Source organism: Elephas maximus, chromosome 1 (genome assembly GCF_024166365.1).
Source record: "Elephas maximus indicus isolate mEleMax1 chromosome 1, mEleMax1 primary haplotype, whole genome shotgun sequence".
NCBI lineage: Eukaryota > Metazoa > Chordata > Mammalia > Proboscidea > Elephantidae > Elephas > Elephas maximus.
Genome location: NC_064819.1, coordinates 112,363,759 through 112,614,181, shown reverse-complemented (window position 1 = coordinate 112,614,181; position 250,423 = coordinate 112,363,759). Strand labels below are relative to the sequence as shown.

Here is a 250,423-nt window from a genome sequence, read left to right as displayed (position 1 = left end):
CTCTGTCTCATCTCTTCAGACTTTCTGTTTTAGATTTTCTATTTCCTGCACGTTCAGTATCTCCCTCCATATTGGATCGTTCCCATTAACATATAAATATACTCAAGTAGCTTCCATCTTAAAACAAAGCAATGACTGCAGACCAGACAAGTTGTGGAATGACATCAAGGACATTGTACATAAACAAAACAAAAGGTCATTAAAAAGACAGGAAGGAAATAAAAGACCAAAATGGGTGTCAGAAGAGACTCTGAAACTTGCTCTTGAACACCGAGTAGCTAAAGCAAAAGAAAGAAATGATGAAGTAAAAGAGCTGAAGAGAACATTTCAAAGGGAGGCTCGAGAAGACAAAGTATTATAATGACATGTGCAAAGAGCTGCAGATAGAAAACCAAAAGGGAAGAACACACTCAACATTTCTCAAGCTGAAAGAAGTGAAAGAAAAATTCAAGCTCCAAGTTGCAATATTGAAGAATTCTATAGGGAAAATGTTAAATGATACAAAAAAAGGAACCCATTTTGGTCGAATAGATTCCAACTCATAGCAACCCTGTAGGACAGAGTCTAGAACTGCCCCATAGGGTTTCAAAAGAGCACCTGGTAGATTCGAATGGGGCATCAAGATTGGAGAAAGATTCATTAACAGCTCACATACACAAATGACACAACCTTGCTTGCTGAAAGTGAAGAAGACATGAAGCACTTACTGATGAAGATCAAAGAACACAGTCCTCAATATGGATTACACCTCAACATAAAGAAAACAAAAATCCTCACAACTGGACCAATAAACAACATCATGATAAACAGAAAAGATTGACGTTGTCAAGGATTTCATTTTACTTGGATCCACAATCAACAGGCATGAAAACAGCGGTCAAGAAATCAAAACACGCGTTGCATTGGGCAAATCTACTGCAAAAGACCTCTTCAAAGTGTTGAAAAGCAAAGATGTCACCTTGAAGGCTAAGGTGCACCTGACCTAAGCCATGGTGTTTTCAATGGCCTCATATACATACTGAAGCTGGATGATGAATAAGGAAGGTGAAAGAAGAACTCACACCTTTGAATTGTGGTGCTGGTGAAGAATGTTGAATATATATATCATGGATCCTCACCAAAGAAGGAACAAATCTGTCTTGGAAGAAATACAACCAAAATGATCCTTAGAAGGAAGGATGGCAAGACTATGTCTCACATACTTTGGACATGTTATCAGGAGGGATCTGTCCTTGGAGAAAGACATCATGCTTGGTAAAGTAGAGGGTCCGCAAAAAAGAGGAAGACCCTCAATAAGATGGATTGACATAGTGGCTGCAACAATGGGCTCAACTAATACAAGGATTCTGAGGATTGTGTAGGACGGGGCAGTGTTTCATCCTGTTGTACATAGGGTCGCTATGAGTCAGAACTGACTCAATGGCACCTAATAACAATGAAACAAAGCAAAATGAAACAAAAGTCCTCCTTGGTCCTTCATCCTCCTACTGCCTCTTCCTCATTTCCCTGTCCTCCCTCCTAGCTAAACTTTGCCTGAGAACTGTCCACATAGGCTATCTGCACTTCCTAACCTAACAGTTCTCTCAGTCGAGGTTTCATCCTCTTTACAAAACCAGGTTTTAGAAAATGATCATTTATAAAATGACCATGAAGTCATGCTCCGTAAAGTGACTCATAACCAGTCCAATAGGTTTGCCCAACCTATGTTATAAAGGTCACCGATGATCTCCATGTTAACAAATTTATATTAACTCTCATCTAGTTTGTTCTCTCAGCAGCACCTAATTTAGTTGACCACTGTTGCCTTTCTTATAACACCTGCCTTTCTTAAATTTATGTGTTCTTCACTTTCCTTATTCCTCTTTGGTCTCTTCTCTACCAGATTCTAAGTGTTGGAGTTTCCTAAATCCTTTTTTCTCCCTCCCCTTCACTCTCAGCTTCTCCTTCTCCTCCCCCTCCTCTCTTCTCTCTTTACCTAGAATATCTCATCTATTTCCACTGCTCCCTGTTTGCTCCCTTCAAGTAATTTATCTCAATTTATGGCCACCTACATATTTATTTATTTCCCTCATGTGTCTGTCAGTTTGTCTTACTGGGTGAGCTTGCGTGTTGCTGTGATGCTGGAAGCTATGCCACCGGTATTCAAATACCAGCACTGTCACTCATAGCAGGCAGGTTTCAGCTGAGCTTCCAGATTAAGACAGACTAGGAAGAAGGACCTGCTAGTCTACTTCAAAAGAATTAGCCAGTGAAAACATTATGAATAGCAGCAGAACATATTCCCATGTAGTGCCAGAACATGAGCCCCTCAGGTTGGAAGACTCTCAAAAGATGTCTGGGGAAGAGCAGCCTCCTCAAAATAAAGTTGACTTTAATGATGTGGATGGTGTCAAGCTTTCAGGACCTTCATTTGCTGATGTGGCACAACTCAAAATGAAAAGAAACAGCTGCAAACATCCAATAATAAATGGAACATGGAATGTAAGAAGTATTAATCTAGGAAAATTGGAAATAGTCAAAAATGAAATGGAATACATAAACATCAAGATATTAGGCATTAGTCAGTTGAAATGGACCAGTTCTGGCCATTTTGAATAGGCCAATCATATGGAATGAAAACTTGAAGAAGAATGGTGTTGCACTCATCATCAAAAAGAACATTTCAAGATCTATCCAGAAGTACAGCGCTGTCAGTAACAGGATAATATCCATAAGCCTACAAGGAAGACCAGTTAATACAACTATTATTCAAATTTATGCACCAACCACTAAGGCCAAAGGTGAAGAAATCGAAGATTTTTACCAACTTCTGCAGTCTGAAATTGATCAGACATGCAATCAAGATGCATTGATAATTACTAGAGATTGGAATGCAAAAGCTGGAAACAAAAAGGATTGGTAGTTGGAAAATATAGTCTTGGTGATAGAAATGATGCCAGAGATCGCATGATAGAATTTTGCAAGACCAACAACTTCATTTCAAATACCTTTTATCAACAATATAAACGGCAATTATACACTTGGACCTCACCAGATGAAATACACAGGAATCAAATTGACTACACTTGTGGAAAGACACAATGGAAAAGCTCAGTATCATCAGTCAAAATGAGGCCAGGGGCCAATGTAGAACAAACCATCAACTGCTTATATGCAAGTTCAAGTCGAAGCTGAAGAAAATTAGAACAAGTCCACTAGAGCCAAAATATGACCTTGAGTATATCACACCTGAATTTAGAGACCATCTTAAGAATATACTTGATGCATTGAATACTAATGACAGAAGACCAGAAGAGTCGTGCAAGGACATCAGACATGAAGAAACCAAGAGGTCATTAAAAAGACAGGAAAGAAAGAAAAGGCCAAGATGGATGTCAGAAGAGACTCTGAAATTGTTTTTGAACATCGAGTAGCTAAAGCAAAAGGAAAAAATGATGATGAAGTGAAAAACCTGAACAGAAGATTTCAAAGGTTGGCTTGAGAACACAAAGTAAAGTATTCTAATGACATTTACAAAGACCTGGAGGTAGAAAACCAAACGGGAAGAACATGCTCGGTATTTCTCAAACTGAAAGAACTGAAGAAAAAATTCAAACCTCAAGTTACAGTATTGAAGGATTGTACAGAGAAAATATTAATATTAAACAACACACGAAGCATCAAGAACAGATGGATGGAATAGGCAGAGTCACCACACCAAAAAGAATTAGTTGACATTCAACCATTTCAGGGGGTAGCATATGATCAGGAACCAATGGTACTGACCAGTGGTACAAAGGAAGAAGTCTAAGCTGCTCTGAAGGCATTGGGGAAAAAACAAGGCCCTGGGAATTGACAGAATACCAACTGAGATGTTTCAACAAACAGATGCAGCACTGGAAATGCTCACTGGCCTATGCCAAGAAATGTGGAAGACAGCTACCTGGTCAACTGACTGGAAGAGATCCATATTTATGCCTATTCCCAAGAAAGATGATCCAACTGAATGTGGAAATTATCAAACAATATCATTAATATTACACACAAGTAAAATTTTGCTGAAGATCATTCAAAAGTGGTCACAGCAGTACATCTACAGGGAACTGCCAGAAATTCAAGCCCAGTTCAGAAGAGGATGCGGAACCAGGGTATCCTTGCTGATGTCTGATTGATCCTGGCTGAAAGCAGAGAATACCAGAAAGATGTTTACCTATGTTTTATTGACTACGCAAAAGCATTCAACTGTGTGGATCATAACAAATTATGGATAGCATCGCAAAGATTGGGAATTCCAGAACACTTAATTGTGTTTATGAGGAGCCTGTACATAGATCAAGAGGCAGGCATTCAAACAGAACAAGTCAGGAAAGGTGTGGGTCAGGGTTATATCCTTTCACCGTATTTATTTAATCTGCTCAGCAAATAATCCAAGAAGCCGGACTATATGAAGAAGAACACGGCCTCAGGATTGGAGAAAGACTAATTAACAACCTGCATTATGCAGATGACACAAACTTGCTTGCTGAAATTGAAGAGGATTTGAAGCAATTAATGATGAAGATCAAAGACTACAGGCTTCAGTATGGATTACACCTGAACATAAAGAAAACAAAAATCCACACAACTGGACCAATAAGCAACAGACTGATCAACGGAGAAAGGATTGAAGTTGTCAAGGATTTCATTTTACTTGGGCTAATATTAACACCCATGGATACAGCAGTCGAGAAATCAAAAAATGCATTGCATTGGGCAAATCTGCTGCAAAAGACCTCTTCAAAGTGTTAAAAAGCAAAGATGTCACCTTGAAGACTAAGGTGCTCCTGACTCAAGCCATGGTGTTTTCAATCAGCTCATATGCATGGGCAAGCTGGATAATGAATAAGGAAGAATGAAGAATTGATACCTTTGAATTGTGGCGAAGAACATTGAATATACCATGGACTGCCAAAAGAACAAGCAAATCTGTCTTGGTAGAAGTATAACCAGATTGATCTTTAGAAGCAAGGATGGCGTGACTGCATCTTACATACTTTGGACATGTTCTCAGTAGGGATCAGTCACTGGAGAAGGACATAATGCTTGGTAAAGCAGAGGGTCATCGAAAAAGAGGAAGACCCTTAAGAAGATGGATTGACACAGTGGTTGCAACAATGGGCTCAAGCATAACGATGATGGTGAGGATGGTGCAGGAATGAGCAGTGTTTCATTCTGTTGTACATAGGGTTGCTATGAGTCGGAACTGACTCAATGGCACCTAACAACAAAAACATATTTATTTAGAGGCTGTCTATTTATCTCACCCCCAATTGCTACACACACATAATAAATGTTTGTTTTTGAAGGAATTTAATAGTCACAATCACTGCAGCCATTCTTTAATGAACGCAGCTTCAAACTCCATCAATCTAGTCACCATTTCCAGCCTTCTGGGAGAGAGTCGAAGAAAGGGCAGGGAGAGCTGACATATGGTTTATGTGAATTTTTTTCAAGTTTCAAGGGCAAAAAGAATTCAAGGATTACTAGACTTAAGATTCTTAGAAGGGTCCAGAGAAATCTTGACCTTTAAACCACTCTTCAAAATTTAAGGCATTTGATATTATAGTGGACTTATTTCTTACAAGATACATTTTTTCATACATAAGAAAAACACTTTTTTTACTTTTTTATTTCATTGTGGTAAAATACACATAACATACAATTTGCCATTTTAACCATTTCTAAGTACACTTTCAAAATGTTCTGCAGCCATCACCACTACCTATTTCCAAACTTTTGCAACAGAAACTCACCACCTGTTAAGCAATAACTCCCCATCCCTCCCTCCCTTCAGTACAGGTAACCACTAATCTACTGTCTCTATGCATTCGCATATTCTCGATATTTCATTTAAGTGGTGCCATACCGTATTTGTCCTTTTGTATCTGACTTATTACACTTGTTGTGTTCTTGTGGTTGTTAGGTGCCATCAAACCGGTTCCGACTCATAGCGACCCTATACACAACAGAATGAAACACTGCCCAGTCCTGAGCCATCCTTACAATCATTGTTATGCTTGAGCTCATTGTTGCAGCCACTGTGTCAGTCCACCTCGTTGAGGGTCTTCCTCTTTTCTGATGACCCTGGACTCTGCCAAGCCTGCTGTTCTTCTCCAGGGACTGATCCCTCCTGACAACGTGTCCAAAGTATGTAAGACACAGTCTCGTCATCCTTGTTTCCAAGGAGCATTTTGGTTGTGCTTCCTCTAAGACAGATTTGTTCGCTCTTTTGGCGGTCCATGGTATATTCAATATTCTTTGCCAACACCACAGTTCAAAGGAGTCAATTCTTCTTCAGTCTTCCTTATTCACTGTCCAGCTTTCACATGCATATGATGCAATTGAAAATACCATGGCTTGAGTCAGACGCACCTTAGTCTTCAAGGTGACATCTTTTTTAAAGAGGTCTTTTGCAGCAGATTTACCCAATTCAATGCGTCTTTTGATTTCTTGACTGCTGCTTCCATGCCTGTTGATTGAGGATCCAAGTGAAATGAAATCCTTGACAACTTCAATCTTTTCTCCGTTTATCGTGATGTTGCTCATTGGTCTGGTTGTGAGGATTTTTGTTTTCTTTATGTTCAGGTGCAATCCATACTGAAGGCTGTGGTCTTTGATCTTCATTAGTAAGTTCTTCAAGTCCTTTTCACTTTCAGGAAGCTAGGTTGTGTCATCTGCATAACGCAGGTTGTTAATAAGTCTTCCTCCAGCCCTGATGCCCCATTCTTCTTCATATAGTCCAGCTTCTCGGATTATTTGCTCAGCATACAGACTAAATAGTTATGGTGAAAGGATACAACCCTAACACACAACTATTCTGACTTTAAACCAATCGGTATCCCCTTGTTCTGTCCGAACAACTGCCTCTTGATCTATGTAAAGGTTCCTCATGAGCACAATTAAGTGTTCTGGAATTCCCATTCTTCTCAATGTTATCCATAATTTGTTATGATCCACACAGTCAAATGCCTTTGCATAGTCAATAAAACACAGGTAAACATCCTTCTGGTATTCTCTGCTTTCAGCCAGGATCCATCTGACATCAGCAATGCTATCCTTGGTTCCACATCATCTTCTGAAACCAGCCTGAACTTCTGGCAGTTCCCTGTCGATACATTGCTGCAGCCATTTTTGAATGATCTTCAGCAAAATTTTGCTTGTGTGTGATATTAATGATACTGTTTGATAATTTCCACGTTCAGTTGGATCACCTTTCTTGGAAATAGGCATAAATATGGATCTCTTCCAGTCATTTGGCCAGGAAGTTGTCTTCCATATTTCTTGGCATAGACAAGTGAGCACCTCCAGCCCTGGATCTGTTTGTTGAAACATCTTAATTGATATTCCATCAATTCCTGGAGCCTTGTTTTTCCCCAATGCCTTAAGAGCAGCTTGGACTTCTTCCTTCAATACCACTGGTTCCTGATCATATGCTACCTCTTGAAATGGTTGAACATCGACTAATTCTTTTGGGTATAATGACTCTGTGTATTCCTTCCATTCTTCTTTTGATGCTTCCTGTGTCATTTAATATTTTCTCCCATAGAATCCTACACTATTTCAACTCAAGGCTTGAATTTTTTCTTCAGCTTTTTCAGCTTGAGAAACACCGAGCGTGTTCTTCCTTTTTGGTTTTCCATCTCCAGCTCTTTGCACATGTCATTATAATAGTTTGCTTTGTCTTCTCAAGCCGCCCTTTGAAATCTTCTGTTCAGTTCTTTTACTTCATCAATTCTTCCTTTTGCTTTAGCTGCTCAACATTCAAGAGCAAGTTTCAGAGTCTCCTCTGACATCCATCTTGGTCTTTTCTTTCTTTCCTGTCTTTTCAATGACCTCTTGCTTTCTTCATGGATGATGTCCTTGATGTCATTCCACAACTTATCTGGTCTTCGGTCACTAGTGTTCAATGCATCAAATCTGTTCTTCAGATGGTCTCTAAATTCAGGTGGGGTATATTCAAGGTCATAGTTTGGCTCTTGTGGACTTGCTCTGACTTTCTTCAGTTTCAGCTTGAACTTGCATTTGAGCAATTGATTGTCTGTTCCACAGTCGGCCCCTGGCCTGGTTCTGACTGATGATCTTGAGCTTCTCCATTGTCTCTTTCCACGGATGTAGTCAGTTTCATTTCTGTGTGTTCCATCTGGTGAGGTCCATGTCTATAGTCGCCGTTTATGTTGGCAAAAAAAGAGATTTGCAATGAAGAAGTTGTTGGTCTTGCAAAATTCTATCATGCGATCTCTGGCATTGTTTCTATCACCAAGGCCATATTTTCCAACTACTGATCCACCTTCTTTGTTCCCAATTTTGGCATTCCAATCACCAGAAATTATCAATACATCTTGATTTCATGTTCGATCAATTTCAGACTGCAGCAGCTGATGAAAATCTTCTATTTCTTCATCTTTAGCCCTAGTGGTTGGTGCGTAAACTTGAATAATAGTAGTATTAACTGGTCTTCCTTGTAGGCATATGGATATTATCTATCACTGACAGCGTTGTACTTCAGGACAGATGTTGAAATGTTCTTTTTTTTTTTTAATTAACTTTTATTGAGCTTCAAGTGACCGTTTACAATTCAAGTCAGTCTGTCACATATAAGTTTACATACATCTTACTCCGTACTCCCACTTGCTCTCCCCCTAATGAGTCAGCCCTTCCAGTCTCTCCTTTTGTGACAATTTTGCCAGCCTCCAACTCTCTCTATCCTCCCATCCCCCCTCCAGACAGGAGATGCCAACACAGTCTCAAGTGTCCACCTCATATTATTAGCTCACTCTTCATCGGCATCTCTCTCCCACCCACTGTCCACTCCCTTTCATGTCTGATGAATTGTCTTCAGGGAGGGTTCCCGTCCTGTGCCAACAGAAGGTTTGGGGACCATGCGCGCCGGGATTCATCTAGTCTCAGTCAGACCATTAAGTATGGTCTTTTTATGAGAATTTGAGGTCTGCATCCCACTGATCTCCTGCTCCCTCAGGGGTTCTCTGTTGTGCTCCCTGTCAGGGCAGTCATCGATTGTGGCCGGGCACCAACTAGTTCTTCTGGTCTCAGGATGATGTAGGTCTCTGGTTCATGTGGCCCTTTCTGTCTCTTGGGCTCTTAGTTGTCGTGTGACCTTGGTGTTCTTCATTTTCCTTTGCTCCAGGTGGGTTGAGACCAATTGATGCATCTTAGATGGCCGCTTGTTAGCATTTAAGACCCCAGACGCCACATTTCAAAGTAGGATGCAGAATGTTTTCATAATAGAATTATTTTGCCAATTGACTTAGAAGTCCCCTCAAACCATGGACCCCAAACCCCCGCCCTTGCTCCGCTGGCCTTTGAAGCATTCATTTTATACCGGAAACTTCTTTGCTTTTGATCCAGTTCAATTGAGCTGACCTTACATGTATTGAGTGTTGTCCTTCCCCTCACCTAAAGCAGTTCTTATCTACTAATTAATCAATAAAAAACCCTCTCCCTCCCTTCCTCCCTCCACACCTCGTAACAACAAAAGTATGTGTTCTTCTCAGTTTATACTATTTCTCAAGATCTTATAATAGTGGTCTTATACAATATTTGTCCTTTTGCCTCTGACTCATTTCGCTCAGCATAATGCCTGCCAGGTTCCTCCATGTTATGAAATGTTTCACGGATTCGTCACTGTTCTTTATCGATGCATAGTATTCCATTGTGTGAATATACCACAATTTATTTACCCATTCATCCGTTGATGGACACCTTGGTTGCTTCCAGCTTTTTGCTATTGTAAACAGAGCTGCAATAAACATGGGTGTGCATATATCTGTTTGTGTGAAGGCTCTTGTTTCTCTAGGGTATATTCCGAGAAGTGGGATTTCTGGGTTGTATGGTAGTTCTATTTCTAACTGTTTAAGATAACACCAGATAGATTTCCAAAGTGGTTGTACCATTTTACATTCCCACCAGCAATGTATAAGAGTTTCAATCTCTCCGCAGCCTCTCCAACATTTATTATTTTGTGTTTTTTGGATTAATGCCAGCCTTGTTGGAGTGAGATGGAATCTCATCGTAGTTTTAATTTGCATTTCTCTAATGGCTAATGATCGAGAGCATTTTCTCATGTGTCTGTTAGCTGCCTGAATATCTTCTTTAGTGAAGTGTGTGTTCATATCCTTTGCCCACTTCTTGATTGGGTTGTTTGCCTTTTTGTGGTTGAGTTTTGACAGAATCATGTAGATTTTAGAGATCAGGCGCTGTTCGGAGATGTCATAGCTGAAAATTCTTTCCCAGTATGCAGGTGGTCTTTTTACTCTTTTGGTGAAGTCTTTAGATGAGCATAGGTGTTTGATTTTTAGGAGCTCCCAGTTATTGGGTTTCTCTTCGTCATTTTTGGTAATGTTTTGTATTCTGTTTATGCCTTGTATTAGGGCTCCTAGGGTTGTCCCTATTTTTTCTTCCATGATCTTTATCGTTTTAGTCTTTATGTTTAGGTCTTTGATCCACTTGGAGTTAGTTTTTGTGCATGGTGTGAGGTATGGGTCCTGTTTCATTCTTTTGCAAATGGATATCCAGTTATGCCAGCACAATTTGTTAAAAAGGCTGTCTTTTCCCCAAATAACTGACACTGGTCCTTTGTCAAATATCAGCTGCTCATACGTGGATGGATTTATATCTGGGTTCTCAATTCTGTTCCATTGGTCTATGTGCCTGTTGTACCAGTACCAGGCTGTTTTGACTACTGTGGCTGTATAATAGCTTCAGAAATCAGGTAGAGTGAGGCCTCCCACTTTCTTCTTCTTTTTCAGTAATGCTTTGCTTATCCGAGGCTTCTTTCCCTTCCATATGAAATTGGTGATTTGTTTCTCTATCACCTTAAAAAATGACATTGGAATTTGGATCGGAAGTGCGTTATATGTATAGATGGCTTTTGGTAGAATAGACATTTTTACTATGTTAAGTCTTCCTATCCATGATCAAGGTATGTTTTTCCACTTAAGTAGGTCCTTTTGAATTTCTTGTAGTAGAGCTTTGTAGTTTTCTTTGTATAGGTCTTTTACCTCCTTGGTAAGATTTATTCCTAAGTATTTTATCTTCTTGGGGGCTACTGTGAATGGTATTGATTTGGTTATTTCCTCTTCGGTGTTCTTTTTGTTGATGTAGAGGAATCCAAGTGATTTTTGTATGTTTATTTTATAACCTGAGACTCTGCCAAACTCTTCTATTAGTTTCAGTAGTTTTCTGGAGGATTCCTTAGGGTTTTCTGTGTATAAGATCACGTCATCTGCAAATAGAGATAATTTTACTTCCTCCTTGCCAATCCGGATGCCTTTTATTTCTTTGTCTAGCCTAATTGCCCTGGCTAGGACTTCTAGCACGATGTTGAATAAGAGCGGTGATAAAGGGCATCCTTGGCTGGTTCCCGTTCTCAAGGGAAATGCTTTCAGGTTCTCTCTATTTAGAGTGATATTGGCTGTTGGCTTTGCATAAATGCCCTTTATTATGTTGAGGAATTTTCCTTCAATTCCTATTTTGGTGAGAGTTTTTATCATAAATGGGTGTTGGACTTTGTCAAATGCCTTTTCTGCATCAATTGATAAGATCATGTGGTTTTTGTCTTTTGTTTTATTTATGTGATGGATTACATTAATGGTTTTTCTGATATTAAACCAGCCTTGCATACCTGGTATAAATCCCACTTGATCGTGGTGAATTATTTTTTTGATATGTTGTTGAATTCTATTGGCTAGAATTTTGTTGAGGATTTTTGCATCTATGTTCATGAGGGATATAGGTCTATAATTTTCTTTTTTTGTGATGTCTTTACCTGGTTTTGGTATCAGGGAGATGGTGGCTTCATAGAATGGGTTGGATAGTATTCCGTCATTTTCTATGCTTTGAAATACCTTCAGTAGTAGTGGTGTTAACTCTTCCCTGAAAGTTTGGTAGAACTCTGCAGTAAAGCCATCCCGGCCAGGGCTTTTTTTTGTTGGGAGTTTTTTGATTACCGTTTCAATCTCTTTTTTTGTTATGGGTCTATTTAGTTGTTCTACTTCTGATTGTGTTAGTTTAGGTAGGTAGTGTTTTTCCGGGAATTCATCCATTTCTTCTAGGTTTGCAAATTTGTTAGAGTACAATTTTTCGTAATAATCTGATATGATTCTTTTAATTTCAGTTGGGTCTGTTGTGATGTGGTCCTTCTCGTTTCTTATTCGGGTTATTTGTTTCCTTTCCTGTATTTCTTTAGTCAGTCTAGACAATGGTTTATCAATTTTGTTAATTTTTTCAAAGAACCAGCTTTTGGCTTTGTTAATTCTTTCAATTGTTTTTCTGTTCTCTAATTCATTTAGTTCAGCTCTAATTTTTATTATTTGTTTTCTCCTGGTGCCTGATGGGTTCTTTTGTTGCTCACTTTCTATTTGTTCAAGTTGTCGGGACAGTTCTCTGATTTTGGCTCTTTCTTCTTTTTGTATGTGTGCATTTATCGATATAAATTGGCCTCTGAGCAATGCTTTTGCTGTGTCCCAGAGGTTTTGAGAGGAAGTATTTTCATTCTCGTTGCATTCTATGAATTTCCTTATTCCCTCCTTGATGTCTTCTATAACCCAGTCTTTTTTCAGGAGGGTATTGTTCATTTTCCAAGTATTTGATTTCTTTTCCCTAGTTTTTCTGTTATTGATTTCTAGTTTTATTGCCTTGTGGTCTGAGAAGATGCTTTATAATATTTCGATGTTTTGGACTCTGCAAAGGTTTGTTTTATGACCTAATATGTGGTCTATTCTAGAGAATGTTCCATGTGCACTAGAAAAAAAAGTATACTTTGCAGCAGTTGGGTGGAGAGTTCTGTATAAGTCAATGAGGTCAAGTTGGTTGATTGTTGTAATTACGTCTTCCGTGTCTCTATTGAGCTTCTTACTGGATGTCCTGTCCTTCTCCGAAAGTGGTGTGTTGAAGTCTCCTACTATAATTGTGGAGGCGTCTATCTCACTTTTCAATTCTGTTAAAATTTGATTTATGTATCTTGCAGCCCTGTCATTGGGTGCATAAATATTTAACATTGTTATGTCTTCCTGATCAATTGTCCCTTTTATCATTATGTAGTGTCCTTCTTTATCCTTTGTGGTGGATTTAAGTCTAAAGTATATTTTGTCAGAAATTTATATTGCTACTCCTCTTCTTTTTTGCTTATTGTTTGCTTGATATATTTTTTTCCATCCTTTGAGTTTTAGTTTGTTTGTGTCTCTAAGTCTAAAGTGTGTCTCTTGTAGGCAGCATATAGACGGATCATGTTTCTTTATCCAGTCCGAGACTCTCTGTCTCTTTATTGGTGCCTTTAGTCCATTTACATTCAGCGTAATTATAGATAAATAAGTGTTTAGTGTTGTCATTTTGATGCCTTTTTATGTGTGTTGTTGACAATTTCATTTTTCCACTTACTTTTTTGTGCTGAGACGTTTTTCTTAGTAAATTGTGAGATCCTCATTTTCGTAGTGTTTGACTTTATGTTTGTTGAGTCATTACGTTTTTCTTGGCTTTTATCTTGAGTTATGGAGTTGTTATATCTCTTTGTGGTTACCTTATTATTTACCCCTATTTTTCTAAGTAAAAACCTAACTTGTATTGTTCTATATTGCCTTGTATCCCTCTCCATATGGCAGTTCTATGCCTCCTGTGTTTAGTCCCTCTTTTTGATTATTGTGATCTTTTACATATTGACTTCCGTGATTCCCTGTTATGAGTATTTTTTTTTTAATTAATCTTAATTTGTTTTTGTGATTTCCCTATTTGAGTTGATATCAGGATGTTCTGTTTTGTGACCTTGTGTTGTGCTGGTATCTGATATTATTGGTTTTCTGACCAAACAATATCCTTTAGTATTTCTTGTAGCTTTGGTTTGGTTTTTGCAAATTCTCTAAACTTGTGTTTATCTGTAAATATCTTAATTTTGCCTTCATATTTCAGAGAGAGTTTTGCTGGATATATGATCCTTGGCTGGCAGTTCTTCTCCTTCAGTGCTCTGTATATGTCGTCCCATTCCCTTCTTGCCTGCAAGGTTTCTGCTGAGTAGCCTGAACTTATTCTTATTGATTCTCCCTTGAAGGAAACCTTTCTTTTCTCCCTGGCTGCTTTTAAAATTTTCCGTTTATCTTTGGTTTTGTCGAGTTTGATGATAATATGTCTTGGTGTTTTTCTTTCTGGATCAATCTTAAATGGGGTTCGATGAGCATCTTGGGTAGATATCCTTTCGTCTTTCATGATGTCAGGGAAGTTTTCTGTCAGGAGTTCTTCAACTATTTTCTCTGTGTTTTCTGTCCTCCCTCCCTGTTCTGGGACTCCAATCACACGCAAGTTATCCTTCTTGATAGAGTCCCACATGATTCTTAGGGTTTCTTCATTTTTTTTAATTCTTTTATCTGATTTTTTTTCAGCTATGTTGGTGTTAATTCCCTGGTCCTCCAGATGTCCCAGTCTGCATTCTAATTGCTCGAGTCTGCTCCTCTGACTTCCTATTGTGTTGTCTAATTCTGTAATTTTATTGTTAATCTTTTGGATTTCTACATGCTGTCTCTCTATGGATTCTTGCAACTTATTAATTTTTCCACTATGTTCTTGAATAATCTTTTTGAGTTCTTCACCAGTTTTATCAGTGTGTTCCTTGGCTTTTTCTGCAGTTTGCCTTATTTCGTTTCTGATGTCTTGAAGCATTCTGTAAATTAGTTTTTTATATTCTGTATCTGATAATTCCAGGATTGTATCTTCATTTGGGAAAGATTTTGATTCTTTTGTTTGGGGGGTTGTAGAAGCTGTCATGGTCTGCTTCTTTATGTGGTTTGATATCGACTGCTGTCTCTGAGCCATCACTGGGAAACTAGTTTTTCCAGAAAATCCGCTAAAAAAAAATGCAGTCAGATCCCTATCAGAATTGCCTTTGGATTATAACTGCCACCTTGTTCCCTGTAAGGATGAAAGTCTGAGATTTGGATCGTATATGCTTGGCTGTAGCTGGTTCTGTGTTTTTAGTCCAATTAGTGGTGGATTTTTGGTCCCTGGGTTTTTTTTGTTTGTTTGTTTGTTTGTTGTTTTTTTTCCTTCTCTCAGGCCGAAAGAGTGGGTTAGGAAAAGACCAAAAGAAAAAAAAAAAAGGAGGGGGGGAAGCAAAGCCGCCGCGGAGCCAGAGCCGTTCTCCCTCTGGCTCAGGCAATTCCAATGTTAATGAAGCCACCTGGGGAGGGTGGGGGAGGGATCAGTGAGATAGGAGAGTAGCACCTCAGAATATAGCCAGAGTTGCTTGTCTTGCTTGGAATGACTATTAAATCTGAGATTCCCATGGGGCGTGTCACCTATGTGTGTTGGCTGTGTGGAGATTGCCCCCGGGGGTCTGGCCCTCTGAAGCCACCCGCTGCCAATCCAAATCCTAGCATCAAGGTTCCCCTGCTGGGATGCTTTACTCCCGGGTCCAAAATCAGTCGCTGCCTCCCGGGGACTTCTCCTCCCGCCAGCCGCGTTGCCGCGCCGCCTCTGTGAACCGGATGGGCCCCCTCCCGGGGTTAGTTCAGGGGCGTGGAGCAGCTCCCCGTGCTTGTGCCATGACAGCGCCCAGTCAAAATCCTGGCGGCATGATTCCCCGGCTGGGACTCTGCTCTTCCAGCTCCAAGACCAGTCACTGCCTTCCAGGGACTTCTCCCACCAGCTGCGTCGCCACGCCGCCCGCGCGGACCGGCTGGACCCCCTCCCAGGGTGAGTTCAGGGGAGTAGGGCTGGGCCCCTTGTTTGCGCCGTCCGCTCCCCTGGGCTCCGCCCTAGATCGGGCCCCAAAGGTTACCTGACTGGGGCGCTGGCTCCAGGCTCTGAAAACAATCGCTGCTTCCCCGTATTTGTTCGTTTTCCGTCTCTAAATCTGTGTTTGTTGTTCAGGGTTTGTAGATTCTTATGTACGTGATCGATTCACTTGTTTTTCCAAGTCTTTGTTGCAAGAGGTATCCAAGGTAGCATCTACCTAGTCTGCCATCTTGGCCCCGCCTCTCAAAATGTTCTCTTTGATGATGAATGCAACACTGTTCCTCTTCAAATTGTCATTCCCAGCATATATGCACTTAGCGTAATATTTTAAAGTTTCATTCGTGTCGTAGCATGTATCAGGTCTTCATTTCTCCCTATAGCTGAATAATATTCCATTGTCTGTGTATACTACATTTTGTTTATCCAGTCATCTATTGATCGATGACATCTGGGCTGTTTCCACCTTATGGCTATTGCAAGTAATGGTGTAATGAACATTAGTGTACAAGTATCTGATTGAGTACCTGGTTTCAATTTTTTTTTCCTTTTTTTTTTTTTTTAGTATATATATCTAGGAGAATTGATAGGTCATATAGTAATGCTATGTTTAACTATTTTGAGGAACTTCCCAGCTGTTGAACCATTTTGCAGTCCCACCAGCAATGGACAAGTGTTCTAATATCTCTACATCCTCACCAATACTTGTTATATTCTATTTTTTTTTTTAACAACAACCATCTAATGGGAACACTTTACTATTGACATGTCAAGTGCCCAGAAGATCACCAGAAAAACCCACTGGCCAAGCAAAGCTAAGTTTTTTAGAACTATTGCAAGAAGGGAAATGATACACCTTGACCAGGTTAGTTGGCTTCAGAAGAGGAAAATCAGGGGAAGATACTTATAGGGTTTTCAGGCCTTGAAAATTGGGGAACTGGTTGGGATTGAGTATAGTCTATGATGTAACAGCTTGTATTGTGGTCACAAGGTGAAGGTCTTGAACAAGTCTTGATGTGCAAGCTGCTACTCTCGATAATAAGCTGTTTTACTAGGCTCAGAATCTTATCTTCCAGGAACAGATATTTCCTGGAGAGCAAGTACTATGTTATATTTGGTTGTTTTTAGTTATTATTTAATGTTGGGACAGGAAGTAAGCCCAATTCCAGCATTGTTTAACCCAAGGACAAGAAAGTATGTTGATTTCAATTCTAAACAATCAGAAGTTACTTTTTAAAGTTCTAAAATTTACCCCCATGGTTTTAATTTAGATTCCATCAACTCCATTTTTAAAATAGTCAATAACATCACCTTTTAACCGCTAAATAGCTTTTTAAGTTCAGAATTTGATCAGTAGTGGCTCTTACCATCTTTTTCTTACATTGTTATGGTTATCTGGCTAACTTTAAAAGCCTGGCAGCTGAAATGGGCTGTGATTGTGAATTACTCCCCGGGGTAAAGTGTTTCTTTTCATTGTATTCATCAGTTTTCCTCCTCCTTGCTTTCTGTTTAGAGGACTGGTCCTTTCAGCTGAATTCCTGTGTTGTTAAATATTTACTGTTCCTGCCACTTCCAGATTCATCTCCCAGTAACATGATTGTGTGTTGATGCTGCTGTCCTTGCTTGGGGCCCGGTGTTGTGCTTACCTCAGGTGAAGGCATCTAGGCACACTTGCTTCCCAGCCTTCTTCAGTATTTGGCAGGCTTGCTGGTAGGCAGCATTGACTGTGGAGACCTCATCTAAGATTAAAAACAGTAACACTCTAAAAACGAGTTACAACCAACTACTTTACTGTTTATGTAGGTGGTATCAAGGTCATGAAGGCGAGATTCTAAAGACACCCCTTGGTTGTATTAGTTTCCTAGGGCTGCTGTAACAAATTGTCACTAAGCCGGTGGCTTAAAACAACAGAAATGTATTCTTGCACAGGTCTGGAGTCTAGAGGTCAGGATTCAGTGTCAATGGGCCCTAGAAGAAGGCCTAGAGGAAGATACTTCCTTGTCCCTTCCAGTTTCTGGTAGCACCAGGTGTTCCTTGAGGCTACCTCCGTCTTCCCTTGACTGTCTTCTCCCCCTCCCTCTCCCTCTCTTTCTCTCTCTCACACTCCTTCCATTCCTCTCTTTTTTTCTCTACTCCTCTTTTTATAAGACAGCAGTCAAATTGAATTAGAGCCCAAAACCCAAAAACCCAAACCCATTGCCTTGCCGTCAAGTTGATCATAGTGACCTTCATAGGGTTTCCAAGTCTGTAATCTTTAATCTGTAATTTTTATGGAAGCAGACTGCCACATCTTTCTCCCATGGAGTGGTTGATGGGTTTGAACCTCCAACCTTTTAGTTAGCAGCCAAGTGCTTTAACTACCAGGTGACTAGCATTCCTGGATTAGAGCCCATCCTCATGTTAACTAATTATATTTGCAAACACATTATTCCATAAAGGTCACATTCACAACACCATTGTCAGGACTGTAACATATCTTTTGGAAGGATGCAAATCAACTCATAAGATTGGGCCTTTTTTTTTTTTTTTTTGTCTCCCATAAAATGATAGTTAGAAAGGCTCTTAAAATTTGAGCTCCTGAAGAAAGAGATTCAAAGACATGATGAAATCTACTCAATGTCCCTGAGATGGTGACTATAAGGCTGGGTTAGAATCCAAATCTCTTAACTCCTGTCTTCTAGTTCAAGAGGGGATAAAACAACTCAGTAGTGGATAAAACTACTGAAATGCCACTTTTCTCCCTTGCTTGTCTGTATACTCTCTCAAAACTTTATTGTAATAAGAAAGAAAATGCTTAGTTCTGATAAATTCAATTTAGCGACATCCAAAAAACAAAACTGGTTGCAGTTGAGCCAATTCTGACTCATAGCAACCCTATAGGACAGAGTAGAACTGCCCCCATAGAGTTTCCAACGAGCAGCTAGTGGATTCAAACTGCCAACCTTTTGTTAGATGTCAAGCTCTTAGTGACATCAAGGACCCGATAAATAAAGGAAAAAAAATTACCGTGAAGTCTACTCCATCTCAGAGTAAAACTATGCTCCATAGGATTTTCAGTGGCTGGACTTTTGGTAATAGATTGGCAGATCTTTCTTCTGAACTACCTCTGGATGGACTCGAACCTCCAACCTTCAATTAGCAGCTGAGCACATTAGCCATTTGTACCATCCAAGGACCCCACCAGTTGCCATTAAGTTGATTTTGACTCATGGCTACCCTATGTGTTGCAGCATAGAATTGCTCCATATGGCTGTGACCTTTCAGAAACAGATTGCCAGGCCTTTTTTCAAGACACCTCTGGGTGAGTTCAAACCACCAAACTTTTGGTTAGTAGGCAAGTGCTTAACTATTTGTGTCACCCAGTGATTGCCCAAGGACCTTACTTAAGACCAAACAAAGCCCATTTCCTTCAAGTCAATTTCAATTCATGGAGACCTTATGTGTGTCAGAGTAGAACTGAGCTCCGTAGGATTTTCTTGGCTGTAATCTTTATGGAAGCAGATCATTAAGCCTTTCTGTCTGCTGAGTGAATTCAAACCTCCAGCCTTTTGATTAGTAGTCAAGTGCAAACAATTTGCACCACCCAGGGATCTCCCCAAGGACCCTACACCAAAACCAAACCTGTTCGCCGTCGAGCTGATTCTGACTCATAGCTACCCTATAGGACAGAGTAGAACTGCCCCATAGGGTTTCCAAGGAGCGCCTGGTGGATTCAAACTGCAGGTCTTTTGGTTAGCAGCCATAGCTCTTAACCACGACACCACCAGGGTTTCCCCAAAGACCGTAAGGGGTCCTAAGATGGCATCTGTTAATAGGCTTTAGAAATGTATGAAACCCTTAGAACCATATGCAAAATTATGTGGGTATGTGCATGGGTACATTTTCCTGAGAAGAGAGATCATGCTTTTTGCAGATTCTCAAAACATTAAGATCTACTGCACCAGAACTTGATTTTCTAACAGAAAATTTAACACTTGCTCTTTCACTTACCAACTGGGTAAACTTGGTCAAACTATTTGACCTCTCCTTTTTTCAGTCTTCTCATTTGTAAACGGGGATGTGGCATACACTGCTGTTTGTTCACCCAATATTCATTTTCCCTGTTGTTTTCTAGGGTGGCAGTATGCTCAGTTAAAATATGTATCATCGTACAGACCCTTGCAACTGGGGTGGGGCTATGGCCAAGTTCTGGGTAATGAGTTATCAGTCGAAGTTGCTTTTGGAAAAATTCCTTTTTTTCCTGATTAAAAGAAAGAAAGAAAAAAAGCATGGACTTTGGCCTACTTTTTTCCCTCTTTCTGCCCAGGATACAAATGCATTATTATCTACCTTGCAAACATGAGAATGAAAGCCACATGCTAAAGATGGCTGAAAAAGAATATATTCAATTAGCAGCTGAGCCCTTTAACTGTATGTGCCACCCAAAAAGATGCAGTTCTTGATTCCTTCCTTGAGTAAACCTGTTGCTTTCGAGTGGATTCTGACTCTATAGGACAGAGGAGAACTGCCCTATAGAGTTTCTAAGGAGTGGCTGGTGGATTCCAACTGCCAACATTCTGGTTAATAGCCAAGCTCTTCATCACTACACCACCAGGGCTCCAAGTAGTCACACAAAATCTGGGCTGACTACTTCCTGATTGTGATCTTATGAGAAAAATAAGCACTGTGCTGGACTTTTGTCACTTGCAGCCAACCGGAGAATTTGATAATATTACCTATTTGAGAGGGTAGTTTGGATTCATACAAAATCACTTAGAATTGTGTCTGTCATAACTTAAGTCTTTAACAAGTGTTAGTTATCATTACTACCACTACTATTGCTTCAGTTACTAACCATTACTACTACTGCTGCTTCCATCACTCATTATTACAGTGTTGCTTGGAGCATACCTGCCCTGTGCAGGATGAGTATAATGATAAAGATAAAACTGGAAAAGTAGGCACAGGTCATACTAGGCAGGGTTTTGAATGTTGGGCAGCAAGGTGCTAGGTACCAGGCTTTTCAACTAATCTATGGTCAGACAGGTCCAAAAAACCAATGAGGCAGGATTTCTAGGGGACTACTAGCTTTAGGGACCCAACTCTACTCTGTCCTATAGGGTCACTATGAGAAGGAATTGACTCCATAGCAACAGGTATACTAGACTTAGGAACCCAATGTCTGATGGTAAAGAGCTGATCCTAAATGGACAAACTGTCAAAGTGAGGTGAGAAAGCTTAGCCCCAGCACCATGCAGCAGGATCAGGAGGGATTTTGTGTAGAGCAGGGCATTAACTTAGCAAAGTGTCCTCTAGTCTCACCTTTCTCTCCCTGCCCCACCACGGACTTGTGCTAACGTCATCTACAGCTAGAGCTACCACAGAATTTATCATCCATACCAGGATAGACCAGAGTGTCGTGGGCAAACTGGGATGTGTGGTCAGTCTCTCGTAGCCCATGCAGACTGATACGAGCCTTGCTGAGAGATGTGGGAGTGCAAATTGGTGCCATTTATTGAGTGGACCTTTGGCCACAAGTTTCAAAAGCAGTAAAAATGCTCATACCTTTAACCCAACTGGTAAGGCTACTTCCAAGGTCTTCTTTATCTTAAAGAAATAACAAGAGATGTGTCCAGGTATTTATGTTGAAGAATGTTTTTAATCACGTTATTTTTGGTAGTGAAGGGCAGAACCAGCAACACCTCAGTGAACACAGGACAAAAGCCCTATGGCTGACCAGGGAAGACACTGCCCAGGAAGCCAGGGAGGTCATAAAGGTCCTGCCTCTCCTGTGGCCATCAGGATGATCGGCTTCTCCCACATGTAGGCACTGTCCTGAGAACAAAGGCAAGCCTGGAGTGGGGAAAACAGCTGGAGAATTTTCTTTTGATTGTTAGTTATTGTGTATACTGATTATAATTCAAACCAGATGAGAGTGTTGCCTTTTAATGCTAAGTTTTCTTTTTCTATTTTTACCCCTGCCTTCAGTGGGAGCAAGGGCTCTAGGTCAAGATAAGGTCAATCAACATAAAGACATTTTTGTATTACACATACACTCACATATGCAATGAACTAAAGGGAATGCCCATTATTATTTCATTCTCCATTTCCCTCCCATCCCACACAGGCTCAGGGATAATCTCGGTGAGATTAATGAAATGGCCTCTTTTTACACTGAGTACTTTTCTCTGTGGCCTATGTTGTTCTCCTCGTACTTTAGGACCTTTATTGCTATTAAAAACCACGGGTAATCCCTAGTTTGGACACTTGCTCAAAATACCACCTGTAAACTGTACGTTTTTACCAACTGATGTCCATGGAAAGTATTGCTTCTCCCCCAAGTGCACGCAGATGATGGCTGTCGTTTTACTTGTTAGTGGAAAGAGCTGTGTGATGCTGCCTCTCTCTGTCCTCTGGCACGACGTGTTCCTTCAGATGCCATGTCTTTTCTGGAGTATTTCTGTTCTCTGCTTCTGTGAACTTCTAGTCATGTTGTTGCCATGACATGGACATTTTCAACCGCTTTTGGAGAGAAAAGCCCTTTCCTGCTTAGAATTTGATCTGAACATGGATTTGCTTTTTCAGCCATCGTCACGGCCCTATAGGCTCCCCACAGACCACCTCCTCTGGCCTGTGCTGTCAGGCCCCAACTCTGTGTCAATTACAGCAGGCCTTTGAGGAGAAGGCAGAGGTGGCAAAATGAGAGATGGCCCCCCAGAATCTCTTTAAGAAACCCACAGCACAAGCTCACTATTTTGTGAGCCACAAGCTTGCTACTTTTTGAGCTCACTACATAAGTACACACCTGAGCTCTCCCTTTGGCCTGCTGACATTAGAGCACAAGGCAGGAAAACATGGAGAAACAGGAGCAGCTCCTAGAGAATCCAAGGCAGGCAATGGTAAATGATACACGTGTGGGGAAGGGCCAGCAACCCACTGCGTCATCCTGGGGTAAAAGGAGCCTTCGTGGCATCAGCATGCAGCAGGATGACAAACAAGAGCAAAGTGGTTTTGTCACTGCTTGTTGTGACTCCTCTCCCAGGCTGCATCAGCCTGGGTGAAAAACAAGTTTGCAGACCTCAGAGCCTGCTTTCTCTCTCTTCTCTGAGTTCATGACAAGAAGGAAAGGCTTTAAATTGTAGCAAGAGAATTATTTTTAGATTTGCAGATAAGGAAAGTAACAAGATTTGAGTGATTTGCCAAGGTCACGCAGCTAAGTAATTTTTAGAACCAGTTTTCAAAGGCAGGTCAATCAGATTACAAAGCCCTGGCACCTTCCACTCTATCATCTGGCGCTTAGCTCAGGGAAGTGGCCAGAATGGGGAAGTGGGGTGCCTGTGTCCCACTTACGGGTGAATTTTATGGACTGCAGCCCTCCATGAGTTCATTTGCGGCTACTAAAAATATTTGTAGTTTACTGGATACACAAAAGAAGCTGAGCTTCACTTGGCTGCCATCTAGTGGTCATTAAATTTCTTTCCGGAGGCTAAGTAGGGTTTTTGTTTTTCGTTTCTGCAGAAAAGTCACGAAAAATCATCTAAGCTTTGCAAAGATGTACGTTAAGAATTGAAGAATGTTTCCTAAAATCTTAGTTTAACTGAAGCCGTGTCACATACGGAAAGCTAAACAGACTGTGGATGACTGAAAATGGACTTTATAAATTAGTCTAGTTCTCTTACAAACGAAAAAAAATTGCTACTCAGTGACGATACAAAGGATCACAAAGAGTGAAAGAGCTAGAACTAGAAGGCATTCTGATGCCCAATTCAGACTCCTTTCCTACATATTATCTATGTAGATAGGCAATGCAGCATATGACCAAGAAGAGCACAGGCTTCAAAACCAGGCTGTCTGATTTCAAAGCTCAGCTCCACCCCTTTTTTGTTGGGTGACCTTATCAAGTTGCTTAACCTTTCTGAGCCTTTTTTTTTTTTTCCATCTGTAAAGGATAATGACAGGACTGATCACAAAGGATCACTGAGATGATTAGATTAGACACATATACATAGCCATATAGATTTACAGTCACTGTACCAAAAAGAACTGATCAACATTCAACCATTTCAGGAGGTAGCATATGATCAAGAGCCGACATTATTGAAGGAAGAAGTCTAAACTGCACTGAAGGCATTGGCGAAAAGCAAGTCTCCAGGAATCGATGGAATACTAACTGAGATGTTCCAAAAAAGGGATGCAACACTGGAAGTGCTCACCTGTATATGCCAACCAACTGGAAGAGATCCATATCTGTGCCCATTGCAAAGAAAGTTGATCCAACAGAATGTGGAAATTATCAAACAACATCATTAATATCACACCAAAAACCAAAAATCAAACTGGTAAAATTTTGCTTAAGGTCATTCAAAAACAGCAGCAGTACATCAACAAGGAACTGCCAGAAATTCAACCCAAAGGGGATGTGGAATAAGCAATATCGTTGCTGATGCCAGATGGATCTTGGCTGAAACCAGAGAATATCAGAAAGATGTTCACCTGGGTTTTATTGACTATTCAAAGGCATTCGACTGTGTGGATCATAACAAATTATGGGTAACATTGTGAAGAACGGGAATTCCAGAACACTTAATAGTGCTCTTGCGGAACCTGTCCATAGACCAAGAGGTAGTAGTTTGAACAGAACAAGGGGATACTGCATGGTTTAAAATCAGGAAAGGTGTGTGTCAGGGTAGTATCCTTTCACCATACTTATTCAATCTGTAAATTGAGCAAATAATCCAAGAAGCTGGACTGTATGAAGAAGGATGGGCATCAGGACTGGAAGAAGACTCATTAACAACCTGTGACATGCAGATGACACAGCTTTGCATGCTGAAATTTAAGAGGATTCGAAGCACTTACTGATAAAGATCAAAGACTACAGCTTTCAGTATGGATTATATTTCAGTATTAAGAAAAAAAAATCCTCACAACTGGAAAAATAAGCAACATCATGATGTTACAGGGTGAAAACTCTAGGTTCTTGCTCTGCATGACTTGTATTGGCCAATAAACGAGAGACTGAGGTGGGAGAACAGAAAAGGCACCTTTATTTCATTGGACAAGGAAAAGGAGTCAGTCAGAGCTGCTGCCGCCAAGACTGCTCCCCAAGGGCGAGGAGACAAGTTACTTTTAAGAGGTTTACAAGTAGGGAGTTCATACAAGTTATATTAGCAACATTCTTAATCATACTACACAGGCGTGATGGGGTTTACATACAACCTCAAAGCAAAAGCAGGATTCAAATGTAAAGCTGGGGAGGGGAAGGAAGCCCAGCAAAGGAAACCGGTTTTTTTGTGTTTTTTTAATTATTATTATTTTTATTGTGCTTTTTTAAGTGAAAGTTTACAAATCAAGTCAGTCTCTCATACAAAAATTTATATACACCTTGCTATATACTCCTAGTTACTCTCCCCCTAACGAGACAGCACACTCCTTCTCTCCACCCTTTATTTCCATGTCCATTCAGCCAGATTCTGTCCCCCTCTGCCTTCTCACCTCCCCTCCAGACAGGAGCTGCTCACATAGTCCCATGTGTCTGCTTGATCCAAGAAGCTCACTCCTCACCAGTATCATTTTCTTATAGTCCAGTTCAATCCCTGTCTGAAGAGTTGGCTTTAGGAATGGTTCCTGTCTTGGGCTAACAGAAGGTCTGGGGACCATGACCTCTGAGGTCCTTCTAGTCTCAGTCAGACCATTAAGTCTGGTCTTTTTATGACAACTTGAGGTCTGCATCCCGCTGCTCTCCTGTTCCCTCAAGGATTCTCTTTTGTGTTTCCTGACAGGACAGTGATTGGTGGTAGGCAGGCACCATCTAGTTCTTCTGGTCTCAGGATGATATAGTCTCTGATTTATGTGGCCCTTTCTGTATCTTGGGCTCATAGTTGCCTTGTGTTTTTGATGTTCTTCATTCTCCTTTGCCCCAGGTGGGTTGAGACCAATTGATGCATCTTAGATGGCCGCTTGCTAGCGTTTAAGACCCTAGACACCACTCTCCAAAGTCGGATGCAGAATGTTTTCTTAATAGGTTTTATTATGCCAATTGACCTGTATGTCCCCTGAAACCATGGTCCCAAACCACTGTCCCTGCTATGCTGCCCTTCAAAGCATTTGGTTTATTCGGGAAACTTCTCTGCTTTTGGTTTAGTCCCGTTGTGCTGACCTCTCCTGTACTGAGGAAACAGAATTTTTAGTGTAACACTGTGGGGAGAAAGCCAAGCAAAGAAAACAGGATTTTTAATGCAACACTGTGAGGGCTCGGTCTCATTGATAAATGGAGAAACGATTGAAGTAGTCAAGGATTTCATTTTACTTGGATCTACAATCAATGCCCATGGAAGCAGCATCAAGAAATCCATGGATGTATTGCATTGAGCAAATCTGCTGCAAAAGACCTCTTCAAAGTGTTAAAAAGCAAAGATGTCACCTTGAAGACTAAGGTGAGTCTGACCCAAGCCAGGGTATTTTCAATTGCCTCATATGCATGTAAAAGCTGGACAATGAATAAGGAAGAGCAAAGAATTGATGCATTTGAATTACAGTGTTGGTGAAGAATACTGAATACACCATGGACTGCCAGAAGAATAAACAGAATACTCCTTAGAAGCAAGAATGGCTTTTGAGTGGATTTGAGTAGTTTAAATAAAGATCAGTTAAAACTCAGCTATTAACTCATTTGGTCAAGTTGCCTTTTCAGTGGTATAGCTTTAATGACATTTCCTGATTAATCAAAATTTTCAGTTTTGGGGGGGGGGAGGAAGTCAATATTCATTCTTTATCCTTAAAGTTCCATAATTTAACAAAGATGTGCATTGGTACACTAAAATAACCTCGTTACTCTTCTGCCCCACCCCTATCCTTGGACATAGGGTGCCCCTCATTTGAAGAATCAAGTTCTATTTTGGGACAATTGTTTTTCTTATATATTTGAATATAACACAACATCTATAACCATGCTTGTGTGTGTGTGAGATTGTTCACCTTTGAATGGAGTCAGTTATTTGCTGAATAGCACAGGGATAGTATGAGGACGATACGAAAACCAGAAAACCAAATCCATTGCTGTCCAGTTGATTCTGACTCAGTGACCCTATAGGACAGAGTAGAGCTATCCCATAGAGTTTCCAAGGAGTGTATGGTGGATTCAAACTGCCGGCCTTTCGGTTAGCAGCCAAAAGCTTAACCACTGCGTATGGTATCTAAAATACTCATCAAATTTGTCTTCCCTAGGACTAAGTCTCCCTAGCTTCGGTTTTCAGCCTTCAAATGGTTAACGGGGCTTAGAGTCAGCAGGGTTTCTGCCACTTTCACATCCCCTTCATTCTGCTGCATAGGCTTTAGGCCTAAAATGATCAGATGGGTCTGTTAAATCTGCACCTGGCACAAGGGTCTGGGGAGGTTTACATCAGGTTTTAGTCTCCTTCATTTTCAGCTGCTAATCAAAATGTTGGAAGTCCGAATCCACCAGGAAGTGCCTCGGAAGAAAGCCTGGAGATCTACTTCCAAAAAATCAGCGACTGGAAACCCTATGGAGTACAGTTCTACTCTGACACACATGGGGTCGCCATGAGTCAGAGTCGACTCTGCTGCAACTGGTTTTCATTTTGCTCCAAATCTCAAAGCACTGGGAAGTCTTTTTTTTTTTTTTACTATTATTATAAATTATGGTTTCCTGATTTCATTTGAGAGGGACTTTTTATTTCTTTTTTTAATTTATTTGTTGTATTTAGAGCTTTCAAGGCAGAAGATGAGTAAAAAATCATTACTTTGTTAAATCAAATTAAGACTTATTCCACTCAGTTAAGAATATTTCTAAAAATAAATACAAGATTAATAAGTGATTTCCATTACTAAAGGATTAAAAAGTTACTCGGCACATTTAAAATAGTTTTACTTTTAATAACTTTATTCACACATTTTTCCAGGAACTGAAATGTAGTAAGAAGACACCTTTGTAATATGATAGGAAATTCTACCAAACAGCTGTAAAATAATAACCATATAACCTCTTGTGATAGAAAAAATGATTGACTCCACACAGAAAATACTGAAACCTATTTTTAAATTTGAGGACTAAGGTGTGCCTGACCCAAGACATGGTATTTTCAATCACCTCATATACATATGAGAGCTGGACAATGAATAAGGAAGACCAAAGAATTGATGCCTTTGAATTATGGTGTTGAAGAATATGAATATACCATGGACTGCCAGAAGAATGAACAGCTCTGTCTGGGAAGTACAGCCAGAATGCTCCTTGGAAGCAAGGATGGTAAGACTTGTCTCACGTACTTTGGGCATGTTACCAGGAGGGACCAGGGGACATCATGCTTGGTAAAGAAGAAGGTCAGCAAAAAAGACTACCCTCAATGAGATGGATTGACACAGTGGCTGCAACAATGGCCTCCAGCCTAACCATTGAGGATGGCGCAGGACCAGGCAGTTTCATTCTATTGTACATAGGGTTGCTAGGAGTTGGAACCAACTTGACAACACCTAACAACAACAATTTCTATCTTAATTTTCCTTATATGGAACAAGAAGACTGGCAAATAATGTGTTGGTAAAAGAAAAGCAATCATGATTAGGTCTCAGAAAAAAATACTCAGCACCCGGTCCCAATCTCCCTGGAGTCTTAACTGGAAAACAATAGAGCCTAATCGATCCATTTGAGCTAAATTTCTATCTGCTTTCATTTCTTAGAATGAGGCTAAATCTGGAAATTGTATTTTCAGACAAAACCATCTATAGAGTGTTGTATTAGGCAACCTCTAAAGTCCTTCAAACACTAAAATTCTTTAATTCAAAAATATACCATCGCATGCCTGCAAGGCTCAATTTTTCTCCAGTGTTTATGAAGAACAGTAAGAAGCAACCAGAAATTTTTAAACTTTAACTTACATGATGTGTCATGCTATGTTCCATATTTTTCGTTTGGCACTAAATCCTACTTCTCTATGATTCATATCTTCTATTAGATTTCTAGAAAGCCTAGAGCCATGCATGTGGCTTATTTTCAATAAGAGTATGTGGGTCTTGATGGCTTCTAAACTCTATGATGTATTCTGTATTCATTAGGACCTTTCCAGTTGCAAGTTCAGAAACCCAAAAGTTTATGAGCAAGTTTATGCTCATGGAACCAAAAAGCAGATGGCTGAGGCTCAGGAATGAATGCAATCAGATTAAAAAAACCTTCTGAATTCTGTTCAATCTTTTCATCCTCTACTGGGTTTGTTCTTTCAAATCAGCTTTCTCCAGATCATAGAAAAAACATGACTGTGGAGAGTGCCCATCATGAGATTAGCTCTGTTTCCAATTTTTAAAATCTCAGTCTCTGATTACTCAATTTCGATCAATCAACGGGTGACCAAACCAAAAAACCAATGGACGACCAGGGAAGTATAATCTGTATGATGGTAGCAGCTCCCATTCGAACAATATAACAAAGGAGAAAGTATCTCCCTCAAAGAAACAAATGCTGTATTCAAGAACAGGGGAAGAGGAAGTACAAGGCCTCCTTTCTTTTAATCTTATTCATCTAATTTTCATCATATCCACATGGTAAAATGTTTTTGAGAAAAGCAAAATACCAGTTTTCTTTTTTTTTGAGAATCTCCTTTATGCCAATCACTCTACAAAACACTTTATATAAATCATTTCAAATTCTCTCAATAATCCTGTGAAGTAGGAATTATTATCTCCCAGTGTCAGATGAAAAAATAGACAGGTTAAACAAAGGTCATCCAGTTCTAGAACTTTTTTTTGTTGTTGTTGTAAAACACAAGGTAATATAAAATAATTTGCATCAGACTCTGATTTAGATGAGCACATGCTGAAGTTAATGAAAAATAACTCATAAAGACGGACATGACTGGCAATACTATTCTTTATTATTAATTTTTCATTTTGAGAGAGAAGCATGCATTTTTACAGCACCTGTAAACAAGTCAGTGAAACACAGCATTCTGAGATTCCCCACACTTTTTTGGAATGTTAGAATACCACAACATCAACTGTATTACGTAACAGTTACTGAAGGCAAGTCAGGCTAAAACAAGGGTAAAAATTTATGGCTAAAAATACTCATAGCAGCAACTTTTAAAAGATAATTTTATTAAATCAAGTCATTGCACTTGGTCATTTTATTGCTACAGCAAAACAAGGCCACTAGATTACAATACTTCTCATTTCTGATTTTAACTGATTGTCTCATTCTGTTCACACATTTCAAGTTTAAATGCATGGATAAAATGTTTACCGAAAGAGCACTTTTTTTTTCCCCCTGTAATCACTGTAAGAAGCATAAAAGAATCCTCTGTTACACCAGGCCCATTCTCTCTTTGCATGTTCAGACTTAAGTTTTATAAAGAGGTAACAACTTTAAAATAAGACAGAGCTTAATGGTCACACAAAACTACTCACAATACTGGAATACAATTAGGTAATTAGCAATATTATGTGTTTCAGAGAATAAGAAACATAAATAATACATTCACCTATAATTTGGCAATGACAGACTCCATACTTTTCACCTTTAGAGTGTGTTATACTCACATTAAAAAAAAAAAAAGGCAAATTATTCAACGATTTACTCCCAGGTAAAGACTATGATTACATACCATTTTGTGATACAAACTTTAAGAATGGGAATACAAGTTCCCATATCAAGAACAAATACTAGTAAATTGCTAGATTAAAGGAATCATTTTTTTCCTTTGAGTTTGGTTTTCTTTTCTTTACTCTGGTCAAACAGAAAAACTGAGACATGAATACTTCAAATACTTTTCTATTTTGACTGAGGAATACACAAGCAAAAATTTTAAATGTATTTCAATACTCACGACCATCTTGATTTTATGCTTAGTGAGAAAATGACCAACAAAAACTTTTGAAAACAGTCTGAAATCTGCCAGAAACTTCCACACCCCATTACTGAGGAGCAGGACCACTTAATAGATTTCCCATTGAGAAAGCTGAAGGGTGATTTCTAGGATACACTGTCATTATTTTTATTTTTATCTAAGGACAGAACTGTTAAAAGAAAAAAAAACAATTTAATTACCAAGAAGGACATTATTCAATTGATTCATTATTCTAATATTTTAGAACAGGAGGGAACAATTTTGTCCAGGAGTGATCTCATTAGGAGAAGAGCTCGAAGGCTTTAAAGGGGTAATATGCACACCTCAGTGCACACTCAGCTTTTCCCAAAAGCACTCATGTAAGCTGTGAATCAGACATTAAGTTATCATGTACTGGCATTTCTATTCATTTCTATTTCAGTTCTCTTTTACTTGAAACATGAGAAAACTTCAATTAACACAAGATTTCAGTTAAAACTAAAACTTAAAGGAAAATATCAGTTAGGTTGTTTAAAATGACATACAATGGAAGCATGACAGTTGGTACTCAAAAATTTGAAAATCATTTGCTATAACAAAGCTTAAAACCTAGTGTTTTTGTGAGTGAAAAAAATGTCAAATAGTTTTTAATATAAACCCATGTTTTTATACATATTTCCTAGAGATAGAACACTTTAAATACTCAACTGATGACAAATGACTAGGAAAAAAACTGCTAATTCACCCATTTTGTGAAAATGCATTTTGAATACAGTAGGCTATATTTGGTTTTAAAGAAGCTGTAATGTTATATTTTATGATGTACTAATGGTAACTCTGGTGGCATAGTGGTTAAGAGTTACAGCTATTAACCAGAAGGCCAGCAGTTCGACTCTACCAGGCACCCCCTGGAAACTCTTTGGGGCAGTTCTACTCTGTCCTAGGGGCTTGCTATGCGTCAGAATCGACTCGATGGCAACGGGTAACACTCTACAAAGTTGGTACCTAAACGGCGGTCCAAAATATCTCCACTAGTTAACCCGGTCTATTAGGAAGATCACACAATGTAAAACCTGAGCGTTTACATGATGATTATTTGTCAAAATATGAAACCTCACACTGAAGTTCTGAAAGCTTTGAGTTCCGTTTTCCTAATGCTAACATTATTAAAAATCAGAGAAAAGGCCATGAAGAATTAAACTATAAAATCATGAAATGAGTAATATCTGAACCTATAAAATAAGCAGAAAAATACAGCAATAAGGCTGGTAATTGCATATATGTGCTGTAGTTTGTAGGCACACCAAGTGAAGGGTTAAATCGACAGTTTTAGACTTCTTAGATCTAATGAATTTGAAATAAAGCTCACATTTTCCCAAATATATTTAACAATTCAATACATTTTAACTAAATTCCTTTTATGAATCCTATAGTGCAAGCAATGTGAAATAATCTAAAAATTGAAGAAATTATTTTGATTATTTCATTAGTTATTACTATATGCATGGGTGAATAATCTGGTTTATAGCTAGGAAAACTCCTACTTCATCACCCAAAGTATAAACAGCATTGCAGACAAACAGGCACAACAGTGTAATCCTGGGTAAGAAAGCTAAAAGTAAAAAATATATATATATACAAAGTTTCTATCCCTTATGTATTATGGGAAAAGTAGTGACTATAGTTATTATAAAGCTAAACTGCCCTCTCAAATAGTATATTTTACAGATTACTTGTAAAGATATCACCATATTTATAGTATAGATCTTTTTTAAAAATAATACTACAAGTTTCAATAAAAAAAAACTATTATGAACTTTCTTTCCTTTTTATACAGATTCAGTAGTATTTTCAAGCAAACTAAAAACAAAAAGAAAGTTTGCAATTCCAGCACAATAATAAGGCCTCTTTTTTTTTTTTTTTCATATTGGCAAAACAAAATATATATAAAAAATTTACCCTTTCCCTAATTTTTTATAGATATTATAGCTCATTTTTCTTTATCACAACACCAACTTTTGTTATTTTTCAGTAACAAGTCAGCTGAAGTTCATAGTGTCGCTTCCAAATCCCTGGAACATTAAGAACACTGGGTCCACACCACCTCAAGAAGACAGAACTGCTTTTTTCAGCTTCTCTATTTCTGCCTAAAATAGAAAACAAAAATGAGCAATAGATAAAATATTTTCCTTTAGCAAAGTTTCTTTATGGGGGCATTAGTAGCTCCAGGGTAGGATTCTTGCTTTCCATGTGGGAGGCCGGGGGTTGATTTCTGGCCAATGTACTTCTACTGCAGCCGCCACCCAGCTGTCAGTGGAGACTTGTGTTGCTATGATGCTGAACAGGTTTCAGCTGAGCTTCCAGACTAAGACTAGTAAAAGGCCTGGTGATCTATTTCTGGAAAATCAGCCAATGAAAACCTTATGGACCACAATGGTCCAATCCCATTGTACATGGGGTTGCCATGAGTCAGGGGCTGACTCAATGTCACCTAACAACAAGAAAGTTTCTTGATTTTATTCTATGTCATTAAGATCTGATCATACTTTCAAATTTCTAGATTTTATTTCCACGGTGTAATAAAGATGAAAAATGTCCAAAAGAGATGAAAACGTCACAAAAAGTTCTTATAATGGCCAACTGACTGTAAGAGATCCATATTTATGCCTATTCCCAAGAAAGCTGATCCAACCGAATGCAGAAATTATAGAACAATATCATTAATATCACACACAAGCAAAATTCTGCTGAATACTCAAAAATGGCTGCGGCAGTATATAGACAGGGAACTGCCAGAAATTCAGGCCGGATGCAGAAGAGGACGTGGAACCAGGGATATCGTTGCTGATGTCAGATGGGTCCTGGCTGAAAGCAGAGAATACCAGAAGGATGTTTACCTGTGTTTTATTGACTATGCAAAGTTATTCAACTGTGTGGATCATAACATATTATGAATAACATTGCAAAGAATGGGAATTTCAGAACACCTAATTGTGCTCATAAGGAACCTTTACATAGATCAATAGGTAGTTGTTCGGACAAAACAAGGGGATACTGATTGGTTTAAAATCAGGAAAGGTGTGCGTCAGGGTTGTATTCTTTCACCATACCTATTCAATCTGTATGCTGAACAAATAATAGGAGAAGCTGGACTATATGAAGAAGAACGGGGCATCAGGATTGGAGGAAGACTCATTAACAACCTGCGTTATACAGATGACACAACCTTGCTTGCTGAAAGTGAAGAGGACTTAAAGCACTTACTAATGAAGATCAAAGACCACAGCCTTCAGGATGGATTACACCTCAATACAAAGAAAACAAAAATCCTCACAACTGGACCAGTGAGCAACAACATGATAAACAGAGAAAGGATTGAAGTTGTTGAGCATTTCATTTTACTTGGATCCACAGTCAAGAGCCATGGAAGCAGCAATCAAGAAATCAAAAGACGCATTGCATTGGGCAAATCTGCTGCAAAGGGCCTCTTTAAAGTGTTGAAGAGCAAAGATGTCACCTTGAAGACTAAGGTGCACCTGACCCAAGTCATGGTTTTTTCAATCACATCATATGCATGTGAAAGCTGGACAATGAAAAAGGAAGACCGAAGATGAATTGACGCCTTTGAATCGTGGTGTCGGCAAAGAATATTGAATATACCATGGACTGCCAAAAGAACAAACAAATCTGTCTTGGAAGAAGTACAACCAGAATGCTACTTAGAGGCAAGGATGGCGAGACTGCACCTTACATACTTTGGACATGTTGTCGGGAGGGATCAGTCCCTGGAGAAGGACATTATGCTTGGCAGAGTACAGGGTCAGCGGAAAATAGGAAGACCCTCAGCGAGGTGGATTGATTGACACAGTGGCTGCAACAATGAGCTCAAGCATAACAACAACTGTAACGATGGCTCAGGACCAGGCAGTGTTTCGTTCTGTTGTCCACAGGGTCGCTATGGGTTGGAACTGACTCGACAGCACCTAACGACAACAACAACAACAATGGTAGGTGACAACAAGAAAAAAGCAACTGTAGTTCTTTCAGCCAGAACAATGTTAAGTAATAGGAGTATTTGAAAAGAACTACTAAAAAACATTAGAGTCCTACAAATCCTTGAAACCAAATTAAGAAATGTAACTGGAACTGCAATTAATCAAGGGGGACAGTACAGAACAGTAAAAAGAATAAAGAAAGGGCCAGGTTGGTTCCATGTTTTCACTAAGAGGTTAAATCACTTAACCTTAGTCTTAGTTTCCCCATTTGTAACCCATATGTTTTAGATTAAATTATCTTCATAGCCCAGGAATACCTCTAAGACTCAGTCAATATATTGAAGATATTCCCACCATTAGGCAGAAGGCATCTTTCACTTAACAGAAATTCACAACTTAAGGAACTAAGAAGGAAATCAGATTTTCCTTCTTTAAGTTCATTAAATTTTCACAATAACTACACAGAACTATTTAATTTTGATATATTACAGATGGTTAAACTGAGGCTCGAAGAGATTAAGTAGCGTGCCAATGTTTCCATGCTAAGCAAATGACATAGGACTTGCATTGGTAAGGTCTAGGGCTCCAAAGCCCAGGCTTTCTGTATTCTCTTTCCATTTATTTAGTATTTTAATCATCTTTGACCTTTGCCTGCATGTGTCATGGAAATAAGTAGGCCTTGCCTTCGCCTGACATCACCACCATCTTCAATATACACAAACAATGCATGCTATGGCTAATCTCTGACAAATAAAACCAAAAAACCAAACCCATTGCCATCAAGTTGATTCCAACTCATAGCGACCCTATAGGACAGAGCAGAACTTGTCCACAGAGTTTCCAGTGAGCACTTGGTGGAATCGAACTGCCAAACTTTTGGTTAGCAGCCAAACTCTTAACCACTATGCCATCAGGGTTTCCCTCGGACAAATAGTCATTTATTAATGATTAGCACTTTGCCATGGTCAAAAAGTATAATTTTGATATGGCCATAATCTCATAAAGGATTCCAACCAAACAAGAATGGTTTGCTAATTTCAGCATCTTTCCTGGTATTATTCTTTTACTAATATGATTATTAGCTACCAATTTAGCAGCACAGGTTTGGGACAAGCCTTAGTCTTTAACTGAATTGAGACAAGATACTTCAGTCTTCATCCTGATGTGCTGTTATTGTCTCTATTCCAAAGATACATTAACCAACTGTACCAACTTAATAGGCAAGGATGCATGGAAAGCAGTAAGAAAAAAAAAAACTGGTAGAAGAGGGAGAAGGGACTGGGAATAACAACAACATACACAAAGTCAGTAATTCTCTTTATAGACTGCAATTTGTGACATAAATGTAGTTATCAGCAAATACTTATACTGCTAGAGTTTCTCTTCTAGCACTTCTACATTTATTGTTCATTTTTAGTCCTTTTTATCACTCTCCAGTATAGTTTAATACTGTACACTGTTAACAAATAGTACAAAGTAGTACCTTTATAATGTTTGGGGAAACAGTTTTCGTTTTAATATCTGATCTTAAGACTTTAATGCCTTATTAAGTGTGCTTTTACAAATACAAGGGTCAAACTTTTCCCATTAGGAAAAAAAAAGTTATAACTCAATGAGATACAAGTCAACCAAGTATCTGTTGGCTTTGCAGAAATAATGAATGTATATATTAGTAAACTGAATCAAATCAAATAGCTCAAAATAGAAATAGTTCATTTGATTCCTGTCATAACTCATAAGACAAATTAAATTGTACATGCATACTAAGCACAACACTATTTTCTATTGCTTTGTAATAAGGTAATTGCCTTATTTCCATGTATAAATATAAGTGTGTGTGCATAAAATATAAGGAATTAAAAGCCAAAAAACATTTTTTAAAAATCTCTCAACTGTACATGCTACACAGTATGAATTTGAGACATTTTCAAAATGTATCCTTTAACATTCATTCAGCAATAATTAGATAACTATTACTTCTATAGCACCGTGCTATGATCTATCTATGGGCAAAGATGAAACAGACAAGGATCCTACCCCACTCTTACAGTCTAGAGAGGAACTAAGTAAGTACACAATAGTAATAAGATAGAAAAGTATTACTTATACATCTCTTACAAAACTAACTAAATCAGTTGCCACTGAGTTGACTCCAACTCATGGACACATCTGAAGGGAGACAAAACTACTTTTAATTAGAGGAAGACTGATACTAACTTAATAAAAGTGACAGTATAAGCTGGGCCTTGAGAATCTATAGAATGTGAGCATGAGAAGATGAGGAAAAAAGGACAATTCAGGAGAATACAGCAAGAATAAAATCAGATTAATCAACTACAAGGCACAATCGAGGTTTAGAAAGTGAGGAGAGAAAGATGAACTAGAACCAGGAAATAAAGGGCCACTGAAGAAGTCTGAACTTCATTTGGCAATCTGACCAAGAAAAGATTAATTTAAGAATGAGAGAGGTTAGAGCAAGCTAAACAGGACAGAAATAATGAAAAAAAAAAAAAAGAGAGAGAGAGAGAGAGAAGGCTAATAGGCCTGAAAGAACAGACTAAAAGAAAACACACGTGCATTAGCAGAAACAGAAAATCAGGAAGAACAGAAAAGGAAGATGAGGAATTGAGGACATGCTAAGTGTTAAGTTCCCAGTGGAACATCCAGAGGGGCTTAATACCTAGAAACATAGGATAGAAGCCGGGAGCAGAAGAGTTAGGTACAGAGGGGGAATACATAGAACTACCATATTTTAACACAAATAACACGTACCTTCTGCACTGGTTTGCTGGCCACATCCTTCCCCCCTCCCCACAAGGCACCCTCACAAGTGCCTCATGTCAATCCTGTTCCACATGTTGGTGCAAAAAAAAATTAGCACAGTACGGTACAAAAATACCTCCCCTTCACCCCCCACAGCCCACAAGCACAGAAGATGCACATTATTTATGTGAAATATGGTAATCACTAGATTCATGGGTTTAGATAATCAGAGTGAATGTGCAGACAGGAGGGCCAAAAACAGTACTGAAGAAACACCCATATTCAGGTTATAAGAAAGGAAAAGGAGGTAGAGAAGTTGGAGACAGAAGAATGCACTATCGCACAAACCAAGACACACCTTTGAAAAGGTGGCAGTGGTAAAAATGTGAAATGTTGCAGAAACTGAAGAAGAAACACTGGATTTGGCATCAGTAAACCTAAAATGCACTTAAGCACTAAATTGAAGGTGAAGAATTAGAGGGCACGAATGTAGGCTATTGTCTGGTTGGCTCTTTGCTTTGTTTTACAGCAAATGAATCCTAAATGAAAAAAGAAAAGCACTACAGCCGATCAAGAAGGCAGATGAGCCTGAAAGGTGGGGTTGTTTTTGAATAAGTGAAAATTTTTAGTATTTTCATAGATAGCCAGAAAAGAACCAATACAGGGGATATTTCAAATGTAAAAGTGAAGTATTTGATAACTTATAAATTACATTCCCATATATTATCTGAACAACTAAAGCTAAAGGTGGTTAAGTGACTTACCCAAAGCAGTACAGTATATAACTTAATCCCTAAGAGCAAAGACTCTGAAAAGTCTGGCTGCTCCTGTTAAAAATTTCAACCCCACTGCTGTTACTTAATTCTAAACCCAAGTTTCCTTATCCTTAAAATATGAACAATAAACCTTACAGCTTGTTATGTGTATCCAATGAGGTAATACGCAGAAAGTGTTAAATCTAATTGACTCATAGAACTCAAAGTTAGTCACTATTGTGATCAGAATTGGAGCTCTAGTCTTTCAAATGCAAGTCCCACGTTCTCTCTGTTCTATAATTCTGACAAAAGAAAAAGGCTAAGTAATGAGGCAAGGGAAGGATATGAAATACTTAAATGAAGAACAGGAAGAGTCTCTGAAAAATGGCAGGGCACGACTTTCTCTAAGATATGCAGAAAGAAGTAAACAAATGAAGACAAATGATGAAGAAAAGAGAACTACATACAGCTCAAGGAGGAAGCAGTGTTGTAAGCAAAAGATCTGGAGCTTGAGACTCACAAGAGGCAAGGGCCATGTAAGCTTTATTCACTTAAAAAAAAAAGGTTTTATTCACTAGTAGATAACCAAATTCCTCACACGGTGCCTAAGAAAGTTAGTGCTGAATGAATGAATGGAATGTGACAGGGAGTCAACAAGAGATTAATTAAATGGCTATGAGGCAGCAGGGAGTGTCCAACTGAAGCAGGGCAGCATAATTTTTAGTGAAATCAATCACCAGCTGGGTTGGAGAAAAAAAACATCCAGTTTATGCTGACTAAAATCTCAATACTGGGAAAACTGAATTACCTCTAGATTACTTCTCATCGCCTTCTCTTCTTCCAAATCTTTTCGTAGTTTTTCTAGTTCTTTCCTAAAAATAAAGTATTTATTAGTGGTAACTCTTTCGATGAAACAATATATTTGACTAAAGTTAACAGAATCTCTGTTGCCTAGCCTGCCAAAACAAAGGGAAATGTTTATAAGGGTAATAGCCATGCTGACAGAAAAATTTCATATTCTCTAGGTATGAATGGTTCAATATGACAGTTAAAAACTCCATAAAACCGTGGCAAAGCTATCTGAGGTAAGGAAATTTATACAAAGCAGCTCATGCTTAAACAAATAACAATAACTGCATATTCAGTTAGCACCCATTTCCTAGGCTGGAAACTCCAGAGCTCAAACAATTTGGTAAAATGAATGTGTCAGCACATGTCACAGTACAAGGCAAATTACAGTTTATTTAATAAGATACCTGAATTTGATGTTTCCACTGTCTTTTTTAAATATTACATTAAAATTGAATAACCAAAGCAATAAAGAAATAGAAAAACTTCAGCCAGTAATCCCTCTTCCTTAACTCATATTTTCATTTTTCTGTGCTCCCTTCTACCTTTTTATACAGTCTGTGGTACAATGGGGAAACCCTGGTAGCGTAGTGGTTAAGTGCTACGGCAGCTAACCAAAGGGTCAGCAGTTCAAATCTTCCAGGCACTCCTTGGAAACTCTATGGGGTAGCTCTACTCTGTTCTATAGGGTCGCTATGAGTCAGAATCAACCCGATGGCACTAGGTTTGGTTTTGGTTTGTGGAGCAAAGGATAGCTTTTATGTGGCCTTTCTAGCCATGGTCTTGTAATTCCAAGCAAGTGATTGAGTGGGACTGTGCAAATAAGGCAATTGTGGTTCACCAAGAGGACTGGTCAGGTTTGCCTTAAAAGCCAATTCCAGAGCAGGGAAAGGATTCCACCACCACCAAGGAAGAACAGCCAGGAGCAGAGACCACATCCTTTGAACTAGGGATCCCTGCTCTGAGAAGCTCCTGTACCCAGGAGACAGAGAGCGAGCTGTAACCCTGAAGACGGCGAGAAGTGGTGGCTGAGAAATGGCAGCAAGAGACCGCACAGTGGGCTTCCCAGCCCACGGAGTGAGAAAGCTGACTGACTTTGGGCCAACGCTTACTGGTGGAGTGGGGTGCCTCTGGGCACTTACTGGCAGGAGTTAAAAGAGCTCTGTAACAATTGCCTGAGCAGGGCAGAGGCCTAGGGCCAGAGAAAGGTGTACCTGTGGGCACCGCTGAAAAGGGGCTATCCTGATGGAAGAACTGTATCCTGAGTGTTCCCAAGCCTGAATTGTAGCCTGTTACTTCCCTAATAAACCCCATAATTGTGAATATTGTCTGTGAGCTCTATGTGGCCTATGCAATGAATTATAGAAACGAGAAGAGAAGTAGAATGCTGTGGGAGGGACAGGTGGTGTCAGAGTTGGTAAAGATGGCAAAGACAGGAGGCACGTCTGACCTCCGCCTCACAGGAATCAGCCCTGGGCTGTTGACCTTGATTCTCCTTTCCCCTTGTGAAGCTAGAGGTGGTCAGACACTCCCCTCATGTCATTTTTACATTGTCTTTTTTCTCTCAATAGCTATAAGTATATAGTCTGTATTATGCCTTTTACAAATTATTTTAAAACATGTTCATGTTGCTAAAATGTTCCTATTTATCAAATTTGCTTTTGGGCATTCAAATATCCAGGGGGGTGGGTGGGTGGGTGTATGTATATTTATTTTGGTTGGGAAGGAGGAGAAAGAGGGATTTTATACAACAACATGAATGTTTCAGTACATAAAATTCCTAAGTCAAAAGATGGACATGTTCAACTTCCTGACATATACTAGAAAAAGTCTCTTCAAGAGTATTTTACAAAGAACTGCTTGAGAAACTCATGAGATGCTCTGAAAGGAAAGAATACATGAGAAAGAAAGGAAGCTTTCGGGGATAAATTCTCTACAGCTTTCTACTGATTATAATTTTTAAAATAATAATTTAAACTCAAATTTATTTAGAACTTATTTTCCTATGTGGCATTAGAATGTTCATCCAAGCTGATTAGTTTCATACTCCCATAAAAACCAAAAAAAAAACCAAACTCACTGCCGTCGAGTCAATTCTGAGTCATAGCGACCCTATATTCCTATAAAGTTATCCCTAAATTAAATAATGCTTTTTGCCAATCAATCTATACTCTGAGTTTATTATACATTAATTGTATATCTACATGTATATTTCTCTGTATTTATAATAGTATTAGATTATTCTAAGTATTATTACTTTTTGATCTGATAATTTAGTACCACTCTCATATTTTTATTGCTCTTTTTTAAAAGCACATTTACAAATGCACAATTTTTATACAAAGTGCTGTTTTTACAAGAACAGGATATCAACCTATACATCTTGTTCTGTAACTTTTCTATTTAAGAACACATTACTGATGTATTTCTCTGTCAATCTTACTCACATTTTTCCATGTCAATCTCCCTCAATTTTTTAATGACTTGTTCTATACATATTAGACTCTAATATCGAATACATGAATATTTATGTATTTATAAGTTACAATAAAATAATACTAAAGCAAAACTCTACAAACTCCAAGTCAGCTTAAGAAATAAAATATTACTGCTCTCTCTGCTACCCCAAGACACAGTCCTCAATCCCATTCTCCCTGCTCCTCCCTAGGAAACCACCATCTCAAGTTTTGTATTTATTATTCTTTGCTTTTTTTTTGCATTCTAATTTTGCCACATATACAAATATACCCTGAACAATATATTGTTTGGTTTTGTCTGCTGTCAACTTTATATAAATAATATTGTACATATTCTTCTGATTTGCTTTTTCCCATTTTTCAGATTAATCCATGTTAATGTATATTGCCACAATTTATTTTTCCTGCTGTACAGTATTTCTCTATCAATATACACCAGCATAATATTTATCCTTTCTCCGGCTCTTCTTTGTCAGACTCAAAGTAAATTGTCATTCATTTCATTTTACGAGACAAAGAACTTGAAAATGTCCTTTGAAAAAACTTCTAAAATATCTAAGATATGTAAATAAACCTGTTTTTAAATATATATAAAACAAATATTTTATTCATTCTATAGCTAATTTAAGAGCACATACAAGCAACTTGCATATGCAATTAGTTCATAAAACAGTACACTTGGTATAAAAAATGCAAAACGACAAAATCAGTAAGTCAGGAGCGTTTTCTAACAGGTACATGAGGGTGCATAATAAATATTTACCAGTTGGATGAAATTACAGGCTGTTTATAATGTGTATATTATAGACTCTGGGGAAAAAGCTGCTGGATTTGAAACAGGGAAACTAAAAATCTGAAGAAAGACCCATCATGTACCAAATTACAAACTCTACTAGTGTAATATATATTTTAAAAGTAGTCACTCAAGATACATTTTTTTTGTTTACATCTAAGAGATGTTTGTAAAAGTGCTCTGCAAACTACAAATACCTCATACTGTTAATCTCAGTATTGTTGGTAATAAAGAACTCTATGCCAACTGACTCATATGAGTCAGAATCAACTCGACGGCAATGGGTTTGGTTTTGGTTTTATGCCAACTGAGAATGGAAGAGGTGGAATGGTAAAACCAGGCTCAGAGGCAGCATGGAATCTATCAATGACTTTCATGCCGTATTCCACTGAATTCTTTTAGAGGCTTCAGAGGAAGAACAGGAAGAGAGCAGCAAAAGAACCTGAATCCTGAGCCTTGGTTCAACTTGATTAATGTTCTTTGATCTGTTTTACCCATTGGGTTTTTACAGGATGATTTTTTAAATGTTAACAAATTTTAAAATAAAATTTAAATACTAGTGGTTGTAGAAAAGATCTCTAAACCAGTAGATAATATGGGTTTCAGTTCTAGCTCTACCATTTAAGAGCTGTGTAATCTTAACACCTTTATCTCTCTGAACTTTTATACTTCATTAAAAAAAAAAAAAAGGAGCTTTGTGATATTTAAAATTTACTTTCATTCTAAAAAGCCCCTAACTTTCAATTAGAGTATATCTTAGAGAACAGCCTTAGAGATCATCTATGTCAACCCATTCATATTATAAACACACAACTCAACCCTAGAAGGACCAGTGATAAAAACTGATCTGATAAGAGGAATATAAACATAGATACACATCATATCCAAAACGTAATATGGCTTTTCCTAATATTTTCAAGAATAATTAACCTCTATGTCTGACCAAAAGATATCTAGACTAAAATTATAGGTACATACATACCTTTTTCATAATTGGGCTACTGGAACAAGTTTTCCAAATCAAGCTTTTTGCCAAAAGGACAAAAGTACCACTAATGAAAATTTCTTTTGAAAACATACTTGTTCTTACCAGAGATCTGGCAGAGGACATCTTTACTAGATACGGTTTGAAAGAATTCTTTAAGTAGTACTCATTAAAGAAGAAAATAAGGACAACTTACCCATGATCCTTTTTTAGTGCTTCTACAATGCAGAGTAATTCAATAACCTGTGCTCTGAGTTCGTCCAGGGGATTTTTTTTCCCATCAACTGTTTCTGCTTTAGCTTTGATTTCTAATGGAGTTAGGAAAGCAGCCATATTTGGTTTAGAAGAAGCATTTGCAGGTGTTGGAAGGTATGCAGATGGCTGAAAAGATTTTTTTTTAAGTTTTTTAATGGCATTATTTACATATTTACTATTATACTTAAAAAGATACATGATTAAACAGAGACTTCAGGAAAAAAAGGTAAATTTCACACTTCAAAAAGCAGTTTGCTTTTCTTAACTGGATAACCAAAGAATAATTTTGTAATCACTAGTAAGTGAAATAGTTTTTATGAGAAATGCCAGGGGTTTTATTTAAAAACAAAAAAAAACCCCACAGATTTATCTTATGAATGGTTTTTGCCTAGAAGCAAGAATCTACCAGCATTATTAAGAGTTTGTTTTGTTCCTACATATTAAATATTTAATGTTTAATAATCCAAACAGCTTCACTTAAAAGTAATTATGAAAAATTTTGTAAATATGTGCAAGAAGCATTAAAAAAGTATCCACGGCCTGACATCTTTTACTATTTTACTAAAACAACAGAAAATCATTTTAATAAAATTTCAATGAACTGCTGAAAGCTGAGAGAATCAGATTTAGTATATTCAATTAACTGAAAAAGTAGCCAAATGACCTAGAATAAAACTGAGGAATAATTTAGGAGGAAACATGACTTTCTTAAATATTAGATGTGTTTCCGTTTTGGTAATTCTATCTTAAATAAAAATGGGAAGAGTTTAGGAAAGAATCTTCTTAGTTGCCTTTGAGTTGGCTCAGACTCACGGCGTCCTTATCTTAACAAGTGTATAACAGACAGAAGGATTCATTTATTCTATCTCTCATTCCATTATACACTGAGTGTTTACTGCGGTGCCTAGCACTAAGCTAGGTAAAGAGTAAATTTTCTGACCATAAGCGCATGTGTTTAATGGCAAAATGAAACTGATACATAGATCTATGCCTTAAAAAAATATGAATCTATATAACATTTATATTATTCATTTAAAATAATGTAAGCCATTCTTACGGAGCCCTGGTGGTGCAGTGGTTAAAATAATATAAGCCATTCTTTAAAAAATCTGCAGAGAATTGTGTGACAAATTTCTCAAATTTTAGCAGAAATTATTTTATTTCTTAAAGAATAGTTTCTCTTGAAGGATACTTTAAATTGCAAAATTCTGACGTTAACAAAGAATTATAGAAATTATACAAATTTTAAACTACCATCACCTCACCTTTGGAGAGTAGCTTGTATCCTTTTTAAATTCAGGTAGCTTTTGGTTGGCACTATCTTCTTCCTCTTTTGGTAACTTCAAGATTTTTTCTGGGCTTTGAGTTGGCTTAGTGATTTTTTAAAATCAAGAGACGGAATACACCAAAGAAGGAAAAGGTAGTAAGCATTTGGATAATAAAACAAGTGACTTATATTCCTTTGTTTTCAGCTGTTACTGTTCCTGATATTCCATTACCGTTAACAGGACTACATAATTTGAAGCTAAATAACACATTTGCATATCTTGATGGCAAAAACAACTTGCCTCTTGGTGACAAAAATTTTTTTCCAGTTAGATAATTTGGGAAGTACCATACTACTTAAGAGCTAATATACTAACACTAAAGTGCTATCAGTATCCCAGGCAATGCATAGAAAGCATAAAAAGAAATTACACATTAGAAACCAGGACAACTACTATAAAAAGAATGAATATTTCAGGGGGAAAAAAATTTTTTTTTTCCCCCTAAAGTGAGTATCTACTGCTCAACTGTAATCATTAATATTGGACAGGAGGATTAAAACAGGCCCCCTGTCCCTTTCTGACCCTGTGCTCTGTGGTTATGCTCTCGTGACAACTCCCTGTTTTCAGGCCTCGTTGAAATGGAACTATCTATTGCCTTTGTATATCCTCACGCTCAAGTATTTGCCACTTGGGTATATAGTTATCTTTCTGATTTTTATATTTTAGTGGAGCTATAAATCCTCTTTCATTCTTTTCTTCAGACGTACTCTGGATTTGATAAATTCTCTGTGTTTTGTGACAGTGATAACAACTTACAGAATGTCCACCGTTGAAGCGACCAGGCAACCTTCGTCCAGGCATCTTAGGTCTATTTGCAGTGAGATGTAGTAAGTTTTCTGAGGATGCTATATCATCAAAATTTACAAGATCTAGAGAATAAAAATAAACATACCTACTAACGGATAACCGCACATTTTAAAAGGTAAAAAACAATGTTTAAGAGTACCACTACTATTAATGACTTAACAAGTTAAACTGTGCTTTTCATATGCATTTGGAAAACCACACTCACCCTTAAAAACAAACATCCTCTTCACCTGATCCTTTCACAATCTAAGGCTTTATAACAGTATAAACCTTGTGCTTCTAATAGAGACTTAGACCTCAACAAAAAGTTCTTATTGAAAGATACAAAGAATAGCGACAGAAATCTGCACTATGACTGGTGGTAGCATAAAAAACTGTCATCTTAAGTTCTTGCTTGTAAAATTACATGTTCTACTTCTTAAATTCATAATTAATTATAACTATCAGAAAAAAAATTTTTTTCTATCAGAAAACTTACAAATAAAACTTGCTTTAAACTTCAGGAAGTATATTAATATTCAAATTTTTAAGTACCTGGCACCCTGCTGCATCCCATTTGCATTTCTTAATGTAAAGTGAAAACATAATTTAATGTGTCTTTATCTGTATATACATGTATGTGCACAGTATATTATAGCTGGGACCCAAACTGTTTATGGTTCACTGCACCTGTACTTAAACATTATCATGTTTAGAACTCATAACAGTTATAAATCTAAGAGAAATCAGACACCAACGGAAAATGCTACAAAGATCATCGCCTTGCTTAAGGACAAATTTGTATCTTTGAAACAGTGGCGTATAATACTTTGTTTTCTTCTAGATTATCCGAAAAAATCTTACTAAAGGAGTTCATCTTCAATTCTGAAGCCCAGCTATCTATACAAGAATACTAAAGGTAAACTCCAGACACTTCCATTGTCAATATAATCTTCCTTTAGTCCAGATTCCAATATAAATATTAACCACAGCCAAGATGTTCTACATGGCAGCAGACATCTTTGGACCGTGCCAGTTCTGAATTCATTCTTCAAGTTGCCACTTGCCTGAATAGTTATAAAACTTCCTGTCAAATATTTAGAAGTCCCAACTCAGTGATATGTTATTTCTTAAAGAGATCTAAAAGTAGTATTCATTACCACCCTCAAAGTTTACTAAACTACTTTCATATTCAAAGTAATTTCTTTAGAGGTTTCTTTGGGGGGAGTGGGGGTGGGGAACAGGGATGGAGGGCACAAAGGTAAGGCAGAGAAAAAGGCATCACTGTCTGGCAATACGCATTTTACAACTGAAACTTTTTGTTGAATGCTGTCCATTCCCTTCCATCTTCACATCCTAAGATCATTTTGTGTGTTACAACATTGTGGATTAAGTCACTAAGGTAATATATTGCAAGAGACCCTCTAATATAGTCGGTTTAATTTTTGAGTCTTTCAATAATTGTAAGTAATAATAAAATGCAATTAACCATAATAAGAAATGTAATGGCTTTAATGGTAAATGCATTATACAATCCCGAAGATCTTGAACTTAATACATATTTTAATATATGTCATTTTATTTATAAATACCATAAACGAAGAAAACAGTTTTTAAAAAGATATGTTAAAAAATATCCTATAGTAAAGACTGCTTTTTAGTAAATGTTAAGTGTGTATTGACAACCTTCAGAAATATAATCATTTTGGCCTGTGGAGATTATTTTCAAATGCATATTTAAGCAATTTGCAGAAAGAAAATGAAAACACAACAAGAGATGAGGACAAACGAAACTGAAAGGGGTAAAAAAAGGTAGATTTATAAAATTATATACCATGCTCATGTAAAATGCCAGCCATACATCCAGTTTTGGGCTATAACAACAAGACAAATATTTTTACTATTCTAAAAGTCTCTCAGGTTCTCCATTTAAGTCATTAGGTTAGTAAAAATCAAACAGTGCACATTTTGGATGCATGATGTATCTGAATACTTTTAAATTTACCTAAGAGTGAAAACAATGGATTTACACTGTATACATGGCATAAAATATATGGCAATCATGTAACTTGGAATCACACTGTCATTCTGCCAGCCACTTACATTTCTGCATATTAACTAAGAGGCCATGGAATTAAAGAAAACAAAACAAAACATCCAATTTTTAGAAAAAATAAACTGACCTTTACAGTATGCCAATTTAAAAAAATAAAATTTATTAAGAGACTATTTGAAACTAATTGGAAAATGTTTCCAAAATGAATATCATTTTATAAAATGGAAAACCAAAAAGGTTAGAATAAATACACAGACAAACATGTACACTTTCAATAAAATTACAAATAAAAAAAAATCAGTGTGCACCACCTATTTATATTGATTTCTTTTAAAAATTGTCATCTTACCAAAATGGAGAAGGGTAGGATACTTTCCTGACACGTAAGGAAAACATGGCAAACAGGCTAGGAAACAAAATCTGGAAAGAAAAGTCAAGGATAGGAATGTCTAGAAAAAAGACTGAACCAAAAAAATTATTTTACAAAGCAGGGAAAAGGAACAGTTGTAGAATGAGTAGAATAATTTCAATGATTAGTATATAATTATTGCAGGTTATCTAAATTTATATAACGTGTGTACTGAGTTTTAGATTTATTCCTTTGTCTTACAAGAGGAAAAACCATGGTCAGCATTAACTTCATTATACATTAAGCTAAAATGAAGCCAATTACTCACTGAACAAGACAGCTTCCGAAGTATAACCTAGGGCTTTACTCTTAGAGGCCAGAGTAATAAATCAATAGAGTAACATTTCATAATATAGTTATAACTGAAATTAAACCACCTTTTAGTCAAGTTTTAGACTTTAGCGCATGAAAATAATTACGATAAAGGAGGCAGTTTTGATTCTATGCTATCATAAAAGAAAAATTTGCCAAATATTATTTTTAAATAGCTCACCATAAAAATATAAATTAAGACAACCAGTGGATGGAATAAAAACAGCAGTTTGGCCATTAGCTGGAATGGGTTATAGACAAAATTTTCTGACCTTCTATAAGTCTAGAGGAGCCCTGGTGGTGCAATGGTTAAGAGCTCAGCTGCTAACCAAAAGGTCGGCAGTTTGAATCTACCAGCTGCTTCTCGGAAACTCTATGGGGCAGTTCTACTCTGTCCTAAGGGGTCGCTTATGTGTCAAAATCCACTCAGTGACAGTGGGTTTGATTTTTTATAAGTCTAGCATCTCTGGATAATTTTCTTATTTATTTGAAGAAAAAAAATAGACCAGAAATGTATAAGTCTTCAAACACTGCTCCACAACGTTTACTTGTTTTTTTTTTTTAAATAAAAATTAAATAATGGCTATAGATGTAAGTTAAGACAGAACTAGGGACCAAAAACAAAAAAAGAACTCTTTGACTACCAATAATTTGACATTGGTGTAAGTGTTATTTCTCCTGGAAATGTAGCAAAGGAGATGAAAGGAGATGATTGTATACAGGAAATTTTTTTTTAAGTGAAAACTTCTTTTATCTAAAAAAAAATTATTTTAAATTTCCACTACCTTGATATAAACTTAATAAAGGAAATCTTTAAGAATGACACAAAACAACAGATAAACACAGGCTCTAAATATTATTCCTTTCTGTCAAAATTGAGGACTTTTGTGATAAAGGGTAAAAAAAATTATGGAAGTTCAAAATATCTTTCTTTTTAGACCAGACTTAATGGTCTGACTGAGACTAGAGGTACCCCAGTGGTCATGGCCCCCAGACCTTCTGTTGCCCCAGGACAGGAACCATTCCCAAAGCTAACTCTTCAGACATGGATTGGACTGGACAATGGGTTGGAGAGGGATGCTGGTGAGGAGTGAGCTTCTTGGATCAGGTGGACACTTAAGACTATGTGGGCATCTCCTGCCTGGAGGGGAAATGAGAGGGTAGAGGTGGGCGAAATGGACACAAAAAGAGAGAGTGGAAGGAGAGAGCGGGCTGTCTCATTAGGGGGAGTGTAACTGGGAGTATGTAGCAAGGTGTATATAAGTTTTTGTGTGAGAGACTGACTTGATTTGTAAACTTTCACTTAAAGCACAACAAAAATTATAAATAAAAAAAAAAACTTTTTTTTGCTTTCCAGAGTTACAACTGTGCAACTCATTTTTTTTCCTCCAACTATTACTTTTGAAAACAGATTTCTAACTATACTTTAAATCGTAATAGAACATAGCATAAACTGATAGAATCCTATTTTTACCACTAATCTCAATAAAAGGAAATACGGGATTTTTTTAAAAGCCATGACATGATTTTTTTTCCATTTAAGTAAGTAAGAACGACTCTTGCCAGTTAAAAACATACTGAATATACTTGAGTGAATGCCTCTATAATCCAACCAACATCTCAATTACCAGAAATTAGTAATGAATATGGCTTTATCCAGAGCAGGCAGTATAAAATGTATAAGGAAAGAATCTAAAAATCATTCAAATTAAAAGAATGAAAGAGGCCATGCTTAAGTCAGAGCTTTTGCACTGGCAAACTGAAAAGAGAGAGAAAAAATAAAATCACCTGAAAAAAACTGAAATGTTATAGCACATATTACAATATGATCACAAAAAACATCTAAGTGTAACTGGCCTTCAAGTTGAAATAGAAATATGAAATGCTAATATTGAAGCTAAAAATACATTAAGACAGAGTTTTAAAAATTTAAAGAATATCATAAAGCACTTCATATAATGGGGATTCAAAGAGTTCTCTTTTGATTTCTGTGATCTTGGATATTTCATGTGTCCGTAGCTTACTTTGTTTAGATGCAAAATAGGGAAAAAATGTCATATGCCTCCTAGAGTTACTGTAAAGATAAAATAAGTATGAGAAAGCATTTTGAAAAAGTAAAAACAAGTGCAAAGCACTATACAAAATAATAACCACCACTACAGAGTAATGATTGCATAATACATAAGATCTTTATCAAGACTTCTCTGTTTCAAGTTTTGGATTTTGTAACTAAAGGGTACAAGAGACCTGAAAAAGTTCAGACTAGAGATATAAAGATGATTAATGGCCTGAAAAATCACTCCTAAAGCTTACGGAAAAACATTTAATTAAGAAGTAAAGCCTGCTGATTCATATTAGAGAGTCATAAAAAGCCTATTTTCTTTTATTGGAAACAAAACAATCTTGCAGGTAAGTGTAGAAATAAAAACCTTCTTTTAAAACATTATCTAGTGCTGGTACTAATGGACAAAATCATCTCATTATTTAAATTTTTTAAAATAAAATTATTTGTGCCTCAGTTAGGTGGTATGGTTAATTCTGTGATGAAGGAATAGACTAATAGATGGATGATCTTTTAACATCTATCTCAATCTTCTGACCAATAAAAAAAAAATTATATGAACTATAACTACACTTTGGCTATTTATCTTTTTTTAGCTTTATTTTATTTTGGCTATATAAATTTTAAACAAACTTCAATTAATTTCCACTGTATCTAACCACATACAAAATGTATACAGAAACTCCTTATTTATAGTTTCTAAAAACTATAGTGACAACTTTTTTAACGTATCACCTTTCCACATGCTGACTTACCTGCTTCTTTTGGGCTCCTTACTACAAAGGAGTCCAGCTCTACTGATTTCGGTCTAAGTGGTAACTGCTCAGAATCTACCTTTGGTTTTGATACTGGCTCAGTTTCAAATTTTGATGAAATGGTAGAAACGTCCCCATTAATCCTGAAATGAGAAAAACAAACATATACAAAAATCACTTGTATGTGAAATACAACCATTTTTAAAAATTGTGATTTAGTGCTATTAAAGATTTTATAGTATTTAACACTGATTTCTTTCTGTTCTGTAAAATTATTTCTATAAATATAAAACTCTGCCCTAAGGCTGACCACAGTATAATCAGAAATGTAAAAACTTTTAATATGTATTCACCTAGAGTGAATATAAAACAGAATTTAATACAGAATGATTTCAAACTATAGAGAAAAAGTAGAAAATACTGTCATGTGTTACTTAACACCCACAATACAGTCTGTGAAATAGGACGTTATGTGATTTGGACACTGTGCGAACACCTTATTATATACAGGCAGTCTCCAGATTACAAACAAGTCCCATTCCCAAATCTGTCTGCAACTCAAGTTTGTATGTAAGTCAGAACAGTTAGGTACAGTTTGTTATCTAATATCAGTTAGTCAAATGTTTGTCTTTATGTATAGTACATAACGTACCTTTCTATCCATAAAAAACGTTAACGAAACACTTCCACGTACTCTAAAAGATCTTTAACATAATACAGTAGTAATAACAATAGTAACATTTTAACGCACATCGCAAAGTAGCACCCACTTGTTATTACAAACCATTGTATGTACCTCAAATTTTTAATGTAACAGCCTTTATGGGGGTTGAACCACGGATGTATACACGTGGTCAGACACTGCCACAGCGGAAGTAATGCGGCACATGGCTATACTTAAAGTATTTGGGATTTATAAAGGCATTTAGGTCAAAGACAGACCAATCAATAGGCTAATTTAAAACTGGGAAAACTTACTTGGCTATAGGAGGCGGTGGAGGAACTGGTTTTTCAGGTCGCTTTGGGTACACTGTTCCAGGAGCTCTCAATAAATTATTGGCTTTGGCGGGTGGGGTAGGCTTCTTGGGCGGGACTTGTGGAGCAGATGGTTTAGAAGGTTTCTGTTCTACAGTTGATTTTTCATCTGATGATTACAAAATATTTAACAAATTTTAACAATCAAAACTACTTAGGTTTTCTAATTGTAAAAGCCAATGTCAGGCTGGAAAAGTATGGCAAAGTGAGACACATTAATTCTCATTATCTATCTATCTAATCTATGTATCTATCTACCTGTCTATCTGGAGCCCTGGTGGTACAGTGGTTAAGCATTCAGCTGCTAACCAAAAGGTTAGCAGTTTGAAACCACCAGCAGTTCCTTGGAAACCCTATGGGGCAGTTCTACTCTGTCCTATACAGTTGCTGAGTCAGGATCGACTCAATTACAAAGGGTTTGGTTTTTTGGGTATCTCTCTCTCTCTCTCTCTTTAGCTCTATCTATATCTCTGTATCTCTCACTCTCTCTCTCTACACATATATACATATATAAATAATCTATATATCTACCTATCTATCCATCCATCTATCTACCCTATCTAGTTTTACCTGTTTTTAAAGATCAATAGATCTATAGTGCCAAGGAGGCCCCTAGGTGGTACAAATAGTTTGCACAAGACTGCTAACCTAAAGGTTGGTGGTTCAAACCCATCCAGTGATACAAGGGAGAATAGGCCTGGTAATCTGTTTCCATTAAGATTCCAAACCAAAACCTACTGCCCTGAGTCGATTCCAACTCACAGCGACCCTACAGGGTAGAGCAGAACTGCCCCATTGGGTTTCTAAGGCTGTAAGCTTTGTGAAAGAAGAATGCCAGATCTTTCTCCCACAGAGCGGCAGGTGGGTTTCAACCACTGACCTTTCAGTTAGCAACCAAGTGCTTTAACCACTGCATCACCAGGGTTTCTCCTGTTAAGATTATGGCCAAGAAAACCCTATGTAGCAGTTTTATTCTGTAACACATGGGGTCGCCACGAGTTGGAATCGACTTGATGGCAACTAACAACAATGACTAATGATGTCGAGCCTTTTTCCGTGTGTTGGTCATTTGTATATCTTCTCTGGAGAAATGTCTATTTAAGTGCTTTGCCTATTTTTCAATTGAGCTTTTGGTCTTTTTGTTATTGAGTTATGAGTTCTTTATATATTCTGGATATTAGACCTTTATCAAATATACAATTTGCAATTATCTTCTCCCATTCGGTAGGTTGTCTTTTCACTTTCTTGAAAATGTCCTCTGATGCACAAAAGTTTAATTTTGATGAAGTCCGATTTATTTTTTCTTTCGTTGCTCATGCTTTTTGTGTCATTTCTGAAAATCCAGTGCCAAATCCAAGGCCATCAGATTTATGTTTTTTTCCAAGAGTATTATAGTTGGAGCTCTTATATTTAAGTCACTGAGCCTTTCTGAACTACTGTATGTATATGGCAGAGGTCCAACTTTGATGTCTTGCATATGGATATCCAGTTTTGAATATTGGATTTTTAGTTCAACTAAAAAAAGTCTTCTAACAAAAAGTCTTATGTTAGCCACCCTAATGCCTAAAGGAAGAATTATGCAAGATACAGATGTTATGATAATTTAGAATAGAGAAAAGGAGCAAGAATAGCATAAGTATATAAAGAAAAATTTTTGACTAAAAATAGATATAACATATATATTTTTTTTTAGCAGCTGACAAAACACAAAAATATAATTATGTCCTATCTTATTTATTACAGAGTACAACAATACATTACTAACACTATATATAATAAGTTAATCTACTTAGAAATTTAAATAAGGGTTAGTGCCCTGATGCATGAATTGGAACTGAAAAATAATAAATAATGCTGGCACCGAAGTATGAATGATTATAAGTGCATAACTTCTAACTAAAGATCAAATATTTTATTCTTTTTATTAACGGTCACTTGGAGATTTACTAGAGAATTAAAAAAAAAAATACTATCAGAAAAGCAGTGAGTTATTCTTAATTGTGTCTATTTTAGAACAACTTAAGACAAAAGAAATTTCCCCATATTATTATTTCTGAGGAGCCTTGGTGGTGCAGTGGTTAAGAGCTATGGCTGCTAACCAAAAGGTCAGCAGTTCAAATCCACCAGTGGCTCCTTGGAAAACCTATGGACAATTCTACTCTGTCCTGAAGTGTATAAACTACCTCAACGACATAAAAGTTACACAACTGTTCTGAAAAGCTATCATTGCACTTGACTCAGCATGTATCACTAAAACGCATGATGAAATTAAATGTCAGACACATGACTGCAATGACCTAACTGTCAAACCCCCAATACAGGTTTCAAGGAGCCCTGTTAGGGCAGTGGTTAAGCAGTCGGCTGCTAACCAAAAGGCTGGTGGTTCAAACCCACCAGCCATTCCATGGAAGAAAGATGTGGCAGTCTGCTTCCATAAAGAGTACAGCCTTGGAAACCCTATGGGACAATTCTACTCTGCCCTATAGGGTCACTATGAGTCAGAATGAACTCAACGGCAATGGGTTTTGTTTTTATAATACGAGTTTCAGTCCCAATCTTCCCTTGAAATCTCTGTGGCACCTGACAATGTTGGACACTTCCAAGAATTTTAACTTGTTAAATTAAAATGTAGCATTTTCAGAAGCTTAAGTTATAAAGCTCGACAAGTCATCATCACATGAACACACCTGAGCAACCACCTCCAAGGTCAAGAACTAAGCATTATCCACATCTCTAAAGTTCCCTTCATGTTTCTTCCAAATTACTACCCCATTGCTCCTACTCAAAGGTATCTTCTACCACCACAAATTACTTTTGCTTATTTTTGAACTTTACAGCAATGGAATCATAACATTCATGTTGCTGCATGTAACTTTAGTTCTTTCATTTGTGCTATACGGTATCCCAGTATATGAATATACCTCAAATTATCCATTCTAATGATGGACATTTGGGTTATCTCCAATTAGGGGCCAATACAAATAATGCTAGAATAAACTTCCTTATTTGAGTCTTTTGCTGCATACGTGAAGCATACATTTCTGCCGGGTATATAGCTAGAAGTGAGAAGTACTGGGTAACAGGGTATAGGTATATTCAACTTTAGTTCTCCAGCTTGGATATACCAATTTATACTCCCACCAATGAAATTCCTGCTTAATGTGTATCCTTTACCAACATTTGATATTGTTTCAAAATAAATAAATAAATAGCAATTGTGGTTAGTGTGTCTTACTGTGGTTTAAAATTACATCCCCTTGATGAGTACTAAAATTGGGAAACTTCTCATACTTTGATGACCATTTGGATAGTCTCCTCTAAAATGAAGTTTCTATTCAAAACTCTTACCTATTTTTTTATTGGGCTGTCTTTTTCTTATTAATTTGTAGTAATTCTTTATATATTCTGGATATTAGTGCTTTGCCAGTTATCTCTGCTGTAAATATCTTTTTCCACCCTGTGGAATGCATTTTCACTCTTCTAATGGTGACTTTTTATTAACAAATATTCTTAATTTTAATATAGTCCAAATAATCTTTTCCTTTATGGTAATATCTTATGTGTCCTGTTAAAGAAATAGTTCCCCACTCCAAGGATACAAAGATGTTTGCTTACATTATCTTCTAGAAAATTGTTTTCCCTTTTACATTTACAGCCACAATTCAAATACAGTTGTCTTTTATGCATGTTATAAGATAGGGTTCAGGTTTGTTTAGCATTATTTATTGCAAAGACATCCTTTTCCCACTGTTTCACAGTGTAACTTTTGTCATAAAGCACCTATTGATCTATTTCTGGAATCGAATCTGTGTACAATATGAGGAAAAGGTTAAGATTTATTAATTTCTTACATGGTTATCAATTAACCAACACCATTTACTCCATTTTTTAACTGCAATAGCAACTTTGTTATAAATCACATGGCCTTTAATGTCTCTTAAATTCTTGCAATGATTCTTGCCTTGTAGGCCCCTTTGTCTTGAATTAACATAGTGCAGAAGCTTCCTTTTCATCGGTGTTTGCCTGGTATATCTTTGTCCATCCTTTCAACTTAATTCGTCCTGAATCTTTAATACTAAGGTGTGTCTCTTGTTAGCAAGTTACGGTTTTTTGTTTGTTTTGTTTTCATCCAGTGCAAAATATAAACAAATAGTTAAACATATACTCCTTGCCATAACATTGTAAGGCCTTTCACGGCCTAAACAAGTGGTTCTCAACTTTGTCTTCAGGTTAAAATTATCTGGAAAGCTTTAAAAATACTAATACCTGAGTGATACACTGTAAAAATTCTGATTTAACTGGTGGTCTGAAGAAGATTCTAGGCATCAGTATATTTTAAAAAGACACCCAGATAATTCTAATACATAGCTAGGATTAAGAATAACTGCACAAAGCTACCTTTCCAGTTTAATTCTCAAAATGCCTCCTAGGGTGTCTACAGCCATTTCCTGAATATGCCATGCTTTTTCTTCTTTTCGTATGCTCTTTCTGAGACCTGGAACCATCTTTACTTTTCCAGTCATCATATTCTGTTTATTGTCTAAGTCTTTGCATAATCACAACCTCCTCAGTATTATGCATGTAACTATTCAATTAGCAATCATCAGAATATCACTATTATAACTGAAAAAATTTTTTTTAATGTTTTTAAAAAAAAATCTCCCTATAAACTGGCACAAGCCACTTGCCTCATAAGTACATACTGACTGACTCCATGTTACTGTGTGTTTAACATTTAGTTAGAAGTCTATTTCATGTGTGGGTAAGTGTAAATAAAGGATATTGTCCACTACTTCTTAAAAAGTAAAGATTACTTTTAGATTCAAACTGGAGTAATATAACAGGTATCAAAATGTTCTTTGTAGAGAATTAGAGATAAGTATCATTTCCTTTTTGGTAAGCACACTAAATATAAAATACAATAAAGCCCTGCCACAGCTCTTGATTCATTCTCCACACTACATATTGTTCACAGATGAAAAGGCATTTGAGTTCAGTACTTCCAATAGGAAATGCCCTTAAAAGAGTCTTAAACACGTGGACCTTGATTTTAATTTTACACCAAAGTAAACCATACTACACGAAGGTTTCACAGAACATAACAAATCACTTACAAATATGAATACTGATTTGTGTAAGAATCTACAGTCAAGCAAAGATATTTAACGATTGCCTCAAGACTTTCACTTTAGGCAGTATGCTGAATTATGTACCAAGGCCGCCTATTCTGCCAACTTAAAATTCTATACAGTATAAGACAAAAATATCTGCCAAGAATAAGGAGGAAAGATATTCTTGAACAAACAAAACATGTTTCACAAACAAAACATGTTCCTTTATGGAGGTTCTGCTTAGATCCTCCATAAAAGAAATTCTTTTAAAAATGTATTTTAGGCAAAAATGTGAAATGCGAAAGAAGAGTAAGGAAGCAAGAAATGTGCACAAATCCAACCAAATGCTGACTGAGAATCTGCAGCACACTGATGGTGGTCGAAGCTGTGAGCCTTTTTGTATATGATTGCCCAGAGAGCTGAGAATAAGACACTAAAAGAATAAGATAATAGTTCTGAAAATGAAGAGCCCACATTAAGTTTTAGCTCAGTGAATGAGTGAATTAATGATGCTACTGGGCCTTTTGAGGGGAGGGGCGCCAGTATCAGCCACAACCACCTTCTGTAATAGGTAAACTACACGTAGGCAACAGGGCCCCGCGCTTTTTCAAAGAGACAGAGTAAGCATCGCAATTCAATTACTGGCACTGAAGGTCCCAGGAATCAGTTAATCAGGCCCTCAATATCTGCAACCTCGTGTGCCATCGATGAATCGTTAGCATGTGTCTGTATCATCCCAGCCATAGTAACTTGCTGCCCTTTAATGCCAGCCTAAAGTCTGTGTGAGAAGCGGCGAAAACAAAATCTCAAGGAACATCTGTTACCACAACTCTCTCTAGTCTATGAATTAGGAACCTAGATTACCATCATAACCACACTGGTGCATAATCTCTGCTTGGAGGGATGTATCATCTGGTTACATCCTGCCTATAAATCAACTCAAATACAAGAAGGCAGATTCAGTACCTCTGCTGTAATAGAAACCCTCAAAGAAATGCCCTTGGGACACAAGTCCTTTGCCTCTACCAGTAAAAAAAAGTGTGGAACCAAGCTAGGCTTTGACAGCCTTTTACGGCCCTCCTTTGGGTGTGATTCGGGCAGCAGGGAGGTTGGAGAAGAAGGACTTGTAGAGATAAAGGTTTAAGTGATTTTGACTCGACAGCAGTGGCTTTTTATAAGCCTAATAGAGCCTTTCTTATGTTCTCGCCTATGCCTATGCCTATGCCTCACTTGCTGGTATTCGAGAATAAATGAAAGTTCCTCCCTTCATATCGTTATGTACTCCACACCAAAGATAAAATGGGGGCACCAAGAAAGAAGTGAGCTACTGAAACATATATCTAAGAAAAGCTTCCCAAAACAGCAGGATAATTAGTGTTTCAAAGTGCTCTTTTCTGGGGCACAGCATGGTCATCATTCTAAGTCTATTCAAGCAAATACAAAAACCCATTGCCGTAGAGTTAATTCCAACTTTTTTTTTAGAGATGCCAGAGGACAGAGTAGAACTACCTCACAGGCTTTCCAAAACTGTAAGTTTTTACAGAAGCAGACTGCAGTATCTTTCTCCTGTTGAGTGTCTGGTGGTTTCAAACCACTGACCTTTTGGTTACCAACAGAGTGCTTAAACACTCTGCCACCAGGGCTCCTGAGAAAATAATAGGGGGCAGAAACTGCTGAACAGCTTTGACAAAATCCACATGGTTACTTGAGGTAGCCTGTAGACAATGAGGGCTGCCACAGACTGAGGGAGCTATTAACTTCCATTCTAAAGATTTGGGAAAATGCTCCATGAAACCATAGGGGGCCACTTAAGAGTCATGGGTAAAAGGGTGACCCATGGTTTCTAGTAGTGCTTTTTACCCAACAAAATAGCTTTTCAAAGCACATCTTCTGTGGAACGTGGAGAAGAAAAATAAAAGTCACGAACACGCGTACTTGTGGAAAATACTCTATTTCTTTGTCAGAGGCTTAATGTTCCTCAAATTGGCCCTACCCATGGTTTGAAAAACCTCACTCTGTTGATTGTGGAAGTGCAGGTAGAACTTTGATTTGTTTTTATTTAAAAATAAATCATTAACTCCTTACTGATACTCAACACAGATTAACACTAGCTCTAACAACGCACGTATCCAAAGGTCACTGGCACAGCATTGTAAGCGATTTCTTGTACTAACAGTGGAAGTTCACGATGTGGAGATGCTGACACTTCTACCATCACTTCATCATTTCCTATCTACATATTGTGACATTTCATGGTTTGAATGAATACAGTTAAGTGAATTTTAGTATAATTTTGTCTGGTTTGAATTTAACTAAAGGAGTCTTCAGAAAGTTGACAAGTGGCTTAAAAAGATTCCTGCAGGGAAATGTGCTGACACACTGCAGGAAACGCAACCAATGTCTCAAAACAATTTGTGTATAAATTTTTGAATGAGAAACTAATTTGCACTGTAAATTTTTACCTAAAACACAATGATAAGAAAAGAAAAAAGATTCCTGCAAAGAAATTAGACTAAAAAAAAAGATCATGTAATTACCCTAATGGAGACCAAGTAAATGAAAAATACATGGAAGCATTCATATTTTCCTATTACTTTCACTAGATCTGTTACAGCCATGTCAGGTTAATGAGAAGAACTTTTCAAATGAAGAGTCTGGGTATTGTTCAGGATGTTTAAACACGAGAAAAAAAAAGGTCTTTTATATTTACTCATATTTACCATTTTTTGGCATTCTTCATTACTTTATATAGATCCAAATGCCCATTTAGTATCATTTTCTTTCTGCCTAAAGAACTACTTTTAACATTTCTTGTATTGCAGGTCTGCTGGCCATAAGTTCTCTCAGATTTTGCCTGAAAGCTCTTCTTCTGACTTCATTTCTGAAAGGTATTTTTGCTGGGCACAGAACTCTAAGTTGACAGCTACTTTCAGGCTTTAAGATTTTCTCTTTGTCATGGGTTGTCATCAAATTTATCACGATGTGCCTTAAGGTGGTTTCCTTTATGTTTCTTATGCTTGGAATTCACTGAGTTTCTTGGAACTGTGGATTTATACTTTTCAACAAACCTGAAAAGTTTTCAATCACTATTTCTTCAAATGGTTTTTCTGACCCCGCTATTTCTCCTCTCCTTCAGGGACCCCAATTGTACTTAAGGAAGACTGCCTGGTATTACTACTACCAATCACTTTTTTCCCACTCTTTTTCCTATTCATTTTGGATACTTTCTACTGCTATGTCTTCAAGTTCACGGATCTTTTCTTCTGCAGTCTCTAGTCTGCCGGTAATACCATTTAGGTTTTTTTTTTTTTTCAGGTACTGTATTTTTTAATCAATAAAAGTTCAACTTAGGTCTTTCTAATATTTTACATTTTTCTCAACATCATGTTCATTTTTCCTTCTACCTTCTTAAGCACATGGAATAAACTTATAATAGCTGTTTTAACGTCCTTGCCTGCTATTTCCATGATCTCTGCCATTTCTGGATCTATCAACTAATTTTTCCCCTTGGTTATGGGTTTTTATTTTCCTGCTTCTTTGTATGCATGGTATTTTTGATCAGATAAAAGACACGTGAATTTTACAATCTTGGGAGCTAAATTTTAGTCACATTCATCGAAATGGTATTAAACTTTGTTCTGGAATTAGTTAGATCTGTTCTCAAGGTAAAGGAGCCTTTAGTCAAAGGTGTTAAGTCTAAGCCTTTCCTTTACCCTTTTATGGACTCTATTTGATGCCCTGTGCATAAGGTCTTTCCACCCTGAGTTGTGAGAACTGAAATATTTGTGAGTTCCACAAAATGTTCTGCCTCCTACTTTCCAGCAGTTATTTCTCCAGCTACAGAAGTTTCCTTTCATGAATGTGTAGATCAATACTGAACCTCATGTTACGCCCCATACAGATCTCTGAGCACTGTCCGCAGCTCTCTCCACTCTGACACTCTGTTCCAAAAATTGCAGCAGCCTTGGCCTCTCTGTCTCCTCAACTCTCTGGGTAATGTTTTGTTCTGCTGTACACAGGGTCGCTATGAGTCAGAACCGACTCGACAGCACCTAGCAACAGAAACTTACTCTGTACTTCTCCAAGGAAATTTTTAAAAAATTATTTTAACCAAGATACTACAAAATAAAAGTATAATTGTTTAATGCTTTCTTATATATTATTTAAAATAACTATGATCAAATACAATTTTTTAATGAATATAAATTATCGGTTTGAGTAAAAACTTAACTTCCTATTAACCCTGATGAACAACTCTCTCCCAGAAAACGCCCAGCAGAGCAAAGTAAATACACAGACACCGAGCTCTGTTTCACTTCCTCTTTTCTCCTGCCCATAAACTGTTTCTAGGTGCCCAGGCGGGGAGGACTCACTTAAAATCATTTTTCTCTCAGTGATCACAGTCCAAAGCTGCCTGTTGCCCAACGTCTAAAAATCATTATTTCATGTATTTTGTTCTGTGGTCTAGTTGTTCAAGCAGGAGGGTAAACTCAGTCCCTGTTATTCCATCATGGCCAGGATTCAGAACAGATAAATGCAATACAAATGCATTGTCTTCTACTTTGTTTATAAGATCAACTGACTGATTTTAGGGAATATGCAAAGTCATTATCTCAATTTTAACAAAACCCCTATCTTTTGGTAGAGGTAAATACAAGGCGGCTATCATGCTGTACATAGCAAAGCCAGCAATAAAGTTTTTACATTTGGATATATACATATATATATATATCTTTTAAAATGAGTTTTTTCATGTAGGACAGATGTCATAACCAAGTATTAAACTGATCTAAGACCCAAACCTGACAATAACAATATCAGAAGAGACTAATCTGAAATTAAGAAATATTTTTAAATATAAATTATTTATATATCATAACTAAACAAACAATTCACAAATGTAAAAAAAAAAAAAAGAAAGGAATACAAAAGCCTTCCACGCTGAGCACAAAACACGTGAATGAGATGAAGCTCTGAAGTTTCATGACACGTTCAGGGAATGGAGAGTGCGGCTGGTACATTTAATGAATGAAAAGCGTAGAAGATGACACCAAAAATGTAACTTAGCAGTCAGTTCCTGGAGGGTATTAAGTTTGTACTTTCGGTTTTGATCTGAAAAATGAATCTGGCAACAATATGAAGTATAGTTAGACAAGGAAATGAAGAAAGAGAAATTAAAAGGCTACAATAACACTTAGGCAACAGACAAGGATGGGCAAAACTAAAACACTGGCAGTACAAACTAAAATATTCTAAAACAGTATGCAAGTTCATCCATGTCAACCATTGCAGATCTTTCTGTATAAAGGGAAGTAGGTATATTCTCCAAATTGACAACAACAAAATGAGTAATGTTTTTAACAAAATACATATTATACCTTGGAATAACTTTCCAAATTTACATGACAAATATATGCAGTCAGATTAAAGACTACATAATAAATCACTTTGATATTTACCAGGAACTTGAAGTTATTGAGGATTTCATTTTAGTCAGATTCACAATCAACACCCAAGGAAACAGCAGTTAAGAAGTCAAACGATGTACTGCATTGAACAAATCTGCTGCAAAAGACCTCTTTAAAGCGTTAAAGGGCAAAGATGTCACCTTGAGTACTAAGGTGCATGTAACCCAAGCCATGGTATTTTCAACCGCCTCTTCTGCACGTGAAAGCTAGACAATGAATGAGGAAGACCAAAGAATTGATGTCTTTGAATTACGGTGTTGGCAAAGAATGCTGAATATACCATGGACTCCCAGAAGAACGAGCAAATCTGTCTTGGAAGAAGTACAGCCAGAATACTCCTTAGAAGCAAGGATGGCAAAACTTGATCTCATGTACTTTGGGCACATTATCAAGAGGGACCAGTCCCTGGAATAGGACATGTTTGGTAAAGCAGAGCATCAGCAAAAAAGAGGAAGACCCTTAATGAGATGGATTGACACAGTGGCTGCAACGATGGGCTCAAGCATAACAACAATTATAAGGATGGCGCAGGACTGGGTAATGTTTCATTCTGTTCTACATACGGTCTCTATGAGTTGGAACCGACTCAACAGCACCTAACAACAAAACAGAAACTTACTCTGTACTTCTTCAGGGAAATTCTTAAAAAATTATTTTAACTAAGACACTATAAAAATAGTAAAAGCATAATTGTTTAATGCTTTCTTTTCTTATACATTATTTAAAATAACTATGATCAAATATGAAAATTTTTTAATGAATATAAATTATCAGTTTGAGTAAAAACTTAACTTCCTATCAATCTTGATAAACTACTCTCTCCCAGAAAACTCCCAGCATAGCAAATACAGAATACCTGTTAAAAATCAGTGTAACTGATGCAGTGTAAAGAGACATTTTTCTTTACAATGACAATAATGAAACAAAGAATTATTTTTCTGAGAGTAGAAAAACAGCCTCACCTTTTTCTTCAGGCTTTATAAGAAAATACTTCTTCTCTGCAGCTATCAGATCAGGCTTTGGAGCTAAGGCGAAAAACATAAAGTTTATTTTTTTGTAACGATTAAAAAGAATTTAGTTTAAAAATTACACCAGGTGACAACATGGTTTAATACAAACAACACTGTTACCAGAATCGCTGGGTTCAATTTCTAATCTTGTACCTATGGCCCTGAGTAAGTAAAAACTCTGATAACAGTTCCTTTCTTTTGTCATATCCTCTTGTTCACATCCTCTACAGAAGCAATGTCCAGTACAACTTTCTATGACTATGGAAATGTTCCAATGTTGTATTGTCTAATATTGGACTACTGAACACTTGAAATGTGGTTTATGTGACTGGCTAAGAAACCAAATTTTTTATTTTATTTAATTTTCATTAATTTTAAAAGACTCATGTGGCTAGTGGCTACCATATTGAACAGTGCAGCTTTAGAGTAAGCCTGCAACACCAACCCTTATAAAAATTACCTTTTATTTACGCTTTCCTTGCTTGGGATTACATCAGCAAATACAAAGCTGAATCCATGGGGAGGAGAAATGTGGATTAATCCAAAGAATAAAAAAATCTTTTAAGAAATAAAAAATTGTACTATACTTGTGAAAATCAGAAAATTTGGGGGTAGGTCTTACAGAAATAGGCAGGGAGCCAGACTACAAAACTTTGGCTCTGAAAGACACTTCTAATTGTACCATAATCTATTAAACTGTTAAAACAAAAAAAAAACTCTTCTAGTTTATCTAATCCTTTAGCATATTATTTAAGGAAGAGTAAATAAATAATTAGTATTTGTTTAAGACATTAACAAATGGATTTGATCTGAAAAGGTAGAATAACTAATTGGCCAAGTCAATATATCAAGTTTATTAAAACAGGTTTAAACTTGATCAATTTTTTAACTCAAAACTAAATATAAATAAAGTATCCTAATTATATTCAAGAATCTTATTTTACACCATTTGTACTTTAAAAAATTCAGACACATTAGTTCACGCGAACACTCAATTTTACATATTTTTAAACTTTTGTATAGCACATCACAATTGTTTTTGCCAATAAAACTATTTAAATTAGATCCAATTTCATTATTTCAGTATTTAAAAACATGAAAAAAGCAATCTGAACATTGTGTTTCTTACATACCTGGACCCTTAGCAGGAGGTGGTGGTTTCTTTGGTTTCTGTTAATAACGGCAAAATAATAACGGTTAAACACTTACATATTAAATATTTATAGGTAAAATCAATTCTGATCATTAATAATCTGAAGTATATGAGCGTCTCTCCTCATCCCATCCCATTACAAAATGCTAAGATCTTTTTTTTTATTAATTGCACTTTGGATGAAGGTTTACAGAACAAACTAGTTTCTCATCAAACAGTTAGTACACACATTGTTCTATTATATTGGTTAACAGCCCCACAATATGTCAACACTCTCCCTTCTCAACCCTGGGTTCCCTATTACCAGCTTTCCGGTTCCCTCCTGCCTTCCAGTCCGTTCCCAGGGCCGGTGCGCCCCTTTGGTCTTGTTTTGTTCCATGGGCCTGTTCAATCTTTGGCTGAAGGGTGAACCTCAGGAGTGACCTCATTACTAAGCTAAAAGGGTATCCGGGGGCCATACTCTCAGGGTTTCTCCAGTCTCTGTCAGGCCAGCAAGTCTGGTCTTTTCTTTTTGAGTTAGAATTTTGTTCTACATTTTTCTCCGCTCTGCCCAGGACCCTCTATTGTGATCCCTGTCAGAGCAATCAGTGGTGGTAGCCAGGCACAGAAAATGCTAAGATCTTAACATCTCCACAAAGGGTCACTGACAGAAAAATTATTGTTAGAACAAATTCCTCCTCGATCAAAATTTAATCAAATATTTCAAAAGTTATCATTGGGTTGGATAAACCTAAAAACCTTACTAATTGCCAAGAATATTTTGTCTTGTCTCCTCTAATTTAAGATTCCTAAGCACCATTTTAAGGAGCCCTGGTGGCACAGTAGTTAAGTCCTCAGGGTAACCGAAAAGGTCAGCGATTCGAACCCACCAGCCACCACACAAAAGAAAGATGTGCCAGTATGCTTCTGTGAAGATTACAGCCTTGGAAGCCCTATGGGGCAGTTCTACTCTGTCTTACAGTGTCACTACGAGTTGGAATCGACTTAGGGCAAAGGGCTGGGTTTGGTTTTGTTATCCACAATTTTACCTCATTTCACAAATAAGGGTTGGTAGGGAGGAGGTAGGGGAGGGACAGAAAAAAAGAGAGAGAGAGAGAGACATTGTTTTAAAAAATGGATAAAAGTAGAGTAGCTAATTAATAGATTGTTTTCACTATTAATTCTTCAGAATTCTCCAAAAAAAGGTTAAAGCCAAAGGCCTATTTTTCTCAATTTATTCAAAGCCTCTTGAATTTATAAGCATTCACTCTTCTTAAGAGTTAATTTTATGTCTAAAAAATTTAACTAAGGCACATTTCTAAGTATGTGAATTTGACTTTACAATTAAGGACAACAGATAAGCAATATTGTAAAAACACCCAATACAAGCAGGAAAATGTATTCATTAAGGAATGTATAAAAGTAAAGCATTCTGAAGGCTGAACCAATACTGAATGTGATCTAGCAAAGGAAGAGCTCCAAAACAGCCTAAGTCTCCATAGTGTACCTCCGGTAATTAAATGAAAACAAAGGTTACATAGCCTTTCACTGGTTTAAACCAAATATGGTAGTCTCTCTTGCTATATGTGTCTGCTATCTCTCTCTTTCTCTCTATTTAAAAACTAAATTGGATCCCTCTAACAGGGAAAAAGGGGATCAAGGTGTAGAAAGGCAAAAGATCACTGACGAATGACTCCATGTTGCTTTTTTCTCTTTGATAAATGAGATAGAAATATAAGGAAAGACTCTGCTTCTTGCCTTACCAAGAATATGTTGATCTAATAATAGTAATATCAACAGAAGCTTAAACTAAAACTTTTCAACAATTAAATAAAAATACAATTTTTCTCAGGCAAACATTAATTTATCCACTATCATGGTCAGTTTTTTTTTAATTATCATGTAATGCTGTCTGAGGTTAATTTTCAGTATATTGCTGTTGTTGTTAGGTGCCATTGAGTCATAGGGACTCACAGCGACCCCATGTGACAGAGAAGAACTGCCCCATAGGTTTTTCTTGGCTGTAATCTTTATTAACTGGCACTGGGTTAATCTTTACATAAGCAGATCGCCAGGTCTTCCTCCCACATTCAGAGGAAAAAAGCAGAAATAAAACACAGAACTGAAACTTCATTTTGTTTTACTATAATTCAAATAATTTTTACCCGAATATATAAATCTGGAACCCCCTTCATAAAAATCATTAACAATGCAAAAAAAAAATCTATTTTTGGAAAAAAAATATTGCTAAAAGGTTCTTTAAAGTATTGTCATCATTGACAAAAGCTTACTGGAAAGTCCTTATCTTGTTCACTTATTTGAACAGCAAAATTGTCTGGAAACACTCCTTCTTTTCCATTAAGTTCACCCCTCCACCAGCCAGCCTCTCCAGTGTCCTAAAAAACAAAACAAAGAATAATTAAGACAACAGGAATTAACTTTAAACGGAGAAAAGTTTACAACAAAACAGCAAAATAATTCAACTATATTTTTACAAAAAAAAAAAGTCATGAGGTTTCCTAAAAGACAATGTTCTCCCACTTACTACTTCAAAATTATAATTTAATTTTTTTTAAGTAAGTCAAATAATTTTAAAATTTAGTCTACAAGGTTTAAAGGTTCTCAAGAATGGGTAAGGGGGAGGAAAGAGGAAGGGAGAGGAGGGGAGCAGGGGAGGAGGGAAAAGGGAGAGAAGGCAGGCAGGGAGGCAGGTGGGTAGCTCGGGAGGGAGGGAGGCAGGTGGGGAGCGAGGAAGGGATGGAGGGAGGAAGGAAGGAAGGAAGGGATTTCCAAACTGTATCTCATCTAACATTCTTAACATTTTATACACTAATGAAATTAATCAATATTATTCAGTTGCTTTACTAATTAACAAGATCATCTACGGTTCCTTTTCAACACCTACCCTTGCATGAGAAATTAGGTGTCATCAGTCCAAATTGTGTGACAATTTGCAATTACATACCCTAAACCATCTGACAACAAACAGTAAAAAATTCCAAAAATTATTCTTCAAGGTTACAGCAAAAACAAACAATTATAATTTTCCTATATGACAAAGCTATTAAAAGGTTCTGCCCCACCCCTACCTCCCACCCAATACGATTGAGCTTTCTCTTCATTTTGCCTTAGAATTCATTGCGGGTAAGTACGAATCTACCTCAATCTTTGAAACAGCTCCATTATTTTCTATAGTGTGAAGAATTTCATAACCATTTTCACATTGATGAACATTTAGATTCCTTCCCTATTTTTCCTCTCTTTCTTTCAATATTACGAACGGTGCTCCAAACAGTAGATGGAAAAGAAAAAAAAAAAAATAGAAAAGGGTGGAATGAGAAGTGAGAACAGAAATTTGTGGGTGTGAATTAAAATAGAAAAACAGGGTATGATGGTAAAAAGAATTCCTAATCACTCCAACAAGGCTGACATTAATCCAAAAAACACAAAATACTAAATGTTGGAGAGGCTGTGGAGAGACTGGAACATGTAAACACTGCTGGTGGGAATGTCATATGGTACAACCACTTTTGAAATCAATTTGACGTTTCCTTAAAATGCTAGAAATAGAACTACCATACAATCCAGCAATCCCACTCCTCGGAATATATCCTAGAGAACTAAGAGCCTTTACATGAACAGATATACGCACGCTCATGTTTACTGCAGCACTGTTTACAACAGCAAAAAGATGGAAGCAACCAAGGTGCCCATCAATGGATGAATGGATAAATAAATTATGGTATATTCACACAATGGAATACTACGCATCAATAAAGAACAGTGAGGAATCTGTGAAACATTTTATAACATGGAGGAACCTGGAAGGCATCATGCTGAGTGAAATTAGTCATTTGCAAAAGGACAAATATTGTATAAGACCACTATTATAAGAACTTGAGAAATAGTTTAAACTGAGAAGAAAACATTCTTTTGTGGTTACGAGAGGGGAGGGAGGAAGGGTGGGAGAGCGGTATTCACTAATTAGATAGTAGATAAAAACTACTTTAGGTGAAGGGAAAGGCAACACACAATACAGGGGAGGTCAGCACAACCGGACCAAACCAAAAGCAAAGAAGTTTCCTGAATAAACTGAATGCTTCCAAGGCCAGCATAGCAGGGGCAGGGGTTTGGGGACCATGGTTTCAGGGGACATCTAAGTTAATTGGCATAATAAAATCTATTAAGAAAACATTCTGCATCCCACTTTGAAGAGTGGCGTCTGGGGTCTTAAATGCTAGCAAGCAGCCATCTAAGATGCATCAATGAGTCTCAACTCACCTGGATCAAAGGAGAATGAAGAATACCAAGGACACAAGGTAATTACAAGCCCAAGAGACAGAAAGGGCAACATGAACCAGAGACTACATCATCCTGAGACCAGAAGAACTAGATGGTGCCTGGCTACAACCGATGACTGCCCTGACAGGGAACACAACAGAGAACCCCTGAGGGAGCAGGAAAGCAGTGGGATGCAAACCCCAAATTCTCATAAAAAGACCAGACTTAATGGTCTGACTGAGACTAGAAGGACCTCGGAGGTCATGGCCCCCAGACCTTCTATTGGCCCAGGACAGGAACCATTCCCAAAGCCAACTCTTCAGACATGGATTGGACTGGACAGTGGGTTGGAGAGGGATGCTGGTGAAGAGTGAGCTTCTTGGATCAAGCGGACACTTGAGATTAGGCTGGCATCTCCTGCCTGGAGGGGAGATGAGAAGGTAGAAGGGGTTAGAGGCTGGTGAAATGGACACAAAAAGAGAGTGTGGAGGGATGGAGCGGGCTCTCATTAAGGGGAGAGTAATGTAGCAAGGTATATATAAGTTTTTGTGTGAGAGACTGACTTGATTTGTAAACTTTCACTTAAAGCACAATAAAAATTATAAAAAAGAATTCCCAATAAATCATTGATAACAAAGACAGACAATAAAACTTTGCTCACCAGGTGCCAGGTTCTCAGGACACAGAAACAAACAAGACAAAGTCCCAACTCTCTAGAACTTACATTCTAGAGGGAATATAAGAATTTTCAAAAATACTTCTATAATTAACAAGACTTTAAAAAACTGAAATTGTTTTCATCTCACCTTACTTATCAAATGGATTATCTCTCCCTCTTTAAAACTAAGTTCATCTTCATTAGTACCTTCATAACCAAATAATGTTCTGCAATATTCCTTAGCTGAAATAAAGAACACAAATAATGTAGCTTATACAAACTGATTCATTCTTTAAATATTAAGCCTCTTTTGTGTAAAGCAACGTGCACTAGAAATTTTAAAGATGAATTTAATAACTCATCTTTAGATTTTAAAATTGCAGCCAATACTATACAGTAAATAATAATTTAATTAATCATTCATTCAAATATCTATTAAGTATCGACTGTGTTTCAGTTTTAAATGCAGGGGAATATATCAGTGACCAGGGCATACCAAAATCCTTGACTTCATGGTGCTTACATCTAGCAGTATTTAATTACTCTGATTGAATAGTACACTGAAACAAATGCCTTCAACAAGACTAATAATAAATTTGAGCATGCTCCTAGTATTCCCAATGTTTTTGAAAATTCTTTTCAAAAACTTACCTTTAATTTTACCTTCAGTATCTATTTTTGTTACCTCCATACTGTGAGTTTTGGATCCTACTGACTGTATGAGTAAGGGCTAGAATAGAAAAGGATAGTATCAACAATTTTAAGTTAGAATAAAGACAGTATTGTTAAACAAAGATTCCATTTATAGTTATATAGCATTCCCTGAATGGTACTTATAGTCACGTAATATGACTGAAAACTCAGCAAAAAAGATAAAGATCTCAAAAGCTCCTTAAATAACAGCTCAGAACTGCTAATTTTTTAAAACTCTCTGTTAAGATTACATGTTCTCATGCTTACAATACAGCACTGTCATTCATTTTCAGAACCTCTAAAATAAATACCAATAATAGTTTTTGAGAACTTATTATGTACCAATCCCTGGCCTAAGAACTTCAGATACATTATAACTTAATCCTCACAACAATCTGCATAAAAACAAGCACTATTATTCACCCTTTTATAGATGAGAAAAATTAAGTAATCTGCCCACAATAACAGTAATTTGAAAGCGGAGCCCAGATTTGAGCCTACAAAGACAAACTCCAGAAAGTGTACTCTTAAACAGCAATGAAGTTCTTCCAGGTGTGATAGAGATTTAGAGAAGAAAGCAAAGTCTTTACATTTCATTGTTGCTATATGAATGAAAACATTTAGATAATGTTACAATCTTAAAACTATAGACCTGTAGACATTTTTCCATTGTAATTGACTACAGTTAAGTCCTTTATCATCATATACTTACTTAACATCACATTTGACCTTAGATTTTATTAGTTAAAAATGTGAACGTACCACTAACCTACCTATCACTGTGCTTTCTGTTTATCTTCCTGTTTATAAAGATACTCATTTTAATTTCTCCCCAGTTCTACCATATCCTCCAACCTGGTGCCACCTCCAAACATAAATGTGCTCCCTACTTTGTAATTCCAAGGTCAGCGATCAAAGCAAGTCTCAAAGACCCATCATATATGGTGACTCTGAACTACTCTAGGTAGTGGACATTATTAATGGTGATTGAAAGGTTACCAATATAACCATCAATCAAATAAAGCTATTCAATATAATCCCAAATTTTAGAGTTGTAAGGGGCTAATGTTCTTCCTAATGTTTCCTAATGCAAGAATTGCTTCTTCAACATTCCTACCAGTTATATGGCTGTACGGCATAATTCCAAAACCCATGAGAATTCTCATCTTTACCCGAATTCTTTAAAACTAAGAATTAATTAGGTCCCAAAATCTTAAGATCAGACACTCTCAGAGCTACGAGAGGGTGGGATAGAAAGCAGTTCTCTTTCCTGAACCTTACTGATTATTACATAAGGAAATATGTACTAAGATGGAAAAACAAAATGCTGCAAACAATGACTGTAGGAGGAAACTTCAGAATATATTTCACCAACCAAAACACAGTCTTATAAATAATATGTAATTAAACTAAGTAACTACGTAAATACCAAAATATTTTAAACCCTTAAGAGTTAAACCAAAAAATACAAATAAGGACTACAGGTTAATCAACTACCTAGAAGTCTAGGGGAAAGTCTCCTATCTGACTCTCTAAGGTACTGATATACCATAAACAGCACTGAAATAAATATTCTAAAGATTGTAGCTATTTTGCTCCCAAAATAAAAACTTAAGGGTGTATTTTAAAGTCTCTTATTAGATCCTTAAATTTATAGTACATTTACTTTCATTTATTTCACAATGCAAGTGAGATGCTAATGAAAAATAAGTCTCCATACATTCAGAGAGGGAGATTAGTAAATTTAACCATTCTTGACAATCCAGAAGAAAGTTAGGTAATGGCTACTTCTCATTGTGAAATCATTTTTAAAAGGCCCATTTTAGGTCTTCTTCAAAATAAAAACATATATATATAATTTTAGCTTAAAAAGGCAAAAAAAATTCCCTTTTCTATTTATATTTACAACGTGATACTAAAAAGTCTGAAGTTTCCGTTTAGAAAAGTTAAAGTTCCAGAAAACAAGGATTTTAATTTTGTAAGATTCAAACATAAACATTATATTACAGTAAATTTGAGGAGAAAATAATTTCACACAGCCATCTTTTTTATAAACAAATTATAACCACCTCAAAAAAAAAAAAAAAAGGAATAGAGTTGCAAACTGACTTTTCCATTTTAAAAAATGCTTAATAAAGGAATGAAATGAGGTAATCTAAGTAAAATGCATCTTTACTACCTTTTCAATTTTTTTCTCTTCTATTTCATTACTGGATGTTCTTGTCCTAAGTTTCACAGAGCCTTCTTTAAAAATATCTCCAAATCCAATTCCTCGAATTTTCTTTGGCTGAGCAATTGGTCCAAGTACAGTTTCATTCCCATTCCCCGGAGAGGGTAAGGGTGAGGTAGGCCCGGTCAAAACAATTTCTGAAAGAATAATTTGTTTTTGAAGAATGACACCTAGAATCACAAAAATCTTGACATGCCTTTCCATAAGATGTATATTCTATACCTCTTAGACAGAAACTGTAGAATAAAAATAATGAATTCAGTGACTGAGTACTGAATACCTGAGAACACAATCCATTTTACATTGATTTCATTGTTGCTGTCATTTGAAACAACAAAGACTTCAAGTATTAACAGTAAATTATTAACTAAGCAGTCTAGGAAATCATATCACACGAGGTCCTTAACAAGAGTACATCAAAATTTTCAACTCTTGGACAAAGACAGTATAATGCAAGACTGAAACAGTAAAGACAGAAAGTATAACCATTTAAAAAAGTTATATGATTCATACCACTACTGACTGTTCTGATCAGGGCCACAACAGATGGATCCTGACAGAGCAGAAGAAAAATGTGGAACAGAACTCAAATCCTTAACAAGTCCAGACTTACTGGAACAGTTAAGACTACAGGACTCCCCAAGACTATCACCCTGAAACAGTCTTTAAACCTTAAACCAAAATTATCCCTTGAGGTCACCTTTTAGCTCAGTAACAGATTGGCTCGTAAAATAAAGAATATCACCCGTGAGTAATGAGCTACTTTAAAAAAATCACCTATGCGAGACCAGAAGGTCAAAAATTACTTTAAAGCTAAGATGAGGGGCAGGAAAACTAGAGCCCTGGAAATGGTACAACTAGAATGGGAAAAATGAGAATGACAACACACTGTGAAAAATGTAACTAATACCATTTAATACTTTGTATAGAAATTGTTAAATGGGAACCTAATTTGCTGGGTAAACTTTCTTTAAACATGATAAAATATATATATTTTTTAAAGTAATATGATTCAAATCTGATCAAAGTTGGAGTGAGATACTAAGTATAAAACCTGGGAATATTAACAAATTTTCATTTAAAAAAAATGAACAGTTCAAGACAACCTTTCATTTTAACACTAGGATAAAGTAACTTTAATTTTAAAGCAGCCATCAGAAATTTTTAAACACAATAATCAATATTTTTTAAAGAATATTTAACATTATATGGGTAAGGAAGTTTGTTTTTTTATGTTCTTGCTAAATAAGTAGGATTCTTATTTATAGGTTTCAGTGAGTCCATGAACACCCCTATGGAAAACTGTATGGGTTATCTTATCAGTACATTTTTAGGGGAAAAGAGTCACAGCTTTTATCAGATTCTCAAAAGGCCTTATAATCTAAGAAAGTTAAACAACAAAGTTCCAGAGTAAATCATCTAAAAAATCCCAGAAGAATTTCAAATTGAAGGTGAAGAGTAATGAAAAATGTAGTACCAGTACATGAAACTAAAGGAGTCTGCTGAAGCATAACAATAACAACAACAGGGTTAATAATAAAAAGAGTAAAAAAAATTGAGTAGCTACCATTTATTCAGGGTTTATTCTGTGGTAGACACTTTGCTAAACACTGTGTATGGTTACCGCCATGGGCTTAACATTAAGCATTACTACTCCTAATTTTACAGATGAGTAAACTCATCTAATATTAAGAGGAATTAAGAACCTTTCCCAAAGCCATATGGTAGCAAGTAACAAAGCCAGTGTTGAATTCTAAAAGATCCCAAAACCATATTCTTAAGCATTTTAATACATCTCACAGCCACAAAGTCCCAATCACAGATCTGTGAATATTTTAGAACTGGATTATAGAAACAACTTGTATGAACTTAACAAATAATACTAACCAATACAATAATCTACCACAGTCACTTTCAATATCAGTTTAAGCTAATATGGTGGGGAGAAGATACATATTTTTGTAATATAGTTTTAAAGCAACTCTATCGAGGGAATGTTCACATACAATAAAATGGACCCATTTTAAAAGAACATTTCATTAATTTTTAACAAACTTATGTACCATGTAACACAACAAAATTTAAAACGTTTCTGTCACCCACCAAAAAATGCTGGTATACCATCCTAGCCAATCCTTCCTACCCCTAACCTCAAGAAACTTCCCATCATCATTCTGTCACTTCAGGTCTATCCTTTTTAGAGTTTCAAATAAATTGAATCAGACAGTACAAAAGCCTCTTCTGTCTGCTTCTTTTTCTGAGCAGGCTTTATATGAAATTCAGCCATGCTGTTCCATGTATCTGTATTTCATTCCTTTTAATTGCTGATTAGTATTCTACTGTACAGATATATCACTATTTATCTACATAGCTGTAGGTTTTGTGTAGGTTAGCTTTATCAATTTATCGTAAGTACTTAACATGTCAAATTCTTTTTCTGCATTTAGTGAGATGACCATATAGTTTTTCTCCTTTCAACTGTTAATATTGTAGATTATATTGTTTTTTATCAACCTTGCGTGCCTGGGATAAACCCCCATTAGACATGAGGCATTAACCTTTATATATTTTGCTGGATTGGATTTGCGAATACCTTGTGTCATGGATTGAATTATGTTCCCCCAAAAATATGTGTACCGATTGGTCTGGGCCATGATTCCCGGTATTGTGTGATTTTCCTATATGTTGTAAATCCTGCTTTACTATGTTAATGATGGAGGATGGGCTGCAGTTGTGTTAGTGAGGCAGGACTCAACTTACAAGGCTGGATTGTGTCTTTTGAGATATAGTGGGACCTCATAAGAAAGCAGTACCAGGAGCACAACACGTCCCTTAGACCTGGGCAGGGTCCCTGCGCAGAGAAGCTCCTAGTCTGGGGGAAGATTGGTGAGAAAGGCTTCCCCTGGAGCTGACACCTTGAATTTGGACTTTTAGCCTACTTCACTGTGAGAAAATAAACTTCTCTTTGTTAAAGCCGTACACTTGTGGCATTTCTGTTATGGCAGCACTAGATGACTAAAGACACTTTGTTAAGAATTTTTGCGTTTGTGTTCATTGTTCATGAGGCACAATGGTCTATAATTATCTTTCTTATGATGACATTATCAAAGTCATAAAGACCTAAAAAATCTAAAAGAATTTGTGTAAGATAAAATGCTTGATACTCAACAGTGAAAATATCTACACAAGAAATTTTCATTGTGTCAAGTTTTGATAATAAATTCAATTTCTTTGATATAGGCTATTCAGAGTTTCTATTTCTTCAATGTCAGTTTTGCTAAGTTGTACTTTTCAAGGAATTTGTACATCTCATCTATGCCATCAAATTTACTGGCATTTTATCTCCTTATTAACCTTTTAATGTCTGTAGGTTCTTTAATGCTACCCCTTAATAGATTTCTGATACTGATAATTTCTTTTTTCTTTGATCAGTCTTGTTAGGGGTTTATCAATTTTTTTATCTTTTAAAAAAAATTCAATTGTTGAACTTGATTTTCTCAAAATTTTTTTTCTATTTCATAGCCTTCTGCTCTTACTATTTCCTTTCTTCTACTTATTTTACTTTTAATTTGCTCTTCTTTTCCTAGCTTAAAGTGAAAGCTTAGATTACTGATTTTTGTTTTATCTTTCTGTATCTAAAACAATTTCATCATTATGATCACAAAACCTATTTTATTATTGTATTATTTCATAATTGTATTATTTCAATTCTTTCAAATTGTTGAGACTTGTCTGATGCCCCAACACACAGGGTCTATCTGGTTAATATTCCACGTATACTTCAAAAGAATATGTATTTTACTATAGTTGTTGGGTGAACTATTCTGCAAATGTCAATTCGCTCCAGTAAGGTGTTAATGTTGTTCAAGTGTTTTAAATCTTTACTAAATTTTGTCTACTCATTCTATCCATTATTGAGAGAAGCATGCTAAAATCTCCTATTTGTGGGTTTGTCTATTTCTTTCACTTTTGGAAGTTTCTGTCTCATGTATTTTGAAGTTCTGTTATTAGCTTACACATACTTAGAATTGTTATATAATTTTTATGAACTGACTATCATTATGAAATGTCCCTTTTCTATCTCTATTTCTTTTCCTGTAATATACTTTGACATTAGTATGGAGCCCTGGTGGTGCAGTGGTTAAGAGCCACAGCTCTTAAGGTCGGAAGTCTCAATCTACCAGCCATTCCCTGGAAATTCTATGTGGCAGTTCTACTCTGTCCAACATGGTTACTATGAGTAGGAATCAACTTGAAAGCAATGACTTTTTTTTTTGTGGGCACGGGGGGACATTAATACAGGTATGTATACACACACTGCTATTCAGTCAAACGCATAGAGAACCTACTAAAAGCATTTTTGGGGAGCTCCTTCTCTACACTGCTCTCGCCTCAGGTATTCAGTGCCACAAATTCTAGCTGCCCTGGTGGTGCAGTGGTTAATAGCTACGGTTGTTAACCAGAAGGTTGGCAGTTTGAAATCACCAGCAGCTCCTTGGAAACCCTATGGGGCAGTTCCACTCTGTCTTATAGGGCTGCTATGAGTCAGAATCAACTTGACAGCAACGGGTTTAGTTTTTTTGCCAGCTTCCTTAAACTCGCATTTCTGCTTCTACAATTCAGCAAAATTGATAGTCATCTGCTACGCCTCCCCCTCCCTGCATTGTAGCCCAGAAATTACCTCCAGGCAGAAATCCAGGACAATCGTAGGCTCTCTCCTAGTTTATTTCCCTTTTTTCAGGAATCCCAGTCCTGTGTTACCACCCATTGTCTAATAATATTTTTTCTATATTTTATGCAATTTTCTAAGCGTTTATGGTGGGAAGGTAATTCCACACCATCTTGCTCCCTCATTGCAAGAATTATAATTGGTGTATTTTTTATACACTGCTTAAATAACTAGCCTGTCAGACAAAACAATATTCAGACACAGATGAGTATATAAGGTACTTACCTAAAAGGCATTTAAAGTGAAACAATCTATGGTATTAACAAATCAAAGATGGATAAAGGCAACTTTAGCAGTTGGTTCAAAGGTGCAACTTTTAGTCTGTGTGTTTGATTACGGGTACTAAACAAAAGCTCTCTTTTGGGTTTAGTGACTGTAGCCTTTAATATATAGTCATTAAAATATGTATCATTAGAATTTTTTTTTTTTTAGAATAGATGCTTAAATATTGAAAATATCCAGTACTAACAGATAGGCTACTAAGATAGGCTGATTATTTTTGGCTCACCGAAAATTACCAAATTTCACTTCAAAACTACCACGAAAAACCAAAAATGTTGCCATCGAGTCAATTCCAACTCATGGCGACCCCATGTGTTACAAAGTAAAACTGTTCCATCGGGTTTTCTTGGCTGTGAAGCTTACAGAAGCAGATCTCCAGGCCTTTCTTCTGTGATGCTGTTCTGCTATTAAATCAATGGCTTGAAGGCAGCATAGTATAGCCGTAAAGCACATGGACTCAGGAACCAAGTCCCTTCATTCATACTTCATTTCCTATACTGTCTGAACCTAGTTTTTTCACCTGTAAAATAGGAATTCTTCATAAGATGGCTATGAGGATTCCCATAAAGTGCTTAAAACACTGCCTCGCTCAGTTCCTATTATTTTTAAAGAGTTTTAAATATTCAGTATTGAGAACCATTCAAGTAAGAGAGAGCAGGACCACACAGAAGGACAAAGATTTATGAACACAAAATAAAAGGGAGAAAAAGATATTAGTCACTAGAATGAAAAAAAGGAGGGAGGGGTTAAAAAAAGAAGAATGGAAGGTCTCATAATGAGACAGAACAGTAACTTAGCAATATGGCATATCTAATGGTTTTATGTCTATATGTTTTATCCATCAGATTTTCCTTTAGTTGCTATGCTTGTAGAAAAACTGTATTTGCATTTTATTCGTAACACTGTCACAATCATAAAATATAATAGCAAGTCATCTTTCCATTAAGCCTAAAAATTAGATTTCCTTACCTCCCTCCCTCTCTTTAAATCTCTAAAGCAAAACTGCTTGATAGCTTCTATTGCCATATAAAGTGACTTCATTATTAAAACAGCCAAAAGCTCCAAAATATAACTACTTCTTGGAAAAAACAAACAGGAAAATGTATGTTAGCTGCATTGAGTGCTAAAAAAAAATACAAAGTAGGATCAGGTGAACATACAAAGCATTTAATGGCAGCAATCCAAGTTCATCATTAAAGTAAATGAGGAACTAGACATGTTAGTAGGAGGAACCAGTCCCTGGAGAAGGATATCATGCTTGGTAAAGGGTCAGCGAAAGAAAGAAGACCCTCAATGAGATGGATTGACACAGTAACTGTGACAGTGGGCTCAAGCATAACAAAGATTATGAGGATGGCACAGGACCAGGCGGTGTTTAATTCTGTCACTGTGAGTTGGAACTGACTCGACAGCACCTAACAAACAACAACAACAATGCTGAGTATCTCATCTCAACAAGGTAAAATAAAATGTGAAAACTGAGTGGAAGGACTTGGAATCTACTGAAGTTGCTGACATAAATCCTCCTTCTGGAGTGTGATCACTCCCGGACTACCGGCTACAATGTTAGGACCACTTAGTAGGGAAGTAATGGCAAATAGCAGGGTAATGCAATAACACAGGCAAGAAACGACACCTGGGTAGCAGTAGTAGCATTGGTAAAAAGAACACAGATTCTTGTTTTTTTTTTTTAGTAGTGAGAGATTTGTTAATGAATCAAACGTGGGGTATGAGATAAAAAGAAAAGTAAAGCATATATTTAAGGATTGGGGCCTAAGTAAAAGAAGAATGCAGTTGCCATTTTTAACTAAGACGGGAGGACTGTATACAGCAGATTTAGCTACAGGGAAAAGGGTGGACAATCAGTTTTAGACATCTTAAGTATGAGATGCTTATTAGATACCTAAATAAATTTTTTGCTAGTCAGTGGGATTTATGAATCTAGAACTTGGGGGGAGGGGGGAGGATTAGCCAAAAGAAAAAAATCTGGAGGTTTAAGCATAATGATAGCTCAAGTCATGAGACTGAATGAGATTTACAAGATATCAAAAGAATACAAGTAAATAACAGAGATAAAATGAGAAAACCATATTTGTCCTTTATTATCAACCTCCCTCAAAAACACAAAACCTCTACCTGATCAATGTGTCTTAAAAGCAAGGGATAAAGTGGAGGCAGAACAAATTAGTCACAGAAAATTTTTACTTTACTTTTTTTTTAACTTTTTTGCGTAAGTCGGGGAGAAGACTTAGAATTTTACAGAACAAGGGGAAAAACTGAAAGCAGTTCCTACTTAGTAAACAAGTAGAATCTGAATACCAGCAAAAACACACACTCTAAATAAAAAGAATGGCTAAGTATAGCTGACAAAATGAAAAAGGAAACATTTTATCATAAAAATTAAATATATCATTTCCCTAGAAAAGCAAAACTTTTCCTGATTTGAAAATTTACCTTGGATTTTATAGAAAAAAAAACACTAACAGGAAAGATTGTAAATTCACGACATTCCTATAGAAAATACAAAGTGGCTTTCTTATAAGTTTTATCCTGTATCTTTTCAATCCATATTGAGGGCATGAAAAAGAAATTATCTGTGAAGGCTCAAGTAATATTGCCCATTTCTGTCTAGAATCAGAAATATCTTCTTAGTGGTAATAGCTAGGATTTAACTGGCCAAACCAAGATCATCCCATTTATTTTGGTTTGTCGATTTTTTTTTTAAAACTTATTCAATTTAAAGAGGAAACTATGTAAAAGAATCAAAGATAGTGGCTATGACATTACAATTCTCTAAGCAAAAAATAACATTTTATAACTACAATCTACTATAATTTTTTTTTAACAGACACTAGGAACAAAAGGAGCCCTGGTCACGCAATGGTTAAGCACTTAGCTGCTAACCAAAAGGCTGGTGATTTGAACTCACCCAGCTGCTCCTTGGGACAAAGACCTGGTAATAAGCTCCCATAAAGATTACAAAACCCTATGGGGCAGTTCTACTCTGTCACATGGGGTCATTTTGAGTCAAATGTCAACTTGACAGCACCTAACAACAACCACATGAACATACACTATTTTACTGACTGAAAAGACTGCAAAAATACCAATAAAAGACAGGCTATTACACTATTAAGACACAGAAGCACTAAAAAAAAAAAAATGGAAACAAGAAAAAAGACACTGGAATAGTGGACATCAATTCAAGCCATAATGCATGATACAAACTCTCTCAAATTAAAACTTAAAGAACTAGGTTACGACCATCACTAAAGTTCTAAGTAGTCACTCCTTATAAAGCACTTACTTCCTGGCATTCATATCAATATTCAGAACCTCTCTGCCTAAAAATTAAAGTTTAAAAAAAAAAAATTATAGTATACTTCAACCACTGACTTCCCACCCCATAATCACAAAGCTCTAGATTTAGAATGCACTGTTACTGTAAAGAGGTTAAGCAAAGAAGGAAGTGTATTTTTAACACATATAATTCACCAAAGCTACTAAAATTCAAGTAAGGTTGAAGAGTGCAATAAAATGCTCAAAGTATTTATAATTATAAATGTAATGAACTAAAACCAAATGTAAATCAGACTTCTTATTCTGGTCAGTTGCATGCACTTGAAATTTTGTACATATTTTAAGAGCTCAGTTTACACGGCATCAATAGATCGTTTCACCGTAAGTTTTAACTCATACGAACTTTTAATGTGAAACACAAAAATGAGAAAAGCCAATACTTGTGAACCACAGAAATATCAAAATACATCAGAAGTTACTAAAAGGACAGCTCGCTAAGTAATAATGTACCACTAAATTTAAGCCAGATGTTTTTCTGTACTTATTTTTGTTCCCTAATGGTTTTTCATGGCCTCAAATTTAAGTTCTGACTTTAGAATTGATACCAAATATCCTCAAATAAAGGAAACATAAAATTGTAAGAGTATAATCTATTTGCTAGGACCTCTTCTCTTTTTATTCCTATCAATGATTTTCTTTCTAAAGAATGAACGCCTGCATTGAGGAACATTGATTTCCAACTCCATCCTGTTCTAACTCCCAGTAATAAAAACTGCTCTGCTTAACATAACTTTATCATATATTTAAATGTAGTTAATTCTATATAAGAAGTCAGAGCACTAGTGGCACAGTGGTTAAGAACTCAGCTGCTAACAAAAAGGTTGGCAGTTTGAATGCACCAGCAGCTCCTCGGAAATCCTATGGGGGCAGTTATACTCTGTCCTGTAGGGTCACTGTGAGTTGAAATCAACTTGACAGCAATGGGTTTTTATATAAAAAGAAAAGAAAAGGGGAAAGGAATAAGAATGAAGTAATGTGGTACAAAAAGAACCAGTATCTACTGTGGTTACAAATTTGCTAGACACTGTGCTAAAGCTCCATTCATACATCACCTAAAAATTAGGAGTAAGCTTTATATGAGACACCTGATTCTGCCACCAAACGAGAATGACCAAAAATAAAAATCCAATTATTTGATTCTTTGTTTGACTCATATAGGTTAGAGTAGAGTCTTAGAAAACTTAGAATCCTAGTAAGCTCTTTACAAAATTAAACAGAAAACATACAGTGGAAGAACACTTAGAAATGGGAGGCAACTTAAAAATGGAAACTTAAACTAACAAGAAGGCCACCGTGTATCACCAGTCATACTAAATAGCCATGAAGTTCATGCTCTTCTCATTATGAAAATCTAACTCGCTTTAAAAAAGGGATTCTTAAAAGCCATGCTCTATTTTCCCTGCCTCTATAAGCATTAACCATGTGTCAAGATGGACAGAGCCATTATAAGTCTGGGTCCCTAAGTGACTATGTTGTTTTAATAAAATTTTCAAATTGTTTTAACTGCAACATATTCTGGCCACCAGAGCATGCTACCTTGTTTAAGAAAAAAAGAAAATATGAACATTTGATTTTGTACATATAAGCACAAATGAACACCAGAAAGATAAAAAGAAAATAAAAATGCTTTCTCATAGAGAGCAGAGGAGAACACTTGGATGGGGGCAAGTATTCTAAGGTACACCTGTTCATAGAGTTTGATTTTGGAACTATGAGAATGTATTATCTATTCAAAAAATTCAAAAGTATATCAAAACAACTCATGAATCGTATGAAATGAGATGTAAAATTTTATTCATAAAATTATATGTATTTTTAAAACAGTGCATGGCTTTTACCCACTTCTCAAAGGTGTTTATGAACCAAGAAACATGAAGAAAACAATACTCCATCCCTCTTTATAATCAAGATATCATGTCAATTAGGAATACAACAGTCACACAAATACTACTAAATGATCAAGTTCTGACTTTATTCTCACAGTGCAATGCTTTATACGAGTACACTAACAGCCATAGCAGAGATTTATCTATTCTCCCTAGAAACCACAAATACCATACCCTTGTGACACAGGAAACAGATGACACAATCAACTGGTATGAGGGCTACCTGTTCCATACATAGACTGTCAAGTTCTATTTACACTATGCTTCCCCAAGCAGCAACACTATCAAAAAATATCTAAGTGACGTAAGAGAAAATATAAAGCTCTAGAATACAAACAAAATAAATCAGTGATTTGGGCCTTTATAAAGACGCAGTGGGGAAAGAAGAAAAGGCAGGGTCTCCACCCATAAACAGCTGAAATCCTGTGGAGAGGAAAGATACGTAAACATGTATGATAGGTATAGATGCCATCGTAAGAGTATGAGTAAAGGACAGTAAGGGAAACAAAGCAAAGAACAGTTAGGAGAAGGGGGAAAAAAAAGAAGTTTAGAAGATAACATTCAAACTAAAATAGTTACAGAGTCACAGATAATATTCCTAATGTTTCCTGAAACTTTTCTGAAAAGATGAAAATTTGTGAAGTATTCCATTTAGAAATATATCCTCCAACAGTTCCTGTACGTACCTAAGGAAACTTAGATCATTTTACTCTATGATCTAATTATACTTGCTTGAGTTTGTATCTGTCTAAACCCACTAGGCCTAGACCTTAACCTTTTAGACTGCGGGATGGATTTTGTACCATCACAACTTCAGCACAGCTTAAGAAATATTCACTTAATTAAACTGCCTCTGTTTTTATTCTAAAATTATAGCAGTTGTTGTTGTTGTTAGGTGCCGTTGAGTCGGTTCTGATTCATAGTGACCTTATGTACAACAGAAAGAAACACTGCTTGGTCCTGTGCCATTCTCACAATTGTTGCGATGTTTGAGCCCACTGTTGCAGCCATCGTGTCAATCTATCTCATCCAGGGTCTTTCTCTTTTTTGCTGACCCTCTACCTTACCAAGCGTGATGTCCTTCTCCAGGAACTGGTCGCCCCTAATAACATGTCCAAAGTATGTGACACAAAGTCTTGCCACCCGCACTTCTTAGGAACATTCTGGCTGTATGTCTTCCATGACAGATTTGTTTGTTCTTCTGGCAGTTCATGGTATAGTCAATGCTCTTTGCCAATACCATAATTCAAAGGCATCAGTTCTTCTTCACTCTGCCTTATTCACTGACCAGCATTCGACTGCATTATGAGGCAACTGAAAATATCACAGCTTGGATCAGGCGCCCCTTAGTCCTCAAGGTGACATTTTTGCTTTTTAATACTTTAAAGAGGTCTTTTTTCTTTTTTAAATAATTTTTACTGTGCTTTAAGTGAAAGTTTACAAATCAAGTCAGTCTCTCACACAAACGCTTGTATACACCTTGCTACATACTCCCAATTACTCTCCCCCTAATGAGGCAGTCTGCTCCCTCCCTCTACTCTCTCTTTTCGTGTCCATTTCGCCAGCTTCTAACCCCTTCTACCTTCTCATCTCCCCTCCAGGCAGCAGATGTCAACATAGTCTCAAGTGTCCACCTGATCCAAGAAGGTCACTCCTCACCAGCATCCCTCTCCAACCCACTGTCCAGTCCAACCCATGTCTGAAGAGTTGGCTTTGGGAATGGTTCCTGTCCTGGGCCAATAGAAGGTCTGGGGGCCATGACCTCCGAGGTCCTTCTAGTCTCAGTCAGACCATTAAGTCTGGTCTTTTTATGAGAATTTGGGGTTTGCATCCCACTGCTCTCCTGCTTCCTCAGGGGTTCTCTGTTGTGTTCCCTGTCAGGGCAGTCATCGGTTGTAGCCAGGCACCATCTAGTTCTTCTGGTCTCAGGATGATGTAGTCTCTGGTTCATGTTGCCCTTTCTGTCTCTTGGGCTCGTAATTACCTTGTGTCCTTGGTATTCTTCATTCTCCTTTGATCCAGGTGGGTTGACATCAATTGATGCACCTTAGATGGCTGCTTGCTAGCATTTAAGACCCCAGATGCTACTCTTCAAAGTGGGATGCAGATGTTTTCTTAATAGATTTTATTATGCCAATTGACTTAGATGTCCCCTGAAACCATGGTCCCCAAACCCCTGCCCCTGCTATGCTGGCCTTGGAAGCATTCAGTTTATTCAGGAAACTTCTTTGCTTTTGGTTTAGTCCAGTTGTGCTGACCTCCCCTGTATTGTGTGTTGTTTTTCCCTTCACCTAAAGTAGTTCTTATCTACTAATTAGTGAATAGTCCTCCCCCACCCTCCCTCCCTCCCCCCCTCCGCTTGTAACCACAAAAGAATGTTTTCTTCTCAGCTTAAACTATTTCTCAAGCTCTTATAATAGTGGTCTTATACAATATTTGTCCTTTTGCAACTAATTTCACTCAGCATAATGCCTTTCAGGTTCCTCCATGTTATAAAATGTTTCACAGATTCATCACTGTTCTTTATCGATGAGTAGTATTCCACTGTGTGAATATACCATAATTTATTTATCCATTCATCCATTGATGGGCACCTTGGTTGCTTCCATCTTTTTGCTATTGTAAACAGTGCTGCCATAAACATGCGTGTGCATATTATCTGTTCGTGTAAAGGCTCTTATCTCTCTAGGATATATTCCAAGGAGTAGAATTGCTGGATCATATGGTAGTTCTATTTCTAGCTTTTTAAGGAAGCACCAAATCAATTACCAAAGTGGTTGTACCATTTGACATTCCCACCAGCAGTGTATAAGTGTTCCAGTCTCTCCACAGCCTCTCCAACATTTATTATTTTGTGTTTTTTGGATTAATGCCAGCCTTGTTGGAGTGAGATGAAATCTCACTGTAGTTTTGATTTGCATTTTCTAATGGCTAATGATCGTGAGCATTTCCTCATGTATCTGTTAGCTACCTGAATGTCTTCTTTAGTGAAGTATCTGTTCATATCTTTTGACCATTTTTTAATTGGGTTATTTGTCTTTTTGTAGTTGAGTTTTTGCAGTATCACGTAGATTTTAGAGTTCAGGCGCTGATCAGAAATGTTATAGCTAAAAACTTTTTCCCGGTCTGTAGGTAGCCTTTTTACTCTTTTGGTGAAGTCTTTGGTTGACCATAGCTGTTTGATTTTTAGGAGCTCCCAGTTATCTAGTTTTTCTTCTGCATTCTTAACAATGTTTTGTATACTGTTTATGCCATGTATTAGGGCTCCTAACAGTGTCCCTATTTTTTCTTCCATGATCTTTATCGTTTTAGAATTTATATTTAGGTCTTTGATCAATTTTGAGCTTGTTTTTGTGCATGGAGTGAGGTATGGGTCTTGTTTCATTTTTTTGCAGATGGATATCCAGTTATGCCAGCACTAGTTGTTAAAAAAGACTGTCTTTTCCTCATTTAACTGTTTGAGGGCCTTTGTCAAGTATCAACTGCTCATATGTGGATGGAATTATGTCTGGATTCTCAGTTCTGTTCCACTGGTCTATGTATCTGTTGTTGTGCCAGTACCAGGCTGTTCTGACTACTGTGGCGGTATAACAGGTTCTAAAATCAGGTAGAGTAAGGCCTCCTACTTTGTTCTTCTTTTTCAACAATGCTTTACTTATCCGGGGCCTTAAAGAGGTCTTTTACAGCAGATTTGCCCAATGCAATATGTTGTCTGATTTCTTAGTTGCTGCTTTCATGGGCACTGATTGTGGATCCAAATAAAAGAAAATCCTTGACAACTTCAATGTTCTGTCTATCATGATGTTGCTTATTGGTCCAGTTGTGAGGATTTTTGTTTTCTTTATGTTGAGCTGTAATCCATACTGAAGGCTGTAGTTTGTCCTTTCATCAGTAAGTGTTTTGAGTTCTCTTCACTTTCAGCAAGTCAAGGTTGTTAACTAATCTCCAATCCTGATGCTGTGTTCTGCATTATATAGTCCAGCTTCTTGGATTATTTGCTCAGCATACAGACTGAATAAGTACGGTGAAATGATACAATCCCGATGCACACCTTTCCTGATTTTAAGCCATGTGGTATACCCTTGTTCTGTTAGAACTGATGATGAGTTGATGTTGGGTTTTCCATACCCATCACAGTCTATTGATAACAATGAAGATTATAATTTGCTCTTTAAGCATTCATCCTTCCAAGTCTAGTATCAGACTGCCTTTATGTTCAAAAGCAACAAGGTATGGTTTGCAAAAGCACAGATAGCTAAAACCTATAAGGAAAATTAAAAGGAGCCCTGGTTGCACAGTAGTTAAGCATTCAGCTGCTAACCGAAAGGTCGGCAGTTCGATCCCACCAGCCACTGCATAGGAGAAAGATGTGGCAGCCTTGGAAACTCTATGGGGCAGCTGTGTTTTGTCCTATAGCGTTGCTATGAGTTGGAATCAACTCAATGATGACAGGTTTTTTGGGTTTTTTTAATAAAGAAAATTAAATTCCCTTAAAGCAAGATCAATTATTCATTTCATTCATCTCTACTGCCGATGAGCTTAAAAGTAAAATTACCGGAGACTAGAATGTACCCTGTGGTATTAATTGGAATTAGAGGGAGGAATTTTAATAATTATACTATGGTTACATAAAAGAATGGCCTTGTTCTTAGGAAATACACACTTGAGAACTAAATGGTAAAAGTAAAAAATATACTGATATATAGAGTAAGTGTCCCTGGGTAGTGAAACCTGTTAAGTACTCAACTAGTAATCATAAAGGTTGGTGGCTCAAACCCAAGAGGTGGGTTCGGAAGAAAGGGCTAGCAATCTGTTTCTGAAATGTCATAGCCATTGAAAACCCCATGGTGTACATTTCTATTCTGTACACACGAGGTTGTCATGAGTCAGAACTGACTTCACAGAAACTGGTTTGTTCTGGTTTTTTTTTAGATAGTGTCATGGATTGAATTGTGTCCCCCAGAAATATCTGTCAACTTGGCTAGGTCATGATTCCCTTGTATGACTGCCTACCATTTTATCATCTGATGTGATTTCCCTGTGTGTTGTAAATCCTATCACCATGACGTAATAAGATGGATTAGCTGCAATTACATTGATGAGATCGACAAGATTAGAATAGTGTCTTAAGCCAATCTCTTTTGAGATATAAAAGAGAGAAGTAAGCAGCTCATTCCACCAAGAAAGAAGCACCAGGAGCAGAGTGCATTCTTTAGATCCGGGGTTCCTGCACAGAGAAGCTCTTAGTCCAGGGAAAGATTAACGAGAAGGACCTTCCTCCAGAGCCAACAGAAAAAGTCTTCCCCTGGAGCTGATGCCCTGAATTTGGACTTGTAGCCTACAAGATGGTGAGAGAATAAATTTCTCTTTGTAAAAGCCATCCACTTGTGGTATTTGTGCTATAGCAGCACTAGATGACTAAGACAGAGTAAATAATAAATTAGCAAACAGGGCAAAATGTTAACAATCGGTGGCTATGGGTAAATGGTATATATAAATATGGGGGCTCTTTATACTATTTTTGTGATTTTTCTCCAAGTTAAAAAATGTTTCAAAAACATCACCACACTGGCGTTGAAAGGATGGACCCACAAGGTCAGAAGTAGCAAGGAAAGTACACAAGAAGGAATCTGAAAGCCAAAATTCTTAGAAGTCCTGGTTCTTGTAAGGAGAATATGTATGTAGAAAAATACGTAAATCATAACTTCTCAAAGTCTTTGTTTCTCTGCTAAAAAATGAGGGTGTTATACTAGGAGTTTCTAGCTCAATATCTACATGTTTTTAAGTTTGCTTTATCTCCTCATGCCGTTATATATAGTTTCATTACTTAGCTTTTCTCCAGGTTCAAGACTTATTGAAGAGTAGGAAAAAAACAAAAAACCTTGCATAAATTGTTTATATGCAAACAAACCATAATTATGCATGAAAATAAAAGTTTTAGGAAACTCTGGATAAAGTCTAAAATGGTAGAACTAAAAACACATCACATGAACTTTAGGAGTAATCTACAATGATCTCCATGTCTCTTTTATCAAATTATATTTAATACCACATCACCTATTAAATTTAAATTATATGAACTTTTTTCCTCTAAAATGTATCCCTTACTGTTGAGTACATCCAAAAACCAAAACCAAAATTTATTAAATTTAAATTATATGAACTTTTTTCCTCTAAAATTTATCCCTTACTGTTGAGTACCTTCAAAAACCAAAACCAAACCCACTGCCATCAATCAAGTCGATTCCGACTCATAGCGACCCTATAGGACAGAGTAGAACTGCCCCATAGAGTTTCCAAGGAGCACCTGCTGGATTCAAACTGCTGCCCTTTTGATTAGCAGTTATAGCACTTAACCACTACGCCACCACAGTTTCCACAGAGGCTTATAAATCCATTTCCTATGCATAAAACCTTATACTGTCTTCCTACTTAATTTCAAATTATTTATACCTTCCATGTATAAAACACTGAAGATATAAAAGAAAGTAAAAGGAATAGTTAAAAGCAATCTACTATGTTACAAGTGTTATTTTTATAAACAGTCCTGCCAATTCTCACAATCCTTTTAGATAAATATCATTATTCATATTTTGCAAACAAAAAAAACTACAGGTAAGCAAAAATGACTAAGACAAGGTCCCTACCATGAGGGAGACTAACGCCCTAGCAAAACTGCCAAGTAATATTAATACCAGCACAAATCCCTGAAAAATCTTCACTATATACACTTTTCCATCAAGAAAAAGATCTACTTATTCTTCATTACCACTTAAAAATTCAATTCCTCTTTTGCAGAAAAAAAATTTCCTAAATCTCATAGCAATTCTCGAAAATAGAAAATTTAAACCTGGCTTTGGGGAAATTTTTTCTTAATCATACTCTTCAGTGATGATCAAATTAAGATGAATGTGTATGAGTCTCTAAATGACAGCAATCACAAATAATATGACATTCTGGTGCATAGAGGAAAGAGGAATCTATTGTGAATATGGACAACAATAAAAAAGATATTATTTAAGAAAAAAATTAAAAATTTCTGCAATAGATAAGACATCTTCAAACTCAGCAGATCAAAATTGTACATATCTTAACTGGGAAAAAAATCAGATGAAACATATCAAATCATTTCTAATCAGAGTACAAAATGCTTACTTAGAGTTGAAGCGAAATTCAGAAAAGGAAAAATATTAAATTATTTGCCTATTTAGTTCACTTTAGGCCCCTATCATAAGTAATTTTCTAAAAATAGATAAAGTGAAGCCAATAGCTCAAAATATTACACATTTAGTTACCAAGTGGGTTTGCGCTCAACGTCTAACCCCAAGATTTGGCTGAGTTCAAACCAACTCAGTGGCACCACAGAAGAAAGGCCTGGTGATCTGCCAGAAGACCCTATAGAGCAGCTCTACTCTGTAATACTCCGTAATGGGGTCACAATGAGTCAGAACTGACTCAACAGCAAATGGTTTGGATTTGGGTTAGTTACCAAATAAGAACAGAGTTTTAAAAAATATATAATAAAAACTAGATCATATATAAAGTTTATTTAAATCAATTTAAATTGTTCAAATAGTCTACCTGAGTCCTCCTGGGCTTCATGAGTTTCACCATCATCTGTTACCTCTAATTCTTTCACAAAATTTGAGGGAAACAATCCCAATTTGTTGTTCAGGGTTCCACTCCACCAGCCTTCTTCTACCTGAAAGAGTTCACAATTCAAGAATAATAAAAGGGTACTTTAAGTAAAAGTCTTCTTCCTATGAGAAAAATAGGCTAAATAAAGGAATAAGCAAAAAGTTGGTGATACAACCTTTAAAACTATAAGAAAACACAACAAGGAAAAAGTATATATTAAGCTAAATCTAAATGGATTGAATTACATGGAATAAATCATCATCAATAGCGCTCACAATGAGAACTTGTACTCAACTGCCATCTATGAAGTAATTTCCATGAAAATATCAGATAACCAGGTGTTATGTTTTAACAGCAAGAACTAGATTATTCCGGAATTTCACCTTCTTAAACACTACTGAGTCCCAGTTTATAACAAATAGTATTTAAGGTATTTGGAAATTTGTGATTTGAAAAGGCTGATGAATATAAGAATATAGCTTCCTAATTCACAGAGAAAATCACTAAGCCTTTTATTCAAACAGTGATTCTTAACAGAAGAATCACTTATTTTTAAAAATCCAGGTGCCTGGCTCTACTAAGCTCCCCTCCCATGCCCTTTAACCAGAATTAGTTTCATAAACCAAACTCTTTAGAAAAAAATATTTACACCCGTTAATAACCCAGCGCCCATTAATAACAAGGTTACATAATTTCCATAAAGCTATTCAATTAAATATTTAATAAGTGTTTAAATAGTTTCTGCTAGGGATGCTAAGATGATTTAATGTGTAAAATCTTTTTTTTTTTTTAAAGTAAACTGTTCACTGTGAAAATTCACTTAGCAGCAGTAAGTACATATGCTGTCGCAGCTGCAAAAAAAGCTCATTTTCTGTTTAAAGTATTTTTTTAAATTTTCTACCTCATTAGAATTACAAAGCAAACTTTTAATAAGTTATTCATCCAACAGGCACTCAATATGTATGAGCCAGTGTTCACCACTAAAGATACAAATTTGCATAAAATCCATGTCCTTGAAAAACAGAAGAAGACAACAAAAATATGCAGGTAGTTATAGGAGGTGCTCCAGGAAAGTATCCACAGAACGGTGTAGCAGCATAGAGGAGGGGTTTGAAAGAATCAAAAAAGGGACTCCTAAAAAGAAATGATGAAAGAGTTGCATATTAAAGGTTGAATAAGAGTTTTAGGGGTAAAAAGCATGGGGAAAAAATGTGGTGGCATAAAAAATAAAGGATTAAAATTCTCGTAAAAAGACCAGACTTAATGGTCTGACTGAGACTAGAAGGACTCCAGAGGTCATGGGTCCCCAGACCCTCTGTTAGCCCAAGACAGGAACCACTCCCAAAGCCAACTTCTCAGACAGGGACTGGACCGGACTATAAGATAGAAAATGATTTTGGTGAGGAGTGAGCTTCTTGGCTCAAGTAGACACAGGAGACTATGTGGGCAGCTCCTGTCTGGAGGGGAGGTGGGAGGGCAGAGGCAGACAGAAGCTGACTGAACAGACAGGTGGAATACAGGGTGGAGAGAGGGAATGTGCTCTCTCATTGGGGGGAAAGCAACTAGGAGGAGTACATAGCAAGGTGTATATAAATTTTTGTATGAGAGACTGACTTGTCTGTAAACTTTCACTTAAAGAACAATTAAAAAAAAGAAAAAAATAAAGGATTAATTCATGGAAGATGGAGCTGAAATACAAACTGTTTGCAAGAATAAGGAGAAGGCAGTAAGTGTGAGGAGTTCAGACTTTTTAGTAGACTTCAGGAGGCACTGAAGAATTGGGAGTGATTCAAACCAGGTGTGATTGAGGGTCTGTAGATCAAACTGGGACAGGAGAGAGAGAGAAACAAGAGCAGACTATTATCTGTACATGGAACTTCAAACTGGTGGCAACTAGGCAGTTAGTGTTATTTGATTAACGAATTCTTCGAAGAAAAAGTAGTATAAGGGTAAAGAATACTAACTCCAAAAACAGGCTGCCTGAGTTCAAATTCTGACTCACCTGCATACTCAGCACATGGATTTGGGCAAAGATGGCTGCAACAAAATATCCCATCCCACATAATCATCTACAATGTGACCTTTGACACTTCTCCTACCAAGAAGCGGTGATCTCCGTCCCTTTCTCCTTCAATCTATGTGGCTTATGATGCATTTGTGACCAACAGAATGTGCTGAAAATGATGCTGTTATCACTTCCAAGGCTAAATTATAAAAGGCAGCACAGTTATCAACACATTCTCTGAAATGAAGCCCTGAATGGCTGTGTAAAAAGTTCAACTATCCTGAGCTTAAGGCCCCCATATTGTAACAAAGCTAAGACAACAGCTCTTGGATCAGCAGTCCTAGTCTTCAAGCCCTGAAGGCACCAACCATGTGATTGACAGGACTTTCCTATGATTTCAGTCGTGTGCCTTGAGTCTTTCCAGCTGAGACACCCAGACATCATGGAACAGAGATGCACATCTCTGCTGTGCTCCTCCTGAATTTCTGACCCACACAACCCATGGGCTTAATGAAACTGTTGGTCTTTGCCACTAAGTTTGGGGTGGTTTTTTATACAACAGTAACTAGAACAGGCAATTACTTATCTTCTGATTCAATCTCTTCATATGTAATATGGGCATAAAATTTCCTATCTCATTAGGTTGTTGAAAAGTTCAAAGGAAATGATAAATGTGAAACACTTAGCACAATGCTTAGGACATAATTCAGACTCAATAAGTGTTGATGGAAATAAAACAGAATTATTTTTTATATAAACACATCAGAAGTTGACCTAAACATAAACATTAGTGATAAATTGTTACATGGCATTAGGACACAAAAATCAATCTTTCCAACAATATATGATATCAATACATACACTCTGAAAATGAGATCTTCAATTGCCAAATAAAACTTTAATAGTCTTTCAATAGTAAAAGCAGAGGTGTGACAAGATATTTTTAAAATATTTTTAAAATCTCATTCTATGATATTAAAACTTAGAAAAAATTCCTTCTATTTCACTGCTTCATACCTGTAGTGAATTCAGAATCAAAGGAAAGGCTTATTTATGGGCTTAGCTACTTTGATTGCATCAAATTTTAGGGAAAAAAAATTTTTTTATTCCTAAAGGTAAGAGATTCAAATACAGTAGACAAATATTAGGTATAGCAAAGATGTTTAAAGCTTTATTTCTACAGATAATACAATCTTACATAAAATCATTAAAGATCCATTTTAAAGTCTGTATCTTAAAATTTATGTTAAAAACAATAAAATGTGCAAAAATTCTCATAGAAAAAAATATTGTTACAAAGCACGTTTCTCAGAGCATCAATTCTAATTGCTGCTGTATCTCTAACACATGTTTTCCTTACCTCTTCATTAATATCAATAATATCTCCCACTTTCAGCTCCAGTTCATCCTCATTTTGTGGAGTGTACTCAAAGAGAACTTTACACTGACGTTTCTTGGTCTCTAAAAGAAGGATATAATAAAAACTTACACGTTGAAAGATCATTAAAATAAACAATAGCATCTTTATTTACATACTGTATTTACATTCACAGGGCTCAAGTGAATGAATAAAAAGAGAACATATAAGCATTTTAAACAGCTAACCACAATCAATCCTAGTTAGCTTCCATTCAGCTCCCATACTAGTCTATTCATCTTCAAATCAATTCAAACCAACACAAAAAGGATCTAAGGCTCCTGGCAATGAAATCTATTTACACATCTGATCCCACCAATTACACAAAAGCAAAATATCCACTGACAATTCTCAGACTAGAAATACAGACCATAAAAGACACTGTTGGTACAACAAATTAATCATAAATAAATTTTACAGGACAGTGATTTTCTACTTCCTGATCAAAGTCTAGAAATACTTACGATGATCTAGTCACACTGACCTTTAATTTCTTGAAAATGGCATGCCCTATTCCTTCTGAGAATTAAATATACTTTTCTTCAGCCAGGTACACTTTACCTTCATCCTGGAAGCCCACCTTTGTCTGCCTTCAACTCATCATAACCTCAGGTTAGAAGGCATTTTCTCCAGATAGCCTTCTTAGGTACTCTTCCTTTGTGCTTCCACAGCATTCTGTACTTGCCCTATTGGCTTCAACAACCTGCCTTCTATTGACAATTGACTTTTTTTCCCTTTCATTCTATCATAATGACATTTTCTTGCATGTATCCCCTCTACTCTGTAGGATAAAGAAAACTGGGCATTCAGTTTGTCAACTGCTCTGTTAACAAACTCATCTAACATACAAAAAAACACCAGACCTGTTGTCTTCAAGTCAATTCTGACTCACAGTGACCTTATAGGACAGAGTAGAACTGCCCCATAGATTTTCCAAGGAGCAGCTGGTGGATTTGAACTGCTGACCTTTTGGTTATCAGTCATAGCTCTTAATCACTGTGCCACCAGGGCATCTAGCATAGTGCCTGGCTTACAGTAAACCTAAAGGTATTCATAAATATTTCTGAATTAACAAATGGCAGGAACATCAACCAATATCATCCAAGTGCCTACATTCTATCAACCCCATCCCTACCAGCAAAAATTGTAACAAAATTTGTCTTAATAATTTAAATGCATACTTAAGGAACTAACAGGACTTGAGGAGACAGGAAATATGCACATGAAGCACTAGTATCAGCAAGTGAATATACAACACCCACTGCCGTTGAGTCGATTCCGACTCATAGCGACCCTATAGGACAGAGTAGAACCGCTCCATAGAGTTTCCAAGGAGTGCCTGGCAGATTTGAACTCCCGACCTCTCAGTTAGCAGCCATAGCACTTAACTACTACACCACCAGGGTTTCTGAATATACAATAAGATAGTAAAATACTTTGTTGTTGTTGTCTTGTGTTGGTGAGTTGGTTCCAAATCATGCTAGCCCCATGTGTTACAAAGCAGAATGGCTCTGTAGAGTTTTCTTGGCTGTAATCTTTACAGAAATAGGTCACCAGGCCTTTTCTTCTGTGGTGCCACTGGGTGGGTTTGAACTACCAACCTTTCAGTTAGCAGCAAAGAGAAAGCCATTTGTGCCAGCTGGGTACTATTTTAAATAACCAAAACCAAACCCGTTGCCATCCAGTCAATTCCGACTCATAGCGACCCCATAGGGTTTCCAAGGAGTGGCTAGTGGATTCAAACTGCTAACCTTTTGGTTAGCAGCCAAACACTTACCCACTGTACCACCAGGGCCCCATATCCTAAAATTTTATAGAAAGGGGAGGTTTGAACTGGAGCAGATGTGGAAGGCTTTGAAGAAAACACGGTAGCAGTTATACAATGAAAGATGAACAAGATGCAAGAAGGTGGGAAAAAGGTGGCAGATAGTCTAGATCAAAGAAACAATTTTACCAATGAAATGGGAGTTGCTAATATAGGAAGGATCTTGATGAAAGCAGAGAATACCAGAAAAATGTTTACCTGTGTTTTATTGGCTATGCAAAGGCATTCCTCTGTATAGATCAAAACAAATTATAGACAACACTGTGAGGAATGGGAACTCCAGAACACTTAATTGTGCTCATGAGAAACCTGTACACAGATGACGAGGAAGTTGTTCAAAAAGAACAAGTGGATACTGCATGATTTAAAATCAGGAAGGACATGCGTCAGGACTGTATCCTTTCATCATACTTATTCAATCTGTATGCTGAGCAAATAATCTGAGAAGCTGGACTATGTGAAGAAGAAGGTGTCACCAAGATTGGAAGAGACTCATTAACAACCTGTGATATGCAGATGACACAACCCTGCTTGCTGAAAGTGAAGAGGCCTTGAAGCACTTACTGATGAAGGTCAAAGACTACAGCCTTCAGTATGGATTATACCTCAACATAAAGAAAACAAAAACCCTCACAACTGGACCAATAAGCAACATCATGATAAATGGAGGAAAGACTGAAGTTGTCAAGAATTTCATCTTACTGAGATCCACAATCAACAGCCGTGGAAGCAGCCGTCAAAAAATCAAAACTATTTATTGCATTAGGAATATCTGCTGCAAAAGACTTCTTTTAAAAATGTGTTAAAAAGTAAAGACATCACTTTGAAGAATCAAAGGCATGGTATTTTCAACTGCCTCACATGCATGTGAAAGATGGACAAAGAATAAGGAAGACCAAAGAACAATCAGTGCCTTTAAATTATGGTATTGGTAAAGAATAGTGAATATAACATGGACTGCCAAAAGAACAAACAAGTCTGTCTTAGAAGAAGTATAGCCAGAACGCTCCTTGGAAGCAAGGATGACAAGACTTCGTCTCACATACTTTGGTCATATTATCAGGAGGAACCAGTCCCTGGAGAGAGGCATCATACTGGTAAAGCAGAAGGTCAGCATAAAAGAGGAATACTCTCAGTGAGACAGACTGCCGCAGTGGCTGCAACAATGGGCTCAAGCATAGCAACGTGAGGATGGTACAGGACTGGGCAGTGTTTCCTTCTACTGTACACAGGGTCGCTATGAGGCAGAACCAACTCGACAGTACCTAACAACACCAAATATAAGATTCTAAGGAGACTTTTTACTAGCAAAGAAGAATCATCCTGAGAAGTAATCTAGCTAAGTAGAATTCTACTGCATCAAACCACGGTCATAAGCCATCTCCAAATAAACTTTACACGGTAAAGAAAGACTCCATCAACAATAGAAACATCACTGGCTTGGAAGTCAGAAGACTTGGGTTTCAGTACTAGCTGTCAATAACCAGTTAAACAGAAAAACCAAACCTGCTACCGTCAAGTTGATTCTGACTCATAGCGACCCTACAGGACAGAGTAGAACTGCCCCATAGAGTTTCCAAGGAGCTCCTGGTGGATTCAGACTGCTGACCTTCTGGTGAGGAGCTATAGCCAGTTATTTAACCTAAAGTCTCTAGGAATCAATTTCCTTAACTATAAAAGAGCTGGACTAGATAACTATTACAGTTACTTTAGCTCCAACATGATATGAATCTATGCAACTGTTTGTCAGGACAAAAAATAAATCTAATTGAACCCCCAAAATAACATAAAAAAAAGAAGGTGAATTAAAGGCAACCAACAGCCTGGCAAAGGTGAAAAACAGACATGACAATCAGAAGAATCAAGAACTTCCAAATAAGAAACAGTGATACTGGAGGTTTCACTTTAGCAATAGGCTTTCCCTGTGCTTCCTAAAGAAATTCACAATTACATCTGATTTAAAAAAAAAAAAAAAAAAAGCTCTACAATAAAAGAAACTAAACAAGCTAAATCCTGCTCATGATTTTAAAACTAGCCTAGAGTTCACAACAAAATTTTTCAAATGTCACCTTCCATCAGTTGTCAGGGTAAAATTTTAAGTAATAATTAAAGAATAGCAGTTTTACACAAAAGGAGCCCTGGTAGTGCAATGGTTAAGCACTTGGCTGCTAACCAAAAGGTCGGTGGTTAGAGCCCGCCAGGCATTCTGTGGGCAAAAGTCCTGGCTATCTCCTCCTGTAAAGATTAAAAAAAAAACGCTATGGGGCATTTCTACTCTGTTGTATAGGGTTGTTATGTGTTGGAATAGACTCGACCGCATACTAGAAGAGTTTTATGCCTACTGCTGGAAAGCTTCTCATCCCTTACACTAGAGATAAAAATTGTTTCTAAGTACTTTTTTGCAAACTGATGCAGTGGCTTTGAAAAAATTTGTTCATAAATGTGTTCTCTGCAGTTAGCACTTCATAGACAAGGGAAAAACAATATTATTGCAAAGAAAAAAATTTATTTTGCTAAGGTGCTCTTCAAAGAAGGAAATCCTTTCCATCTTTCTGATAATTCTTTAAAAAATGATTTATTTTTTTAATAAGTATCAATATCTTTTAAAATCAGAGTTAAGATGAACAAAGAGTATTAATTAACCCCCTTCAAAGCATGTAAATTAACTGAGTGATCTCGTTACATTTTAACAAAAAGCTATGCTTGACTTTTTTTCATCTCACCTTAAGCATAATTCTCCAGAGTGTTTTCCATTTTTCACAAGAAACTGCCACACTGGAAAAAAGCATCTTAACAACTCCCATTACTACCACAAAATGTGTGTCACTTATTTAAAAAAAGAAAAAATTTTCACATGATTCCCTACTTAAAATACTGTTCACTTATAAATTAAGGTGACTGCCTATATTGAGGAGCCCTGGTGGTGCAGTGGTTAAGAGCTCTGCTGCTAACCAAAAGGTCAGCAGTTCGAATACATTAGCTGCTCCTTGGAAACCTATGGGGCAGCTCTGTTCTGTCCTATAGGGTCGCTATGAGTCAGAATTGACTTGACAAGCAACAGGTTTGGGTCTTTGTGGTTTGGCCTATAATAAATTCACCTGTTAATTTAACTGGTAACATAAAGGAATTTGGAGATTTTTCACATTTCAAATTACACACACAGTCTACCCACAGATGTGGATGGTGTAGTTGTGTGGCATCGAGTTGATTCAACTCATAGCAACCCTATAAGACAAAGTAGAACTGTCCCTAGGGTTTCCTGGGTTGTAATTTTTACAGGAGAAGATCGCTGGGACTTTTCTCCCGCGGGGTGGCTGATGGGTTTGAACTGCCAATCTTTCGTTTAACAGCCAAGCACTAAACCATTCTGCCACCAGGGGTCCTTTACCTATACATATTGGTCAATAAGTATTTATGAAATTTCGAAATGTATCAGAACCCATGCTAAGTACAAAAAAAGGGGGGGGGGGAGCCGGAGAACAGTTACCGATACAAACTACCAATATAAGAAATTAGGTTAATTTTTAAAAATAACTATGACTAGTATTTTCTTATCATAAGTTACCTCCACACAGCTTTACAGATCTATAAAGAAATTATAAGTAAAGATATTAACAAGGGAGAGAATGAAGGATATATACCCAAACAGGGACATACTTCATGTCTTTTAAGTCCCACTACTACTGTGAAGTATTTCACAAATGTTTACCAGACAACAGATCATAAAGACTTCATTTTACTGATAAGGAAAACAGAAACTCAGAAGTTAAATAATCTGCCCAAGATCGTAGAGTTAAAAACAGGCAAAACTAGAATTATACCTACTTCTGACTCCTAAACCTATTTATTACCTTTACACTATATCATGCCACCTCCTTTACACAGTAACACAGCTCAAACAATCTAGCCACATTTGATCCTTATTTCCTGAAAATACCATGTCCTTGCTTACCTCTGCATCTTTGTCAAAGGTAACAAGTCTACCTAAAATGCCTTATTTCCCAGTCTCGATGTGTATCACACATCGTACTTCAAGCAGCAGCTTATACACACCTTGGTAGACAACCCCACTATAGAACTGTCTCTTCATTTGAATCATCACTGCACATTATGTATGCCTCTGAATGTTAATAGAATAAAATATTATAATAGCAATTACAAGCATTTATCAAGCACTTTTTACAATAAGTACTTTTCATGTCATGATACCTACAAATCATATGAGGTAATTATTAGTATCATCCTTATTTTACAGCAGTTTGATGTTTTTCCCCAGCTAGACTAAGTTCTGACTCAGGATCCAGACCCAGCTTTACTTGACAGATTTAAGTGTCTTACACTAACAGTGTTTCTCATGATCTTGGTACCCTCAGGTGATAAGGCGTTAAGTAAATAAGTGTTCAAAAATTTCAAAAAAACTTTTCAGAAATGCCTTATATTTTAAAAAACTGAAATTTGGCAATCATTTAAATCATTGTTTTTCTTATTCTCTTTCTACTGAAACAGAAAATACCTTATTTTTCAATTGTAGGTCATCAAAAATTTTAAGTATTTTATGGTTCTGAAAAATAGTTCTAAATATTCAGATCAAACAGAGTTCTTAAACTATGGAACTATTTCTCATTGAAGACTGTTGTTTTAATCCTTCCATCAAATGCTAAAATGAAGAGTATGCCACACTCAGAAGCTGGAAGGTTATAAACACTTAACCTTCAGAAAAAGCAGTAAAAGGATTCCTGATCCACTTTTTAGTTCTATTTGGGTCTAGAAAGAAATAGCTTCAGGTTTTATTGTAACATTTAAATTTTTAATGTGTCAAAAAGTTTTCATGAATTTCCTTCTCCAAAAAGCAAAGCAAATCAACAAATGTTAAGAAACACAACGACTTGGACATTTACTACACAGGTGAATCTTCTTTAAAAATTCTTTCTCTTCTCCTCCTCAATAAAAAGATTATAATATTTAGCCCATTAAATGAAAGATTCAAGCTATTCAAAATACTAGATATATTGCTGAGATGTACCCCTTGAGTAAGACACTCAAAATCTTAGGGAAAAAAAATTCTCGTGTGATTAGGGATGATGTGTCATGTCTTACAAAGTACTTTCACCATATTCAGTAAAGTAATGTAGCTGTAGATAAAGTGAATGTGGCAAGTGTTATCAGCAAATTTAGACGAAGAGAGCACTATGTTCACTGTATAATTATTCTTACAAATTTTCAAAAGAGAAAATTAGAATACCCTACCCCATTCATCTAAGGGCTTCGGGGTTGGGCCGGAATCATCTGAATGAGTCTTTTTCTCCTTAGGAGTCAGAATATTTCAGTGTCAAAAAGCAGAGCCTGAACGTACATACATGCCCATTTTTTCAAAAAAAAAAATGTATGATGCAAAGATTCATATTCAGTGGCCACAATTTGACAGTATTCAGAATTTTCATTGTTTTCCTCAGCACTCACTCCACATCAGGAGGCATACCGTTTACCACCAACTGTTCTCTAGGAATAGAACACTGGGCAGCCTGGCAGTCTTGTCGCTAATTTTCCACGTAGTAACATCGTTTCTTTCAGTACACACACTAGTCATCCATCACTACAAATCACTATGTATTTTTTACATTCAAAATAATTATTAACTAGATGCAACAACACTTCTGCAGCGCGAGTTTCCAGTAATAAGGAAAACAAAGCAAGCACCGATGTCTTCCCTCACGCACACCAAAAGTAGATTCACATCTGGCGTCAATTTCTTCCAAATGTAAAGTGAAATAACTACTAACACTTCACACTGAATGCCGTTTAGATTTGTGATGCCAAAAGACACTTTTTTTTTTTTTTACTTTCTAAGCAAAATAAACTGCTCTTATCATTGTGACTGATTTTGCAAGCACCTCAGCAATAATGTGTCTTGTACCTGTATTTGGTATAAAAAGTGTAAATTCGATCTCTTTAACTTTAGCAACTATAGTAATCAACTTTATCCTGGGAAACACTATTCTGTGCTTGCTCTAGAAAATACCTGTTTGTTTAACCTGAGAAGTTACCATGTTTAACTGAGAAATGATAGCAAAAGTTTCAATGGTTTCATGACTAAGTTCTACTAAAAAAATCAACACATAGGTAACTAGGGAAAAATGGCTTACTAGTCCAATAAAAACCAGTTTCTAGACATTCAAGATCATACTATTTAAACCTCTCCTTTTCAGTTGTTTAGACAAAATCAGTACACATACAGATTCACTTCTCTCTGCACACAGATTTAAATTGAACATTCACACTGCGCTATTGACCTTTACAAAAATTCTGGATTTTTGTTCTATTTTGTTTTGAAAATATTAGTATAATATTGGTTAGTAGTTTCCACCACTATTTAACCCAGCAATGAGCCACCTTTGAATAAATTATTTATTTTGTGAATTAGGGATATGATGTAAACTAATAGGAACAAAAAAATTCAGATCTAATAAATGTAAACAATAATACATAAATAACAGGAAGGCAAAAACAACCTGCATCCTGTTTTAAATGTGAGCTGATACCAAATGACCAATTTAGTCCTTTCAACACATGCATCTAAAAACAAGTTATAAACGATCCTTAGGAAAAAGTTTAAGCCTCTGCAACCAACTACTTAATGGTTTTTCCTTTTAACAAGAAGACTTTTGTCCAATGTTCTTAAGGAAGGTGAAATTTACTATGTCCTTTCCTATTAGGAGACAAAAATGAATAAAATATTTATAATCTTGAAGCTTTCTGTCTAGCCTCTACTTCAAAAGAAATTTGTCCCTTTGTAGTTCACTAAAGCTAAAGAAAGCTGTAACAGGATTTTACTATTGGCAGAGATCATAACTCTTCTACGGGCTTAAAATTTCTCCCTGTACCCTGTCTGGAGCAAGGGAGAATGAAGAAAACCAAAGACATAAAGAATAGTCCAACTACCACAGCTTCCACCAGACTGAGTCCAACACAACTAGATGATGTCTGGCCATCACCACCACTGACTGCTCTGACAAGGATCACAATAGAGAGCCCAGGACAGAGCTGGAGAAAAATGTAGAGCAAAATTTTAACTCACAAAAAAAGACCAGACTTACTGGTCTGACAGAGACTGGAGAAACCCCAAGAGTATGGCCCCCGGACACCCTTTTAATTCAGTGCTGAAGTCACTCCTGAGGTTCACCCTTCAGTCAAAGATTAGGCAGGCCGATAAACATTAATACCCATAGCTCAACCTGTATACGAGACTAAATGGGCACACCAGCCCAGGGGCAAGGACAAGAATGCACGAGGGGACAGGAAACCTGGAAGAATGGAAATGGAAAACTGAAGGCTGAAGAGGGGAGACTGTTGACAAGTGGGGGGGTTGGCAACCCCGGTCACAAAACTGTGTGTATTAACTGTTAAATGAGAAACTACTTTTGGTCTGTAAACCTTCATCTAAAGCACAAAAAAAAAAAAAAAGAAAGAAAAAAAATTTCTCCCTGTACACAGAAATTCCATATAGATATTAAGCTGCAGGATGAGGACATACTCTGCTTTTTTGTCCCCTGAGCAAACAGACGTTCAAAGTCTGTAGTGCGATTACTTCTGTGTGTAGCCTTTCTAGCCATGGGCTTGTAACTCTACCCAGGTGATTGTGTGATAGGGTAACTGCGGCCTACCAAAAGGATTGGTCAGTTTTGCCTTAAAGAGAGCCAATTTCAGAACAGAGGAGGGGAGCCCACCACCATCAAGGAAGGAGAGACCAGCAGGACAGACGCAGCAGCAGAGACCCAGCAGCAGGAGATGGTGTAGTGCGCTTCCCAGCCCACGGAGTGAGAAAGCTGAGTGCCTTTGAGCAGAGACTGAGGGCCAGGGAGAGGCATGCCTGTGAGCACAGCTGGGGAGAGGCTATCCTGATGGAAGAACTGTATCCTGAGAGTTCTTGAGCCTCAATTGTAACTGTTACTTCCCTAATAAACCCCATAATTGTGAGTACAGTCTGCGAGTTCCACATAGCCATTGCCATGAATTATTGAACCCAGTAGGGAGTGCTGTAGGAGGGACGGTTGGCATCAGAATTAATAAAGATGGTAGAGAGGAGGCTTGTCTGGCCTCCACCTCAGGGGCATCAGCCCTGCGCTGTTCATTTTGGTTCTCCCTCCCCCTTGTAGGGTTTTGGAGGAGGTCAGACACCTTCCCCATGCCGTTTTTACAGAGTCCAAGACCATCAGAGCAACTGAAACTGTCCATTTTCAGAGAGTGGAGTGAAAGCAGTGTGGGTAATATCTAAACTGTTTAGGCACTGCATTTTCTGGGGAATAAAGAACTCATAAAATCTTTTTTATTGGTTTATGTCAGTGTCAGAAAACCTGTTCCCTCTTCATAACAATTATCAAAATATGATGTAACTCAGAGAGCAGAGGTTTCCTCAAATTTAACAGACAGTGGCACAGAAAGTAACAAGTTATTAGAGATATAAAGGGACTCCATAAAAATCATAAACTGTCTTAAATTTCCAATTTGTGAAATCTATATAAACAAAATGTCTTTGTTATAGACTACTCAGTATCACAAGGGATTTACAGACAACAATTTCAAAGCCACTAATCTAAGGTATATGTGATTAAATATTTATTTACTGCTTATCAAATCAAATTGAAAATAGTAATAAGCACTCAATCTCTCAAGGGGCTTCAGGTTCTACTGTATTAAAACACTTGGTTATCTGCTCCCATAGAATCTTGTACTCCTTCATACATGTTGAATGTTTTGTACTTTTTAAATAAATCTTTCCTAAGACTATAAGTTCTTTGAGAAAAGTAACATTATCTGTGTTCTTTACCAATGTCTCACCAGCAGCCCAGAGCTCGGTGTCTGGCAAATAACAAACGAAAAATTACTATTACTTGGATTGAATAATGAATAACAGCCACAGAATTAATGTTTATTGAACTACTGGATTACTCTTCACAATAACTCTGTGAAATCAGGTATTGGCCTTTTCTAACATATTAATAAAACTCAAGAGAATTTAAATGTTCTGTCCAAGGTGACAAGACAAACTCAATTCCATCTGATTTCAAACATGGTGGTCTCCACATGACAAGTTAGCTTTGTTCTTTCAACATATTTACAAAAGTGCAAAATATTTAAAAGGCACTTTGCTAGGCCAGTTACCTTTGAAAACTTGAAACCTGCGAAAGCCAGAACCTGTGTAAGGCAGAAACCTGTCAGAGAAGGAAAGCTCAAATATTTTCTACTAAAACATGCAACAGAAAAGTGGTAAGACTGTACCCTTTCAAACGTGGAAAACCTGTGAGATCCAGAAAAATATGAGCAGTCCTGTTGAGTTCCAGCTCTCAAAGTTTTCATTGTATATGCTCATATGTTTAACCACTAAAGAAAAAGGACTATCAAAATTCTTCTATCTATACTGTGTGAGGATCAGCAGACATTGTAGCGTCCCGTTAAATAAACTGTATTAGAAAGCAACTGAGGCGAAGTGTTGACCATTTAGTGGGGTCTGTAAGACTAATAATAAAGCCTTATATTTTAACTTGTAATTCCTATAGAAGACTGTCAGCTACTCATGCTTGACTATCAGTATGTTATTGACTATACACAACTAAAAATGAAGATTGGACCAATATCTAATAATGTAAGAAGTAAAAAGTTACTGTGGTCTGCTGCAGAAGGCTGAGCTATTTTTTCTTAACATTGTTTATGAATGGTTATAAAATATTCTTCTATTTTTATGACATTAAACAGAAAAGAAAGTATTTACATACTCTTCTTGATGTTTTTGGTTTGTGGATGTGGCTGAATTCCTCCAGCTGGAAGTCCATAGGTGCTTATTCGTTGTACAAGACTTGCTACATTCCCATGCCTTTCCCGTTTGATGGGCAAATTGTCATCCCTGGATTCTGTCTCTCTCTTAATTTCCTATAAAAGGGAGTATCAGTAAATAGGTTAATTAAATTGTATTTTATTTAAACTCTCAAATAAAACCAGGTACAGTGACTGTTACATAAATCATAGTATTCATAGTTTTCAACCTTGTTCTCTGCCCAAACACATCTGAAGAATGCAACACACTTTGGTACCAGTGGCTCATTATGACTTTAAATCTTACCAGAACTGGCAATGGAGGTAAAGAAAGGGAGACTGAAACACCACCCTTATGCCAACACACAAAGTAACCCTAAGATATAGAGATAAGCACTGTATATTTTAAGTCAGGTTTGGGCAGATTTTTTTCTATAAAGGCCTAGATAGTAAATATTTTAGGATTTATAGGCCATACACTCTCTGTTGCAACTACTCAATTCTGCCATTGTAGTGCAAATGTAGTCATATATTACTAAGTCATAAAAACATGGCTATGTTCCAATAAGTTTATTTGTGAACACTAAAATTTCAATTTCATATAATTTTTTAACATGTCACAAACTATTACTCTTGATTTTTTCTCAATCATTTATAAACTTTCTTAGCTCATGGCCTTATAAAAACAGGTGGCGTTGATTTGGCCCATGGGCTGTAGTTTGATGGCCCCTGCTCTAAGTCATCTGAGATTCAGAGAGGGATAAGAACAGGGGTGACCTTCAAAAAAAAAACTGGTGGTACATAAGCACTGAGTAATCACAAAGAATGCATCAATCAATCAGAAAAGACTATAAATAACCTATGTGATCATACCACACATGACAGCTAAACAGAAGTCTCGACGAGTATGAAGTCAGCAAAGGTTCTTACTCCAATGGTAATAAAAAGCATAAGTATTATTATTAGATACATGGTGCTCGTAAGGCTAACGTTTCATATTTGGGGGATAGGGAATAAAACTGGATCCCTACCTCACACAATACCCAAAACCTAGCCCAGGTGAATTAAAAACTTAAATGTATCAAATAAAACTAAAAATATTAGAAGACATAGTAAAAATACTTTTGTAACTTAAGCAAGTATTTTCTTAAGACATTAAAAAGTACAAACCATACAGGAAAAGACTGATACATTTGATATTAAAATTATGAATTTTTGTTCATTGAAACCAACTATTAAGTAAAAACACAAACTGAAAAACCAGAAGATATCTACCACACGTATAGCTAACAAAAAAAAACTGTATTCCAACAATATAAAATTATTCTGATATTAGACATCAGGATAAAGATAAATAATCTTCTATGGTGGTAACTCAAATTGTACTGTGTTTGAAAAAGACAGACAGTGCCCTGCCCCCCCAGAAAAAAACCTTTGGCTATTATTGTCTACAACAAATTTTACAGAGTACCTATGAAGCTTTAATAAGGCCTCCAGTGTTCCTTCCTCTGCCCTTTAATTCTTTTTTACCTAATCGGCCAGTTAATAAAATATATTGTACCATCTAGGATCTATTTTCTACCAACTTCCTTTCCTGACTATGAAAGTGACTCAATGAGATTCAGTAAAAAAAAAAAAAAAAAAAGTCCTCACTTAGAGATGCCATCATATATCGACAAGGCAAACTCTGAATATCATTCTCCAAATGTGAAAGCTTCCTGCACAGTGGATAATGTCACACAAAATTGGCCAAGAAAACATACAATATGGATAATCTCACATAAATAAGAATGTACTAGATAGATAGATAGATTAGTTTTGTTTCACAGATAAGGAATAGGGTGAGAAATGTAAGTGAATGGAGAAGGGTAAGCTAAAAAAGTCTAGAAAAAACCTAGTTATTCTTCATCTATTATGATAATTAACTCAAAATGCTTGAACTCAACTCTACAGTGGATAATGTCACACAAAATTGGCCAAGAAAACATACAATATGGATAATCTCACATAAATAAGAATGTACTAGATAGATAGATAGATTAGTTTTGTTTCACAGATAAGGAATAGGGTGAGAAATGTAAGTGAATGGAGAAGGGTAAGCTAAAAAAGTCTAGAAAAAACCTAGTTATTCTTCATCTATTATGATAATTAACTCATAATGCTTGAACTCAACTCTGAGTGCACTAACCAGAAACTAAACTAAAACCCAAAAACAAACCAAAAAGATAAACTGTCTTAGTCATCTGTGCTGGTATAACAGAAATACCACAAGTAAATAGCTTTAACAAAGAGAAATTTATTCTCTGTCTAGTAGGCTACAAGTCCAAATTCAGGGTGTCAGCTCCAGAGAATGGCTTTTTCTGTCTGTTGGCTCTGGGGGAAGGTCCTTCTTGTCAATCTTCTCCTGGACTAGGAGCTTCTCTGCACAGAAACCCTGTGCCCAAAGGATTCACTCTGCTCCTGGTGCTGCTTTCTTGGTGGTACGAGGTACCCCTCTCTGCTCACTTCCCTTTCTTTTTTATCTAGAGAGATAAAAGGTGGTACAGGCCATACCCCCGGGAAACTCCCTTCACATTGGATCAGGGATGTGACATGGGTAAGGGTGGTATTACATAACCAAAAACCAAATCCGTTGCCGTCGAGTTGATTCCGACTCATAGCGACCCTACAGGACAGGGTAGAGCTGCCCCATAGAGCTTCCAAGGAGTGCCTGGTGGATTCCAACTGCCGACCGTTCGATTAGCAGCCATAGCTCTTAACCACTACACCAGCAGGGTTTCCAATCTAATCCTCTTTTACACAAAATTACAATCACAAAATGGAGGACAACCACAAAATATTGGGAATTATGGCCTAGCCAAATTGATCCACACATGGGGGGGGGGGAGACATAATTCAATGCACGACAATAACCAACAAAATTAGCAAATCACTCCTTAAGATTGTAATATATCTAATGTATAGATATATTTGGTTATCAGTTTTGGTTATCTGATCATGGTTAGTGCAGCATCATGGCTTGAAAACAGAAAGCAATTAACTTCCATTTTACGGAGTTAAAGGTCACAGAGAATAATAAAAACCAGATTAGAGGACCAGTTGCTGTCAGCCTAACCACAGCTCACAGCGTATGTGTCAGAGTAGAACTGTGCTTTGTAAAGTTTCCAGTGGCTAATTTTTTCAGAGACAGATCACTAGGCCTTTCTTCTGGGCACTTCTGCATGAACTCAAACCTTCAGCCTTTCCATTAACCAACTATATGCACCACCCAGGGACTTCAGATTAGAGGACAGTAGCTACTTTTTTTTTTATCTTTATATTTCTCAAATGAAAGATACAGGTTAGCTAATCACCAAATCCCTAAAAAGAGTTATAGTTCTTCTTATGCTAATTAAAATCTAAGGAATATACTAAGTTATATTTAACTTAATATTCAGCATTTCCAGAAGTGTTATGTAAAACTAGTACCCCCTACCTTATGTAAACATAAACCAGAAGATGCACACAAAAAGGTGATGTTAATAAAAAACAAGAAGGAGCAGGCTGTTTTGTCTTTGACCAAGTCAGTTTTAGTCCACATTTTAAAAACTAGTCTAGAAATGACTGACCTAAGCTTCCAACCTGACAAAAAGTTTTATGCTATTCCTAAAGTTATTCTGTTTTTTGGAATATAAGCAATAGTATATAAAGAATGATTCTAGAAGGAACTACTTCAAAAACCCATTTCCGCTGAGTCAAATTCGACTCATAGTGACCGTACAGGACAGAGAACTGCCCCATAGAGTTTCCAAGGAGCACCTGGTAGATTTGAACTGCCAGCCTTCTGGTTAGCAGCTGTAGCACTTAACCACTTAACCACTTATTAGATTTTTCTTTTATTATGATTAAATTAAATTGGATATTTACCAAAAATCCTTAAGTCCAAAGTAAAATGACCAAAGAAAATCTCCTTAATATGAAATTAGTGCATCCTATGCTCTGAAGGCGAACATATCAAAATCAGTAAGGAAAACAACAATGGCAGATATAATATCAGCAGGTCCAGTTTCAAAGATTCTAAATTTAATTTTCTCCCCAGATCTGTTTTTCTCCACATAATTGTTGTCTCTCCCAATTTGGACAAATGGCCTCCCTATTTCAACTTCCCCATCCCTGCCTGGAAAAGGCAGAGGAAGAAAAGAGGGGGAAAAAGTTATGTACATTCACTGTCAGTGGCATCCTACTCCTTTCTTTTTTCTACCTCATGAATGTTAACAAGAGGCAAGTGAAGTATAGAGGAAAACACTAAGAACTGTTCTCTTAACCATATTCTTTCTAACATACCACACAATAAATGGATTGAAAATCTCTAATGATTTATCATGGTCATACTTTTTCATACTAGTTTTATTGATTTAAGAAATACTATTTGTGCTTTCACCAGGCACTCCTTAGAAACTCTGGGGCAGCTCTACTCTGTCGTACAGGGTCACTATGAGTCGGAATCAACTCAATGGCAGTAGGTTTTGGTTTTGAGTTTATTTGTGCTTTCAGCCCTAGGATAAAAAGGGCTCAGGATAAAAACTGCAGGGAGTGAGAATCTATTCTGTCTATGATCCTCTGACTCAAAAGACATTAGGCCTGCATAGGAGATCCTTCTCTCAAAGCCCCTAGACTCCTTGAAGCCACAGATGGCAGGGACAAACAGGCAATGAGCGCTGTCCAAGAAGTAAGCCCAGAATATATCCCAGATACCCAGCTTCTGGTACTCTAGCTTCCCTGATACCTGGTTTAAATTATTTCTATAGTGGCAACCAACCTGAGAAGACCCCAGGTGACACAAACAGTTAAGCACTTGTCTACTAACCAAAAGGTTGGTGGTTTAAATCCAGCCAGAGGCACTTCGGAAGAAAGGCCTGGCAATCTACTTTCAAAAGGTCAGTCATTGAAAACTCCACAGAACACAATTCTACTCTGACATACATGAAGTCGCCATGAGTTTTAGAAGTGGCTCAAAAACAACTGTTTAGTTTTAACTATCTTGAGATATCTTAGCAGACATAAAATATATTAACCTCTTAAGGAGAAAAATTAGAATTTAACTTTCCAGATTAATTCCTGGGTAATGATTTACATAATGTCTTGAACTTGTATTTACAGTGTGAAGAGTAATATAAGAAGAGCACATATATTGCAATCCAGTTTAAAACATTTTCTTTGGAAAATTGTCTTGAATGTTATCTACCAAATTTCTAAGACTCAAAGGAGGTTGGGGGAGGGTTACAAGATAAAAATGTTCTTTTCACAAGAGATATTCTATATTGCTTGAATTTTTGTTTCAATATGTATTACTTTTTTTTTTTTTTCTTTAATAAAAGATTCGGTGTACCACAAATAACAGCCCTATAAATTGTTATAGGGCATTTGGAAAAAGATAGGTCTTAGTCATGTGAGCAAGCCTAAATCCTTACCTATCTTTTCTGGCATTACCAACATTAAACCATTTCTCTAACTCACTGAATACAGTCTACATGGAATTCAGAATATTATCTAAAATAACCCAAGTCTGTGTGTAAAATATTTAATAATTTATATACTATAACAGAATATGTACTATGATTTATCATAAATAACTATACATAACTTTAATGTTTCTTCTACTGTTTTTATTATGATTCCTAATAACTAAGTAATGTTAACTTTCATTTAGTATTTTGTTATCTACAGAGTTGTTTTCTCCATTACTCTATCTCCAATTAATGACAATAAATCAAACTCCAAATGTTCTTCTTCAATTTAATTGTTAAAAAGTAGTTTTCTAAACTGTTGTCATGAATACATTTCATAATACTTGGAGAAATCACTGAGGTTTACCCAAAAGAACTAAAGTAAAGGATTTTCAAAAATAAAGGGCATATAAAACCCAACTGGCACTTCTTTAAATAGCATGTCTTCTTGATGGGAACAGTGGAATATCAATATATTCAAAAAATAAATCAGTACTCTTCTAGAAAAATAATGTGATGACATTAAATTTATAACAATGATACCCTTCCAAAGTACCCACATCCACCAAATCATCATCCCCCTCCCATACTGCTACTTTTTTTTTCTTTCAAAGTGGTTTTTAAAAAAGAATTTTTAATACATTTAAAGATCTGATGTCTAACATTCAGCTTATAGAACCTAGGGATAAAGTGACAAACATTTTTAATGCAAGATAAGTGTTTCAAATTGTCTAATTTTTTAAGCAGATTCAATTATTCAAATCTTTCTTTTTAAAGTGGAAAAATATTTTGCTAGGAACTTAGGTCACAGCTAAGAAAAAAAAATCCCAATTATTTTTACTCACTTGTCAGCTTCCTGAAATACTTACGTGTGAATCATTTTTGCTTCCTTGTTCCTTGATACAAACAGTCTAAAACATGTTATTAAGCTTAGGGGCGTCTTGAAAAAAGCCCAAAAATTCATTTTAAATTTAAAAATAAAAGTAAGAGCAAGTCACTTACCAGCAATTGAGACATCTGGGAACATACTTATTTTTTAAAGCACTGAAGTAAAAACATCTTAACAGGTCACGTAATAACCTGTAGTACCTCCAAGATCAGTACAAAGTTCAAAAGAAGGAAGCTTCGCAGCTCACAGATTACCATATTCATAAATACTGTCCTTTTAACATTCTTTAATTAGTAAAAATTTTCTGTTAACCTTTTTTGATATTTCACTGATATTTCTCTGCTTTCTCCATAACTCTCTGTGCTTCAAAACTTGTAAAATAAACTACCAATTAAACTTTCTACAGTATTGCTCCTCCCCTTCTCCCTACCCTCCTCTACCCTGCTCAGGTGATCAGACTATGCACTCTATTCAGACGAACCTCATCAGTGAAATCAGAGTCCATCAACATTTATTACGTAACTACAACTATCTAGTCAATTGCTCTGTTAGGTGATTTCATGTGTTATCTCATTCTTTAGAAGCAAAGTCATAATTTAAAAGACAAGGGGGTCAATTATACTTATTACCTTTTGGGGGGGTTGGACCTATTATTGCGTTAATGGTAACTAATTACATTTTCTTCTGAACACAGCTTTATAACACCTTAAGAAAAACAGCTATTCCTCTATACCACTTCTAAAGGGAGAAGCTCTTCTATAATTTTGAATTCTTCACCTGAATTAGCCTTATTTTCAAGCAAGATAAACAACTGTTAAGGATGTGCACTACCATCTCTATTAAAATGCATTATCATCTAGATTTCCTTATAGAAAGATGGCATCAATGTGCTTTTCCCTATTTCTCCCACTAAGTACAGTTAAAAACCATGGACAGTATACAGAAAACAAAAGATTCTGAAAGGTGGAAAGAAGAACTAGGGACCCTGGAACCTCCCAGCAGTAAGTTCCCTGGGTATTCTTTTTGCCTCCTCTATCAGAATTTTTTTTTTTTTATCAGAATGGGTACTGGAAAAGCAAGCAACCCTGGAATGCCAAGGTCACAGACAAAAAAAAAAAAAGCTCCAAGAAAAGCCTGCTCCTGTAGCCACAGGACCAGGAAAGGGGCAGCCTAGCAGGACTGAAAGTTTTTAGACAATAAGTGCTCTACTGCAGCCAACTACCACAGAGGGGAAAAAAACTGTAGCTCCATCCCCATGCATGACGGCAAAGGCCAAGCACGAAACCTAGACTTCCATGCCAGGCAGTAAGGAGGCATCCCCGCCTGCCACTGGAATGGTGTCAGAGAAAGCCAAGTGGAGAGCCTGGACTTTCACCTCTGCCAAGTCAGTGGAGGCCACATGGAGGGTGGTAATGAGGCACACCTGCCCCTCCCAGTCAGGGTGGTATCAGTGGAGGCTGAGTGAGGATTCTGAACTCCCACCCAGCAATAACAAGAAGCCCCTCCCCTGCAAGTGTCAACAAAGGCCAAGTTGGGAGCCTGGATTCTAAGACGACTCATTTTATTGTTTCACCACAGATTTCTTTCTTGAGTAAAATAATGTTTAGATTTAGACCCAAGGTCTTCAACAAAAATTCTGATTTCCAAATATAGTTTTACCAATAATAATTTTACCAGGACTTGGACACAAATTGTCAACTTTTAACAAACAGATGTCTGCTTTCTCTCCCTTCTTAGTAAATGAAGCAACTCTCTGAAGACATATTTTAGTCCCCTAATCTTGAAAGGGAAACCCTGGTGGTGTAGTGTTTAAGTGCTACAGCTGCTAACCAAGAGGTTGGCAGTTCAAATCCACCAGGCGCTCCCTGGAAACTCTATGGGGCAGTTCTACTCTGTCCTATAGGGTTGCTATGAGTCAGAATGGACTCAATGGCAGTGGGTTTGTTTTTGTTTTTGTTTTGGGTTTTAATCTTGAAAGAGACACTTTGGTGGTAAGAGTTCAGCTGCTAACCAAAGGGCACAAGTTTCAATCTACCAGGCACTCCTTGGAAACCCTATGGGGCAGTTCTACTCTGTCCTATAGGGTCACTGAGTTGGAACTGACTCGATGGCAATGGGTTTTTTTTTTTTTTTTTTTTTGGTTTAATCTTGAAAGAACTACTGTTTTCCATTCTAAAGGACTCAACAACAACAAAAATCACTTTCACCAGATCCTTTTTGTAAATGTAAGACTTTGGTTCCACAGAAGAGAGGCCTATCAAAATTACTTCTGCCCTAAGATGCTACAACTTAAACAAATCCTAACACACTAAAAGTTCTGTTTGTTTTTCAATCGTCTAGCCTTCTCATCCAGTCAGCGCATTTGAAATAGACTTGATCTGTTCCACGGCCACCACCACCAAGAATACAGATTTGGTTTAAGGAAACAGAAATAGACTAATCAGGTTAATCACTTGTACTATATTTTCTCATTTAATTACTCTCTATTTTTCTCTTTCCTTGAAAACTTTTATTTTTAAGGGCAATTAGAAAAGTTCTATCTTATTTATCTATTTTATTATTAACATCTGATTTAATAATACCTGGCAAAAAAAACATTTGTTAACTAAATCAGTGATACAGATGATTTTCTTCTCCAAAATCCCCTTTCAGATATGGTAGGCAGCTCCTGAGCAAGGAGGTAACAGAATGAAAAAATAAAATCCCCCATGTATTCATGTGCAAGACATACAAAATCTAGTTCCTAGTAGAAACCCAAGAAGTGGGGATTCCCTACTTTTACATGGGAAAAAACTTAAACGTTCTAGAGTTAAGCACCTTTCTGAAAAACACACAGTAGGTATGCTTGTTGGTATGTGAGAGAAAGAGGGGAGAGTCAGGAGCCAAAAAGAAGTGTACACCTCCTGACTCCAAATCCCCTGCTCTTTTCACAATGTCATGCTCTCTTCTTCCTGATTTATCTCTAGTATGGTAGTTGGCAAAAGACTTGGCTTTGGCTACATAGACCACAATACTTTGTACTTTCATTCTCCACCCCCCGCCCCGCCCGCTCCTTGAGAAACAAATATTTTTTCCAGGTTCTTTTAGCATCTATAATCTTTACCACACATCTGACACGCAGCCATATGAAGCATTGCTATTTCTCTTTTTGTGTTCATGTTGTGACCTCCCTCAAAAAAACAAACTGTGGGCAAAGACTTTCCTTACCACACCCCAAAACACTTTATAAAGTACTGTAGTAAATTGCTAAGGATTTGTTTATTGAAGTGCATTTATGTTGCTTCATCTCAATGACAAAGCAGCAACTGCAATGGCAGAGTGCCAAATGTCAACAAACTAAGACATTGATATTAAAATTCAAAATATTATACCAACAAATAAATCAGACACTTGACCATCTAGATCAAAACAGTGATAAAAATCACAGCAATTCTGACTCACAGCAACCCTATAGGACAGAGTAGAACTGCTCTATAGGGTTCCAAGGCTATAAATCTTTACGGAAGTGGACTACCCATCTTTCTCCTGCGGAGCGGTTGATGGGTTCAAACCACCAACCCTCGAGTGCTCAAAAACCACTGCGCCACCAGTGCCTTTGGTGATAAACTAAAAAAAAAAAAAATTTTTTTTTTTTTTTAAACTAGCAAGGAATATTCTCAATTCTGGTTTAATTCTTAAATTAAACATTGCAAGTCAATGAGAAAAGGGTAGGCTTTTCAATTTTTTTTCATGTGCAAAAAAAATGCTTAATTAGTGCCACCCTCATACTATATATAAAAAAAAGAGACTGATAAAAGAATTACATTGAAAAACAAAATTTTAGAACTAATAAAGAAAACAAAGGAGGCTGTGTTAGTCATCTAGTGCTGCTATAACAGAAATATCAAAAGTGGATGGCTTTAACAAAAAGAAGTTTATTTCTTCACAGTGAAATAGACTAAAAGTCCAAATTCAGGGTGTCAGCTCCAGGGGAAGGCTTTCTCTTTCTGTTGGCCTTCTCATCAATCTTCCCCTAGGCTACGAGCTCCTTTGCACAGGAACCCTGGGGTCCAAAGGACGTGCTCTGCTCCTGGCACTGCTTTCTCGGTGGTATGAGGTCCCCAGTCTCTCTGCCTGCTTCTCTCTTTTAAATCTCAAGAGATTGCCTCAAGACACAATCCAATCTTGTAGTTTGAGTCCTGCCTCACTAACACAACTGCGGCCCATCCTCTTTCATTAACATCATAGAGGCAGGATTTACAACATATAGGGAAATCACACAATACCAGGAGTCATGGCCCAACTCAACTGGTACACACATTTTTGGGGAAACATAATTCAATCCATGACAAAGGCTATCATTAAACCCTTCCTGCAATTAGGTTATACTTAGACAAGGCACAAAAACCACTTACGAGGGATAAAAGGCATAAAAGCAGAAAGAAGACAAAGGATCAGTATTCAAAATATATTAAGAATTACTACAAGTCTACGAGAAAATGACCAAAAAAGTAAGCAGAAACATACGAACAAAATGTGCACAGGAAAGAAAAACTAAATGGCCAATAAATATGTGAAAAGATACCTAACTGCAGTTGTAATCATGAAAATGAAAACACCAAAACATGGTGAATACTATTGCACACCTATAGATTTAAAAAAAAAAGTTTTAAGGGTAGCAAATGCTAGTGAGAATGTGGAAAAAGGTACTCTTTTATACTACTGGCGAAAGTTTAAATTGGTTCAACTACTTAAGTAACAAAGTAGAGTTGAATATATGTGCATATCTTTGTTGTTGTTGTTCTTGTTAGGTGCCATTGAGTCCATTAGGACTCACAGCAGTTAGGACTCATAGCGACCCTATGCACAGCAGAACAAAACACTGCCTGGTCCTGCGTCACCCTTACAATCATTGTTATGCTTGAGCTCATTGTTGCAGCCACTGTGTCAATCAATCCACCTCGTTGAGGGTCTTCCTCTTTTCTGCTGACCCGGTACTTTGCCAAGCATGATGTCCTTCTCCAGAGACTGATCCCTCCTGACAACATGTCCAAAGTATGTAAGACGCAGTCTCACCATCCTTGCTTCTAAGGAGCATTCTGGTTATACTTCTTCCAAGACAGATTTGTTCATTCTTTTGGTAGTCCATGGTATATTCAATATTCTTCACCAACACCACAATTCAAAGGCATCAATTCTTCTTCAGTCTTCCTTATTTATTGTCCAGCTTTCACACGCATATGATGCAATTGAAAATACCATGGCTTGGGTCAGGCGCACCCTGCAGCATTGCTTTTAATAACTAAAATTGGAAAGCTGCCCTAATATACATAAAATGTGATACACCCATACAACAGAATATTATACATCTGTTGAAAATTAAATAGTTCGAATACTAACCTAAAGGTTGGCAGTTCAAATTCACTCAAGCGGTGCCTGGTAATCTGCTTCTGAAAGGTCACAGCCTTGAAAACCCTGTACAGCAGTTCTACTCTGCACACACAGGGTCACTAACAGTTGGAATCAACTCGACAGCGACTAACAACAGTAACAAGAGAGGTCAACAATCGCCATCAAGTCAGCTCCAACTCAAGGTGACCTCATGTATAACAGAACAAAACGTTGCCTGATCCTGCGCCATCCTCACGGTCACTGCTATGTTTGAGCCCATTGTCGCAACTAGTGTATCAACCATCTCATTGAGGGTCTCCCTCTTTTTCACCGACCCTCTACATTACCAAGCTAGATGTCCTTTTCTAGTGATTGGTCTTTCCTGATGGCATGTCAAAGTAAGCAAGACGAAACAAGTCTCTAAGAGCATTCTAGCTTCTAAGGAGCATTCTGGCTGTACTTCTTCCAAAACTGATCTGTTCATTCTTCTGGCAGTTCACAATCTATTCAATATTCTTCACCAACACCACTATGATGCCACACATGCATTCCTACAATGAGACATTCTGCAAAGTCACAGACTAAAATACCATTGATTATGCAAAAAGTTCAAAATCATACACTAAAAATACCAATGATTACGCAAAAAGTAGGGTTGGGGTAACCCAGTACCCGTTGGGGTAGACCACTCTAAACCCACATAACTTTGAAACTTAGTACTAAAAAATAAAAATTGATAAGATAGATCAGATTAAACAGGCCAACAGATTGACAGCAATAATCAGAAACTCGGGTAGCATCTGGGCTCTTAAAAGCTTGCAACCAGACATCTAAAATACATCTATTAGTCCCATCACGTTCAGAGCAAAGGGAAATGAAGAAAACCAAAGACACAAGGGAAATATTAGTCCAAAGGACTAATGGATCACATGAACCACAGCCTTCGCCAGCCTGAGTCCAGAAGAACTAGATAGTGCCCAGTTACCACCACCAACTGCTCTGACAGGGATCATGATAGAGGGTTTCAGACAAAGCAGAGGAAAATGTCAACAAAATTCAAATTCACAAAAAAAGACCAGACTAACTGGTCTGACAGAGACTGGAGGAACCCCCGAGACTAAGCCCCCTACCCCGAACACTCTGCTAACTCAGAACTGAAGCCGTCCCAAAGTCCACCTTTCAGCCAAAGATTGGACAGGTCTATAAAACAAACAATAGTGCACATGAAAAATGTGCTTCTTAATTCTATCAAGTATATGAGACCAAACGGCAACACATGCCCAAAAGTAAAGACGAGAAAGCAGGAAGTGACAAGAACACTGGATAAATCGACACAGAGAACCCAGGGTTCAAAGGGTAAGGGGGAGAGTGCTGACGCATTGTGGAGATTGCAACCAATGTCACAAAACAATGTGTATAAATTTTTGAACGAGAAACTAATTTGTGCTGTAAATGTTCACCTAAAGCATGATAAAATTTAAGATACAGAGATACATGCTAACTTGGACTGCCCAAGAGGCAGTTCGCTGTGACTGAAGGATGCCTCAAAGATATTAAAAATGCATGAAGACGATAAAGTGGAAATGCTGACTTGTGAATGCTAAGAAAATCCAGACAGAAGTGAGGTCTGTGCAACAGGACTTAAGAGCCCTCAGAATGCTTGTAGTGTATAAATTTGAGGAAGATACCCAGGTACAAATGCTCACTTAATGAGGAAAAAAAAGGGTTTTTTTAAGAGTCAAAAGAACTCCTATTTAGACCATTTGCCTTTCTTGCTGAAATTATAATTCGACACTCTTTATTATAGCTACACTTACCTAGAAAATGAACTAACACAACTTCCCCATTATCCTGATATCATTCCTCTATTTACCAACCACTTTAGAGCTAAGTGGAAACTCTGGTGGCGTAGTGGTTAAGTACTATGGCTGCTAACCAAAAGGTCAGCAGTTTGAATCTACCAGGCACTCCTTGGAAACCCTATGGGGCTAGTTCTACTCTGCCCTATAGGGTCATTAAGAGTTGGAATCGGCAGGTTTTTTTTTTTTTTATTAACTTTTATTGAGCTTCAAAGAATTGGCAGGTTTTTATGATGTTAATGAAGTGGGATTAACAGTAGTTATGTTAAGGAAACAGGACTCATCTTCAAGATTAGGTTGTATTTTAAGTCAATCTTTTTTGAGATATAAAAGAGAGAAGTGATCAGAGAGACACAGGGACCTCATACCACCAGAAAGTAGTGCCAGGACTAAGTAAAGTACATCCTTTGGACCTGAGGTCCTTGCACTGTGAAGCTCCTAGACAAAGGGAAGACTGATGACAAGGACCTTTCCACCCCAGAGCTAGAAGGAAAGAGAAAGCCTTCCCCTGGAGCTGGTGCCCTGAATTCAGACTTCCAGCCTCCTAAACTGTGAGAGAATAAAATTCTCTTTGTTAAAGCCATCTATTTGTGGTATTTCTGTTATAGCAGCACTAGATAATTAACAAGGGCTAACAAGCATTATAAAATACAAGTTGAAGCAGAAGAGACTGTATCATGTATCCATATTGAAATTCCATGTTAAATATAAAGAAAAATTGCAATCTGACACAATAATTATATAAATGTTTAAGTCACACAAAATACTATTTGTTTATGCATAGGTATGTATGTATAAAACTACTGGAAAGATACATACAACTTCAGCACTGTGTAGCTCTTCAGAGGAAAAGAAATGAAAAAGGGGAACAAAGAATGCCTCAACTTTATCTGTAATATTCCATCTCTTTAATGCAAAGTGACATTTTGAAAATACAAAAAAAATGTACCTTAATTTCATAGATCTTTGTTCTATATTCTCTGTAAAATACTCTTGGGTTATGTAAAGTCTGGCTAACACCGGAAATGGACAGTGAATTGGATATTTGTCACAAAAAAACTACAGTTTAAAGTTTTTTACAATAGGCCACAAAAAATGATTTGACCTTTCTATCAATCTTCCAAGGTCGTTAGGTGCAAATGGTTTGTTCTTGACTACTAACCTAAAGAAAGACTGACAGTTCATACCCACCCAGCACTGCCAGGGAAGAAAGACTTGGCAATCTGCTTCTGTTAAGATTACAGCCAAGAAAACCCTATGGAGCAGTTCTACTCTGCAACATACGGGGCAGGCATGAGTTGGAATTAACTAGATGGCAACAGGTTTGTTTTTTTTAATACATTTTCCAGACCAAATTAAATATCACTGCTCTTTTTTTTTTTTAGTATAGTTATCTAAAACAGTAAGAAAGATGTGAGCTTTGTACATTTACAAAATAGCGTATGCTCCTTAAAATCACTCTATCTGTTGCTGCTGAGTTGATTTCGACTCAGACCAACTCCATAGGACAGAGTAGAACTGCCCCATAGGGTTTCCAAGGCTGTGATCTTCACAGAAGCAGACTACCAGGTCTTTCTTCCCCAGTACTGCGGGGTTGGTACAAACTGTCAGTCTTTCTTTCTTTCTTTAACATTTGGCTGGTATGTTCAAACTGCCGGGCTTTCAGATAGCAACCAAACGCTTAACCACTGCACCACCAGGGCTCCCAAAATCATTCTATAAGGCTTATTTTCAAGTGGACAATGAACTACAACACCTGAAGTGATAAAGCCAACAGCTTTACTAATTTGTAGAGTATCCACCGCTGTTGTTATGGCTTTTTTTTAATAAAGTTTTACTCTGAAATAATTTTAGATTATCAAAGAGTTGCAAAGGTAGTAAAGAGTTACCATATACTCTTGACCCAATTTCCCCTAATGTTAACATCCTGAATAACCATGTTATATTTGTCAAAATTCAGAAACGTAACACTGGTACACTACTATCAACTAAACTTCAAGACTTTTTTCATATTTTATCAATTTTACCACCAGTATCCTTTTTCTGTCCCAGAACCCAATTTTAGGATTCCACAATGCTTTTGGTCATCATGTTTCCTTTGTCTCCTCTGGCTAATACCAGTTTTTCAATCTTTCCTTGTTTTTTATGACCTCGATTTTTGAAAAGTACAGGTCAGGTATTTTGAAGAATGCTCCTGGATTTGGATTTGTCTGATGTTTTCCTCATGCTTAGACTGTGGTTATAGGTTTTTGGGAAAGTTACCAGGGGTACAGTGCCCTTCACATCACATCAGGGGATACATGATATCGACCTGTGACTGATGACCTTAACCCTGATCATCTGGTTAAGGTAGTATTTGCCAGGTTTCTCTACTGTAAAGTTACTACTGTTTCCTTTTCCACCTACCTATTCTTTAGAAACAAGTTGCTAAGTCCAGCCCACACTTAAGGGGGACTTCTGGAGGGAGGAGTATTTACATACATTATTTGAAATTCTTCTATAAAATTTATTATTTCTCCCCCATTTATTTATTCAGTCATTATTTATAGCGACATGGGGATATATATAGATTAAAAAAAAAAAAAGAAAAAAACTCGTTGCATCAAGTGAATTCCAACTCATAGCAACCTTACAGGACAGAGTAGGACTGTCTCATAGGGTTTCCAAAGAGCAGCTGGTGGATCAGAGCTGCTGACCTTTTGGTTAGCAGCTGACCTCTTAACCACTGTGCCACCAGAGCTCCATATATACATTTTTTCATCTATATATATCTCCATGCTGCTATAAATAAATACACCTTGGGAAATAATCTCAACACTATGTTATTTATTTTCTTGCTCCAATTGTTCCAGCTTTGGACATTGGGAGTTATATCAGGTTGACTTCCGTTTCCCTTTGACATGGCCTCATCCTTTTGGTTTTGTTTGTTTTGTTTTCAGCACTTCCTTACTTTCTGGTACTACATGATGCTGCAGCTCATCTTATATCTTCCTTGCCCCAGAACTAAAAGTAGCCATTTTCCCAAGGAGTCCTGGTTCCTTTTATTGAATAATATTTAGAAACCAAGATCTGGGCACTGAGTATGCACATGCTACTGGGGTGTCACTGTTTCTAAGGCCCTCCTAGTGGAAAGAGCTAAGAAACATATGTCTGTATACTAATCCATATACGTACACACATCTATAATTATTTCTGTAACTATCAGTGCATATTTTAAACTAAACATGAGTTCATGCTAATGTCTTCAACTCTAATTCAGTACCGTGTGGTTGATTTTTAATCCTAGATTGTTTCCCTGTATTACCTAGCATACTAATAAGCTGCATTCTTTATCAGCAGGCAGTTCATTAAATTCAAGTTATAGCGTCAGTTAAACTGAAACGGGAAAGGAAAATATATTTCAACATAAAGTCTCATGATGGATCATTCTTGCTACCGCTACCATTTATCATCATCACATTATCAAGAGAGCTATATAAATATTTTTAACTTATTTTTTTAATCAGTGTTTGCAGTGTGATAGATTGCTTTTATACAGCCTTTCTCGCAATGGTCCCTTAACTCTCTTCAAAAGGCTGGGTGGGGTCATGCAAATAGGGTGCTTGTGGCCCACCAAGAGGATTTGATAGCTTGCTGATACTACAAATATGGTGCATGGCACCTTTGTTGGGGTGGGACCATACAAATAAGGTATATGAAGCCCTAACAAGAGGATTGGTCAGTTTTGCCAAGCTGCTAGACTTAAAATCCCAGAGGCAGAAAGGGGAGCCCTCACTACCACTAATAAAAAAGAGATGGGAATGGAGTACATTCACCGGACCCGGGGACCCTGCGCTGAGAAGCTCCTAGACCCAGGAGACAGAGAGAGAAAGAGCTGTTAACACCAGAAACAGTGCAAGAAGCCAAAAGGCAAGAGCATAGAACAGCAGAAGCAGAACCAGAAGACTGGCACAAGATGGCGCAGCAGGACTCCTGTTCCCTGATGCAAGGCAGCCACAATGGGTGTGCTGACTTACAGGCAATAGAGCTAAGCGCCTTGGGCAGGAGGCTTCCTGGTAGAGTGGGGTGCCTCTGGGCACTTGTCAGTGGACCTAAAGAGCTTTATAAAACTTGCCCAAGCAGGGCAGAGGCCACCCTGAGGGGCCCAGGGACCGAGGGAGAGGACTGCCTGTAGGCATGGCCAAGGAGCTATACCTGAGTCCTTCATGATCCTAAATTGTAACCTGTTGCTTCCCTAATAAACCCTTTAACTGTGAGTATTGTCTGTGAATTCTACGTGGCCACTGCAACAAATTAGCAAACCCAGCAGAGAGTACAGAGTGCTATGGGAGACGTGGCTGGTGTCAGAACTGGTGAAAAGGTTGGAGGGTGGAAGTTATGTTTTACGTCCACCTAATTTTTTAATAGGAGTCAGCCATGGGCTGTTGATGCTGATGATTCTTTCCCCTTTTGAAGGTGGACGAGGTCAAATGCCCCACGTCACTATTCTTACAGAATTGGAGTCAGAATAACTGAATTTAAACTGAGCGAAGTTCCAGCTTTGCCCTTTGCTGGCAGTGTGATGTTGGGAAAATCATGTAATTTCTGTTTTCTCCTCTGTAGAATGGTATATTGATGGGTTATATAGTATGCCATGACACTGGCCTCTCATCCCTTTTTAGAAATTTTTTCTTCATGAAAAATGGCTTTTTATAGAAAATTTAGTCATAGAACCCTGCAAAAACAGCATGGCAGCAGCATCAGATGTGGGTAGGTCTTAGGGTTTTGTTTTAGAATTAGCAGGTGGGAAATAGGCCACTGCTGTGAGGATCTCTAAATTTTGGAATTCAGTAGTCATCACTCTGAGAAACCAGCACTCATCCAAAGTAGTATACCGCTTTTCTGGCAAAATTAACCCTTTAGTTTTTCACTTGGGGAGGAAAATACCTGGCTGCTTAGGATCTTATCCTTAGAGTCACTGTGGTTGATAATGGATGTTAGCTCTTAAGACTTAAGAAATTCCCGTTTTCAGCTCTATATTTCATGTGAGCTCTCCTTTTCTGAATTTCTAGTCTTTTCTGGGGTTCTGCAGAGCACTTTGGCATCCTGAGTTATATCTCCCTTAAGTTTTCAGGACTTCTTTTTCCTGGTTTTATTGGTTATACGTGCACCTTCAGAAATTTGTTAAAATCTCTTGCTGACTCCTTTACCAGGTTAGGATGTTTTCAGCTGCGAATAGAAATCCTATCTAACACATACTTAATTCATAAGAAACTACCACCTATAACAAAAAGTTTAGAGGGTATGATGGTTCTCAGGTTGGTTAATTTAGCAGCTTGATGTATCCTGCAAGCATCCAACTCATTTTCATCTTTCCTCTCTTCTATCCTAATCACATACACCGTTCTTCTTGTCTCAAGGTGGTTCCAGCAGTTTTGGGCATCCCATCCTCACTCAAGAACACCTAGTTATACTGGATTCAGTCTGGAATTGCTCTCTTTTCAAACCGAGCAGGATGGCAAAACTGACCAGTCTCCTCATTAGGGTTCCACATACCTTATTTGCATGGCCCCACCTCCACAGTGGCTCCATGAACGTTATTTGCATTCTTAGCAGACTGTCTAATCCAACTGATGGGCTACAAATACCTTATTTGCATAGTCCCACACAATCACTGTGGGAGTTGCAACACCACCCACAGCTAAAAGGCCCAATATTAAATAATTCACTGCACTACGAATTCCCATGCTACATACATTACATCCCATTACAAGTTATAAAAAAAGAAATCTATTTATAAAACAAAGTGGCCTTTCCAACTAAATTTAATTCCCTACTTATAACTTTTCTGTTTTAAGAAGAAAAATATAGTTAGTATTCATATTCTTTGAAATCAATTAAGAGCAAAGAATATGTTCATACCCGGACGTGAAACCACAACCAAAAGCATAGATTTTATACAGGGAACAAATATTTACACTGTCCAGGCATTCCACTAACAACTATAATGCAAGTTAAAAAAACAAATGGGGCATCATCTAGCTCCCCAAAACTCACAATCATAATCTAATGAGGCCAGACAATGTGGCTGGGTATAAGAAAACTAACAGAAAATAAGACAATAAGTGAAATGTAAATATAAAGATATTCCTTACATTTTTCCCTCTCTAAATCATTGAGAATTTTATTAGTATGTAGTAAATTTAGGAGTTTTAAACATTTTTTTTTCTGCCAAAAGTGCCTAGAATATTTACTAAAAAAAGGAATGTTTTGGATAGCCATCTGCAAAAAAATGACACAAGACCCATACCTCACTCCATGCACAAAAACTAACTCAAAATGGATCAAAGACCTAAATATAAAATCTAAAACGATAAAGATCACGGAAGAAAAAATAGGGACAACGTTAAGAGCCCTAATACATGGCATAAACAGTATACAAAACATTACAAAGAATGCAGAAGAAAAACTAGATAACTGGGAGCTCCTAAAAATCAAACACCTATGTTCATCCAAAGACTTCACCAAAAGAGTAAAAAGACTACCTACAGACTGGGAAAAAGTTTTTAGCTATGACATTTCTGATAAGCTCCTGATCTCTAAAATCTACGTAATACTGCAAAAACTCAACTGCAAAAAGACAAATGACCCAATTAAAAAATGGGCAAAAGATATGAATAGACACTTCACTGAAGAAGACATTCAGGTAGCTAACAGATACATGAGGAAATGTCCACGATCATTAGCCATTAGAGAAATGCAGATCAAAACTACAATGAGATTTCATTTCACTCCAACGAGGCTGGTATTAATCCAAAAAACACAAAATAATAAATGTTGGAGAGGCTATGGTGAGACTGGAATACTTCTACACTGCTGGTGGGAATGTCAAATGGTACAACCACTTTGGAAATCGATTTGGAGCTTCCTTAAAAAGCTAGAAATAGAACTACCACCGTACGATCTAGCAATCCCACTCCTTGGAATATATCCTAGAGAAATAAGAGCCTTTACACCAACAGACATATGCACACCCATGTTTACTGCAGCACTGCTTACAATAGCAAAAAGATGGAAGCAATCAAGGTGCCCATCAACGGATGAATGGATAAATAAATTATGGTATATTAACACAGTGGAATACTATGCATCAATAAAGAACAGTGATGAATCTGTGAAACATTTTATAACATGGAGGAACCTGGAAGGCATTATGCTGAGTGAAATTAGTCCGTTGCAAAAGGACAAATATCATATAAGACCACTATTATAAGAACTGGAGAAATAGTTTAAACTGAGAAGAACACATTCTTTTATGGTTACGAGAGGGGGGAGGGGGAAGGGTGGGAGAGGGGTACTCACTAATTAGATAGTAGATAAGAACTACTTTAGGTGAAGGGAAATATACCACACAGTACAGGGAAGGTCGGCACTATTGGACTAAACCAAAAGCAAGAAGTTTCCTGAATAAATTGAATGCTTCGAAGGCCAGCGTAGCAGGGCCAGGGGCCTGGGGACCATGGTTTCAGAGGACATGTAAGTCAATTGGCATAATAAAATCTATTAAGAAAACATTCTGCATCCCACTTTGGAGAGTGGCATCTGGGGTCTTAAATGCTAGCAAGCGGCCATCTAAGATGCATCAATTGGTCTCAACCCACCAGGAGCAAAGGAGGATGAAGAATACCAAGGACACAAGTGATTACAAGCCCAAGAGACAGAAAGGGCCACATGAACCAGAGACTACATCAGCCTGAGACCAGAAGAACTAGATGGTGCCCGGCTACAACCGATGACTGCCCTGACAGAGAACACAACACAGAAACCCTGAGGAAGCAGGAGAGCAGTGGGATGCAGACCCCAAATTCTCATAAGACCAGACTTAATGGTCTGACTGAGACTGGAAGGAACCCGGTGGTCATGGCCCCCAGACCTTCTGCTGCCCCAGGACAGGAACCATTCCCGAAGCCAACTCTTCAGATATGGATTGGACTGGACAGTGGGTTGGAGTGGGATGCTAGTAAGAAGTGACCTTCTTGGATCAGGTGGACACTTGAGACTATGTTGGCATCTTCTGCCTGGAGGCGAGATGAGAGGGTGGAGGTGGTCAGAAGCTGATGAAAAGAGAGAGTGGAGGGAGAGAGCAAGCTGTCTCATTAGGGGGAGAGTAATTGGGAGTGCATAGCAAGGTATATATGGGTTTTTGTGTGAGAGACTGACTTGATTTGTAAACTTTCACTTAAAGCACAATAAAAATTATTGGGAAAAAAAAGGAATGTTTGTTGTTAGTTGAAGAGTAATTGTTACTTTGATATCGGCTCAGATAATTGCTACAAAAATAATGACCTAGTACATTCTTGAAAGACCAGGAAAAGCAAGATACCAGGGTAAGACCAGTGAATAAGAGGCAACTGAGTCTTCAGTTCAGGTTCTGTCTTAGCTCTTCAATACCAGCAAATCATTTAACCTCTCAGTCTAAATATCACCATATTTAAAAAGGGGTTAGTACGTACCCTACTTTTTTTTCCAAGACTATTACAGGGCTCAAACGATAATGCATGCAACAAAGCTACTTTCTAAACTACAAAGTGTCACCCAAATGTAAACTATTATTCATTAAAAACGAAAAAAGGTAGACACATACATACATCCATACATACACAGTATTATTATTCACCAGGACATTAAGCAACAATAATGCCCATTACAGAAGTACTTGAACCACCTTTTTTTTATATATTATACCGAGTAAAAAGTTACTTAAAATATTTTCATTTTAAAAAATATATTTCTTAACACATGAAGCTTAAATTCTATAAAGCAATAGCTAGAAATTTAACTGAGAACACTCACCTTAACAAAATTATCAGGGAACATTCCTCTTCTTCCATTTAGTTCTCCTTCTAGCCATCCCTCCTCCTGTAGCTTTTTCACGTTCCTGATGATTTCTCCAACTCGAATAGTTAATTCATCATCATGTACAGCATCATAGTCATACTCCACGATATAGTCAACTAAAAAAAGAAAAAAAAGTATAAGCTCTAATTCACAAAATACTATAAACCATACTAATAAACTTACAACTAAGGAATCATGCATAGCCAGAATAGTTAACACTACAAAGAGATCATCAAGCCCTGTTTCAATGATTTTAAATATTTGACTGTATTACAATAAACTTCTTGGTTACCCTAATATACCCAAAGCGATCTACAGATATAATGGAACCCCGATCCAAATTCCAACAAAATTCTTTACAAAAGGGAGAAACATATCACCAACTTTATATGGGAAAGAAAGAGGCCCCGAATAGTAAAAACAATATTGAAGACAAAGTAGGAGGCCTCGCACTCTCTGATCTCAAAACGTATTATACAGGCACAGTAATCAAAACACCCTGGTACTGGTTAAATGACAGACACACAGACCAACGGAATAGAATTGAGAATCCAGAAGTAAATCCATCCATCTATGGGCAGCTAATTTCTAACAAGGAGTCAAAGTCCACTCAATGGGAAAGAAACTGTCTCTTCAACAAACTGTGCTGGCAAAATGGGATATCCATTTGCAGAAAAATTAAACAGGATTCATACCTAACACTATACACAAAAACTAACTCAAAATGGATCAAACACCTAAATGTTAAAGCTAAACTAAGGAGTTCCTAGAAGAAAATACACGGACAAAACTATGGAACCTAACTGTTTTCAGTTATAGATTACCAAACACAACTACAAATGCAGGAGCAGCAGAAGACAAATTAGATAACTGGGACTAACTAAAAATTAAATACTTATGCTCATCAAAAAACTATCGGAAGATTAAAAAGAGAACCAACAGATTGTGAAAAAATCTTTGGGAACGATATATTCCGTAAGGGTCTAATCTCAAAAATATAAAGAAAATGTCAACAACAAAATGACAAACAATTCAATCAAAAACAGGGCAAAGGTCTACAACAACAAAGAGAACATCGAAGAGGAAATCACCAAATCAATACCATTGACAACAGCACCCCAAGAAGATAAAATACTTAGGAATAAATCTAACCAGAGATGTAAAAGACCTATACAAAGGAAACTATGAAACCTATTGCAAGAAACCAAAAGGACCTACGTAAGTGGAAAAACATACATTGCTCATGGATAGGAAGACTCAACATTGTACAAATGCCTATTCTACCCAAAACGATCTATAGGTACAATGCAATCCCAATCCAAATACCAATAACATTATATAATGAGATGGAGAAACAAATCACCAACTTCATATGGAAGGGAAAGGGGCCCTGGACAAGCAAAGCATTACTGAAAAAGAAGAACAAAATGGGAGGCCTCACACTACCCAATTTGAGAACTTATTATGCCGCCACAGTAGTCACAACAACCTGGTACTAGTACAACAACAGACACATAGACCAGTGGAACTGAATTGAGAATCCAGACATAAATCCATCCACATATGAGCAGCTGATATTTGACAAAGGCCGAAAGTCCACTGAAAGGGGAAAAGACAGTCTTTTTAACAAATGGTACTGGCATAACTGGATATCCATCTGCAAAAAAATGAAACAAGAGCCATACCTCACGCCATGCACAAAAATGAACTCAAAATGGATCAAAAACCTAAATATGTATTCTAAAACAATAAAGATCATGGAAGAAAAAATAGGAACTCTAATACATGACATAAACAGTATACAAAACATTACTAACACTGCACAAACACCAGAAGAGAAACTAGATAACTGGGAGCTCCCAAAAATCAAACACCTATGCTCATCGAAAGGCTTCACCAAAAGAGTAAAAAGATTACCTACAGACTGGGAAAAAGTTTTCAGCTATGACATTTCCAATCAGCGTCTGATCTCTGAAATCTACATGATACTGTAAAAACTCAACAACAAAAAGACAAATTAGGATATTAACAGGCACTTCACCAAAGAAGACAATCATATGGCTAACAGATAAATGAGGAAATGCTCATATCATTAGCCATTAGAGAAATGCAAATCAAAACTACAATGAGATACCATCTCACTCCAAAAATGCTGGCAATAATCCAAAAAACACAAAGTAATAAATGTTGGAGAGGCTGTGGAGAGACTGGAACACTTATACACTGCTGGTGGGAATGTCAAATGGTGCAACCACTTTGGAAACCGATTTGGTGCTTCCTTAAAAAAGCTAGAAATAGAACTACCATATGATACAGGAATTCCACTCATTGGAATGTATCCTAAAGAAATAAAAGCCTTCACACAAACAGATATATGCACACCCATATTCACTGGAGCACTCTTTACTACAGCAAAAACATGTAAGCAACCAAGGTAACCATCAACGGATGAATGGATAAATAAATTATGGTATATTCACATGATGGAATACTACGCAATGATTAAGAACAATGATGGATCTCTGAAACATGACATGGAGGAATCTGGAAGGCATTATGCTGAGTGAAATTAGTTCCAAAAGGACAAATATTGTATGAGACCACTATTATAAGAACTCCAGAAAAAGTCTGAACATAGAAGAAAATATTCTCTGATGGTTACGAGGGCAGAGAGGGAAAGAAAGGCATATTCACTAATTAGTACACTAGGCCTATTTTAGATGAAGGGAAAGACAACACATAGTACAGGAGAGGTCAGCACAACTGGACTAAACCAAAAGCAAAGAAGTTTCCTGAATAAACTGAACGCTTTGAACGCCAGAGTAGCAGGAACAGGGGTTTGAGGACCACGGTTTCAGGGGATATCTAGGTCAATTGGCACAACAAAATGTACTAAGAAAAAACGTTCTGCATCCCACTTGGTGAGAGGTGTCTGGGGTCTTCAGTGCTGGCAAGCAGCCATCTAAGATGCCTCAACTGGTCTCAACCCACCTGGAGCAAAGAAGAATGAAAAACACCAAAGACATATGGTAAAGATGAGCCCAAGCAACGGAAAGGGCCATATAAACCAGAGACTACATCATCCTGAGACCAGAAGAACTAGATGATGCCCAGCTGCCACTGATCACTGCTCTGACAGGGAAAACAACAGAGAATCCCTGATGCTGCAGGAGAACACTGGGATGCAGATCGCACAATTCTCATAAAAAGACCAGGCTTAATACTCTGACTGAGGCTAGAGGGACCCTGGAGGGCATGGTCCCCGGACCCTTTGTTAGCCTCAGACTGGAGCCATTCCCAAAGCCAACTCTCCAGACAGGGGCTGTACTAGACTATAAGATAGATAATGATACTGGTAAGGAAAGAGCTTCTTGGCTCAAGTAGACACATGAGACTATGTGGGCAACTCCTGTCTGGAGGTGAGATGAGAAGAAAGATGGGGACAGAAGCTGGTTGAATGGACACAGGGAATAACAGGGTGGAGAGGAAGAATGTGCTGTCTCATTAAGGGGATAGCAGCCAGCAGTACACAGCAAGGTGTGTATAACTTCTGTATGAGAGACTGACTTGATTTGTAAACTTTCACTTAAAACACAATAAATAAATGAAATTTTTTTAAAGGCATCTAATAAATCTTAAAAAAAAAAAAAAATGGGCAAGTGACATGAACAGACACTTCACCAAAGACGGCCTTAAAGCAGCCAACAAATAAATGAAAAGATGCTCGTGATCATTAGCCATCAGAGAGATGCAAACCAAAACTACAATGAGATATCATCTCACCCCTGCAAAAATGGTTCTGATCCAAAACAAACAAAACAGAAAACAACAAATGACGGTGAGGTTGTGGGGAGACTGGAAACCTTATCCATTGCTGGTGGGAATGTAAAATGGTACAACCAGTATGGAAAATGGTATGGTGCTTCCTCAAAAGGCTAGAAATAAACTATGATCCAGCAATCCCACTCCTAGGTATGTATTCTATAGATCTAATACCAGTGCTACAAATAGACATATGCACATCTGTGTTCACTGCAGCATTATTCACAATAGCAAGAAGATGGTAATAACCTAAGTGCCTATCAATGGACGAATGGATAAACAAAATGTGGTATAGACATATAATGGAATACAATACAGCTACAAAAAATGATGATGAGTCTGCAAAACATAACACAGATGAATCTGGAAGATATGCTGAGTAAAAGAAATCAAGCACAAAAGGACAAATATTATACGATCCCACTTTTATAAAATGGCAAAAATTGATATATGTAAAGAAATCAACAATCTTTGGTAGTTACCAGGGATGGGAGGAGGAAAAGGGAGGGATCACTCTCTAGACAGTACACACCTGAGTTCTGGTGATGGGAAAGGCAACACCAAATGTTAGTGAAGTGAACACAATATATCAAGGTACAGAATGACACTAAGAAATAGACAAGAATAAGGGGCATTTATTGGTAAATGCTATAACATATACAATCTGGCAAACAAAAAATACATGAGTGGTTACATAGATAAGTATTCATGCATGTGTATAAGAAGGTGTATGTGTGTACACACGTGAGCATACATAGGTGTATCTGTAGGCACATCAATATATCGTATTTTTACGCAAATTTTTTTTAATGCTTTTTGTTTTCGGTTCTTAAATAAGACCAGACAATAATTTACCATGAAACACCAGCCCTGGAAGAAATTTAACCCTCCACACCAACCTAACAGAATAACTTAGTCCTAAATCTATTAGGTATGGGAGAAAAGGGGAAAAGGGAGTGTGTGGAGTGGAAGGTTAGAGCCCAAGAAAAGTAAGGAAGATATCCAAGGCTGGGGTTGCAGTGGAGGTATCAGGGCCAGAGCAGAGTAAGGAGGACACCCATGCAGAGAGGGAACATAGTATGGCATGTCAGAGTCCAAGCTGGGTGGGACTGAGGGATGTCAAAGCCCAAGTGGAATAAGGGATGGGTTTCCAATGCAAGGAGGCTGGGAGGGTACAGGCAGCCTGGAATAAAGAATCGGAGTCCAAGCAGAAGAGGAGCATGTCCATGCAAGGGTGGAGAGCAACAGCAGAGATGGGAGATTGGTTACATCCAAGGAGATTGATCAAATAAGTAAATACATTAAGGATAATGGAAGCCAACTTTCTCTACGTCAGAGAAGGGAGTTACAAATATAGAAAGGGAGAAAGCTAAAATAAATTCTTTGCTATTGGATTGGAATGAGAAATATCAGCATGAACTTATGGTTTTCAATACACACAGAGAAATATAGATATAAATGTATGTATATGCATATATCTATCCAGGTATGTAGACATATACACACATCCACACACATGCTCCCCACACACGCACATTCCCTAGCTCCGTCCACTGAAAGAGCCTGAAACCAGCAACAAATCAACAGCAATGAGCACACCTCATGTCCAAATTTTATACATACAACTTTCTACTAAAAGGACCAGGAATCTTTGGAAAAATGGCCAATTCCAGGCCTAAGGCAAGAAAAGTACCAGGTAACCCTGGGACACTGTGGTGTACCAGACAGCAAGAAAGAGCAAAAAGAAAGATGAGGCTATATCAAATGGACACAAAGAAGTGAGATCAAAAGGGCTCCCACTGGTCAATCAGGGCAATGTGAGCACCAAAATAAATAATGACAGTAATAGAAACCATGAATCTTTACAGATATAAATAAACCAATATTAATTTATTAAATTTGATGGTTATGATTATATAAAAGGTCCTCGGTTATAGAAATTACGCACTAAAGAATTCAGCTGAAAGACATCAGTCTGGGGAAAAAAATTATACTGTATTTACATTTCTACAACTTACTGTTTCAAAAGAAAAAAATTAAAAGCACGTGCACAAATTTGTATCTTCAACAAGATACAATAAAATTAATAAAATCAGAACCGAACACTACGGAAAAAGATATAAGAAAATTTTTTTAATTCTGGAAATTTTAATGCCTTCCAACATGTCTTATTAGTCCATTTTTTGTTTTCAGAAGTGGAGGATAAATCCAAGAAATCTTTCCCAAAAAGATCAACAAAAGATAAAGAAAATTAAGAAAGCAAAAATAAGACCAAACCCAAACCCCTTCCGTAGTCAATTCCAACTTATAGTGACCCCACTGGACAGAGTAAAATCGCCCCATGGGGTTTCCAAGGCTGTAAATTCTTACGGAAGAAGACTGCCACATCTTTCTCCTGCGAAGTAGCTGGTGGGTTCAAACCACTGATCTTTCAGTTAGCAGCTGAGTGCTTTAATCACTGCACCACCAGGACTCCTTAAAAATAAGACACAGAGTATCAATCCAGACAATCTAATACCCAATAAACAGGAGATCAGGAAAAAATAAAATGGAGACTTGACAATAAAATAATAATACAAGAAAAAACCCAAAGTTAAATGAAAAATCTTCAAACTCAGATTCATTAGTGTCCAGTAAAATGAACAAAGTAAGCATTTACATCTAGGTGAAATTTCATAAGGATTAACAGATCCTAGAAAGCTCTCTAAGAGGAAATTAAAAAGTGTATCTATAAAAGAATGAGAACCATATTAGAAGACTTCCCAGTTAGCAATACCAGATTCTAGAAAGAAAGAAAAATAGACAAATCCACTGAAGTATTAAAGGAAAACTAATTCCACATTTGGCCAAATCAACAGGGAAATACAGGCTGTAAAAATCACTTTCACACAGGCAAGGACAAAGAAAACTCCTGTGTATGAAACTGCATGATGTTATTCAGCAAAACAAGAACATAAACCAAAAAAGAGGAAGATGTGAAATTAAAGAACTAGCAGAATCAATCCTAGAGAATAAGAAAAGAAGTGCCAAGACAGTGATTGTGCAACAAATCTAAAGAACAAACAGTCTAGACTAAGCGCTTAGGAGACAGAAAGCTCTAGGAGGTATTTGGGGAGAAAGAGAGGTGAGAGATAAGTTGTGATATTTTATACTATCTTAAGAGTCAGGAACTCAAAGGGACAATGAAGCCAGATTAAAAAAAAAAAAAAAAAAAGTAATAAAGACAATTAGAGACTACTGAAAATTCACAGTTGCAGAACACAGAAATACAATCATATGTATTAACTGGCTGCACAGTGAAAAATATTTACATGGTCAAATCTGCCAGGCGCTCCTTGGAAACATATAGGGCAGTTCTACTCTGTCCTATAGGGTCGCTATGAGTTGGAATTGACTCGACGGCACTGGGTTTGTTTTTTTTTTTAATAATGTAGAAGCTACTATCTTTGAGGATCAACTTATAGCATAACAAAAGGACTAAATTATGGTTACAGAACAAAATACAAACATTAAATAGCCTTGATAAAGTAAAAGGATGGGGGAAGGAACAGTTGGTAAAGGAAAAAATAGAGGTACTAAGGAAAAAATAGAGGTGCTAATATCTTCGTTAGTCCAGAAATACTGTATTAGTTGCTGGAAAAAGAAATAAAGGTATATGTATATACTCTTAAATTAGAAGGCACACAATAGAGAAACAGAACTATGTTGGGATAAACGGAGAAGAGGTGAGAGATTACAGTAAGATAAATTATTACCTAGCATATCAACAACTCAAAACTTAAAAGTATTAAATAAAAAAAGCAGTAGGAATTTTTTAATTTTTATTGTGCTTTAAGCGAAAGTTTACAAATCGTCAGTCTCTCATACAAAAATTTATATACTCTTTGCTATATACTCCTAGTTGCTCTCCCCCACTGAGACAGCACATTCCTTCTCTCCACCCTCTATTTTTGTGCCCATTCACCCAGCTTCTGTCCCCCTCTGCTTTCTCATCTCTCCTCCAGACAGGGGCTGCCCACATAGTCTCATGAGTCTCCTTGATTCAAGAAGCTCACTCCTCACCAGTATCATTTTCTATCCCACAGTCCAGTCCAATCCCTGTCTGAAGAGTTGGCTTTGGGAATGATTCCTATCTTGGGCTAACACAAGATCTGGGGACCATGACCTCCAGGGTCCCCCTAGTCTCAGTCAGACCATTAAGTCTGGCCTTTTTAGAGAACTGGAGATCTGCATCCCACTTCTCTCCTGCTCCCTCAGGGGTTCTCTGTTGTGTTCCCTGTCAGGGCAGGCATCGGTTGTAGCCGGGCACCATCTAGTTCTTCTGGTCTCAGGCTGATGTAGTCTCTGGTTTATGTGGCCCTTTCTATCTCCTGGGATCATAATTACCTTGTGTCTTTGCTGTTCTTCATTCTCCTTTGCTCCCGGTGGGTTGAGACCAATTGATGCATCTTAGATGGCCGCTTGCTAGCATTTAAGACCCCAGACACCACTCTCCAAAGTGGAATGCAGAATGTTTTCTTAACAGATTTTATTATGCCAACTGACTTAGATGTCCCTTGAAACCATGGTCCCCAAGCCCCCACCCCTGCTACGCTGGCCTTCAAAGCGTTCGGTTTATTACGGGAACTTCTTGCTTTTGGTTTAGTCCAGTTGTGCTGACCTCTCCAGTATGGTGTGTTATCTTTCCCTTCACCTGAAATAGTTGTCTACTATCTAATTAGTGAATAACTCTCTCCCTCCCCACCCTTGTAACTACCAAAGAATATTTTCTTCTCTGCTTAAACTATTTCCTGAGTTTTTATAATAGTGGTCTCATACAATATTTGTCCTTTTGCAACCAACTAATTTCACTCAGCATAATGCCTTCCAGATTGCTCCATGTTATGAAATGTTTCACAGATTCATCATTGTTCTTTATCAATGCATAGTATTCCATTGTGTGAACACACCATAATATATTTATCCATTCATCTATTGATGGGCACCTTGATTGCTTTCATCTTTTTGCTATTGTGAACATGGGCTTGCATATATCTGTTCATGTAAAAGCTCTTCTTTCTCTAGGATATATTCCGAGGAGTGGGATTGCTGGATCGTATGGTAGTTCTATTTCTAGCTTTTTAAGGAAGCGCCAAATCGATTTCCAAAGTGGTTGTACCATTTTATATTCCCACCAGCAGTGTATACATGTTCCAGTCTCTCCACAACCTCTCCAACATTTATTATTTTGTGTTCTTTGGATTAATGTCAACATTGTTGGAGTGAGATGGTATCTCACTGTAGTTTTGATTTGCATTTCTCTAATGGTTATTGATTGTGAGCATTTCCTCATCTATCTGTTAGCTACCTGAATGTCATCTTTAGTGACATGCCTATTCATATCCTTTGCCCATTTTTTAATTGGGCTATTTGTCTTTTTGTTGTTGAGTTTTTACAGTATCATGTAGATTTCAGAGATCAGACGCTGATTGGAAATGTCATAGCTGAAAACTTTTTCCCAGTCTGTGGGTAATTTTTTTACTCTTTTGGTGAAGTCTTTGGATGAGCATAGGTGTTTGATTTTGAGGACCTCCCAGTTATCTAGTTTCTCTTCTGGTGTTTGTGCATTGTTAGTCATGCTTTGTATACTGTTTATGTCATGTATGAGGGCTCCTAGCGTTGTCCCTATTTTTTCTTCCATGATCTTTATTGTTTTAGACTTCATATTTAGGTCTTTGATCCATTTTGAGTTCGTTTTTTGTGCATGGTGTGAGGTATGGCTCTTGCTTCATTTTTTTGCAGATGGATATCCAGTTATGCCAGCATCATTTGTTAAAGAGACTGTCTTTCGCCCTTTTAATGGACTTTCGGCCTTTGTCAAATATCAGCTGCTCATATGTGGATGGAGTTATGTCTGGATTCTCAATTCTGTTCCATTGGTCTATGTATCTGTTGTACCAGCACCAGGGTGCTTCTGACTACTGTGGCAGTATAACAACTTCTAAAATCAGGTAGTATGAGGCTTCTCACTTTGTTCTTCTTTTTCAGTAATGCTTTACTTATCCAGGGCCTCTCTCCCTTCCATATGAAGTTGGTGATTTGTTTCTCCACCTCATTAAAAATGTCATTGGAATTTGGATCAGAAATGTATTATTTAGACATGAAAAAGAAAAAAAGAACAATTTAGACAGTTTAAAGTGGTAACCCTATGGAGAATAACCGAAAACCCAAACCCACTGCTGTCAAGTTGATTCTGACTCATGGCAACCCTATAGGTCAGAGTAAAACTGCCCCATAGAGTTTCCAAGGAGCACCTGGTGGATCTGAATTGCCAGCCTCTTGGTTAGCAGCCATAGAACTTAACCACTATGCCACCAGGGTTTCCAAAGCTTCTGGACAACAAGAATAGGAGTAAAAAACAGTGAGGTAAGAAAATACTGTTTTTCATTTAAGTCCTTTAATATTTTAGTGCTTTTTTTTTTTTTTAATACCATATGCAGGTATTCCTTTGGCAAGATTTTTTTTTAAAAAAAGAAGCAAGCATTAAAGTGACTTGTCCAATGTTATAGCAAAAGTGTAACACACGTATGTATGTGTTATAATTAAGAAATTCAGTATCGCAAAGAAAATCTATTATTTTATTTTAGAGAAAATGCCATATGGTAAATAAGGTTAAATTCTTGTTGTTTTATATTTATTTATACAACTATATTTATAATATAATCCTAAATAAAAAGGTCATAAAACATATGTATAGTACCAACCTGTTTTTGTAAAAAGAAACAAAACTATACATAGAAGGAGGTCTAAAGAGTAACATTTCAAAATGTTAATAAAGTTTTTCTGCTTGAATGAATATGAGATGCTGTTTACTTTACTATTTCCTTTTACTTTATGTGTAGTAAAGAATTCACCTTACCCAAAGTGAGGTCTGGCCTTTGCCCTCATCTCCTGGAAAGTGATCTCTTGAAGAACATTTTTTTTTTCCCTGGGGGCCATCAGCTACACTGGACAGTCTAACAATGTAATTTACGATGGGAGCTTTGGGCCACACAGTATCTTCTCTATGTCTGGAGACTAAAGGTCCACCACACGGGCAGTCAACTATGTCTCCCCAATAAAAACTCTGGACACCAAGGCTTGGGCGAGCTTCTGAACAATCAAGAAGTCCAAACAATTCCAAGCATTATGAACAAAAAATCTGCAAACCCAAAATAGTAAAACAAAGAGGAAAAAAACAGCAACACTTAGATTGACAGCTGACTTCTCAGCAGCAACAATGGAATCCACAAGGCAGCATATTAATATTTTCAACATGCAGAAAGAAAAAACTGCAAACAAAATCTACACCAGAGAAAATATCCTTCAATATGAACTAAAAAACTAAAGACACTTCTGACAAAAACTGGGAGCTTGCCACAGTAAAAGAAACTCCCTTACGGATGTTCTCAATGCAGAACAAAGGAAAGGAAAAAGATCCAATATGTAAAATGTGTCAGAGATACAGAAAGGAAACAAAGGTAAAAGAAATGGTAACCTATAATATATAAATATTAAATGTATAATAATTTGAGGGGTTTAAAAATACAGAAAGATTATAGTAATAAGCAGAAGTAGCATAAATTCAGTTAAGCAAAAGTGTTCTAAGATCCTTGCATGGCATAAAACCAAAAAAAAAAAAAACCTGTTGCCATCAAGTCAAATTAACATTAGACTTTTATAAGAATGAGTATAGTAATCGCTAAAATATCAGAAAGAGTACAAAAATGCCAAACATTTTGGGAGGAAGAATGAAAAGATTAAAAATCTCAATTTCCAGTTTCAGCTCCAACATGTAAAAAGCTTGAAGTTGTTACTCCCACCCTTACAAGAAAAAAGCTAAGGACCATTCTGACTAGGATCACAATAGAGGGTTCCAGACAAAGCAAGAGAAAAATTTTAGAACAAAAAATCAAATTCACAAAAAAGCCCCGACTTACTGGTCTGAGAGAGACTAGAGGAACCTACAACACCCTTCTGAACTGGAAGTGAAGCCATTCCCAGAAATCACCTTTCAGTCAAACCAGACACAGGTCCATAAAAGAAACAATAACACCCTAGAGGAACATGTTCCTTAGAACAATTGTAAGAGAGCAAAAGGGCAACATTTGCCCAAAAGCAATGGTGAGAAGGCAGGAAGGGGTAGAAAATCGGGTGAAAGGAAACTGGGAACCAAGGACGGAAATGGGGAGAGTGCTGACACATTGTCGGAAATGAAACCAATGTCAGGGAACACTTTATGTACAAACTATCCAATGGGAAACTAATTTATTCTGTAAACTTTCATCTAATGCACGACAAAAATTTTTTAAAAAAAGCTGAACAAACTGAAAATCTTTCTTGGACCTATTAGAAAATTGAGGACATCAGGCAAACCACCACTCCAAAATCTAGAAAGACAAGCATAGCTGGAAAGTCACAGACAAAATTTACTTGCCTGGGGTAGAAGTCACTGAGTTACAAACTGGTGGAAACAATACTAAGTCTTCTAGGGCTGCCATAACAAATTACCACAAATGGGGCAGTTTAAAACAGCAGAAATTTATTCTCTCACAGTTCTGGAGCCCAGAGTATGAAATGAAATTTTCAACAAGGCTGGCTCCTTCTAGCAGCTCCAAGAGAGGGAATTCTCTCCATACCTGTCTCCTAATTTCTGGTGGCTGCCAGTAATCCTTGGCATTCTTTGGCTTTCATAACTCCAATCTCTGTCTCTGTCTTCACATGGCCTTCCCCTCTGGGTCCGTGTGTCTCAATCTCCCTCTCCTTACTACCATAAAAACCAAAAACCAAAAAAACCAAACCCAGTGCCGTCGAGTCATAGCAACCCTATAGAACAGGGTAAAACTGCCCCATAGAGTTTCCAAGGAGCATCGGTCCTTAAATTTAGGGCTCATCCTAAATCCAGATGGTCTCATCTTGAGGCTTTTAATTGAATCTGCAAAGACCCTATTTCCAAATAATGTCACATTCACAGTAACAGAGGGTTAGGAACTGGGCATATCTTTTATGGAGAGGTCACAATTCAACCCACTACGAACATATAAATGGTAATTTTGACGGATTGCTGGACTCAGTGTACAACAGCATGAGAGTGGTAAGCGCTTGTCGGTCCCAGTCTTAGGAGAGTCCCCACATTTCCCTGGTTTCAACTTCAGGAAACCTACCAGGTTCTCCTGGTGAAGAGCCAAGAAAGATTCCCTCTGGTTCTGGCAGGGGAGGGGTAAAGTAAACTAACCACTGTGAAACACACCCAGAGCATTCTCCATAACAAAGGCCTACTATCCAGGGGAGAACACTTTACCAAGGCCTAACTTAGCCCACCTGCAGGAAGGGCACTTCTTTGACCCCAGTCCCCTCTAACCTCTCTGTCTCTCTTAAGGAGGGGGAGAGGAAAAGCTAGCAAATACTTGTGTAAGGCAGAGCCCAAGAACAGAGGCCCACTAAAAGACTGAGATTTAGTTGTTAGATTAAAGAATGCGACCCTTCCTCCACACTTTACCATCACTCCAGTGGGCCTCCAGGGTAGTAACAGTGGATTAGAGCCGAAAGAGCTGCAAGATACAGGTTCTATCTGAGGAGTAATTCTTAGGGAAAACCAAAGACAACACAGGCGACAAAAGTAAGGACATTAGAGAAATTTGAGCCTCTGGCACTTAGAGCTACAACAAACATTACATACTGTTCAACTCCTTGTTACTCCCTGCTAGATGAACATAAAACATCACAGTAAAGCTCTAGTTACCTAAATTCCTATTACCAAATACACCATATCTGGTCTTCAAAAAAATTACAAGGCATACTAAAACAAAGCAAGCATCAGAACCAGATTCAGATATGACACTGATGCTAGAATTATCAAACAGGGAATTTAAAACAACTGATTAATATGTTAAGGGCACTAAAAGGAAAAAATAGACAACATGTAAGAACAGACAGGTAAACACAGAAATGGAAACTCTAAGAAATGATCAAAAGAAATGCTAGAAATCAAAACCACTAACAGAACTAAAAAATGCCTTTCATGGGCTCATCAGTAGACCAGACAGGGACAAGGAAAGAACCAGTGAGCTTAAAGACAGACCAACAGAAACATCCCAAGCTGAAACTCAATGAGAAAAAAAAATGAAAAAAACAGAAGAGAACACCCAAGAACTATGGAACAATGTCAGTGAAGGAAGTGGGGTGGAGGGAGGCGTACCTACCTGGTGCCCCAGGGTAGTGCAAATGGTTAAGCACTCAACAACTAACCATAAGGTTGGCAGTTAGAACTCACTACGAGGTGCCGCAGAAGATAGGCCTGGCAATCTGCTTCTGAAAAGGGCACAGCCTTGAAAACCCTATGAAGCACAGTTCCTATTCCATTAACACGTGGGGTCACCATGAGTCAGAACTGACCCGACGGAAACTGGTGATGAAGAGGTACAAAGATATGAATTACAACAGACTTCTCATTAGAAACCATGCAAGCAACAAGAGGGGTGAAATATCTAAAGTGTTAAATAAAACAAAAAAACACTAACCTAAAATTCTATATCCAATGAAATTATCTAAAGTAAAGGAGTAAAGGACTTTCTCAGGCAAACAGAAACAGGAATTCATCACCACACACCTATCCCGCAAGAAATGTTAAAAGAAGTTCTCTGGGGAGAAAAAAAATGTTAGAAACTTGAACCTATGTTAGGAATGGAAGAGTGTCAGAGAAGGAACAAACGAAGGTAAAACAAAATCTTTATTTTTCTTATTTTTAACTGATCTAAAAGATAACTGTCCACATATAATAGTAACCATGTACTGGGTAATTACAGAATTTGGATAGGTAAAATGCAGGACAGAGAGAGGAGTTGGAAACACTCTACACATGATGAGGTAAAGTGCTTTCTGAAGGTGGGCTTAGATTAATTACAAATCTGAATTACAAATTCCAGGATAAACATTAAAAAAAAAAAAACCCATCTTCTTAAAAGTATAACAGATATGCTGACAGCAGATAAAATGGACGTATATAAAATAGTCAAAACGAGAAAAGAACTATATAGTAGACAAGCGTCAACTCTGGTGAAGCAAAAGACAACATACAATATATGGGAAGTCAGTACAACTTGATCAAGGCAAAGTCACAGAAGCTTCCTAGACACATCCAAACACCTTGAGTGACCCAGTTACCAGGACTGAGGGCTGGGGATCATAGTCTTGGGGGACATCTAGGTTAACTGGCATAGCAAAGTTCATAAGGAAAATGTTCTACGTTCTACTTTGGTGAGTAGCACCCGGGGTCTTAAAAGGTTGCAAGCAGCCATCTAAGATAGATCTATTGGTTCCATCCCATCTGGAGCAGAGGAGAATGATGAAAACCAAAGACACAAGGAAAATAATAGACCAAAGGACTAATGGACCACATGAACCACTGCCTCCACCAGCCTAGACCGTAAGAAATAGATGGTGCCCACCTACCATCACCGACCGCTCTGGCAGGGATCACAATAGAGGGTCCCAGATAGAGCAGGGTAAAATGTAGAACAAAATTCAAATTCACAAAAAAAAAAAAAGACACAGAGTTACTGGTCTGACAGAGAAGAAGGAACCCCCAAGACTATGGTCCCCGGACACCCTGCTAACTCAACTGAGCCATCCCAAAGTCCACTTATCAGCCAAAGATTAGCCAAGTCTATAAAACAAACAACAACACGTGAGAAATGCGCTAATTCTTAGCTCAATCAAGTATATGAGACCAAACAGGCAATACTTGCTCAAAAGCAAAGACAAGAAGACACAAAGGGATAGGAAAACTGGACTAATAGACATGGGGAACCAGGGGTGAAAGGGGGAGAGTGCTGACATATTGTGGGGACTGCGATCAATGTCACAAAACAATCTGTGTATAAATTTTTGAATGAGAAACTCATTTGCTCTGTAAACTTTTACCTAAAGCACAATAAAAATTTTAAAAAGCATTAACAGAAAACAGAAAAACAGAGGAAAATCGATGAAATGAAAACTAGTTCTTCAAAAAAAATCAATAAAGGTGATAAATTTCTAGAAAGTACAACCAAGGGAGGCGGATTCGAATTACTAATATTAGGAATGAAAGATGGACTATCACATGGATCTCACATTCATTAAAAAGATAATAAAGGAAAACTACAAACAAGGCTGCACACACACAAAATTTCAAGTTTGGTAGTTTGGTTTAATATAACCTGAACACTATTTTTAAAATTGAATTTGCAGTTAAAAATCTGTTAGAAAAAAAGAAAATCTCCAGGCTCATATGGTATCACTAGCAAATTCTACCAAATATTTAAAGAAGAAATAATACCAATTTTACATAATGAGAGACGACTACACACCTATTAAACCAAAAAACCAAACCCAGGGCCGTCGAGTCGATTCCGACTCATTGCGACCCTATAGGACAGAGCAGAACTGCCCCATAGAGTTTCCAAGGAGCGCCTGGCGGATTCGAACTGCTGACCCTTTGGTTAGCAGCCGTAGCACTTAACCACTATGCCACCAGGGCTTCCACACACCTATTAGAATGTCTAAAATAAAAAAAATAAAAAACACAGACAAGGATCTGAAACAACTGGAATTCTAATATATTGCTGGTGGCAATACAAAATGGTACAGCCAATTTGGAAAACAGTTTAGCTGTTTCTTATAAAATTAAACATGCACTTACCATACGACCCAGAAATCCCACTCCTAGCTGTATATACTCTGTTGTTACCAGCTGCTGTCAAGTCAGCCCCCATCTCATGGAGGCCCATGTGTTACAGAGTACAACTGCTCACTCTATAGGGTTTTCCTGGCTCTAGTCTTTGCAAAAGCAGGTCACCAGGCCTTTTTCTGCAACACCATTAGGTGGGTTCAATCCACCAAACCTTTAGGTTAACAGTCGAGTGAAACCATTTGTGCCACTCAGTGACCTTTACATATGTACTCTAAAACCCAAGTAAAAATTCACATTCACATAAAATCTATGTTCACGTATATATACAAGAATACAAAGCTCTATGCTCTATTCTGTTTGTCTGTTGGGTACAGGTTTTTTATTTGGGAAGTGACCCTAGGCAGCAGGAGTGAAGGAGAGGGAAGAGTGAGACAAAGTAGAAGGAAAAGCCATCATAGAGGGTGTGATTCTACAGAGGAAGACTTCTGAGAAGTGTACAGAATGTCTCCCAGAATTGTCCACCTGAACAACAGGAAGCTGGAGCATTTGTCCACTAACTCAGGTCCCCCATTGGTTGAAGGCTGCCCCCAGTGGTGTTAAGTCCCTTTACTGCCAGGCTGGTGCCTGTAAGAAGGCTAAACAGGCTTTTGTGAGAAGGCTCTGAAACAGAAAATCAGAGAGGCCCAAAGCCTACCACCTGCAGTGGAAATTGTCAAAGTCACAGCCTTCACGAAATCAGAGGTGGGGAAAAGGGAAGGATATAGGACACCAAGAGCCTCTGGCACGTATCAGTTCTATTCTTAACTGCCAAAAACTGGAAAAAATCCAAATGTCCTTCAATGAATGAATGGATAAGCAAGCTGTAGTATGCTCATAAAATGGGTGGAATACCCTTCAGCAATAAAAAGGAATGAACTATTGATACACACAACAAAGACTGTGAATCTCAAGGGCGTTATGCTAATTGAAAGAGGCAAACGTAAAAAGATTACATACGCCATGATTCCATTTATATGACATTCTCTGAAAGACAAAACTATAGAGACGGAGAACAGGTCCATGATTGACACAGGTTGGGGTGGAGGAAGGCTATGACTACAAAGGGATAGTTAGTTTTTTTGAGGTATTAGAACATTTCTATACTGATTCTGTGCTGGTTACTAGAACCTATACATGCATCAAAATTCATAGAACTGTACATCCCCAAAAAGTCCATTTTCCTGTATGTTAACTTGGCGAGTAAAATAAAGAACAACCATGTAGAGAAGTAACCTATCTTTCTGTAACACTATTAAGAGTAAATAATTATATTTCTGACATCAAGAGGGATATGGCGAAACAAATTATGCTAATTCTATACAAGTAGACACAGAAAGTTGTTCATGACAAATGAAAAGTATGTTATAAAATGGCATGTATCATAGTCTTATTTTTCCTAAAAGGACAAAAAGGCACAGGCTTAGAAATTTCTGAGTAAATTCATAAGCCAAAATGTTAACAGTTGTTATTTCTGAGTGGTGAGATAACTGGAATTTTAAAAATTTTCTTTAACTTTCTAAATTGTCCAAATACTTAACTTAAAAAATGTATTACTTTTAGTTAGAATAGGGCTATTTACTTAAGAGAGACAGAGAGAAAATGACAGATATTTACAATGTATTGTCAAGAGAAAAAAACAGGTTTCAAATTATGTAAAAAATAAAGTATATATGTATTTATACACTGGAATATATACCATAAGAAAAGTCTGGAAGGATATATAACCACATTGATAGGGAAATATCTCTGGGTAGGTCTCCCCACATTATCATTATTTGAATTCTCTTACTTTTTTATGAAAAATATAAATTACATAATTTCAAAAGCAAAATTTTCATCATAAAAATACTGACATACTAAAAATCTGAAGTAACTTCCGTATGAAACAATAGTTGACTGCTTTAATTAAATATGGTAAAATTATAGGCTTTAATTATTAAAAAAAATTATGTTTTAGGAAAATATGCACAATAAAATTTCAAATGAATAAGGCACTCAATATAGGTTTACAGGTCTCTTACAGATAAACAATTTTATAATCAGAAATATGTTATTAAAGTCTGTATCCCATGTCTGCTGTGTTTGCAGAATGTTAGTGCGGCAGAACCCTAATCATTCAACAGTGTTCCTTACTATAATGCCATTCCTTTCCAATGAGAGTTTCATTCCAGGGTAATCCAGGAGAGTATCTCTGCCTGACGTTATGCCACATTATGTTCCACAGTACACACCAAAACTTTTCACCTAGCTGTAGAGTCAGCTAATGGATTTCTGATGTATTAACTGTTTCAACCCTACAGGCATCATAAAAAAGGCATAAATCCCATTCTCCCTCCTCTTTCTTTGATAGGATTCTCTTGTAATACAGTTGGGGACCAAATTCAATATGAAAAGGTTATCCCCAATCTCACGAATTACTCCAATATCACTCTTAGAAACTGCAAATTCCACACAACAAGTCATACGAAACAAGAAATCCTGACTTACAAATGCACAATTTTCAAGTTTCTGACTACTTCCAGCACTATATCCAGACATCGTTTTGCTACTGTCCATAAGGTTTTCACTGGCCTTTTTTTTTTTTTTCCAGAAGTAGATGGCCAGGTCCTTCTTCCTAGTCTGATGTAGTCTGGAAACCCCACTAAAACCTGCCCACCATGAGTGACCCTGCTGGTATTTGAAATACCTGTGGCATACCTTCCAGTATCACAGCAACACTCAAGACACCACAGTAAGACAAACTGACAGACAAGTGGTGGCAAAGGACCTGGCAATGTTTTGTTCTGTTGTACACGGGGTCACTGTGAGTCAGAGCCAACTTGACAGCACCTAACAACAACTAACCTGACTACTTAAAAAATAAATAAATAATTTTTTTTTTTAACTACTTAAACATTCAGTTTAATAGTAGTATTAACTCTTAGCAATCTACTTAATTATAGTGTCTATATCTGGATGGGAGCCCTAGTGGTACTGTGGTTAAGAGATCCATTGCTAACCAAAAGGCTGGCAGTTCGAATCTATCAGCTGCTCCTTGGAAACCTTTTGGGGGCAGTTCTACCCTGTCCTATAAGGTCACTATGAGTCAGAATTGACTCAAAGGCAAGGAGTATGTTTTTGTTTTTTTTGTTTTGGTATATTTGGATGAGAACAATTGCTAAGTACTCCAGTATCCTTTACAATATTTTACCTTTTCTTCAAAATATTATAGTGGTAAGTTATGAAGGGTGTGGCAAAGAATATGTTCCAACAGTAAAATGTCAGTTCACTACAATAAACTACTCTTTAAAGTACTCTTTAAATTATTTTAGCCATCTTGCAGGAGAATTATACTGAAGTGACTTACCTTTTACTCACCTTATTTTAACAAATCTCTACATGATATAAAGAAATAAAACTTAGGTTTAAACATAGAAAAACAGGGGTAAATATTAAGGTAACCGGAAAGGAGACTAACAATCCTACTCATCAAAGTAAAATACAAGAAAAACATGGAGACTCAGCAGAAACAAAATCAACAACAACGAATAAGAGGAAAAGAATAAACTACTCAGTACAAAAAATTAAGTGGGAAAAACAAACTGTAAACAACACACAAAAAAAGACATCAAAATGACAGCATTAAACTCATAACTCATACCTATCCATAATTACACTGAATGTAAATGGACTAAAGGCACCAATAAAGAGACAGAGAGTGGCAGAATGGATTAAAAAAACACAATCTGTCTATATGCTGCCTACAAGAGACACATCTTAGAGACACAAACTAAAAGGATGGAAAAAAATATATCAAGCAAACAACAATCAAAAAAGAGCAGGAGTGGCAATATTAATTTCTGACAAAATAGACTTTGAAGTTAGATCTACCACAAAGGGCAAGGAAGGACACTATGTAATGATTAAAGGGACAATATACCAGGAGGATATAACCATATTAAGTATTTATGCACTCAATGACAGGGCTGCAAGATACAGAAAACAAACTCTGACCGTATTGAAACGTGAGATAGACACCTCCACAATTATAGTAGGAGACTTCAACACACCACTTTCAGTGAAGGACAGAACATGGAGAAAGAAGCTCAATAAAGGCACGGAAGATCTAAATACCACAATCAGCCAACTTGACCTCATAGACATATACAGAACACTCCACCCAACAGCCACCAAGTATACTTCGTTTTTCAACACACACGGAACATTCTCTACAATAGACCATATATTAGGTCATAAAGGAAGCCTCAGCAGAATCCAAAACATCAAAATATTACAAAGCATCTTCTCTGAACATAAGGCCATAAAAGTGGAAATCAATAACAGAAAAAGCAGGGAAAAGAAAATCAAACACTTGGAAACTGAACAATATCCTGCTCAAAAACGACTGGGTTATAGAAGACATCGAGGATAGAATAAAGAAATTCATAGAATTCAATGAGAATGAAAACAGTTCCTATCAGAACCTTCAGGACACAGCAAAAGCAGTGCTCAGAGGTCAATTTATATCAATAAATACACATACACAAAATGAAGAAAGGGCCAAAATCAAAGAATTGTCCCTACAACTTGAACAAATAGAAAGAGAACAACAAAAGAAACCCTCAGGCACCAGAAAAAAAAAAATAATAATAATAATTAGAGCAGAAGTAAATGAAATAGAGAACAGAAAACAACTGAAAGAGTTAACAAGACCAAAAGCTGGTTCTTTGACAAAATTGATAAGCGACTAGCCAAACTGACAAAAGAAAAACAGGAGAGGAAGCAAATAACCCGAATGAGAAATGAGATGGGCAATATTACAACAGACCCAATTGAAATTAAAAGAATCATATCAGATTACTATGAAAAATTATACTCTAACAAATTTGAAAACCTAGAAGAAATGGATGAATTCCTAGAAACACACTACCCGCCTAAACTAACACAAACAGGTAGAACAACTAAATAGACCCATAACAAAAGAAGAGATTGAAAAGGTAATCAAAAAACTCCCAACAACAACAAAAAAAGCTCTGGCCCGGATGGCTTCACTGTAGAGCTCTATCAAACTTTCAGAGAAGAGTTAACACCACCACTACTAAAGGTATTTCAGAGCACAGAAAAGGACAGAATACTCCCAAACTCATTCTATGAAGCCAGCATATCCCTGATACCAAAACCAGGTAAAGGCACCACAAAAAAAGAAAATTACAGACCTATATCCCTCATGAACACAGACGGAAAAATCCGCAACAAAATTCTAGCCAATAGAATTCAACAACATATCAAAAAAATAACTCACCATGACCAAGTGGGATTCATACCAGGTATGCAAGGATGGTTCAACAAATCTCTACACAAAAGTCCTATTTTTACTTCAAAACAGTACACAAGTGTTTCTTCCAGTAAGATTAACTTATTCTTTAAAAATTAATTTGCTGTAAAAAAGGTACTTTTAAATCTATGTTAAAGCATTATACTTTAACATTTCTCAGATTAAACTACATTAGAAAAGTCAACAAACCTCCAAATAAATTCAGCCTACATAAAAAGGTGTTTCCCAATATATTGACATCCATACTTTAAAACCAAACACTGAAATTATGCTTATTTTACTGACCGGTTTTATTAAACTTCCTCCAATAGAAGTAGCATGTGTATGGTTAGCTTATCCAGCAACCCACTTCCAAAGCATCTCAAAAGACTGAATACCTCAAAGAACCTTCTTAGGGTGAGCAAAAAAATAATGTGGAGGCACCAGAAAGTAGAATACATAAAGAGATTTATCAATTCAACACTATAAAAGAGCCAGTGCAGAGTTAGGCCAAATTCAAAGGCCCAGACACACGTGCGAACCTATAAAACAGGGCTGGTTCTTGCTGCAAAGTTATATCTAAAACTCTCAACAAAATGTACAAATTCCTATTAAAAAAAAATTACAGCTATGGAATCAAACTCACAACAGCAAGCCAAAAGATTAGATAGGAACATTAGGGTGCAGTCAGTTTGTATTACTGGAAGAACAACTCGGAAAAGGAGGGTAAGAATGGTTACACAACTCAAAGAATGTAAGCAATGTCACCAAACTGTACATGCAGAAATTGATGAATTAGTGTATGTTTTGCTGTGTATATCCTCAACAACAAAATTAATAAAATTTTAAAACATAAAGAAAAGAATATGATCAAAGATGTATATACAAAAAGTTTCAAAGCGGTGGCATAATAACAAAAACCACTCAACCACCAACAGCTGACAGTTGGCTCACAGTTTTCAAGCTGTGCTCAGTAAAGTCCTAGAGTTAAACAGAGCGACAACCAGTGGGGTCAAAAGCAGATGAAGTCATTAAAATTCTGGATTCCATATTTCCAATTCAAATAGTTATGCTTTTGTCTATTTTACACATTAAGTTCTAACTAGGATTCACATTTTCCCGTGATTGACAGTCTACCTCAACTAGAATTCAAGATCCATGAAGAATCTATCCACGAGTAGTACACTCCCAGGTTATTAAAACCTAGCATAGTATTCGGCTCATACCAAAACCACCCATTGCCAAGTTGACTCTGACTCATAGAGACCTAAGGACAGAGTAGAACTGCCCCATAGGGTTTCCAAGGCTATAATTCTTCACAGAAGCAGACTGCCACAGATTTCTCTGGGGCAGTGTCTGGTGGGTTCATACCACCAACCTCTTGGTTAGCAACCAAGTGCTTAAACACTTTGCCACCAGGGCTCCATTCAGGTCATAAAAACCAAAAAAACAAACCTGTTGCTGTCAAGTCGATTCCAACTCACAGTGACCCTAGAGGACAGAGTGGAGCTGCTTCACAGGGTTTCCAAGGAACGCCTGGTGGATTCGAACCGCCAACCTTTTGGTTAGCAGCTGTAGTTCTTATTCAGCTCAGAATGGATGTTTAATATATGGATGATGTTTGTTGTGGATTTAAGTTTTTTTTTTTTCCCCTCTGGTTAAAAACAAGTTTGAAAGCTATAATAATTAGAAAATTGAATACATATCAAACCAAAAATCAAACCCGTTGCCATCAGGTCAATTCCAACTCATAGCAGCCCTATGGGACACAGCAGAACTGCCCCATAAGGTTTCCAAGGAGTGGCTGGTGGAGTCTAACTACTTTTTGGTCAGCAGCCGAGCTCTTAACCACTGCACTACCAGGGCTCCTGAGTAAATATAAAAACCGAAAAAAACCAAACCCATTGCTGTGGAATCAATTCCAACTACCAAGGGTTGGCAAATTACGGCCTGTGGGCTAAATCTGACCTACTGCCTATTTTTGTAAATAAAGTTTTATCAAAACAAAGCCACTCACTTACATATTGTCTATGGCTGCTTTTCTGCTACAATGACAGAGTTGAGTAGTTGTGACAGTGACTGTACGGCCCATGAAGCTGAAAATATTTACTAACTAGTCCTAAACACATTAAAAAGTTTGCTGACCCCTGCTCCATGCAATACAACTACACAGCCATTAAGAATAATGAAACAAAGATAACACATGAAAATGTTCATGATGTGATGTTAAGTATAAAAAAGAATTAAAAAACAAAAACAAAACAATGGTAAGTGCTGGTGAGAATGTGGAGCAACAGGAAGGGTCCTACACAACTGATGAGAACAGAAATTGTTACAACCACTTTAGAAAAGAGTTTGGCATTACCTACTAAAATTGTAGGTACATATGTCCCCTGACATATAAAAAAAAAACCCTTTATACAGACATAACTTCACTCCTAGCATTCACCCAATCAAAATGAGTGCCCACTGCACTAAAAGATATAGTAAAACAATGCTCATGGCAGTATTATTCACAATACACACAAACTGGAAACAACCCAAACATCCACCAAAAGTAGAGTGAATAAATAACTTGTAGTATATTCATTTTGGGGGCACTGGGTTGGGTTTTTAGTATATTCATACAATGAAAAACAATCATCAGAGGGACTTCTGAGGGGCTGGTAATATTTTATTGCTTGATCTGGGTGATGGTTACATAGCCATGTCCACTTACAGATAATCCACTGATTTGTGTACTTTTCAGTATATATGTCATTCTTCAATAAAAATGCTTTAAAAAATAAAAATATATTTTTTAAATCATATGAATTACTCAAGAGATTAAAACATCAAAAGACCAATAATATAGGAATAAAATAAAAAAGTGTTCTAAAACGGCCTCAAAATCAGTTCCCAAAAGTAGACATTTATTTACAGGTTATTCTTGCAAAACTGCCAGAGAAGACAAATCAAGCCTACAATGCTCCACTATTTAAAAAACACTCCTAAATGACATTAAGCTCAAAGATGGCACTGAGTAATATACTTTCTCAAATAGATAGGGTTCTAAATAAAATGCCAATAAAGAGGCTTCAACTGCATAATTGGGTAATTAGCCACCATAACCAAGCTGGGTCTATCACAGGACAAGTGTAATCTTGGGAAATCTAATTTTTTGCATAATTAGGCAAAATAAGAAAAACTACACGATCCACACAGTGTCTAAAACAGTATTCAAAAAAATGAAGCGCATGTGTGTACGTGTGCCCACACCGATACACACGTGCCCCACCCCTCTACTCCCAATAAAGAGAGCTCCTAGGGTCATCACGAGTCAGAGTAGATTCAACAGCACACAACAAGAGTAGCAGCATGACAACAACTCAACCCCAAAAACATGTGCTCTGGAGCTAAACTAACAACCGTCTCTCTCAGGGTAACTAGATTTATAGCATGTAAATTCAGAACTGATTTATATTATGGCAGTGGTTCTCAACAGGGATAAAGTGCCCCCTTCAGAGTTTCTCTTTTTATATGGCCCTTCTGGCCATGGTTTTATAACTCCCATAAAATAACTGACTGGGACTATGCAAATAAAGTATGCAAAAACCCTTGCAGGGATTAGTTAATTACTATGCAAACAAGGTGACTACGGCCTATCTAGGGGATTGGTTAGTTAACGGTCTTGCTGGGGGATGAAGGAGGCGGTAACACCTTGAAATTGATAAGAAGCTTCCTATATAAGCAGTTCATTCAACAGAGGTTTTGAGAGAGGGACACAGAGACAGAAGAAGCTGTAACACTAAAGACAGCAAGAAACAACATGAGCTAGAGGCACTAATGCAAGGCATTAACAGGATACAAACCACAATCACCAACACACAAGCTCCAGAGGATAAGCTATATAACTGGGATCTTCTAAAAATTAAACACTTCTGCTCATCAAAAGACCTCATCAAAAGAATAAAAAGAGAACCTACAAGCAGGGAAAAAAATTCTGGCTATTAAAAATCAGAAAAAGGTCTAATCTCTAAAATTTACAGGAAAATCCAACACCTCTACAACAAAAAGCCAATACAATTAAAAAATGGGCAAAGGAAATGAACAGACACTTCAACAAAGAAGACATTCCTGTGGCCAAGAGACACATGAAGAAATGCTCAAGATCTCTAGCCATTCCAAAAACCGAACCCAAACCCACTGCCACTGAGTCAATTCCGACTCATAGCAACCCTATAGGACAGAGTAGAACTGTCCCATAGAGTTTCCAGGGAGCACCTGGCGGATTCGAACTGCCGACCTCTTCGTTAACAGCCGTAGCACTTAACCACTAGGCCACCAGGGTTTCCCTCTAGCCGTTAAAGAAATGCAAATCAAAATTACAATGAGATACCATCTCAACCCAGCACTACTGGCACGAATCAACAAAACTGGAAATAAAAAATGTTGGAGAGGCTACGGGGAGATAGGAACTATTACGCACTGCTGATGAGAATGTAAAATGATATAACCATTTTGGAAAACAATACGGCACTCCCTTAGAAAGCTAGAAATACCATACGATCCAGCAATCCCACTTCTGAGAATATATCCTGGACCGCTCGTGTGGAGCAGTCACACAAACAGACATTTGCACACCTATGTTCACTGCAGCATTGTTCACAAGAGCAAAAAGATGGAAACAACCTAGATGCCTATCAACAGACGAATGGATAAACAAACTGAGGTACATACACACAATGCAGTATTACACAACGTTAAAGAACAATGATGAATCTGTGAAGCATCTCATAACATGGATGAATCTGGAGGGCATTACGCTGAGTGAAATAAGTCAATCACAAAACGGCAAATATTGTATGAGACCACTACTGTAAAAACTCATGGTAAGGTTTACATACAAAAAAAAACAATCTTTGATGGTTACCAGGGAGGGGAGGAGCAGGGATGGAAAAACACTTAATAGACAAGTGGTAACTTTGGTGAAGGGTATAGACAGTACACCATACCTGGGAAGCCAGCACAACCAGTATAAGGCAAGGTCATGGTAGCTCCATAGACACATCCAAACTCCTAAGGGACCAAATTGTTGGGCAGAGGGCTGTGGGGACCATGGTCTCGCGGAATACCTAGATCAATTGGCATACCATAGTTTATAAAGAATATGTTCTATATTCTACTTTGGTAAGTAGCATCTGGGGTCTTAAAAGCCTGTCAGTGGCCATCTAGGATACTCCACTGGTCTCATCCCTTCAGGCGTAAGGAAGGATAAAGAAAACTAAAGATACAAGGGAAAGATTAGTCCAAAGGACTAAGTAACCACATCTACTTCAGCCTCCACCAGGCTGAGTCCAGTAAAACTAGATGGTGCCTGGCTACCACCAGTGACTGCTCTGACAGGGATCACAATACAGAGTCCAGGACAGAGCTAGAGAAAAATGTAGAACAAAATTCTAACTCAAAAAGAAAGACCAGGCTTGCTGGCCTGACAGAACTGGACAAACACTGAGAGTGGCCCCCGAATACCCTTTCAGCTCAGTAATGAGGTCACTCCTAAGGTTCACCTTTCACCCAAAGACGGAACAGGCCCATGGAACAAAACAAGACTAAAGGGGCGCACCAGCCCTGGAAGGCAGGAGGGAACAGGAAAGCTGGTAATAGGGAACCCAGGGTTGAGAAGGGTGAATGTTGACGTGGCATGGGGTTGCTAACCAATGTCACAGAACAACGTGTATACTAACTGATGAGAAACTAGTTTGTTCTGTAGATCATCTAAGGTACAATTTTAAAAAATAAATAAAGTAGAAAAATGGCAGAAATAATTATATATAAAAAAAGAAACAACATGAGACAGTGAGAAGCAGCTGTGAGAACTGAGGGACGGCAGAGCCCAGTGGCAGTAGGTCACAGTGAAAGGCCTGGTAGCAAGAGGAGCTGAGAGCAATCTTGGAAGCCCTTCTGACTGGCAAACTATACCCTGTCTCCTGAGTTGTTCCTGTTACTTCCAAGTTTATTCTCATTCCCCCAATTGTAGCCTGTTACTTCCCTAATAAACTACTTAACTATAAGAACAGATCATGAGTTCTGTGAGACGTTGCTGTGAATTACTGAACGCAAAGGCAGGATAAAGAATACTGAGAAAAGGAGGAATAGTTGACGTTAGAGATGATGGAGTAGTACAGCAGGCTGGTGAAGTTGGACATTTGGGGCATCTTTAACCTCTACCTTATAGCAACCAGCTCTGTGATGATTCTTATTAAAGAAATCATTCATTTAGCCCCACGGGACATCTGGCAACATCTAGAGACATTTTTGGTTGTCACAGGTGGGAGGATTCTACTGGCATCTAGTAGGTAAAGACTAAGGATGCTGCTAAGCATCCTACAATGCACAGGACAACCCTGTACATCAAAAAATTATCTGGCTCAAAACAGCAATATGATACTGTTAAGGGTGAGAAACTCTACTTAATTGTTATTAGTTGCCATAGAAATCAGCTCCAACTCATGATTAACTTATACAACAGAACGGAACTTTGCCCTGTCCTATCCCATCATCATGATCGCTAGCTGGTATGTTTGAGTTCATTGTTCGGGCTATTATGTCAGTTCATCTCACAAGGGTTTCCCTCACTTTCACTGGCCTTCTATTTTACCAAACATGATGTGCTTTCCTAAAGATCTGTCTTTCCTAATGACATGTCCAAAGTAACCAAGTCAAAGTCTCACCATTATTGCTTCTACAGAACATTCTGGTTGTATTTACTCTAAACCGATTTACTAGTTCTTGCGGCTGTCCATGGTACATTCAATATTTTTTGCCAACACCACAGATCAAATGCATCAGTTCTTTTGTCTTCCTTTTTCATTATCCAACTCTCACATGCTGTAATGGACTGAATTGTGTCCCCCCAAAATATGTGTTAACTTGGCTAGGCCATGATTCCCAGTATTGTGTGACTGTCCACCGTTTTGTCAACTGATGTGATTTGCCTACGTGTTGTAAATCCTACCTCTATGACGTTAATGGGAGGCCTGGTGGCAGAGTGGTTCCGAGCTACAGCTGCTAACCAAAAGGTCGGCAGTTCAAATCCACCAGCCACTCCTTGGAAACCCTATGGGACAGTTCTGCTTTGTCCTATAGGGTCGCTATGGGTCAGAATCTACTCAACAGCAACAGATATGATGTTAATGAGGCAGGATTACAGGCAGTTATGTTAATGAGGCAGGACTCAACCTACAAGATTAGGTTGTGTCTTAAATCGATCTCTTTGGAGATACAAGAGAGAGAAGCGAGCAGAAAGACATGGGAACCTCATACCACCAAGAAAGCAGTACCTGAAGCAGGATGTACCCTTTGAACCCAGGATCCCTGCATAGAGAAGCTCCTAGACCAGAGAATACTGATGACAAGGACCTTCTCCCAGAGCTGACAGTGAGAGAAAAAGCCTCCCCCTGGAGCTGGCACCCTGAACTCAAACTTCCACCCTCCTAGAATGTAAGAGAATAAATTTCTCTTTATTAAAGCTATCCACCCTCCCCCCAGGAAGATAAAATACTTAGGAATAAATCTAACCAGATATGTAGAAGACCTATACAAAGAAAACTACAAGATGCTACTGCAAGAAACCAAAAGAGACCTACACAAGTGGAAAAACATTCCTTGCTCATGGATAGGAAGACTCAACATTATGAAAATGTCTACTCTACACAAAGCGATCCACAGACACAATAAAATCCCAATCCAAATTCCAATGGCATTTTTTAATTAGGTGAAGAAACAAATCAACAACTTCATTAGGAAAGGGAAGAGGCCCTGAAAAAGTAAAGCATTGTTGAAAAAGAAGAACAAAGTGGGAAGCCTCACACTACCTAATTTTAGAACCTATTATACCGCCACAGTAGTCAAAACAGCCTGGTGCTAGTACAACTACAGACACACAGACCAATGGAATAGAACTGAGAATCCAGATGTAAATTCATCCACCTACAAGCAGCTGATACTTGACAAAGGCCCAAAGTCTCTTAAATGGGGAAAAGACAGGCTCTTTAACAAATGGTTCTGGCATAACTGGACATCCATTTGCAGAAAAATGAAACAAGACCCATAACTCACACCATGCACAAAAACTAACTCATACTAGGTCAAAGACCTAAATATAAAATCTAAAGCGATAAAGATTATGCAAGAAAAAACAGGGACAATGCTAGGAGCCCTAATACATGGCATAAACAGAATACAAACCATAACTAACAATGCACAAACACCAGAAGAGAAACTAGATAACTGGGAGCTTCTAAAAATCAAACACCTTATACTCATGCAAAGATTTCACCAAAAGAGTAAAAAGACGACCTACAGACTGGGAAAAAATTTTTGGCTACGACATATTCAATCAGGGTTTAATCTATAAAATTTACAAGATACTGCAAAAACTCAACAACAAAAAGACAAATAACCCAATTAAAAAATGGACAAAGGATGTGAACACAGACTTCACCAAAGAAGACATTCAGGCAGATGGCAAACACATGACGAAATGCTCATGATCATTAGCCATTAGAGAACTGCAAATCAAAACTACAATGAGATACCATCTCACCCCAACAAGACTAGTATTAATCCAAAAAACACAAAATAATAAATGTTGGAGAGGTTGTGGAGAGACTGGAACACTTACCCACTGCTGGTGGGAATGTAAAATGGCACAACCACTTTGGAAATCGATTTGGTGCTTCCTTAAAAAGCTAGAAATGGAAGTACCATACCATCCAGCAATCCCATTCCTTGGAATGTGTCCTAAAGAAATAAGAGCTATCACACAAATAGATATATGCACACCCATGTTCACTTCAGCACTGTTCACAATAGTAAAAAGATGGAAACAACCTAGGTGCCAATCAACAGATAACAGATAAACAAATTATGGTATATTCACACAATGGAATACTCTGCAACCATAAAGAACAATGATGAATCCGTGAAATATCTCAACACATGGATAAATCTGGAAGGCATTATGATGAGTGAAATGAGTCACAAAAGGACAAATATTTTATGAGACCACTATTATAAGAACGCGAGAAAAGGTTTAAACACAGAAGAAAACATTCTTTGATGGTTACGAGGGTGGGGAGGGATAGAGAGGGTTATTCACTAAATAGATAGTAGACAAGAATTATCTTAGGTGAAGAAAAGGCCAATACACAATACAGGGGAAGCCAGCACAACTGGACTAACCCAAAAGTTAAGAAGTTCCTTGAATACAACCAAACATTTCAAGGGACAGAGTAGCAGGGGTGGGGGTCTGGGGACCATGGCTTCAGGGGACATCTAGGTCAACTGGCATAACAAAGTATTAAGAAAATGATCTGCATCCCACTTTTGTGAGTGGTGTCTGGGGTCTTACAAGCTAGTGAGCGGCCATCTAAGATGCATCAACTGGTCCCAACCCATCTGAGACAAAGGAAAATGAAAACACCAAAGACACAAGGAAAATATTAGCATAAAAGACAAAAGGGCCACTAACCTGAAGACTCCATCTGCTTGAGACCAGAAGAACCAGATGGTGCCCGGCTACCACGAATGATCGCTCTGACAGGGGAACACAATAGAGAGTCCCTGACGGAGTGGGGGGAAAGCATGGTGCAGAACTCAAACTGAAGTAAAAAGACCAGACTTAACAGTCCGACAGAGACTAGAGGAATCCCAGAAAACATGGCCCCCGAACTCTCTGTTAATCCAGAATTAAAATCATTCCAGAAGCCAACTCTGTAGACAAAGATTAGACTGGATTATAAACCATAAACTAATACTCATGAAGAGTGTGCTTCTCAAAGAAGTTTCCTGAATAAACTGAATGCTTTGAAGGCCAGTGTAGCAAGGGCAGGGGTTTGCCAACCATGGTTTCAGGGGACATCTAGGTCAATTAGCATAATAAAATCTGTTAAGAAAACATTCTGCATCCCACTTTGGAGAGTGGCGTCTGGGGTCTTAAACGCTAGCAAGCGGCCATCAAAGATGCATCAATGAGTCTCAACCCACCTGGACAAAAGGAGAATGAAGAACACCAAAGATACAAGGTAATTATGAGCCCAAGAGACAGAAAGGATCACATAAACCAGAGACTACATCAGCCTGAGACCAGAAGAACTAGATGGTGCCCAGCTAAAACTGATGTCTGCCCTGACAGGGAACACGACAGAGAACCCCTGAGGGACAGGAGAGCAGTGGGATGCAGACCTCAAATTCTCGTAAAAAGACCAGACTTAATGGTCTGACTGAGACTAGAAGGACCCCAGAGGTCATGGTTCCCAGACCTTCTGTGAGCCCAAGACAGGAATCATTCCCAAAGCCAACTCTTCAGACACGAATTGGACTGGACTACGGGATAGAAAACGATACTGGTGAGGAGTGAGCTTCTTGGACCAAGTAGACACATAAGATTATATGGGCTGCTCCTGTCTGGAGGGGAGATGAGAGGGCAGAGAGGGTCAGAAGTTGGCCAAATGGACACGAAAATAGTGGAAAGGAGGAGTGTGCTGTCTCCTTAGGGGGACAGCAACTAGGAGTACATAGCAAGATGTATATAAAGTTTTTGTATGAGAGACTGACTTGATTTGTAAACTTTCACTTAAAGCACAATAAAAACTAAAAAAGAAAAAGAGTGTGCTTCTTAGTTCAAGGAGATAAAAAAAAAAAACCAAAACCAAAACCAAACCTGTTGCCGTCAAGTCGATTCCAACTCATAGCGACCCTACAGGACACAGTAGAACTGCCCCATAGAGTTTCCAAGGAGTGCCTGGCGGATTTGAACTGCCGACCTTTAGGTTAGCAGCTGTAGCACTTACCCACCATGCCACCAGGGTTTCCGTTCAAGGAGGTACAGGATCCTAAATGGGCAGCTCCTGTCCGGAGGCGGGATAAGAAGGCAGAAAGGGACAGGAGCTGGTTGAATGGACACCGGAAACACAGGGTGGAAAGCGGGGAGGGAGCATGTTGTTACATTACAGGGATTGCAACTAGGGTCACATAACGATATGTGTATAAATTTTTGTAACTTGAGCTGTAAACTTTCACCTAAAGCACAATTTTAAAAAAAAGATGCTACAATATGGAAAAGAGATCACATAAAAGCTATATAACAATCCTTCAGAACTTTTTTCCTATCACAGATGTCTAATCTCATTGAAAATCCAAGATATAGACCCTTTTCCCAGAAAAATTTCATCACAAAACCCCACACAAAATTTTGCAAGTTTTAAAACTGACACACTTTTGAAATGCTTTTCCCATGTTATTTTTGGAAATTTGTTACATCACAAATATTTCTGTTTTCCTTTTGAGTCCTTCACCAATTGCATTTATGAAATATCACTCTTAAATTTTCATTATCTCTGAAGTAAATAAGCATCATAAAGTGAAGGAACAGCCCTCTTATTACTAAGGCCAAATTATGCTTCTAAGTATTAATCTAAAAAACTGTCACTTAAAAGCTTCAAATTCTCTAACACACCAGTAGGTCATGTGCAAAAAAAAAAAAAATCACATTTTATTTATAAAGGAGAATGAAATAAACATAAGGCTTACTACATGCAATCTATTAACCTGAGCATTTTTTGACATAAAATATATTTAAACTACTTTATTAATTTATTACTTAATAAATCAGGTAATACTATAATGGTTTATTATATTAACAAATCCCAAATCATGTAATTCTTTATGTAATGATTTATAGTCATATAATGTTTTAAAAATACTTTCATACATACTTTCATTCAATTTCCAAACCTGTAAGGTCTATACTTTTAAAATACACTGTTGAATATGGTAACGACCAGCTACTATGTGGCTAGTTCATGCTGAGATGGTCAAGAAATGTAAACTATACCACACATATCAGGAAGAGAAATAAGGGAAGAAGATAAACTATCTCACCAAAAATGTTTTATATTGAATATATGTTGATATTTTCTTTACCCCAATATATCCAAAATATTAATTCCACCTTTTCCTTTTTATTTTTACTATGACTATGAGAACATTTTAAACTACATATGTAGCTTGCATTATTATTTCTATTAGATAGCACTATTCAAAAGATGGAAACCCTGGTGGCGTAGTTGTTAAAGTGCTACAGCTGCTAACCAAAGGGTCGGCAGTTCAAATTCACCAGGCGCTCCTTGGAAACTCTACGGGGCAGTTCTACTCTGTCCTATAGGGTCGCTATGAGTCGGAATCAACTCGACGGCACTGGGTTTTGGGTTATTCTAAAGATGAGCCAATTACAACTGAGAGAAATCATATAAAGCTAATAAACTACAAAGCCCAGAAACAATTCCAGATTATCTGACCAACTCCAGAACTGCCTCAATGAAGTAAACTGATATAAGAAATGGGAAAACAATCTAATGTACATTAAATATACACCAAACTAAATTCCTTCTCATATTTTGTTTTGTAAAATTTGTTGTTGTTGTTGTTGTTAGGTGCCATGGGGTCAGTTTCGATTCATAGTTACTCTATGCACAACAGAATGAAACGAGCTCATTGTTGCAGCCACTGTGTCAATCCGCCTCATTGAGGGTCTTCCTCTTTTCCGCTGACCCTGTACTCTGCCAAGCATGATTTCCTTCTCCAGGGACTGATCCCTCCTGACAACATGTCCAAAGTATGTAAGGTGCAATCTCGCCATCCTTGCTTCTAAGGAGCCTTTTGGTTGTACTTCTTCCAAGACAGATTTGTTCGTTCCTTTTGGCACGGTAAAATAGTTTTTATAATTATCATCAACATTTATATGCTATTTTGATTTGTGCCTCTAAACATTATTCAAACCTGCACATTACTCCCCCTCTTTTGGTTTAATTTTCTAGAGATATACTCCCAAAGTGGGATTATTAAGCTTTGTGACTGGTTACATATTGCCAAAATGCTCCTCAAAGTTGAGTCAATTTGGTATGCCAAAGAATAACATTTAAGATGGTTATTTTAAAAGAACTTTTTTAAGCAAACTAAGCCTTTATGCCTGAGTTTGGTTTAACACGACACATTATAGACTTATACAGAAATGTCTCTCATCTGCACAATAAGTAATTTTCCCATTATTTACTAGAAACATGTAATATTATGAATGAAACATACATGGAGTAGGCAATCAGCAGACCCACCTGACAAAATGCTTAGTATTCCATATTAGTGACTACAATTTAAGAGTGCCAATGAGGATTAAAGAATTTATTTCTAGAAAGATAGTTAAATTATATCCAGCAATCTGAAACAGTAACTCCACTAGGCAACACTGTTATCCTGGTTTGTTGTTGCTAGTTGCCATTTAAAAAAAAAAAAAAAAACATTGCCAGCTAACGGATTCTGACTCACAGTGACCCTATAGGACTAAGCAGAACTGTCCCATAGGGTTTTCAAGGAGCAACTGGTAGATTAGAACTGCTGACCTTTTGGTTAGCGGACAAGCCCTTAACAACTGTGCCACCAGGGTTCCTTTTTCATTAGGTGGGCATATTTCAATATATTCAAATTTTGTATTTGTTAGACTCAATTAGTTCAAATTAAAGCATGAATGAACCACAGACTTACTGGACACACAGCAGGCTCCCAATTTTATGCTGGTTATTAAGAATGTTAAGTTTTTGAAATATAATAAACTAAATGATGTGGTCTCTGGTGACAATGAGCTCAGGACAAGTTAGGTCATTTACACATGAAATGAGAGTAACAAAGAAGATTCTAATTAGCCTTTAAACTGTGAGGTTCTGATTATAAGTTCAATTCACAGAACATAAGGAATTTAGGATAATTTAATGTGAAAAGAGCTATCTTAAGATTTAAAATACAGTGTTTACATTTCTATCTGACACTCGTTCTTAAAATTCTGATCTCTCGAAAGATGTATTTTCACAATTTAAGGTAATTTTTCTGAGATGCTTCATAAAACATGTTTGATAAGAATTGCCTAATTAGCAGGTAAGTAAAAAATGAATTCTTCATCTTACATAGCGCTCACATGAACACACACACACCCCTAAACAGCAGGGCAAAGTATTCAGAGTGCAACCTGCCACAGCAGGGCAGGAATTTTAATTAAAGCCTGTGCACGACTTTGATCTTAGGAGAACACATTCCGAAATAAACTAAAAATTGTTTCCAAGAATGGGGGGAGGGAACCTACCCACGCAGACCTATATAGAATATTCCATATTTGAAAGACCAGCTTTAACCGTTTTCTAAAAATACAATAAACCAAAACCTAACCCATTGCCACTGAGTTGATTCCAACTCATGGCTCCCAGTTTTACTCTGCTTTAATCAGGACTATACGGTCTCAGGGCTTTTTTTTTTTTATACGGTCTCAGGGCACCCTAGCAGGTTCGGTGGTAGAATTCTCACCTTCCATGTGGCAGTTGTTGTATTCTGTCAAGTTTTTTGGACTATGGCGAGCCCATGTGACAGAAGGGAATTACCCCATAGGGTTTTCTTAGCTTTAACCTTTAAGGATGCAGATTGCCAGGTTTTTCTCCCATAAGTCGCTGGGTGGGTTTGAACAAACCAACCTTTTGGTCAGCAGTGAGATTCGGGTTCAATCTCCAGACAATGTACATCATGTGCAGACACCACCCATCTGTCAGTGGTTGCTATGATGCCGAATAGGTTTCAGCATAGCTTTCAAGCCAAGATGGACTACAAAGAAAGACCTGGTGCTCTACTTCCAAAAAAATAAGTCAATCAAAATCCTATGGATCACAATGGTCAGAGTGGCACTTGATCACAGGGATGGCACAGGACAGGGAAACGTTTCATTCACTTGTACGTGGGATCACCAGGAGTTCAGAGCTGACTCAATGGCAGCTAAAAACAACATACAGTCTCAAATTTACAATTATATAAACTTCTACACTTGTAATCCAAAGCAAACAATTTGGTGCTTAATTATTACAATAATCATGATAAATATTAATGAGATTCCTTATAGTTAACAAAGTAAGTACAAACGTTAAGTAAAGTTCTGGCCTCCTCAGTACTGGGGCACTGATGGAAGGCTAAGAAGCTTAAGACAGTTTCAACGTCTCAGGTAAAGGTATCTCAAAGATACCAACTCAAGTGAAGGCTTCACTCTAAAGACTCATTGTCAGTAGTATAAAAAAAAATATCTTGGCTACCGCTAAGTACCCTCTATATCAAACTAACCAGAAATGTACAAATCTTATTTGTACTCCAAAGTAGGTATCCATACCCTGGCCTTTAGGTTTCTCCTACTACATTTTAACATTTCTGAAACTAGAATATATTCTCTTACTGTGCTACATTTCCTCCAGTTTGGATTTCTAATGGCTTCATATGTTAAGTTTTATCTCCATCGTGTTTAAATCTTATTCCTACCACAACACTAGAAACCATCCCAACACATTTATGACACAAATAACCGGATGGAGGGAGAGGCAAGAGGATTTATATCAGAATTTCTAGGGGTGTGGGAAATCCAAAAAAGCCCAGGTAATTCTAATAAGTCCAACCCTTAATAGTGCTAGAAACTATTTGAAGCTCTAAAGCTTTTATTTCTTCTAAATCCCCTAGTACCTAGCATAGCATTAAAAGCACATTCCTCACATTAAGGCAAACACTTCTTGATTAATCTCTCATAAACTGGCCCTTTCATTGTTGCTGATGTGACCCTGTAAGAGAGCCATCCTCTCTCAATGTTGGAGGTAATTGTTTATTACCTTTTTTTTTTTTAAGTTGCCGTGGAATCAACTCAGACTCATGGTTACTCCATGTGTATCAGAGTAGTAACTGTTCCCATAGGCTTTTCAATGGCTGATTTCTCTGAAGACTGTCAGGCCTCCTTTTGAGGCACCTCTGGGTAGAATTAAACCTCCAAACTCTGAGTTAGCAGCCGAGCTCATTAATCATTTACAAAACTCAAAAAAAAAAACAAAAACAAAAAAACCCATCGCTGTCAAATCGATCCTGACTCAATGATCCTGTAGGACAGAGTAGAACTGCCCATAGGGTTTCCAAGGCTGTAATCTTTACAGAGGCAGACTGCCAACTCTTTCCCCCTCTGAGCAGCTGGTGGGTTTGAACCCTCAACCTTTAGGTTGGCTGCAGAGTGCTTTAACCCCTGTGCCACCCGGGCTCCTTTTACACCACTGAGGGGCTCCTTATTACTACTGCCATACTGAAAGTATTTTTCCATTAGAAACCCCTTAGTGATTGCATGCTACAAAGTCACTCCCTTGGAACTACCTGGACATTGAATCATCAAAAAGAACCTAAATGTCACTAACAGAGTACTACAATAGATACTGTTAGTCATCTTTGTTTTGCAAGTAAGTTGAGAAGTAGAACAGGAAGGACCAAGATGGGAAATTCAATAAGTTAGTTCTTGTTGTGGGAACAAACCCCTACCTTGTATCTCTCATAAGAAATCTGGACCCTGTCTAATTTCATTTTCTTGTGGCTAGGTCTTTAAAGCCTATCAGATCCTCTTTCCTCCTTTTTCCCCCCAGATGTCAGTCTGAACATCTAGTTAGTGCCTGCTATCAAAAAAAAAAGAAAAATTTTCACTCCCACACCAAGCTGACCTGCTCCACCTATTTGCCCTACACACTGCCTTTTCCTACATATCCCTAATACTGACAAGCCAGCTGTAGGCATGTATGGACCTCCAGATCCATACAACCAGATCTCTTCAGGGGGGTTTCAAACCAGTTCATTCTGGTTTGAACCCCTGCTGAGAATTTATATTTCTACACTCAGATACACTGAATCAGAATCTATACTTCAGCAAGATCACCAGGTGATTCTTATGTACAGTAAGCTCTGAGAACCAGAACTTACTAGAAGTTCTCAGAATCAGTCCCTAACCAGCAGCATTAGCATCTCCTGGGAACTTGTTAGAAATGCGAATTCTCAGCAGGGGTTCAAACCAGAACTAACCAGTTCAAAGTCCTGGATTTCTCAGACCAGTGTTCTGTCCACTCCTTCATCTAGAAGTCAACTTATTTACTGGCTGCCAGGACTGTTTCATCCCTAACCAAAAAAAAAAAACAAAAAAAAAACCCCACTGCCATTGAGTCCATTCTGACTCACAGCAACCCCATAGGGTTTCCAAAGCTGTTAAGTCTCTGTGGACGCAGATTGCCACATCTTTCTTCAGTGGAGCTGCTAGTAGTTTTGAACCGCTGACCTTTCGATTAGCAGCTGACTGCTTTAACCACTGTACTACCAAGGCTAAATTCTGCTAAAATCCAGTCTGCATATTAGTAGAATATCAAATCCCAAAACTAAGCAAGTCCTATCTCCACCTTAATGTTGATTACCCAATCTACCTAAATTTCAGTAACAACCCTTTCTTTTCTGAATACAAACTTTCTGAAAGCTTTCAGATCTTTCACAATTTGCTTCACCAGTTTACCTAGGAGGGCAAGAGCTGTTGATCACTCCTTGTATCTATAGACCTGTCTTATTATCACCCAAATCTCTGCCTATCTTCAAGTCCTTGACACAATACATATACATAAATATTAAAAATTGAAACACTTTTATAACAATCAAAATACATTTAACACAAGAGAAAGATATTCCATGATAGAGAAGATGAAAGAGCAAAGATTTGGATTTGTGTAAATAAAAATTGGGGGATATTTTTGATTGGCAATACAGCCATGAACCAAAACACTTCATGTTTCATAACTTTTTCTTTTAATCTTAAATGCCTTGAAAAGTAAGATCACCTTATCAAGTTAATGTGACATCATTTTACTTTCCAAACCCCTTATGATGGTTAAGATTGTGTGTCAACTTGACTGGGCCATGATTCTCAGCAGTTTGACAGTTATGTAATGATATAATCATTCTTCATGTGATCTGATGTGATCAGCCAATCAGTTGTAAGGGGAGTTTCCTCAAGAGTGTAGCCCGCATCCAATATATATATACACGGACCTTCTGGCAAAGTTCACTTGCTCGCTCTAGATACTGTATCCGGCTAGTTATCATCTGACCTCCAGTTCTCGGGACCTGAATCAGTGGCCTGTCATACTGCCATACTGTCTGCCAGTCTTGACCTCTGCAGCCTGCGAGCCAGCAGCCTGCCATCTTACTCACCAATCTTGGATTTGTCAGCCTCCACAGCCTGTGAGCCAATGGCCTGCCATCTGACATGCCAATCTTGGGTTCGTCACTCCCTGCAGCTACATGAGTCAGGAGAAGCCTTCACAACTGCGTGAGCCATTTCCTTGAGATAAATCCCTCTCTCTCATCTCTCTCTCTCTAGAGAACCCAGCCCAAGACATCCCTCATTTACAGAAATGTATGGCAAACCCCAGGCAGGTTTCTATATGGCAATATCTAATAATAGTAACGTGAATTTTCACTCTTAATGTGATTTACGGAATTTAAACTACTCAAAGGTTTAAACACTTAAGAAATCTGGTCACAAACCGAACGCGTTGCCATCGTGTTGATTCCGACTCGTAACGACTGAATAGGACAGAGTAGAACTGCTCCATATTTTCCATGGAGTGCCTGGTGGATTCAAACTGCTGACCTTTTGTTAGCAGCCGTAGCTCTTAACCACTATGCCATGACTTATTAGATTTGTGATTCAACTTTGAGACAAAAACTTCCTAATATTCCTCTTTCATGCTCTACCCGTTGTCATCAAGTTGATTCCGACTCATACTGACCCAACAGGAGAGAGCAGAACTGCCACATAGAATTTCCAAGGCTGTAATCTTTACGGAGGCAGATTGCCACATCTTTCTCCCTCAGAAGAGCCGGTGGGTTTGAACTACCGACCTTTCTGTTAGCGGCCGAGTGCACTTGACCGCTGGGCCACCAGGGTTCCTTTTCATGTTCTCCATTAGTTTAACTGAAGTAAATTCTGAGACTCAAAGGTAAATCATTAGCAGGCAATTTCCATTACAACTACTTAACCCTACGAATCAGGATTTTTCTCTAAATAGTGCAACAAAGTAAATTATAAACAAATCCATTGCTGTCCAGTCAATTCCTACTCACAGCAGCCTATATGACACAGCAGAAGTATCCCATAGGGTTTCTAAGGCTGTAATCTTTACAGAAGCAGATTGCCACATCTTTCTCCTGTGGAGTGGCTAGTGGGTTCGAACCACCAACCTTTCAGTTAGCAGTCAACAGTTTAACCACTGCTCCACCAGGGCTCCTCAAGTAAATTACAGAAATAAATTACTACAGAAGTGCAAACGTCATCTCTAAACCAACCAAAAATTTCTGTCCGTTAAAATAATCTCATGATTTAAACATACTGACTTTAAATGATATGCATGTAGATTTATAAAATATATTTAAGCTAAAAAGTTCATAACTTCATCTAAATTAGCAAGAGAAATTCAATCTGTACTTCTGAAATATGAAAAAGCATCACACTTCTATCTCACCAAAGCCCTCCCCAAGATCTTTCACAAAATACCTCAAGCTTCGTAATGATAGGCGTTTTTCCACATCTAACAAATGTTGGAACTAAAAGCATAACTTTAACATAAAATTCAACATAAGTCTCTTCCAGTACTCATCTCACTTAAAAGCTTTCCCTAAACTACTAAACTTACTACCAACTAATGAGCTTTCTCACAGTACACTCAAAACTGAAAAAAAAAAAAAAAAAACACTACCTTCCTACATAAGTTCTACAAGGTTATATCACTTACATAAAATTCCATTTCTTCATTAGTACAAAATTTTCTCACCCCACTGATCCTTCAAAATCCATACCACTCTTTCTAGTGTTGTTGTTGTTGCTGTTAGGTGCCCTATACTTGGTTCCGACTCATTGTGACCCTATGCACAACAGAGTGAAAGAACTACCTGGTCCTGCACCATTCTTAAAAATCGTTGCTATGTTTGAGCTCATTGTTGCAGCCACTGCGTCAATCCACCTCATTGAGGGTTTTCCTCTTTTTCCGCTGACCCTATACTTTGCCGAGCATGAAGTCCTTTTCTAGGGACTGATCCCTCCCAACAACGTGTCCAAAGTATGTAAGACGCAGTCTCGCCATCGTTGCTTCTACGGAGCTTTCTGATTGTACTTCTTCCAAGACAGATTCATTCACTCTTTCGGCAGCCCACAGTATATTCAATATTCTTTGCCCAGCCCATAGTATATTCAATATTCTTCGCCAACACCACAATTCAAAGGCGTCAATTCTTCTTCGGTCTTCTTTATTCATTGTCCAGCTTTCACATGCATATGATGAGACTGAAAATACCATGGCTTGGGTCAGGTGAACCTTAGTCTTCAAGGTGACATCCCTGCTTTCCAACGCTTCAAAGAGGTCCACCGCAGCAGATTTACCCAATGCAACACATCGTTTGATTTCTTGACTGCTGTTTCCATGGCTGTTGATTGTGGATCCAAGTAAAATGAAATCCTTGTCAACTTCAATCTTTTCTCCATTTATCATGATGTTGCTCATTGGTCTAGCTGTGAGGATTTTTGTTTCTTTATGTTGAGGTGCAATCCATACTGAAGGCTGTGCTCTTCGATCTTCAGTAGTAAGTGCTTCAAGTCCTCTTCACTTTTAGCAAGCAAGGTTGTGTCATCTGCTTAACACAGGTTGTTGATGAGTCTTCCTCCAATCCTGACGCCCCGTTCTTCTTCATATGGTCCAGCTTCTCGGACTATTTGCTCAGCATACAGATTAAATAGGTTTGGTGAAAGGATAAACCCTGACGCACACCTCCCCTGACTTTAAACCAATCAGTACCCCCTAGCTCTGTCCGAACAACTGCCTCCTGATCTATGTAACTGTTCCTCATGAGGACAATTAAGTGTTCTGGAATTCCCATTCTTCCCAATGTTATCCACAATTTGTTATGATCCACACAGTCAATAAAACACAGTAAACATCCTTCTGGTATTCTCTGCTTTCAGGGATGGTATCTCTGCTTCCACATCCTCTCCTGAAACTAGCCTGGATTTCTGGCAGTTTCCTGTCGATATACTGCTCCAGCCGTTTTTGAACAATCTTCAGCAAAATTTTGCTTGCATGTGATATTAATGATATTATTCTGTAATTTCCACATTTGGTTGGATTACCTTTCTTGGGAATAGGTATAAATATGGATCTTTCCAGTCAGTTGGCCAGGAAGCTGTCTTCTGTATTTCTTGGCATAGACGAGTGAGTACCTTGAAGAGGAATGGTGCTGCATTCATCGTCAAAAAGAACACTTCAAGATCTATCCTGAAGTACAATGCTGTCAGTGATAGGATAACATCCATACGCTTACAAGGAAGACCAGTTAATACGACTATTATTCAAATTTACACACCAACCACTAAGGCCAAAGATGAAGAAATAGAAGATTTTTATCAGCTGCTGCAGTCTGAAATTGATCGAACATGCAATCAGGACACATTGATAATTACCACTGATTGGAATGTGAAAGTTGGAAACAAAGAAGAAGGATCAGGAGTTGGCAACTATGGCCTTGGTGACAGAAACAATGCCAGAGATCAAATGGTGTAATTTTGCAAGACCAACAACTTCTTCATTGCAAATACCTTCTTTCACCAACATAAATGGTGACTATTTTTTTTTTATACACATGTACCTCACCAGATGGAACACAAAGAAGTCAAATTGACTACATTTGTGGAAAGAGATGATGGAAAAGCTCAATATGATCAGTTAGAACAAGGCCAGGGGCCGACTGTGGAACAGACCATCAATTGCTCATAAGCAAGTTCAAGCTGAAACTGAAGAAAATCAGAGCAAGTCCATGAGAGCCAAAATATGACCTTGAGTATATCCCACCTGAATTTAGAGACCATCTCAAGAACAGATTTGATGCATTGAACACTAGTGACCGAAGACCAGATAAGTTGTGGAATGACATCAAGGACATCATCCATGAAGAAAGCAAGAGGTCACTGAAAAGACAGGAAAGAAAGAAAAGACCAAAATGGATGTCAGAGGAGACTCTGAAACTTGCTCACAAACGTCAGACAGCTGAGGCAAAAGGAAGAAATGATGAAGTAAAAGAATTGAACAAAAGATTTAAAGGGCGGCTCGGCTCTAGAAGACAAAGTAAAGTATTACAATGACATGTGAAAAGAGCTGGAGATAGAAAACCAAAAGGGAAGAACACGCTCGATGTTTCTCAAGCTGAAAGAACTGAAGAAAAAATTCAAGTCTCGAGTTGTAAGAGTGAAGGATTCTATGCAGAAAATATTAAACAAAGCAGGAACCATCAAAAGAAGATGGAAGGAATACACACAGTCATTATACCAAAAGGAATTAGTCGATGTTCAACCATTTCAAGAGGTGGCATATGATCAGGAACCAATGGTACTGAAGGAACAAGTCCAAGCTGCTCTGAAGGCACTGACGAAAAACAAGGCTCCAGGAATCGATGGAATATCACTTGAGAGGTTTCAACTGCTTCTAGTAAAGGTCAAAAATTCAGAATTTTTTTTTTTCCAGTTGGTGCAAGAATTAAGGAAATCATTTGAAAACAAAAACTATCACCACCAGCACTGGCACTGTTTTAAGCTCTTTACAAGTATTAGTTCATTCAATCCCCCTAACAACCTATAAGGAGCCCCAGGCAGTGCAAATGGTTAAGCAATAGACTGCTAGGCGCTTTCAAAGATAGGCCTGGTAACCTGCTTCCAAAAGGTCATCGCCTTGAAAACCCTATGGAGCAGTTCTATTTTACTGTACACAAATGGGGGTCATATGGGGTTGCCATGAGTCATTATCAACTCAATGGCAACTAACAACAACCACCTATGAGGTAGACACTTTTATCGCACTTACACATTAGGAAATGAAGCACAGAGAAGTAATTTGCGCAGTCACACGGAGAGTAGGTGGAAGAGCCAGGATTTCACCTGTCCCAGTGCAGAGATCGCGCTCATAATTTGCTAGCTGTACACTGCCTCAAAGTAAGAACCATCACTTAATAGGTGTCCCCATTATTTCAAAACAAAGGCACTTAAGATGTTTGCATTTTGTGACAAATTAGATCAAATAATACATAAATATTCTAAGCTGTCAGATTAAATCACAAGAAATAGACTGCTAATAAAGAAAACCAAGCAAATAAGATTTACATTAAAGAAGAAAACCCCTTTAAATGAAATTTAATTTGAGAATTTTAATACAAATTAATACATGACTGATAAGTTTAAATTACACATTCGTATAGAAATGTTTGATGAATATTTTTTTAACATTAATCACAAATCCCCCCAGGTAACAGACCTTCAAAACACATTCTGTTGCTAACTTGGCACTTCACCAGGACTATCTGGCAATCCACCTAACCAGAACACAGCAAAGAAATCACTAAGAAAGTGACTCTAGACAATCAAAATAGATACTCCAATGATCGGGTATTGACATTTTTCTCAAAAGAGGTCCTCACACACTGCCTATTTATTTTCCCCATATGTAGAATCACAAAATTGAATGTGATTTCCACACTTCTAAAAAAATTAGAGAGGGTGAAGGAGGACAGTAGCAAGGCAGAAAATAAAATTTTTTAAATAACTTGAAAAAGCAAGATCAACAGTCTTACATAGAAACCAACAGATTCTCAAGGCATCACAGTAACGGATGATCAAAGATAACGACCCAAGGTCATCAAAAGTGGTTAAATTGTATTCTGTATTCTATTCAGGACAGAAAATAATTGTATATTTAATTTTAGTATGATTTTCATCCAAAACAGTTAAAGTGGTTTTATAATTTGATGCTTAAAGGAGCAATTCCTCAATTATCTAGTAAGCTCAATTAATCAATTAGAAAGGCATTAATCTGAAAGTCCCAAATAGCAGAAGTTTTACTCTTTCTGAGTTCAAGTGTACTTTATGCATAAAAGTTTCCTCAAAGTACAGGGGAAGGAGGGACATAAAAGTAGAAAGTCTAAGAAAACAGAGAATAGCAAGGCAAGTGTCTATAAACACTATGCCTAAAGTATCCCCCACTAGGAAGTGTGGGCAGAGGGTGCCACATCAGCAGTACTCTGTATTCTGCTTCTAAACCATTCGTTTGTTTCATGAATTATTAATTTTGGTTAATGGTTTGTTGATATGAAGCAGTACCAACTCCTCAACTACAATAAAAAGAGCATCCTCCTCTGAAAACCAAAGTTGAAATTACTCTTACAGAACACTGCCTTACAGTGGCACGAATTTCATTTTTTAAAGTTATTCTCTTTTAAAGTGTCTTTAATTTTTAAAGGATTGAGGGAGTGCCTTGCCCACACCGAACTCTGTTATCAAATGAATTGTTTGAATTGTTACACTATTCAACAAAACTCCTTTTCAAACCAGCCTGCAATGCATTCCACTTTCTCTAGTCCCAAACAAAACTTTAAAACACCCAATACGTAACCTAAGACCTTGTACTTTTCTGTCCTCCAGTAAAGAAGTCTAACCCCAAACAGGAAACTGCTCCTCTAAGGGCTCAACACTGAAATCCTATCAAACTCCAGCCCAGACCTCAGAAGAAGATTTAATATTTCAGCGCCAACACACTTGCCTAGGTAGAACCAGCAGAGTAAATACTCAAAGTCTCCTTGTCCTTGAGGCATCCCTTGGATGTTTTGGCAGGAAAAATTTTTTCTTTTTCTAAGAACAAAGCCTCGCAAAAGATAAAGACGTAGAAAGTGCTACTTTCTCAAGTTTTTTCATCACCCTCCCCCATCGGAAGGGGGGGCGAGTCGGAGGGAAGGGAGCCCGGCGCCGGTTTCAGCCGGGCAGGGGGCGAGGAGAGGCGGCCGCCCCCAACCCTTCCCGAGTGCAGGAAAGAGACGGGGAGGGAAGCGCGAGAAGCACCAGCGAGCCCTCCGCCCAGTTTCTCTCCAGAAGAGCAAGGTGGAAGGTAGAGCGAGAGGGGCGGCGGGGAGGGTGGGGTGGCGCCGAGCAGGGGTTGATCCCGGTCCCCTCCCAGCCGAGTCCGAAAAGGGGACCCGCCCCCTCGGGTCGGGAGGGTCCGGCCGGGCGGCCGAGAACATCCTCGCGCCTCTTACCCATGCTGGGGGCTCCCGCGGGGAGAAGCCCGGCGCCACTGCTCCTCCTCCGGCTTGCTGTTCGCGCGGCCGCTTCTGCGGCAGGAGGCAGGAGGCGGGCCCGCGCCCCTCACGCCCCTCCCGACCTCAGGCGGGGCGAGGAGGCGCCTCCATCCGCCCGCGACGCTCTCCGGCCAGTCCCGTCAGCCGCCCGTGAAGAAGCGGCGATGGCGGCAGCTCCTCACGCGCGGCCTCCACCGAAGCCACGGCGGCGGGAGGGCCCTTCCCCGCACGCCCAGATGGTGGTCTTCCCACCCGGTCAGCCGCGCAGGAGGGTGGGAACCTGACGGTTCACCCGGGTCACCAGCTCCGACAAGGAGCGACCTCCCAGCCCAGGGCCCCGGCGCACGCCCCTCCCTCAGCGCCCGTAGTTCTAGAACGCGACGCCAAAAACTGAAGCGGAGACCCGGGCAGAGGTTGGGAAGATGCCGAGAGCCGGGCCGAGGAGAAATCAAGTCTCGCGAGAACTTGCCATGTTCTCCCCGCACCCCCTCCCCGCCCCCGCCGCGTTCGGACTCCTCTCCCTGTCGCCGGTCTGGTGCCAGGTGCGATGACGTCACGGCCCCGGGTCGCGCGCCGCCCGCGTCCAGGTGCGGCGTGCGGAGGAGTAGGGGATGAAGGGGAAACTGCGGTTTGTCCTCTGCCCTGCGGTTCAGCCTGCTAGATCGGGCGTTTTGTGTGGTTTGTCCGCTCAGCTTGATAAAAAGGGTTTTTGCTGACAGGCAAAGTGAGCCCAGGTTGCCCCATTTTCCGCGGAGGTGTTGCTTTCCCCAAGAGTTAGGCTCTGGGGGAACCAAAAGAAAAGAGATGGCAAGGGGGAGAGCGAGCCCGCCCGCTTTCGCCCCTCAGAGGCCCTGCTGTTGCCAGAACCGTGCAGTTTACCTTGCAGAGTTCCCTATGGATCAGAAACATTTGTTCTTTGGCGGGGGGCGGGGTGCGGTGAATAGGCACTAAAAAAATGCGGATTTGCGGAAATAAATTGGGTGCTTTTAAGGCACAATGGTTAAGAGCTCGGCTGTTAACCAAAAAGTCAGCAGTTCGAATCCACCAGCCGCTCCTGGGAAACCCTGTGGGGCAGTCCTCTGTCCTGTAGGTTCACCCTGAGCTGCAGTAGACTCAACAGCAACGGGTTTGCTTTTTTTTGGTTTTAGTCACAAGTCAGCTGAAGACAACTTTCTAAATCTCTTGTGAATGTGTGAATAGTTACCTGATCCGAAATTTTATTTATATATTTTACATATATATCATAATAATTATATATAAATTAATTTGAAATATTATCAGGCATGTTTTCTACCCCCAAAATGAAGGATGTTGTAAGATTATTGTAATCAGAACATGAGCCTTTCTTAGAGACAAGTATGATTAATTCAGCAAGTCTTTTTTTAATCCCTCCTGGTTAAATAGACCCAATTTCTGAGCAGGTGTGTGTGTATTTGGTGAGCAACATTTATTGAACACCAACCAGTGTACCTGGTGCCTTTTAAAGAAATTATGTCATTTAATTCGCACAGTTATCCAGCAGTAAAACTGGCAGACCTGGGTTTATGAAACTCAGCACAACCATTTACTTTTTGTGAAACCTTGGATAAATTAACCTTTTTAGACTTCAATTTTTGAATCTGTTAAAATAAATTATTCTGACAGTGCGAATCACAGTATCTGGCACATAGTAGCAACCTTGTAAATATCCATTCCTACTATATCTGATAGGCCTACTTTTGCTGTCTTTAAATTCATTTATTACTTCTTAAAAGGGTTGCATATAGTGCTTTTATTATGAGAATTGTCAAACTGATAAGCAGAGGCCAAAAAGGAGAGGGGAGAAAATCAGTGTACACACCCAAACAAGATATACCTCTTAGCTGTGTTGCATTGAAACCATGGAACATGGGCTTTTTATTTATTATTAACTATGTTCATTGTCCCCTACCAAGCAAACAAAGCTTAAGTACAGTCCTTGTTGTCAAGAACTTTGCATCCTAACAAAGAATTTAAAGGAAAATAAATTACTATGGGGAATGTAGATTTCAGGGAGAACGTATGAATTGAACTAAAGCTTGGAGAAGGCTAATAGTCCCAACCCAGAAGAGTCCTAGAAATAAGGAGTGGATGTGGAAATGCAAACAGAATATTCCTGACCTTTTATGACATCAGTGTGGCTCCAGCAGCACGTAAGAAAGTAGACCATTTAAAGTTTGAAACAATGGAGCTGGAGAGAGGCAGAAGAGGATTCACGGAAAGAGACAAAAATACAATGTTAGAAGAGACCTAGATTCCTCTAGGATCCTAGACATTTCTAGAAGAAAGGCCAGTGAATAGAACTGAAGAGAAGTCAAGGAAGACAGACAAGGGGAAAAAGGGCCACTGGATTTGACTATAAGAAGGTCTCCCTTGGGGGGAAAAAAATTCTGCCTAAAAGCAAAGATGAGAAGGCAGGAAGGGGTAGAAAATAAAGACAAAAGAAAATGGGGAAAGCACGGTGGAAATGGAGAGAGTGCTGACACATTGTGGGGAATGAAACCAAGGTCATGAAACACTTTATATACAAACTATTGAATGGGAAACTTAATTTGCTCTGTAAACATTCACCTAAAGCGAAATTAAAAAAAAGGTCCTTTGAAAGTATAAATTCAAAATGCAAGAATATACGTGTGTGTGAATGTACTATATATAACAATATATATGTATGTACATGTGTATATATGTGTGTATGCCTATGTATATGTATAGGATGCCTAGTAGCACAGTGATTAAGAGCTCAGCTGCTAACCAAAAGGTTGACAGTTCGAATCTACCAGCTGCTCCTTGGAAACCCTGTGGGGCAGCTCTACTCTGTCCTGTAGGGTTGCTATGAGTCTTACTACCCAGCTTTAAGAGGCCTTTGAAGCACAGTACTACATTTTATACATTTTTGTATGCCTAACACTTTCCCCAGCTCAAAACATTGTTTTCCCCAGTAGTAAACATTAGTTGGATGAAAGAAAATATGGTGAGAAGATGTTCTAATACTTAACACATGTATTAGATTTAACCTGAAAAACAGTTTTTAATTCTTCTGAAATCAAGATTTCTGGGGTCCATGGAGTTGGAGTGCCCCACCCAAGCCATTGCCTGAGGTGGGTGACCTTTTGAAAGTTGAGCTTTGAGCAGACTGGTTTTTTTTTTTAGACCAGTCTAAAAAAGAAAAAAAAGTCTAAGCCACCTTTAAATCAAGCAGTACTCTTGCTAATTAGTAAAGCCCATTTTGCCTTGGGCCTTGTGCTCTTTTGAAGAATTCAGTCACTTTCAGGAAACAAAAATTCCAGAATCAGCCTGAAAACTGTGTTTTAGGGTAAATTGTCATTATGAAAGCACTTCAGGCCTGTTTCCATGGCAGTGTCCATAAAATGGGGTATAAGAGTCTTTAGAAATTCTCTCATCTCTGGAACACTTTGACTCTCTAATCAGAAGTGTTGCCCGATTTGCAAATCATATAGTAAATAAACTTCAAATCGATTTGTATCATTGGCTTAATATGATACTTGTTTCAACAGACCTCAATTCCTTTCAGCTAAAAACAGATTTTTTTTTTTTTGCCTTTTTTTTCCTTAATTACTATTCTCATACTGAATTAGATTTGTTTACATCCATCTGTACTCACCCTACAAGGAGCCCTAGTGGCGCTAACCAAAAGGTCAGTGGTTCGAACTCACCGGCTGCTCTGTGTGTGAAAGATGTGGCAGTCTGCTTCCGTAAGGACCACAGCCTTGGAAATCCTGTGGGGTTGTTCTATTCTGTCCTATACGGTCGCTGTGGGTCAGAATCGACTTGACAGCGATGGGTTCGTTTTTCATTTTGGTCCTCATCCTTCTTTGTATTCCAGGAAAACTGGATTAACACCAACCACTCTCTGCATTAACCTCTTTTCCTGCTAAATACTCAACATGTTAATCTTGCATCAAAGAGAATATTACAATCTCTGCGTGACTGACACAATTTCAGTCCAATCTAATAGATGCCAAACTGCCATTAGTTCTTCCTGATGTTTTCTCAGGAATTTACCACGAGGTATCTAAATTAAATAGATATCTACCTTCTTTCCTTTAAAACTATTTTGACCAGGAAAATAAGTTAAATATAAACTTGATTATGTTATCTTTAAAGAACTCATTTAGCTCAAATCTTATGCACAACTAATTCGTGTTTTGTATCTTTATTCTTCTTAGTTTCACAGTACTGTTCCTTGGTCAATTTTCTTATTATCTTGTTTTGGGTTGGCTAACTTACTGTATACTTAAAGACAAATTACATCGATGCATAACCTGAATTTTAAAAATCATTCTTTGGAAAACAATTGCAGGAAGTAATACTCTAAGTTACAATACCTAAACTGTGAGGTCATGGAAGCAGAAAAATCTTCCTGCTCTAAATGGTGACCCATCAGCTTGTAACAAAATCTTGTTACTCTGCTAGCAATTTGGGGATGTGCTCAGGCATATGACCACTCTAAGCACTTTTCATTATTGTACATGAAGAATTAGTTTAATTAAAAAACATGCTGACCCCATCCAAATGACTCACCACCTTGCCAAATGCAAGAACCTTTTTAATGAAGTTATTTGCACTTTATTCATTACAGTGCTGGCCTGTGATAAGTCGTGGGAACCTCATAGGCCCTCAAAGGGAGTCTACTTGAAGAAGCACCATTCTATCAAAATATTAAAGCAAGCCCTTTTCACAAGGCCAGATATTTTAAGTACTCCCAATGACAAAACCAAACCCACTACAGTCAAGTCTATTCCAACTCATAGTGACCCTGCAGAACAGAGTGCAACTGCCCCATAGGGTTTCCAAGGCTACCTTTACCGAAGCAGACTGCCAAATCTTTCTCCTGTGGAGTGGCTGGCGGGTTCAAACTGCCAACCTTTCAGTTAGCAGCTGAGCACATCAACCACTGTGCCACCAGGGCTCCCTCAATGGCAAATATATTTGCATTTTTCCAAAAAATATTTAAAAAAAAAAAAAAAAAAAACCATTGCTGCTGAGCCAGTTCCTACTCACAGCAACCCTATAGGACAGAGTAGAACTGTCCCCTGGGGTTTTCAAGGCTTTTATCTTTATGGAGGCAGGCAGCCACACCTATCTCCCCAGGAGCGCCTGGTGGGTTGAAGTAGGGACCTTCCTTTCATTTAGCAGCCAAGTGCTTAACCATTGCATCACCAGGACTCCTCTTTTAAATTTATAACCAGCTAAATTAAACACTAATATCATGTAAAAAGGGCAGCTGGATGGTGAAAACTGTTAAGCACTTGACTACTAGCTAAAAAGTTGATGGTTCAAACCCACTCAGAGACGCCTTAGAAGATAGGCCTGGTGATCTGATGCAAAAAGGTCACAGCTTTGAAAACCATATGGGGCAATTCCACTCTTCACACACACAGTCACCATGAGTCGCAATCAAATCAACTAAATGATAACCAACAACAAATCATGTGAAGAATTTTCAGTCATAAGTATGTGTTCATCCAACTCAACAGACTTTTACGGATCACCACTATAGAGCAGCAGTTGCTCTGTCATAAATACAGAGAAGGAAAAATATTGCCCCCGCACTTAGGGAGGCTGTTGCGGTCTGGGGGTACATTGGAGTTATCCAATCCAAAGGATGGGGGAGGGTAGTCAGATAGCCAAGACAACAGACAAGTGTATAATCATAAGCCCAGGGTGTCTTGGGGTGGGGGTGGGTGGGGCAGATGCTGGAAACCAGAGTCCAAATACAGAGGGCCCTGTGTGCCATGGGAATGATTTGAGATCTTATCCTAGGATTCGTAGGCAGTTGATGCCGGATTTTAAGTATGTAACTGATTTGCTCTTTCAGCCAGATCTATGTTTTATAGTCACAGAAGAAAAAAAAAAATCACACGTATCTCAAAAAATTAGATACGAAAAATTTGGTTCAGTAGGCATTGATTAAGCCCTCAATAAGGTCAACCAAGTAGTAAACATGTTCTCAGTACCTCGTACATAGAAGGCGCTATATATGCTGGGTCTCTGGGTGGTGCAAATGGTTAACATGCTCAGCTGCTAACTGGAAAGGTGGAAGTTGGAGTCCACCCAGAGGCTCCTGAAAGAAAGTCCTGGAGATTTACTTCTGGAAAAAAAATCAACCACTGAAAACCCTGTGAAGCACAGTTTTACTCTGACATACATGGGGGTTGCCATGAGTCAGAGTTATCTCAAGACAGCAACGGATTTTTCATATGTATCCTGGACACTGAGCCATGGAACCCTGCAAACTCAACCTGTACCTTCAAGGAATATGATTTCTAGCTAAGAAGGCTAAAATATGTTTTGAACTTACTTAAATAAAATTCGCTTTATTGCAAAGAAGCTGAATTTAGAATCATGGCACAGACCAATAAAGTAAGGACATTCTCATCTTAATAACACATTCGCAGTACCTATTCTAATTTGGATCTCTTTGCACATTTTAAGCAGTAAATACAAATGACCTGTTGCCTAATAGAAGCTGATACAGTAAAACCTGTGAAAGCTGGAAACTGTATAAGGTGGAAACCTGGCAGAGAAGGAAAACTCAAATATTGTGCACTAAAACGAGTGATAGAAAGTGGTAAGATTGTACCCTGTCAAAGGTGGAAAACTTGCAAGTCCCGGAAAAACAAGGCAGAGCCATCTAGTTCCAGCTCTCACAGGTTTCACTGTACTTGTCCATATCATAAGTTACTTTACCACACGGTAGCTTAAGACATAAATATTAGTAAATCTGTGTTCCCTTCATTTGTGAGAGTGCATAAATTACGAAAAGAGGGATTTAAAAAAATAATAAGGCAATGTTCAATACAGGGTTCCATCAAAAATTATTATCCCTTGGACATTACCGTTTTATCATCAAGTCATTACATTTCTATGCTTCTGCTCACCTGGCTATAAGTTGTTTCTGAAACAAAAAGTGAAAACTTTGTTTCAGATGGCCACTTAACTTCCTTGACTGCATGAATACAATGAGGATTATAACCCATCTGACAAGGGAGCTTTTAAACTGCTTGTTCTGACATTATTTTAATGCCCAGAATTAAATGACTGTTAAAGCAAAAGAATCTCATAAACCAAGACGTTCACCTCTGCATATTCCTGAGAGCTCACATTCCGTTCTGCCTGTTTCCTGGCCACATCTCCCCACTCCCACAACTGCACCACATTCTCTATGCGGTTCATAAGCAGGTCTTCCCATCCTCCTTGCTGGCTCATACCACCTCACCCAGCATCTGCCTTTGCTCACATCCACTTAGATATCTGACGGCTGCTTCAAATTAAACCTTACCTGTCAACCTCCCCATTTCTGAGGCCATATAACCCTGAAGCCTGAGTCATTCTAAGTGATCCCATGCACACTCCCTGTCTCCTTCCTTGCATATTTGCTTCTTCTTCAACATGGACCTTGCCCATTTTGTTTTGTTTTGTTTTTTCCCCTCAGTAGTCAAGTCTCTGGAAACCCTGGTGGTGTAGTGGTTAAGTGCTATGGCTGCTAACCAAAGGGTCAGCAGTTCGAATCTGCCAGGCGCTCCTTAGAAACTCTATGGGGCAGTTCTACTCTGTCCTATAGGGTCACTGTGAGTTGGAATCGACTCAATGGCACTGGATTTTTTTAGTCAAGTCTCTAATTTGTGAACCATCATAATTTTATCCTTGGACTATCTCTGTTTTTCCTTAATTTCCTAGACTATATCCGCATCTTTCTTTTTCGTTCTTCCCTCCCCACCCTTTTTCTCTATCTCATGCTGTATTTCTCCGAACCCTTTAACACTGACCTTTTGTTGTCAATCCAGTTTGCCCAGCCTAGTAAGGCCCATATATATATATATATATATATATATATATATATATATACACACACACACACATACCCTGTTTGATCTTACCACCAAATCTCTCTCTCTCTACTTTGGAATAGCCTTGGGCATCTTGAGACTATTACAAAAAACAAAGTTTTCTATGTGTTAATAGCATGTAATCTTAATTTATTCCTTAAAATAAATCTGCAAAGTAGACAACATTATTTCTAGCTTGAAAGTATTACTAACAACAAAAATGTTAATAACAGCTAATATCATCTGACTGTTTTAACTGCCAGGCACTTCCTATGTCTCATATGGCACGGCTCTCATTACAACCCTATGAGTAGTTGTATTATCACCCCAATTTTAAAGATCAGGAAACCTTCGGATACAACATATCCAATAAGGGTCTAATGTCCAAAATGTGTATAAAAATTCCACAACTCAACAATAAAAAGTCAAATAACCAAATTAAAAAATGGGCAAAGGACATGAACAGACACCTCACCAAAGAGGACAACCAAGCAGCCAACAAACACATGAAAAAATCCTCACATTAGACAGATGCAAATTAAAACTACAATGAGATACCATCTCACCCCTGTGAAAATGGTACTGATTAAAAAAAAAAAAAAAAAAAAACCACAAGTGTTAATGAGGATGTGAGGAGATTGGAATCCTTATCTACTGCTGGTAGGAATGTAAAATGGTACAACCACTATAGAAAACTGTATGGTGTTTCCTCAAAAAATTAGAAATAGAACTATAATCCAGCAATTCCACTCCTTGGTATATACCTTAGGGATCTACTAGAAGAAATTCAAATAGTCATATATACACCTATATTCATAGCAGCACTATTCACAACAACCAAAAGGTGGAAACAATCTAAGTGTCCATCAACAGATAAACAGATAAGCAAAATGTGGTATATACATACAATGGAATACTACACAGCCATAAAGAAAAATGCGTTCTGAAAGCATCTTGGAACATGGATGTACACAGAAGACAATATGCTGAGCAAAATAAATCAATTCCAAATATTGTATGATCTCACTTTTGTAAAATGACAAAAACACATATATAGACAAAGATCAACATTTATTGGTGGTTACCAGGAGTGGGGGGAATATTCATTCTTTAGACAGTAATTACTTTTTCTTTATGGTGATGGGAAAGGTAGCACCCTATAGAGGAGAAATGTGCACAGCTTAACCAAGATAACTGATGCTACTAGGTTATACATACAAACACATGCACATACACACACACACACACACAAAGATGTTTTGGTAAATACTATGCTATATATAATTTTGCAAAAACAACAACCAAAATTCATATATGTGTATAGGTAGGTATGCATATATATGTGTGTGTGTGCATGTATGTATATGTATATATATGAACATGTGTGTATATTTGTGTGTATATGTAAGTGTATATATATATATATATATAATAAAACAAATAAGGATCACAGAATCTGATGCTTCTTAGACATAATCACTTGCCTCACAGGATTAGTAGTCTTGGTTCGAAAACTTAGAGTCATAGTCTCATGAGGTAACTTAGTCAAATGGCATAATATGGTCCATAAAGTTTATGTTCTACGTCCTAGTCTGGTGAGTAGCGTCTGGGATCTTAAAAGCTTGTGAGCAGCCATCTCGGACACAACTATTGGTCCCTACTCATCTGGGACAAAAGAAAAAGAAGGAAACCCAAGATTCAGAGAAGGAACTGGTCTTCAGGACTAGTGGTCTACAAGAACCACAGCCTCCTCTACCCTGAGACCAGAACTAGATGGTACCTGGCTATCACTACTGGCCACTCTGATCAGGTACACAATATATGGATCCGGATAACATGGGGGAAAAATGTGGAACAGAACTCAAATTCTTAAAAAGTCCAGACTTACTGGACCAGTTGAGACTACAGGACTCCTGGAGACTATTGCCCTGAGATACTCTTTAAACCTTGAGCCGAAACTACCCCCTGAGGTCACCTTCTAGCTAAATAACAGATTGGCTCATAAAGAATATCACCTGTGAGTACTGTACTTCTTTAAAAAATCATCTATGTGATACCAAATAGTCAACAATTACTCTACAGCAAAGATGACAAGGTAAGGGGGCAGGGAAACTGGATTACTAGTAATAGAAGTACCAGAACAAAAATAATGAGAATGTTGATACATTGTGAAAAATATCAACTTGTATAGAAAGTGTTAAATGGAAACTTAATTTGCTGCATAAACTTTCATTTAAAACACAGTAAAATATTAAACCAAAACCCGTTGCCATTGAGTCAATCCTGCCTCATAGTGACGCTATAGGACAGAGTAGAACTGCCCCATAGGATTTCCAAGGAGTGGCTGGTGGATTCGAACTGCTTGACTTTTTGTTAGTGGCCAAGCTCTTAACTACTGCACCACCAGGGCTCCAATAAAATATTATTTAAAAAGAAATTTAAAAAAAAGAGAGAAGGAAACAGATTTGAGTTAATTAACTTGCCTAAGATCTGGCACAGTGGTTAAGCGCTTGGCTGCTGACCTAAGGGTTGGTGGTTCAAACCCACCAGCCGCTCCGTGGGAGAAAGATGTGGCAGTCTACTATAAAGGTTATAGCTTTGGAAACCATATGGGGCAGTTCTACTCTGTTGTACAGGGTCGCTATGCGTTGGATGGACTCAGTGGCAATGGGTTTAAAATCATATAGTTATAACACGACAGAGTCAGTGCTTGCACTCAGGACCAATTCTGTAGTTGATGCCCCAGCCTCCATCAGGTCAATTTGCTCCTTGAATAGTGCTTTCTTCCTCTATTTAAAGGGGAAGAGAAGGAAAGAGAGAAAGTGGGGGGAAGAGCAGAAGGAATCTTCCTTCAGTGGTTTGTTACATGGATCAACCAGGTAAGGACCTGGCACATAGTAGGTGTTGTTGTTGTTAATTGCCATCAAGTTGGCCGTGACTCATGGTAACATCATGTACAACAGTATGAAACCTTGCCTGGTCCAACACCATCTTCATGTTCTTTGGTGTGCTCAAGTCCATTGTTGTGGCCACTGTGTACTTCAAGTGCCTTCCAACCTAGGGGACTCATCTTCTAGCACTATATAGGAAAATATTCTGTTGTGACTCATAGGTTTTCACTGACTAATTTTCAGAAGTAGATCACTAGACCTTCCTTGTCTATCTTAGTCTAGAAGCTCTGCTGAAACTTGTCCACAGTGGGCGATCCTGCTAATATTTGAAATACTGGTGTCATAGCTTCCAGCATCATAACAGAGTGCAACCCACCAGAGCACAAGAAACTGACAGATGAGTGGTGGATGTGGTAGGTACTCAGTGCTAATTTCTCTTTCCTCCTTTAAACATCTGTTGAGGACCTACCCTGTGCCAGGCCTTGTACAAAGTGCTTGTGTTGATAGGTGTATAGAAGTAGTAAAGGAGATGCAATTCCTACTCTTATGGAGCTTATGGTCTAATGGAGGAAGCTGCATTTCACAAGTTGCTGTTGGGTGTTCTCCAGTAGATTCCGACTCATGGCAACCCAGTGTGACAGAGTAGAACTGGCCCATAGGTTTTTCTTGGCTGTAATCTTTACAGAAGCAGATTGCCCTCCGGGTCTTTCTCCCACAGAGTCACTGGGTAGGTTCAAACCACCAACCTTTCGATAAGCAGCCAAGCGCTTAACCTTTGTGCCACCAGGGTAAGTACACAAATCTTCACTGTTACGTCTCACAAGCTCCCTTCTACCTGACTCGCTCTTTATTGATTGTGTTCTCTCCTTCCTTATAAATATTGTGATGATGCCTCTCCTTGGACATTTAGTGTCTTTTCTTTTTGCAATATAACTATTCTCATGTGATGGTTATCTCCTATTATGAGTGTGATCTCCTTGAAGACTGGGGTTATGTCCTACTTACCTTTGCATTCTTGCCAGCTATTAACAGATAGAAAGCTCTCAATAACTATGTGCTAAATTTAATAATATAAAGACAATTCAAAATTACTTGTCAGTGTGCTCACGATTTCAAATCAAGGCATTATTACTTCAGTAATTACCTCAGATCCTTCTTGTGAATGCTGTCTTATAAATGAATGATATTACGCTCTGTGGCAAACTCTTCCTGGAGGTAATGGCCAAGATGTGGTTGCCTAAAATGTGTGCTTAACTGAGTGTTTTATTATCTAATTTTTATAAAGACTGTCCCTGTTAAACAATTAAGCAATACTTTTTATTAATTTTTAAATACCTGAATTTTCTTAGAAATATAATCTCAAAAAGCTGAAGAAGTGTATTTAGAATAGATACATTCTATTCATCACAAAAAAGTCCTTGAGTGGTGCAAATGATTAAGTGCTCAACTATTAACCAAAAGGTTTGTGGTTCGAACCCAACCAGAGGTGCCTTGGAAGACAGGCCTGGTGATCTAATTCCAGAAAATCAACCATCGAAAACCCTATGGAGCAGAGTTCTACTCTGAAACACATGGGGTGGCCACCCATGAGTCAGAATCCACTCAACAGCAACAGGTTTGTATTGCTTTTTATCATAAGGTCGTAATTTTTTCTAAGATTTACTGGGAAGGTGGGGGAAGCAGTGAAATAAATGCTGATAGTATGAGAGAAATGCTGGAACAGTCTATCCTACAGTCTTCATCCCAAGCCGCCACTCCCAAGAGGTGAAGTCTGGGCTTCATCAGCCTAGCCTTTCTGCACATAAACACATATTTGTGTTCATACGCATATACATCTCTCTCCACAAATGCACCGCCAGCTTATTCTTCAAATTTCACCTCTCACCCCTAGAAAGTTTACAAAGAATGAAGAAATTCAGGCTATTACAACACCACAAGGTTTGGCTCAAAACATATTAAAGAGTCATGACCAGCTGTTTAGGAAACTAATCACTACCTGAGTGTTGTTTAATCTGAAGCCAGGTAAGAAACAAGAACCAGGGGCTCAAAGACACACTGAATGTTTCAGAACCCAATTAAACAATTAAATAAAGCGTTTACAAAATAGAAAGGTAGTATGATCACCACACAGCAGAGATGTGTTGTAACACTAGCATGTTTTCCAAGGCCTGGGAAAATGATACGCCAAGAGAATCAGCCTTAGAGGAATTCCTACTTCTAATATATGTTCATTAATATAAGTTCATCTATAGGTTTCTCTTCCTCTAAGTGTAAGTTTTATTTAATGGGTCTATTTTAAATATTACTTAAACTAAAATAAAAGGGAAAGGCAAGTCATGGCAGAGACTGTAGAGACAGGAATTGAAAGCCACAGGGGCAGTTTTGTCTTTTGGGGGGAGAACCCTGAGAAAGAGGAAGTCTCTAATTTAAACAATTTAGTGAGAGAGAGAAAATCTAGCCAAAAGGAGGCCTGAGGAGGGGGAAAAAAATTCTCTTTTTTATTATTGACTTTTTCATTTATTCATTCATTTGAGAGAAGGGGGAGTGAATGTTTTAACCATAAATCAGGATAAATTTTTTTTTAATATAATGAAAACTTGAAGCAAATTTATCCAGTATGAATAAAAAATTAGCCTGTTTTTAAACCTATTTATTAATCAGTGTTCACATTTTTATACTTTGTTTCTGATTATATAAAAATTACTGTTGTATGAAGTTCAAAAAATATAAAAATCTGTAAAGTAGAAAACGAAAGTCCCACAAAATCTGCTATTTCAGAAAAGCCCTGTTAACAGCTTGGTTTATATTCAACCAGAATTTTTACTCGTGTGTGAACATGTAAATGTTTTACGATTATACTACACATATTGGTCAGTAACTCGCTTTTTTCACCCAACAATAGACATGTTTCCTCGTAAGTGCATTCTATTTCCTTATCAGGTCATTCCTTCAGATGGTGGAGGGCATGATATTATTGAACCATGACCAATTCTGTATCAGTGGACATTTGAGTTATTCCCAGGTTGTTTTGTGTTTGTTTTGGTACCATAAATACTGCCCCAGTGAATATCTTTGTATATACATTTTTACACACATGTGTAACATTCTGCATAGAAGTAGAATTGCTAGATCAAAAGCCAAGCACATTTACATTTCAATTCGATGTTGCCAAATTGTCTTTCAAAAAATTTGTACCAAGTTATACTTCCTCAATAGTCTATACTATCGCCAACACTGGTATTAACAATCTTTTGAATTTAGTCCATCTGGAAGGGGAAGGATTATAGCTCATTGTTCTAATTTACATTATGGCGGTTGAGAGTCTTTGCATTGTATATGGGCTATTTTTACCTCTTTGTCTAAAAATTGCCAACCCACATCCTTGGCTTATTTTTCTATTTTGTTATTTATCATTTTCTTATTGATTTATATGAACTCTTTGTTGTAGGAGTGTTAGTCATTTTTCCAGGTGCTCGTTTGCTCTCAGATATGTGTGAGGTGGGGGTGGGGAGTTTACCACTGCAGACTGCTTTCCCAGGGTTCCTTATCAGCAGGCTTCCAGCTACATATGACCAAAGAGAAGCCTTGGTGGAAGACTGGAGGGTGTGGTAGGCAAAATATTGGCCCCTTAAAAGATGCCTCTGTCCTAATCTCCAGAACCTTAAATATGTTACCTTACATGGCAAAGGGGGATGAAGTTGCAGGTAGAATTAGGGTGGCTAATCAGGGGACCTTAAAACGGGGAGATTTTCCTGGATTATCCAGATGGGCCCAGTGTAATTGCAAGGGTCCTTAAAAGTGGAACAGGGAGACAGAAGCAAGAGAACCTGAAAGATGGAAACCTGAAACTGACACAACAGGCAACTGCTGATTTTGAAGATGGGTCACGGGGCCACAACCCAAGAAATGCAGGCGGCCTCTAGAAGCTGGACGAGCCAAGGAAGCATTCTCCCCAAGAGCCTCCAGTAAGAAATGCAGCCCAGCCTACTCCTTGATATTAGCCCAATGAGACCATTTTCAGATCTGTGACCTCCAGAACTGCAAGATAATAAGAGTCGTAATAATTTGTTACAGTAGCAATAGCAAACTAATACAGAGGGCAGCCGGCAGGAGATGCCAGGACGTTTCTACTCTATCCTTCTCCCTACTTCAAGGAGCAACTCCAGCAGCCACTGTGTCTTCTCTGTGTATTCTGCTCCCACCAGAGAGATTTCATGTTGTTTTGGCTTCAGCTGGGTGACCCTGGGTCCCTCCAGCTTAAAGCAAAATGGCTTTCTGCTCTTGATAATTTCTGAGGTGCCTGTTTGGGTTTTCAGCTCTTCCATCACCTATGAAAACAATTTTTGTATTAGATTTTTTGTTTCAAATATTTAAAGTGGTCTTTCTTTTCCTCGTGGGGACCCCATGTGTTATAGGTTTTGTTTTTGTTTTTCTGTAATCTTTACAGAAGCCAATCACCCTTTCTTCTGTGGCACCACTAAAACCAAAAAAAAAAAAAAAAAAAAAAAAACCATTGCCGTGTAGTCAATTCTGACTCATAATGACCCTATAAGACAGAGTAGAACTGCCCCGTAGGGTTTCCAAGAAGCAGCTGGTAGGTTTCCAAGAAGCAGCTGGTAGGTTCAAACTCCTGACCTTCTGGTTAGCCGTCAAGCTCTTCGTCACTATACCACCAGGTCTCCATGGCGCCACTGTGTGGGTTCAAACTGCCAACCTTTTGGTTAGAGCCTAGTGCAAACTATTTCTGACACACGGAGTTACCCCATGTTGGAATCTGGATGGTAACAGGTTTCTTTTCCTGGCTGCAGCCTGCTTGATACAGTTTGTCAAATTGTTGCAAAGACATTTTCCCAGTTTGATGTTTGTTTGACTTTTCATAGTGTTTTTCTGCCATTTAGAAAGTTTAAAACTGCATGTAGTTCACTTATCAATCCTTTTTTAAATGACTGCTGAATTTTATGTTACAAATAAACGACATTTTCTCCTCCCAAATTATAAAAATAAATTACCTGTAGTTTTAAAGATTTTGTTGAATAGTATGTAGTCAGAAAACTATGTGTTGTAAGTGTACAACTCACTGAATTTTCACAAACTCTAAAATTTCTAGCAATGTTACAATTTTATTTTTACATTTAAAATTATGATATCTAAACTGGATTTGACAGTAGATGAATAAGGTTGAAATTGAGGTGTGTTTGTTTTCTCTTTAATGACTAGCTATTCATAACGCTTGGAAACAATAATCCATATTTCTCCCACAGATTTGAAAAATGCCATCTGCACTTAATTCTAAGTATACTTGATCAATTTCTTGACTCTGATCTATTCTATGTCTGTATTTCACTATTTCATAATGTATCCTAATATACAATTGTATTAAGCACTCCCCCTCACCCTAATTACTCATCCCCAGAAAGTAAAATGTTATAATGTTTAGAATTACAAAAGGCTGTTGCTCATGCAAGAAAAAGTGAGTAAATATCAAAAACAAGCTCTAGGCCAGGTAACATTGTTAATAAATTATCTCGTGTAACCCTGTGTAGATGTTTATTTTCCTTTTGCCAGTTTAGCCAAGACCTGGCACAGATAAATATCCCATAAATAAGTAGTTCCTAAGCCTGACTGGTGGAAGAAAGATGTGGCAGTCTGCTTCTGTAAAGGTTACAGCCTTAGAAACCCTTTGGGGCAGTTCTACTCTGTCCTATAAGGTCGCCATGAGTCAGAATCCATCTGATGGCAGTGGGTAAGCCTGATTTCAGAGTTAAAGGTGCATCAAACACAATTTTGGCTAAATTCCAACTGATTGAGTATTAAAACCAATATTTATCAAAACTCATGAACAGAGCTAGATATCACCATCATAGCTTGAAACTCTGGCAAACAAAAATAAATCAGAATTTTTAATTAAAAATTATTATTCCAATTTTATTAACATTTTAGAAGTCTTTTTTTTTTTTTTTTTTAATTTAACATTATAGAGCAGGGACGATAATCTCTCCTGCTCTCTGGCTCCTGTGGTCAGTCTTGTGCATATTTTGCAAAGCTAAATATGTGCTTATTTTAACAGAAGTAGGTGATTGAACAAGATACTTTTAGTCTGGCTTTGCCTAGATAGGGTGTTGCTGTAATGTTGCTACCAAGTTTCTAAGCTTCCCTCCTTCTCCAGTGGTAATTTTGTTGTTGTTAGGTGCCCTGGAGTCGGTTCTGACTCATAGTGACCCTGTGCATAACGGAAGGAAATGTTGCCCGTTTCTATGCCATCCTCACAGTCATTGTCATGCTTGAGCCTGTTGCTTCTGCCACCGTGTCAGTCTTTCTCATTGAGGATCTTCCTCTTTTTTGCTGGCCCTCTACCAAGCATGATGTCCTTCTCCAGGGACTGACTGATCCCTCCTGATAACATGTCCAAAGTATGTGAGACAAGGCCTCACCATCCTTCCCTCTAAGGAGCATTTTGGCTGTACTTCTTCCAAGACAGATTTGTTCGTTCTTTTGGCACTCCATGGTATATTCAGCATTCTTCACCAACCCCGTAATACAAAGACATCAATTCTTCTTCGGTCTTCCTTATTCATTGCCCAGCTTTCGCATGCATATGAGGCGACTGAAAACACCATAGCCTAAGTCAGGTGCATCTTAGTCTTCAAGGTGACACTTTTGTTTTTTAACACTTTACAGAGGTATCTTACAGCAGATTTCCCCAATGCAACGCATCTTTTGATTTCTCAATTGCTGTTTCCATGGGTGTTGATTGTGGATCCAAGTAAAATTAAGTCCTTGACAACTTCAATCTTTTCTCTGTTTATCATGATGTTGCTTATTGGTCTAGTTGTGAGGATTTTTGTTTTCTTTATGCTGAGGTGCAACCCGTACTGGAGGCTGTGGTCTTTGATCTTCGTCAGTACGTGCTTCAGGTTCTCTTTACTTTCAGCAAGCAAAGTTGTGTCACCTACATATTGCAGATTGTTAATGAGTCTTCTTCCAATTCTGATGCCCCGTTCTTATTCATATAGTCCAGGTTCTCGGATTATTTGCTCAGTGTACGGATTGAATAAGTATGGTGAAAGGATACAACCCTGATGCGCACCTTTCCTAACTTTAAACCACGCAGTATCCCCTTGTTCTATTTGAACGACTGCCTCTTGGTCTAAGTACAGGTTCCTCATGAGCACAATTAAGTGTTCTGGAATTCCCATTCTTTGCGATGTTATCCATAATTTGTCATGATCCACACAGTCGAATGCCTTGGCATAGTAGATAAAACACTGGTAAACATCCTTCTGGTATTCTCTGCTTTCAGCCAGGATCCATCTGACATCAGCAATGGTAATTAGCTAAGACAATTCAAAACCATAAATTCAAAACTATTCGGAATTGTCTTCTCAGAGCATTATTTTAAAATCTTGTTTTGTAGTTCGATTAGTGAGAAAAGAGTATTTGAGTTTTCTTATTTTTTTCTCGTTCTTAAATTTCTTCTATGTATTATTATCTAAAAACCAAAAACCGGTGCCGAGGAGCCTGAGGAAGAGGGTGGCAGCAGTTATTGTGACTGAGCAAAGCCCAGTGACAGGATGGTTGGGCACAGAGGACCCCTCTTTAAAGATGAAGATTGTTCTGTCTCCAGTTGGTGTTGGTGTTAGGAGATCTGCGCATCCCACACCGCTGCAACAATTTGCCAGCTATGTTAAAAAAAAAAAAAAAAACTGCAGCTGGTGTCTAGAAAGATTCAGCACATTCGCTGCACTGGGAAACTGCGCTAAAGAGAGTTATGACTATCTCAAGGCTCTAGCTAGTGATGTTCATATTTTGAAAGGAGACTTCGGTGAGAATCTGAATTATGCAGAACAGAAAGTTGTGACTGTTGGACATTTCAGAATTGATTTGATCCCTGGACATCAAGTTATTCTGTGGGGAGATATGGTCAGCTTAACCCTGTTGCAGAGGCAGTTTGATGTGAACATTCTTATCTTGGGACACACACACAAATTTGAAGCGTGAAAATAAATTCGACATTAACCCAGGTTCTGCCACTGGAGCAGATGCCTTACATACAAACATTATTCCTTCATTCGTGTTGATGAATGTCCAGACTTCAACAGTTGTCACTTATGTGCACCAACTAATTGGAGAGGACGTGAAAGGAGAATCAATCAAATACAAAAAATCCTAAAGTTTTATTTTTTCCATTCCCCTGTTTAAATCAAGTAATTAAACATTTAAAGCCACAAAATCGTATCACTTTTATAATATTTTGCAGTAAAATATAGTATCTTCTCTGTTAGTACATAATTGTTGTAAGTTTCTTGTCAGCTTTAAGAATATATTTAGTTCACAGTATATGATTTTTATGAAAAAGTGTCCACCACATAGTAAATGATCAGCTGTTAAAAAAAAATGTTTATCCTGGTAAATATCTTCAAACTTGATACTTGGAACTTTATTATGAAAGCAGTGCGTGAGGAGAAGGAATCTAGACTTTCTTGCATATACTTTTCTCTTTTCCACTCAGAAATAAACTTTTATCTTCCATTTAAAAATAAAATGAAATAAAAACCAAAAACCAAACCCATTTCCATCTAGTTGATTCTGACTCATAGCGACCCCACAGGACAGAGTAGAACTGCCCCATAGAGTTTCCAAGGCTATAATCTTTACAGAAGTAGACAGCCACATTTTTCTCCCAAAGAGCGGCTGGTGGATTCGAACTACAGACCTTTCAGTTAGCAGCCAGGCGCTTCACGATTATGCCACCAAGGCTCATTTGTTATCTAAATGGAAGATAACACAGATATTGTTGTATGTAATTTTAAAGTTTTCCCAATGAAATGTTGAGGTGGTAGAATTGACATTATTTATCAAGGATCCCTGGTGGCACAGTGGTTAAGCATTGGGCTGCTAACTGTCAGAGATTCAAACCCACTAGTCAGTCCACTGGGAAGATGTGGCAATCTGCTTCCATAAAGATTACAGCCTTGGGAACTCTGTGGAGCAGTTCTATTCTGTCCTATAGGGACGCTGTGAGTTAGAATTGAATTGACGCAATGGGTTATATTTAATTTATCATCACAAGAGGGAAAGAATTCCCAAATATAATTTTTTTTTCTGAAAGATTGTTTAACTGTAAAGAAATAACTAAAAATCAAATATAGTTCCTCAACATTACTGTGTTTAATGTCTTAAATGCCAGCGTTCTGGACACTTCTACAAAGATTCAAATTTGAGGAAATGCAGTCTCTTTTTCTTCCTTGTATTGTTATTTTAAAACTCTATGAGTATTTATTGGCACCAAAAGGATATAATGTAGTTCCCAAATGTTTTCTAAATCTTTACTTTTACTCTGACTATAGTTCCGTATTTGTTTAACCATTTGAAATCTCTTATTAATTGTTTTGCACATACAAGCAACAGTTTTCAAAATGATCCCTCAGTACTGCAGTCTTTTACTCTTGCAATAATAAGCATACATTTATACCTCACATGACTGAAAAATTCAGCTTATAAAACACAAAAAAATTTCACTCCTTGTAACATCTGGAGCCCTGGTGGCACAATGGTGAAGAGCTATGGCCGCTAACCAAAAGGTCGGTGGTTTGAATACACCAGTTGCTCCTTGGAAACCCCATGAGGCAGTTCTACCCTGTCCTGTGGGGTTGCTATGACTCTCTATGAGGTGGAAGTGATGAGATGGCAACAAGTTTTAGTAACATCTAGATTGTTCATTGATATTTATAAGTGAATAATAAATTCAGTGACCTGTCTTGTGCCTATTACTATGTTACACATTAGGTTGATGGCAGCTTAAATAATTGCATGATGATTGATCGTGCAAGGGATCAGCCATACTAAAAATAATGTTAAGTCGGCATTCAGCTATTTTGCCTTCCAAAGCCTGAGGTCAAGCCTGAAGCTGAATAGCATATTTGGCTGAATACCTTGGCCATGGCTAAACTTCAAAATTACCTGGATAACACTTTTAAAATACAGATTCCTATTTCTTACCCAAAATAAAAAAACAAGCCTGTTGCTCTTGAGTCAGAATAGAACTGCCCCATAGGAATGGCTGGTGGATTCAAACTGCCAGCCTTTAGGTTAGCAGCCTTAGTGCTTAACCACTGTGCCACCAGGGCTCCTTTATCCAAGACTAAATTTAGGCATGAGATTCTGAATTTTTTTAAATTTCCTTATTATTTTTGCTTGTAATAGAAAAATATTTGAAACAACATTGTTGTTGTTAACTGCCATGGTATCAGTCCTGACTCAACATTTGTTGTTGCTGTTAGGTGCTGTCAAGTCCATAAACGTCCATAAATGGAGGCATGTTAAATAAATGAGGATACAACCGTACAAGGGAATACAATGCAACTCTGTATACACTTGCATGGAATAATCACCAAGAAATGTTAACTGAAAAAGCATGGCGCAGAATAGAGAACAGGTTATACTACCATTTGTGTAAATATATATACACACATGCATACATACATTTGTGTGTGCATATTTTTTTTTTTTATGTATTAGTTTTCTATTGCTGCCCTCAAAAATTACCACAAATTTAGTGGCTTAAAACAACACAGAAGTATTCTCAAAGCTCTGTAGATTAGAAGTCTGACATGGGTATCACTAGGCTAAAATCAAGGTGCTGTAGGGCTGCGTTTCTTTCTGGAGGCTCTAAGGGAGAATGTTTCCCTGCCTTTTTCTGCTTCTGTAGGCCACCCACATTCCTTGGCTTATGGCCACTTCCCTCCATCCTCGAAGTCAGTGACTTTGCATCCCTCTGATCATTCTTCAGTAGTCATATCTCCCTCTGACCAACTCTCTTCTTCTGCCTATCTCTTCTACTTCTAAGGACTCTTGTGATTACATTGCATCCACATGGATAATCCAGTATAATCTCTCTATTTTAAATTCAATTGATTAGCAACCTTAATTCCCCTTTGCCATGTAACATAACATACTCAAAAACCCGAGGTTTAGGATGCAGACATTTGGGGGAGGGCATTATTCTACCTAGCACAGTGTATGTATTTATATATATTTTATAAGTCAAGATTCAGTTACAGAAAACATCATCTCTAGCTAGGTAAGGCAGAAAGGAATTCGTTTCAATAGCCTCAGAACTATTGTCTGGAGAACTAACTGAACTTGAGCTAAGCTCCAGGATTCATTTCCAAAGAGTACACTACAGAACTAGGCCACCAGAACCCTGGCCCCCATGTCATGGTCAGGTGGGTGTCTATGGGATCTGGAAGCTGCAGCAGAGCTGTTGTCAGCTGAACCCACACCACCTCTGCGACTATCAGAAAGCTGCCTTTACTAGACTGGGAAGCTGACACTACCCTGTTGATCCGTGTTGCCTCTGCCATGATCCACATGAGTAGAAAGAATGCTTCCTGCCCTGTCTTTCTCCTCAGTTTGTTCAGTTCAGAGATCAAGTATCATACAAATGCATTTGATTAAACAAACAAAACAAAAACAAAAAACCAAACCAGTTGCCACCAAGTCGATTTCAACTCGTGGTGACCCTGTGAGTTTCAGAGTAGACCTGTGCTCTATAAGGTGTTCAATGACTGTAGTCTTTTGGAAATAGAGCACCAGAACTATTTTCCAAGGTACCTCTGGATGGACTGGAACCTCCAACCTTTCAGTTAGCAGCCAAGCATGTTAACCGTTTGTGCTACTCAGGGACTCCTGCACCTGATTACCCTTGCCGTCGAGTCGATTCTGACTCATAGCAACCCTATAAGACAGGGTAGATCTGCCCGTGCCATAGCGTTTCCAAGGCTGTAATCTTTATGGAAGCAGACTGCCACATCTTTCTCCCACGGAGTTGCTGGAGGATTCAAACCTCTGACCAACCTTTTGGTTAGCAGCTGAGCACTTAACCACTGTGCTGCCAGGGCTCCTTTGCATCTGATTAGAGAAGCCTAAAATCACATCAGGAATTGTGATTATACTGAAGTCTAGGAGATGGTATTTTTAGCTTTGGACTGCCAAAAGAAGAAACAAATGAAAGAAGTGCAACCAGAATGCTCCTTAGAAGCAAGGACTATGTCTCACATACTTTGGACATGTTATCAGGAGGCACCAGTCCCCAGAGAAGGAGATCATGCTTGGCAAAGTAAAGGGTCAGTGAAAAAGAGGAAAACCCTCAGTAAGATGCATTGACACAGTGGCCTCAACAATGGGCTCAGGCATAACGATTGTGAGGATGGTGCAGGACCGGACAGTGTTTCATTCTGTTGTGCACAGGGTCGCTATGAGCTGGAACCGACTCTATGACACCTGACAACAACAGCCTCTGCAGTACAAGAACCACCCCCCCCCAAAAAAAAACCTGTTGCCATCAAGTCTATTCCAACTTATAGCAACCCCATAGGGTTTCCAAGGAGCAACTGGTGGATTCAAACTGCGGACCTTTTGGTTAACAGCCGTAACACTTAACCACTGTGCCACGAGGGCTCTACAATACAGGAAGGCATATTATAAAGAAATTGAGAATGGATATTAAACAAGATACCTGCCAGAAACACGTGGTATATTTCTGGAAGAAAACACAATAAGCTAGTATACTGGATGCATCTGGGGAGGGAAGTTGACTTTCTGGAGGATGGGATGGGAAGGACACTTACTTTTCATTTTATGTCCTTTTGTAACTATTGAATTGTACTCTGCACGAGTATTAGTTATTCAAAGCTAAATATATATATTTTTTAATTTGGTAGGGCAAAACAAAACCCAATAATTTAAAATAAAAAGATAATGATTCTGAGATAGCTGCTCTATAGGCCACGGTTTAGCAACCACACCAATAAGCACTTACTGAAATAAGTGTGTTTTCTATTTGACCCAGTTGAGGAAGATTATAGTTAGGTGCAGCAGTGATCAATGATTACTGGAATTTAGTTTTATATTATTAATTTTTTCATCATATATGAATAAAAATAATCTTTGCTGCTATCTAGATATTTTCTTTATGTTGCATTTTGCTGTAATTTCTTACTTTCTTACCCATTTCTTAGGGTGACTAGTTAACTAATATATACACAAAAGGCTGACTTATGTAAAAAAAAGATTCGTACTGTAATTATCCATCACTTGGTTAAGGCTTACCATTTGGACAGAGCTCCCATCTTCAGGAACCACAGTTTCACTGTTGACACCTGCAAGAAGTATAGGCAGGATGCCAAACAGGGAACAGTTCTATAGGATAGTCCGGCAAAATAAGTCTCAAAAGGGGCTTTATTAACCAAGCAAAATGTTTATACTGGGCATTAGAGTACATTATTACTGAAAATATTTTGAAGAGTAAATCAAATATAATGCTGAGCTGAAGAGTAAATCAGATATAAGGCTGAGCTTGAGAACTTAAAAAAAAAAAAAAAAACAGTGCCATGGAGTAGAAGGACTTATTTAAAGAATTGAGGGCAGACATGGGGAATCCCGAGGAAATGCTGTTGTGGTTGGGGAAAATATCAAGTTGATTTGTGCTCAGTTTGAGTTGATAGTTGGACACGGTCTTTCAAATAGCAAAGTCTGAGCCATCAGTTAAAATGAGGAACTGAAATCAAAAGTGGGCACAACTAGAAATATCCACTTAATAATCATCAAATACATATAAAACCTTCATCATAGAGTCTTCCCTGAAACTGCTTTCTCAGAGACTAGACCATGTACGTTTTCAATGTACATTGTGATAGAGCCTCCCTCTTGGTAACATAAAGTGAAAACTTTCCCTAGGAAATTCCAGAAATGGTAGCCTGAGGTTTTCCTCTGAGGAATGTGTTTTGAACACTGCTGTAACCCTGGTGGCTTAGTAGTTAAGTGCTATGGCTGCTAACCAAAGGGTCGGCAATTCAAATCCACCAGGCGCTCCTTGGATATTCTATGGGGCAGTTCTACTCTGTTCTATAGGGTCCCTGTGAGTCGGAATCGACTCGATGGCATTGGGTTTGGTTTTGGTTTTGGTAACTGCAATTGAGTTGTTGATCCCTCTGGGCACAGGTCACTGAACTGGCTTGTGTACTCCCAGAGGGTAAAGGAGTAAGTGGGAAACAGTTTATGCAGCACCTAGATTGCAGGTAGTTGCCAGAATTTGGGGGCTGACTCTGTGGCACCAAACAACCACAACAGGTGACACAGTGTAGCATCTCAGAGAAGGTATGCTGATTCCTGTTCTATGGCAGTTGAGAAATTACTGTGAGAGTAGGACTTTGGTTTTCACTAGTGACTCAGTAGGAGCCCTGATGGTGCAGTGTTAAGGGCTCAGCTGCTAGCAGAAAGGTTTCTTCCACAGGAGGAAGATGTGGCAGTCTGCTTTGATAAAGATTTACAGCCTTGGAAACCCTATGGGGCAGTTCTACTCTGTCCTACAGTGTTGCTATGAGTTGAAATCCACTAGATGACAATGGTTTTTGTTGTTGTTGTTGTTGTTAGTGACTCAATAATAGTCAATCCTTTTGAATCAGGTCACTGATTGGTCAGGAAAAGGGGTGTGTCACTATGCGGAAACACTTAAATCAGGTCCTTGATGTCTTGCGCACGCGCGCGCTCACGTGTATAATTAAACTAGCTGTAGAAGAGTTTGTTTTACTGGTAGAAGAGTTGCCTGCAAAAGTTAATCACTGACTAGAACCAGGAAGATAATTCTCAGGTTCTCTCAAAATACAAATATGTGCCTGTGGAAATCTGCACATACCCCTATGATGACCTGGAGCACTCACTGGGCGTGGAGGAAGAAACTGCTTTAAAGCCTAGGCCCCCAAATGACTCAGGGCTTTTCTGAGAGTGGCCCAAGGAATGCTGCTGTGGGACTAGGCATGAAGGGAGGTGGCTGGTGATTTTCCAGCTTCTGTAAGGCCCAGTATAAGCATTTAGTTTGGTTAATAAAGCCCCTTTTGAGGCCAGGATGCTGGCAAATATGGCCATTGGCATCAGGTATCAAATAGAATAATCCTGTTGCCGGAATGCTCACCTGTGCAGTGTAATTTCATATTGTCAGAGGCTCAAAGCATCTGCTCCAAAACTACTTTCTCGGCATCTTCATGAAGTTCTTAGAATGCAGAGTTGTTCTGCCCTTGGTCTGTAAGCTCCTGTAGGGATTTCTTGTCTGTAATCTTTGGGAACAGAAGGTCAGGTCTTTGCAAGGAGCAACTGGAGTGCTACCATGTGGAGGTGGGGGGATGTTGTTTGACAGAGGGAAGGGGGAGGGAAAAACGGCCAGAAAGTTCATTGGCCCTCATGGATTAGAGCAGTGGCTTCAATTTATTTTTATTTAAAGCAGTGGAATCTCCTTTATTTTCACAAATGAGATCTTATGCACAGCCCTGACATACAAAACCAGAACTGTTGTATTTAAAGCTGGATGTTTGAGATTTAGGACTCTTCTGCTGGGCCCCAAATCCAACCCTCCTAAATTTTGATGTCATTTAACTTGAATGTCAAGGATTTCATTTTACTTGGATCCACAATCAACACCCATGGAAGCAGCAGTCAAGAAATCAAAAGATAAATTGCACTGGGCAAATCTGCTGCAAAGAACCTCTTTAAAGTGTTGAAGAGTAAAGATGTCACCTGGAAGACTAACGTGTGCCTGACCCAAGCCGTGGTATTTTCAACCGCATTGTATGCATGTGAAAGCTGGACGATGAATAAGGAAGATCGAAGAAGAATTGATGCCTTTGAATTGTGGTGTTGGCAAAGAATATTGAATATACCATGGACTGCCAAAAGAAAGAACAAATCTGTCTTGGAAGAAGTACAACCAGAATGCTGCTTAGAAGCAACGATGGTGAGGCTGCATCTTACATACTTTGGACATGTTGTCAGGAGGGATCAGCCCCTGGAGAAGGACATCATGCTTAGTAAATTACTGGGTCAGCAGAAAAGAAGAAGACCCTCAACGAGGTGGATTGACACAGTGGCTGCAACAATGGGCTCAGGCATGACAAAGATTGTGAGGATGGTGCAGGACTGGGCAGTGTTTTGTTCTGTTGTGCATAGAGTTGCTATGAGTCAGAACCCATTCAACAGCACCTAACAACAATAACAAGTTTTGTTAGCAATTACATTGGAGATGAATTCCTTTAAAATAACAAGGGTTCTCCTTTAAAATGTGAAAACTCATGCAATAATAAGTATGTGAAATCAGAATATATCCATGATTTAGTACCCTTTGATATGAATTAGTTTAAATCAGATTTGGACTTTTCCTAATAGCAGTTGTACCAGGGAATGTGAATTTTAATGAAATCGAGGGAAAATTAAATAAAATTAGTTTTGGATCATTTGGCATTATGACGTAGGATAGACAGAATGGAGTGTCCAAGAAAGGGGGTTGGGTTTTTTATAATAAAAGATGAAAGATAGGGTATTATGACCACAAAGAATGAGTCTGCCACGCATTGCCTGTGTGACCTTGAGAAAGTTACTTGACCTCTCTGTGCCTCAGTTCCGTCATTTATAGCATGACCATTATAATAGTACATATGTCATGTTGTCTTGGGGATCAAATGAGTTGTTATTTGTAAAGCCTTAGGACACTCTCTGACACATGGTACACACTGTGTAAGAGAGCAAAGTAACCATTTTTGACTCTGGATTTGTAGTAGTCACAGCTTTCTCTGCTATAAAGGTTACAAACACTAAATCAACTATACAAATTATTGTTTCCCTTAATTTGGAATTAGCTACTTCGTGAAGCAAAGATACTTATTTTCAGGTAGCTCTGAATGTGAAAGTTCTTCTTCATATTATTGTGTTGCACGCTGCCCTTTTAGGGCTTTACAGAATAAGTCTAATCCTTCTCTCTTAATGATCACTTTAGAAATGTGAAGACAAATCTCTTATTCCAGAGTCTTCCCTTTTGCAACTTTAATATATCCAGTTCCTTCAATTGTTTCCAGCTAATAATTTTTTTGAACGTTTTATTGTTGTTTAGGTGCCAGTTTACAGCACAAATTAATCTCCCGTTCACCAATTTATACACAGCTTGTTTCATAACATTGGTTGCAAATCCCTGAATGTGTCAGCATTCTTCAGCCTTCCTCCCTAGGTTTCCCACATCCATTTGCCCAGCTTTCCTGTCCCTACTGTCCTTCTGAACTTTGCTTTTGGGCAAATGCTGCCCTTTGGAACTTGTATAGTTGATTGTTTTGAGGTATACATACTTCACTGGTATTATTGTTCATTTTATACACCTGTTTACTGTATGGAGCCCTGGTGGAATAGTGGTTAAGTGTTCGGCTGTTGAACAAAAGGTCTGCAGTTCGAAGACACCATTCACTCCTTGGAAACCCTATGGGGCAATTCTGCTCTGTCCTATAGGGTCACTATGAGTCAGAATCAACTCAATGGCAATGGGTTTGTTTGTTTGTTTTTTGGTCTACTATATGGCTATGGAAGCAGCAGCCAAGAAATCAAAAGACGCACTTCATTGGGCAAATCTGCTGCAAAGGACCTGTTTAAAGTGTTGAAGAGCAAAGATGTCACCTTGAGGACTAAGGTGCGCCTGACCCAAGCCATGGTATTTTCAATCGCTTCATATGCATGTGAAAGCTGGACAGTGAATAAGAAAGACCGAAGAAGAATTGACGCCTTTGAATTGTGGTGTTGGTGAAGAATATTGAATATACCATGGACTGCCAAAAGAAAGAACAAATCTGTCTTGGAAGAAGTACAGCCAGAATGCTCATTAGAGGCAAGGATGGCAAGACTGCATCTTACATACTTTGGACATGTTGTCAGGAGGGATCAGTCCCTGGAGAAGGACATCATGCTTGGCAGAGTACAGGGTCAGTAGAAAAGAGGAAGACCCTCAATGAGGCAGATTGACACAGTGGCTGCAAAAACGAGCTCAAGCATAACAACAATTGTAAGGATGGCTCAGGACCAGGCAGTGTTTCATTCTGTTGTGCATAGGGTTGCTCTGAGTCGGAACCAACTCGAAGGCACCTAATAACAACAACAACAACAATATGGCTATAAAGTGACTTCCAGGAATGATTTTAGTTCCAAGTTAGAAGGATGGTTGTCCAAGGGCCATAGTCTTGGAAGTTCCACCAGTCTTTATCACACCAGTAAGTCTGGTCTTATTTATGAGTTTGAATTTTGCTCTACATTTCTCTCCCACTCTTTCCATGACCTACTGTTGTGGTCCCAGTTAGAGTGGTTGGTAGTGGTAAATGGGCACCATGTAGTTCTTTTGGTCTTGGGCTAGTGGAGACCATGGTTCATGTGGCCCATTACCCCTTTCGACTAATTGTTTCCTTAAGTCTTTGGTTTTCTTCACTCTTCTTCGCTTAGGATGGGAAAAGGCCAGCTGTTGTATCTCAGATGGCCACTCATAAGCTTTTAAGATCCTACTCACCAAGGTACGGCGTAGAACATTGTCTGTATGGATTATGATGTGCCAATTGACCTAGATGTCCCCTGAGACTGTGGTCCCTAGCCCTTAATTAAGCCCAGTATCTCAGTCCCGGGAAGTATATGGTTATGGCTAAGAAGTTTTCATGACTGTGTTCTCTGTGTACACTATTGCATACATGGGTATGTTTGAAGCATGTACATATATATATGTATGTGGGTGTACTTCCACATGCCCTCCCATCCCTTTTCAGTTTAAATATCTACCTATATATTCACTCGTGCATCATTGTTTATTACTATTGTTGCAGGATTGTATTAGTATTTACCGTTGTTGCCTGGTACTCCTTGTGTTATCTTTCAGCGTCTACCTTTACCGTGATTATGTTGTGCTGACTTCTCCCACATTGCGTATTATCTCTCTCTTCACCAAAATTAGTATGCATCTACTATCTAGTTAGTGGTTTTCCTTCCTCCCTCCCCCATCCCTGATAACCGTCAAAGAATTCTTCTGTCTTTGTGAAAACCTTTTCTTGACTTTTTATAATAGTAATTTCATACAATATTTGTCCTTTTGTGACTGACTTATTTCACTTAGCATAATGCCCTCCAGGTTCATCCATGTTGTGAGATGTTTCATGGATTTGTTATTATTCTTTAATGTTGTAGAGTATTCCATTGTGTGCATGTACCACAGTTTGTTTATCCATTCCTCTGTTGATGGGCCATTTCCATTTTTTGCTATTGTAAATAATGCTGCAGTGACCGTGGGTGTGCATGTGGCTATTTGTGTCATGGTTCTTATTGCTCTCAGATATATACCTAGGAGTGGGATTGCTGGATCATATGGTATTTCTATTTCTAGCTTTTTGAGGAAGCATCATGTTGTTTTCCATAGTGGTTGTACCATTTTACATTCCCACCAGCAGTGTATGAGAAGCCCAGTCTCCTCACAACCTCTCCAGTATTTGTTGTTTTCTGGGTGTTTTTGATCAATGCCATTATTACTGGTGTGAGATGGTATATCATTGTAGTTTTGGTTTGCTTCTCTCTAAAGGTTAATGATTGTGCGCATTTCTTCATGTATTTGCTGGCTGTCTGGATGCTTGCTTTAGTTAAGTCTCTGTTCATGTCCTTTTCCCATTTTTAAATTTAGTTGTTTGTCTTTTTGTTGTTGAGTGTCTGATATGGTTTTAAGAACCTTTACCATCCTGGTTGATCTTCTCCATTCCAGGTTTTTTACAAGACTTTAAAATGTATCAGATGCCCTGATCAGAACAGAAGAGAGAGAACCACCACCTGCTGTTCTAGACTCTGTACTTGTATAAAGAAGCAGTGAGCACTTTAGGTGCTCAGTTTGCTATTGACTGCATCTCACCCATCTTTTCCTGGTGGTGTAGTGGCATCTTTTGTTCCAAGTTTGGTTAATTTTGTGCCCATTAAATCTTAAATTCACCTTTCAGTGATCTTTTTAGATTATGATTCACTGCCATTCAATCTGCTTGCTCTTTCTATCAGTTTCATGTCGTCTAGAAATTTGACATGACATTTTATTAATACACAAATTTCTAGTAGGATCAAGGACAGAGTTCTGCACACCACCTACTTCCATGATGACACCGACACACTATTGTATGCTTCATTCTCTTCTAAATACTCAAACTATTTGCAGCTAGACAGGCCTTACAAATAGGTGAAGCAGGCTGGTGGTTTCAAAGGCTTCATCTCCAATTTGTTTCCAGTGGCTTGGGTTCTAAAAATTCTAAGGTTTTTCCTTTTATTAAAATTAGTCAACAGTTAATAACACTAAATTCTTCAGTCATATGTGGGTGTAAATTTATCAGCTCCTTTCTGAGAGCAGAGTTTAAACAGAGAGCAGAGTGGAGGAACGGGTTCCCCCAGTGACACCATGGAAGAAAGGCCTAGTGATCTGCTTCTGTTATAATAAATAGCCAAGGGATGGCCATTTATTGGATGGCCACGAATCAGAATGAACTCTATGGCGAGTGGTGGTAGTGGTGGTATTGGAAGAGTGGAGAGAGCAGGAAGTTCCTGTGTGTTTGAGAAGAGGATCTGAAAGAAGATTGGAGATACCCTAGCCTAGAAAACCCTATGGAGCACTTCTACTCTGCAACACACAGAGTTGCCACGAGTTAGAATTGACAAGTTAGAATTGACAGGTTTGTTTTTAGAGTGGAGAGGACTTCCCTGGTGGTGCAAATAGTTAATGCATTTGGCTGCTAACTGAAAGTTGGTGGTTTGAGTCCCCCCAGAGGTGCCTCAGAAGAAAGGCCTGGTCATCTACTTCCACCAAATCAGCCACTGAAAACCCTATGCAACACAGTCCTACTCTGGCACATAGGAGATGGCTATGAATCCGAATCAACTCCATGGCAGCTGGTGGTAGTGGTTGTGTTGGCAGAGCGGAGAGAGCTGGAACTCCCTGTGTATATCAGAAAAGGACTGGAAAGAAGATTGGAGACACCTTAGCAGACTCTTCCAATCTTTTTGGACCTCAAACTTTTTCCATATTAATATATGATTACCTGAACTCTTTTAGGAATTAAAAAATAACCTCATCTTTTTGTGTGGTATAATACAAAAACTTCACAGTGGCTAGTAGGTCTCAGCTCAATGATAAACCAACTGACAGAGTGATGAACAAGCACATCTGAGCCCCATTAACCATGACCCTATAAATTTTTTAAGAAATAGAAATAAAATACTAAAGAAGAGGTTTTAAGTTAAAAATATTTTACTTTAGGTCGGCATATTATTTAATATTGTATTACAAAAGTCATTATATAAAGTCCTTAATAATAACCAGCATATATAAAAATACTTTCCCACTGTTTTTCCATTGCAAGAAATATATTATTAGATTATTTAATTATACAAGATACCTTTCTTTAGCAACAGATCAATTTTAAAAGGCATATTGTGACCCCAAATTCTCATAAAAAAAACCATACTTAATGGTCTGACTGAGACTAGAGGAATGCCGGTGGCCATGCTCCCCAGACCTTCTGTCGGCACAGGACAGGAACCATCCCTGAAGACAACTCATCAGACATGAAAGGGACTGGTCAGCGGGTGGGAGAGAGATGCTGATGAAGAGTGAGCTAATTATATTAGGTGGGCACTTGAGATTGTGTTGGCATCTCTTGTCTGGAGGGGGGATGGGAGGATAGAGAGAGGGAAGCTGGCAAAATTGTCACGAAAGGAGAGACTGAAAGGGCTGACTCAATAGGGGGAGAGCAAGTGGGAGTCCGGAGTAAGATGTATGTAAACTTATATGTGACAGACTGATTGGATTTGTAAACGTTCACTTGAAGCTTAATAAAAGTTAATTTAAAAAAAAGGCATATTGTGGTACTTTTGGGGAAATTTTAACATGAAAATGTAGATGAAATTTAACTGCTATGGCATCAAAAATTAATAAATGCTCTCATAAATCTGTGTTTGGAATATTTGCATTTTCCACATAAGAGAAAATTAACTTTGTTTTTATGCCTGTGTTTAGTTTATAAATGATCAGATAATAGAGGTCTGAGCACCTCCCTACAAATAACACATTGTGTGAGAATTGTGTCCAGTAAATGAAAAGTCACATTGTCGATAATCCTCATGATGTTTCTACATTTAACTTTGATTTTTGAAGCAATCGATGCATTTTATTTGATGACTGCATCTGGTGGATCCGGAGATTAACCTGAAATTAACTTGGAGAATTATTACTATCACATTTATGGTCTCATTGGTATCTTCTACTTGGACATTAGTATTTCTTTTGTTTCTGGGTTTTTAGCCAACAATCCATTGTGAATATAAATGCAAAAATATATGACTGACAATTAAAAGGATATAAGATGTATATTGATTAAAACTTAATAGTGGCTAACAGGTGTCAGCCGAGTGGCGAATCAAGTGACAGTAATGAACAAGCCCCTTAACCACAACCCTGTAAACTTTTTAAGAAATAGAAACCAAACCAGATTCCCATCACTGCCTTTAGCAATCTGAACTCCTGTAACACTGGCTGGGGAACATTTTATAGTTTTGTAAATTTTTTTTTTTTTTTAGAGAATTGAGAGGTGCTCAGAGTGGAAAATCTTCCTAATGTTTTGAAACAGGGTGGTAAAGAGAAAAATAATACCCCTGCCTATAGGGTCACTATGAGTCGGAATCGACTCGACGGCAGTGGTGGGTGGACTCTGATTCCAGTAAACAGAGTGCTTCTAAAGCCTCTGAAAGGTGACTGACATTATGCCCCACCAAGAAGACGTAGTAAACTTATTCCGAACCGTGTGGTTTTGAATATATTCACAGTTACATAAAAGATATCTCAAGATAGTAATCCTAGGCAACTGGCAGATTAAAGACCTAGCTGTTCCCTACATCAGAGCTTCTCAAACTGTATTGTGCACCCAGGTCACCCAGGGATCTTATTAAAATGCAGATTCTGATTCAGCATTTGGGAAGGGGGCAGCTGAGATTCTGCATTTCTAACAATTTCAGCTGATGCTGTTGGTCTACTTGCAAGGTACTTAGAGACCCTCTTCAGAGCTGGCAGGAGAGTGCTGAATAACAATGCTAACCTTGTTCAGTGAGGAATGTGGAAAAATTATAAAGCACTAAACACATGCCATGTATTGTATTAGTATAACCTATCTGCTTCTATTTGCACCCTGGGTGGTGCAAAGAGTTGGCACCCTTGGATACCAACCGAAAGGTTGGAGGTTGCAAGTCTACCAGAGGAGCCTTGGAAGAAAGGCCTGGTGACCTACTTCCAAAATAATCAGTCGTTGAAAACCATTATGAAGCACAGTTCTACTCTGATACACATGCGGTTGCCATGAATTGGAGTCGACTCAACAGCAGCCTGATCTGCTTCCTTGATTCATTTCAGTCCCTGGCAAGCAAGAAACACCATCACCCACAACAAAGACTTATGCTTACCCCAGATCCATCTGTCTACTAGCTAAAAACACATTACCCCCCGCAAACATTATCTGAGTTCAGTGAAGCTGAAAGCTGTGGTTATGTATAAAGAAACACCAGTGAAGAAAGATGTGTATACAAATGGCAGGTGATGAGGAAAACCTGGCAGAAAAGGATCGGAACATCTGGTAATTAGAAAAAGGCCTGTATAATAACTCCCATTTGCCTTTGGGTTCAGACTGGTGTACTCTGCTCAGGAAGTCTCTTCATGTATTTTCTACATTAGCAATGAAAGAGCCACATATTTGCATGAAAATACTGTCTGAATAAATAAAGTCAATATACTGTAAACTATCTCTTATTATGGCGCTTGGCTGGGGATTAGGGTGGATGATGGCTAAAAATGATTTATTGAGTACCTGCTGTATAAAAAGCACTTTACATGGATCATATGATTTAATTTACACACTGCCTTGTAAGCACAGTGTTAAAACCCCTATTTCTCGGTTAATGAATCTGAGGCTCAGGGAGGTTATATAATTTGCTTGAATTTATAAATTGGCAGACCCAGATCTTTAAATCTGTATCTGACTTCAGATTTTATTTATTTCCTTTTATGGTTGTTGTTAGGTGCTGTCAAGTTGATTTTTGACTCATAGTGACTTGATGTGACAATAGAGTAGCCCCATAGGGTTACCTAGGCTGTATGTAGTCTTTACAGGAGCAGATCACCCAGGGATCTGCTGAGTAGGTTCAAACTGAGGAGCTTTCAGTTAGCAGCTGAGTGTTTAACCGTTGTGCCACTTTGGCTCCTTATTTCCTACTATATTAGACTCCTTTTTTTTTATCATAAGAGTTTATAACACTACTTCGATATACTTAAAACTATAGAAAGCTTTCTATTTTGATGTTGGGTAGGTATTTTGAGTACCTAGAAGACTTATGATCACTAACAAGTGTGTTGTGGTTATGAGAGTCCTCATTAAAGTACACTTTTTGAATAAATTTTAAAAAATAATATGTAAACTTGGAAAAATTTCAATAGTATATTCCATTATAAAACAAAGAGTAAAATTTGTTCTGCACCCCTTCTAGAAGTGGAATGGTTGGACCAAGTGCATATGCATTTTAAATTTGGATGCTGTTGCTGTTGCCGGAGACACTTCAGCAGATTCCGACTCATGGCAACCCCATGTCCAGACAGCAGTTTGGGGAGACTGGGGAAAGGGAACCATCTGAATGGCTGAGAGGGGGCTACCCCTGTCAGGCTCTGGAGCTTCAAGCACCATGTGGGCCTTGGGAGGAGAGGGTTGGGCAGATGCTGGAAACCCAGATTTTCCTGGGACCTGCAGGGCTGGAAGTAGAGGCCCTAGGGCCAATGGGGGGCTGAGTAGATATGGATCTTGCTGGGGACCAAGCCTGCCATGAGAGAAGGTTAGGGAGAATCTGGTTAAAGAGAAAGTGCTTTGGGCCCTCCTGTGAAATGGAGTTGGGGGCTGAGGGCTGGAAAGTGGGGAAAAAGGGACTTTAACATGTCATTGGTCTGGCCAGAGTCTTCCCCCCAGGGGATGCTGAAACTAGCTACAAGTTCCACCTTGCCCAGGAGTCCTCCCTCGCTTGCTGCTCCTTCTTCTTTTCCAGCACACGCACATACACATATGCACACACATGCACACATACACATGCTGCACACACATGGACAGACAAGCGTACACACACAGACACACACACAACTTTCTCATGGTTAAGAGGAAGTTGGGCTCTACTGTGAGACTCACTGGAGTTTGAGCCTTAACTCCTTGTTGTGTTTCACGGATTCAATTGTGTCCCCCCAAAATACATGTCGACTTGGTTAGGCCATGACTCCCAGTATTGTGTGGTTGTCCTCCATTTTGTGAAATTCCTATGTGTTGTAAATCATAATCTCTACCTTTGGCTAAAGAGGAGTAGGGTGGGATGTAGCAGCCTTGCTCAGGTCATATCCCCGATCCAGTGTAAAGGGAGTTTCCTTGGGGTGTGGCCTGCACCACCTTCTATCTTACAAGAGATAGGAAGAAAGGGAAGCAAGCAGAGAACTGGGGACCTCATACCACCAAGAAAGCAGTGCCAGGAGCAGAGTGTGTCCTTTGGACCCAGGGTTGCTACATGGAGAAGCTCCTAGTCCAGGGGAAGATTGATGAGAAGGACCTTCCTCCAGAGCCAACAGAGAGAAAGCCTTCCCCTGGAGCAGACGCTCTGAATTTGGACTTCTAGCCTACTAGATTGTGAGAAAATAAATTTCTCTTTGTTAAAGCCATCTATTTGTGGTATTTCTGTTATAGCAGATCTAGATGACTGAGACACTATGTGACCTTGGGCAAGATATTTAACTTCTGTAAGCCTCAGTTTCCTCAGCTACGTGGTGGAGACCATCATACCCACCCTCACTGGGTTGTGGAGAAAAGCCCACTGGTCCTCAGTGAAGGTATAATTGTGCTGCTTTTGGCTGGGCCATGTTGGATGTCCCTTTCCTGACTGCCTGCAGCACAGGCTGCACTCTGCTTTAGGGTGCCTAGTCACCTCCTGATACCTTATCTTATACTGTGTCCCAGTTGTTTCACTGATTCTGTCAGGTCTGTTCCCATACTGGTAGTAAATCCTAGAGAACAGGGCCCCCAGTGGACACAGAAATGCCAGAGGAGGGAACTCTACAAGGGCAATGAATAAGTTTTTTTTTTTTCCTACCAGCGTCCTCTCTTTTTTTTGGGAGGTGGGGAGACCCACACATACATAGTCTCCATGTGGTCGTCAGGGTGCTGCCTACCCTGCAGTCTCCCACCCCTGCCTCCACGGCTCAGGTGAATTTCTTAATCTCAGACCACACATAAAACCACACCATGAGGTCACTCCACAGGGCATTTAGTTTTGCCGCCCCGGTGTCTCATCACATTTCTCCTGACACCGTCTCCCGGTGTCTTATCACCATCTCCTTGCTCTGCATGGTCTCCCTGATTGCTTACAAATGGACTGTGGATCTCCTGGTGTGGTTTTCCGTGCCATCTGATAAAGCAGAGGCTTGGGGGGATTAAGAAACTCGCCCAAGTTTCCCTTGTAGATATCAGAGCAGGAATGGAATCTCAGGTCTCCCAGATCCAAACCCACCCCCGCTCCATTAGACCGATTTTGCAAACAAAGTTAGCAAACAGAAAGTCTGCATTCACCTGTCCGTGCTCCCAGCAGAAGCGTCACGTGTCTGTGAGTCACAGGACTTGGCAGGCTGCTTGTGGCATGTTCACTGAATCCTGAAACTGCAGCCTTTTTTTTTTTTTTTAATGATCCTGGAGGAAAATTTCATTCGAAGTGCCATTTCCTACAATCTTTATGGGGAAGCTTATGTGCAATTTCAGAAATGTCCAATAGCTTCTTGTTGGGTGGTAAGAAGCCACAGACACTGTTCTCCTCTCATTTTAAGTAACTGCTCCCCGCTGTCCCCAGCCTTCTTAGAGTTCAGTGACCGGGAATAAATGGTGGCTTGAAAAGAAAACCACTGCCCTGGAGAAACAAGTTAAAATACATAGCAACTTGTCCACGGCTCCTTGAGAGCCTAAAAGTGAAGACACTTTGCTTACCATCTAATTTAATATGCAAATGGTTAATGACGGTTCTTTAAACAGCAAAGATCTGAAAGCCTCTTTGCTCCTACAGAAGTAGCTATGCGATCAAATTTACCTCATCGTTAAGTGCACTGAGTGTGAAGAAAAAAAATTCGATTGCAAGTGGTACACTTTTAACCCTCACTGGCTACACTTAAAAGAACGGGCCACATTCCTTTTTAATCACTGCTGTTTTCACATATTTTTGGAAAAGTGGCACTGGAGACACAAAACGAGAGAAAGAAAACTGAGCTGGTGTAGTGAAGCGTAGGCGTTGCCGAATGTGCCCTGAACGCACCTCCCTTTGATCAAATAGTCAAACTTTCTTAAGAAATTCTCAGTTCTGGCCTGAAGAAAGAAAACACAGGATGATATTAAAATATAAAACCAACCTTTGCATCAGCTACTATTCTTGGCTAAAATTTTTTTTTTTAAGCGGATGTTCAAAATCTTTTTTTTTTAATTGTTCCTTAGTTGAAGGTTTACAGAGCAAACTAGTTTCTCATAAAACAATTAATACACATATTGTTTTGTGACATTGTTTGCCAACCCCTCGGCATGTCAACACTCTCCCCTTCTTGACCCCCAGTTCCCCATTACCAGCTTTCCTGTCCCCTCCTGCCTTCTCATTCTTGCCCCCAGGCTGGGGTACCCATTTTGTCTTGTTTTGTTTTATGGGCCTGTCTAATCTTTGGCTGAAGGGTGAACCTCAGGAGTGACTTCATTACTGAGTTATAAGGGTGTCCAGGAGCCATACTCTCAGGGTTTCTCCAGTCTCTGTCAGACCAGTAAGTCTGGTCTTTTTTTTTGTGTGTGTATGAGTTAGAATTTTGTTCTACATTTTTCTCCAGCTTGACAGGGACCCTCTATTGTGATCCCTGTCAGAGCAGTCAGTAATGGTAGCCAGGCACCATCTAGTTGTGCTGGACTTAGTCTGCTGGAGGCTGGGGTCCTTGTGGTCCGTTATGCCAGTTGAGCTAGATGCTTCCTGAGACCACGGTCCCCACAGCCCCTGGCCCAGTAATTTAGTCCCTCAGGGAGTTTGGATGTGTCTATGGAGCTTCCATGACCTTGCCTTGGACAAGTTGTGCTGGCTTCCCCAGTATTGTGTACTGTCTTACCCTCCACGAAGTTACCACTTATCTATTGTCTATTTAGTATTTCCCCCCTCATCCCTTCCCTCCCTCGTAACCATCAAAGATTGTTTCTTTTTGTGTGTAAATCTTTCCATGAGTTTTTATAGTAGTGGTCTCATGCAGTATTTGTCCTTTTGTGACTGACTTATTTCACTCAAGCATAATGACCTCCAGATTCATCCATGTTGTGAGATGCTTCACAGACTCATCTTTGCTCTTTATCATTGCATGGTATTCCATTGTGTGTATCCACCACAGTTTGTTTATCCGTTCGTCTGTTGATGAGCACCTAGGTTGTTTCCATCTTTTTGCTGCAATGAACATGGGTGTGCATAAGTCTATTCATGTGACAGCTCTTAGTTCTCTAGGATATATTCCCAGGAGTGGGATTGCTGGATCATTCTAGCTTTTTAAGGGAGTGCCCTATCATTTTCCAAAATGGTTGTACCATTTTTCATTCTCACCAGCAGTGTATAAGAGTTCCAGTCTCCTCACAGCCTTCCAACATTTTTTATTTTCTGTTTTTTTTATTAGTGCCAGTAATGTCAGGGTAACACAGTATCTCATTGTGGTTTTGATTTGCTTGTTTCTACTGGCTAATGATTGCGAGCATTTCCTCATGTATCTGTTAGCCACTCGAGTATCTTCTTTGGCAAAGTGTTTGTTCACAGCCTTTGCCCATTTTTTAATTGGATTATTTGTGTTTTTGTTGTAGAGATGTTGGATTGTCTTGTAGATTTTAGAGATTAGAACTTTGTTAGGTTTGTCATAGCCAAAAAATTTTACCAGCCTGTAGGTTCTCAGTTTACTCTTTTGGTGAAGTCTGTTGATGAGCATAAGAGTTTAATTTTTAGAAGATCCCGGTTATCTAGTTTACCTTCTGGAGTTTGTGTGTTGTTAGTTATGGTTGTATTCTGTTAATGCCGTGTATTAGGGCCTCTAGAGTGGATTCTATTTTTCTTCTGTGATCTTTATAGGTTTTGGTTTTCTTTTAGGTCTTTGATCCATTTTGAATTAATTTTTGTGTATGGTGTGACGTATGGGCCCTGTTTCACTTTTTTGCAGAAAAACATCCAATTTTGCCAGCACTATTTGTTAAAAAGACTGTCTTTCCCTCATTTAATGGACTTTGGGCCTTTGTCAAAGATCAGGTGACCGTAGGTAGATGGATTTACATCTGGGTTCTCAGTTCTGTTCCATAGATAAATGTGTCTGTTGTCGTACCAGTACCAGGCTGTTTGGACTACCATACTTGTGTAGTAGGTTCTGAGATCAGGTATTGCAAGTCCTCCTACTTCATTCTTCCTTTTCAATAGTGCTTTACTTATCCAAGGTCTCTTCCCTTTCCATATAAAGTTGATGATTAGTTTTTCCATCTCTTCATAGAATGCTATTGGTATTTGGATCGGATTGCATTGTATTTGTAGATTATTTTGGGTACAATTGACATTTTCACAATATTAAGTCCACCTATTCATGAGCATAGTTTGTTTTTCCATTTATGTGGGTCTCTTTTGGTTTCTTGCAGTAGTGTTTTGTAGTTTTCTTTGTATAGGTCTTTTACATCCCTGGCTAGATTTATTCCTAAGTTTTTTTGTGTTTTTTAGGGGCTATTATAAATGGTATTGTTTTCCTGATTTCCTTTCCATAGTTCTCTTTATTGGTGTATAGGAATCCAACTGATTTTTTTATGTTTATCTTGTATCCTGCTACTTTGCTGAATCTTTCTATTTAGTTCCACTAGTCTTCTCATGTAGTCTTTTGGGTTCTCTATGTATAGTATCGTATCATCCACAAATAGGGAGAGTTTTACTTCTTCATTACCAATTCGGATTCCCTTTATTTCTTTTTCTGGCCTTACTGTTCTAGCTAGGACTTCCAGTACAATGTTAAATAGGAGTGGTGATAAAGGCCATGCTTGTCTTGTTGCCGTTTTCAAGGGGAATGTTTTCAGCCTCTCTGCATTAAGAATGTTGGCTGTTGGTTTTGTATGTTGTTCTTGTTAGGTGCCATTGAGTAAGCTCTGACTCATAACAACCCTATGTGCAACAGAACGAAAAACTGACTGATCCTGCGCCATCCTCACAATCATTGTTATGCTTGAGTCCATTGTTGCAGCCACTGTATCAATTCATCTTGTTGAGGGTCTTCCTCTTTTTCACTGGCCCTCTACTTTACCTAGTATGATGTCCTTCTCCAGAGACTGATCCTTCCTGTCAAAAGTTTGTGAAACATAGTCTTTTTATTATTATTGTTATGTTTTAAGTGAAAGTTTTACAAATCAAGTCAGCCTGTCATACAAAAATTCATACACACCTTGCTAGGTACTCCTAGTTGTTCTCCCCTTAATGAGACAGCACACTTCTTTCCACCTTGTATCTCCATGTCTGTTCAGCCAGCTCCTGTCCCATCTCCCCTCCAGACAGGAGCTGCCCACATAGTCTCATGTATCTACTTGAGCCAAGAAGCTCACTCCTCACTAGTGTCATTTTCTGTCTTATAGCCTGGTCCAATCCCTGTCTGAAGTGTTGACTTTGGGAATGGTTCCACTCTTGGGCTAACAGAAGGTCTGGGGACCATGACACCCAGTGCCCTTCTAGTCTCAGTCAGACCATTAAGCCTGGTCTTTGTATAAGAATTTGAGATCTATATCCCACTGTTCTTCTGCTCCGTTCTCTGTTGTGTTCCCTGTTAGGGCCAACAGAGATATAGTCTTGGCATCCTTGCTTCTAAGGAGCATTCTGGTTATTCTTCTTTGAAGCCAGATTTGTTCGTTTTTTTTGGCAGTTCGTGGTGTATTCAATATTCTTCACCAACACCACAATTCAAAGGCATCAATTCTTCTTTGGTCTTCCTTATTCATCCTCCAGCTTTTGCGTGCATATGAGATGCTTGAAAACATCATGGCTTGGGTCAGGCGCACCTTAGTGTTCAAGGCAACATCTTTGCTTTTCAACACTTTAAAGAGGTCTTTTGCAGCAGATTTGTCCAATGCAATACGTCTTTTGATTTCTTGACTGCTGCTTCCATGGGTGTTGATTGTGGAGCCAAGTAAAATAAAATCCTTGACAACTTCAATCTTTTCTCCATTTATCATGATGTTGCTTATTGCTTCAGTTGTGAGAATTTTAGCTTGAATTTTTTCTTCAGTTCTTTCAGCTTGAGAAATGCCAAACACGTTCTTCCCTTTTAGTTTTCTAACACCAGGTCTTTGCACATGGCATTATAATACTTTACTTTGTCTTCCTGAGCCACGCTTTGAAATCTTCTATTCAGCTCTCTTCATCATTTCTTCTTTTTGCTTTAGCTGCTTGATGTTCAGGAGTAAGCTTCAGAGTCTTTTCTGACATCTGTTTTGATCTTTTCTTTCTTTCCTGTCTTTTTAATGACTTCTTGCTTTCTTCAGGTATGATGTCCTTGATGTCATTCCACAACTTCTCTGGTCTTTGGTCAATTGCATTCAATGCATCAAATCTATTCTTTTGTTATCCTCAACCGTTCCGGTACTCCAGTCACTCATATGTTATTTCTCTTGATACAGTCCCACATAATTCTTAGGGTTTCTTCATTTGTTTATTCTTTTATTGGATTTTTCTCAAATAAATTGATGTCCAGTGCTTTATCTTCAATCTCACTAATTCTGACTTGCATTGTCCCAATTCTGCTCCTATGACTTTCTACTGAGTTGTCTAATTCTGAAACTTTTTTGTTAATCTTTTGGATTTCTATTTGCTATCTCTCTATGGATTCTTGCAGCCTGTTAAATTTATCATTATTTCTTGTATAACCTTCTTAAGTTCCTCTGTTGCTTCATGTATTCCTTGGCTTGGTCTGCATTTTGTGTGATTTCCTTCTTGATCGCTGAATGTTAATCTTTTGAATTCTACCTCCAGTAATTCCCAGATTTTATCATCCTCTGGTAGGTTTCCTGATTCTTTGTTTTGGTCACTTGCTGAACCCATCATGATCTGCCTCTTTCTGTGATTTGATATTGACTGTTGTCTCTGAGCCATCAATAAGTTCTTATATTTATTTGCTTTATGTTTGCTTACTGTGTCCTAGCTTCTTGCTTTGTTTTGGTATGCCCAAATAGGTTGGTTGTGTGAGCTCCTTTGATTCTTGGCATCTCTGGAGCGCTCCTTGTTCTCTGTTCTCTGTCAGTTTCTTACTTCATTTGGAGATTGTTTGAGTTCTTTATTCCTTCATTTGGTACTTAGAGTTCTAGGATTGATGTTTGTGTGTGTTTTACTTAGTTTTTGTGTCTTTTTTGCAGAGGGACAACACGGTGCTTCTCTCTATACTGCCACGTTGGCCTCAAAATGTCTCTTGGCTAACTTTGAAGGTTGGTGTTCTGAATAGTTAGGATTTTAAATCAAGGATTCAGAAATTCTGGACTCCAGTTCCTAGAATATTCTTATCCAGTTTCTAGACTATACTTTCTAGAAAATGTAAGTGGTCAAGTAGATTCACACATATAAAGTGATAACTTTCTCATTTTAAGTTCTGTTGATATTGAGAGGATGACCATAAATTAGGAAATTGTATCTTAATAGTAATTAAAAAAAGCAATTTATAATCCCCAACAATTAAAGTTTTGAAATCCTTAAAATGAAAAGTAAAAATTTATTATTTCTGAAGAACTAATACATGAGAAGATAAGCAATCAAAATAAAACCCAACACCAGGGTTTTGATTATGCCTGACTTATTAACAAAAATAACTTGAAATTTCTTAGAGTTTTCCAGCGCAGAACTGTACAGTTCTTTTAACTCCTCTGTTTTTGCTTGGAAACCCTGGTGGTGTAGTGGTTAAGTGCTACAGCTGCTAACCAAAGGGTTGGCCGTTCGAATCTGCAAGGTGCTCCTTTTAAACTCTATGGGGCAGTTCTACTCTGTCCTATAGAGTCACTAGGAGTCAGAACTGACTCAATGGCGCTGGGTTTGGTTTTTTTGGTTTTGCTTAAATACTCAACAGTGCAGCCCCACAGGAAACACAAAAACCTTCAGAAGCCAGAGGTGTAATACCATAAAAACCCAGATTGCTTTTACTAATTTTGGCCACAGTATACAAAAAAGTGACAAGATAGTGAGTGATGTGCCCATGTCAAAGAGGACAGTGCAGCACTAACTGTTCCCCTTTTCTTCCCCCAACCTCTGGCAAAAGGATAACTTCCATAGGTTTCTTGCATAATAGTATCCCAAAAAGCCAAGGGTCTTGACATAATATCCACAAAGAAGGCAGAAATGATGTCTGTTCAACTTTGTCTCTAACTGGCAGATTCATATGATAATACCCCATGTATAACCCACCAACTTGGTAGCATAGCTTATCATTTCTGGTTATATATATTAGTTGGAAATTTTGAAGGTCTAACATTAAACTGGAAACCCTGGTTGCATAGTGGTTAAGAGCTACAGATGCTAACCGAAAGGCCAGCAGTTTGAATCCACTAGGTGTTCCTTGGAAACCCTATGGGGCAGTTCTTCTCTATCTTATAGGGTCACTATGAGTCAGAACTGACTTGACAGCAGTGGGTTTTTGGTATATGACAGGTGGAGCCCTGGTGGTGCAGTCGTTAAGAGCTCAGCTACTAACCAAAAGGTCAGCAATTTGAATCTGAATTTACCAGCTGCTCCTCAGACACCCTATGGGGCAGTTCTGCTCTGTCCTACAGGGTCGTTATGAGTAGGAATTGACTCAATGGCAATGAGTTTAGTTTGGTTTTTTATATGCTGGCTACAGTTTTAGGTTCCAGGGGAGATAACAGTAAATAGACGAAATTCCCTGCTTTCACTAGAGTGGAAACCCTGGTGGCATAGTGGTTGAGTGCTATGGCTGCTAACCAAGAGGTCAGCAGTTTGAATCCACCGGGCACTCCTTGGAAACTCTATGGGGCAGTTCTACTCTGTTCTATAGGGTCGCTATGAGTTGGAATCGACTTGACGGCAGTGGGTTTCACTAGAGTGGGAAGAGGGGGGGTGACAGAAAAATATTAGATAAGCATTAAATATTAAAATTGATTGATAACCCCTCTTCTTAGTTTAGCTTGCTAAGGTTGAAAAGAAAGAATTCACTCGCAAAAGTTTGCCCTAGAATGTATGAAATCAGAATATCTCAGTGTGACATTTCCCATTTCCAGAATAAAAAAATTAATGTAAATGAAATATAGTGGTTTGAAGCTGTCAAGGCATTTAAAATGGGTAAAACTCCCACTTCCTCAAATGGTGAATATGAGTTTTCTATGCAGGGGATCAGCATGGCCTATGTGCTCATAAATGTATATCATAAACACTTACAAAATATAGTGCGGAAGCTGCTTTGAAAATGTAGTTAAGCATTACAGGAGCTGAGGCATTCGAAGCTGGGCAAAGGTGCAGGTCTGGAGGAAGAATGGAGCAGCAAAGGAATACTGAGAACCATAAGCAGAAGAACAATGAAAGTTTAAGTGTGGCCTGAAATTAAAAATGTATTTTTATCAGAATTTTTCTTACTTCTTCAATTTACTGCAATTATTTTACTTTTATAGAAATTTTGTGTTGAGTAAGTTTCTATTCACACCCTTCCCTTTAAAATTGTATTTGATACCTATAGGGAAAATATTTCCAAAATATTTCCTATGAGTTTCTAACAAAGAAAAACCAAAATTGCTCGTGGCCTCTATATAGAGAAGTTACTCAGAAGACCCTCAGAAAAGGTTTTCATCTTAAATTGTTTTATTTTACATGTTCTCAAAGAAAAATATAATTTTATCTGCACAGATTCTGAGAAACTTAAATTTATTATATTTTTGCAATAGAGCAAGAGTATTAGTTACTAATCAAAGTTTTTGGACGGTGCTATTTGTGGAACAAAATATTTAATTAAAACACAGAGTTTTTCTGTTATAGAAATTAAAGGAAGGTCATTTTTTCCATTTCTTTGTCCTTAAAATGATCTTTTTTAAAAAAGAATATATTTCTAGTTTTCAATTACCAAGTTTAATTGTGAAGTTTAATTACACATGGTGGCTGTGTTTGGCACAGGCAAAGTGCAAAATCATCCTTTTTCCTCCCCGTAGTCAGAAATATAATGTCCTTCTTTACAGATCACCAGGGGAGGTGTTTGTTTCGCAATTAAATCAGGGTAAATAGAATCTCCTGAAGTTATTGCTTAGTGCCCCTCCCACCAGTCTGCCCCCATACCTTTTTAAAGATTAGCAAAATCAAGTGATTTGGGCAACGTAAAATTTTCTGGACTTAAATACGTTAGTTGAAACTTAACAGAGGTAAGTGAAATTGTTTACATTGATCCTCAATTATGAAATGGACATGTGACCTGACCATAGGTTGCATTAAAAAAGTTCTGAAGAGGTTATTTAATTAATCACAAAGCTTAAAATTAGTCAAAGTATGATATGGCTATCAGGTACTGTAAAAATAGAAATATGAAATCAAGATCATGCCAAGTCATATTCCCCTTGTTCTGTGAAATGGTCATGTCACACTTGGGGGTATCTTAATATTCATCTTATAAGAGCAATATTGATCAAATTGAGTGGATGATTAGGATGGAGAGCAGACCAGTAAACCAGGCCTTGCGAGGAACATGTGTGGAATTAGAGATCCTAAGACTGAAGAGGAGCCCTGGTGACTAGTGGTTAAAAGCTCAGCTGCTAATGAAAAGGTTGGCAGTTTAAATCCACCAGCTGCTCCTTGGAAACCTTATGGGGCAGTTCTACTCTGTCCTCTACGGTTACTATTAGTCAGAATTGACTCAACGGCAATGGGTTTGGGTTTGGTTTTGTTAAGGCTATGATTCTATGGGGAAAATATTAAACAATGCAGGAAGTATTAAAAGAAGATGGAAGAAACCCAGAGTCATTATACCAAAAAGAATTAGTCAATGTTCAACCATTTCAAGAGGTAGCATATGATCAAAACCAACGGTACTGAAGGAAGAAGCCCAAGCTGCTCTGAAGGCATTGGCGAAAAATGAGTCTTCAGGAATTGATGGAATATCAATTGAGATGTTTCAACAAACAGATGCATCACTGGAGGTGCTCACTCATCTATGCCAAGAAATATGCAAGGCAGCTTCCTGGCCAACTGACTGGAAGAGATCCATATTTATGCCTATTCCCAAGAAAGGTGATCCAACCAAACGTGGAAATTATAGAACAATATCATTAATATCACTTGCAAGCAAAATTTTGCTGAAGATCTTTCAAAAATGGCTACAGCAGTATATTGACAGGGAACTGTCAGAAATTCAGGCCGGTTTCCAAAGGGGACATAGAACCAGGGATATCATTGCTGATGTCAGATGGATCCTGGCTGAAAGCAGAGAATACCAGAAGGATGTTTATCTGTGTTTTATTGACTATGCAAAGGCATTTGACTGTGTGGATCATACCAAATTATGGATAACATTGCGAAGAATGGGAATTCCAGAACACTTAATTGTGCCCATGAGGAACCTTTATATAGATCAAGAGACAGTTGTTCCAACAGAACAAGGGGTTACTGATTGGTTTAAAGTCAGGAGAGGTGTGTGTCAGGGTTGTATCCTTTCACCATACCTATTCAATCTGTACGCTGAGCAAATAATCCAAGAAGCTGGACTAAATGAAGAAGAATGGGGCATCGGGATTGGAGGAAGACTCATTAACAACCTGCCTTATGCAGATGACACTACCTTGCTTGCTGAAAGTGAAAAGGACTTGAAGCACTTAGTAATGAAGATCAAAGACCACAGCCTTCAGTATGGATTGCACCTCAACATAAAGAAAACAAAAATCCTCACAACTGGACTAATGAGCAACATCGTGATAAACTGAGAAAAGATTGAAGTTGTCAAGGATTTCATTTTACTTGGATCCACAATCAACAGCCATGGAAGCAGCAGTCAAGAAATCAAAAGACGCATTGCATTGGGTAAATCTGCTGCAAAGGACCTCTTTAAAGTGTTGAAAAGCAAAGATATCACCTTGAAGACTAAGGTGCGCCTGACCCAAGCCATGGTATTTTCAATCGCTTCGTATGCATGTGAAAACTGAACAATAAATAAGGAAGATCGAAGAAGAATTGACGTCTTTGAATTGTGGTGCTGGTGAAGAATATTGAATATACCATGGACTGCCAAAAGAATGAACAAATCTACCTTAGAAGTACAACCAGAATGCTTCTCAGAAGCAAGGATGGCGAAATTGCGTCTTACATACTTTGGACATGTTGTCAGGAGGGATCAGTCTCTGGAGAAGGACATCATGCTTGGCAAAGTACAGGGTCTGTGGAAAAGAGGAAGACCCTCAAAGAGGTGGATTGACACAGTGGCTGCAATAATGAGCTCAAACGTAACAACGATTGTATGGATGGTGCAGGACCGGGCAGTGTTTTGTTCTGTTGTGCAAAGGGTCGCTCTGAGTTGGAACCGACTCGACGGCACCTAACAACAACAAGGCTGAAGAAGGGGTCCCTGGATGGCGCAAATGGTTAATGTACTCGACTGGTAACCGAAAGTTTGGATGTTGGAGCCCACCCAGAGGTGCCTCAGAAGAAAGGCCTGGCATTCTAATTACAAAATATCAGCCATTGAAAACCCCACTAAGCACAGTTCTACTGTGACACACATGGAGTTGCTATGACTCAGAGACTGCTCAATGACAACCAATGAACTGGTCAGGCTGAAGAAGAGAAAACTAAGGGGAAAAAATGCCTAACATTCAGCTAGCATCTCTTTTGTGTCAGGAACTTTTGTGTCAGGGGCCTTGTAGTCCCTTGCTTAATTTTTAAATCAATCTTATATGATCAGGATTATTATCTCCATATTATCAATGCTCTGTATGATTAGGCAATGTTCCTAAACACTCTTTATTAGTCAGGGACAGAACTGTGACTCATACTCCTGTTGTCTGATTTCAAAGCCTGCCCTCTTCCTACCATGAGGCCCCCTGCTTTAGGTCCTATAGATATTTAAAGAACTTTTAATTCAAAGGGGGATTTATGTGCTTGGGGTAAAAATGAACAAATGAATCATAAGAAGCAGATTTTATGATTCCACTAAATTTTAAAAATACAGGGAATCATAAATTAAGTGTTTTAAAAGCAAATTTAGATGTTTCTAGTAACTGGAAATTGTGTTTAAAACATAACCTTAGATTAACATTTAAGGTTAAAAATAAACTAATATTTAAATGGATTTTCTGTTTCAAAACTATTACCATATTATATTTTAGCCCTTACAGTTGTGAGAAGTCTTGAATTAAGTATTAGTATCTACTACTTTATGTTCTCAACAGCTAGCTCATAGCAGCAGTGCTGTTTTAATAGGTTGTTAAAAATTTGTTCTGGGGAATAATAAGGCTTGTTTTTTTTAAGACTCAAAAAATAGCATATGTCTGATTGGTCTATATTCTAAGGTTAGATGAATTGAGAAACTGTGGGTAGCGCACAAAAATCACATGTCAAGAGTTGCCTCATTCAACTTTCTATTCAACACAATTTTGGGCACATATAAGGTATGAGTGGAACCCTGGTGTCATCGTAGTTAAGAGCTCGGCTGCTGACCAAAAGGTCAGCAGTTTGAATCCACCAGGTACTCTTTGGAAACTCTATAGGGCAGTTCTACTCTGTCGTATAGAGTCGCTATGAGTCGGAACCAAATTGACAGTAGTGGGTTCGGTTTTTTTTAAACTATATTTGCCGAGTTCTTGGGTGGTGTAAACAGTTAAGCACTTGGCTGTTAACTGGAAGGCTGGCGGTTCGAGTTCACCCAGAGGCACCTTGGAAGAAAGACCTGCGATCTACTTTTAAAAACTCAGCCATTCTGACAAACATAGGGTAGCCATGAGTTGGAATCAACTTGACGGCAGTGGGTTTGATTTGGTTTATTTGGAATTTTTTTTTTTTTTTTTATGAGGCACTGTGCCAAAAATTCAGCCCACAGTGAGCTTATGGTTTCTGAAAACCAAAAACCCAAACCCAGTGCCGTCTAGTCGATTCCGACTCATAGCAAACTTATAGGACAGAGTAGAACTGCCCCATAGAGTTTCCAAGGAGTACCTGGCGGATTCGAACTGCCAACCCTTTGGTTAGCAGCCGTAGTAGCGCTAAACCACTATGCCACCAGGGTTTCCATGGTTTCTTAGAGGGAATAAAAATATGTTCCTGAATAACTGTAATGCAGGATGGGAAGCGAAATGTAACATGGGAAGTACAGTTAACAGGTTTCGAGAGAAAAGATTGCTGCTGAAGAAGGTATGCAGCATTTGAACTGGGATTTGCATGTGCTGAGACACAGCAGGAAGGGCATCCCAGGCAGGAAGAACAGCAAATGAAAGGGAAAATGAAGTGCATGTTCAGTAAACAACAAATAGCTTGGTGTGGCTCTTGCATAGAATATGAGAAGATTAATGTGGAGTAAGTTGGACAGAGGGATTGACCTGGGTGAGGGAGAGTCAGGAATTCGAAGCTGAAGAGTTCCAATTGATTTTTTAAGCAGGGCAATGACAATGGCCCCAAATTATTTTTCTTGTAAAGAACATATTGGAGGACAGATAGTAAGGTAAGAGGAGGTTAGAAGGCTTTTGCGTTTCCAGCTAATGAGAGCCTAAATTATAATATTGTCTTGTCTTTTCCTTTTCTTTTGTAAGGGCCCTAAACCCCTATACCCACCACCAAACTCCACCCAACTACTGGTCTACCAAAGGGAGCCTTGACCTACCCATATTTGCCTTTTCTCAACTTCCTTTGCTTTCATTTCTTTTTACGGATCTATAGTCTTGGCTCCCTGGTATCTACCTTCAACTCTGGGCCCCGTTTATTTATTTAGATAATTTTTATTGAGCTTTAAGTGAACGTTTATAAATCAAGTCAGTCTGTCACATATAAGCTTATATACACCTTACTCCATACTCCCACTTACTCTCCCCCTATGAGTCAGCCCTTTCAGTCTCTCCTTTTGTGACAATTTTGCCAGTTTCTAACCCTCTCTACCCTCCCATCTCCCCTCCAGACAGGAGATGCCAACACAGTCTCAAGTGTCCACCTGATACAAGTAGCTCACTCTTCATCAGCATCTCTCTCCTACCCATTGTCCAGTCCCTTCCATGTCTGATGAGTTGTCTTCGGGAATGGTTCCTGTCCTGGGCCAGTAGAAGGTTTGGGGACCATGACCGCCGGGATTCCTCTAGTGTCAGTCAGACCATTAAGTCTGGTCTTTTTATGAGAATTTGGGGTCTGCATCCCACTGATCTCCTGCTCCCTCAGGGGTTCTCTGTTGTGCTCCCTGTCAGGGCAGTCATTGGTTGTGGCTGGGCACCATCTAGTTCTTCTGGTCTCAGGAAGATGTAAGTCTCTGGTTCCTGTGGCCCTTTCTGTCTCTTGGGCTCATAGTTATTGTGTGACCTTGGTGTTCTTCATTCTCCTTTGATCCAGGTGGGTTGAGACCAATTGATGCATCTTAGATGGCCACTTGTTAGCATTTAAGTGGGCCCCTTTTATTTGATCTTCATCCATATTTTTCTGCTATCTGGACACTGGTTTTCTCCTATGGAATCTGCTTTGATTTGCTTTTCCATCTTTGGATTATTCCATTGTCTCATGTAAGCTCATGTCGCCTTAGCCCCAATCTTAGTCCTGTAGAGCACACTCCCATGGGTGTCAGTCAGGATTCCTGAATACACACAGAAGCTATCCTAGCTAGTTTAGGCAGGAAATAACTTTAATTAAATAAAGGATGTTTGGTACCTCATAGAATCTCCAAGAGGGCCAGAGAGTCAGGATCTGTAGGGTCTCTACATCCAGGAGCAATGCCCATGTCAAAAACTGTGAGGTTGCTCCAGGGGAGACGACACTATAGCTGCTGCTTGGCACAGATACCACAGCCTACACCAAAGGCTCTGGAGACTTAACACCAGAAATTGCATTAAGGATTTCTAGAAGAGCTGGTGCCTTTGTTGTCATTCTTGCGAAATGGTAGATTTCGAGTCCTCCTGCTTTCTAGGGATGCTCACTTCTGAATTGAAATCTTGGTAATTACGTCCAACTGGTGAAGCCTAAGCCACATGCAGAGATGGGTTTACCAGGAAGCTAATGTCACTTAGGAGTCCCTCGTGGTATAGTGGTTAAGTGCTACGGCTGTTAACCAAAAGGTTGGTAGTTCAAATACACCAGGCGCTTCTTGGAAACTCTATGGGGCAGTTCTACTCTGTCCTATAGGGTTGTTATGAGTCAGAATTGACTTATCGGCAAGAGGTATGGTTCTGGTTTGGTAATGTCCCTTAAGCGTCAGGGTCCCACTTTTGCACAAGGCCCTTCCAAGGCTCTGGGAGAGCCCTAGAAAGATATTCACACGGCTGTACATTTATGTAAAATTTGTAAAAGCAAGGTATTGTAACCAAAACTGACTCCCCCTGTCACATTTACTTAATTTACAGAATTGTGCCAACAATGCACTGGGAAGCTTAAAGAAACCTTTGTAAACTATAAATAATAATAATAATAAAATTGTTTTTGATCAACCATGCTAAAAGAAAGGCGAAATTATCTTTTCATTCTTTTTAGAAGATACTACAAAACCATTGCCATGTGAAAAGGCAGTCAGTATGCAGCTAAAGAAGTAAAGAAAAAGGTATTACAGAGGTGCTTTAGGCAATTAATTAATTGAAAAAGACATTGTTTTTCTTGATTTTGTGATGTTTGTGGTATCGGTCAACTTTTTTAAATTTGCAATTTATTTTGTTTTTTTCTCAGTCTAAATAAGTACCTAATTTTTAAGCCAAATTTTAAATTTATAGTTTTGTAGTCTTTTTCTTAAAGAAATTCCTCCGCCCACATTTGTATAAACTTGAAGCCCCACAATTCCAAGATCTGCCTCTGGCCACATCCTTCAACTCTAACTAAGCTGAGCCCAGACAGCAAGTCCTGACTTCTGTCTTGAGCCAAGAGTGATAAAACGGGAAATTCCCCAAGCATAAGAATGGTGTTTAAACTTGCTGGGTGGCCCCAGACATGATGAATATCCCTTACACTGTGCCTGAGCACATATCTGGCATTTAGAATAGCATCTATCTTGAGGAAATGTACTTGGCTAGGTTTTGGAAAGAGAATGGATAGGCAGGAGAACATAACGGAAATATTGCATAGAAATGGAGAGAAATTCGACTGGGCATGAGAAGAGATGACCTTGAGCATTAGCACAGGTGATTATCAAGATGGAGACGCCAATAACCAGAATAGAGATCCCAGAACTGATACAGACTCAAGGAGGGGTTGGGAAGACAGACAGTTTGTTTTTGAACATCCTGGAACTCAACTACGGGAGCCCTAAGCTCTTGGTTGCTAACCAAAAGGTTGGTGGTTCGAACCCCCAGCAGCTCCATGGGAGAAAGATGTGGTAGTCTGCTTCCATAAAGATTTACAGCCTTGGAAATCCTACAGGGCAGTTCTACTTTGTCCTTCAGGGTTGCTACGAGTCAGGATTGACTTGATGACAATGGGTTTGGTTTTCTTGATTTCTGAACTCAAATGTGTAAGCCTATGTAAGGACTAAAGCTGACAAATCTATTAGTATTAATTCACCATCTCGTGACACTGGATGAAGAGTACTAAAAATTACATTTTATGAATGTTACTTAGCAGTTGAGGGAGTCAAATAAAATAGCAGATCGATTTAGTCATATCAATAAATGTAATCGAAGGGCAAGAGTAATCAAAGGGCATATTAGGCAAGATGTCACTCAAGATTAAATGCCAGAGATCCTGCTCTGATTTTAACCAAATCTGAATCTCTTTTTACTCTAAGAATTGCAAAAGTTGAAAGAATTGCCCAAACAAAACATAGTTAGCTTATAGAAACACTTATAATAACAGCAAGAGAACTTACCATGCTCCAAGTACTATAGTAAATAATTTATACAGTAAAACCTGTGAAAGCCAGAGCCTGTGTAAGGCGGAAACCTGTGAGAGAAGTAAAACTCAAATATTTTCCACTACTAGCTATAAAAAAGTCCAAAGACTGTGCCTGTCAAAAGTGGAAAACTTGGGAGACCCAGAAAAACAGGATGGTCCCACTAGGTTCCGCCTCTCACAGATTTCACTGTATATGTTACTTTCATTATTTCTTATAACAACCCAATACGATAATGTTTTTATTCCCATTTTATAGTTGGATAAATTGTACCTCAGGGTGGTGAAATAACTTGCCCACCTGCAGACAGTGGTCTGGACTTTAAAGCCCATGCTCTTCGCCAGAACATTATACACTCTTCGGCATAAGCCACACTGCTTTCATCATTTTGTTGGAACGCACCCCTATGTGGAGAGAACATTTTGCAAACACCCGTGTTTTGTTGTACCACAACTGCAGCAGGTTAAATTTATCTTTGATTGTCTCATACTTCTACCAAAGAACAATGATCCATTCAGAGTTGTATAAAAGTAAATGAGAAAGTAGACTGGACTCCACACATGTCTGGTATTCGGCAAAGTTGCTGCTTAGAGTGAAAAGCTTCTTTAAGCGAGGCAGCACAGCTTAACGTGAGTTTGTTTGAAAAATAGGAAAAGAGAAGTTATTTGTACATCGTGAATTACATTTAATCTTTATCTTTCAAGTTTAAGATGAGGTGCTTTAACAACTAAGCTCCAGGGAAAATAGGACCAGGAAACTATGGGCATCCTTACCAGATGCTTACCTCCAGGCTTATAGTTGCACGCAAAAAAAAAAAAAAAAATGGGATGATGAAACAATCCTATATTTCCAGTTTAAGTGAGGTAGAGAAGAAATGGAAATCAGAAGCGTTTATCCTTACAACTGTTTCCTTTCTCCCTTTTATTCAGCACAAACAACTGGATGACATCTTGGTCTAAAGTAACCATGCCCTTGTTTTTAGTCACTTTCATTTCCTTTATCACAGGTATTTTTCTTATTTATCTGCTTATTGTCTTTCCTTCTAGAGCATGCATTCTCAGTGGGGGTAATATCACCCCCTGTGGGGTAAAAACTGGCTCGTGGGGGCAAAAAATCGTTTTATATATAAAGCACAGATATGTTGTTGTTGTTAGGTGCCATCAAGTCGGTTCCAATTCATAGCGACCCTATGCGCAACAGAACGAAACACTGCCTGGTCCTGAGCCATCCTCACAATCGTTATGTTTGAGCTCATTGTTGCAGCCACTGTGTCAACCCACCTCATTGAGGGTCTTCCTCTTTTACCCTGACCCTGTACTCTGCCAGGCATGATGTCCTTCTCCAGGGACTGATCCCTCCTGACAACATGTCCAAAGTATGTAAGATTCACTCTTGCCATCCTTGCTTCTAAGGAGCATTCTGGTTGTACTTCTTCTAAGACAGATTTGTTCCTTCTTTTGGCAGTCCATGGTATATTCAATATTCTTCACCAACACCACAATTCAAAGGCGTCAGTTCTTCTTTGGTCTTCCTTATTCATTGTCCAGCTTTCACATGCATATAATGCGACTGAAAATACCATGGCTTGGGTTAGGTGCACCTTAGTCTTCCAGGTGACGTCTTTGCTTTTCAACACTTTAAAGAGGTCCTTTGCAGCAGATTTACCCAATGCAATGCGTCTTTTGATTTCTTGACACAGTGTATCTGTGGTATTAAAATTTCATGGTGGAAGTGGTTAAGAAAAAAAATGTGTAAAACAGTTCCTTAGGGGGACAATTAAAAAAAAAAAAAAAGGTAGAGAAACACTGTTCTAGAGGGTAAGCTTCAGAAGAGCAGGACCTGCAGAAACCTTGTCAGTTGTAGCCCCAGAGCCTAACAATGTCTTGATTATAACCAAAAACCCATTGCTGTGAAGTCGATTTCAATTCACAGAGACCCTGTATGACAGACTAGAACCATCCCAAAGGGTTTCCTAGGCAGTAATCTTTTTGGAAACAGACTGCCACATCATTCTACCACAGGGCAGCTGGTGGGTTCGAACTGCCAGCCTTTTGGTTAGCAGTCGAGCACTTAATCACTGTGCCACCAGGGATCCTGTCTTGCACACAGTAAGGGTTAATAAATATTTTGATGAATTAACTCTTCACTTGCCTTATTAATGAAAGTCATATTCCACATAGTATAGTCATTATTTTAAAAGAGGAGAAACGGACCTGGGGAAATTATGCAGAGGAAATGTATTTTTTTTTTTAAGGAAACTAGGTAGGTGAGACAGGAGTGGATATATAAACAACTAAGATTTCAACTCAGAAGTGAAGTTACTTTCTTGTGCATTTTCCAGAAGTTTACTCTGTTAAAATTAGCTAGTGCTGACTTTTAGGTATCTCCATGCAAAATGTCTAATTATCATACGGCTTTTAAATCAAAACTTTCTTGTTATTCCCACGCTTTCCCCAGTGTCCTTGATAAACCCACTGCCGTTGAGTCAATTCCAACTCATAGTGACCCTGTAGGATAGAGTAGAACTGCCCCATACGGTTTCCAAGCAGCACCTGGTGGATTCAAACTGCCAACCTTTTGGTTAGCAGCTGTAGCTCTTAACCACTATGCCACCAGGGTTTCCAGTGTCCTTGACAGGTATTATTAAATCTTGCACATGAGCCCAGACTTGAATTTGATGAGCTCAAAGCCTTGACTTCCAAGAAGTGCTTGTGAGTGTTCGTAAAGTATGGGAGAAGAGACATGTGATGGCATCTGGCCCTTTCATAGTATCCGTTCTTGACCAGGCAATTGCCATGCTCTTCCTTCTGACAGACCAATATTGAGTTCTTTTCAGGTCAGAGTTAGGGCAGCTAAAGACAACCGAGCCAGTGGGACTTTCTTGTGGTCTCCGTTTCTCCAGCTCCAGACTTTTTTTGCAGCTTCCTCTCATCAGGTAGAAGAGTTCTATAGAAAAAGAAATGCCCCAGTCATGATCTGATACTAACTGATTTCTCCCCCAAAAAAACATCCTATAATACCTGGGATGAAGGAGCCTGGGTGGTGGAAGTGGTTTGCAATTGGCTGCTAGCCTAAAGGTTGGTGGTTCAAACCCACCCCGCAGCCCCACAGAAGAAAGTCCTGGTGAACGTCTTCTGTAAAGATTATAGCCAAGAAAACCCTACGGAGCAGTTCTGCTCTGTAACACACAGGGTCTCAGCTAACAACAAACAACAACAGTGTCTGGGAGGGACTCGGCTCTCTGCAGATTCTGTTCTATACGTCTCAAATGGTTTGAGGTTCCCATACATTGATTTAAGTAGACAGATGTACTCTTAACAGCACACTGCATCCAGACGGAAAATTCTACCTATTCTTCAGAAAAGTTTCAGAGTAGAGCAACAACAATATTAAAGGAATAGAAAATAAATATCTAAAAAAAGTAAGGTCATCATTTGTTTATTATGGAAGAGGCACCTAACGAATGATTTAACAACTGTCTACACATGAGGCATGAAGAAGTCTCCCCACATTTTTCCATCCATTGTAAGATGATCTAAATCATCAAAAATGATTACAACACACAACATAGGTGAAGTCAGTACAACTGGACCAAAGCAAAAGCAAAGGAGTTTCCTGGACACATCCAAACACTATGAGGGACAGAGTAGCAGGGGCTGTGGCCCAGGGACCATAGTTTCAGGGGACATCTAGGTCAATCGGCATAACATAGTTTATAAAGAAAATGTTCTACATCCCACTTTGTGAAGTGGTGTCTAGGGTCTTAAAAGCTTGCGAGCGGCCATCTAAGACACATCTATTGGTCTCATCCCACCTGGAGCAAAGGAGAGTGAAGAAAACCAAAGAAACAGAAATACTAGCCCAAAGGGTTAAGAGACCAAATGAACCAGAGACTTCACCAGCCTGAGACCAGAAGAACTAGATGGTCCCTAGCTACCAGCAATAACCACCCTGACAGGGAACACAGCAGACAGTCCTGGACAGAGCAGGAGAAAAATGTAGAACAGAATTCAGATTCACCTAAAAAGACCAGACTTAATGGTCTGAAGGAGACTGGAACAACTCCCGAAACTATGGCCCCTGAACACACTGTTAACCCAGAGCTGAAACCATTCTTGAAGCTCACTCTTCAGAAGAAGATTAGATAGGACTATAAAAAAAAAAATACATGTGAGGAATGTGCTTCTTAGTTCAATCAGATATATGAGACCAAATGGACAACTCCTGTCCAAAAGCAGAATGAGAAGGCAGGAAGGGACAGGAACTGGTCAAATGGACACAGGAACCTGGGGTGGAAAGGGGGAGTGTGCTGTCACATTGTGGGGAATACAACTAATGTCACAAAACAATATGTGTATAAATTTTTCAATGAGAAATTAATTTGAGCTGTAGACTTTCACCTAAAGCACAAAACAAAAAAATAAAAAGCAAAGAAGAACAAAAAAAAAAATAGCAAAATATTTTCTTGATTCCATGGGGGGAAAATGATTACAAAAGGATAAATGGTTTTGGAGTATAGAAAAATGTGTTCCATTGTAGAAAAGGAGGAGATTTTGACTGTGAAAAGGTGGTAAAGTTCAGAACACAGGAGGCTTATTAGTGTTTGAGAAGAGTACATTCTTCCTTCGAGACTTCTGGAGAAGGAAAAGATGATAAAAATACAAAAACCAGACCCATTGCTATTGAGTAGATTGTGACTCATGATGAACCCATGTGTTACAGGGTAGAACCGCTCCATAGGGTTTTCTTGGCTATAGTCGTTATGGAAGCAGACTCTCAGGCCTTTCTTTCAGGGCGCCACTGGGTAGGTTTAACCCCCCAATATTTCCGTTAGTAGTCAGATGCAAACCATTTGCACCACCAGGGATTTTTGGAGAAGAAAAATATGATAGACACAGGGAAATACTGAGTTCCCCCAGATAGGTGTCTATCTAATTCAGAAGAAATATTCCCAAGGTCTGGCCTCAGTAGAGCCTGCATTCAAAAGCATTGGTCAGTGCTTGTGGATGCCTCATGGAGCTACTCTTCCGTGCTGTCACTCGTCTTTCTTTTGTGAAAGCAGCAAGCCTCTGTCAGGGTGATGGGCAGGGTTTGCAGGGTGCTTCCTATCAATAGATATAAGCAGTCCCTCATGACCTTGACTGTGCTAACACTACATAAGGCATTCCCCACAGGGGAGTGGTGAAGGTCATAGAATTTAAGTGAGGGCAGTGAAGAGAAACTGAGAAGTTTAAGCTAAGAAAGAATTCGAATTAGCCCATGGGGAAAGTATGCCTGGGGCTTTAAAATCACCAAAAAACTGTTACTGTCTTTCCATAATGGATTGTCCATGAAGAATGAAGGACATTTATACTGAGATTTTTAATCTAGAGAATTCAAACAATAATATACTAAGAGTGAACTATGAAAGTACATAGATCAAGAGGTTAAATTGATCTTCATTTAACCAAATCTCCAGTTTAGCCAGTCTTCATTCTGACAGTTGTCCATGACATACTGTCATGCAAATTCCTCCTGGCCAGTTTACAGTTTTTTAAAATACTTCTACTCCCATCAGTTGAATGGTTTGTGCTACATACATGTATATATGTATGTTGTTGTTGTTAGCTGCCATCCAGTCGGTTCCGACTCATAGTGACCCTATGTACAACAGAACTAAACATTGCCCAGTCCTGTGCAATACTCACAATCGTTGTTACGCTTCAGCCTATTGTTGCAGCCACTGTGTCAACTCATCTCATTGGGGATCTTCCTCTTTCTCGCTGACCCTCTACTTTACCAAGCATGATGTCCTCCAGGAACTGAGCACTCCTGACAACATGTCCAAAGTGTGTCAGACGTAATCTTGCCACCCTTGCCTCTAAGAAGCATTCCGGCTGTATTTCTTCCAAGACAGATTTGTTCAATCTTTTGGCAGTCCATGGTATATTCAATATTTTTCGCCGACACCACAATTAAAAGGCGTCAGTTCTTCCTCGGTCTTCCTTATTCATGGTCGAGGTTTCACATGCATAGGAGGTGATTGAAAACACTATGGCTTGGGTCAGAAGCACCTGAGTCTTCAGGGTGACATCTTTGCTCTTCAACACTTTAAAGAGGTCTTTTGCAGCAGATTTGCCCAATGCAATGTGTCTTTTGATTTCTTGACTGCTGCTTCCATGGGTGTTGATTGTGGATCCAAGTAAAATGAAATCCTTGACTTCAGTCTTTTCTCCATGTATCATGATACTGCTTATTGGTCTGGTTGTCAGGATTTTTGTTTCCTTCATGTTGAGGTGTAATTCATACTGACGGCTGCGGTCTTTGATCTTCATCAGTAAGTGCTTCAAGTCCTCTTCAGTTTCAGCAAGCAAGGTTGTATCATCTGCATAATGCAGGTTGTTAATGAGTCTTCCTCCAATCCTGATGGCCCATTCTTCTTCATATAGTCCAGTTTTTCAGATTATTTGCTCAGCATACAGACTGAATAAGTATGGTGAAAGGATACATCCCTGATGCACACATTTCCTGACTAAACTACACAGTATCCCCTTGTTCTGCTCAAACGACTGCCTCTTGATCCATGTACAGGCTCCTCATGAGCACAGTTAAGTGTTCTGGAATTCCCATTCTTGGAAATGTTATCCATAATTTGTTATGATCCACACAGTCAAAGCCTTTGGCTAGTCAATAAAACACAGGTAAACATCTTTCTAGTATTCTCTGCTTTCAGCCAGAATTCATCCTACATCAGCAATGATATCTCTGGTTCCATGTCCTCTTCTGAATCTAGCCTGAATTTCTGGCTGTTCCTTGTCAATATGCTGCTGCAGCTATTTTTGAATGATCTTCAGCAAAATTTTACTTGCGTGTGATATTAATGATACTGTTCGATAATTTCCGCATTCGGTTGAATCACCTTTCTTGGGAACAGGCATAAATATGGATCTCTTCCATTTGGTCGGCCAGCTAGCTGTCTTCCAGATTTCTTGGCGGTGATGAGTAAGTACTTCCAGTGCTGCATCCGTTTGTTGAAACGTCTCAATTGGTATTCCATCAATTCCCAGAGCCTTGGTTTTCACCAATGCCTTCAGTTCAGTTGGGCTTCTTCCTCAAGTACCATTGGTTCCTGCTCATATGGTACCTCCTGAGATGGTTGAATGTCGACCAATTCTTTTTGGTATAGTGGCTCTGTGTATTCCTTCCATTTTCTTTTGATGCTTCCTGAGTCATTTAATGTTTTCCCCCATAGAATCCTTCAATATTGAAACTCTAGGCTTGAATTTTTTCTTCAGTTCTTTCAGCTTAAGAAATGCAGAGCGTGTTCTTCCCTTTTGGTTTTCCATCTCCAGGTCTTTGCACATGTCATTATAATACTTTACTTTGTTTTCTCGAGCTGCCCTTTGAAAGCTTTTGTTTAACTGTCTTACTTCATCATTTCTTCCTTTTGCTTTAGTTACTCGGCGTTAAACAGCAAGTTTCAGACTCTCTTCTGACATCCATTTTGGTCTTTTCTTTCTTTCTTGGCTTTTTAATGACCTTTTGCTTTCTTTTGTCATTCCACAACTCGTGTGGTCTTCAGTCGTTACTGTTCAACACATCAAATCTATTCTTGAGATGTTCTCTAAATTCAGGTGGGATGTACCCAAGGTCGTACTTTGGCTCTCATGGACTTGTTCTAATTTTCTTCAGTTTCAACTTGAACTTGCATACGGGCAATTAATGTTCTGTTCCACAGTCAGCCCCTGGCCTTGTTCTGACTGATGATACTGAGCTTTTCCATCGTCTCTTCCCACAGAAGTACTCGATTTGGTTCCTGTGTATTCCATCTACTCCATGTGTATAGTCTCCATTCATGTTGGTGAAAAAAGGCATTTGCAATGAACAATGAACAAATCGTTGGTCTTGCAAAATTCTATCATGTGATCTCAGGAATCGTTTCTATCACCAAGGCCATATTTCCCAACTACCAATCCTTCTTTGTTTCCAACTTTCGCATTCCAATCTTCAGTAATTGTCAATGCATCCTGATTGCATGTTCGATCAATTTCAGACTGCCAAAGTTGGTAAAAATCTTTAGTTTCTTCATCTTTGGCATTAGTGGTTGGTGTGTAAATTTGAATGATAGTTGTATTAACCAATCTTCCTTGTAGGATTATGGATATTTTCCTATTACTGACAATGCTGTACTTCAGGATAGATCTTGAAATGTCCTTTTTGTTGATGAATGCAACACCATTCCTTTTCAAGATGTCATTCCCGGCATAGTAGACCACATGAATGTCTAATTCAAAATGGCCAATACCAGTCCATTTCAACTCACTAATGCCTAAGATAGCAATGTTTATCCATTCCATCTCATTTTTGATGATTTCCAATTTTCCAAGATTCATACTTCGTACATTCCATGTTCCAATTATTAATGGATATTTGCAGTTGTTTCTTCTCATTTCGAGTCATGCCACATCAGCAAATGAAGGTCCAGAAAGCTTGACTCCATTCACGTCATTAAAGTCAACTCTACTTTGAGGGGGCAGTTCTTCTCCAATCTTCTTTTTAGTGTCTTCTAAGCTGACGGGCTCATCTTCCAGCACTATGTCAAACAATGTTCCACTGATATTCATAAGGTTTTCATCAGCTAAATCTTTTCAGAAGTAGACTGCTGGGTCCTTCCTAGTCTGTCTTAGTCTGGAAGCTCAGCTGAAACCTGTCCTCCATGGGCGACCTGCTGGCATTTGAATACTGGTGGCATACTTCCAGCATCACACCAACACACAGTACGACAAACTGACAGACATGTGGGGGATATATGTGTATATAGAGACAGGGACAGAAAGAGATAGAGAGAGCCCTGATGGTGCAATGGTTAAGCACTTGGCTGCTAAACAAAAGGTAGGCAGTTTGAACCCACCAGTCGCACCGTGGAGAAAGATGTGGGAGTCTGCTTCTGTAAAGATTTACAGCCTTGGAAACCATATAGAACAGTTCTCCTCTGTCCTATAGCACCACTGTGAGTCAGAATTGAGTAAACAGCAACAAGTTTGGTTTGGTTTGATGTGTATACGTGTATACATATATGGTGAGAGATATCTACATATACATACACATAAATTCTAATGTACTATAATTTAAAAAGAAAAAAGTATATATGTATATATATATACTTTTTTCTTTTAAAATTATCATACATTAATTTTTTTTTGGTATACAGTTCTATGTAGTTTAGCACATGTAGAGATCAGTATAACCACCACCACAGTCAGGATACGGAAAAGTTCTATTAGCCTAAAAAGTTCCTTATTCTACCTTATTGTTGTGAAACCCTCCCATGACTCCTAACTCCTGGCAACCACTGATCTGTTTTTTAGCCCTATAGTTTTGTCTTGTTGAGGATCATATAAATGAACTTATAGAGTATATAACCTTTTTGAGACTGGCTTTTTTTGTACAGCATAATGCTTTTAAGATTTATCCAAATTCTTGTGTATTTCAACAGTTCATTCCTTCTGTGTTGCTGCATAGCATTCTACTGAATGGATGTGCCACGGCTTATTTATCTATTCACTCCATTGGAGGACATTTGTGTAGTTTCCAGTTTGGGCCTATTATGGGTAGACTGTTATACACATTATGTACTGGCTTTTCTGTGAACATAAGCTTCTATTTCTCTAGGGTGAATACCTCAGAAGTGGATTGCTAGGTGGTATAGTAAGTATGTGTTTAACTTTATAAGAAACTCCCAAATTGTTTTCCAGAGTGTCTGTCCCACCAGGAAGGCGAAGAAAAGAAAGAACCAATTGGACGTGTGAACCAGTTGGCTATGAGAAAGTTTGTGATAGAGAAATTCTCAAGATGACCCTGAACTTTGGGGCCTGAGTGATTGAATAGTGCTGGTGAAAAAATAGAAAAACCAGATGAGGGAAGCATTTGTGGAGGCAAAGAAGGCAAAGTTATAGAAGGCAAGAATAAGGTAATATCTTCTTTATACCTGCTGAGTCTGATGGGATGATTGTACACGTAAGTGGAAATACCAAGCTGTCTTAGGCTGGGTTCTTCAGAGAAGTAAAACCAGTGAAACATATATACGTACACATATATAGAGAGAAATTTATCTCAAGGAAATGGCTTACACAGTTGTAGGGACTGACAAGTCCCAAGTCTGTGGGTCAGGAGTCAGGCTGGAGGCTTTTCCTGACTCACATAGCTGCAGGAGCTGACAAACCCAAGATCCACAGGCCAGATGGTAGGCTACTAGCCCAAGTCCCAAGAACTAGAGGTCAGATGCTGACAAGTCAAATGCAGGACACAGAACAGAGCAAAAGTCAGTGAACTTTGCCAGAAAACCCACATATATTGGATGCAGGCCACGCCCCCAAGAAAACTCCCTTTCAACTGATTGGCTACTCATAGCAGATATCAACATGGAGGTGATTATATCAGCTCTCATCATGGAGATGATTACATCAATATACAACTGCCAAACTACATCATAACTGCCAAACTACTGAGAATCATGGCCTATGCAAGTTGACACACAAGCTTAACTATCACACAAGCAGAGAAGGGTGATTCTATCTCCAGCCTCTTTTGCTGGTTGTACAGTGTGACACCTACTGAGATTTGCCTAATAGAAAGTGGTCGTATCCTCTCTAAGTTCAAGCTGGGAAACAAACACGTTTTTAGCATAATAAAGAACAAGAGAATTCTAAAAAGAAAGAAAAACCAAACTCATTGTGGTAGAGTCCAGTTTGACTCATAGGGACCCTATAGGATAGAGCAGAACTTCCCCACAGGGTTTCCGAGGAGTGGCTGGTGGATTCAAACTGCTGACTTTTTGGTTAGCAGCAGAGCTCTTAACCACTGCAACACCAGGGCTTCCTTAAGTAAATCCTCACAGGGAGAGGCTCCACTATCTTTTAGATGTTCTGTTCTGAAGCCAGATCATCCCAAGGGTACTTTTTGTTTTCAACTCTTGAATAAGAAGCACGCTTCATTCCCATATCCACATACCCAAACCATCCTACTGTAGTTTCAGACATGGCTAAAAATGACTGAAAACTCATGCGGAAGAAGAAGGCAAAAGGAGGTTGGACTTGGGAGCTGGAATCAGTAGCAGATATGATAAGGGCCTCCTCATTCAACACTCATTCTAGCCTTTCCTCTATCTAAAGTCTTACCTTCCCAGACTCCCTTGCTGTTAAGGGTAGCCATATGACTCAGTTCAGCCAATGAGATGTAAGTAGGTAGAAATCTTCTGCTTCCTGCCTGTTTTTACCTGGAATGCATATAATGCTTGGGACTGTAGCAACCTTTGCTAAGGAATGGAAAAACAGGAGGATGAAAGGCCTACTTCCTTGTAGCATCACTAAACCATTCTACAAATCTTGGATTGCCTGCTCCTAGGATTCTTATTACTTTAGTTAAACAAGTCCTTATATAATTAAACCACTCTAGATGTGTTTCTGTTTTATGCATTCGAGTACATCTCCTAGCACTCGGTTCCTAACCGAAAGGTTGGCGGTTTGAACCCACCCAGTGGCTCCACAGGAGAAAGACTTGGTATCTGCTTCCATAAAGATTACAACTTAGAAAACCCTATGGGGCAGTTCTACTCTGTCACATGGGGTTGCTATGAGTTGAAACTGACTTGATGTCACCTAACAACAACAATGACAAGAGGTTAAGAAGAACTGAGAGACTGTGTTTGGGAGGGGAGAAATGAGACAAAAAGGCGTGAGGGACAGAAGTTTAAAGGGTGATGTCTATTGTGATAGGGGATAATATTGGGGTACAGCCTGAGATGCTAGAACTCAGGCCCCACACTTGGGGAAAGAAATAGGAGAATGGTTAGAACAATAGACTAAAGAAGCCACTCTCAAATCTCCATGGATGGTGTAGAATACAAGGCCTGAACATGAAATAAAGTGCTAATTGGCCATTCTCTGGGATTCTGAGTAAGGACCCGACTTAGTGAACAGCTACACTGATTTATAGCAGACAGAACATGTCTGTTTCCCATGGTAAAAGGCGTCGTGCTTTGGTTACACTAGTTCTGTCATTAGAGATAATAAAAATGGAGATGGAAAGAGGGGTATTTGTTTGTAGTTCATCACCACAGTAATGATATTTAAAGTTATGTAACATCCAGCACAATGCATGTTACATAGTAGTAAAAAAAAAGGCATTTTACTTTAAGAATAAATGCATCAGTTAATAGATATAAAACACTGAAAAGACAATTTACCATCACTTCTTTTTTTTCTAAATTGAATAACCTATTCTTTGCATACTCTCACCTTTCTCAGAGCCACAATACATACTCTTCATCCTCCCTGGAACTCTTCCTCCTTCTCCCCACCTAACTATGTCCCTCCCTAACTTTAAAACTCCCTCTGTTCCAGGAGATTTTCCATTCTCACCTCAGCAGCCTTAGCTCACTGCCATTAAGTCTATTCTGATTCATAGCGACACTATAGGACAGAGTTGAATTGCCCCACAGGGTTGCCAAGGCTGTAATCTTTACGGAAGCAGATTACCATATCTTTCTTCCACAGAGCAGCTGGTGGGTTTGAACTGCTGACCTTTTGGTTAGCAGCCAAACTCTTAACTATTGTGCCACCAGGATTCCTTCAAGCGGCTTTAGTGGCTCCACTAACCACACACAGCCAGAGAGCACTAATTTTGTATACTGGCACTAGGAACTATGCTTAGTTGTGAAACTCTGCAGAATTATGGTAAAGCAGAAGTACATTTCTCTATTCTTTCTATAAGATGGAAAGCTGCCCAGAAGGGATGCGTATCTTTTATTACCATTCTATTTCCTCATACTCGCATTTTGAATACTGTAGCTATTTTTTACTCAGTAAACATTATTTATTTATTTATTTTTAAACATTATAGAGTGACTCATTCTGGGAAACCAGTCTAGCATTTTTATTTAACAAGAAATGTAAATGACCAGCCAGATTCAGTTCTCTTGTCACTAAATAAAGAAGGGAGCGTGGATCTTCTGAACAGTGTATTTCCTAATAAGAACATGAAATTTAAAATCGAACTTCAAACCACACTGCAGATTTAGTCTGTGACCCTGACTTTTTCAGAAACCCCAAAAAGACATTCAATATCTGGGCCTGAGTTCCTGTTTTATTTAATGAGAAATGAGTTATTCTATGGATTGTTGTTGTTGTTAGCTACCGTCGAGTTGGCCCCTGACCGATTACTGTTGGTGTTAGGTGCCATCGAATAGCTTCTGACTCATGGCAACCCTGCCTACAACAGAGTGAAACACTGCCCAGTTCTGCACCATCCTCACAATCTTTGTTGTGCTTGAGCCCACTGCTGCAGCCACTATGTCAATCCACCTCATTGAGGGTCTTCCTCTTTTTTGATGACCCTCTATCTTACCAAGTATGATGTTCTTCTCCAGGGATTGGACGCTCCTCATAACATGTCCAAAGTATGTGAGGTGAAGCCTCAGTATCCTCACTTCTAATGAACATTCTGGCTATACTTCTTCCAAGACAGATTTGTTCGTTCTTCTGGCAGTCCATTATTCTTCACCAACACAATAATTCGGAGGCATCAATTCTTCTCTGGTCTTCCTTATTCATTGTAAAGCTTTCACAATCATATAAGGCAATTGAAAACATCATGGCTTGGGTCAGGTGCACGTTAGTCCTTGAAGTGACATCTTTGCTTTTTAACACTTTAAAGAGATCTTTTGCAGCATATTTGCCCAATGCAATGCATCATTTGATTTCTTGACTGCTGCTTCCATGGGCGTTGATTGTGGATCCAAGTAAAATGAAATCCTTGACAACTTCAATCTTTTCTCTGCTTATTATGATGTTGCTTATTGATCCGGTTGTGAGGGTTTTTGTTTTCTTTATGTTAAGGTGTAATCCATACTGAAGGCTGTGGCCTTTGATCTTCATCAGTAAGCGCTTCAAGTCCTCTTCACTTTCAGCAAGCAACGTTGTGTTATTTGCATATTGCAGGTTGTTTATGAGTCTTTCTCCAGTCCTGAAGCCCTGTTCTTCATATAGTCCAGCTTCTCAGATTATTTGTTCAGCATACAGACTGAATAAGTATGGCAGTGAAAGGATGCAACCCTGATACACATCTTTCCTGACTTTAAACCACGCAGTATCCCTTTTTCTGTTTGAATGACTGCCTCTTAGTCTCAGTACAGGTTCCTCATAAGCACAATTAAGTGTTCTGTGATTAGAATTCCCATTCTTCACAATGTTATCCATAACTCTTTTGCCTAGTCAATAAAACACAGGTAAACATCTTTCTGGTATCCTCTGCTTTCAGCCAGGATTCATCTGACATCAGCAATTATATCCCTTATTCCACGTCCTCTTCTGAATCCGGCTTGTATTTCTGGCCGTTCCCTGTCGATGTACTGCTGCAACTGCTTTTGAACCATCTTCAGCAAAATTTTACTTGTGTGTGATATTAATGTTATTGTTCGATAATTTCTGCATTCTGTTGGATCTCCTTTCTTTGGAATGGGTACAAATATGGATCTCTTCCAGTTGGCTGGCCAGGTAGCTGTCTTCCAAATTTTTTTTAGCATATATGAGCACTTCCGGCACTGCATCTGTTTGTTGAAACATCTCGGTTGGTATTCCGTTAATTCCTGGAACCTGGTTTTTTGCCAATGCTTTTTTAGTGTACCCTGGACCTCTTCCTTAAGTACCATTGGTTCTTGATGATATGTTACCTCCTGAAATGGTTGAACGTCCACCAACTCTTTTTGGTACAGTGACTCTGTGTATTCCTTCCATCTTCCTTTGATGCTTCCCTGACTCATGGTGACCCCATATGTGATGGAGTAGAACTGCTCCATACGGCTTCTTGGTTGTAGTCTTTACAAGAGCAGTTCACCAGACCTTTCCACTGTGGAGCCACTGGGTAGGTTTGAACAGTCAATCTTTAGGTTAGCAGCTGATCCTAAACTGCTTTCACCACCTAGGCTCCTTGTTCTATGGGTTAGTTAATATATAAAGCCATCTTTATACTATGTTTACAGCCATCTTCTTACTCTGGGCAGGAAGGTTGGGACATGGGAAATGAGGAGCTCTCCTGAAAGGGAGAAATCTCAGTAAAAGCAAATAAAATAAATTTCTAAACCTATGTCCCGTCTCTGTGGCTCTAAGGTCTTAAAACATTGCTAAAAGAATCAACCTTCATGGACTATGAGAGCTCAAATGATCTTAAGGTCATTTAACCCAGCTCCCTTGTATGACAGACAAGGAAACTGAACAAGTTTTCCTTCCTTTTCCATGATGCTGTCAGATGAGGCTTAGGGTATTTTATATTCACTTCTCAATATGGGTTTTTAAGGAGTGCAGTTTAAAGTCAGGAAAGGTGTGCATCAGGGTTGTATCCTTTCATCACACTTATTCAGTCTGTATGCTGAGCAAATAATCTGAGAACTGGACTATATGAAGAAGAATGAACACCAGGATTGGAGGAAGACTCATTAGCAACTTGCGTTATGCAGACGACACAACCTTACTTGTTGAAAGTAAAGGGGGCTTGAAGCACTTACTAATGAAGATCAAAGACCACAGCCTTCAGTATGGATTACACCTCAACATAAAGAAAACAAAAATCCTCACAACTGGACCAATAAACAACATCATAATAAACGGAGAAAAGAATGAAGTTGTCAAGGATTTCATTTTACTTGGATCCACAATCAACAGCCATGGAAATAGCAGTCAAGAAATCAAAAGACACATTGCTTCTGCCAAATCTGCTGCAAAAGACCTCTTTAAAGTGTTGAAAAGCAAAGATGTCACCTTGAAAACTAAGGTGCACCTAACCCAAGCCGTGGTGTTTTCACCTCATATGCATGTGAAAGCTGGACGATGAGTAAGGAAGACTGAAGGAGAATTGGCACCTTTGAATTGTGGTGTTGGTGAAGAATATTGAATACACCATGGACTGCCAAAAGAATGAACAAATCTGTCTTGGAAGAAGTATAGCCAGAACGCTCCTTGGAGGCAAGGATGGCAAGACTATGTTTCACATACTTTGGACATGTTGTCAGGAAGGATCAGTCCTTGGAGAAGAACATCGTGCTTGGTGAAGTAGATGGTCAGCAACAAAGAGGAAGACCCTCAATGAGATGGATTGACACTGTGGCTGCAACAATTGGCTCTAGCCTAACGATTGTTAAGATGGTTCAGGACCAGACAGTGCTTCGTTCTGTTGCACAGAGGGTCACTCTGAGTCAGAACTGGCTGGATGATACCTAACAACAACAACAAAAAGGAGAGCAGCGAGCCTCTCTCTAGTATTGTCTTTGAGGCTATGCTGGAGAAAGTGTTAGAAACTTATATATAGTGTGGTCTATTAGCGAAATTCTTGTACAAGGCATGAGATGGACTTACATAAGACCCAAATCTGCCTTGCAGTAAGCTCCAGTGGGGTTTAATAGCAATAACAATAAGAAAGATTTTCTCAGGCTGTCACTGTATAAACATGAAAAGAAAAACAGGTGCAAAGCTAATTAGACTCAGCTTGTATCACATGTAACAAGTCCCTGGGTGGTGCAAATGGGTAACAGGCTTGGCTACTAACTGAAAAGTTGGAGGTTTGAGTCCACCGAGAAGTGCCTTGGGAGAAAGACCTGGTGATCTACTTCCAAAAAATCAGCCATTGAAAACCCATGGAGCACAGTTCCACTTTGACACACTGGGGATCACCAAGAGTTGGAATTAGTGGTAACAGGCTTGATTTTTGGTTTATAAAATACAATCAAATGATATGTAATTGGCAGAGGGTGGTATTGAATTCTGGAAAAAATAAATATATTGGCAGTGGAGAATAGTAAATATGCCTTTATTAGAGATGTTTGGTTTTATCTTTCTTTGGATAATGGGTTACCTTGATTAGTACTATTAGGAAGAAAAATGAGGAAAGGATGATATACTCTAGTCTTGGTCCTGCTACTAATTATAATTTCATTGCTCTGTCCCCTTTTTTTTCTTTAGCCATCTCTCAGGACTGGGATAGTAAAGCTAAACTAAGAGTTTCCATTCTTTCTATTCCCATCACTGTCAAGTCGATTCTGACTCATAGTGACCCTATAGGACAGAGTAGAACTGCACCCTAGGGTTTCCTAGGAGCACCTGGTGGATTCCAACCACCGACCTTTTGGTTAGCATCCATACATAGCTCTTAACCACTATGCCACCAGGGTTTCCAAACTAAGGGTAATAACCAATAAAAATAGTTGCTCAGTATACACTTTTTTTTTTTTAGCTTTGATAGGCAATAAACTCAGTGGAGGAAGCAACTTTAGAATAATGATAAATGACCCAAATGCTTTGCTTTTTAATATATTTGTTTACTAATTACATTATTTTACTCTTTCATATTAACATTATATTGAATGTTATTCCATGTGTACATGTTAACTCTTGCTGCAGGGAGATGGTCCAGAAATAGGATGGTAGAGGGATGACATTGCAAGGGCAAAATGGCTATGGAAAATTGGGAGTACATGTATGCACAGAAATAATGGAGTGTTAGCTATCATGCCAGCTGCCACTATTTCAATTCCTAAGAAACATGTCTTAATTTTTGCAACACAGCTGGACAGGATTGAAGATGAGTCGAAGTTAGATCTTAGCTACGTCTTTCATACCACAGAATGGGTGGACTGTCGAAACACAAATCTTTCTTTAAAGGCTCCTGGTGGCTCAGAGTTCTTAGCTAATGTGTTTGACTCTTCTCACTGAGAAAGGGTGTTTCATGGAAGGCAAGCCTGAGGGCCAGTGCAGTGAAACACCTACTTTGTTCAAGATAATTTCCAGAGATCTCAATAAATTTGTGGGTGTGAACATATTTACATGGTATTCTATTCCAGGAGAATGACTCAGAATTCAGAAAGTTGGTGCTTCAGCCACCAAAAGCTGTTTTCCGGGCAAGTGTAAATATTTTAGCCCTGATGCTGTGATTAATTTAGCATCTGACGCAACACCCGGAAGCAGTATGGTTTCCTAACTGCCCACCAGCTGTGGAGCCGGTGGTGGGAATGAAAGGAGGCGACAAGAATCTCACCTGCTTTCTCTTCGACAGGACAGAGGATGGCATATATATATATATAAACCCTATATATATATATAATTAAAAGAAGAAAGGTAAGATAAGGGCTGGAGGAAGGGGATGTTGTTTGTTTTTCAAAGACGTTAACAAAAGATACTTTGCCAAGATCAAAGCAAAAGATATTGAAGTGGAGCTGTACTCTGTGAAGCTTCTAGCCAAACCCAGCTAACAAAATAGAAAACTTTGGCACTATTGCTAAGCATGTTCTAAGTATCTAATAAATACTTGGTGGCTTACTGTTATCTTCTTGCTTTGTTTTCCTCTCTTTCATCAATGTGTGTTATTAATTTCGGGGATAGGATCCCTGTGGGAAACTTATTATTGCTTAAAAATTGCATAATATTTAATTGTACAATCATTTGGGCTATTTCTTGGGAAAAATCAGAAAGAAAGCCAAAGTTATCCAGTTCTAGAAAACCAGAAGAAATGAAGTTTTTTAAAACTTCCTTATTTCCACCCCCCTCCCCCTACACTTTTTCCCCTCGCTGTAGTTCTGGAAAAGGAGGGCCAACATGATCTGACTGTAAATGACTAGGATTTGAAATGTTGGTTAATGATTATCCACAGGAATAGAGGGTTTGCCAGGATTATTCAGACCCAAAGCATTTCTGAACAAGAAGCAGTAATAGCCAAAGTCAAGGAGCCTGATAACTGGGAAAAATTCCCCTCCTTTAATTGGACACAAGGCATAATTATACCTAACGTAGGACAGATGAATTATGGTGTTGGTGAAGAGTAGGGAATATACCAAATCTGTCTTGGAAGAAGTACAGCCAGAATGCTTCTTAGAAGCAAGGATGAGGAGACTTTGTCTCTAGTATTTTGGGCATGTTTTTATCAGGAGGGATCAGACCTTGGAGAAGGCCTTCATGCTTGGTAAAGTAGAGGATCAGCGAAAAAGAGGAAAACCCTGAACAAGATGGATTGACGCAGTGGCTGCAACAGTGGGCTTAAGCATAGCAACGGTTGTGAGGATGGCATAGGACCGGGCAGTGTTTCTTCCTCTCAGAATCAACTGGACAGCACACAACAACATCTTCATTTATTTCTTTTGCAGGAAACATTATTGTTTTTAACCATTTGAGTAGAGAGAGGAATCAACGTGGAGAACACTTTGGTTGAATTAGAAATGTGTGGTTCTGAAATAATATTTATTCCCAGCCTTCTACTTACTAAAAACAAACAAAAAAACATGTTTTCACCTCCTAGTGACTCATTGTAATATTAATTTATCATATAGTGCATCAGGCTTAAAAAATACATTCCAGTATTTCCTACTAAAGCTAAAAGGCAGAATTTTCTTTTTGTTTTACTTCCTTAAGATTTTTTTTTTTTTATATCAAACTAATTTTCTCAAGCTCTGTTCCCCAGAGGATTCAAAAAATAAATGTTCTTTATAAGCTTTTCGTGAAAGCTAGGTATGATTTGAGGTTTAATAATAGTTTGAGCTTTACTGCTAGATAAATCTCAGGACAAGTCTTTGGCTTACATTTTTTTTTTCTTCCAATTTTGCTTACATTTCTGAAAAGTATTTTGCTTTTCAGTATAGTAAAGACATTTAGGTATTTGAAAACAGTTTTATTGATAGCCAGAAATAGTGCGTTTGTGATATGATTAGGTATATTTTTGTGTCTATGGGGATGAAACAGGTTTTATACATGGATATTTATGTTTTAATTGGTCTCAAACCATTATTAAGTCAGTTTTCAACTGGAAAGGGATATCTTCTAATTTTTGGCTTCTTTATATTTTATGTCCCTTTATCTCTTAAATATTATTAATAATTTTGCCTCTCAATAGTCAAGAAGGGGATATTGAAGTTAAAATCGCTTATCTCTGTAGTCGTCAGACATCATTATTCAGTCACCACTTAATTCAGAATTATCACTATCCACCTGCCATTGTATTTGCTCTGTTACAAGGGCATGGGTAACTGACCAGAAATCCACAATATAAATAAGAATTTAAGGGGACTATTAAAGATAATAAACTATTCCCCCTTGACCTTAGCACAACCATTCATGTGATTATAATCAAAGCTTTACTTATTTTAAAATCCATTTATTTAGATTGTCTTAATTTGGGTTTCCCTTTTTTTTTTTTTTTTTTTAAAGCAGACTCCGTGAGATAAGGATTCAAGAGTAAGTAGTTTATTTGGAAGGTGATGATCCCAGGAAATACCACTGGCAAGTGGGAAAGAGAGGCAAGGAAGAGAAGGCCTTCAATAAAGTCTGTGTTACCAAGTCAGTTACCACAATGAACAACTGGAAAGTAACCCTGCTGGGAAGTCTGGGGTCCCCTAAAACACAAACCTCAGAGCTATATCCCCAACAGGACACAAACCAAAAACCAAGCCAAACCTGTTGCCGTCTAGTCAATTCTGACTCATAGAGACCCGGCAGGACAGAGTAAAACTGTTCCATAGGGTTTCCAAGGAGCAGCTGGTGGATTCAAACAGCCGACTTTTGGTCAGCAGCTGTACCTCGCCAGAGCTCTTAACCTCTGCACCACCAGAGCTCCAGCAGGACACAGGAGCTGGGGTATTGCTCCTCTAGTTTCTATAAACCAACTCGTTGCCATCGAGTTGATTCCGACTCATAGCAACCCTATAGTCATTTTTTAAGGGCTACTCCCCAGATGACTGTTATTTCCAAACCAGGTACAGCCAAGTGGATTACAGTGACCAGAGACAGTCTTTGGCCAAAGGCACCTGTTGCTGGCAGCTAGATGTTGATCCAGTCTAGACACAGAAAAAGCTGAAGTACTGATAGCATCTGCCTCAATTATATATAATTAAGAATTTTTTTTTTTTTTTTTACTAAACCAAACTGAGCCTCCATTAATTAACTTAAATTGAAAAAGATTTCGTGGTTAGGAAGATCCTGAATAACATACAACAGGACTTACTGGACACGAAGCATATATTGGGCGTCCATCGCCCCTTCCCGTTTCTCAGTCTGTGAGCTGTCTCCGCTGCAGCACCCTCAGTTTCTGTCCAAGCGTTCACTTCAACTTCCCCTCTTCCTCACCCCCTATTCTAGTAAGAAAAAGCACATGATGGCCTTCCTTTCTGAAGAAAGAAAACTTGGGCAAAAAAATCTCGGTTTTCTTCTGAATATAATTAAATCTCATTTAATTTTAATTCTTTTTGTATCTCAAAACATTCCATGAGTATCTGTAACTTTTTTTCAGCAAGTATTAAATAAAAGAAGTGGGGGTGAGGAATGAAAGGCGGGGTGGTGGAGAAACCTCTTGAAGGACAGCCAAGGATTGAAAGAGTTTGAAGGATGGGGCAGGGTTCTCAACAAAACTAAGCTGTGGCTGCAAAGCAGCGAAAATAACCAAAGCTTCAAGTCATTTACATTCCAATGAACACCAGGGACAACCCTCATTGTGTGGCTATTTATTGCGGAATTGTTTGAAACTTTGCAACTTTCTCTTTGTTTGTTGTTGTTGCCCCTTGACTGCTTCCTGTTGTAACTAACAGTGAAACCAAACCT

General features: G+C 38.3%; 1 protein-coding gene and 1 pseudogene across 2 annotated transcripts; one reads left to right on the top strand and one right to left on the bottom strand.

Moving 5' to 3' along the window:
* Positions 1 to 29,852: 29,852 nt before the first annotated feature.
* Positions 29,853 to 175,535, bottom strand: CD2AP (CD2 associated protein). Of its 2 annotated transcripts, none has more exons than XM_049893810.1 (18): positions 175,063 to 175,535; positions 128,153 to 128,313; positions 105,680 to 105,833; positions 94,028 to 94,128; positions 90,606 to 90,726; positions 72,717 to 72,904; positions 70,496 to 70,574; positions 69,993 to 70,087; positions 67,197 to 67,301; positions 64,907 to 64,943; positions 63,726 to 63,788; positions 52,128 to 52,293; positions 51,150 to 51,292; positions 45,526 to 45,638; positions 44,707 to 44,811; positions 43,383 to 43,567; positions 38,891 to 38,954; positions 29,853 to 32,716 (listed from the first exon to the last, which is right to left on the bottom strand). In XM_049893810.1, exons 1-18 carry the CDS (start codon positions 175,064 to 175,066, stop codon positions 32,675 to 32,677), a joined length of 1,926 nt encoding a protein of 641 aa, XP_049749767.1. In that variant the 5' UTR covers positions 175,067 to 175,535; the 3' UTR covers positions 29,853 to 32,674. The 2 variants fall into 2 exon arrangements, with proteins under 2 accessions (XP_049749767.1, XP_049749775.1); XM_049893818.1 differs by lacking the exon at positions 175,063 to 175,535 and adding an exon at positions 134,390 to 134,492.
* On the top strand, positions 175,065 to 194,033 carry LOC126069718 (vacuolar protein sorting-associated protein 29-like; annotated as a pseudogene).
* The last annotated feature ends 56,390 nt before the right edge of the window (positions 194,034 to 250,423 follow it).

Excerpts from the sequence above, each read along its gene's own strand:
- CD2AP (XM_049893810.1), bottom strand. Across the intron at positions 90,727-94,027 it reads TTATTGATATTAATGAAGAG|GTAGAAGAAGGCTGGTGGAG; the intron begins GTAAGGAAAACA and ends GAACTCTTTCAG. Across the intron at positions 43,568-44,706 it reads ATACAAGCTACTCTCCAAAG|CCATCTGCATACCTTCCAAC; the intron begins GTGAGGTGATGG and ends AAATCTTTTCAG.